At 39.0% G+C, this 288358-nt stretch overlaps 2 protein-coding genes and 6 pseudogenes across 4 annotated transcripts; 5 read left to right on the top strand and 3 right to left on the bottom strand.

Moving 5' to 3' along the window:
• Positions 1–9243, top strand: part of LOC105713980 (SEC14-like protein 1) — a 15353-nt pseudogene extending 6110 nt beyond the window's left edge.
• An 11531-nt stretch (positions 9244–20774) lies between these two features.
• FAM221A (family with sequence similarity 221 member A) lies at positions 20775–43074 on the top strand. Of its 3 annotated transcripts, XM_064380540.1 has the most exons (8): positions 20775–20859; positions 25439–25612; positions 28956–29146; positions 31409–31615; positions 33740–33847; positions 36605–36687; positions 41596–41649; positions 42524–43074. In XM_064380540.1, the coding sequence occupies exons 1-7, from the start codon at positions 20795–20797 to the stop codon at positions 41599–41601; spliced, it is 834 nt and encodes a 277-aa protein (XP_064236610.1). In that variant the 5' UTR covers positions 20775–20794; the 3' UTR covers positions 41602–41649; positions 42524–43074. The 3 variants fall into 3 exon arrangements, with proteins under 3 accessions (XP_064236610.1, XP_012303242.1, XP_064236611.1); XM_012447819.2 differs by lacking the exon at positions 41596–41649; XM_064380541.1 differs by lacking the exons at positions 36605–36687; positions 41596–41649.
• Positions 43075–52364: 9290 nt separating this feature from the next.
• On the top strand, positions 52365–190602 carry STK31 (serine/threonine kinase 31). Its single transcript, XM_012447846.2, has 23 exons — positions 52365–52392; positions 52481–52533; positions 59304–59402; positions 71215–71289; positions 73089–73247; positions 75441–75799; positions 76972–77146; positions 99471–99586; positions 101108–101267; positions 117616–117738; positions 124049–124228; positions 124697–124813; positions 125864–125983; positions 127008–127139; positions 136481–136582; positions 138607–138687; positions 140788–140913; positions 142690–142815; positions 142999–143085; positions 144130–144279; positions 146996–147118; positions 178817–178885; positions 190229–190602. The coding sequence occupies exons 1-23, from the start codon at positions 52365–52367 to the stop codon at positions 190457–190459; spliced, it is 2991 nt and encodes a 996-aa protein (XP_012303269.1). The 3' UTR covers positions 190460–190602.
• LOC105714006 (protein-L-isoaspartate O-methyltransferase domain-containing protein 1-like) lies at positions 62948–63474 on the bottom strand (annotated as a pseudogene).
• Positions 93539–93646, top strand: LOC135276551 (small nucleolar RNA U3; annotated as a pseudogene).
• LOC105714005 (PRAME family member 17-like) lies at positions 149641–151070 on the top strand (annotated as a pseudogene).
• Positions 174824–175378, bottom strand: LOC105713894 (translationally-controlled tumor protein-like; annotated as a pseudogene).
• A 55506-nt stretch (positions 190603–246108) lies between the features above and the next one.
• Positions 246109–246190, bottom strand: LOC135276542 (small nucleolar RNA U13; annotated as a pseudogene).
• Between the last annotated feature and the right edge of the window lie 42168 nt (positions 246191–288358).

Raw genomic sequence — 288358 nt, 5'->3', positions numbered from 1 at the left:
CTTTGGGAGGCCAAGGTGGATCACTTGAGGTCAGGTATTCGAGATTAGCCTGGCCAACATGGCAACCCTGTCTCTACTAAAAATATAAAAAAAAAGCCAGATGTGGTGGCATGTACCTGTAATCCCAGCTACTCAGGAGGCTAAGGCAGGAGAATTTCTTGAACCTGGGAGATGGAGGTTGCAGTGAGCTGAGATCATGCCACTCCACTCCAGCCTGGGCGACAGAGCGAGACTCTGTCTCAAAAAAAGAAAAAAAGAGAGATAAAAAAGATTGGCCATGTATTGCTAATCACTGAAACCTGGTGAGAGCAACATTGAGTTCATTATGCTGTTCTCTTTATTTTCGTGTATTTTTGAAAAACAAAACTCTTTAAAACCTTTACAATATTTTATGACTGCGTAGTCCAATATGGTAGATACCATATGTAGCTATTGAGTACTTGAAACATGGCTAGTCTGTATTGAGATGTGCTGTGAGTATAAAATATATGCTGGATTTTAAACAGTAAGAAAGAAAAAAGTAAAAGATCTCATTAATATTTTGTTATATTGATTACAAGTTGAAATGATAATTCTTTGGTTGTATAAGGTCAATTAAAATGTTATTAAAATTAATTTCACTTGCTTCTTTTCACTTTTTAAATATGGCTGCTAGAAAATTTAAAATTACCTATGTGGCTCATGTCTTCTTTCCATTGGCTCTATTAGGCCTTATGCGTTCTGGGTCCTGCTTCCTCTCTTACCACATCTCCTACAATTTTTCTCATCTTTGTTCACACCATTTCAACCACATTAATTTCATTGCTTAGAACAGGCAAAGTACATTTCTGCCTCACGTCCTTTGCACTTGCTAATGTGTCTGCCTGGAGCTCTCTTTCTCAGTGTCTGTGTGACTCACTTCCTTGCTTCCTTCAGGATTCTGCTCAAGTCACCTACCTTTTGAGAGATACTTACATGATCTATAGACCATCCCGTCACCTTCACTCTCTACTCCCTTTAATCTGCATTCTTTTTCTTTTTTTTTTTTTTTTGAGACAGTCTTGCTTTGTTGCTAGGCTAGAGTGCGGTGGTGTGATCTCAGCTTACTGCAACCTCTGCCTCCCAGGTTCAAGCGATTTTCATGCCTCAGCCTCCTGAGTAGTTGGGATTACAGGTATGTGCCACCACACCTAGCTAATTTTTGTACTTTTAGTAGAGACAGGGTTTCACAATGTTGGCAGGATGGTCTCAATGTCCTGACCTCGTGATCCACCCGCCTCGGCCTCCAAAAGTGCTGGGATTACAGGCATGAGTCACCGTGCCTGGCCCTGTTTTTTTATAGTACTTATCACCACTGATGCTTTTTTTTTTTTGAGATGGGGTCTCACTCTGTTGTCTAGGCTGGAGTGCAGTGGTGTGATTTCAGCTCACTGCAACCTCCACCTCCTGGGTTTAAACAATCCTCCCTCCTTAGCCTCCTGAGTAGCTGGGATTACAGGCATGCGCCATTATGTCTAGCTAATTTTTTTTGTATTTTAGCAGATACAGTGTTTTACCATGTTGGCCAGGCTGGTCTCAAACTCCTGACCTCAAGTTATCTGTCTGTCTTGGCCTCCCAGGGTGTTGGGATTACAGGCATGAGTCACCGCGCTTGGCCATGATGCTTTTATTTGTAGTCCTGTATCCTGACTACTTAGTATAATGCTTGATACAGAATAGGCATTTACTAAGTTTGTGAAATGAATAGCTATAGATTATGAAGATTTTTATCTCAAGTTCAATATTGACTTCTTTTGCAATAACGTTCAGGTTCCCTAAATATATGAAGAGTAAAATAAACTCTAAATTACTTATAACTACATGAAATCTTCTCTAAATAAGAAAACAGGCCAGCCTTGGTGGCTTAAGTCTGTAATCCCAGCACTTTAGGAGGCTGAGGCTGGAGGATGCTTGAGCCCAGGAGTTTGAGACCAGCCTAGGCAACATGGTGAAACACCATCTCTACCAAAAAAATAAAATAAAAATTTAGCTGAGTGTGGTGGGGTCATGCCTGTAGTCCCAGCTATTTGGGAGATTGAGGTGGGAAGATCACTCCCCTGTGCCTGGGAGGTTGAGGCTGCAGTGAGCTGTGATTATGCCACTGCATTCCAGTCTGAGTGACAGAGTGAGACCCTGTCTCAAAAAAAAAAAAAAAAAAAAACTTTATAAAATAATATGGAATGGCTGCTTTATTCCTTTCAAAGGAATTAAGGTAAAATAAACAACTTTGTACTAAATGTTTATATGTATATGCAATTAGTAGTATGGAGAGTTTTAGAGATACTGGTAAGGAATTCAAGAAAGTAATAAAATACAGATCAAGAGATACTTAAGAGTCAGAATGACTTTTTCCAGTAGGTAAAATCCCATTTCTCAAAGGAATTTTTCAAATTCTTCTGTAGCTCTGACATTTTAAATTGTGTTAATAATAATCCAGTAAATTGGACCATGTTAAGGAGCTTAGAAATTTTTGGGATACACTGAAATTTTTGTTGTGCTGATAATTATAACAAAACGTAATCACTTTATAAAATAAATTTTTGAAAGCAGTCATTATTCTTTATTCAGGCTTAAATGATGAGGCACGGAAAGGAACAAAAAAAGGAAAAATGAGGGCTATTTTTAACTTTGTCCTAATTATTAAAATGTAAGGTGACTATGGCCAGGTGCAGTGGCTCACACTTGTAGTCCCAGCACTTTGGGAGGCCAAGGTGGGTGGATTGCCTGAACTCAAGAGTTTGAGACCAGGCTGGGTAACGTGGTGAAATCCTGTCTCTACTAAAATACAAAAAATTAGCCGTGCATGGTGGTACATGCCTGTAGTCCCAGCTACTCGGGAGGCTGAGACATGAGAATTGCTTGAACCCGGGAGGCAGACATTGCAGTGAGCCAAGATCATATCACTGCATTAGTGCGTGGGCAACAGAGCACAACCCTGTCTCCAAACGAAAAAGATAGGATGACTAAGTGTCCTAATGAAATAAAAGCAAGGGGATCTTCTCCTCAATATATTTGTTAGGTTGGTGCAAAAGTAATTGCTTTTTTATTACTTTTATGGCAAAAAAAGCCGCAATTACTTTTGCACTAACCTAATGCTTTTTTCTTTCAATTTCAGTCTTGAGCACAGCATCCCCTTCCAACATAACTGGAAAAATGAAATGACACCAATATGGTATCTGACAATTTGGACTGCCAAATTTAGTTCTGAGTCAAGGTCTTGCTCTGTCACCCAGGCTGGAGTGCCATGGCGTGAACACAGCTCATTGCAGCCTCCACCTCCTGAGCTCAAGTGATCCTCCCACCTCAGCATCCCAAGTAGCTGGGGCCACAGGTGTGCACCACCATGCCCAGCCAATTTTCAAAGTTTTTGTAGAGACAGGGTCTCCTAGGTTGCCCAGGCTGGTCTCAAACTCCTGGGCCCAAGTGATCCTCTCACCTTAGCCTCCCAAAGTGCTGGTATTACAGGTGTAAGCCACTCTGCCTGGCCAGACTCTGAGATGTAAATACGTGAAACTGACAAATCAAGGCTAGCAGTTCATTAAAGAACTTTAATACTTTATAAAAAAAAATTTTTACAACAAGATCTTCAAGGTAAACTAATACTTTTAAAGTGTATCTCCAGTGGGCTTTTTGGAGATATTATTTTGTACTCATTTAGAAAACATTTATTAAATGTATATTGTATGCTAACACTGTCCCAACTACCCAAGGATACAAAATTTTACTTTTATAGTAGCTATCCTTTACCACAGCTAACAATGTCAAGTATGTTCTTTACAGTCAGTCAATTCGCATAGGAGAGGTAATTTTACTATTCTCAACACACAAATGAAGAGACAAAGACTTCAAAGAGTTTCATTTTCAAAGAGTTCACCACCTAGAGCGATTAAAAACCAGCATAAATTTAATAGAAGGTGCCAAATGCTACAACAGAGAGTGCAGAAGGATTGCCTTTAGGGGTGGCAGTGAGGGAAGGCCTTCCAGAGGATAGGTGCTTGTCCTGAATTTGACGGGGGTAGGAGTTTGCAGGGTGGAGAAACAAGAGTGGCAATTATTGCAACCACATGCAAAGGCACTAAAATCTGAAATGATTTGAGCTTAGTGAAAACTTTTCCATAGGTCTTTGAGTTATTCATACATTTTGGGCAATGAAGGATCATCTGCTTGAGTTATTGCTGGGGCCCTGAACTGCTGTAGGGCCTGTTAGAATCAGTATATTGGTTAGAACTTCACGTCCTAGGCTGGGGCCTTAACTTTGCAGGTAACCCAGGCAGATTCCACACTGAGTAGCATAGAGATTAGGAAAACAGATTCTGTGTCAGACTGCCTGAGTTTAATTCTCAACTCTATCACTAATCACCAGTGAATGTGACCTTGAAAAAATCACCTAACATTTTTGGGATTTAGTATCTTCATTTATAAAACGAGAACAGCAACAGAATCTACTTTACCATAGGGCTGTTATAAGAATAAAAGGCGTTAAATAGATAAAGTTCTGAGAACAGTGCCTGGTACATAGGAAACTACATAAGTGCTAGTTACTAGTATTACTTGAGACTGGCATTTAAACAGAGAGCTACTTTGTCCATTCAGAATAAACTTTGTTCCTTTCTAATGATGCCCTAGTCTTCTAGCATAGTACTTTTTAAGTGTTAAGATACCTGATAAGATAAATTTTGATTCAGAAAGTTGTTTGGAGGAAAGAGGCATAGAATATTTAATTCAAGCTCTGGTAAAGGCCAGTGAGATATTCTTACACCATAATAAAGACAAATTCACTATGATTAGGTGACTTCTGTCTCCCAGAATTATTATCTTACTCCTGTGTTTCTTCCTGCCCAGCCATGTACAGCTAGTAGCTCAGGGTGAGTAGAAGATAGAATCTGGAAAGAATCCCAGAAGTGCTAGACATTAAGTTAAGATCATTTTGCTGATATACTCAGGGTGATCTGTTTAAAGAACTACTATGCTCTATTCCACTAACTCCCTTGGGTGGAATGTGGCTTGGGTTCCTAAGCTGTGGAAGGACTTTGGAATAGTCAAGGAACTCTAAGAATTGCTAAATGTCCCTGACAGACTAGAGAGAGGAAAGTTTTACTATAGAATTACAATTCTTTTTTGTTTAAGACAGTGTCTTGCTCTGTCACCCAGGTGGGAGTGCAGTGGTGCCATCTTGGCTCACTGCAGCCTCAAACTCCAGGGCTCAAGCAATCCTCCCACCTCAGCCTCCTGAGTAGCTGGGACTACAGGTACATACCACCACACCTGGGTCATTTTTATATTTTTTGTAGAGATGGGGTTTTGCCATGTTTCCCAGGCTTGTCTTGAACTCCTGGGCTCAAGCAATCTGCCCACCTTGATCTTCCAAAGTGCTGGGATTACAGCCTGAGCTACCATGCCTGGCCTACTATAGAACTGTTGTTACATTCTTTGGAACCCTCTACTAAGTAGAGGTGGCTCAGGAAATTTATCTTGTGGCGCTCAAAAACATATTTTTCTAGATTGGGCTTAAAGACGATGCTTCTGTAAACCATCAGAGATTCATGACACGTTGGGTTGAAAAGACTGTAGTAGGATAGTGTTGATGTGCCCAATAACCTTGTCAGCCTTAAGTCCTCCAAGATGCTGGCCATAAATGCTTGAAGAAGTGAAGGCAATATATAATCCAAATAACAGTTCAATGTGTTCACACTGATCAAGCCTTGTCTGGAAGGTTTTCTACTTGATTCCTTCTGGAATAAAGGTAAACTTGTAGGCACAGTAGAGCTCTTATTTAATAAAGATCCTCTCATTCCAGGGAGCTGGTTCAGAAGGCCAGAGACCAGTGGCATCCGATAACTCATGGGTGGACCATTTGAGACTTCTACCGTGGCCATAGAAACAAAGTTTACCTTCTCTTGTTCTCATGAAGAACTGCTGGGGCTATCTCTGGGATTTCGAAGGACTTTTTATCCGCTGTCTAGATGGGAGAGACAATATAAAGTGCCACGTTCTAAAAGAGAGAGTTTAGAGAAAGAACCATTGTTGAGAAGTGGGAATCAAGGAAGGCCTCAAAGAAGACAGGATGCTTGTACTGAATTTTAAAGTCAAGGAGGAGCTTGCATAGTGGACAAGGGTTATAGCCTGCATAATCAAAGATCCAGAAATCCAAAGTCATCTGAATCTTAGTCAAAAAGTTTCACATTATACTATTAGCAATTTCGGTATGTTTTGAAAGGGCCTAATACTGCAGGGCTAGGAAAGAGAATAACTCTCCTGAGTGTTGAGGACAGGGGTTTGATAAATAGAATGGGGTGGAGGAGGGCTGATGCTGCATCTGCCATTTTGTGATAATGAAGGAAAGGCCGAGGACACTGCAGAGATGTCAAACATGACGTCTTCCAGCTGCTGAACCAGCCACATTTTGTTTTGTAGGACACTTGAGTTTTCTGTTATTTTTATGAAATGAATTCCTAATTAGGAAGAATTCAGTATGGTAAGTGGAGTGCTAAAGGTAAGAGACTCTGAAATATGAAACTGGGTGACTAGAGGGGTTGTAATCACAGGGTGTGAGGATCTACAATTTTTAGAGGCTAGTAGTGACGGTGGAAAAATTGGTCAAATTATTATCCACACCTCTTGGGACCAAGACTATGTAATAACAGCATGGCTATAGTTTTAGGGAAAATCTTTGGAAACATCTCAGGTTTTCAATGTGCGTTACCTTTACTTGCTGTTGAAGAGACAGGAAGAGATATTATAATCAAAATAAAGTTGGTGACATTTTATTAATATAAAGTAAAATAGACTTCAAAATTTGTGCCCCATTGAGTTCCACCTTCCATCACGCCCTCTTCAAAGCCATCTTCATCATCCTGCACGAAACAAGCAGCATCCATGGCCGTCATCATCCCAGATGCTGCTCTCAAGGAGGGGCTGAGTGGCAATGCCCTCAGCAGCCCCAGTACACCTGAGCCTGTGGTGGGCACCCGTGACAACAAACTAGATGTCGACTACATCAAGAGGTACCTGGGCGATTTGACTTCACTGCAGGGGAGCTGCCTCATTAGACTTTGCTGGTGGCTCCAGGAGACCCATAAGGGCAAAATTCCAAAAGATGAGCATATTCTTCTGTTTTTATGTGGGCGGGATTTTAATATTGACAAAGCCAGAGAGATCATGTGTCAATCTTTGACATGGAGGAAGCGGCACCAGGTAGACTGCATTCTTGACACCTGGAACCCTCCACAGGTCCTTCAGGATTTCTACATGGGAGGTTGGCGTCATCATGATAAAGATGGGCGGCCCCTCTATGTGCTCAAGCTGGGGCAGATGGACACCAAAGGCTTGGTGAGAGCACTCAGGGAGGAAGGCCTGCTGAGATACGTTCTCTCCATAAATGAAGAAGGGCTAAGGTGATATGAGGAGAATACAAAAGTCTCGGGTCGGCTTATCAGCTCATGGACCTGTCTGGTGGACTTGAAAGGGCTGAACATGCGCCACTTGCAGGGACCTGGTGTCAAAGCGCTGCTGCAGATCATCGAGGTGGTGGAGGCCAATTACCCTGAGACACTGGGCCGCCTTCTCATCCTGCAGGCGCCCAGGGTGTTTCCTGTGCTCTGGATGCTGGTTAGTCCATTCACTGATGACAACGCCAGAAGGAAATTCCTCATTTATGCAGGAAGTGACTACCAGGGTCCTGGAGGCCTGCTGGATTACACTGACAAAAAGATTATTCCAGATTTCCTGAGTGGGGAGTGCATGTGCGAAGTGCCACAGGATGAACTGGTCCCCAGATCTCTGTACTGCACTGCAGAGGAGCTGGAGGATGAAGACCACAAGCTCTGGACTGAGACCATTTACCAGTCTGTAAGCATCTTCAAAGGAGGCCCCCAAGAGATTTTCATCCGGATTGTGGACGCCTCTTCAGTCATCACTTGGGATTTTGACGTGTGCAAAGGGGACATCGTCTTTAACATCTATCACTACAAGAGATCACCACAGCCATCCCAAAAGGGCTCCCTGGGGGCCCACAGCATCACCTCTCCAGGTGGGAACAATGTGCAGCTCATAGACAAAGTCTGGCAGCTGGGCCGTGGCTACAGCATGGTGATCGCCTCTCATCTGCAAAGAAGGAGAAAGCGCACAGGGCTCCCATGTGACCAGGTGGCTGGGCTTCTGCAGCCTGCAGTGAAATGCCACAGCATGCCTGCATGCGCTGCCAGCAGCCTGCCCCGGGTGGACGACGTGCTTGCATTCCTGCAGGTCTCTTTGCACAAGTGTAAAGGGATGTACTATACGAGGTGATCGGCTCCGAGGATTTCAGAGGTTCCATGACAAGCCTGGAGTCCAGCCGCAGTGGCTTCTCACAGGTGAGTGCCACCACCACCTCCTCCAGCCAGTCCCACTCCAGCTCCATGATCTCCAGGTAGTGCCACACCGTCTGCGCCTAGTGTGCAGAGGGGATGGCCACCCCTTCTCAGACAGCCAGCTGCACCCACCTGCCCAGCGGCAACACTGTACAGATTCCTCTCACCTCTAGATAGCAAATAGCTCTCCAGATGGTAAACGTAGTAGTTTGATCCCAAAACTATCTTGGCAGGTAGTTTTAACTCTGATCCTAACTTAACTCAATTCCCATAGATTTTGGATACGTTGTGCACAAAAACCTGACTTTTAGTATCCATTAACCTTGTTAAACTGTTTTATTGTTAACAGTTTACCTGTAGATTGTTTTGGATGTGCCACATATGTAATTTTTTTTTTTTTTGAGATGAAGTTCTGCTCTTGTTGCCTAGGCTGGAGTGCAGCGGCACGATATCAGCTCACTGCAACCTCTGCCTTCAGGGTTCAAGCTATTCTTGTATGCCACTTGGGAAAGAATACACCAACACATTTGCATTTTTTTCTTTTTTCTTCTTTTAAGGAGATGACAAAAACCCAGTTTACCAGCTTTACTTTTTGAAACCTAAGCTTAACATTACATATTTAAACAATGGTCAAAAAGTTGCCAAGTTGCCAGCATTCATACACAACTAGAAAACACCCTTAATTTATATTAAACCAGAAATGTATTACCATTAATGCATTAATATCTTTCACTACTAAGTACTGAAAAACACTGAAATTGTTTCTGTAGAAGATTCGTCCTGGCAATGTTAACTTCACAGTAGGCCGACACTATGTGGCTCACATTTCGGACACAATGGAAAAGCAGATCCATGCCGGTATTAGTGGACTTTTATCTAGGTGCCACTTCAGTGCCAGTTTCTGATATGCCTTTTTAAGATCCTCGGATGAGGCATGTCTCTGCTCACCTAGAACTTCATAGTAATCTACCATGTTTTAAGAGATTGTTGGAATAGGTTCAAGGATGGAAGTGGCTGGTGGCAGGACACAGGGGAGGTGGGGTGGTGGCCCGAATCTCCTCATGGCTCCAGCACTACTGTGCTGGTGGTGGCAGCTCCTCACGCTTTCCTTTCTCTCTGATTTCAATTTTTAAAAATTTATTGAGCTAGGCACGGTGGCTCATGCCTGTAATCCCAGCACTTTGGGAGGCCGAGGCAGGTGGATCACCTGAGGTCAGGAGTTCGAAACCAGCCTGGTCAACATGGTGAAACCCTGTCTCTACTGAAAATATAAAATCAGCTGGGCGTGGTGGTGCATGCCTGTATTCCCAGCTACTTGAAAGGTTGAGGCAGGAGAATTGCTTGAACGTGGGAGGCGGAGGTGGCAGTGAGCCAAGATTGTGCCATTGCACTCCATCCTGGACAACAAGAGCTAAACTCCAGCTCAAAAAAAAAAAAAAATTATTGAGACTTCTTTTGTGGCCTAAAATATCTATTCTGGAAAACATTCTATGTGCTTATGAGAAAGATGTATATTGTGCTACTGTTCGATAAAATGTTCTGTAAATGTCTGTGAGAACCTTTTGATCTAAAGTGTAGATTAAATCCATTGTTTTTTGTTGATCTTGTGTCTAGATTATCTGTTGAATGCTGAGAGTAGAGTGTTGAAGCACTCAGCTATTATTGGATTGGAGTTTCTCTCCCTTTAGGTTTCTACTTCTGGGTGCTCCGATGTTAGGTGATATATATTTAGAATTGTTATATCCTTTTGCTTAATTGATGCCTTTAGCATTATATAATGGCCTTTTTTGTCTCTTTTTTACACTTTTTGACTTAAAGTCTGTTTTATTTGTTGTAGGTGTAGCTACTCCGGAACTTTTTTTTGTTCTCTGTTTACACACAATATCCTTTTTCATCTCTTCCCTTTTTGTGGCTATGTGGCTTTACAAGTGAAGTGGGTTTTTTTTTGTAGGCACATATAGTTGGATCATTTAAAAAAACCCATTCAGGGCCAGGCACCATGGCTCAGGCTGGGCACAGTAGCTCACACCTGTAGTCCCAGCACTTTGGGAGGCTAGGGCGGGTGGATCACAAGGTCAGAAGTTCGAAACCAGCCTGACCAACATAGTGAAATCCAGTCTCTACTAAAAATACAAAAATTAGCCGGGTGTGGTGGCATGTGCCTGTAGACCCAGCTACTCGGGGGGCTGAGGTGAGAGAATTGCTTGAACCCAGGAGGCAGAAATTGCAGTGAGCTGAGACCATGCCATTGTACTCCAGCCTGGGTGACATAGTAAGACTCTGTCTCAAAAACAAAAACAAAAACTCATTCAGGCAGTCTTTATCATTTAAGTGGGAAATTTAATCCATTTACATTCAATGTTATTATTGATAAGGGAGAACTTATTCCTATCATTTTGTAAATTGTTTTCTGGTTGTTTTGTATATCCTGTTACTTTCTTCCTCTATCATTGTTTATCATTGTAGTTTGATGGTTTTCTTTTGTTGTATCATTTGACTACTTTTTCTTTCTCACATGTGTGTCTGCTCTACCAGCAAGTTTTATATTTTTGTGTGTTTTGCTGATAGTATATATCATATCAGCCGTTTCAGAAATAGGATCCCCTGAAGCATTTCTAGTAGGGCTGGTCTAGGGGGTTTGAATTCCCTGTTTTCTCTTCTTCATTTTTTGAAGGGTAGCTTTGCTGAAGACTGTATTCTTAGCAATTTTTTTCTTTTAGGACTTTCAATATATCATTCTATTCTCTCCTGACCTCTAAGGTTTCTGCTCAGAGATCTGCCATTAGTCTGATGGGAGTTCCCTGAAAATGTGACTTGACATCTTTCTCTTGCTGTTTTTGGAATTCTCTCTTTGTCTTTGACTTCTGATAGTTCAACTATAATATGCCTTGGAGAAGATCTTTTTGGGTTGAATCTATTTGGAAATATTTGAGCTTCCTGTATCTCGGTGTCTAAATCTCTTGCAAGACTTGGAAAGTCTTCAGCTATTATTTCATTAAATAGATTTAAATTTTTTTTTATTTATTTAAATACAGGGTCTCATACTTTTGCCCAGGCTAGAGTACAGTGGCATTAGCTCACTGCAACCTCCACTTCCTGGGCTCAAGCTATCCTCTTACCTCAGCCTCCTAAGTAGCTGGGAATACAGGTGCAAGTCACCATGCCTGGCTAATTTTATTTTTGGTAGAGACAAGGTCTTACTATGTTGTTCAGGCTGGTCTCAAACTCCTGCATTCAAACAATCCTCTCATCTTGGCCTCCCAGATTGCTGGAATTAGAAGCATAAGCCACTGTGCCTGGCCACTAAATAGACTTTCTATGCCTTTGCCCATCTCTTCTCCTTCTAGAACACCTCAAATTTAAAAATTTGGCCACTTTCTGGTGTTCATATGTCAGATAGGCTTGCTTTCTTCTTTTTCATTCTTTTTTTTTTTTTTGAGACAGAGTCTTGCTGTGTCACCTGTCACCAGGCTGGAGTGCAGTGGCAAGATCTCTGCTTCCTGCAACCTCCACTTCCTGGGTTCAAGCAAATCCCCTGCCTCAGCCTCCTGAGTAGCTGGAACTACAGGTGTGTGCCACCATGCCCGGCTAATTTTTTTGTATTTTAGTAAAGACAGGGTTTCACCTTATTGGCCACCAGGATGGTCATGATCTGACCTTGTGATCCATCTGCCTCAGCCTCCCAAAGTGCTGGGATTATAGGCATGAGCTACTGTACCTGGCCTCTTTTTTTTTTCTTTTTGTGTGATTATTTCAAAAGACCTGTCTTCAAGTCCAGAAATTCTTTTTTCTGCTTGAACAGTCTATTGTTGAAGCTCTTGATTATATTTTTGATTATATTTTTTATTTCATTAATTGAATTTTTCAGTACAGGATCTCGTTTGGGTTCTTTTTTATGATATCTATCTCTTTGAGTTGAATTTCTCATTCAGATCATGAATTATTTTCCTGATTTTTACTGTTTACCTGTGTTTTTTTACACCTCACTAATTTTCTTTAATATCATTATGCTAAATTCTTTTTCAGGCATTTCATAGATATCCTTTTTGCAGGAATCTGTTCCTGGAGAATTATATTCTTAGGAGATGTCTTGTTTTCTTGGTTTTTCATGTTTCTTGTGTCCTTAGGTTAGATATCTTTGCATCTGATATAACAGTATTTTTTTCCCATTTTATTAATTGGCTGTTATAGGCAAAGACTTCAGATACACTCCTATAAGTGTATCTATAGTGTTGGCTGGGTAGGGTGCTTTGACTTTGATTCTGGGTGGGCATAGTAATGTAGTCCTTGTATGATTTATTTGGTTATAATCAGCATCAGTGGTGTCTATGTGTTCCTTAGCGGCTTACACTATGGTTGTTAGTAGAGGCTGTGGTGAGGCTTTGCTAGGGATGAGGATGACAAATGAGCAGCTCTTAGGCTCTGGGGAGTGCAAGCTTCATTCAGCTCCCTTTGTCCCAGGGGCAGTCTCCTTGGTGCACTGCATTTCCTGTTTCCTGGGGTGTAGGAGACTACATGGGCTAGAATGCTGAAGACTTGGCTGTACTGCTGCAGCTAGCTGGTGTTGAGATGTTCCAGCCCTCTGGGTGGGCTTGGGAGGTTGTCAGAAGCACTCCAGGATGTGAGATGCAGGAACTTTTGGGTTTCAGGGCAGAACGTAGTTTGGTGGGAGCTGGGCTCTCAGAATGGTGTTGTGCTTGCAGCTGCTTGGATCTTAGGTAGTCTGTGGGCTCTGAGCAAACTTTCTTTTTGGAGCAATGCATTCCTGTGGACTTCAGGAAGATCTCTACACTCTTCTTAGGGCCTACATTGGTAAGAAGCTCTTCCTTGGCTAGGATTGCATAAGTCTATGGTAGGAATGTGGACCCTTGGGAATCTCTTGCTTATAGCTTCCCTGCACTGGGGAGTTTCTCCTGGCTCTAAGCCAATCTCAGCTGGACGGGCTACTTCTCTCTCCTTTTATTCCATGCCTTAGAAGTCCTTGTCACTTTCCTGATGAATTCCAATGTTATCTCTCACTTTATTCTACATGTGATTATGTACTTGCTGTTTGGTCCTTCTTTGTGGTGGAGGTAAGTGCTAGGTGCCTGTAGGTCACCATCTTAAAGCCCTTTCCTCAGTGACAAATCTTAACGTTACAAAAAGAGACAACCAAATCTTTATATGTGTATTCCAGATGGAAGTATATGACGCCATCTATGAGATGTTCTTGCCAAAAATTTGAGATGTTCTTACCAAAAATGAAGGTTTCAAAAACATTCATCTGATCAAGGATCTAATCTGTTGGTTCACAGAAACTAGACAGGGCATACAAAGCACCACAGGAATATAATTAGCAAAACCCAGAATGTGGGAAGCTCTACAGAAAGAAATGGCCCAGTGTGCTCAGTAAATAACATTTCAAGGGAAAGGAAGATAAACCTATAGATTAAAATATATGTAGGACACTGTCTTAGCCTGGCTTCTCCTGAAATTTTGAATACTTTATGTGAAAGTATGAACCCAGGGATTAAGGAAATAAACAGAAAGAAAGAAGAGTAAATATAAGGACAGGCTATGGATCAGGAAACTCTTTGCTCAATCCTGTGGGACTCTCTGAGGAGCCATATGAAGTGTATCTCCAAAGCATCTGTACAGGAGAAAGAGGGACGTATCTATCAGCTCGCATTCCTCATTGGTCAAAGTTTGCTCCCAGGGTATTAACTTGCACTTTTTGGATCTTGCTCACCCATAAAGAACAAGCAGTTTCCTGCACTATGAACAGAGACCCCCAGGGCCAGGAAGAGAAAGGTGTGACGCATAGGCTGGAGGCCTGGCACTGTCAGCCTGCACTTGTATGAAGCTGGCTGGAAGGTGCATAGTACTAGCCAGTGCAGCAGTGTCGGAAATAAGAGATAAATGATCCAAGTGGATCTAAAATGGCACACACCAGAGGTATCTGAAACAGGGACACTTACCAAATGCAATGTATGGAATCTTGTTTGGATTCTGATTATAACAACCAACTGCAAAACAATATGTTTGAGACGACTGTGGAAATTTGAACACTGGATATTTGAGAACCTTAAAGCATTTTTTAAGGTAGTATAATGGTATAGTGATTATTTTTTAAAAGTGTCTATTTTTTGGATATATATACTGAAATAACATGAAAAAACAAAAACAACTATTAAATGGGAAGAAAAGTTGTAACTGCAAGGAGACACTGCCTAAATCATCAGAATGAAAGCTTTTAATACCCCTCCTTTCAATAATGGATGAATCAGACAATCAATAACTCTTAGAGAAGATTCAAACAATTAATAAGCTTATTATAATGGATATATAAGGAACATTTCTGTGAAGAGCTGAAAAATATATATTATTTTCAAGCACATATGGAACATATCCAAAAATCTACCATGTATTTGGCTATAACATATATAACAACAAATGAAAAAAGGAATCCTTCAGACTCCATTGTCTGACCACAATGCAATTAAGTTACAAACCAATAAAAAACAGATAAATATTTAAAAATATATGTTTAGAAGGGCCAGGCACAGTGGCTCACACCTGTAATCCCAGCACTTTGGGAGACTGAGGCGGGTGGATCACAAGGTCATGAGTTCAAGACCAGCCTGGCCAATATCGTGAAACCCTGTCTCTACTAAACATTAAAAAAAGTTAGCCAGGTATGGTGGCACATGCCTGTAATCCCAGCTACTTGGGAGGCTGAGGCAGGAGAATTGCTTGAACCCAGGAGGCCGAGGTTGCAGTGAGCTGAGATCTCTCCACTGCACTCCATCTAGCCTGGGTGACAGAGACTCCATCTCAAAAAAAAGAAAAAAAAAATATATATATATATATATGCACACACACACATATACATATATATGTATACACACACACACATATATGTTTGGAAAATTTAAAATCACAACTACATACCTCATGCATCAAAAAAGAAATCATATTGGCTGGGTGCGGTGGCTCATGCCTGTAATTCCAGCACTTTGGGAGGCCAAGGCAGGCAGATTCTGAGATTAGGAGATCGAGACTATCCTGGCTAACATGGTGAAATCCTGTCTCTACTAAAAACACAAAAAATTAGCTGGGCATGGTGGCATGTACCTGTAGTCCCAGCTACTCAGGAGGCTGAGAATTGCTTGCACTCAGGAGGTGGAGGTTGCATTTAGCCAAGATAGTGCCATTGCACTCAATCCTGTGTAACAGTGAGACTCCATCTCAAAAAACAAACAAACAAAAAAGAAATCCTAATGGAAAGTAGAAGTCGGAAATATATGATAATGAAAGTACTAGATAACAAAACTTGAGATACAAATAAAGCAATGATTAGAAAGAAATTTGTAACCTGAAATGTATATATTGGATAAGAATAAATGCTGAATACTCCTGAACTAAACATTAAATACTGGAAGTAAAAGAATAACAGAAAAATAACAAAAAGTAAAAGGTAAGCTCTACTTCCAGTAATATGGCTGGTTGTTTAGGCTATTTGGGTCAATCCTTCCGTTGAAAAACAGGAAAATGTTGGCTGAAACATAGAAACAACAACAGTTTTCTTAGAGGCATTAGCACTGTCAAGACAGAAGGAATTATCATGCTAACATCATTTTTCTGGCTTATATTATAAAAAATTTCAAACAGAAAAGTTAAAGCACAGTACAGTGAACAGCTGTACAACCTCTGCCTATATTCAACAGTTAAATCATTTGAAGGTAAATTGTTGGCATCATGATATCTGACACCTAAATACTTTAGCTCCCGAGAATTAGAATGTTCTCCTACATAAGCATAATACTATTATAACAGCTAAAATATTAACAGTAATTCCAATATCATATCTATTATATTATATCCAAATCCTGGCAAAAAATCTAAAAAAACTCCAACCATCCAGGGAGGAAAGCAGAGCACAAAAACTGCTTTTGCCCTGAGGACATTAGCTGTTCCAAGCCCACCTGAACTATGCTTTTGATGACTTAGCACAGTGAGAAGGTCTGACGTCAAAGGCCAAGGCCTGCACAAGGTGAGGAGTCTAATACGAGACTCTCCACAGTAAGCTGGGTCCCCAAAGGGCCTAGAGTAAGGGCAAATGAGGTTTATCCCCTTTCTTCTCTTCATCCACAGAGGATTGCAGAGAAAATGGCATTGACGCTGAGCTGGGGTGGGTGATGGGGAGGGCAGGGATAAACTGGCCTACACAGTATCACCTTCTGTGGCCTGACATGGTTTGGCTGTGTTCCCACCCAAATTTCATCTTGAATTCCCACATGTTGTGAGAGGGACCTAGCAGGAGGTAATCATGGGGGCAAGTCTTTCCCATGCTGTTCTCATAATAGTGAATAAGTCTCACAAGATCTGATGGTTTTAAAAGGAAGCATTCTCTCATTTTTTGCCTGCCTCCATCCTTGTGAGATGTGACTTGCTCCTCCTTGCCTTCCACCATGATTGTGAGGCTTCCCCAGGCACATGGAACTGTAAGTCCAATTAAACCTCTTTCTTTTGTAAATTGCTTAGTCTCAGGTATGTCTTTATCAGCAGCACAAGAATGGACTAATACATGGCCCTTATGGGAATTTGTAGCCCCAATTCATTTCACCTGGGCTGTTCATAAAATTTCAGTCTATGAATTCAGGACATAGCACTATCAATAAAGTACTCTTGTGAAAAGACCTACTCCTGACTCTAAATACCTACTCAAGTCTCAAGACTGATGTACCAATTTACAGGAAATACAGGGGATAAAGAACATAGTAAGTGATGCCTTTCTGTAAACAACCAAATTCAGAAAGATATTCTACAGAAAAAGGGATCCAAATTCTTCAACAAATTAATGGCACAAAAAATTGTGGTAGGAGAATACGAACTGTCTAAAATTACAAAAGACTCGTAATATATTAAACACATATAAACCAAAGGTGGTATGGACCTTGGTTGAATTCTAATTAACATAAAACTAGGTTTATTAGATGATATCTAGACTGGGTATTATTAGATGATATCAAGGAATTATAGTTTAATTTGTTAGGTGTGATAATGGCATTGTGGATTTTAAAACAAGTTATTGGCTGGGCACAGTGACTCATGCCTGTAATCCCAGCACTTTGGGAGGCCGAGGCGGGTGGGTCACAAGGTCAAGAGATCAAGACCATCCTGGCCAACATGGTAAAACCCTGTCTCTACTAAAAATACAAAAATTAGCCGGGTGTGGTGGTGCACATCTGTAGTCCCAGCCACTCAGGAGGCTGAGGCAGGAGAATTTCTTGAACCTGGGAGGTGGAGGTTGCAGTGAGCCGAGATCGTGCCACTGCACTCCAGCCTGGTGACAGAGCGAGACTCTGTCTCAAAAAAACCAAAACCAAAACGAAAACCAAAACCAAGTTATCTGTTAGACATACATGCTGAAGAATTGTCTTTCTTGTCTTGTAGCTGTCAACTGTCAAACCATTAAGACAATAAGAATCAGACTGATCAGGATTAAGAATGATTGATAGAGAAGATTGCAGAGACTTAGACTTCAAGGTAGGTGCAGTAGCCGGTTGAGATTTTGGCACTGCCTTAGTTAGGGGTCTAATGAATGCATTTAGTGTACAATGCCTGCATGGGAAGAAGGGTATGCATGAATATTACTTACTTTAAGGATGAGCTGTCATCGACCATATTTTTTGGTGAACTAAACACATTTTTAACCCAACCTTTCCTTCTTTCTTTCTTTCCTTCCTTCCTTCCCTCCCTCCCTCCTTTTTTTTTTTCTTTTCTTTTTTCTGGAGTTACACTCTTGTCACCCAGGCTGGAGTGCAGTGGCACAATCTTGGCTCATTGCAACCTCTGCCTCCTGGGTTCAAGCAATTCTCCTGCCTCAGCCTCCCCAATAGCTGAGATTACAGGCATCTGACAACATGCCTGGCTAATTTTTGTATTTTTAGTAGAGACAGGGTTTCACCATGTTGGCCAGGCTGGTCATGAACTCCTGACCTCAGGTGACCCACCTGCCTTGGTCCCCAGAGTGCTGGGATTACAGGTGTGAGCCACCACGCCTCACCCCAACACATATTTTTAACCCTCTCCTAGAAAATTGCCATCATAGAGCCTGCAAACGTAAGTACTGGATTGGCTTTCCCAGTCTTCTTTATACCAAGGGGTGGCCATGTGAGATATAAATGAAAATCTTTTTGCAGAGGGGCCTCTAGGAAAACTCTTTGATAAAAGCAACAAATGACGTTGGTGGCCCTCCTTTTTCCTTTCTTGAATTTGGATATGATTTCTGGAGCTGTAACAGCTCTTGCAACCATGAGGAAAATGCTCTAAACCAATGTGAGTAACTACCTACCCCCACATTCTTTAGAGCAATAAAAAAATAAAATTTATGTTTAATTAAGCCACTGTTAGTTGAATGATTCTGTTATTTGCAGAAGAAAGCATTCCTAACCTATACATCACAGCAAAATGCTGGCAATTCCTATCTCATAAACTTTTATGAGGATTGATTAAATAAAATGCCTAACACTTGCCTAGGCAACTTGTATGTTCCTCTGTCCATCCTACTTCCTAAATCAATTTGGCTACATTTTGGGAGGAAGTTATGGTTTGATTATACCTTTTTATTAAAGCAGAGGTCAGAACCATATACAGCATTTTAATTTGCAAAGGTGTCAGGTTTATGTAAGGTTAGGATAACATTTTCTAGTTTGTTCCATACTCTTATTCGTCATCTCAATATTTTTGTTGACTTCTTTGGCAAGAAGAGTTTACTGCTCCAGCATCTTCCTGGAAGAGTCCACAATTGCGCTAAATCTATTTTAACCATTCCCCTTTAGATTCTTTAAATTGTACGTGCCCACACAGACATTCCCCTGCCTCTTTTCTGTAAGCTTGCAGAGCCTGGCATTTTCTTCTATTTTTCTTTGTTAGTTTAGTTGCTGCCTAAAAGCAAGACTAGGCTCTCATAAAGAGGTAAAATGGGGCTGGGCACGGTGGCTCATGCCTGTAATCCCAGCACTTTGGGAGGCCGAGGCGGGCATATCACAAGGTCAGAAGTTTGAGATCAGCCTGGCCAACATGGTGAAAATACATCTCTACTGAAAATACAAAAAAAAAAAAAAAAAAAAAAAAAAAAAAAAGCCAGGCATGGTGGTTTGTGCCTGTAATCCCAGCTTCTCAGGAGGCTGAGGCAGGAGAATTGCTTGAACCCAGGAGGCAGAGGTTGCAGTGAGTCGAGATGGAGCCATTGCACACCAGCCTGGGTGACAGAGCAAGAATCCGTGGGGGTAGGGGGAGGAAAAAAAGGTAAAATGGGCAGCAGCAAACTGCAGGTGTGATAGGAGAGATTACTAAGCGGAGATCTGTTTCCTAAAAAATGAATCCGATTTCAGGATCACTCATTTATCTGACTGTCAAGAACGCCTCTGAACAGGAAGAAGACTTTGGGGAGAGGGTGGGAGATGTTGAAAGACCACCGAGAAGGGAGGAGGTGGTACCCAAACACTTTGTTTACATAATGTTTTCTGGACCTGAAATATGTAGAAACGTACTTTGAAAATAAAATACTGTGCTGAAGTTTAATTATTTTTCTTATGGTTTGCAGATTCTCCCTCCTAGATAATTTACAGAGGGCGCTGAAGCTGATCCCCTGGGAGCTTCAGAGTTTATGACCCCTGTATTTTTGTATTTTCCGTAGAGACAGGATTTCCTACTTCTTTTCCACAATGTGCTAAGTCAAATTATGGCCAAATTACCAATCGCATGGTAATTCAGCTTATAAATATATTTGGTAGAGTGTTTCCAATAGTTTTTTTTAAAAAAAACTTACCAAAATTGTTTTTACTTGGTTCTCTTTAAATCAGTGATTCGGTTCCTTTGAAGAACACTGTTGCTTTAGCATCCCCCAAAGTGAACGAGACACCCAGGATTACTGATTTACATCACAGTTTTAAAAAACGCCAATACTGGAAACAGGCCGACAGTTAAGGAGAGGCAGGCCTCAAACTAAAGCAGAACCTTCTCAAAACCACTTATATTTCAAGAGATGGATTAAGCGAAAAGAGCTGTACAAAGAAATAAGCCATTTTCTATGGTCCTATAATACGCAAGGCACTGCACTCCCTCGTCACCTGTTAATTTACAAGAAGACTTGCAGGTCCAGGGAAAGGGAGAGGGGAACAGGGGCAAGGTTTGCGGAGGGCGGCAAACTGCACTCTAAGTGGCGCGGGGCTGCGCTTCAGGAGACAGGGGTTCTAGTGCAGGGCGCCCACTGGCAGGTAGGGGCGCGCGTCCTGCGCGGTAGCCGCGCGGCGTTCTCGGGCTTCAGGCCGGGCCAATCGGGAGGCGGGCGGGAGGGACGCGGCGTAGGGAGGGGCGGGGCTGGGTCGGGCTCCGCTGTCCGCCGGCGCGTGGGGTCGGCGCCTTTGGCTTCCCCGCCGGCCATGGAGCAGCTGACCTTGTCTCCCGGCGGCGCGGCGGCGGTGGACGAGTACCTGGAGTACCGGAGGTGAGGCTGTGGCTCCGGGCCGGCCCTCCGCCTCTCGGAGGGGCCGGGACCTCAGGGCTGGCGGCGCGGGCAGGGGCCCGGCGGGCGTCCGCGGGGGTTCTCGGAATCCGTGCATGGGGTGTTTGGGGAGGCCTAGATGAATTCCAGGTTAGCCTTTCCCTAATTAAATATTGTAGGGTCACGCAGTTCTATGCAGGGATCAGTCTTCCGAAGCCATTTAAGAGGTCCCTCTCTTCCTTCCAAGAAGGATGACTAACTCTAGATTGATGCAGAGGTCCAGCTTTTTAAAAATGGCCACTGAAGACATAATATCGAGTACTCGGGGCTATAGATGTTAGCAGACATCAAATTAACCCAGTATTAGGGCCAACCGTGAGCTTCTGAACGCGTTCCCTACCCCTAGGTGCTGGTTTCAGGAGAAAGGCACCGACTGGTGTTTGGCGTTCCTTCGAAACTGGAAACGTAGCTGCTCCTTTGGCCTGACGACACGGTTCATTGTCCTGGGTCCTGACCAAGGCTGGTGCACCTGCGGCGACGCGCTCTTTTTCCGCTTCCTGGGGTTTTTATGGTCGCGAACCTGGGCGGATGGGAAGCCCTGGGGAGGACCGGCAGAGGACGCGGAGTTGTGGCGGGAGGATGTGTGTGTACAAGCAGAGGGGGGACGCTCCAGGCTTTGCCCAGGACGCTGGAGCGAGAGACAGGGCCTCCTCTGTGGGATCGTGGGCAGCCCGGATGACCCTGAGGTGTATGTGTGCAGATGAACCCCCAGTTGACTACATTCCCCCACTCTGACTGCCCCGTTGGTGTAGTTTTGGGTAACCCTTAGAACTGCCTGGAGATTCTAAGCCAGAAGAAGAAGGGCTAGGAGCTTGATGGGGTCAGTTTCCATGCCTGGTTCAGGGTCAGAACAGCCACCATCCCGTCTTCCTCCACAGCAGAGCCAGCTCCTTGAGCCTCCAATTCTCCGGAGCTTTTCCCTGGGAGGAAGTTGCTGGAGCTGGTGTTGACTGATAATTTGTATATAGATATGTGAATTGTGGGCCTCCGGTTGACTCTTGCCTAGCCCCGAACATGTTAGGGGCAGAACTGGTCGGAAATTATGTATTTATTTATTTTATTGACACAGGGTCTGACTGTTGCCCAGGCTGGAGTGCAGTGGCGCCATCTCGGCTCACCGCAATCTCCTTCTCCCAGGTTGAAGTGACTCTCCTGCTTCAGCCTCCTGAGTAGCTGGGACTACAGTCGCGCGCCATGATGCCCAGCTACCTTTTGTATTTTCTGTAGAGACGGGATTTCACCATATTGCCCAGGCTGGTCTTGAACTCCAAGGCTCAAGCCATCTGCCCGCCTCCGCCTCTGCAAGTGTTGGGATTATAGGCGTGAGCCATCGCACCCAGCTGGGAAATTATTTTTGCAAGCATAAATAACTTGAAACACTTCCCTCCGAAAGAGATTATCAGGTCCTTTACTGACATCAGAATTTTAGAAAAGTGGGGAAAACAGGACTTGAGTGCCTAGATATGAAAGGGTGGACTGGGAAGGTGGGGTGGGAAGATGAGTCAAAATATGAGTTTAGAAGGAAACAAACTTTCCTTCCTAAAAGTTTTCCTCCATTTGATCTTGCCTAGGTACTTCGGTGGGAGTCAGTTGAGAGGGAAAGCGTATGGCCTTGTTACTCACAGTATGGGAGGCACTGACCAGTGTCCTGGCATCACCTGGGAGCTTGTTAGAAAAGCAGAATCACAGGCCCACTCTAGACCTATTATTATTTATTATTTTCAGACAGAACCTCACTCTGTCACCCATGCTGGAATGCAGTGGTGCCCGTAATGGTTGAGGGCAACCTTGACCTCCTGAGCTGAAGTGACTCACTCACCTCAGCCTCCTAACTAGCTGGGACTACAGGCATGCATCACCACACTCAGCTAATTTTTAAATTTTTTGTAGAGATGGGGTCTCACTATGATGCCCGGGCTCATCTCGAGATCCTGTCCTCAAGCAATCCTTCCACCTCCCAAAGTGCTGGGATTACAGGTGTGAGCCACCACACCTGGCCTTATCTTGGATGTGTGTGTGTATACGTATATATATATATATGTGTGTGTGTGTGTCTATCTATCTATCTGTCTATCTATCTATCTATCATTTTTTTTTAGATGGAGTCTTGCTCTGCTGCCTAGGCTGGAGTGAAGTGGTGCCATCTTAGCTCACTGTAACCTCTACCTCCGCAATTCAAGCAATTCTCAGTGCCTCAGTCTCCGGAGTAGTTGGGATTATAGGTGCCTGCCACCACGCCCAGCGAAATTTTGTATTATTGATAGAGACGGGGTTTTGCCATATTGGCCAGGCTGGTCTTGGACTCCTGACCTCAAGTGATCCGCCTGCTTCAGCCTCCCAAAGTGCTGGGATTACAGGCGTGAGCCACTGCGCTGTGAGTCTTAATCTGCATTTGTACAAGATCCCCTGGGGATTCTGTAAGTACAATAAAATTTGAGTTGCACTGGTTTAGAACTTAAATACCATGACATCTAACTTTAAAAAGATCCTTTAAAGATCTGTATCTATCTTAAGATCTTAATGCCTCTTGGTATTCTTGATAGCTACAAGAAAGTGAAATGGCTGGGCTCCGTGACTCACGCCTGTAATCCCAGCGAGGCCGGCGGATCACGAGGTCAAGAGATTGAGACCATCCTGACCAACATGGTGAAACCCCGCCTCTACTAAAAATACAAAAATTAGCTGGGCATGGTGGCGTGCACCTGTGGTCCTAGCTACGCAGGAGGCTGAGGCAGGTGAACTACTTGAATCCGGGAGGCGGAAGTTGCAGTGAGCTGAGATTGAGCCACAGAGCAAGACTCCATCTCAAAAAAAAAAAAAAGAAAGTGAAATAGCTCAAAATTTATCTCAGAATTAAATGCCCTTTGTTTTTTTTTTGTTTTTATTTTTTTACTTTTATGTATCTAGATTGTTTATGTAAGGAAGATGGTTGTGATTATTTTATAGCTTATAAATTGGTTTTTCTTTTTTTTGTTATAGTGGCAAGTATGTAAAGCAATGGTTTTTATTTTCTACCTTGGCTAAAGGCTTCAAAGTACAGAAAAAAGCATGTATTGTACAAAAAAGAATATAGCATTCTACAAACAACACTTTTTGTGACTTTTCAAGGGGAGTATTTCCAGGGAGAAATGTCTTCAGTTTTGAAAAACTTCTTTTAATCGTGCTTTCTTTTCCTCCAGGGAGGCCAACTCTTACTTTCTTTTCATAGAAATAATGAGGGCTTAATGTTTTCCCGTAAAATTTTGGGTTCTTACTTCTGAAGTTACACAATCATAAACCTGAATACCTAACACACAGCTGTGGTTTGAGCTTGTGCTGAACCAAGTGTGTATGTAGGTTCCACATTAGTTTAAACTCCTGGCCAGGGTTTGGAGACAGGTAGGAAAATTAGTCATGGTGGCTTCTGCTTTGATATTTTTTTGTATTTCTTTTTGGATACATTTTCAAAGCGGGAAAATGTTAGAATTTTTAGCAGTTAAGCCTCTACTTTTAATGAGAAGAATGAGCATCTTTGCTTCAGTATCAGAGGAAAAACTGAGATGAATATGTGGTAATCCTCTGTTGATAAATCTGGATCAGTAAAGTCACGTTATGAATTCATTGTCTTTCCTATTTATAATCCTCCTATATAGAAAACGTAGGGGAGAAAAGATTTCTTTTCTCAGCCGCCACAAGGTTCATGGCTGAGGCACATGTGATTCCAGATCAAATAGAGGGTTGGGCTTCTTATTCTGTCGGCCCAATAATGCGATGCAGATGAACTGGGAATGAAGGGAGTTTATTTCTGTAACTAGGTATAGGGAGAAGGCCTGGAAGATATCACTAGACCAACTCAAAATTACAAAGTTTTCCGGAGTTTATATACCTCCTATGCTATACGTTTACATGTAAGTGTGCATTTGTCTAAAGACATAAGTGATTAACATAAGTTGACCCAACTCAACTTTAGTAATATAGATTACTAAAGACGTAAGTGATTAACTTATGTCTTCAGTAATCTATATCTAAAATCTGAGTCCTGAAGACCTTCCTCTGGACCCTCAGTAAATTTACTTAATCTAAATGGGTCCAGGTGCTGGGGTGATTATCCTTATCTTGTCTCCTGCTAAATCATGGAGATCTGGGGAGTTCCTTCAGACCCCCAATAAACTTGTTTGTGGAGGTCTGGGGAGTTTCTTCAGACCCTCCAATAAACTTGTTAGTCCTAAACGGGTCCTTTAAGAATTCCGTCGTTATCTTGTCATGCTTCAGGCCCAGAAAAGGCCTAGGCAAAACTCTTGGTGGGCTTTTATTACATTCCAGCCTTTGGATAAGGACACTGGCTCTATCAGCTTTTTTAACTTAACTACTCATTCAGTGCTGAAACAGTTGTTACGGAGACCTGGCCTGCCACCCCTGTAAGAAAGGACAGATGTGCAGAATAAAAGCTTACAAACTTATTTAATATTTTCAGTGGCCTGGTCATTGCTTGCCTGGCAAATAAATACTCAAAGTTTAAGAGAAATATATTTTTTTGTTGTAGAATTGTTGGTGAGGATGATGGAGGGAAACTTTTTACTCCTGAAGAATATGAAGAATACAAAAGAAAAGTTTTACCTCTGCGCCTACAAAACAGATTATTTGTGAGCTGGCGGTCACCAACTGGGATGGATTGTAAACTTGTGGGCCCAGAGACACTGTGTTTTTGTACACATAGGTAAGATATTTTATTGCTAAGTTTTTCGATAATTAGAAAATAAAAAGCTAAGCATATCTTACTTCTACAAATGAAACTGTGACGATCGAGAAACATGTAACAATTGTCCTTTATAGAGTAGAGTAGAAATTATCAGCTGGGCATGGTGGCTCACATCTGTTATCTCAGAACTCTAGGAGGCCGAGGCAGGAGGACCGCTTGAGCCCAGGAGTTCTAGTCTGCAGTGAGCTCTGATTGTGCAACTGCATTCCAGCCTGGGCTACAGAGTGAAACCTTATCTCTTAAAAAACAAAAATTATCTAAAGGTTTTTAAAGCTATAATTAAAAAATTTCTGTCATATCCTATTAGAACTCATGATGGAGTCTATTACCTTAAGCAGTTCTTTTGCCACTGGTAAAAATGTTTGGTGGTCCTGTGGCTTTGCCAGGGGTCTTTCAGTTTGACTGGGGAGCAGAGTCTACCCACATCTGGCATCACTGGAGGAGGTAGAGAATGGGTCATCAGATTGAGGAACTACTTTAAGCATTGCTTGAATTGATCCACACTGATCATGCTGTCCGTCTGTAAGTACAAACATTTCTCCTCAAATTTACTAATCGCCTTTTATACTTTAAGGAGCTGCTGTGTTGATACCTTTCTTTAAACAAAAAAACACACTGCTTTGTATTACAAATGGTCACGTTCCAAGAAAAGTGCCGAAAGGAAGTAAGTGAGGCTCCAGTTTTTGACCTGAGTTGCCTGTATCTGCATTTGGCGTTTTGCTATGTGTATGCTCTACTTTAAATTTTGCTACTGTCTCACAGTTGTAAAGTTCGGAATACCTAAGCTGCTTCACAGAAAAGTCTCTGAACCTATTCTGTGTTTTCAGGTAGCAACTTTAACTTTCTGTTCCAAGAGGAACCACCCTATTCTGATAGCAATTTCTGGGACTCTTTCACAGAGACTCTTTGTATAGTTGCTATTTACAGAGTTGCAGTTTGCCCAAGTTTGTTAGGCAGTTGCTAGGGTGAGTAATGTTGTATATAGATTGACTATAAATTTATTTAGCAACCCCAACTAAAAACACTGAGGAGGAATGGAAGATGAGGGATGTGTTGATATCTTTCAGAATTAAAGAAGGGTTTGGTAAGGTTTGTGATAGTTTTATAGTTTATTCTTACACAAATTTAGTGCCACTTTCTAATCTCTGTATAACATATACAGCATGGACTTGAACCTCAAAATTGATCTAACTCAAATTTTTTTTTTTTTTTTTGAGACAGGGTCTTACTCTGTTGCTCAGGCTGGAGTGCAGTGGCATGATCTTGGCTCACTGCAGCCTTGACCTCCTGGGCTCAAGTGATCCTCCTACCTCAGCCTCCCAAGTAGCTGGGACCACAGGTGTGTGCCACCACACCCAGCTAACTTTTGTATTTTTTTGTAGAGATGCAGTTTGGCTTTATTGCCCAGACTGGTCTAGAACTCCTGGGCTCAAGTAATCTGTCTACCTCGGCCTTCCAAAGTACTCAGATTACACTTGTGAGCCACCATGCTCAGCTGACCCAACTCAACTTTGATGGAGAAGTTAATATATTTAGTAGTGATCCACTCAGTGAGATCTTTTCCTAAACTCTTTTTCCCCACTATAAAAGTGATACATGATTATTAAGGAAAATGGGGAATATATAGAAACATAGAATATATTCTATATAGGATATATAGAAGCAGCTCGCTACCCAAAACCAGCTGCTAATTTTTTTTTTTTTTACAATATCTGTATGACTTTTTCTTTACATGGTCCATTTAATTGTTGTTAATTATGTATGTGCATAAAATACTGAGCCAGTTTTTAATAACAGAATCACAGAAATGTGTTTCCATGTTGTTATGTGTTGATCAAAAACAAGATTTTTAATACCTGCCAGCTAGTCCAGCTAGTCCAGTGGTATTTTTCTGTGTTCCCCAGGCCTGTGAGGGAGGCTTGGGGGCGTGCCAGGTAGAAGGGAAGGTTAGGGGAAGGGGAAACTATTCTGTTCTTCCTCTTGCTGTAACTAATTCTGCATTTGTTTTATATATTCTGGTTCTATAAACGATTTTATTTTACAAAAAGATTTCACTGCTAAGAGGGTTGAAAACTGTTGTCTAGTAATTTACTTACTGGTTCTCGTGTGTGTGTGTGTGTGTGTGTGTGTAATGTAGCTGATGTAAGTACTATTGCTAATACTATTGGTATTATATTTATTGCATAAAGCTCTTTCTATATATGGAATTATTTTCTTAGGGTATATTTTCCAAAAATGAAATTTCCGGTTTAAAGAATGGACCTTTTAAACTTTCTTGAAACATTATTAATTTATTAAATATAATTTGTTCTTTTATAACACTTTTTTTTTTGACAGCGTCTCCCTCTGTTACCTAGGCTGGAGTGCAGTGGTGCTGTCGCAGCCTACTGCAGCCTCTGCCTCCCGGGTTCAAGGGATTCTTCTGCCTCAGCCTCCTGAGTAGCTGGGACTACAGGTGTTTGCCACTACACTTGGCTAATTTTTGTATTTTTAGTAGAGATGGGCTTTCATCGTGTTGCCCAGGTTGGTCTCGAACTCTTGAGCTCAAATGATCCACTCGCCTCGGCCTTCCAAAGTGCTGGGATTACAGGCATGTGCCACCAGCGCCTGGCTCTTTCATAACACTCTTGATAGCATTGTGTATTACGTATAGTTTTAAAAAACTTTGATTGTTTTTGCTAAGTTAAAGTGGTATCTCATTTTAGTTTGCATTTCTTTGGTTAATATTGAGAATAATAATTTTAGTATTATTTTACTCAATATCACCTTATTAGAAGGAAGTGAGTGGCCTATTTAAGAAAATTACTACTATAAGAAGGAGCTTTGGCTTTCAAAAATATTGATCATTTATTTTGAAGTCAAAAGTTATAATAAATTACATCAATACATGTTTATTGAATATATTTCTATTTTAAGTAGCAAATGTATGCAAATAAATTTTAATAATGCATTTTGATAAAAATAACTTTTATAAAGAAAATTTTTCATACTCTTAGGTTGTGCTTCTATGTTAAGGAATTTGTAGAGGTAAGTATTTTAAGGAATTATATGATATTTCTTTCTATTGCTGTGAAACAACTTCTTAAGTAACTAAAAATAGAAATCTAAAAGAGTGAAGACTTCCTCTGACCAAAGCAAGATAGCTGAGGTAAGTACTTCATGTAGGAGAGTTTCACCTTACTAAAAAGAATAATAAAACAATAACAATTTAAAATCATATCTGCCTTTAATAGAATAGAAATTGTAATTTTAGATAATACCTGCATTGTGCTTATACTTCTCTCTTTCTCTCTCTTTTTAGGTATAAACAACATAAAACTGACTTGGAAACGATTCCCCAGCAGCGCCCCATTGATCTGCCCTGCCGAGTGACTGGCTGCCAGTGCAGGGCTTACCATTATGTCCCCTTGAATGGTACCCAGCCCATTCGCTGCAGGTGCAAACACTTTGCTGATCAGCACAGTGCCGCGCCTGGCTTTACATGCAATGCATGTGAGTTACATTGTTATTAATACGCAAACACAGAATGTTTCTATGTCTTCCTTGAATATTTAATGTGCCTTTGTACTGGTCAGAGAGTTAATATTCAGTTGTATTAGTTGTAGAGTTACTATTCAGTTGTAGCATTAATATTAAGCAACTAAGGAAAATTCAATGGATAAATATTCCGAGATTTCATTTTTGTGGAAGAACTCAGAGTTAATGGTATGCTTGGTAATTATAAACCCTCATCTCATGTAGTTCAGATAATTTAAGTAATAGTAATGGATTTTAAAGAATTACCAGATGTGATCTGATTCAAATTTTTGAATATGGGAATTTAATCAACTAAATTCTATTCATAGATTTTAAAAAGGCATTTTATAAGTCAAAAATATTTTATGGTTTGCTGATAGATTAACATAGCATGATCATTTTAATGCTTTGTATGCAATAGCACCCTTACCTTAATACGTGTACCCAAATTCCAACCACTACCCCACATGCCCTTACATTGGATCATCCATTGAACTAGGTAGGGTACCAGTCCATTAGTTTCCTTCAGGAGATAGTTAATCCAGTTGTTTTTGTAGTAGTTTGAGTTGAAATCTTATGATGAAATATGTAATAAAACATTTTTAATGACAGTGGCAGTAATAAATGTTTCATTGGCTGAATATGGAAGTAGTTGGCGAAAACTGATTTATTTATATACCTTGGTTCTCATATATATGTATACATTTTTTTGTTTGTTTGTTTTGTTTTGTTTTTTGAGACAGAGTTTTGCTTTTGTCACACAGTAGCACGATCTCTGCTCACTGCAACCTCTGCCTGTGGGTTCAAGTGATTCTCCTGCCTCAGCCTCCCGGGTAGCTGGGATTACAGGCACCCGCCACCACTCTAGCTAAGTTTTGTATTTTTAGTAGAGACAGGGTTTTGCCATGTTGGCCAGGCTGGTCTTGGATTCCTGACCTCAGGTGATCTGCCTGCCTCAGCCCCCAAAGTGCTGGGATTACAGACGTGAGCCAGCACACCTGGCTGTTCCCATATATGTTTGTCAGAGATGTGAGTGGGTAAAGATTTTGTTAATCGTATATTCTGGCCTCCATACAATATGGCTTGATTTTTTATATAACCACTTTATTATATAACCACATAATTTACATATCATACAGTTAACCAATTTAAAATGTGCAGTTTAATGATTTTTAATACATAATCAGAGTGAATGTTGTGTAACCACCAGCACAATACACTTCAGAACATTTTTCTCATCCCCAAAAGAAACTCCATATTCACTATTATGGACTCATTCCTTATTTTTCCCTCTCCCCAGAGGGAAAATATATCTATATTTTCTATATAGATATATCTATAATCTACTTTTTGTCTCTGAATTTGCCAATTCTGGACATTTTATATAACTAGAATCATAGAATATGTGGTCTTTTGTGACTGGCTTCTTCATTTAGCATGATGTTTTCATGATTCATCCATGTAGCCTATATCAATACTTCTTTGCTTTTTATTGCTGAACAAGATTCCACTGCATGCTTTCTGTGTCTGCAGGTTGGTCTTCCAATGTGGCTTTTTTGGGGAGTTGATCTGTAGGAAGATTTCTACATTATCTCTTCACCTGGTGGTGGCCACTGGGCTGTCCTTGCCATGCCTGCTTTTAATTCAGTTTGTGAGGAGAGGGCCCGCATACCTGGCTCTTCAATTTCTTTTAGTCCTTGTTGTTTTTTGCAGGGTTTTTTTTTTTTTTTCCTATGACGTACCTGGTTACTACTTCAGCATGTTTACAAGTAAGAACAGTGGCTAGGAAGGAGTTCAGCAGCTGGAGGTAAGAGTTATAGAGGCCAGAGGATCTAGATTCAAATGGCCTTAGCCAGGCTAAGTGTCTTTAGGGAAGACAAGTTAGCACCTTTAAGAATTTAACTCCCGACCGGCACGGTGGCTCACACCTTTAATTTTAGCACTTTGGAAGGCCGAGGCAGGCGGATCATGAGGTTAGGAGTTTGAGACCAGCCTGACAAACATGGTGAAACCCCATCTCTACTAAAAATACAAAAATTAGCTGAGTGTGGTACCGTGCGCCTGTAGTCCCAGCTATTTGGGAGGCTGAGGCAGGAGAATTGCTTGAACCCAGGAGGTGGAGCTTGTGGTGATCCGAGAATGTACCATTGCACTCCAGCCTGGGTGACAGAGCGAGACTCAGTCTCAAAAAAAAAGAAAAAGAAAAAAGAATTTAACTCCTTTTCCATCTTGATTCAGGTTCCAAGTGTTCTGGATTCCATAGCTGCTTCACTTGTGCTTGTGGTCAGCCTGCATATGCCCACGACACAGTCGTGGAAACTAAGCAAGAAAGATTGGCTCAGGGAAAACCAGTGGGACAGGATGTTCCTTATGCAGCCATGGGAGGATTAACTGGTTTCAGCTCGCTGGCAGAGGGCTACATGCGATTAGATGACAGTGGGATTGGTAAGTGATACTATATGAAATGTGAGCCTGTTGTTTTTATATGTGTTAACAATAGTGAAGCCTTATATTTGTTAAGCACTTTATAGCATTTTGGGAGGCCGAGGCAGGCAGATTGCTTGAGCCCACGAATTTGAGACCAGCCTGGCAACATGGCAAAACTCTATCTCTACAAAAATACAAAAAATTAGCTGGGCGTGGTATCATGTGTGTGCCTGTAGTCCCAGCTACTTGGTGAGGGCTACACCTCACCTGAGCCGGAGATTTAGAGGTTGCAGTGAGCTGTGATGGTGCCATTGCCCTCCAGCCTGGGGACAGAGAGAGACCCTGCCTCAAAAGAAATAAATAAAATGTTATACTTTTATAGGGCAGCTCTGTTATAATCTTATGGGGCCACCATTGTATATACAGCCCGCTGTTGACCACAATGTCTTATGTGACACATGATTGTATAGAGAAAGAAAATCTCTTTCTTTTGGTCCATGAAAGAAGGTGGGGTGAAGAAAGGAGAGAGTGATGAAAGGAAATAATAGAGGTTTTTATCCTGATTTCAGGTATGGGGGAACCTAGGGGCAGAGGGACACCATGGCTATCTATTAGTCATGTGGATATCTAGAGTGAGGAAACCTCTTGCTGGAATTTGGTTCTTTTTTGATGTTGAAGGAGTCCATAATTCCCAGTTCTCCAGGGGTGCTGAGAAGGCAGCTAACCTGAGTGGACCTGCCATGTCACCTGTCATAGCAGGGGGCAGAGCTGGAGGTGGGTCCCCTAAGCTGGGGGACTCCATAGAGGAAGTGACAGGCATTGAAGGAGTCTGTACCTCCAGTGGGAGCAAGCATGAGGCTAGGAGGCTGTATCAAGCTGAGAGACCAACTTATTAAATACAAGTTGAGCATTTGAGATCAGTAGCACATGCAGCCACCAGAGGGCAGCACAAAGACCTGCGTGGACCAGAGCACCTTCTGTCACATTCCCACGTGCCCCATGAGAGCCACTGGGGATAGGAGAGGGGAGAGACAGAGCAGTCGTCCCACATTGTCTATGTTTTAAGATAGGGCTAACTTCTAACCCAATTAGGACTAAAACTTCACTTGCTTTCCTTCATCTGTGATACAGGGTTAGGGGTATCGGGGGAAGGTGGTGGCTTATGAAGACAGAGCAGCTATACATTTTCTCCTCAGCTTCCTTCCTTTCAGTCCAAAACTCAATGTATTCAGTCTTTGTAGTTCATGGTTTGGAGTTGTGGATGTTTCCTCATTTCATTGAAGAGGTACTTTCTTTTTATTTTTCATACTTTGTTTTTAGATGGTTTCCTAGTAAGGAATGGAGTAAAAATACACTTACTCTACCCTTTTCAGCCAGAGGTTCCTTACTGTGAATGTCTTGCTTTTGACAGTGTTTTGTAACTATTATATATTAGGGTTTTGAACTTCTATGCTAACATAGGTACATAATATTCTTTTTTCTGTGAAAAAGGTCTCAGAAATGTGCAGAATACTTTTACCCATTTGCCTTTACTTTGTATGTCAGACAAAAATCTAAATAAAAAGATAGGGTCTCACTCTGTTACCTAGGCTGGATCCAGTGAAGTGATGTGATCATAGCTCACTGCAGCCTCAAATTCCTGGGCTCAAGTAATCTTCCTGCTTTACCTTTCCAAGTAGGTAGGACTACAGGCACTCGCCACCATGCCCAGCTAATTTTTATTGTTGTTGTTGTTTTTTTACAGATGGGGTCTCCCTATGTTGCCAAGACTGGTCTTGAACTCTTGGCTTCAAGTGATCATCTTGCTTTGGCTTTCCAAAGTGTTGGGATTATAGGCATGAGCCATTGCACCCAGTCTAAAAATTTTTTTTATAGGAGGAATTTCTAATGATTGTGCTGAGATCCCAATTTGTTTTACATTAGAAGTAATAACTTGTGGCCGGGCGCAGTGGCTCATACCTATAATCCTAGCACTTTGGGAGGCCGAGGTGAGTGGATCACCTGAGGTCAGCAGTTCAAGACCAGCCTGGCCATCATGGTCAAACCCAATCTTTAAAAAAAAAAAAAAAAAAAAAAAAAGTAATAACTTGTTTGTATCCTTGTAAATATTTAATTTTTATTCTCTATATATTGTTTGCACAGGTACGCCTTCAGTGGAATTTTTAGAATCTCCCACTATGGCAGTAGATCACCCATTCCTAAAAGCATTTCAAGCATCATCTAGTTCTTCTCCAGAAACGTTAACAGATGGTAATGAAATTAATTTAGAACTATTTTTGGACATAGTCAATTAGAATATGGAGCTTTGATTTGTTTTCGAGGCTTCTCTCTTTTTTCCATTATTACGATAATTTAACTTCAAGTTAATCTGTCATTTTACTTTCTTTTATGTTAGCCACACAATAAGAAAAAGCAAGCAACTTCATTTTGTATTGGGAAAAATAGCTAACTGAGAATTTTGAGGATTCTGATATTATAATTTAAAGTTTTAAACCTTTTTCTGGTACATGCTGTTGCTCTGGTGTTTCAATAAGAGGGCCCTCTAGTGGACTAATTGCCTTTAGGTTTTCCCAAAGAGGCATAATCCAGTGATAACCATAGGTTAGCAGGTTTATAAATTAAGAGCAAGAAGAATTCATTTTTTTTTTTATTTTTTGAGACGAAGTTTCGCTCTTGTTACCCAGGCTGGAGTGCAATGGCGCTATCTCGGCTCACTGCAACCTCCGCCTCCTGGGTTCAGGCAATTCTCCTGCCTCAGCCTCCCGAGTAGCTGGGATTACAGGCACGCGCTACCATGCCCAGCTAATTTTTTGTATTTTTAGTAGAGACGGGGTTTCACCATGTTGACCAGGATGGTCTTGATCTCTTGACCTCGTGATCCACCCGCCTCGGCCTCCCAAAGTGCTGGGATTACAGGCGTGAGCCACCGCGCCCGGCCCGAAGAATTCATTTTTAATCACCAGTATGCTATATTTCCCTTATTGAAAACAAGAAGAATGAATTTGTATGACTTATTAGGTATTTAAAATTTAGTATTTTACAATATTTTAAAATGAGAATTTTCTTTGATTTATCTGTATTTTCACACACTTAGACATTCCTCACAAGGAATTTTAAGCCTGCTTGCAACATACGACTCAGTATATAATGATAAGATATATATAGAAGAAAGAAGCCAAGAAAAGGGCACAATTGTGGCAGCTTTCCAGGTTGATGTAATTGCTTTGTTTAAATTTCAGTTTTGACTGAGGTTAGTGCAGACAAGGCAGAGAGGAAGGTGCAGTCAGTTAAATGCTTTTTTTTTATTAGACAGGAGGAAACCTGAGTGCCTCAGTGCTAATGAATGTTACACCAATGCTGGATTTTTTTTTTCTTGAGAAAACTTTTTGCTCTGTTGCCCAAGCTGGTGTGCAGTGGTGTGATCACGGCTCACTGTAACCTTGAACTTTTGGGCTCAAGTGATCTTCCTGCCTCAGCCTCCCATGTAGCTAGGAGTATAGGTGTACCACCACACCTGGGTAATTAAACATTTTTTTCTTGCAGAGGCAGATTCTTCCTATGTTGACTAGGCTGGTCTCAAACTCCTGGCCTCAAGCTCTCCTCCTGCCTCAGCTTCCCAAAGCACTGGGATTACAGCTATGTGTCACTGCTCCAGGCCGGGCATGCTGGATTTTAAGTCTGTGTAGTGACCCTGAGTGATTAGTGGCCAAAGTGAAAGCATTTTTTCAGCAAATACAGCAAATGGTTGCTTATTTCTGATAGTCACCTTCTTTTCTTTTTTTTTTTGAGACAGTCTTGCTCTGTTACCCAGGCTGGAGTATGGGGGTGTGATCTTGGCTCACTGTAACCTCCACCTCCTCGACTCAAGTGATCCTCCTACCTTAACCTCCTGAGTAGCTGAGACTACAGGAATGCACCACCATGCCCAGCTAAATTTTGAATTTTTTGTAGAGACAGAGTTTTGCCATGTTGTCCAGGCTGGTCTTGAACACCTGAGCTCAAGCAATCCACCTGTCTCTGCCTCCCCAGGTGCTGTGACTGCAGGCATGAATCACTGCGCCCAGCCTGATAGTCACCTTTGATGAGTTGTGATATACCATTTTACTAGATAAATGGCAATATACCATTATAATGCAACTCAGTGAAGATGAGTCTGGAAGAGGCTTGGCTCAAATGGTTTATGATCCAGAGATAGACCTAGAATTTCCAGAGGAATAAGTAGATAACCCATATTCTAAGCATCCCTTCTTACTCTTCTCAATAAGACTTGTCAAAGATAGTTGACGGACTGTAGTTGTACTCTGTGGTGATTGTCTGGAGTTACATGTTTTCATGTTGCTGATTGAGGGTGAATTCATATGCTTTACAAACTAGAAGAACAAGTGTTCAGGTTGCTATTCTGTTTTGGAATTGAAGGGACCCAATGAAGACATTCACCCTCAATGAAAGTGAACTTTTCTATGTAATTAGGCTCTTGGGGTACCTACCAAGAAAACCAGATTTTTTCCTACTGAAGCAATTTAAAAAATTCCTTTCAGCATATAATTTAGTGCTTGATCAGTTTTACGAAGTGAGTACCATGAAAAATGGCTAAAATAGTTAAGTTTTGAAACATTTTGAGGCAGGTACTATCATCACTATGACTGCCTATACCAAGCCTCAATAATTACTTTTATGCATTGTCTCAAAGTGTAACATGGATTTATAGTTACACAATGTGAAAAGTAGTTGTACAAGACTAAGCATAGTCTTATACAGAGTAGCTATATGGTGCTATTTAATATGATTGGTAGAATATTTGGAGAATGTTTGCTGTGAAAAACACTTGTCCTGTGATGCCATTCTCTCTGAAAGAGAATTAGGTAGTAGGACCGATTATTTACCTAGGCCATTTCTGGTTTGAAAAATAAACCATTATCACTTGGCAGGAGAAAACTTTTCTTTCTTTTATTTCAGGGGAATATGTAATGATGTAAATACATTACTTAGATTATTTTTCCTCATTAGTAGGTACAAGTAGTCAAGTTTCTTCGATAAGGAGACCTGAAGAGGATGATATGGCTTTCTTTGAAAGACGATACCAGGAAAGGGTAGGTTTTTGAGGAAATCCACTTGCATTAAGCATTTACTTGTAGCAAAAGCACTAGAACGATCATATATTGAATGTGGAACATCCTTGAAAATAATTTATAAAATCTTTACTTACAGTTGGTGTTAGGCCTTGAGGCTTATTAGAATAATTTAAACAGAAACAGGACTAGTGAATAACATGGTATTTAATACACCGGTTGATTTATGAAGGTCATAAACATTGGATAAATACGCAACTAAAATGGTCAGTAATAAACATCAATATCAGCAGATTTTTAAATTATATGTATCTCAAATTTCTTTTTTATACATGTACCTTTATTTTTTATTTAAAAATATTTGTCAAATAAACATTGAGTATATTTTGAATTCTTTTTTTTTTTTTTTTTTGAGACAGAATCTCGCTCTGTTGCCAGGCTGCGTGCAGTGGTGCAATCTTGGCTCATTGCAAACTTTGCCTCCCAAGTTCAAGAGATTCTCCTGCCTCAGCCTCCCGAGTAGCTGGGACTAAGGTGCGCACAACCATGCCCGGCTAATTTTTGTATTTTTAGTAAAGACGGTTTCACCATGTTGGCCAGGTTGGTCTCCATCTCTTGACCTCGTGATCTTCCTGCCTCGGCCTCCCAAAGTGCTGACATTACAGGCGTGAGCCACCATGCCAGTTGAATTCTTAATATGTATTATTTATTCGTCTTAGAGGCTTTTAGGTGTATCCAGACTCATTAAAATTACCTAATATACATCTGGGCGCAGCGGCTCACACCTGTAATCCCAGGACTTTGGGAGGCCAAGATGGGCAGATCACCTGAGGTCAGGAGTTCGGGACCAGCCTAGCCAACATGGCGAGACCCTGTCTCTACTAAGAAAAATACAAAAATTAGCTTGGCATGGTGGTGCATGCCCATAATCCCAGCTATTTGGGAGGCTGAGGCAGGAGAATCGCTTGAACTCAGGAGGTGGAGGTTGCAGTGAGCAGAGATCACGCCACTGCACTCCAGCCTGGGTGACAGTGAAACTCCATCTATTAAAAAAAAAAAGTACTCGATATTCTTTAAGAAATGGAACATTAAACATAAACATATTTTAACAGTTTTCGGGGCTCAACAAGTGTAGTCTTGATGTGCTCACAACTTTAAGTAATGGTGACTCAGTTCACCAGCGTGTAAATGTCTTGGGGATAAGCATAGTGTTTTATTCACTCTTGTATTTTCCCTAGCACCTAGCACAGTGAGTGCTTTGTATGTAATAAGTTTTTAATGAATTATGCATTTACAGAAAATTGAAAAAAATTAACACAAATATAATTGATATTTTCGTACATGTCAACTTCTTATACTTTTGATATGTTTCATGGCCATGTTCATATTTGAGAGTTTTATTTTGTTTTTATGTTTCACTAGATGAAAGAATGTTGGCTTAATGAGGTATAGGAATAGTATGTCAGCCATATGGCTGCAAGTACTTTCTTTAGAGTTGTTTTGTGGGCATCATTATCTCTCCAGCCAGGTAATATACTCCACAAAAGTAAAGATACTCCGGCCACTTTTTGTTGTATCCTCTTCAACTCTTAGACAAGAGCTTGTTGAGTAACTGAAAGTGTGGAAAAGTTGAACATTAAGAAAATTCAGGAAGTCAGTTAGAGAGAGTAGCTTAAGAATTTTGAAGTCGAAGGGGAGAGGACTTAAGTCTGTTTGGACTGCTATAACAAAATACCGTAAAGCTGGGTGGCTTATAAACAACAGACATTTATTGCTCACAGTTTCAGAGACTAGGAAGTCTAAGATGAAGGCGCTGGCAGATTTGGTGTCTCGTGAAGGCCCGCTTCCTTGTCCACAGATAGCCTCTTCTTGCTGTTTCTTCATATAGTGAAAGGAACATGATGGGTCTTGAGGCCTCTTTTATAAGGCACTTATCCCATTCATGAGAGCTCTGCCCTCATGATCTAATCACTGCCCACAGGCCCCATCTCCTCATACCACTCACTACACTGGGGGTTAGGATTTCAACATGAATTTTGGGGGGACAAAAACATTCAGACCACAGCAAGGGGAAAGAGGTGTGGTAGGATGTCAGTGAGGGAGATAAAATGGTCACAGTGATGGAAGGAAAGGCAGCTTTTGCAGCAGCATCAAGGTTATGAACTTATAATCAAATCAGTCTTCATTCTTGGAACACACACACTCACAGCCAAGTTTTAGTTTTTCCTCACAGGCTTATGAGAAACTAGGTTCTAGAATTCCTGCCGTCCCTTCTCCAGAAGACTGGAGTTTTGGCCGCCTTGAAAATATGCCAGTGGTGTTTGCTTGTGAGAAGATAAGGAGAGGAATTCTTATTTGTGAATGTTTTAAAGGATATACCTGGCCTGTCAAGATTGCTTATTTATTTATTTATTTTTTGAGACTGAGTTTCACTCTTGTTGCCCAGGCTGGAGTGCAACGGCGTGATTTCAGCTCACTGCAACCTCCACCTCCCCGGTTCAAGCGATTCTTCTGCCTCAGCCTCCCAAGTAGCTAGGATTACAGGCATGGGCCACCACACCTGCTAACTTTGTATTTTTAGTACAGATAGGGTTTCTCCATGTTGGTGAGGCTGATCTTGAACTCCTGACCTCAGATGATCTGGCTGCCTCGGCCTCCCAAAGTGCTAGGATTACAGGTGTGAGCCACCACATCCAACCAAGATTGCTTATTAGAGGCCAGGTGCGGTGACTCAGCACTTTGAGAGGCCAAGGCGGGTGGATCATGAGGTTGGGAGTTTGAGACCAGGCTGGTCAAAATGGTGAAACCCCGTCTCTACTAAAAATACAAAAAAGAAAAAAGAAAAGAAAGATAAATTTAGCTGGGAGTGGTGGCACGCACCTGTAATCCCAGCTACTCGGAAGGCTGAGGCAGAAGAATTGCTTGAACCTGGGAGGTGAGGTTGCAGTGAGCTGAGATCATACCACTGCACTCCAGTCTGGGTGACAGAGCAATATTTTGTCTCGGGGGGCGGGGGTGAGATTGCTTAATATGAATAAACCTAGAATTTATGGATTTATGAGCTGTAGTTTATAACTTTGTAGCCTCTGTGATTTATAGATTTAGGAGATATAGCTTATAAACTCTCCACCATGTGTGATTAATGGAGTGTAGAAACTAAGAAGCCTAAACCTAAATAACTTCCTCTGAGGTGACATGTACCACACGTGCTATTAATACTTGTCTTTTACTCCAAAACCATTTGAATGATTAGGAAGCTGTGTGTCTGATAGTTCAGAGCCTCTTGCAAGAGCAATGCCATATGCATCTGGTTTTTGCTTGTCTTCTTTGCTAATCACTGGTAACATCTGGCGGGGAAGAACCTATGATTAGTGTAAGTCGGCTTTGATAAGTGAGGTCTTTGTGGTCACATATTTTACCAGCTGCTTTTAGATACTATTGAAAAGTTGCTTTTATATTATCAGTTTAAGTTATTTTCTTCTGCTGTGAATGACTCTTGATCTCTTTTCCCCAAGAAAGGAGAATTTTATTAAGGAAACAAGTATCAAATGTCTACTAGGTGCAAGGCGCTGTATTCCTGTCAGAAAATTTAAAACACATACAAAAAAGAAGAGGAGGGTGTATCTTTTTTCTTAAGACTCTAGATGGTTTTCCGGGTGCATTTGCTCATGCCTGTAATCCCAGCACTTTGGGAGATCAAGGTGGGCAGATCACTTGAGGTCAGGAGTTCGAGAACAGCCTGGCCAACATGGTGAAACCCTGTCTCTACTAAAAATACAAAAATTATTTGGGTATGGTGGTGCACGCCTGTAATCCCACCTACTGGGAGACTGAGGCAGCAGAATCACTTGAACCTGGGAGGCGGAAGTTGCAATGAGCTGAGATTGGGCCACTGCATTCCAGCTTAGGTGACAGAGAGAGACTCTGTCTCAAAAAGAAAAAAAAAAGACTCTAGATGGTAGACTGGTAGATGGATGTATTTGCTAAGTATTATTTCAAATGTCAAAACACTGATTTGGCTTTTGTTTGTATTTTAGTATCTTTGCTTCTTAAAAACTTAATGTTCCTACAAATCTAACACTTGACTTTAAATGAGCGAGGAAAAGGGTCTCATATTTATTGAGTGCTTAAGTGCCTGGATCTTTATATATATTATTTACAGCTTTAGAACAACCCTGAGGAGTAGCTATTACTATGACATTTTTTACAGATGTAAAACTGTTAAATAACTTGCCCCAAATGCTTAATAAATGGCAGAAGTAGGATTCAAATTCTTTTCTATTTGACATCAAAACCTATAACTTTTGCCCTAGAATAGGGTATTTTTGGGGGTCCTTCAGATGACCTGTTGTTTGATACAGTTTGCAAGAATGGTATGAGTGTATGGTGTCTGAGGTTCCCAACCCAACTCAAAGAGGAGAGAGAGGGAGTAAATGTGGAGGAGACAGAGGTTACATTAATCTGGTTTTATGGTTGGGAACTTTTTTTACTTGCAGTTTGATGGGATTGGATAGACTGGTTTTGCCTGGTTCCTTTTTCGTTTTCTTTTTTGATACGGAGTCTCACTCTGTCGTCCAGGCTGGTGTGCAGTGGCACCATCTTGGCTCACTGCATCCTCTGCCTCCCGGTGAGAGGGATTCTCCTGCCTGAACCTCCTCAGTAGCTGAGACTACAGGCAAGTGCCACCATGCCTGGTTAATTTTTTGTATTTTTAGTAAAGACGGGGTTTCACCGTGTTAGCCAGGATGGTCTCGATCTCCTGACCTTGTGATCTGCCCACCTCAGCTTCCCAAAGTGCTGGGATTACAGGCATGAGCCACCACGCCTGGCCTCTCCTGGTTTCTTGATATTATTCCTATCCCTTCAGAAGTTTGGAGGCCCTGCCTTCTTCTACCATGGCCCTTGACTTCCTCTCCCCTTCTCTTGCAGGGGTAAGGCAGTGGGGTTGCCTCTGGAAATTGGTGTGTGTGAATATGAGTGGTGGTGAGTAAGAGGCAGGTGGGCTTTGTGTTCTCTGGGGCTTTTAATCCCATGGAAAATGTCTCTTTATGTCTAAACAGTTAGAAGGCTACTGCTTAGGGTATGTGTGCTGCTTTTTTGCTTTAACTATAATAGAGGAGGACAAGACCCTCAGGAAGGTAACCAGGAATACAGAAACCAGAATTACAGGAAACTATCCTTAAGGCAGTCCACGTTCTGGAGAGAATCCAGTTGGATTAGCTGCATTCTGTAACTCTGTAGGCAATGTGTATAGGCTGGATGTAAGTTTAGGCATTTTAAGCACTTTTAATTAATTTTTGTTTTTTGAGATGGAGTCTTGTTCTCTCGCCAGGCTGGAGTGCAGTGGCGCGATCTTGGCTCACTGCAACTTCCGCCTCCTGGGATCAAGCAATTCTCCTGTCTCAGCCTCCCGAGTAGCTGGGACTACAGGCACATGCCACCACACTTAGCTAATTTTTGTACTTTTAGTAGACATGGAGTTTCACCATGTTGGCCAGGCTGGTCTTCCTCTCTTGACCTTGTGTTCTGCCCACCATGGCCTCCCAAAGTGCTGGGATTATAGGCGTGAGCCACTGCGTCCAGCCAGCACTTTTAATTTTAGTGGCAATTGAAATTAATTTTTTTCTCTAAAGCAATATTCATATGTTACTTTTATTAAAATGCTTCTGTAAAATTAAAATCAAACCATTTAAAAATGTGTAATCATGTCCCTTTAGGAGATTTTGGCTTTAGTATTTAGCAGTTTAATAACTGTGTGGAATGGCTGTGACATGAATCTGAATGAGTTTTATGCAAGTTTTTTTTTCTTCAGAATGGTTTAGAAGTTATTATATCAATAAATACGTTAAATTTACAGATAAAAATGGAAAAGGCTGCTAAGCGGAAAGGAAAAGCTCCATTGCCATCAGCTACAAAACCTTCGTGAAGATTGTTGGAGAAATTAAAACCATCATCCAAGTATATCTTTTTCATGTTTATTTAAATGTAATAATACAGTTTATTTTTCCTCAAATTATTTACTTTTTTACTGTATAAATGTCTTTCGCAATGTTTCCTTAATTTATTTAAATAACTAAAAATGCCTATTACTTTTGTCAAAACTCATGATTTGTTACTATGTGTGTACCTTTTCTCTCTCCTAACAAATGAGATTATTTTATATGGGTCTACCTGAGAGTACAGCAAATATTTTTAGCACATAATAATTTAACTGTTTCAGGCTATTTAAAAAATTAAAGATATTATCAAGGGTTCTGAACAAATATATAAGAGCCATATTTGTCATACAAAATAGTAAGTTAAAAACAAAACAAACAACAAAATAGCTAAAATCATTAATTTTTTTATTTTTCAAAGTTTGTAATGTTATGTTTTTAAATAAAAAATGATCTTAAAATTATACTGCCATTTTTTAGTGATATTACTGATTCTTTTTTTTCAATCATCTTTCTCAGGTCAAAGATATCTACTGATTTTTAAGTTGTATTGTCAACTACCCATTGTCTGTAATAGTACTGGACACATCTTGTGTGCCACTGCAAATCATCTTGGCCCATTTATGTCTTACTGCATTGCTGCTGTGGAACACTTTCCAGCAGGTTTCTGATAGTGGAAGCCATTTGATGGCACCTTGTCTTGGGCCCATGTCACAGCCCTCTTGCTTCCTTCTGCAGCAATCTTCTGACACTGGCTTAGGATGCCCACTGGAACTCCACTGTATCACACATATGCAGCCCAAAGATGTTAGGAAGCTAGTGACTTTGGGGCCATTCTTGATTAATGGGAGGTGGAAGCCCAAAAGATAAGTGCTCTTCCTTCCATCTGTTCTTCCTTCCATCTGATGTTGGGCTCCAGTCACCCGTAGCAGCGGCCAACTCAATAATAATACATCCCTATGTTAGCTTTCTCTTTTTTCCTTTTCCACTCCTCTACCCCTCCCTCTGGTTCCCTCAGATCATTTCCCAAATAAATTACTTGTATAATAACATTTACTGGTATAAGAACATTTGTCTTAGGCTTTGCTTTTGGGCAAGGGATAAACTCCCGCTAAGATGGTTGGTACCAGGAATGGCTTTTGAAAGCAAACACTCAAAATAGTATCTTGTGAATGGATCAGTTATTGCAGTGGATTTGGATGAAGTGCAGGTGGGAGGTGAAGTGCTAGATTATGCAGTAGCTGTGCTATTACAGTGAAATAGGACTAGTGGAAATTATAAAGTATTCACTTGCTACTTTGAAATGCTTTAGGAGCTTTGAAAAAGAAAATGGCACAGGCTCATGACAGCCAATTAACTCAAGGAATGCTGTGAAAGCCAGAGTCCCTCTATAGCACTCTAAGGAAACTCTTCTGCAGATACAGGGCAGACTGCTGCCAATCAGGCTCAAATCTAACAGTAAAGGTGGCAAGGCTGCAAAGGAGGCTGAATGCACAGTCCCCAGCAAAGTCAGTGTGCTGACACAAAAAGAATGGAACCCTAAATCATAGGATGGGGATATTTGTGTTGGTGCCTGAGAATCTCGAACCCTGAGGATCCTTGAACTCTGAGCTGGCACAAATTGTGTCCTCCAATTTTCTAGAAGAGTATAGCCTGCCCTTTGCTTTGAGATTCTCTAAGGGCTTTATCTGAGGCAGTTGCATCACAAGGTAACACTTGTCCTCCTCAAGACCCACCCTTGCTACCTCTCACTGACTCCTAAGTAATAACTAGGATCAGGTCTCAGCAAACTCTAACTTGGGGAATGTAGTCCTTCCTCTAGGAGGATAGGTTTTACTCTGACTCAACTGCAGATTCTGGTTAAAATGTATTGTGAGGAACCCAGGGAATATGTCTGAGAGTAGATCTTGAGGATGTTGAATCAAGGGGTGTGGTGGGGATGGAATATAAGGCTTGAGAGGAGAGAGTGACATCGGGGCACTCACTCATGATGCATGGTTTAATTCCCTGGCAAGAATCTCTGGAGTTGCTCCTAACACAATGCAAGGATGGCATACAGAAGATATGATAAGCATGCCAGCAGTTATCTGACAGTACTGAGGAAGGGGTCAGAAAGCTTAGGGATGTATTTGTTGTTTGAAACTGGAGAAGCTACCACCTGACTTTTCCCTGGGAAGGCCCAGATGATATTCATAACTAAGGCAAAAAAAGTATAACAGTAGTCAAGTGCAGTGGATCATGCCTGTAATCCCAGCACTTTGGGAGGCTCAGGTGGGAGGACTGCTTGAGCCAGGAGGTCGAGGCTGCTGTGAGCCTTGATCATGCCAATACAGTAGCCTGGGTGACAAAGTAAGATCCTATATCAAACAACAAAAAGAAATGTAATGGTGAAGAGTATACTGAAAACTTTGAAAAGCCTAGTAATGGTTGATTGACCTCCACAGACTAGAATTGATGATGGAAGATGTTGTCATGACACTGGGCTCTGTGGTATCAATGTAGATACAGGATGGGATGCCGAAATTTTGAAGGCCAAGTTGCGGAACTTAACTGTCAGAGGCCCAATGGACATAATTAACTTAATGGGTACCTAGGCACGAATCTGTGAACAAGGTAAAGTTCATGATGTTCCAAGGGGCAAGATAGAAGGACAGCTGATTAGGATGTTATTTGACTGGTATAACTGACTCCTCTCACCCCTCAGAAAAGAAAATTGAGAACTGGCAAGGAGAAGGCTGACATTAATCTTTGTAATGAAAAACCATAGTTCCCCATCCAGTTTCCAGACCTAAAGCTCATGATAGAAGGGAAGGCCCAGATCCCTTGAGGAAGGATCATCAAATATATTTGGTAAACATCCTCCTAATCCCTTCTCAAAGGGGAAGTCATGTACCATCATTTACCAGGGTAACTATGCAATGGATAAAAAGGAATAGTAAGATTTTTTCAACCAAGGACCATTGGATACAGTGCCTGAGCTGACATGAATCCCAGACGACCCAAAAGACCATTGTGGTTCACTGGTTACAACAGGGAAGCTCAGTGACAAATGGAGTACTGGCTAAAGTTCATCTCACAGAAGGTAAAATTGGTCTGGTCCCACTCTATTTCTACTCTCCCTAAATATACATAATTGAGATAGATACATTTTGAAGCTGACAGAACCCTTGGGCCTACGCTGATGGCTCTTGCTCCTTGCCCCAGGGCTTCTTAGATGCTGTAAAGCACAGTTAATGACCTAGATGCATGACCCAGATGCTTCCCTTGGCCAATGGGTCATGTCGACATAGTCAGTGAGGATATAGAAGACTTGAACAACAGTATTAACCAACTTCACCTAATTGACATTTATAAGACACACTTTAGAAAACACATTCTTTTTTTTTTTTTTTTTTTTTTTTTTTAGTAAAAATGGAACAATTACTAAGACTGGCCATATATTAGGCCATAAAACAAGGCTCAATATTTTTAAGATGACTCTGATCATAAAGTATATCCACTGGCCACAGTGGAATTAAATTATAAATCTATAACAAAGATGTCTGGAAAAATCTCAAATGTTTGAAAACTATATAACACGTGTAAATGAGCCACGGGTCAAAGAAAAAAAGTCAAAATGGGAATAAAAGTACTTTCAATTGAAAAGTAATGAAAACAAAACAGCATAATATTTGTGGGATGCAGCTAAAGCAATATGTAGAGGAAAATTTATAGCACCAAAATGTCTCTATCAGTAAAGAAGAAAAATCTCAAATCCGTCCTTACCTTAAGGAACTAGAAAAAGAAGAGAAAATGAAACTAAAATAGGTAGAAAAGGGAAAATAAGACCAGAGTATAAATTGAAATAAAAAACAAAAGCAAGAGAAGAAATCAATAAAACCAATAAAATGTATAAACCTCTAGCCTGACTAATGAGAAAGAGAGAGAGTGAGAGAAGGCACAACTGTTAGGATTGAGAGTGGTGACATCAGTATAGATTCTACAGATACTAAAAGGATACTAAGGGAATACTATAAATAACTATGCCAGTGATTTTGACGACTCAGATGAAATGGACAAATTCCTTAAAAAACACTGTGTTGTAAACACTGTGATGTGTTGTAAGTCCCCTTTGTGGGATCTTTAAGGATTGTTCCAATTTGGTCATGGAAATTTGAGAGAGGCATATAAAATTAAAGGATTTATTATACTCATTTGTCTTAGAAAAGGGAGGCATGACGTGCCACATGGTGGCTACATATAAGGTTTGAACGCCAAGGGAGCATGCTGAGCCAAACAGGTGGGGAGCTTAGAGAGAGCGAGGACCCATGGGCAAGTGCCTTTACTGGGGGTCAGAGCAGAGTAAACAAGAAAAGATGTGAAGGGATTTCATTGGTGCTTTTTGAATATCATTAGATCACAGTTGGCAGGTCAAGAATACCTTGTGACAGGAACCAGCCTGTCACCCTGGTACACCTGGTCACTTGGGCAGGGTATTTATAGCCTATTTGTGGGAACATTGAGGTACCAGGAAAATATAAAGTTAAAATATTTACAATATAGATATAACTATCAAGCTCATTAAATAATAAATGGATAACACAATTAGCCCTATATCTATCAAGAACTTGAATTTGTAGTTAAAAGCCTTACCACAAATAAAATTCTAGATGGCTAGAATGTGCACTAGAGGAAATGATGCCTAGATGGCTAGATGGCTGCACTGTGAATTTTACCAAGCCTTAAGGGAACAAAGAACATCAATTCTATAAGACTCTTCCAGAAAACTGAAGTTGGGAATTCTTTACAACTTATTCTATATGGCCAGAATCACTCTGACATCAAAACAAGACAAAGACATTACAAGAAAAGAAAATTTCAGACCAATATCCCTCTTGAACATAGACGCAAAAATTCTTAACAACTTTAGCAAACCTAATACGAGAATATATAAAAAGGATAATACATCATGACCAAGTTAATTTTATCCCAGAAAAGCAAGGTTGGTATTACATTTGAAAATTATTTGATGTAATTCATCGTATTAATAAATCACGATTATCTCAATAGATATGAAAAGAAGTATTTGATACAATTCAACACACATTAATGATAAAAATTTTCAGCAAACTCAGGATAGAAAGTAACTTCCTTAATCTACTAAAGGGTATCTACTATAAACCCAGAGCAAACATCATTCTTAATGGTAAAAGGAAAATTCTTTCCTCTTAAGAATAGGAACATGGCAAGGGTGTCTGCTCTCAGCACTTATTTTCAGCATTATACTGGAGGATCTAGCCACTGCAACAAGGCAAGATAAAAATAAATAAAAGACTTCCAGACTGGAAAGAAGAAAGTAAAACAGCCTTTATTTGCATAAGACATGATCATCTGTAGATAATTCTGTTAAATTTATTTTAAAAACTATCACTAGAAATAGGCTAGGTGCAGTGCCTGATACCAGCACTTTAGGAGACTGAGGCAGGAGGATTGCTTAAGCACAGGAGCTCAAGGCTGCAATGACCTGTGATGGCACCACTGCTCTCTCACCTGGGTGATGGAGTGAGATCCTATCTTACACACAACACACACACACACACACCCCAAAAAACAACGAAACTATCACAGAAATAATATACAATAAAGGTATATTTCTATATACTAGCAACAAAACCAACAAGTTGAAATCAAGAAAACAATACAATTTACAATAGCATGAAAAATGAAATTCTTAGGGATAAATCAGACAAAAGATAAATAAAACTTTTGTAATGAAAAGCACAAAACATTGCTCAGATAAATAAAATAAGACCTAAATATACTGCATTCATGGATCAGAAGACTCAATATAGCTAAGATGTCCGTTCTCCTCAAATTGATGTATACATTCAATGTAATCCCAATCAAAATCACAGCAGGCTGTGTGTGTGTGTGAGTGTGAGTGTGTGTGTCTATGTTTATAGATGCTGACAAATTGGTTCTATGATATCATGAAACTACAAACATAAAACAACTTTGAGAAACAACAATATTGGAAGGCTTACAGTACCTGTCTTCAAGAGTTACTATGAAACTATAGTAATTAAGACAGTGTGGTATTATATTAGTCTAAAGAAAGCAAATGGATCAGTGTTAACAGGACAGAGAATCCAGAAATAGACTTGCACATGTGTGGTTGATCTCTGACAATGGTGCAAAGACAATTCAATAGACAAATGACAGTGTTTTCAAGAAATGATGCTGGAAAAATTAGATATCCATATGCAATAAAATAAAATTTGATTAATGTTTCACATGTTATAAAAATCAACTCAAAAAGGATTATGTATCAAAATGTAAAGCTTGAGTATCTAAAATTTCTAGAAGAAAATATACAAGAAAACCTTTGTGAACCAGGCTAATCAGAGATTTCTTACATACAACACAAAAGCATGACTCATAAGACAAAATAGATAAATTAGACTTTATTGAAATTAAGAAATTTTGCTCTTTCAAATACCTTTTTAGAAGACAAAAAGACAGCTGTAGACTGGGAGAAAGTATTTTCAAACCTGATGGAGTTGTATCCATAGTATATAAAGAACTGTCAAAAATTCAATATTAAAAAAATTCAGTTAGAAAATAGAAAAAGTTTGAACGAACACCTCATTTAGGAAGATATGGATGGAAAATAAACACAGGAAATGTTTCCCAACATTTTTAGTCAGTAGAGAAAGAAATGCAAATTAAAATCCCAAGGAGATACCATTATACAAAATGTTTAAACTTAAAAACACAGACCATATCAAATAATGGTGAGGATATAGAGCAGCTAGAACTCTGAAACCCCACTGGTGGGAATATAAAATAGTACAACTACGTAAAACTATGCAGCAGTTTTTTAAGCACACACAAAATTCTATTACTTAGCCATTCCACTCCTTGGTACTAACCAAAGAGATATGAACACATATGTCCATACAAAGACTTGCCCACAATAGCAACTTTGTCTGAAATAAAAACTGGAAGCAGTCCAAATATCTATTAAAAGGTAGATAAACAGCAATACAACCCAACAAACTCTTGTTACTCATAGGACAAAATGTATCAATCAAAATAATTACGCTACTGGAAATAACTCAGATTAAATGTTCATACTGTATGATTCTATTAATGTCAAACTCTAGGAAACGCCAACTAATAAATGGTGACCGAAAGCAGAATGGGAACGGGAAGGAGTCAGGTATTACAATCAGGCATGAGGAAACTTTGAGGTGATGGAAAAGTTTATCTTAATTGTAGAGTGATTTCAATAGTATATACATATGTTCACCCTTAACAAATTATGTACTTTTGATATCTGCAGTTTGTTGTACTCTACCCTTCAATCAAGCTATTAAACATTAATTGGAGATAATTTTCAATTGTTGTGTAAGGTTTGCCACAAAGTCTAGTATTTGAAAAGAAGCAGACCGCAAATTTTTTCCGTGAAAAAAGTTATAATGCTAGAGAGAGCTGTGGGATCTAAGGATGGGTTGACCAACGCTTGTAAAGCTACTAATCTGAAAAACACATTTCAGTTACCAGTTATTTTCTCTTTTCCATCGTGTAAATAGAATGTTAGAGTTCTTCTAATTTGGGCGTTTCTAAAATTTAAATTCACGTGAAGGGGTTAAGAAAGGCCACGAAATCCTACGTCACCACTAACGTCACTGCTCTAAGACTTGTGAAAGGAACTGGCGGTGGACCCCACCCCACCCTGTAACTCACCAGGGCGCAGCCTCAGTGCCAGGCCCCTCCCCCAACGCTTCTTTCTAGGCGGGAGGCCTAGGCCGCCACGTGACTCCCGCCAATCCCGGATGATGGCGCAGTGCTGTGCACGCAGGCGCAGTGTGGGGCCCGAGCGGCAGAAGCACGCGCGGTAAGCTTCTGGACGTGTGCTACGGCGGGCGGAGGGCGAGGCGCGGTAGCGAGCGGAGGGACGAGAGCCCAGGATGTGGGGCCAGGGTCACTTTTCTAGAGTTCTTGCAACGGAAAGTGTGAGGTCAGTAGTAGTTTTTGTGGTAGGTGCAGTGGTGGCCGCTTCAAGGACTGAATTTTCGTCGCTACTCGTGTTTTAGGTCTCCAGTCCTGGGACTAGGCCCATTTCAGGGTTTTCTGCCGCCCTCGAGCCGCCGGCCACCGCGAAGGGTGCCAGACGCCCCAGTTTCTGAATGCGTGCAGGCAGGCGAAACCGGCCTGAAAAGACCTCAGGCCTGAATAATCTCCATGAAGACGAGGTCACGCAGCCTGCATTCTGTTTCACTTCTCGAAAATTCTGTGCCTTTTAAGTTTAAAAAAACCCTTATAAAACAAGTGTCAGGGAGCTACGTGTACCCATTTCTTCCAAATTTTCATCTCGAAGTAGAGATTTGGACCTACCGTTTGGTGATCTCTGTTTGCAGAAAGTGGGTTCAGCATCAGTTCCTTTATAATTATCAGGGGAGGTCGTTTTAAAGTAAGATTTAAAAACTATTCTAGAAGTAGCTTCTTGTAGTATGTGGAGAGATTTCCAAAGTAATTTTCACCTTTACTGAATTTAAGCCTTAATGTCTTCCGTAGAAATAGTGTCCCTAAAAGTTTTCACAGCTTTTCACTCAGTTGAGTTTAAAAACTGCTTTTTGACCATTAGTGAAGAACCCTTGTTTTGGAGGCATTTTCATACCACTTTTGAAAAATTTAAAAAACGTTGTAACAAAAGTAATTCATTTAAAAACTTTTATATTTCTGTGATGAGGGGTTGTTTTCCTTTTCATAATGAGGGACCATTTGAAACTGGTATAGTTGTGTTTAGTTAACATTTAAAGCTTTTAAAAAATTGCTGTGACTCACGCCTATAATCTCAGCACTTTGGGAGGCCGAGGTGGGCGGATTATAAGATCAGGAGTTTGAGAGCAGCCTGGCCAACATGGTGAAACCGTGTCTCTACTGAAAATACAAAAATTAGCTGGGCTTGGTGGCGTGTGTCTGTAATCTCAGCTACTTGGGAGGCTGAGGCAGGAAAGTTGTTTGAATCCGGGAGGTGGAGGGTGCAGTGAGCCGAGATTGCCCCACTGCTCTCCAGCCTGGGCGATAGAGCAAGACTTCCTCTGTTGGCGGGGAGGGAATCTGTATTTTAATTTTCTTTCAACACTTGTGAATGGAAAGTGCAATATTCTAGTATATTACAGATAAAATTATGTAGTAGCAGACATTTATTTTGGAATATTTTTGCATTCGGTAAAGTATGTAATAAAAATTATTTTTGAAGTAGTAGGCAAAATTCTATGTATTTTGCAGTCTTTAATCCCACAGTATGTTCAAAAGAAGTAACCACCATGACTTTTAAATGAAATAGACTGCCAGTTTAAAGCATTTGTTCTATTACTTCTAATGTTTCTCTTTACGTTGTGGAAGTCCTTTTTTTGGGAGGATATTTTTTAAAAAAGAATATGTACATTGTGTTTCAGAGTATTGATTTATATAAGTGATCAGAATGTATATGAGTTGTTCAGTGTGAGTTTGTAAAAGTTTGGCTAAAGATAATAAGGATAGAGATTATATATGATAAAATTGCACGTACTACAAAATACTCGAATTAGTTACTGAAGGAAATATCATTGAGTTTATTTTTAATATAGAGTTTGAATTTTGATAACTGCATTTAGGACAAAACATATTTGTAAGAATTGAACATTATGTAGGTTAGTCTTCATTATTAATGGATGGATTATTATAATCTAATTCAAGTTATTGAATTGTTTTAGTTTTTCAGAAGTTGTCCAAATGGATGAAGATACACATTGCGATAAAGGTACTGATACTGACAATTATTTTGGGGTGTAAGAGCTAGATGGTAGTGATTAATTTCTAATTTCCTTTGTACTGTGATTTGGTTTTAGTGGAAGATGTGGTTGGAAGTCACATAGAAGATGCGGTAACATTTTGGGCCCAGGTAAATAGCAAACTGGTTGATATCCCACTTCACCCCTAACCCAATTCTTCCCCAAGAAAAACAAAAATAAAACCCGGGAATAAATATATTTATCATTTTCAGCTGGGCATGGTGGCTTATGCCTGTAATTCCAACACTTTGGAAGGCCGAGGCTGGCAGATCACGAAATCAGGAGTTCGAGACCAGCCTGGCCAATATGGTGAAACCTGGTCTCTCCTAAAAACACAAAAATTAGCCCGGCGTGGTTGTGGGATTACAGGTGTGACGGCAGTATGGTGAGCCTGTAGTCCCAGCTACTCCCCAGGCTGAGACAGAAGAATCGCTTGAACCCAGGAGGCAGAGGTTGCAGTGAGCCAAGATCGTGCCACTGCACTCCAGCCTGGATGACAGAGCAAGACTCCGCCTTAGAAAAAAAAAGCAAAACCAAAAAACCCAGGAATAAATATATTTATCATTCTCAGTGCCTAATTTTTATGGAATTATTTATCACCAGGCATTATTAGAAGACGGAGGTTGGTGGCTGTGACTTTATGTGACTAGTGAGTATTATGTGCATAATACACCAAGTTTAAAAAATGAAAATTGGCAAGATTGTGATTTCAGAATTCCACTCAATTCTAGGCTGCACAAATTGCTGGGATCTGGGAGCCTGTTGTATTTGTGAAGTTATAGCCCCATCTAGGGGTCTTGTATAAGATTGTTTCTTGAAGAAGGATAAGTTTTAAAAATCTCTGTTATTTTTTCTAATAGCTTAAATTTGAGATATGGTATTTTTCTCATTATAAAATTGGAAGCATGAATGAAACATTTCTGATTTTCTATTGGGAGGCTGCCAGTCAGGTAAGGTTACTCAGTTTTATATACAAAGCAAGCACTAAAGGGCTGTGTTCCACCATTTAAGAAGGTAAATTTCTCTAATGCACACAATGACCTGCTAATTTTTGTTTTTGTAAACTATAAATGATGTGGAAGGGAAAGAAATTACATTTCTCTATACTCCCTACAGCATGGGAACTGCTTTTGTTGGGGGATGAGGTGAACTCGTAATGTGGGAAATAGAATATATGAGAAGAAAGTTCTAGAAGAATATGATTAACCCAGAGTTCTTAAATCATACATCACTTAGTGATTGGGAGACATACTGAGAAAGGCATCATTAGGCAACTTTGTCGTTGTGTGAACATCATGGAATGTACTTAGAGAAACCTAGATGATACAGCCTACTGCATACCTCGGCCATGTACTGTACCTGTACCCCATGTTGCTGTACTGAATGCTGCTGACAGTTATAACACAATGGTAAATCTTTGTATATCTAAACATAAAAAAGGTACATTAAAGTATTATAAAAGAATAAAAAATGGTACATCTGTATAGAGCACTTACGGTGAATGGAGCTTGCAGGATTGGAAATTGCTTAGGGTGAGTCATTGAGCAGTGAGGAGTGTGAAGGCCTGGGACATTACTGTACAATACTGTATACTTTCTAAATACTGTACACTTAGGCTACACTTTATTTAAAAAATTTTCTTCAACCAGGCACGGTGGCTCACGCCTGTAATCGCAGCACTTTGGGAGGCCCAGGCGGGTGGATCACGAGGTCAAGAGATCGAGACCATCCTGGTCAACATGGTGAAACCCCGTCTCTACTAAAAATACAAAAAATTAGCTGGGCATGGTGGCGTGTGCCTGTAATCCCAGCTACTCAGGAGGCTGAGGCAGGAGAATTGCCTGAACCCCGGAGGAGGAGGTTGCGGTGAGCCGAGATCGCACCATTGCACTCCAGCCTGGGTAACAAGAGCGAACCTCCGTCTCAAAAAAAAAAAAAAAATTTTTTTTCTTCAATGAATTAACTTATTGTAACTTTTAATAAACTTGACTTGTTTGTAATAATACAGCTTAAAACACAAACATTATACAGCTGTGCAAAAATGTTTTCTTTATATCCTTATTCTAAAGCTTTTTTCTCTTTTTAAAATTTTTTTAGTTTTTTTTTACTTTAAAAACTTTTTGGTTAAAAATGAGACAAGATCATGCATATCCACATCTTGTCCCACTAGAAGGTCTTCAGGGTCAATAACGTGCATGGAGCTGTTATCTTCTGTGATAACAATGCCCTCTCGAAATACCTTCAGAAGGACCTGAGGCTGTTATACAGTTAACTTTTTAAAATAAGGAGTACACTAAAAAAATATATACGTACACACACTAGTGACATAGTTGTTTATGTTCATTACCAAGTATTATGTACTGTACATAATTGTATGTGCTGTGCTTTTGTAAGACTGGGGCACAGTAGGTTTACACCAACATCACCACAAATATGTGAATAATGCATTGTTCTATGATGTTACGATGGCTAGGACTACACTAGGCAATAGGAATTTTTGAGTTTCATTATATATATATATATATATTTTTTTTTTGAGATAGAGTCTCGCTCTGTCTCCCAGGCTGGGGTGCAGTGGCGCAATATCGGCTCACTGTACCAGCTACCTCCCGGGTTCAAGTGATTCTCCTGCCGCAGCCTCCCAAGTAGCAGGGATTACAGGCGCAGACCACCACAACTGGCTAATTTTTTGTATCTTTAGTAGAGATGGGGGTTTCACTGTGTTGGCCAGGCTGGTCTTGAACTCCTGACCTTGTGATCCAATCACCTTGGCCTCCCAAAGTGCTGGATTACAGGCGTGAGCCACCACACCTGACCTATAACCTATGGGACAACTGTAGTATATGTGCTTTATTGTTGACCAGAATGTCACTACGTGGGGCATGACTAAATATAAAAAAACATTGTAGAAGGGTGATGTTATAGAAAACTTGGGGCAAATTTGTGTGTCTGCTTACACATATGTATTTGGCAAATTTGTTTCTGCTTATGCACATTTTCTTTTTTTTTTTTTTTTTTTTTTGAGATGGAGTCTTGTCACCCATGCTGGAGTGCAGTGGCACGATCTCGGCTCACTGCAACCTCTGCCTACCGGGTTCAAGCCATTCTCCTGCCTCAACCTCCGGAGTAGCTGGGATTACAGGCGCGTCCCACCGTGCCCAGCTGATTTATTTATGTTTTTAAATCTTTAGTAGAGACAGGGTTTCACCATGTTGACCATGCTGTCTCGAACTCCTGACCTCGTGATCTGCCTGCCTCGGCCTCCCAAAGTGCTGGGACTACAGGCGTGAGCCACCATGCACGGCCACTTATGCACATTTTCTAAATGTTGCTCACACGTTCTGGTTCCATGCCCATTGTCTGTATTAATGACAGCTGTGTCACTCCAAACAGCGTCCCTGGTTAGATGATAAATTATATTTAAGCTTATATAGAAACATCATTTGTTAGTATAAAAAGATTTTCTGTACCAGTGCCATCTAGTAGAAATATATGAGCCCCATAAGTAATATTAAAACATTTTTGGCAGCCACATTGAAGAAACTAAAAATAGGCGGTATTTTAATAAGTACATTTTATTTAACTCAGTATATCCTCCAAAATATTGTTTCAAAATATAATTGGCATAAAAGTGTGAACAGAGTAGTTTGTATTTCCTTTTTAATATTCTCTTTGAAATCTAGTGTGTGTCTTACAGCGTATCTCCTCAGACTAGCCGCGTTTCAAGTGGGTATTGGCTGTTGTATTCAGTAGTGCAGGTCTAGACTTTGATTTCAGTTCAATTTAGTTGTGAAGATGTTGTTTGAATTTGGAGCAAATTCAAGATTCAGAAGATTTTTTTTCTGTAAAGGATCAGATGATGAGTATTTTACCGTTTTTAGGCCATACAGTTTCTTTTGTAGCTATTCGACTCTGCCAACGTAGTGCAAAGCAGTCATAGAGAAAATGTGAATAAATGTTTGTAGCTGTGATGCAGTAAACTTTATTTACTAAAACAGGTGGCTGTAATTTGCCAACCTCTGAGTTAAACTATGAGGTTGAGACTCTTGTAAGAAAAACATTTAAAATAGGAAACATGCACATGAAAAGATTAAACATCAACACTACTAATAGTATATAAGTGAATGTAGTGGTTATTTCAAGAAGCAAATTGGCAAATTTTGTTGGGGTTAAGGTGGGATGTAGGCATAAAGAAGAGTAAGTAGAGATTTGAAAATATGCAAAGGCAGGTTAGGATGAAAATCGGCTCACATACATTCACCATTTTTCTGCCCTGTGGGTTTCTGCCTTAAAAACCACTTACAAGCAAACATTTCAGATTGGATGAGTGGCAGCTGAAGAAATCCAAAGTATTTGACTCTACCTGTTTCTTTGAAAGAACGAGCTTGTTGTGGTCAGGCATGGTGGCTCATGCCTGTAATCCTAATCCTAACACTTTGGGAGCCCAGTGTGAGAAGAGTGCCTGAGCCCAGGAGTTTGAGACCAGTCTTGGCAACATAGTGAGACCTTGTCACTGCACACACACACACACACACACACTCACACACACACACGTCTTGGCAATGTAGTGAGACCTTGTTGCTACACACACATACGCACACACATACACACGCACACTGGCTGTGGTGCTGCTTGCTTGTGGTCCCAGCTATGTGGGAGGCTGAGGTGGGAGGATTGTTTGGGCCCAGGAGATTGAGATTGCGGTGAGCTGAGATGACACCAAACAAACAAAAGAGCTTCTATTTGTTTTAGTCTATATAGTGAAAAAATGTAATTATATGGAATATTTTGATTCCCGGGGTTTATTCACAGAGGCTGCTTCTAATGTTTCTCAGGGTCAATTTAAATTCAGTTCCTGTTTTATGCAGAGACATTGATATTCATGATATTCTTTGAACTGCTCTTTCAGAGTTCTTTTCAGTCATCACAGATAATCATGTTCTTTCTAGCACTATTGAATATTTTTTGGTACATTTCTTTAGAATATATATATGTAACATTTATTTTGAAGAAACTTTGACTTCCAGGAAAGTTTCCAAATTAGTACAGAGGCTAGCATGTGACTCTCTATACTCTTCACCCAGCTTCCCTTAATGCTTATGTGTTATATAACCACAGTAGAATGATCAAAGGCAGGAAATTAACATTAGTACAATGCTGTTAACTAAACTAATGCCCTTATTTAAACTTTAGCACTTTTTTTGGTCTTTTTGTATTCCAGGATCCAATACAGAATCCCTAATTGTATTTAGTTGTGATCCTTGGTTTTCTTTAACCTCTGTATGTTTCTAAATTTTTCCATGTATTTCAAGACTTTGACATTTTGACGAATATTGGTTATTTTGTAGAGTATCCTTTAATTTGTGTTTGTTTGACGATTTCTTATAAATAGATTAGTAAGAGTTCCACAGAAGTAATACTGTAGTCCTCTCAGTACATCATATTGGGGTTTCATGATGTGATATACCTTCTTATTGATGATGATAACCTTGATTCACTTGGGTAAGGTGGCACCTTCTAGGTTTTTTCACTGTAAGGTTACTGTTTTTTCTTTTGTAATTAATGAATGTTTTAGAAGACATGTTGAGGCTGTCTAATCCAGTTTCTCTTCAACTTCTCACCCATGAATTTTATTATTTCTCTAGTGCTTGCCTAATAATGATTTTCTATTCTCATTCCTTCCACATTTATTAATTGGAATTCTTCTATAAGCAAAAGATGTCTCTTCTCTGCCATTTATTCAATTATTTATATTAATATAGACTCATGAATATCTTTGGGTTATAACCCTATGCTATCATGATTTATTTTCTTGTTTAAATTATTCAGCCTTGGCCAGTAGGACAAAGTTCACCAAAGAGCACAGATTAGTACTTGTCCTTAAAAATGTCTTATTTTTTGAGTTCTTTTTTTTTTCTGAGACAGGGTCTCTGGCACCAAGGCTGCAGTGCAGTGGCACGATCATGGCTTACTGCAGCCTCAAACTTCTGGGCTTGGGCCGGGCACGGTGGCTCACACCTGTAATCCCAGAACTTTGGGAGGCTGAGGCGGGTGGATCACGAGGTCAAGAGATCGAGACCATCCTGGTCAACATGGTGAAACCCCGTCTCTACTAAAAATACAAAAAATTAGCTGGGCACGGTGGCACGTGCCTGTAATCCCAGCTACTCTGGAGGCTGAGGCAGGAGAATTGCCTGAACCCAGGAGGCGGAGGTCGTGGTGAGCCGAGATCGCACCATTGCACTCCAGGCTGGGTAACAAGAGCGAAACTCCATCTTAAAAAACAAACAAACAAAAAAAACTTCTGGGCTCAAGTGATCCTCCCACTTCAGCTTCCTAAGTAGTTGGGACTGTAGGCGCACACCACCATGCCTGGCTAATTTTTTGTATTTTTTGTAAAGTCAGGATTTCACTATGTTGCCAAGCTGGTCTCAAACTCCTGGGCTCAAAAGTGAACTTCCTACCTCAGTGTGCCCGAAGTGCTGTGATTACAGGTGTGAGCCACCGCAGTTAGCTATTTTTTTGGGGGGGACATTTCTTTACTTTCTGGCACCATCAAATGTTCCAGGATCATTTTATTTCCCAGTTTGAGCTCTGCAATTAAATCAATCTTTAAGGAATCCTTTCCTTATGATTTAATTATATTTGGTATCTTGTTTGAATTCCACCTAATTTGAACTCATTGGGAAGTAAGCTTTTTCTATGACCTAGTCTCATTTCTTATTTATAAATAACTCATTTAAATTATGGAAAAATACATAAGAACTTGATTTAATTTCTAGTTGCCTAAGATCTTTTATCATGCTTAGTAGAACCTTAAAGTGTATAACACTTTAAAATAATATTTTCCTGAGTCTTATACTATATCTGATCTTTCTAGAGTATCAGTAGAAATAAGGATATCATGAAGATTGGTTGCTCACTGTCTGAAGTTTGTCCTCAGGCCAATTCAGGTTTGGGGAATCTTGATCCAAAGAAGGTAAGCCATATTCTTGAATATAATTATTTCATTCCTCCTATCAGTTTTCCTTTGTCTTAGATATTTACTTTTTGGAATCTTTGGTATATTTGAAAGGAAGAGGCTGACTTTTGGAATTTGGATAAACTATTGTTATAGTAAATTTATTCAATCAAAAATACTTATGGACTGAATATTACTCAGTCTTGAAAGGAAATTTGACATAAGCTACAACATAGATGAATCTTCAGGACTTTAGCTAAATAAAATAAGACAGGACAAATACTGTTATGGTTCTACTTATATGAAGTACTTAGATTAGTCAAAATCATAGAGACAGAAAAAGTGAATGATGGTTTCCAGGGACTGGGGGAAGATTGGGGATGGAGAGTTGATTAATGGGTATAGAGTTTCGGTTTTACAAGACGAAAAGAGTTGTGGAGATGGATGATGGCACAGGTTGCAAAACAATATGTAGTTAATGTTTCTGAACTGTATACACTTAACAATGGTTAAGATAGTAAATTTTATGTTATGTATAGTTTACTACAGTTTAAAATAGGAAAAAGTAGAATTAAAAGCTACCCACTATTCTAACCAAAAAAAAACAAAAATGCACAAAACGTATGTACTGTCGACCATGTACCTGGCGCTGTGTTAAGTGTTAAGTATGCAGTGGTGAACAAAATAGATTCCTTGCCTTTGACTTTGATTCACAAAAAAATCTGTAAGATGCATCTTTATGTAGAACAATTTGGCTATCTTTTTTTTTTTTCAACTGAGGTATAACTTTTATACAGTAAGGTATGTACCTTTTAAGATCCTAAGTATATAGCTTGGTGAATTTTTACATATGTACGCATCCATGTAACCACCAACATATGGTTCCATAATTTCAGAAAATTCCCTTGGGTCCCTTCTCAGTCAATTGTTAATAGTTTCTCTAGCAGAGGTATAACCATCGTTCTGATTCTGTCACTATAGATTGATTTGTCTGTTCTTAAATCATGCAATATGTACTTCATTGTATGTATCTGGCTTCTTTAACATAATTTCTGAGATTCATTATAGTATGTGTATTGGTAGCCTGTTCTTTTTTAAGCTATGTAGCATTCATTGTATAAATATAACACAATTTGTTGATCTCTTTTCCTTTGATGGGCATTTGGATTTTTTGCAGTTTTTGACTTCTCTGAATGAAATTGCTATGAAATTTAAACAGCTTTGCATAAGTGCTGAACCAATTTACATCCTTAGCAGCAATTTATGAGAGTTGTAGTTCCTCCATGTCCTCTCAAGCTCCTGCATTGTTAGTATGCTGAGGTTAACAGTGTTTTGGTCTTCTGTGAAGTACCTATTCACATCTTTTCCCCATTTTTAAATTAGGTTATTTGTCTTGATTAATTTGTAGGCATTAGGCATTCTGCATGTGTTTTTAACTTTATTTTTCTTCTTTTAATTCTACCTATTAAGTCACAACTATAAAGTTGAATGCATTTAAAAACATAAAAAATAGATTTTAATAACAAAAAATATGCAATAATCATGAAAATCTATGGTATACTTTGCCAAGGCCAAAGAATGAAAGACAATATGAACAGCAGTCTTCAAATATATCCTTAACAAAATCTCTCTCCTCAATGGTAAAATCATTATTCAAGAATATGTCTTTGCGTATCTAAACAGTAACTCCAACCAAATAAAGCAGGGGGAATGGGACAGATAACTCTACCCAGGTTTTCCAGATACAAACATGTGGTCACCACGAACTCAAGATTAAACTTCTAAAGCAGCATTTAAAATAAAATGAACATTTCTGATAGATGACAACAGTATGAAACTGATTTTTTTCTTTCCTAGATAGAAATGAGATGGGGCATTTCAGTAATCATCTAAGAATAAAGGTAGAAATACCCCCAATTCCACCACCCCACCCACTTGTATAAAACAAACACCTTCCATGAAAGCGTCTTTCACATTACTAAAATATCCTCACTTACTTGGGATAATTTCATGCTTAGATGAGTACAAACATTTGTTTTTAGATGTGTGGAATTATTGGAGCTGAGATTTTTGAGGCAATATCTGAATCTTAGCAGAGATATAATAATCCTTTCACTATACATTGATTGGGCTTCCTGAACAAAATCTGAGCAACTACTGTAAATAACTGCTGGTGGTAGTTCATGATACTCTCAAATTTTTCCCTTTAAGAAAATCCATGTAATAATCCATGTAACACTAGTAAATATGTTATACTGTACACTTTCTTAACAAGGAATGGCTATTTTCAGGCCTTACTAGGAAAACAAACAATGGCAGTTACTGACTGTTTTTATCACTGATAAGCTACAATAAATCTCAAATGATGGATAGTTTAAGTGTGATATTAAGTAAAAAATGAATACCGTTATAATTTTACCAAAAGAAACATGAAAATATGGGAAGAAGTGAAATGAACATGGCATGGGTCCCAAAGATTACTGTATGATTCTGAACATGATTTTCAAAACAAAGGGTATCTACATACAATTTCTGTGAGTATTTCTTATACTAGAAAGATGCAAAGCAAATGTAGGCAAGCTCAGCCCTACAGATATATTAAAGAAATACTGAGATAAATTAGAAGTTCCATTTGCTGAAGTGCATCTGCTCATCAGATCTTCCCTGCTACTTAGAGCCAGCCAGGAAAGTGGCCATCACTCATGCTCATTCACTCATTGTGTCCTATTGAGTCACACATAACAATGTTTTTTTTTTAACCAAATACTTTATACAGTGAAGTACAGAAAAAACAATTCTAAATATGCTTTTAAAATGCTAGAGAGTTAAGATAACCTCATTTTAAAAAAATACTGAAAATGTAAAAGGTCCATACAAAGTAAGAGTTGTATTAAATGTATACTTTCTATTTTAATAATTCACTTGCTGTGCTCTTAAACTCTCTATGAGAGAAGCAGATACTTTACCTGTGTCTTCAGGCAAGAGATACAAAAGCAGAAGTAGCTGGGCTGTAAAATTATATAAAATTTGTGGGATTTTTAAAGCTAAATTATTCAATATTGTGTATTGCTATTGCACACACACAATTGCCTGGAATATGTGTACAGCAACCCAGCAACAGTGACTGCAACAAAAACAAGGTAAATAGGTCTATATAGCATTTGATTTCCTTATTAAAGTTTTCATAGAGGAAATGCAAACAACTGCAATTCAGATCATGTAAGCTTGACAATTATTTAAACCTTACATAAAATTAAATCTAGCCCTTACCACTACAAATCTGGAAGGAATCAGAAAAGGATTTATAGTACACAAGTCCTCACTACTGTTGCATTCCACTTTGAATCAATCTGAGCTAAAAATAGCATTTTTTCCAAGATTTAAAGAAAAATAGATTTTATAAAAGGGATTCTTTTACATTACTTTTGTTACTGACAGAAACAAGTTATACTTTTTTCTACTATAACTTGCTCTGATGAAAAAATTATTCTCTCTTTTAACTCCTAAAAAACGCTGCATTTTTTAGACTAAAGGAATTATCAGGAATTCTTTCTTGATCTAAATTATTTGTCTCTAAAATATGTCAAGCTTTTAAAGATTCAGGGAGAGGCAGCTTCATGATTTTTTCTCTCAGTAAATTTTGAGGTGGCTCCTCTGGCTTCCTTACTTCACTGTGATCTTCTTTTTCCTCTTTGTTACCTTCTTCCATTTTTTCATCCCTTCTGTCTAGAGGCTGAGGAATAAGCTGATTACCCACAAATACATAAGTGTTAATTCTGTTTAACTCTTCTTTCTTTTCCTTTTTGGTGGGGCCCTTTGAGGAATCCCCTTGGCTTGCATCTCATCATTTATGAAATTTCTAAGTGTGGATTGAATGTAAATATGAGCCAAGTCCTGTAGATTCCTGACAGCACAGAGAGGAAGTTGCACAGAATCTGGTTTGCCATTTTCATTCTTACTTGATTGCACAAGTGGAGCAAATGACACAACCAGGGTATTTTTTATTTCCCAAGTGTTTTGTCTAGTTCTGTGTTAACTGATCCTCTACAGGCATGACTAATGTGCCTCCAACTTTTAGTAATATCTTCATGGTCTTTCTGGACTCAAGCTCCATAATAAGTTTCATCATACTGATGACTGTCAGATGCTATCTGGAAGCAACTACTGACAACAAATGCAGGTTCACAGAACTCAAATCTTAGTGGTTTTCTTTATAGATGCATGTTGGAATATCTTCATCTTCAGATGGACAGATGATTTTATTGACGGCAGAGCCTTGCCAACTAGCGCATATAATTCCTTAGATAAGCTGCCAAGAGATCAGGATGACCTAGCCTTGCCCTGTAGCTTCCCTCTTAGATGGATAGTCTAGGTCTAGGAGCTGATTATCAAAGCTATCATGATTTTTGATGAAGCTCTCCAGTTTTTCCTTGGCTTATTCTACCACATCTGAATGAGGCTCAATCCCATGATTTATTCCAAAAGGATCTGTGGTGCGGCAGTTGGTCCAGCCCTCTGCAGCAGCGAGCAGGCAAGGTGCTAGGACTTGGTGGGCTCTGTGGCAGCTTTACACCGCCTCTACCACAACAACAGCATGGCTGCTGCCACTGCCAAGGGGAGTGGAGTGGCGGGACCTGACCTTTCTGTATACTTTTTATATATGTTTTTTTGAGATGGGGTCTCTCATCGCCCAGGCTGGAGTGCAGTGGTGTGATCACGGTTCACTGCAGTCTCAACCTCTCGGGCTCAAGTGATCCTCCCACCTCAGCCTTCCAAGTAGCTAGAACTGAGGTGTGTGCTACCATGCCTAGCTAATTTCTAAATTTTCTGTAGAAATGAACCCTCACTATGTTGACCAGGCTGGTCTCAATCTCCTGGGCTGAAGCAGTTCTCCTACTTCAACCGCCCAAGTACTGGAACTACAGGCATGTGCCACCAGTGCCTGGCTAATGTTTTTATTTTTATTTTTTTGTAGAGACAAGGGCTCCATTATGTTGCCCAGGCTGGTTTCAAACTCCTGGGCTCAATCAGGTCTCCCACCTTAGCCTCTGAAAGTGCTGAGATTCATGGAATCACCGTGCTCAGCCTGTACATATTCTTGATATATCCTTTGTCTTTTACATGTATCACTGTACATATCCTTTGTCTTTTATATGTATTGCTAATATCTTTTAGTCTGTGGCCTACCAACTCATTTTCTTGATACATTTGAAATTTATTAATTTTTTATTTTTGGTATGTGCTTTTTGTTTCCCATTTAAGACCACTATACTTACCCCAAGATCATAGATACATTTTGTGTGTGTCTGTGTGTGTGTGTGTGTGTGTGTGTGTGTTTCTCTAGAAGTTTTTACCTTTTGCATTTACGGCTGGGGTGACCTCCAGTAAATTTTTTGATTATGATAAGAGGTAGAGATAAACTTCAGTATTTTTCCATGTGGATATCCAGTTATACCAGCACTATTTATTGAAAAGAGCATCTTCTCTTTGCTAAATTGTATTGGCATGTTTGTTTTAAATCAAGTAACTATATATGGGTATTAAACATCTTGTTCAATATAATAGGTACCTATAATCTTGAGTGCATCAGATTCTCTGCCAATAATTTACCCTGAGGCATTTCTATAAGTAGACAAAGATGTCTGTACAGAGATACTCATTGCAGCTAGTAGGCAAAACTGGAGATTAACTAAATGTCCTTTACATAATACAATAGTAGTAGTAATTATAACAGTATTTATTTCCTTTGTGAAGTAGTGCTTAGTATTCTAAGCATTTTGCATGCGCTCATTCATTTAATGCTCACAGCATCCTTATGAGGCAGGTGTTGTTATTTTTTACACCTTTTTTTTGAAATTGAGGCACAGCCGGGATAACTTTATGAAAGTAACTAGCTAATTAACGGTAGATCAAATATAGAAACCCACAGAACCTATCTCCTTAACTGTTACCCTGTTTAGAAAAATGAACAAATTGTGGTAGAACCTTATTTCTTTTCTTTTTCTTTTTTTTAAGTTGGCAAGCATTCCTAAATTAAAAAAAAAAAATTTTTAAGGGAGGGATTACAGGTGTGAGCCACTGCGCTTGATCTGTGACTACGTTTAATATTGTTATAAATTAAGACATGCCCCTTTTCTTCTATTGAATATAAAATTAATTATATTATCAAAAATTTTAAACTAGCATCAGTAGTAGGCATCTGATTATAAGTGATTAATCAGCCACTTCTGATTATTCATAAATGGATTATACTTTGTCAGTTTTCCTTAGTGATCTAACTGGTTCTCTCCTTGCTACCATGTAGGAGGGTCATAGGCTATGAAGAATGGAGCTGTGGGAGGAGAAGATTGGGCCCAGGCACAATGAGAGTGAATATATAGTTCTTACTATGTCCTGAGGACAGATAAGTCTATCTGGGATAGATTTGCATGTTTTGGTGGTTGTATTACACTAACAGAGCCAAGAACTTCAGATTCTTCACTTCGTTGAGTACCAGCTCTATTCTTGGACACAGGTGTCCCCAGTCCTGCTTCACCTGGTTTGCAATAAACCATTGCATTTCTGTTGCTTACCTTATACCAAATTGTTAATCATATTGTGATGTTATTACAAAGCCTTAATTAAAGATGATGCAATCTTTTGCAAGGATTGAAATTGATACAGGACTGTTGAATGTCAGTTATGTTTGCTACTACCCGTTTGCTTGCCAGAAAATGAAGTAAGAGAGTTGGGAGACATACCATACCATTACTGCTCTCCTTTACCCTTTAGTTGTTGAATGTTAGCTGAGGAAACCAAAGTTAAGTATGAATTGAATACCCTTATCCCTTGTAGCATTTGAATTGTTATTTATTTATTTGTTTGTCAGGATTTATGTGTACTTTATTGTTTTGGTGAATAGGTTTGATGTTTAGGTTTTATAAAATAAATCTGTGGACTTGTCCTATTTCAGAATGATACATTGAAATTAATTTTATACTCTATAACTTAAAGCAGTGTTCTTCAGTTGTTTTTCCCATTGTTCCCTCCTAAGGAGCATTTTTGGACTTGTTTTCTCCCTAATGGCCTAATGGGCCTTGTCCCTTTAAGATATTTTAATACTACAGATGTACAGTATGTAAAAACTATGTTATCAGTAGGGTTGAACTTTGGAGGCCTACAGACCATTGTAATATTTAAGATTTCCGGGAGACAGATCCAAGATGGCTGATCACTAGCAGCTTGGGCTCCTAGCTCCCAGTGAAAGCGCAGAGAACGAGAGGACGCCACACTTTCAGATGAATGTTTGTTGCTCACGGACCAGGAGATTCCCAGCAGAGGAGCCCCACATGTCGCCAGGGCGACTCTTGTGGCCGGCGCGGCGGTTTTGCTGGTGCCTTAGCATGCCAGTTTTTGGTGCAGAGTCCGGAGATTCCCGGGTAGAAAAGCACCATCAATCTTAACACCGCTATTTTGGCCGGCGCAGTGGACTGCTCAGATTTCGGCGCTGGGAATCAACAAGTTGGACGTCTGCTCAGAGACCTAGTTAGAAAGTCGGTAATTACAAAGACAACAGACGGATAAATATATAATGAAGGGAAGAAACCAGCGTAAAAAGGCAGAGAATACTCAAAATCAGAATGCCTCTCCCTCTGCAGGGGATCGCAATTCCTCATCAGTAACGGAACAAGTCTTAATAGATTATGAGTGTGTTCCAATAACAGAAGCAGGCTTCAAAATGTGGGTGATAAGAAACTTCTGTGAATTAAAAGAACTTGTTCTAACCCAATGCAAAGAAACTAAGAACCTTGAAAAAAGGTTTGATGAAATGTTAACGAGAATGGACAATTTAGAGAGGAATATAAGTGAATTGATGGAGCTGAGAAACACAACACGAGAACTTCGTGAAGCATGCACAAGTTTAAACAGTCGAATTGATCAAGTAGAAGAAAGGACATCAGAAGTCGAGAACCAGCTCAGTGAAATGAAACGAGAAGACAAGATTGGAGAAAAACGGATGAAAAGGAATGAGCAAAGTCTCTAGGAAATATGGGACTATGTGAAAAGACCTAATTTACGTTTGATAGGTGTACCTGAATGTGATGAGGAGAATGAATCCAAGTTGGAAAATACTCTTCAGGATATCATTCAGGAAAACTTTCCCAACCTGGCAAGGCAGGGTAATATTCAACTCCAGGTAATACAGAGAACACCACAAAGATATTCTTCAAGAAGACTAACCCCAAGGCACATAACCGCCAGATTTATTAGGGTTGAAATGAAGGAGAAAATACTAAGGGCAGCCAGAGAGAAAGGTCGGGTTACCCATAAAGGGAAACCTATCAGACTTACAGCAGATCTCTCAGCAGAAACCCTACAAGCCAGAAAAGAGTGGGGACCAATATTTAACATCCTTAAAGAAAAGAACTTTCAACCCAGAATTTCCTATCCAGCCAAACTAAGCTTTATAATCGAAGGAAAAATTAAATCCTTTGCGAACAAACAAGTACTTAGAGAGTTCACCACCACCAGGCCTGCTTTACAAGAGCTTCTGAAAGAAGCACTATACATATAAAGGAACAACGAATAGCAGCCTTTCCAAAAACATATCAAAAAGAAAAGAACATTAACACAATGAAAAATTTACACTAACTAATGGGCAAAACAGCCAGCTAGCACCAAAAGCTAGTATTAAAGTTATATATATTCTAATTGGATAAAAAGCCAAAACCCATTGCTATGCTGCATCCAGACCCATCTCACATGCAACGATACACAGACTCAAAACAAAGAGAAGGAGGAAGATTTATCAACCAATCAGAGAGTAAAAATAAACAAATAAAAAGCAGGAGATGCAATTCTCGCCTCTGATAAAGTAGACTTTAAAGTAACAAAGAGCAAAAGAGGCAAAGAAGGACATTACATAATGGCAAAAGGATCAATGTAACAAGAGCTAACGATTTTATAGATCAAAGAGACAGAAAATTAACAAGGACATTCAGGACTTGAACTCAGACCCGGGACAAGTAAACTTAATAAACATTTATAGAACTCTCCACTTCAAATACATAAAACATACATTACCACCTCACACCTATTCCAAAAGTGACTACATAATTGGAAGTAAATCACTCCTCAGTAATCGCATAGCATTTCATAGGTTTAAATGAAATATTGGTTGGCTGCTCGTTTGTTATTTTCTTCCCTTATTCCTTCCTGTTTACATCAAGTATAATTATTGGTATAAAAGAGGTTTTCAATACCCATTACTAAACTGCATTCTAGCCTGGGCAAGAAAGCAATACTCTTATTCTCTCTCTCTCTCTTTCTCTTCCTTTTTCCTCCTCTTCTTTATTCTTTTTCTTTCTTTCTTTAAAAAAAAAAAAAAAAAAAAAGAACCAAGCTTAGTCTATAAGGAATTGCACATGAGATGGCTCACATATTTATGCTGTATCAAGGTCACTATTATCTTACTATACCAAACTGAAAACATCACAAAAAAAAAAAAAAGAAAAAAGATTTCCACCTCCCCACGAGAACCGCTTTTCCCCTTAGGAATATTGCCCCAGCTGAGAATGTATGACTTAAAGTGGTTAAGGCCAGGCATGGTGGCTCATGTCTGTAATTCCAGCACTTTGGCAGGCCAAGGCAGGAGGATCACTTGAGGCCAGGAGTTAGAATCAGTCTGGGCAACATAGTGAGACCCTGTTTTTACAAAACAAAACAAAAGGCCAGGTAAGTATGGTGTGTGTGTGCCTGTAGTCCCAGATATTTGGGAGGCTGAGGTAGGAGGATCATATGAGCACAAAAGTTTGAGGCTGCAGTGAGCTATGATCATGCTACTGTACTCCAGCCTGCACAACAGAGTAAAACCTTATCTCAAAAAAAGTAGTTATCAACCTTCATGATTTTTGTATCCTCCCCAATCCAGTCATGTCTTACTCCATTTTTGTTACTGTAAAGGAATACCTGAGATTGGGTAATTTATAAAGAAAATAGGTTTTTTTGGCTTATGCTTCTGTAGGCTGTACAAAAAGCATAGCTCCAACATAGTATAGTTGAGAGTTAGACTTAAGTGGCATGTACTTGGCATGTTTATGTTATTAAAAATTGTATCAATTATGTCTTCAGACATTGTAATAGTATGATTTTAAGTGTTTGATGCTTGTGTCTTTTAAATAAAGTTTTTTGCTTTTTAATTTATTTTTGTTGAGACAGAGTCTCATCCTGTTGCCAGACTGGACAGAGAAGTGGTGTGACCTTGGCTCACTATAACCTAAACCTCCCCGGTTCAAGTGATTTTCCTGCCTCAGCCTCCTGGGTAGCTGGGACTACAGGTGTGCATCATCACGCCCAGCTAATGTTTATATTTTTAGTAGAGATGAGGTTTCACTGTGTTGGCCAGGATGGTTTCTATATCTTGACCTTGTGATCCACCTGCCTTGGCCTCCCAAAGTGCTGGGATTCCAGGTGTGAGCCACTGTGCCCAGCCAGTTTTTTGCTTTTTATACAACTCTAACAAGGGATTCAGGGTGCTTCCACAAATGGTGGAAGGTGAAGAGGAGCCAGTGTCTGTAAATTACATGGTGAGAGAGGAAGCAGAGAGAGGAAGAGTTACCAGGTTCTTTTCAATAACCAGTTATCTTAGGAGTGAGTGAGAACTCACTCACTTCCATGAGAATGCACCAAGCCATTTTTAGCGATCTGCCCCTACTGTCTAAACACCTCCTCCCAAGCCCCACTTCCAACATTGGGAGTCAGATTTTAACATGAAATTTGATGGGTGAGATCCAAATGCTATCCATCCAAATCATAGCACACCTTTAGGAGACATTTGACAGTGTTTAGACACATTTTTGCTTGTCACAACTGGAAGTGGTGCTACTGACATCTAGTGTGTACAGGCCAGAAGGGATGTTGGTAAACATCTTACAAGGCACAGGACAGAGGACAGCCCCACTATGGCACTAAATACAGACTCATCTAGTCCCAAATGGCGGTAGTGCTAAGGCTGAGAACATGAAAGCCAAGCCTGGGCAACATGGTGAGACGTTGCCTCTAGAAAAAAAATACAAAAATTAACCCAGGCATGGTGGTGCGTGCCTGTGGTCCCAGCTACCCTGGGGACTGAGGTGGGAGGATCACCTGAGCTTGGGGAGGTCGAGTCTGCAGAGAGCCATGATCGCTCTACTGCACTCCAGCCCTGGTAACAAAGTGAGATCCTGCCTCAAAAAAAAGAAAATGATCAAAAGTACATAAATTTTTCTCTTTTTTATTAAACATCATTCAACTGAAATATAAATATAAAATAGAGTTCAGTATTAAAGATATTATCTAATTTAGTTTTATCTACTTAATAGCACTAATGTCCTTATACATAAAGTAAAAAGTGTGAAATCTTTCTTGGTTGGTAGGAAATACAGATTCCACTATAGTTGAGAGTTAAACTTACATGGCAGGCCCTTGGCATGCTTATGTTAAAAAATTGTACCAATTATGTCTTCAGACATTATAATAGTACGATTTTAAGTATTTGATACTTGTGCCTTAAAAGTTTTTTTTTTTTTTGCTTTTATACCCCTCACCCTCCTTTTTTGGAGATGCAAATAGCATAATGAACTCTGAAGTAAGTTTGAATCTTGGTTCTGTAGTTTATTAGTTTATGTCTTTGGGTACATAGTGGCATAAACACAGCACCTGCGTCATAGGATTGTGAGAATTAAATAAGTTATATATAAAGTACTTGTTGACATATAGTAAGAGCTTAAGTGCTAACTTTTATTCTGATCTGTTCATCTGCTTTATGCTTCATTAAAATGCTAAGTAATTTTGCTTTCTTTTTTCTTTGTAGATTTATGGTGGATTATTTTCTGAAGATAAGTGTTGGTACAGATGCAAAGTAATGAAAATCATCAGTGATGAAAAGGCAGGAAATTAAGTGTTCAGTTTTTTTCGCTTTAAGAAATATTTATTGTGATTCCAAAATTTGACGCTTGCTTAGCTCTTCATTGCTTATTCATAGTAGTGATACCTGGGTTAGTGATTAAAACATAAAAGATATTAACTGCTAAAAAACAAGTCTTTTTATAATTACCTCAGATTATTCAAGAATAGATTACATAATGCGTAGGTTATTTTTGGTAACTAGTTCTTATTACTTCAGGGTTTTTTTTTTTTTTTTTTTTTTTGTTATTGTTGTTTTTGAGACAGAGTCTTTCTCTGTTGCCCAGGCTGGAGTGCAGTGGTATGGTCTTGGCTCACTGCAACCTCCCCCTCTCAGGTTCAAGCTATTCTCTTGCCTCAGCCTCCTGAGTAGCTGGGATTACAGGTGCCCACCACCACACTGGTTAATTTTTATATTTTTAGTAGGGACGGGGTTTCACTGTGTTGGCCGGGCTGGTCTTGAACTCCTGATCTCAGGTGATCGCCTGCCTCAGACTCCAAAAGTGCTGGGATTACAGGAGTGAGCCACTGTGCGCTGTCTACCTTAGTTGTTAATAATTATATTTGATTCTTGCTAATGAGTAGCAAGAACTTTTAGATGTTCATTCTATTAAGCTTTGTGAATAGGAGAAGAACATTTTGATTGATCCTTCTGAAGTTAGGTATATCTTTTACTTAGTTGATGTGAATATTGTTAATAATAATGATTAGCTTGCCACTTTCTTATGCCTGGGTTAAATGTGGTATGTATTCTTTGTGTTAAGCAATTTTTTTCTTTTACATTGTGAATTCATAGAAGATTTTTAAGGGGATTTAGAGAGAGAGAATTCTGAATAGCTGTTTGGTGACAGTTGTATATTTCAGGCTGTGCGAAAGCCTCTCTGTAGGATTTCCTTTAGTATTTTTTCTACACCTGCTTTCTGTACTTATAATATGTATGTTTTCACTGAACCTGGGAAAGTGGTTAAGGATAAAAGAGAAAAACTTAAAAATATATGTGTTTTATGAATTTTTTCCTTGGTGTAATAAGATGTTAAGATACATTAATTTGATTAATGCTTTGAATAGCTTGGTTTAAAAAAAAGTCTCATTGTTTGCTGTCATAGATAATGGTTTATTTTAGTGGAATGGAACTTTCTAATTGACCTTTCTCCCATAATTTGACAACTGGAGATGATATTTTGCATTTGTTTTTCAGTTGGCTTTAATTTTTTAAATTGAAGGGCAACATGATGTTTGATCTTGTAATAAGTATTTTTCTTTTTTACTTTTTAAACAGATGTAGAGCTAGATGTAAGGGTAGTGAATTTGATTAGTTTACGTGGTCTGCCTGGAGTGAGTTTAACTGTATCAAATGAAGTTTGATAACTTTGCCTTTCTTTTCAGATTTTATTCTTTCCAACTTGAAATTGAATTGGATGTTGATTGATTTTAACATTAGGAGAGATAGGAGAGGGCCATAAGCTTCATAGGCTGATATTTATTTAAAATACCAATTGTCTAAAAAAAAAAAGCACCCAAATAAGAAATGATACTATTGGAATTTAACTAGGAGCAAGTAAAGAAATCACTGTAATTCACAGACTGTGGACTTTTTTTTTTTTTTTAATTTTGAAGATACTAGAGATCTGTTTCTGAATGCATTCTGTCATTTTGAGATAAAAATGCTATTTTGATACACAGGTAATTAACACAGCATTAACAGAGAACAGCAAATTGGTCGTTTCTTTAGAAATATTTAAGCTAGGTTTGGTATTAGTATTTGTCTCTTATTTTTTCCAGTGTCTGGTGAGATACATTGACTATGGAAATACTGAAATTCTAAATCGATCTGATATAGTTGAAATTCCTTTGGAGCTGCAATTTTCTAGTGTTGCCAAAAAGTATAAACTCTGGGGACTACAAATTCCTTCTAATCAAGAAGTTACCCAGTTTGATCAGGCAAGTCACAGATTTTAAATATTTTTGCTAACGAAAGTAAAACTCTGTGCTTAGAACAAAATGTAAGTATAGTTAAACCTTACTTTAATATAAAAGTCTGTATGAATTAGTGAAAAATAGGAATTATAATTAGAAAGCAATTATATCTTTATGCTCATCTTTGCTAGGTAAACATTGAACAGATAAGAATGACATACACATATATGTAAGTAGTTTCTTCTGATGTATATGTTTAAAAGGGTAGTCCCTTTTTTTTTTTTTTTTTTGAGACTGTGTCTCCCTCTGTTGCCCAGGCTGAAGTTCAGTAGCATGATCTTGGCTCACTGCAACCTCTGTCTCCTGGGTTCAAGCAATTCTCCTGCGTCAGCCTCCTGAGTAGCTGGGATTACAGACCTGCACCACCAAGCCTGGCTCATTTTTGTATTTTTGGTAGAGACGGGGTTTCACTGTTGACCAGGCTAGTCTGAAACTCCTGACTTCAGGTGATCTTCCCACCTCGACCTCCCAAAGTGCTGGGATTACAAGCGTGAGCCACTGTGCACAGCCAAGGATAGTCTCTTGTATGATGGAGAAAATGATGAATACTATTATTTCTATAATTGTTTTGGGAAAGCATTTATTAAATAAAAGTGATCTTTAACCCAGTCCTGGCCACAAATACCACAAATATGAAATTAATGGGGTTATAATTAATAAGATTTTATCATTTGGCAGAGGCTCATACTGTTTGATGTAGTAATTGGCAGTGGATATTTTGCTCATGTAGCTTCTAGTTTATATTCATTTCCATGAATTTTAGGTTGATAATCTAATTCTGGAACATATCCGATAATTTCAGGGGTAGTCTTACAGGAATCCTACCTCTTTTAAAATCTGTTGTATAGTAATGATTCCTTTGGTGAATGGTAATGCTCGTGAGAGGAAATACTACATTGCAAAGTAATCAGGTTTGTAATTGTTATTTGTAATAGCAGCTCAAGTGGCTCATGTGAAAAACAATTAAATCATTGAAAGCATTATAAAAAATTAAAATTTGGAAATGTATTTGCCTCTGTTTTCCCTTGAGAATCTTGTGGGTGTGTTGGGTATAGTTTTGTCTGCTTTATAGATACTTGTAAGAAAGATTTCTGTACATAAGACTCAGCTTTTATAAACATGAAGTATAGATATTAGAAAATTACACCCTGTGTTTTTGGTTTAAAATCTAAAATTTGTTACTTTCTTCTTTAAATGCTTTGACCAAGGTGGGGGAAGCTTGTTTTGGATTTCTTGCATTTCGTAAGTTTACAAACCTTAGAATATTATCTGCTCTCATTTTATTTTATAAATAGGGAAATTGTAGTCGAGAATAATTAAATGACTTCAAGTCTTGAACCTAAGTAGGAAGGAGCTAGGCCTAGAACACTAGTCTATTGTTCTTTTCATGGTAAGATGCACAGATATATGTTGGTTGAAACACACATGAATCAAGGGGGAAAAGATATTTAAAAAAGTTAATTTTAGAACTGAATGAATAAACTGCTGCTGAGAATGTTTTTGTATGTTTCATAGATTCTTTATTCGTGGTAATGTATATAAACATTTGTATGCATATATATATATATTTTACACACAAAAGATATATATGCATTTTGGTTTTTTATTTGGGATGAAGTCTCGCTGTCACCCAGGCTGGAGTGCAATGATGTGATCTCAGCTTACTGCAGAGGTGTGATAGCGGCTCACTGCAACCTCCACCTCTCGGGTTCAAGTGATTCTCCTGCCTCAGCCTCCTGATAGCTGGAATTTCAGGCGCCCGCCACAATGTCTGGCTATTTTTGTATTTTTATTAGAGACGGAGTTTCATTATGTTGGCCAGGCTGGTCTCAAACTCCTGACCCAAGTGATCTGCCCACCTTGGCCTCCCAAAGTGCTGGGATTTTCAGAATATATAAAGCATAAATTTAAAATTCAGATGTTTAGCCAGCTGCAGTGGAGCCTATACAAGTATTTAGCGCTACTTCATTTTAGCAAGTATGTAATTGGAATACATTCATATGTATATTTGCATATAGCCAACAACAAGGTAAGACCTTTGTATATATAGAGAGATTTTAGAATGAAAATACATGATGCTTGGAAAAAATGCGTAGAAACAAAATAAGGGAAGAGAAACATGTTGATGTAGCTGGTTTATGTTTTCTTTTTTCTTAGGGCAGAACCTTTTTGGGGAGCTTGATTTTTGAAAAGGAAATAAAAATGAAAATTAAAGCAACCTCTCAAGATGGAACAGTTATTGCTCAGGCTGAGTATGGCAGTGTGGATATAGGGGAAGAGGTGTTTAAGAAAGGATTTGCAGAAAAATGCAAACTCACTTCCAGAACTGACATCTGTGAGGAAAACAAATCGGATCCTGGTCAACTTGTTCTAAGGAACCTCAAAAGCCCCATTCCTTTGTGGGGACATAGATCAAACCAGTCAACTTTCAGTAGACCCAAGGGACGTTTAAGTGGGAAGCTGACTCTTGACTTGAAGAATGAAAATGATTCAGGAAATCCTATGACATTTCCAAAGTAAGAATATAGTCTTTACTAATTTCTGATTCATGGTAGAGGTCCCTGTCATAGTAGAATAGAAGTTAATTAAGGCTTAGGCTTTTGGAATCCTTAACTGTGTCAGTGATTTTAAGGGCTGATGCTGATATTTCTGTTTTTCTCAAATATATTCCTATCTGATTTAGCAGGGATATTTTTTCATTAAAAGCTATTTTGAAAGAAAAATAATTCCTGAATTACTTAAAGGTTTACATACCAATTTTTCATGCCAACTCTTTTGAATACACTTATCAAGCTTCTGAATCTGAGTTATTCAGGCAAAGCCAGAATTTCAGATAAGATTTGAAATTTTTCCTATGGCTTTAGGAATATTTTAAAGAGTTTCAGGTAATTACCTTTACTTTTTTTTTTTTTAAAAAACAAAAGTGAGGCTCTTTCTTCTTCTATGAAAACTTTTGATAGAGATTTAATAACAGAGGTTCTAGCTGCTTTCAGAGGGCACTTGCAGCTAACTGACCACTACTCCCTATTCCTCCTCACATTTACTCAGTAGAGATTTAATAACAGAGGTTCTAAGTCAACACATTTGTGGATAATTAACATGGTTAAAAGAGTGGTTTCATGAATGATAAAAGCTTTTGGTTCCTAGGCTCAGAACAAACACAATTAATGAGTTTGATTATTCCAGATAGTTTACTTTTTAGATAATTTTGAATTACCAATTTTAAGCAGAAAGCCAGATTTGATATTCATCTGTATCAAAACATTCTTCTGTATCCTGGTCCAAGCCATGATGCTGTATCTTGGAAGATGTAGCTCTTTGATAGGATCACGTTAATGCTTTAGGAGCCAAACTATCATATAGGGTGGGGGGCTAACAGGGAGGAGGGATTGGAAAAAAAACTAATACAGAAATGCTTTTTACTTTGTTCTCTGTAGTCAATAGTGCTATGAAGAAGGTCGAATATATTTTCTTTGAGAATTAGAGGCATTGTTTTTGAATTACAACTTCAGTTATAAAATCTTGTTTGCATTAAATTATTTTTTAATATTGTGAACTAGGTAAAGATTTTAGTTTTCAAAATTAACGTTCAGATATATTGTGACATAAAAAGCCCACGATGACTTAGATTTGTTATCTCTGTCAGTCTTACGCATTTTGTTTTTAATAAATGAATTTGTTTTTATAGGGAAAGTTTGGCTGTTAGTGACTTTAATTTAGGATCTAATGTCAGCCTGGCAAAAATTAAGCAGGACCAGAAACTGATTGAAGAAAATGAAAAACTTAAAACAGAGAAGGACGCTCTTCTTGAAAGTTATAAGGCATTAGAATTGAAAGTAGAACAGATTGCCCAGGAGCTGCAGGTATGTTCAGTGGCTTAAAGTGAAGAATGTCCAGGTGGGAAATCTGTGTACTTACCTGCTATTTCTTTTTCTGTCACTTTCCTTTCCCTCCCCACCTCATTCTCTCCTTCTTTGCTGATACCTGTATTTGTTTATAGGTGAATATTTTTTCTTACACTCCAGACTAATCGTCTTTGGATTTCATTGGTTGTTTGAAAGTTTAATAATTTCTCATTTACATTTCCCTTTATGTTCTTCTAAAAACTGTTTAAGGGAATTTTGAAACATTCTAAAAGGAGAGACACTTGAATAATTGCATCTCATGTGACCATCACCCAGTTTTTACAATTAAAATACATGGCCAATCTTTTTAAAAATTTATACTTCCTGGATTATTTTAAAACAAGTCCCATTCATATTATTTCATATTCTTCAGTATGTATGACTAATTAAAAAAGTTAAAAAGTCATAACAATACTATTAATACTTAAAAATAAATAATAATTTCTTAATGTTTATATCCAGGCAGTATTCAAATTTGCCATATTGTGTCATGAATGCCACATGATTGTAGCATGTTGATCGTGGTTCTCTCCAATTCAGATCCCAGTTAGACCCATACATTACATTTTGGTTGATGGGTTGATATTTCTCTTAAGTTGCTTTAATCTGCATCCTTGTGTTGCTTAACTTGCTTCTTGATCTCCACGTGTGTCTCCTTTTATGGTAATCAAGTCTCCAGGTTTGCTCAGATCAGGATTGGCTGATCAGACTAGCATGAATCAGATATTTCACATAGTATCAAGCTCTCCCAGTAATTTCAAAGACACAGGTAACAAAGAGGTCTTTGTTCCAGAACAGGTGCAGCAGTCTCTGACCTGGGACTAAAATATCTGCTGTGGCTACTACTGCCAGGCCATCAAACAAGTTCTTTAAACTCTCATAATGATGCTGTCTGTGGCCTTGTGACGAGAGAGGGTAGGGCCTCTCTTAGGTGAGCAGTGTGGGTATGAAGCGGTGGAGAGTGTGTTCTACTCAAGTCTAAGTCTCACAGCAGCATATAGCAGGGCTTTGGGTATTGTCCCAGGTGTGCACAGGGGAGCCTGGCTTTTCTGCCTCTCCTTGGCTGGGCAGCAGCTGTACTCATGTCAGCTTAAACTCAGACTGAAGTTGGGCTACAGCTCAGAATTAAACTCTTAAAAATGACACTTTTGGCGTGTGCCCTGGGATACTGGGGCACCACCCAGGTGAGCAGCATGGTCAAAAAGCTGTGGGGAGTGTAGTCTGATTGCATCTCAGTTTCACAGCAGCCCATTGCAGGGTGGTGGGTATTCTGTAGATAAGCGTTGGGTTGCCTGGTTTCCCTTTTGGTTTTTTACTGGGCTGTGACTGTGGCCGTGTCAGCCTGAACTCAGGCCAAGTGCAGGACTCAGTCCAGCATTGAACTCAGAAAATGGTGCCTTGGGCATGGGGATAGAGAGGGTGGGTGCAGCGTGAGCAAGAAGGTATAAGGAGTGTGATCTACTTATGTCTTGGTCTCAACAGCAGCTTGTAGCAGGGTAGCAAGTATTCTCCTGGGGGTGCATGGCCATGCTTATTCTCCCTCTTTTTTTCTTTCTTCGAGAAGTATAGTGGCTGTAGCCATGTCTATAGGTCCCTGGTATCTAAACTCTTAAAGTGGCTCCCTGCTGAGGCTGCTCCAGACTTGGATGCCTATGGGATTCTGTGTGGACTCTTTTTCTGGAACAATGTCTCTGTGTGATCTTTAGGCAACTCCATATATGAGGTACCAGGCTCTAGTCAATTGAGAGTTTCTCCTGTAGCCAATGTTGTAAAAGCTTGTTTCAGAGCTCTGGGGATTTTTCTGTTTCCTTGCATACAGTAGCCTTTCTGGGCTCTCAGCTGGTTTCCAGTTGGGCATGCTTCCCTGAACCCTCTCCTTTCTTACTTCTGAGGCTTTTTATCTCTTCTCTGGTGATTCTTAGACAGTCTCTTCAGAATGTGTCTACTTACTATTCTGGTTTTTCCCTCTGGAGAAGGCACACTACTACCTTACCTGGTTGGCCATCTTGATTATTTTCTCCCTCACTCATTGTTTATCATTGTGGTTTGATGGATTTCTGTGGTGGGAATGTTTGATTCCTTTCTTGTTTTTACTCGTGTGTTTGTTCTACCCTGTGGGTTTTATACTTTCATGTGTTTTTATGATCGCAGATTGTCATCCTTTTCACTTCCAGGTATTGGCCCCCCTTAAGCATCTCTTGTAGGGGTCGTCTAGTGCTGATGAGTTCCCTCAGCTTTTGCTTGGCTGGGAAAGACTACTACTTCATTTATGAAAGACCACTTTGCTGGATATAGTATTCCTGACTAGCAGTTTCCTCTTAGTACTTTGAATGTATCATTTCATTCTCTACTGTGAGGATTTTACTGAGAAATTTAGTGTTAGTCTGATAGGGTTTCCTTATAATTGATGACATGCCTTTTTCCTTCTGTTTTTAAAATAACTCTTCCTCTTAATATTTGACAGTTTGACTATAATATGATGTGGAGAAGACCTTTACAGATTTTATCTGTTTGGGCATCTGTGAACTTCTTTTATTTGAATGTCTAAATCTCTTGCTAGACTTGGGAAGTTTTCAGCTGTTTCTTTGTTAAATACAAAGTGGTTTTGATGCTTTTTTTTCTCTTTTTCTGCGACATTGAAAATTCAAATATCTATTTACATTATGGTGTCTCATATGTCTTCTAGGCTTTTTTCATTATTTTTTGTTCTTTTTTCTCTATTTTTGATTGGGTTAGTTCAAAAGTCTTGTCTTCAAGTTCTGACATTCTTTCTTCTGTTAGATCTAGTATATTTTTTTTGTTGTTTGTTTTGTTTTGAGGCAGGGTTTTGGTTTTTCATCCAGCCTGGAGTGCAGTGGCATGATCACAGCTCACTGCAGCCTCCAATGTCTGGGCTCAATTGATCCTCCTGTCTCAGCTTCCTGCATAGTTGGGATTCTAGGTGTATGCCACCATGCTGAGCTAATATTTTAAATTTTTATTAGAGATGAGGTCTTGTTATGCTGACCAGGCTCTTCTCAAACCCCTGAGATCAAGTGATCTTCCTGCCTCAGCCTCCCGAAATGTTGGGATTACAGGGGTGAGCTACCATGCCAGTCCTAGATCTAGTATATTATTGAAGCTTTAGAATGTATTTTGTATTTCATTCGGTGAATCCTTTAGTTGTAGGATTTCTGTTTGGTTCTTTTTATGATATCTATTTGGTAAATTTGTCATTTATAATCTGAATTGTTTTTCTGATTCCTTTATATTATTTTTCAGAATTATCTTTTATCTCACTGAGCTTCTTTAAAATTAGTATTTTGAATTTTTAATCTGGAATTTCAAAGATTTCTTTTTGGTTATGATCTGTTGGTGGAGAATTATTAACTTCTTTGGGTTACCATATTTTCTTGTGTTTTTATGTTTCTTTTGTATGTTTGTGCATTGGGTATAACAGTTGCTTCTTCCAGTGTTTTGGAAATAATTTTGTAGGGGAGTACCTTTTCCTGAAGATGGACCTATGGTGTTGGTTCGGTAGGGCCCTTTGGCTTCAGTTCTGTGTTTATGCAGTAGTATAGTCTTTGTATGATTCCTCTGGATGTAAACAGTCGATGGTGTTTGTGATTTCCTCAATGGCTTAGGGTATGGTTGTTAGTGGGGACTGTGGAGAAGTTTTTCTGGGTACAGGAATGCCACGTTTGCTAGTCCTCAGGCCACAATGGTGGCAGTGCCAGGGCAAGTATGCTTGTTCTTGGTTTCCAGGGCAGCATATGCTGGCACTACTGTTAGTGAGCCCAGGTTGGCCAATGCTTGGGTTTCCAGGAGTCTTGCTTGGGTGCCAGTAGTGGGAGTGGTGGGTCAGATGTGTGAGTGGGTTCTTAGGCTCCTAGGCAATGGGCACAATGTGGGTGATAGTAGCAGTGGCTGGACAAGCCTGTGGTTTCCAAGTGGTCTACACTGGTATTGGTGCTGGCTGTGATGTGCTGGGTGGGTCGTTCAGGCCCACAGGTAGCACATGCAAATGGATACCAAATGAATGTGTTGGTAGTGACAGCTTGGGTAGGCCTAAACTTGGGCCCTTGGGAGGAGTATTCAAGTACTGTGGTGGACTGGACTGGGTGATACTCAAGGCCTTGGGTGGTGTGCTCAGGCACTGGTGAGGGAGTATAAGCTGAGTTGAGTTTCCTCAGGTCCAGATGGTGTGTGCAGACTCTGATTGTGGTAGGCAGGTGCTGGATGATGCCCAGGTTTCCAATGGAATTCTTGAATAGGGGTGGCAGTGGTTGCTTTGCAACCCAACTACTGGGGAGGGTGAGGTTACTTTCAGTGGTAGCAGATGTATGGAGGTGACTGGTGAACACGTAATTTGCTTTTTACATTTGTTCCAGTGGTGGCAGTTTGCAAGGGCAGCAGCTACAGGTGGGAAAGTTTGTCCTTTGGATGTGTGAAAATGTGCAGCAGCTTTACTGTTTAGGGCAGCAGGGTCACTGTAAATGGCTCACAGTTTGATGCTGGTGGCAGCAGCAGCTAGCGTTGTCTGAGGTTATAGGTTGGGTAGCCCTCCCTTGGGTCATGTGAAGATGCATGGCTGCCACTCTGCTGGTGGGGTTGGGGTTCCTGCCAGTGGCTTGCAGTTTGGCCTCACCTGTGGCAGCAGCTAACAGCAACAGTGGTTGTGGGACAGGAGAGCCTTTTCTCTGGGTCTGTGAAAATGCATGGTTGCCCTGTTGTTTCCTTGGGGGTAGAGTGTCTGCTAGTGGCTTATGTTTTGGTTCTGTGGCAGCAGCAGCCAGTCATGGTGGTAGCTGCAAATGGGATAGCATTTCCTCATGGTCATCAATATGCATGGCTGTTCCTCTGCTTTGGGGAACATGGTTGCTGCCAGTGGCTCCTACCTCTTCCCTGGTGTTTCCTGCAGTGGTGGCTGTGGGCCAGAGATGTCAGTTTTGCTTCAGGGTTGTGGAGTTGTAAGGGATGTTGGGCCCTAGACCAGGATGTGCACGCAAAATGGCATCATGTTGTAGTTGTTTAAAATTGGGGGGTGGGTGTATGGGACACAACCTGAGCTCCCTCTGGGGAGCAATGTAGTAGTGTAGTCTCTGGGCAGCTCTCTGTGTCTCAGAGCTCATGAAGATCAAGGGTTCCTTTTGTGGCTAGGATTGCAGGAGTTTGCAATGAGAATGTGGGCCACTGAGGGTCTCTCATTTACCCTTTCTATGCATTGAAGAGCCTGTCCAGGCTCCTGGCCAAGAAGCCTGCTTCTCTTCTTTTTCCTTCGTTGCTTTATGTGTTTACTGTCACTTCTTTGTTGAAGTCCCATGTTCTCTCTTTGGTGATGTATTTGAAGTGTAATTATCTACTTGCTATTTTGGCTCTTTTTTCAGGTGGAGGAAAATACCAATGGCCTCTAGAGAGACATCTTGAAGCCCCTCTCTGAAATAATTTATTCTAATAAACATGTGTTTTTATGTGTTATATTTATTATATACTGTATCTTTACAATAAAGTAAACTAGAGAAAGGAAAATACTATTAAAATCATAAGGAAGAAGAAATGTATTTACTGAGTTTTAGTTCTCATTGTTTTCATGTTGAGTGGGCTGAGGAGGAAGAGCATGGGTTGGTCTTGTCTCACAGGTGACAGATGGAAGAAGTAGAGGGGTAAATAAGTTAATTTTAACTTAATATTATTTAATTTTAAAATAAGTTAAAATTATTTAACTTATTAACTTATTTAAAAATAAGTTAAAATTATTTTAAAAGAAATTAAAATTTTTACTTTTTTTTTTTGTCCATAAGTTATACCAGGTGTACTAGGCAGGCACACCTTGTGTAACTTACTGAGAAAAATCTGTAAGTGGACCTTTGCAATTCAGACCTGTGTTGTTCAAGCATTAAGTATATTTCTTTTTATACATTGTTGGATTGAATTCTCTAATTTTTTGGAAGGTTTTTGCAAAAATATCCATGACATATATTGGTTTTTGGCTTTCTCTTTTTGTAATGTTGTTTTCTGGTTTCAGTATTAGCGTGATTCTGGCCTGATGGAATGAGTTTGGAAGTATTTCCTCTGCTTCTATTCGATGACAGAGAATTGGTATAGTTTTTTCCTTAAATGTTTGGTACAGTTTACCAGTGAAGTTACATAGGCCTGACGCTTTCTGTTTTGGATGGTTATTAATGGTTGATTGAATTTTAAAAATAGAAATAAGCCTGTTCAGATTATTTATTTTTGTACAAGTTTTGGCAGATTATGTCTTTCAAAGAATTAGTTCATTTAAGTCGTCGCATTTGTGGGCCTTGAATTGTTCATAGTATTTTAAAGTTTTAGTTTCCAATGGATCTGTACTGATGACTTCTCTTTCATTTCTGATACTGGCAATTTGTGTTCTCTGTCTTATTTTTCTTAATTAGCCTGGTTATAGTGTTACCAGTTTTATTCATCTTTTCGAAGTATCAAGTTTTGGTTTGTCGATTTTCTCTGTTGATTTCCTGTTTTCAAATTGATTGATTTATGCTTTTCTGTTTTTGCATATTTAAGATTTAATTTGCTGTTCTTTGTTGTTTCCTAAGGAGCAAACTTAGATTATTAAAATTAGTTTCTTTTTCATTTGTAATATATGCGTTTCAATGCTATAAATTTTTGTCTATGCACTGCTTGTACTATGTTCTGTGAATTCTGGCAAATTGTATTTTTATATTTATTTTTAAATTTTTCATGCTGCTTTGACTCATGTGTTATGAGTAATGTGTTGTTTAAACCTTACATGTTTTGAGATTTTTTTTTCAATTATCTTTCTGTTACTGATTTCTAGCTTATTCTGCTGTGTTCTGAAAGCAGACATTGTATGGTTTCTATTCTTTGAACTCTATTAAGATGTATTTTGGTGAATCTTCCATGTGATCTTGACAGGAATGTATATTCTGCTGCTGTTGGATGAAGTATAGTTCACTCTTGAACAAACATGAGTTTGAACTACATGAGTCTACTTATATGTGGATGACTTAGGCTGGGCATGGTGGCTCACATCTGTAATCCCAGCACTTTGGGAGGCTGAGGCGGGCGGATCACCTGAAGTCAGGAGTTCAAGACCAGCCTGACCAACATGATGAAACCCTGTCTCTATTAAAAAAAAAAAGAAAAAAAAAAAGAAAATTACTATATGTGGATGACGTAAATAAAAGTTACATCAGTTATGCTTGCCCCTCCTGCCTCCCCTTCTACCTCCTCCACCTCCTCCATCTCTGCGATCTGTGAGATAGCAAGACCAACCTCTCCTCTTCTTCCCTGTCCTCAGCCTGCTCAATGTGAAGATGATGTAGGATGAAGATCTTAATGATGATCCACTTCCATTTAATAAATAGTAAATATCTCTTCTCTTCTTTGTGTGTTTCTTAATAACATTTTCTTTTTTCTTGCTTACTTTACTGTGAAAATAAAGTATATAATGCATATAATATACAAAATACTTGCTGATTGATGGCTTGTGTTATCAGTAAAGCTTCTGATCAGCAGTAGGCTATTAGTAATTAGGTTTCTGTGGAATCAAAAGTTATACATAGATTTTCAAGAGTGGGGGCGTTTGCATCCATAACACTTGCTTTGTTCAAGAGTCAGCTGCAGTCTATAGATGTTAATTATTAACTATAGACTATTGATGTTAATTATATCCAATTTATTGATGTTGAGTTCAAATGTATCTTTACTGATTTTTCCATGCTGGATCTGTCCACTTCTGATAGAGGGATATTGAAGTCTCTTATCTATAATATTAGATTTATTTACTTCTCCTTGCAGTTCTGTTAGTTTTTGAGTCATATATTTTGATGCTCTATCATTAGACACATATAGAGAATGACTCCTTTGTCATTGTTTAGTGTTCCTCTTTATCCCTGAAAACTTTTCTTGCTTTGAAGTCTACTCTGTGTGAAATTAGTATAGCTGCTAGTGTTTAGTACCTGTGTTAATTTGTTTCCCTTTGATTAGTGTTAGCATGGTACATTTTTCTTCATCTGTCTAATTTTTATTTTATTTATTTTTTGAGATAGGGTCTTCTTCTGTCACCCAGACTAGAGTGCAGCAGTACAGCCATGGCTCATTGCAACCTTGAACTCATGAGCTCAAGTTGTCCTTCTCCTGCCCGAGCCTTCTGAGTAGCTCGTACTATGGGCATGCACACCATGCCTGACAATTTTTTTTAAGAAATGGATTTTGACATGTTTTTCAGACTGGTCTTGAACTCTTGGTCTTTAGCAGTTTTCCAGTCTCAGACTCCCAAAGTGTTGGGATGATGGGGGTGAGGCATTATGCCCCATTTACTTTTAATCCGTAGGTATCTTTATATTTAAAGTAGGTTCTGGTAGACAGTGTATATTTGAATCTTGCTTTTTCCTTTTTTGCTTTTTATTTTATTTCATTTCATTTCATTTTATTTTAAGTTGAGGATACACGTGCAGGACGTGTAGGTTTGTTACATAAATAATTGTGTCCCATGGTGATTTGCTGCACCTATACACCCACCACCTAGGTATGGAGCCCCATGTGCATTAGCCATTTATCCAGATCCTTTTGTTTTTTAATTGTATTTTAGGTTTTGGGGTACATGTGGAGAACATGCAAAATTGTTGCATAGGTACACACATGGCAGTGTGATTTGCTGCCTTCCTCCCCTTCACCTATATCTGGCATTTCTCCCTATGCTATCTCTCCCCACCTCCCCACCCCTTGCTGTCCCTCCCCTATTTCCCCCCAACAGACCCAGTGTGTAGTGCTCCCCTCCCTGTGTCCATGTGTTCTCATTGTTCAACACCCACCTATGAGTGAGAACATGCGGTGTTTGATTTTCTGTTCTCGTGTCAGTTTGCTGAGAATGATGGTTTCCAGGTTCATCCATGTCCCTACAAAGGACATGAACTCATCGTTTTTGATGGCTGCATAATATTCCATGGTGTATATGTGCCACATTTTCCCTGTCCAGTCTGTCATCGATGGGCATTTGGGTTGGTTCCAGGTCTTTGCTATTGTAAACTGTGCTGCAATGAACATTCATGTGCATGTGTCCTTATAGTAGAATGACTTATAATCCTTTGGCTAGATACCCAGTAATGGGATTGCTGGGTCAAATGGAATTTCTATTTCTAGGTCCTTGAGGAATCGCCACTCTGTCTTCCACAATGGTTGAACCAATTTACACTCCCACCAACAGTGTAAAAGTGTTCCTATTTCTCCACATCCTCTCCAGCATCTGTTGTCTCCAGATTTTTTAATGATTGCTGTTCTGACTGGCGTGAGATGGTATCTCAATATAGTTTTGATTTGCGTTTCTCTAATGACCAGTGATGATGAGCATTTTTTCATATGCTTGTTGGCCTCATGTATGTCTTCTTTTGTAAAGTATCTGTTCATATCCTTTGCCCATTTTTGAATGGGCTTGTTTGTTTTTTTCTTGTAAATCTGTTTTAGTTCATTGTAAATTCTGGATATCAGCCCTTTGTCAGATGGGTAGGCTGCAAAAATTTTTTCCTGTTCTGTTGGTTGCTGATTCACTCTATTGACTGTTTCTTTTGCCGTGCAGAAGCTGTGGAGTTTGATTAGGTCCCATTTGTCTATTTTGGCTTTTGTTGCCAATGCTTTTGGTGTTTTGGTCATGAAGTCCTTGCCTACGCCTATGTCCTGAATGGTTTTGCCTAGGTTTTCTTCTAGGGTTTTTATGGTGTTAGGTCTTATGTTTAAGTCTTCAATCCATCTGGAGTTAATTTTAGTGTAAGGTGTCAGGAAGGCGTCCCATTTCTGCTTTCTGCACATGGCTAGCCAGTTTTCCCAACACCACTTATTAAACAGGGAATCCTTTCCCCATTGCTTGTTTTTGTCAGGTTTGTCAAAGATCGGATGGTTGTAGATATGTTGTGTTGCCTCCGACGCCTCTGTTCTGTTCCATTCGTCTATATCTCTGTTTTGGCACCAGTACCATGCTGTTTTGATTACTGTACCCTTGTAGTATAGTTTGATGTTCGGTAGTGTGATGCCTCCTGCTTTGTTCTTTTTGCTTAGAATTGACTTGGCTATGCGGGCTCTTTTGGTTCTATATGAAGTTTAAGGTGGTTTTTTCCAGTTCTGTGAAGAAGGTCATTGGTAGCTTGATGGGGATAGCGTTGAATCTGTAAATTACTTTGGGCAGTATGACCATTTTCATGATATTGATTCTTCCTAACCATGAACATGGAATGTTTCTCCATCTCTTTGTGTCCTCCCTTATTTCGTTGAGCAGTGGTTTGTAGTTCTCCTTGAAGAGGTCCTTTACATTCCTTGTTAGTTGTATTCCTAGGTATTTTATTCTCTTTGTAGCAATTGTGAATGGCAGTTCGTTCTTGATTTGGCTCTCTTTAAGCCTGTTATTGGTGTATAGGAATGCTTGTGATTTTTGCACATTGATTTTGTATCCTGAGACTTTGCTGAAGTTGCTTATCAGTTTCAGGAGATTTTGGGCTGAGATGATGGGGTCTTCTAGATATACAATCATGTCGTCTGCAAATAGAGATAATTTGACTTCCTCCTTTCCTATTTGAATACCCTTTATTTCTTTTTCTTGCCTGATTGCTCTGGCTAGAACTTCCAGTATTATATTGAATAGGAGTGGTGAGAGAGGGCATCCTTGTCTAGTGCCAGATTTCAAAGGGAATGCTTTCAGTTTTTGCCCATTCAGTATGATATTGGCTGTTGGTTTGTTGTAAATAGCTTTTATTATTTTGAGATACGTTCTGTCAATACCTAGTTTATTGAAGTTTTTTAACATAAAGGGCTGTTGAATTTTGTCAAAGACCTTCTCTGCATCAATTGAGGTAATCATGTGGTTTTTGTCTTTGGTTCTGTTTATGTGGTGAATTACATTTATAGACTTGCGTATGTTGAACCAGCGTTGAATCCCTGGGATGAATCCTTCTTGATCATGGTGGATAAGCTCTTTGATGTGCTGTTGCAGTCGGCTTGCCATTATTTTATTGAGTATTTTTGCATCTATGTTCGACATGGATATTGGCCTATAGGTTTCTTTTCTTGTTGAGTCTCTGCTGGGTTTTGGTATCAGAATGATGTTGGTCTCATAAAATGATTTGAGAAGGATTCCCTCTTTTTGGATTATTTGGAATAGTTTCAGAAGGAATGGTACCAGCTCCTGTTTGTATGTCTGGTAGAATTCGGCTGTGAACTGATCTGGACCTGGGCTTTTTTTGGGTGGTAGGCTGTTAATTGCTGCCTCGACTTCAGACCTTGTTATTGGTCCATTCAGGGTTTTGACTTCTTCCTGGTTTAGGCTTGGGAGGATACAAGTGTCCAGGAATTTATCCATTTCTTCCAGGTTTACTAGTTTATGTGCATAGAGTTGTTTGTAATAATCTCTGATGATGGTATGAGTTTCTGTGGAGTCTGTGGTGATATCCCCTTTATCGTTTTTTATTGCATCTATTTGGTTATTCTCTCTTTTCTTTTTTATTAATCTGGCTAGTGGTCTATTTTGTTGATCTTTTCAAAAAACCAGCTCCTGGATTTATTGATTTTTTGAAGGGTTTTTCGTGTCTCTATCTCCTTCAGTTCTGCTCTGATCTTAGTTATTTCTTGTCTTCTGCTAGGTTTTCAGTTTTTTTGATCTTGCTCCTCAAGCTCTTTCAATGTTGATGATAGGGTATCAATTTTAGATCTCTCCTTTCTTCTCATGTGGGCGCTTATTGCTATATATTTTCCTCTAGAGACTGCTTTAAATATGTCCCAGAGATTCTGGTATGTTGTGTCTTTGTTCTCATTGGTTTCGAAGAACATCTTTATTTCTGCCTTCATTTCATTGTTTATCCAGTCAACATTCAAGAGCCAATTGTTCAGTTTCCATGAAGCTATGCGGTTCTGAGTTAGTTTCTGAATTCTGAGTTCTAACTTGATGGCACTGTGGTCTGAGAGACTGTTATGATTTCTGTTCTTTTGCATTTGCTGAGGAGTGATTTACTTCCAATTATGTGGTCAATTTTAAAGTAGGTTTGATGTGGTGCTGAGTAGAATGTATATTCTGTGTATTTAGGGTGGAGATTTCTGTAAATGTGTTTTAGGTTTACTTGTTCCAGGTCTGAGTTCAAGTTCTGGATATCTTTGTTAATTTTCTGTCTTGTTGATCTGTCTAATATTGACAATGGGGGTGTTAAAGTCTCCCACTATTATTGTATGGGAGTCTAAGTCTCTTTGCAAGTCATTAAGAACTTGCTTTATATATCTGGGTACTCCTGTATTGGGTGCGTATACATTTAGGATCGTTAGCTCTTCTTGTTGCATTGATCCTTTTACCATTATGTAATGTCCTTCTTTGTCTCTTTTGATCTTTGTTGCTTTGAAGTCTATTTTATCAGAGATGAGAATTGTAACTCCTGCTTTTTCTTGCTCTCCATTTGCTTGGTAAATCTTCCTCCATCCCTTTATTTTGAGCCTTTGTGTATCCTTGTATGTGAGATGGGTTTCCTGGATACAGCACACCGATGGGTTTTGAGTTTTTATCCAATTTGCCAGTCTGTGTCTTTTGATTGGGGCATTTAGTCCATTTACATTTAGGGTTAATATTGTTATGTGTGAATTTGATACTGCCATTTTGATGCTAGCTGGCTGTTTTGCCCGTTAGTTGATGCAGATTCTTCATTGTGTTTATGCTCTTTACCCTTTGGTATGTTTTTGGAGTGGCTGGTACTGGTTGTTCTTTTCTATGTGGAGTGCCTCTTTCAGGAGCTCTTGTAAAGCAGGCGTGGTGGTGATGAAATCTCTTGAGTACTTGTTTGTTCGCAAAGGATTTTATTTTTCCTTCACTTATGAAGCTTAGTTTGGCTGGATATGAAATTCTGGGTTGAAAGTTCTTTTCTTTAAGGATGTTGAATATTGGCCCCTACTCTCTTCTGGCTTGTAGGGTTTCTGCTGAGAGATCTGCTGTGAGTCTGATGGGCTTCCCTTTGTGGGTAACCAGTCTTTGTCTCTGGCTGCCCTTAGCATTTTCTCCTTCATTTCAACTCTGGTGAATGTGACGATTATGTGCCTTGTGGTTGCTCTTCTTGAAGAATATCTTTGTGTTTTCTCTGTATTTCCTGGACTTGAATATTGGCCTGCCTTGCTAGGTTGGGGAAGTTTTCCTGGCTAATATCCTGAAAAGTATTTTCCAGCTTAGATTCATTCTCTTCATCACATTCTGGTACACCTATCAAACGTAGATTAGGTCTTTTCACATAGTCCCATATTTCTTGGAGACTTTGTTTATTCCTTTTTACCCTTTTTTCTCTAATCTTTCCTTCTGGTTTTATTTCATTGAGTTGATCTTCGACCTCTGATATCCTTTCTTCTGCTTGGTCAATATGGCTGTTGAAACTTGTGCATGCTTTGCGAAGTTCTCATGTTGTGTTTTTCAGCTCCATCAATTCACTTATATTTCTCTCTAAGTTGTCCATTCTCATTAGCATTTCATCAAATCTTTTTTCAGGGTTCTTAGTTTCTTTGCATTGGGTTAGAACATTTTCTTTTAGCTCACGGGAGTTTTTTATTGCCCACCTTCTGAAGCCTGATTCTGTCATTTTTTATCACATTCATTCTCCATCCAGCCTTGTTCCCTTGATGGTGAGAAATTGTGATCCCTTGTAGGAAGAGAGGCATTCTGGTTTCGGGTGTTTTCATCCTTCTTGCGCTGGTTTCTTCCCATCTTTGTGGATTTATCCACCTGTCGTCTTTGTAGTTTCTGACTTTCAGATTGGGTCTCTGAGTGGACATCTGGTGTGTTGATGATGAAGTTATTTCTGTTTCTTAGTTTTCCTTCTAACAGTCAGGCCCCTCTGCTGTAGGACTGCTGAGGTCCACTCCATGCCCTGCTTGCCTGGGGATCACCTGCAGCGGCTGTAGAACAGTAAGGGTTGCTACCAGTTTCTTCTTCTGCTGTCTTTGTCCCAGAAGGATACCCGCCAGATGTCAGTCTGATCTCTCCTTTATGAGGTGACTCTTTGGATATACGGGGGTCATGGAGCTGCTTGAGGAGACAGTCTGTCCTTTATAGGAGCTTGAGTGCTGAGCTGTGAGCTCTGTTGTTCATTCAGAGCTGCTGGGCAGGTACATTTAAGTCTGCTGCAGCAGAACTCATAAACCCCTTTTTTTTCAGGTGGTCTGTCCCAGGGAGTTAGGGCTTTATTTATGAGTTTCCACTGTGCTGTTACCTTTGCCCTGCCTGGCAAGGAGGCAGCCTAGTCACTGTCTGCTTCCAGAGGCTTTGCTGAGCTGCTCTGGGCTCCGCCCAGCTGCTGTGTGAATTTCCCTGCAGTTCTGCTTATATGGGTATAGTTAGAACTCCCTCGGCAATGGCGACCCACCTCTGTAATGGCGAACTCTCTCTGTAATGGCAGGTTGGCTCAGCAACGGCAGGCTGCCTCAGCAATGGCGGACTACCTCTGTAGTGATGGAGTGCCTCAGTAATGGCGGACGCCTCTCCCCAACAGAGCTGGACTCTCCCGGGTTCAGCTGTGCTTGTAGTGAAACTCTCAAGCTGGAGCACTTCCAATTGCTGTTTTTTTTTTTGTTTTTTTTTTTTAGGGTTGGGACCAGGTAAGCCTGATCACCTGGCTCCCTGCCTCAGAGTCTTTTTTTTTTTTTTTTTTTAGTTGAATGGTTGACTCCCAGGTGTTCCAGTTGCCTGTTGAAAAGGCGCCAGCATCTGTGTCATTTCCCATGCAGCAACCCACTGCTCAGGCTGAAACAGCGACGCTGAGAATCGTGGCGCTTTTTTGCCCGGGAATCTCCTGGCCTGGCTCCCTGTTTCAGTCCCCTTTTTTAATCAGCTGAAATGGTGACTGTGCCTTCCCGGAGCTCCTCTGGCCAGCCAAAACGGCACCCAGACTAGAGTATTTTGTACAGAGAACAGCCATGCCAGGGTGCCGGCAAAACAGCCGCGCTGGCCAAAACAGCCGCACTGGTGACCCGTGGGGCTCCTCCGCCTGGGAATCTCCTAGTCTGTGGGCAATAAAAATCCATCTGGATATGCGGTATCCACTCACCCTCTGCGCTTTCACTGGGAGCTGCAGTCCTGAGCTGTTCCTAATCAGCCATCTTGGATCTTCCTCTATATCGAATCTTGCTTTTTCATCCATTCTGACAATCTGTCTTTTAATTGGTGCATTTAGACGAGTGATCCCCAACCTTTATGGCACCAGGGACTGGTTTCATGGAAGACAATTTTTCTGGGAGGGAGGTTGGGGGTTTTGGGATGGAACTGTTCTGCCTCAGATCATCAAGCATTAATTACATTATCATAAGGAGCATGCTACCTAGATCCCTCATGTGTGCAGTTCACAATAGGTTTTGTGCTCCTGTGAGACTATAATGCCCCCGCTGATATGACAGGTAGCCAAGCTCAGGCAGTAATGTTCACTCACCCGCTACTCACCTCCTGCTGTGTGGCCCAGTTCCTACTAGGCCATGGACCTTACCAGTTTGTGGCCTGGGGATTGGGGACCCATGATGTAGCCTGTTGACATTTAGAGTGATTATTGATGTGGTTGCATTGGATTAAGATTTATTTGATGCCATTGCCTCTTCTTTTGTCTTCCACCTTTTCTCTTGTGTGTGTGTGTGTGTGTGTGTGTGTGTGTGTGCTTTAATTGAGCATTTTATATGAGTCTGTTTCTTAGCACGTCAGTTATACTTTTTTAAGAAACGTTTTTTAGTGGTTTCTCTAGGGTTTGCAGTATACGTCTACAACTAATTCAGGCCTGCTTTCAAGTAACACTATATCACTTAATGGGTAGTGTATGCACCTTACTGTAAGAAAATAATCCTAATTTCTCCCTCTTACCCCTTGTGGGATAGATATTTTTCATTTCACTTATGTATAATTATATGTAAGGATATATATACATATAAATATATAAACAATACCTTATTGCTATTATTTCTGAAGAAACTCTTTTCTGTTACATCAGTTGAGAATAAGAAAAATAAAACTTTTTATTTTACCTTCACTTCTTCCTGCTTTGATGCTCTTCCTTTTTAATGTGGAAACAAGTTTCTGACCTATATTATTTTTCTTTACTTTAAAGAACATATTTTAACATTTTTTGCAAAAAGGTCTACTAGTTGTTTAGTCCCTCAATTTTTTTTTCTCTGAAAAAGTCTTTTATTTCATCTTCACTTTTCAAGGATAATTTAGGACATAGATTTCTAGGTTGGTGCCTTTTTTTGGTTCAATTTTTAATTGAACAAATATTTTACTCTATTCTCTACTTCCTTGCCTGCTTTCCAAGGAGATTTTTTGTTAGTTTTTATTGCTATAAAGGAAAATCTGAGATTGACTAATTTATAAAGAAAAGAGGTTTAAAGACTGTACTTTCAGGGATCATTTCTATAGTTCGTTACTGGAGAAGTTTCTCTGAACATGTAGAGCACCGAAAACAGATTTATAAGAAAAAAAACCCATTCAAAAGTGGGCAAAGGATATGAACAGACACTTTTCAAAAGAAGACATATATGAGGTCAACAAACATACGGAAAACTGCTCATTGTCACTGGTCATTAGAGAAATGCAAATCAAAACCACATTGAGATACCATCTCACGCCAGTTAGAATGGTGATCATTAAATCTGGAGACAGCAGATGCTGGGGAGGATGTGGAGAAATAGGAACACTTTGACACCGTTGGTGGGAGTGTAAATTAGTTCAGCCATTGTGGAAGACAGTGTGGCGATTCCTCAAGGACCTAGAAATAGAAATTCCATTTGACCCAGCAATCCCATTACTGGGTATATATCCAAAGGATTACAAATCGTTCTACTATAGACACATGCACAAGTATGTTCATTGTAGCACTGTTTACAATAGCAAAGACCCGGAACCACCCAATTGCCCATCAATGATAGACTGGACAAGGAAATTCTGGCATATTCACACCATGGAATACTGTGCAGCTATAAAAAACGATGAGTTTGTGTCATTTGTAGGGACATGGATGAATCTAGAAACCATCATTTGCAGCACACTGACATGAACAGAAAATTAAACACCATATGTTCTCACTCATAGGTGGGTGTTGAACAGTGAGAACACATGAAGACAGGGAGGGGAGCATCACATACTGGGGTCTGTTGGAGGAGGCTAAGGGAGGGACAGTGGGGGGTAGGGAGGGATAACATAGGGAGAAATGCCAGATATAGGTGATGGGGGAGGGGATGGAGGTAGCAAACCACATTGCCATGTGTGTACCTATGCAACAGTCCTGCGTGATCTGCACCTGAAGTGCAATTTAAAAAAAAAAAGGTTTATATGGCTAACAGTTCTGCAGGCTGTATAGAAAGCATGGTGCCAACATCTGCTTCTGGTGAGTGCCTTAGGAAGTTTACAGTCATGGCAGAAGGCAAAGGGAAAGCCAGCAGCATATCACATGGGGAATGAGGGAGCAAGGAGAGGGGAGCAAGGGAGAGAAGGGGTATGTCCTAACCAAATCTGATGTGAACTGAGTGAGAACTCACTCACCACCAAGAGGATGGTGCTAAGCTGTTCATGAAGGATCTTCCCTATGAACCTTCTCACTAGGCCCACCGCCAATGTTGGAAATTACATTTAAACATCAGATTTGGGTGGACAAACATCCAAAGTATATCAGATGTTGACTGTAATTCTTATCTTTACTCCTCTGTGGGTATGGTGTTTTTTCTCCTCTGACTTCTTTGAGGTTTTTTCTTTATCTTTGATTTTCTCTGAAAATGATATGCATTATTTTAATTTTTTTTTCTTGCATTCATTCAGCTTGGTGGTTTTTGAGCTTCCTGGATCTATGATTTGGTTTAGGAAAACTCTCAGTATTGTTTTAGGTATTTCTTTTCTTTTTGGCATTCTTATTACACGTATGTTACATGTTTTTTAGTTGTCCCAGAATTGGTAGGTCTTCTATTGTTTCTTTTTAGTCTGTTCTCATTGCTTCTCAGTTTTGAGGTTCCTATTAATATATCCTGAAGCTCAGAGATTCTTTTCTCAGCCATGTCCAGTCTGCTTGGATGTCCATTGAAGGCATTTTTGATTTCTTTTACGATGTTTTGATATCTAACATTTCTTTTTGGTTCGTTCTTAGGATTTCCATCTCTTCGCTTACATTGCCCATTTGTTGTTACTGCATGCTATCTACTTTCTTCATTACAATGTGTAGCATATTAATCATAATTGTTTTAAATTCGTTCTCTGATAATTGGAATTATCAGATGCTGGAGCATCCCTTCTCCATCTCCACATCTGGTTCTGAATGTTTTCTTTCTTCAAACTGTAGTTTTTGCCCTTGAGTATGCTTTGTAATGTTTACTTTTTTTTTTTTTTTTTTTTTTTTGAGATGGAGCCTCACTCTGTCACCCAGGCTGGAGTGCAGTGGCATGATCTTGGCTCACTAAAACCTCTGCCTCCTAGGTTCAAGCGATTCTTCTACCTCAGCCTTCTGAGTAGCTGGAAATATAGGTGTGCACCACCATGCCCGGCTAATGTTTTTTTATTTTTTAATTTTTAGTAGAGTCAGGGTTTCACCGTGTTAGCCAGGCTGGTCTCGATCTTCTGACCTCGTGATCCACTTGCCTTTGCCTCTCGAAGTGCTGGGATTACAGACATGAGGTACTGTGCCTGGCCTATTTTTTTTTTTTTTTTGAGACAAGGTCTTGCCCTGTTGTCTAGTCTGGAATGCAGTGGCGTGATCTTGGCTCACTATAACCTCTACCTCCTGGGCTCAAGTGACCCTCCCACCTCAATCTCCTGAGTAGCTAGGAGTACAGGTGTGCACCACCACACCTGGCTAATTTTTCTATATTTTTTTGCTAGAAATGATTTTGTCATGTCATCCAGGCTAGTCTCGAACCCCTCGGCTCAAGCAATTCACCCACCTCAGCCTCCCAAAGTGCTGGAATTATAGGCATGAGCCACTGTGCCTGACTGTAATTTTTTTCTTGATAACTGTATATGATATATCAGGTAAAAGCAATTGCTTTAAATATGTCTTTAATAATGTAGTTGTAAGATGTAGCGAGGAGTGATGTGTTGGATAGTCCTATGATTAGGTCTCAGTCTTTTTGTGAGTCGTGTCTCTGGCCTGTGAATTCACAAGCATTTGTCATTCCCGCCTGCCCCGGCCCCCGGCCCCTTTAGGTGGGATAGGATGGCTAGAATAGGATGCAGTTGGGTATTTACCTCCTCCCATGTGGAAGGATAGAGCTGGCTGGAGTTGGATATTTCCTTTCTCCCATGTCAGTTAGGCTTTGATGAAACGTCAGCAGGTTAGGCTCTGGTTAACTGGTTTCTTTTCAGGGTAGATATTGTTAAGAATTACAGAGTGCTCTGGGGTATTTCAAAATGGTTTATTTTCTTCTCCTACTGCTGGAAGCATGAGGGCATTTTACTGTAATGATATCTATGATACTGTATTTACTGTGAGAACCTGGTCTAGCTCCTGGAGCTAAAACTCACAAAAGCATGGGAGATCCTCATAACTGGATGCCCCTGGAACTTTCGACTTTCAGTCTTGCCCACACCTAGTTTCCAGCAGTTTGTCGGCAGTTCAGGTTTTCCTACATGGGCATTGCTTCCTGTAGAAATTTTTGTTCCAGTATGTTGTGATTCTCTGTATCTCTGTCTGTCTGTTTAACTTTAGGTGTAGCAGTTTTCCCAGTGACCCTACCTATTTTACCTTTTGTTACAGATCTGAGAAAGGTTGTTGCTTTTCACTTTGTTCAGCTTTTTAATATGTGTTAGGATGACATAGTGACTTCCAGGCTTCTTACATGTGAAACAACCTGAAGTTCCCCATATTATTATTTTAAATCTTTTGTTCCTTTTTTTTTTTTTTTTTTTTTTTTTTTTGAGATGGAGTTTCGCTCTGTCACCAGGCTGGAGTGCAGTGCAGTGGCACAGTCTCGGCTCACTGCAGCCTCTCCCTCCTGGGTTCAAGTGATTCTCCTACCCCAGCCTCCCGAGTAGCTGTGACTACAGGCATTCGCCACCACACCCAGCTAGTTTTTTGTATTTTTAGTAGAGATGGGGTTTCACCATCTTGGCCAGGATGGTCTCGATCTCTTGACCTCACGATCCACTTGCCTTGGCCTCCCAAAGTGCTAGGATAGGATTACAGGCGTGAGCCACCATGCCTGGCCTGTTCGTTTATAATACTTTTAGAGATAAAGATTTCTTTCTAAGCATTGCTTTATTTACAAACCACAATATGTTTTGTTTTTTAGTGAAGCATATAAAACATTTTCTTGTGACTCCTGTTTTGAACTGTGAGCTATTTGTTTAATTGCCACAAACTTGAAGATTTCCCTGATACATGTTTTTTTTATTGATACATAGTATTTGTATATATTTATTGATGTATCTATGATGTTTTGTTATAAGCATAGATTGTATAATGATGAAGTGTAGGTATTTAGGATATCCATCACCTTAAGGACTTACCGTTTCTGTATGTTGGGAACATTTCAAGACCTCTCTTCTTGCTCTTTTGAAATATACAATATGTGGTTAACTCTAGTCATCTGCTATCAAACACTAGAACTTATCCCTTCTATCTAACTGCGTGTTTGTACCCATTAAGCAGCCTCTCTTTATTCTATTTCTAACACACGCTTCCTAGCCTCTGCTATCGGTCATTCCATTCTCTACCTCCATGAGATCAACTTTTTTTAGCTCCCACATATTAACAAGAATGTAAAATATTTGTCTTTCTGTGCTTGGCTTATTTCACTTAACAAAATGACATGCAGTCCATCCATGTTGCTGCAAATGACAGGATTTCATTATTTTTCATGGCTGAATTGTATTCCATTGTGTATATATATATATGCTGCATTTTCTTGATCCATTGATGGATACTTAGGTTGATTCCATATCTTTGATACTGTGATAGTGCTGCAGTAAACATAGGAGTGCATGTTAATTCCTTTCTTTTGGATAGTGTTTTTCCCAATATATTTTTGTTACTGATTCCTAATTTAATTTAATTTTATTGGTATCAGAGAGCATATTCTGAATGGTTTCAGTCCTTTTAAATTTATTGACATTTGTTTCATATCAAGCATATGTTCAGTCTTTGGAAATGTTTCATGCATTTTTAAAAGTCATGTGTATTCTATAGTTGTGGTGTGGAGTATTTTATGAATGTTAGGCTGAATTGGTTGATAGTGGTATTCAGGTCTTTTAGACCCTGACAGATTCTCTCGCTACTTGTTCAGTCAATTACTGAGAGAGAAGTGTTGAGATCTAAATATTATTTTAGTTTTATCTGTTTTATTCCCTTTTGTTCTATCAGATTTTGTGAGTTTTTAAAGGCCCTGTTGTTATGCAAATATGCATTTAGAATTATTGGATCTTTTTGATGAATTGACACATTTATCTTTATGAAATGTTTCTCTCTGTTGTTTAAAATACTCCCTGTGCCAAAGGGAGTTGTTGCTTGACATGAATATAGGCATATTTGCATGTAGCCCTTTTATTTGAAGTTCCTAGAGTAGTCAAATCTATAGAGACCCGAAGTTGAATGGTGGTTTCCAGGAGCTGTGGGGAGGGGAGATAGGGAGTAGTGTTTGATAGATACAGAGTTTTAATTAAGAGAGATGAAAAAGTTCTGGAGATGGATGGCGCTGATGAGTACACAACAATATGACTGTACCTAGTGCTACAGAACTGTACGTTTTAAAATGGTTAGAATGATAAATTTTATGTATATTTTGCCACAATTTAAAAAAGACACGGCACCAAAAAAATGAATGTATTCCAGAAAGCTGTGCCAAGAGTGATAATAGTTTATTTAGATCAATAAAGCCTTCATTCTTTATTTAATTGAAGCAATTAAAAAATATTAATTTGAAATAAAAATATTCAATAGCTAGATTCTGTTTTATTCTAATTCAGAAACTTTTTTTTCCCTGAGACACAGTCTGACTTTTTTGCTCTGTCTGGAGTGCTGTGGCACAATCTGGGCTCACTGCAACCTCTGCCTTTCTAGTTCAAGCCATCTTCTGACCTTAGCCTCCTAAGTAGCTAAGACTACAGGCACGCACCACCACACCCAGCTAATTTTTGTATTTTTTTGTAGAGACGGGGTTTTACCACACTGTCCAGGGTGTCCTTGAACTTCTGAGCTCAAGCCATCTGCCCTCCTTGGCCTCCCAAAGTGTTGGGATTACAGGCATGAGCCACTGTGCCCAGCCAAAAATCATTTAAATTATAGTAGAAATACAGTTTCCTATTTGGGTCTCACTAGAATGTGCTTATTTTTTGTTTCAGCAAGAGAAAGCAGCTTCCATGGATTTGACTCATCATTTAGAAAGCACTCTGAAGACCTGTGTAGATACCAGAATGAAAAATCTGGCAGCTAAGATGAAAATGCTAAAAGAAATGAGGTAGGTAAAAGCATGTTTTTGAGAAGGATATTTTAAACTAATTGCTCATTAATCGTTGCTTTGTTTAAATTGTATGCCTGCCATTTTTGCTTTAAAATTTAACTGTTGTATTTTTATGACTTTAAGGAGAGAAATTGAAGATAGTTATTTCTGAGATGAATTTGATACTTTTTTTGTCAGTTTTCTGTTGTCACTGCTTGGAGCTATAGTGTTCTAAGGTCATAACTGAGGCTGAAATTGAAAAAACATCAACATAGCTTTTAAGTGATAGTTTTATGGGAAACTACCATATCCAGTTGTTTTGCTTGGGGTTATTTTCAGGAGTACAGCACATTCTTGAATAACGTGTTTTCATTCAACGTTATTTCATTATAACATTGAAGAAGAAAATCATTTCCTAGCTGGAGCCCCACTGTCTGTGTGGAGTTTGCACATTCTCTCCATATTATTGTGGTTTTCTTAGAATACTGTAGTTTCCTCTCACATCCCAAAGATGTGCACTTAGGTGAATTGGTGTGTCTGTATTGTACCAATATGAGTGAGTGTGCATGAGTGTGAGTGCGCCCTGCAGTGCAGTGGTGTCATGTCCAGGGTTGGTTCTCACCATGCGCTCTGAGCTGTCGAGATAGACTGTGGCCACCTGCAACCCTGGATTGAAATAAGCAGGTTGGAAAATGAATGAGTGAATGAATATATATAAAAATTATTATAAAATAAACATTTATCAAATATTCAAGAATCATACAGATGCCTGGCAATAAATGATGTGGTGTGAAAGCATTCAGTGAGCTCACTATATTTGTTATTGTTTATTTTTGAACATGTGATGGTAAGGGGTGCTTCTTAAGATTTTAACTTTGCAAACATTTATTTCTTGATTTAACCCACCACTCCTACAACTCCTGTCACCCATTCATTCACCAAAGGTTGGGTAAATAATTATCTTACTTGCTTTTATTGTTTTTTCTTAAATGTATGTATAGTACACATGTATTTCAGTGTTTAATATTAGAAATGCTTTGGGTCTTTATTTAGAAGTGATGTTTTTGTGACTAGAAATATGCCATAGGAACTTATGCCTATGGTAAAATGGGCATTTTAAAACTTATTAGCCTATGGTAAAATGGGTTTCTTATATGTCTTTTCTCTTAAAGACATATTTACAAGTTATTTGTAGACCAAAAATTAAAGGTTCATTTCATATCATTTCAAATTCTGCAGACTTTTGAAGTTGCCTTTTTTATAGTTTTAAAAACTTTACATTTTTTTCATATTTTTTATGTCATGAAATTAGAAGTCTATCCACAAATAATTTTTGATTAAAAGTTTATTTATACATGTCTGCATAAAAGCATGTGGACTGAAAAGAAATACATGATTTTATATTAAGTTTTGAAAGTACTTCTTCAGAGCCAGTGCAATGAACAATAACTTTTAGACCATTACTATTAAAGTGTAACTTTTTCTCATACCAACTTTGTAATTTATTGATCTTTTTCTTTTTGATATTTTAAAAAACAGACATGTTAGAATCGGTGTTCGTTTTGGAAATGACCTTTCAGAAGCTATACAAGTGTTGGATGAAGGGTGCTTTACTACTCCAGTTTCTTTGAAGGGATTAGAGATAATGTGGGCAGAATACATTCTGGCTCAGGAGAAGATTAAAACTTGTGAAAATGTGGTGAGTTGAGAACTTTTCTCTATTATGGTTTTTATCTGTTGAACATAAGGAAATTTTTTTTTCTTTTTATTTTTTTGAGACAGGATCTTGCTCTGTTGCCAGGCTGGAGTGCAGTGGCACGATCTCGGCTCACTGCAATCTCCGCCTCCTGGGTTCAAGCTATTCCCTTGCCTCAGCCTCCCGAGTAGCTGGTACTACAGGCGTGAACCACCACACCCAGCTAACTTTTTTGTATTTTAGTAGAGATGGGGTTTCACCAGCTTGGCCAGAATGGTCTCGATCTCCTGACCTTGTGATCCGCTTGCCTTGGCCTCTCAAAGTGCTGGGATTACAGGCATGAGCCACCGTGCTTGGCCCTTTCTTTCTTTCTTTTTTTTTTTTTTAAATGGGATACATGTGCAGAATGTGCGGGTTTGTTACATAGGTATACATGTGCCATGGTGGTTTGCTGCACCTATTGACCTGTCTTCTAGATTCCCTCCTCTCACCTCCCACTCCCCAACCGGCCCTAGTGTGTATCATTCCCCTCTCTGTGTCCATGTGTTCTCAATGTTCAACTCCCACTTATGAGTCAGAACGTGGTGTTTGGTTTTAGGTTCCTTTGTTAGTTTGCCAAAGATTATGGTTTCCAGCTTCATCCATGTCCCTGCAAAGGACATGAACTCATCCTTTTTATGGCTGCATAGTATTCCATGGTGTATATGTGCCCCATTTTCTTTATCCAGCCGATCATTGATAGACATTTGGGTTGGTTCCAAGTCTTTGCTATTGTGAACAGTGCTGTAATAAACCTCCCTGTGCAAGTGTCTTTATAGTAGAATGATTTATAATCCTTTGGGTATGTAACCAGTAATGGGATTGCTGGGTGAAATAATATTTCTGGTTCTAGATCCTTGAGGAATTGCCATACTGTCTTCCACAACGGTTGAACTAATTAACACTCCCACCAAAAGTGTAAAAGCATTCCTGTTTCTTCACATCCTCTCCATCAAGTGTTGTTTCCTGACTTTTTAATGATCGCTATTCTAACTGGCGTGAGATGGTATCTCCTAGTGGTTTTGATTTGCATTTCTTTGATGATCAGTAGTGATGAGCTTTTTTCCCCATATTTCTTGGCCATGTAAATGTCTTCTTTTGAGAAGTGTCTCTTTATATGCTTTGCCTACTTTTTGATGGGGTTCTTTTTCCTGTATGTATGTTTCAGTTGCTTGTAGATTCTGGATATTAGACCTTTGTCAGATGGGTAGATTGAAAAGGTTTTCTCTCATTCTGTAGGTTGCCTGTTCACTCTGATGGTAGTTTCTTTAACTGTGAAGAAGCTCTTTAGTTTAATTAGATCCCATCTGTCAATTTTGGCTTTTGTTGCAATTGCTTTTGGTGTTTTTGTCTTTGCCCATGCCTATGTCCTGAATGGTATTATCTAGGTTTACTTCTAGGATTTTTATGGTTTTAGGTTTTACATTTAAGTCTTTAATCCATGTAAAGTTAATTTTTGTGTAAAATGTAAGAAAGGGGTTCAGTTTCAGTTTTCTACACATGTCTAGTTTTCCCAGCACCATTTACTGAATCAGAGATCCTTTTCCAATTGCTTGGTTTTGTCAGATTTGTTGAAGATCAGATGGTTTTTAGATGTGTGGTGTTATTCTGAGGTTTCTGTTCTGCTCCATTGGTCTATATGTCTATTTTGGTACCAGTACCATGCTGTTTTGGTTACTGCAGCCTTGTAGTATAGTTTGAAGTCGGGTAGCATGATGCCTCCAGGTTTGTTCCTTTTGCTTAAGATTTTTGTGGCTATATGGGGTCGTTTTTGATTCCATATGAAATTTAAAGTAGTTTTCCTAATTCTATGAAGAATGTCAGTGTTAGCTTGATGGGAATAGCACTAAATCTATAAAATTACTTTGGGCAGAATGGCCTTTTTATGATACTGAGTCTTCCTATCCTTGAGGATGGAATGTTTTCCATTTGTTTGTATCCTATCTTATTTCCTTGAGCAGTGGTTTGTAGTTCCCCTTGAAGAGGTCTTTCATATCGTTTGTTAGCTATATTCTTAGGTATTTTATTCTCTTTGTAGCAGTTGTTAATGAGAGTTCATTCATGATTTGGCTCTCTGCTTGTCTATTGTTGGTGTATAGAAATGCTTGTGATTTTTGTGCATTAATTTTGTTTCCTGTAATTTTGTGAAAGTTGCTTATCAGTTAAAGTTGTTGGACTGAGATGATGGGGTTTTCTAAATATAAAATCATCTGCAAACAGAGACCGCTTGTCTTCCCCTCTTCCTGTTTTTGAATACCCTTTATTTCTTTCTCTTGCCTGATTGCCCTGGGCAGAACTTGCAATACTGTGGTGAATAGGAGTGGTGAGAGAGGACGTCCTTATCTTGTACTGTTTTTTTCTTTCATATTTATTTATTATACTTTAAGTTCTGGGGTACATGTGCATGAGACCAACATCATTCTGGTACCAAAACCTGGCAGAGATGCAACTAAAAAAGAAAATTTCAGGCCAATATCTACGATGAACATCGATGTAAAAATCTTCAATAAAATACTGGCAAACTGAATCCAACGGCACATCAAAAAGCTTAGCCATCATGATCAAGTTGGCTTTATCCCATGGATGCAAGGCTGGTTCGACATATGCAAATCTATACATATAATCCATCATATAAACAGAACCAAAGACAAAAACCACATGATTATCTCAGTAGATTCAGAGAAGGCCTTCCGACAAACTTCAACAGCCCTTTATGCTAAAAACTCTCAATAAACTAGGTATCAATGGATTGTATCTCAAAATAATAAAGAGCTTTTTATGACAAACCTACAGCCAATATCATACTGAATGAGCAAAAACTGGAAACATTCCCTTTGAAAACTGGCACAAGACAAGCATGCCCTCTCTCACCACTGCTATTCAACATAGTAGAGGAAGTTCTGGCTAGGACCATCAGGCAAGAGAAAGAAATAAAGTGTTTTTGAATAGGAACAGAGGACATAAAATTGTCTTGTCTGCAGATGACATGATTGTATATTTAGAAAACCCCATAGTCTCAGCCCTAGTCTCCTTAAGCTGATAAGCAATTTCATCAAAGTCTCAGGATACAACATCAATGTGCAAAAATCGCAAGCATTCCTATTCACCAATAACAGACAAACAGCCAAATCATGAGTGAACTTCCATTCACAATTGCTACAAGGAGATTAAAATACCTAGGAGTACAACTAACAAGAGATGTGAAGGACCTCTTCAAGGAGAACTATAAACCACTGCTTAAGGAAATAAGAGAGGACACAGACAGATGGAAAAACATTCCATGCTCATGGTTAGGTAGAATCAATATTGTGAAAATGACCATACTGCCCAAAGTAATTTATAGATTCAATGCTATCCCCATATAGCTACCAATGACTTTCTTCACAGAGTTGGAAAAAACCAACTTAAACTTCATATGGACCAAAAAAGAGCCCACATAGCCAAAACAATGCTAAGCAATAAAAAACCAAAACACACACATACACAAAACAAAGCTGGAGGCATCACCCTACTTGACTTCAAACTATGCTATAAGGCTACAGTAATCAAAACAGCATGGTATTGGTACCAAAACAGAGATATAGACCAATGGAACGGAACAGAGACCTCAGAAAGAATGCCACACAACTACAACCATCTGATCTTTAACAAATCTGACAAAAACAAGCAATGGGGAAAGGATTCCCTATTTAGTTATTCATTTATTTATTTTCATTAAAAAAGATTTTTTTTTCCCTCTCCCACCCCCAGGATTTCTTATTTAGTAAATGGTATTGAGAAAACTGGCTAGCCATATGCAGAAAGTTGAAACTGGATCCCTTCCTTACACTTTATACAAAAATTAACTCTAGATGGATTAAAGATTCAAACATGAGGCCTAACACCATAAATACTCCAGAAGAAAACCTAGGCAGTGCCATTCGGGATATAGGAATGGGCAAGGACTTTGTGACTAAAACACCAAAAGCACTGGCAACAAAGCCAAAATAGACAAATGGGATCTAATTAAACTTAAAGATCTTCTGCTCAGCAAAAGAAACTATCAATAGAGTGAACTGGCAACCAACAGAATGGGAAAAAGTTTTTGCAATCTACCCATCTGACAAAGGCCTAATATCCAGAATCTGTGGAGAACTTAAACAAATTTACAAGATAAAAACAACCCCATCAACAAGTGGGCGAAGGATATCCTATGAACAGACAGTTTTCAAAAGAAGACATTTATGCAGTCAACAAATTATTAAAAAAAAGCTCATCATCCCTGGCCATTAGAAAGATGCAAATCAAAACCACAGTGAGATACCACCTCACAGCAGTTAGAATGGCAACCATTAAAAAAATCAGGAAACTGAGGTGGGTGGATCACAAGGTCAAGAGATCAAGACCATCCTGGTCAACATGGTGAAACCCCATCTCTACTAAAAATACAAAAATTAGCTGGGCATGGTGGCGCATGCCTGTAGTCCCAGCTACTCTGGAGGCTGAGGCAGGAGAATTGCTTGAACCCAGGAGGCGGAGGTTGCGGTGAGCCGAGATCGCACCATTGCACTCCAGCCTGGGTAACAAGAGCGAAACTCTGTCTCAAAAAAAAAAAAGTCAGGAGACAACAGATGCTGGAGAGGATGTGGAGAAATAGGAATGCTTTTACATTGTTGGTGGGAGCGTAAATTAATTCAATCGTGGAAGACAGTGTGCTGATTCCTAAAGAATCTAGAAACAGGGCCGGGCGCAGTGGCTCAAGCCTGTAATCCCAGCACTTTGGGAGGCCGAGGCGGGTGGATCATGAGGTCAAGAGACCGAGACCAACCTGGTCAACATGGTGAAACCCCGTCTCTACTAAAAATAGAAAAAATTAGCTGGGTGTGGTGGTGCGTGCCTGTAATCCCAGCTACTCCGGAGGCTGAGGCAGGAGAATTGCTTGAACCCAGGAGGCGGAGGTTGCGGTGAGCCGAGATTGCGCCATTGCACTCCAGCCTGGGTAACAAGAGCGAAACTCCGTCTCAAAAAAAAAAAAAAAAAGAATCTAGAAACAGAAGAAACACCATTTGACCCAGCAATCCCATTACTGGGTATATACCCACAGGATTATAAATCATTGTATTATAAAGACACATGCACATGTATGTTTACTGTGGCAGTGTTCACAATAGCAGAGACTTGGAACCAACCCAAATGCCCATCAATGATAGCCTGGATAAAGAAAATGTGGCACATATACACCATGGCATACTATGCAGCCACAAAAAGGATGAGTTCATATCCTTTGCAGGGACATGGATGAAACTGGAAACCATCATTCTCAGCAAACTGACACAAGACCAGAAAACCGAACACCATGTGTTCTCTCTCATAAGTGAGTGTTGAACAATGAGAGCACATGGACACAGGGAGGGGAACATCACATGCCGGGGCCTAGGGGATGTGGGGCTAGGGGAGGAATAGCAAGTGGTGGGGGGATTGGGAAGAGATAGCATTAGTATAATTATCTAATGTAGATGATGGGGTGATGGATGCAGCAGACCACCACTATGGCACATGTATACCTATGTAACAAACCTGCACCATCTGTACTGATTTTCAAAGGGAATGCCCCAGCTTTTGCCCATTCAATTTGATAATGGCTGTGGGTTTGTCATAAATAGCTCTTATTATTTTGAGATACGTTCCATCAATTCTTAGTTTATTGAGAGTTTTTAACATGACGGGATGTTGAATTTTATCAAAGACGTTTTCTGCGTCTATTGAGATAGTCATGTGGTTTTTGTCTTTGGTTCTGTTTATGTGATGGATTATGTTTATTGATTTGCCTGTGTTGAACCAGCCTTGCATACCAGGGATGAAGCCGACATGATCATCGTGGATAAGTTTTTTGATGTGCTCTTGGATTCGGTTTGCCAGTATTTTATTGGGGATTTTTGCATTGATGTTCATCAGGGATATTGGCCTGAAGTTTTCTTTTTTGTTCTGTCTCTTCCTGGTTTGGGTATCAAGATAATGCTGTTTTTATAAAATGAGTTAGGGAAGAGCCCTTCCTTTTTCAGTTGTTGGGAATAGTTTCAAAAGGAATGGTACCAGCAGTGGTGAATCTGTCTGGTCCTGAGCTTTTTTTGGTTGGTAGGCTATTACTGCAATTTCAGAGTTTGTTATTGGTCTGTTCAGGGATTCAGTTTCTTCCTGATTTAGTCTTGGTAGGGTATAGACATCCAGGAATTTACTCATTTCTTCTAGTTTTCTAGTTTATTTGTGTAGAGGTGTTTATAGTATTCTCTGATGGTAGTTTGTATTTTTGTGGGGTCAGTGGTGAGATCCCCTTTAGCATTTTTTGTTGTGCATATTTGATTCTTCTCTCTTCTTTTTTTATTACTCTAGCTAGTAGTCTGTTTTGTTAATTTTTTCAAAAACTCGACTCCTGGATTCATTAACTTTTTGGAGGTTTTTTTTTTTTTTGCGTCTCTTTTCTCCTTCAATTTTTCCGTGATCTTAGTTGTTGCTTGTCTTCTGCTAGCTTTTGGATTTGTTTGCATTTGCCTCTCTAGTTCTTTTAATTGTGATGTTAGGGTGTTGATTTGAGATCTTTGTAGCTTTCTGATGTGGAAATTTAGTGCGATCAATTTCCCACTTAACACTGCTTTAACTGTATCCTAGAGATTCTGGTACATTGTCTCTTTGTTCTCATTGGTTTCAAATAACTTCTTGATTTCTGCCTTAATTTCATTATTTACCCAGGAGTCATTCAGGAGCAGGTTGTTCAATTTCCATGAAATTGTGTGGTTTCGAGTGAGCAATACTAACCTTAAATGTAAATGGGCTAAATGCCCCAATTAAAAGACACAGACTGGCAAATTGGCTAAGTGGTCAAGACCCATCAATGTGCTGTATTCGGAGACCCATCTTCTGCACAAAGACACACACAGGTCCAAAATAAAGGGATGGAGAAAAATTTACCAAGCAAATAGCAAAAAGAGCAGGGGTTACAGTCCTAGTTTCTGACAAAACAGTCTTTAAACCAACAAAGATTAAAAAAAAAGACAGCGAAGGGCATTACATAACGGTAAAGGGACAGTTCAACAAAAAGAAGTAACTATTCTGAATATATATGTACCCAAGGAGCACCCAGATTCATAAAATAAGTTCTTCGAGACCTACAAAGAGGCTTAGATTCCCACACAATAATAGTGGGAAACTTTAACACCCCACTGTCAGTATTAGATTGAGACAGACAAGGATATTCAGGACCTGAACTCAGCTCTGAATCAAATGGACCTAGTAGATGTCTTCAGAACTCTTTACCCCAAATCACCTGAATATACATTCTTCTCAGTACCACATGGCACTTACTCTAAAATCAACCACACAATTGGAAGTATAACATTCCTCAGCAAATGCAACAGAGTTGGAATCATAACAAACAGCCTCTCAGGTTACAGTGCAATCAAATTAGAACTGAGGAAATGTTATCATTCTAGAAAGAAAAGGGAATGCAGATATTGTAATGATAGTTTGTATAAAACCTTTAACTTTTACAGTATCTTCATATTAATGATTTGCTTCGTTCATTGCCTTGCAAGAAAAGTATAATAGACAACTGGTGATTGTGGATAACGGATAACAAAATCTTTTCCACTTTTGCATGAAACCTGACCTTTGGTTAACTCCCTCTCTTTGTTCCCTTGGTAATATGAGAAAATATTTCAGCTGTGTTACCAGGCAATATTACATGGTAAATACAAATTGCATCTGTACTGGGAGGAACTGCAAACTACAAATACTTGATTTGGACTCTTGCAACTGGACATGCCCCTTGAGGGACTCTGGAAGCTATACCTATGGGGCTGTTATAAGAGATATTGGCTTGGAGGGGCGTTAGGTTTGAAAACCAGAGTGGCTTTCATAAATGCTAATGTGGATATTTTCTGGTCTGAGTGGTGTGTTTTATGCATATAAACACTCTGCCTTACCATCAATTAGTGTCTAAGTCACCTATTGTTGGGCGGTAGTTGTTTGTGTGTGTGAGTAGGGGTATGAAAATGAAATACTTCACATGAATTCTTTATAAGCTTAAGTACAAGTGTATTTATTTCTTGTTGCAGTTTTCTTTAGTTTATTACATTGAGCTGAATAGAACTTCCTGTTTTTCTTGTAAACCATTCCCAACAACCACCGTAACATTTCCTAACATCTATGAGCTCTATACTTGTTGTGTTTGGACTTGTTCCATCTTAAGTATTTGTGGTTTCTGTCTCTGTGGATTATACCCTGTAAATCTTAATCCCTAATCATACCTAGGTTGACCAGTTGGCAGCCTGACTGGCTCTGAATGAGAAGTATGAGTAGGATAACAAGGCTTTTGAAAATGCCAGGAATGTTTAGTTTGGAGAAGGGGTAAGATTTTGGTTATTTTACATTTTAACATTCTAACTGATCACTTCTGATTATGGAAGAAAGAAGATGACAGCAGAATGAATAATTTTTTAATTTCTATGAAACACAGGCAGTGTGTTTATAAACATTTTCTTACATTAACTTTTAAAATGGGCTTATTTGCTCCCATTTTATAAGTGAAGAAACAGGCTTACAAGTTTAAGGAAATTGTTCAAGATAAGGTAGTTCTAATTTTTTTAAATTAAAAATTAATTAATTTATTTATTTTGAGGTATGGTTTCACTTTGTCACCCAGGCTGGAGTGCAGTGGCGTGATTACAGCTTACTGCAGCCTCAACCTCCTGGGCACAAGTTATTCTCCCACCTCAACCTGTCAAGTAGCTAGGACTACAGGCAGGCACTACCAGCCATGCCTGGCTAATTTTTCTGTAGTGATAGGGTTTTACCATGTTGTCCAGACAGGTCTCAAACTTATTGGTTCAGGTAATTCTCCTCCCTCTGCCTCCTCAAGTCCTTAAATTGCAGGCATTAGCAACCATGCTCGGCCCCTAGTTCTAAATGTTAATTAGGAACTTGAACCCAGACATTTCTGACAGCAAAGTCTGTTCTCTTTCTATTTAAACCACATTACTGATATTAAAATACTTTTTTTTTTAGTAGGAGACTTTAATTAATATTGTATTAAAAAACACAGAAGTTGTGTTTTTGTTTCCTTCCATGAATTTTTTTCCTTTTAAATTATGTGAGTGCTGAGATGTTTACTTTTTTTTTTTTTTTTAACTTAATTTTCAGTCTTTTTTTTATTGCATTTTAGGTTTTGGGGTACATGTGAAGAACATGCAAGATTGTTGCATAGGTACACACATGGCAGTGTGATTTGCTGCCTTCCTCCCCATCATCTGTATCTGGCATTTCTCCCCATGCTGTCTCTCCCCAACTCCCCACCCCCCTGTCCCTCCCCTATTTCCCCCGACAGACCCCAGTGTGTGATGCTCCCCTCCCTGTGTCCATGTGTTCTCATTGTTCAACACCCACCTATGAGTGAGAACATGCAGTGTTTGATTTTCTATTTTTGTGTCAGTTTGCTGACAATGATGGTTTCCAGGTTCATCCATGTCCCTACAAAGGACATGAACTCATCGTTTTATATGGCTGCATAGTATTCCATGGTGTATATGTGCCACATTTTTCCTGTCCAGTCTATCACTGATGGGCATTTGGGTTGGTTCCAGGTCTTTGCTATTGTAAACAGTGCTGCAATGAACATTTGTGTTCATGTGTCCTTATAGTAGAACAATTTATAATCCTTTAGATATATACCCAGTAATGGAATTGCTGAGTCAAATGGAATTTCTATTTCTAGGTCCTTGAGGAATCACCACTCTGTCTTCCACAATGGTTGAACTAATTTATTATACTCCCACCAACAGTGTAAAAGTGTTCCTTTTTCTCCACATCCTGTCCAGCATCTGTTGTCTCCAGATTTTTTAATGATTGCCATTCTAACTGGCGTGAGATGATATCTCAATGTAGTTTTGATTTGCATTTCTCTAATGACCAGTGATATTGAGCATTTTTTCATATGTTTGTTGGCCTCACGTATGTCTTCTTTTGTAAAGTGTCTGTTCATATCCTTCGCCCATTTTTGAATGGGCTTGTTTATTTTTTTCTTGTAAATCTGTTTTAGTTCTTTGTAGATTCTGGATATCAGCCCTTTGTCAGATGGTAGATTGCAAAATTTTTTTCCCATTCTGTTGGTTGCCGATTCACTCTAATGACAGTTTCTTTTGCTGTGCAGAAGTTGTGGAGTTTGATTAGGTCCCATTTATCTATTTTGGCTTTTGTTGCCAATGCTTTTGGTGTTTTGGTCATGAAGTCCTTGCCTATGCCTATGTCCTGAATGGTTTTGCCTAGGTTTTCTTCTAGGGTTTTTATGGTGTTAGGTCTTATGTTAAGTCTTTAATCCATCTGGAGTTAATTTTAGTGTAAGGTGTCAGGAAGGGGTCCAGTTTCTGCTTTCTGCACATGGCTAGCTAGTTTTCCCAATACCATTTATTAAACAGGGACTCCTTTCCCCATTGCTTGTTTTTGTCAGGTTTGTCAAAGATCGGATAGTTGTAAATGTGTGGTGTTGCCTCCGAGGACTCTGTAAATTACTTTGGACAGTATGGCTATTTTCACGATATTGATTCTTCCTAACCATGAACATGGAATGTTTCTCCATCTGTTTGTGTCCTCTCTTATTTCCTTGAGTAAGGGTTTGTAGTTCTCCTTGAAGAGGTCCTTGACGTTCCTTGTTAGTTGTATTCCTAGGTATTTTATTCTCTTTGTAGCAATTGTGAATGGCAGTTCGTTCTTGATTTGGCTCTCTTTAAGTCTGTTATTGGTGTATAGGAATGCTTGTGATTTTTGCACATTGATTTTGTATCCTGAGACTTTGCTGAAGTTGCTTATCAGTTTCAGGAGATTTTGGGCTGAGACAATGGGGTCTTCTAGATATACAAACATGTCGTCTGCAAATAGAGACAATTTGACTTCCTCCTTTCCTATTTGAATACCCTTTATTTCTTTTTCTTGCCTGATTGCTCTGGCTAGAACTTCCAGTACTATATTGAATAGGAGTGGTGAGAGAGGGCATCCTTGTCTAGTGCCAGATTTCAAAGGGAACGCTTCCAGTTTTTGCCCATTCAGTATGATATTGGCTGTTGGTTTGTCATAAATAGCTTTTATTATTTTGAGATACGTTCCGTCAATGCCTAGTTTATTGAGGGTTTTTAGCATAAAGGACTGTTGAATTTTGTCAAAGGCCTTCTCTGCATCTATTGAAATAATCTTGTGGTTTTTGTCTTTGGTTCTGTTTATGTGGTGAATTACATTTATAGACTTGGCATATGTTGAACCAACCTTGCATCCCCTGGATGAAGCCTACTTGATCATGGTGGATAAGCTGTTTGATGTACTGTTGCAGTCGGTTTGCCAGTATTTTATTGAAGATTTTTGCATCTATGTTCATCATGGATATTGGCCTGAAGTTTTCTTTTCTTGCTGAGTCTCTGCCGGGTTTTGGTATCAGGATGATGTTGGTCTCATAAAATGATTTGGGAAGGATTCTCTCTATTTGGATTGTTTGGAATAGTTTCAGAAGGAATGGTACCAGCTCCTTTTTGTATGTTTGGTAGAGTTCGACTGTGAACCCATCTGGACCTTGGCTTTTTCTGGGTGGTAGACTCTTAATTGCTGCTTCAACTTCAGACCTTGTTATTGGTCTATTCAGGATTTCGACTTCTTCCTGGTTTAGGCTTGGGAGGATGCAAGTGTCCAGGAATTTATCCATTTCTTCCAGGTTTACTAGTCTATCTATTTTGTTGGTCTTTTCGAAAAACCAGCTCCTGGATTTACTGATTTTTTGAAGGGTTTTTTTGTGTCTCTATCTCCTTTAGTTCTCTGATCTTAGTTATTTCTTGTCTTCTGCTAGGTTTTGAGTTTTTTTGATCTTGCTCCTCTAGCTCCTTCAATTTTGATGATAGGGTGTCAATTTTAGATCTTTCCTTGCTTCTCAAGTGGGCATTTATTGCTATATATTTTTCTCTAGACACTGCTTTAAATGTGTCCCAGAGATTCTGGTATGTTGTGTCTTCATTCTTTTTGGTTTTGAAGAACATCTTTATTTCTGCCTTCATTTCATTGTTTATCCAGTCAACATTCAAGAGCTAGTTGTTCAGTTTCCATGAAGCTGTGTGGTTCTGAGTTAGTTTCTGAATTCTGAGTTCTAACTTGATTGGCCTGTGGTCTGAGAGACTGTTATGATTTCCGTTCTTTTGCATTTGCTGAGGAGTGATTTACTTCCAATTATGTGGTCAATTTTAGAGTAGGTGTGATGTGGTGCTGAGAAGAATGTATATTCTCTGGATTTGGGGTGGAGAGTTCTGTAAATGTTTATTAGGTTTCACTTGGTCCAGGCTTGAGTTCAAGTCCTGGATATCCTTGTTCATTTTCTGTCTGGTTGATCTGTCTCATATTGACAATGGGGTGTTATAGTCTCCCACTATTATTGTGTGAGAGTCTAAGTCTCTTTGTAAGTCATTAAGAACTTGCCTTATGTATCTGGGTGCTCCTGTATTTGGTGCGTATATATTTAGGATCGTTAGCTCTTCTTGTTGCATTGATCCTTTTACCATTATATAATGTCCTTCTTTGTCTCTTGATCTTTGTTGCTTTAAAGTCTATTTTATCAGAGATGAGAATTGCAACTCCTGCTTTTTTTTCCTCTCCATTTGCTTGGTAAATCTTCCTCCATCCCTTTATTTTGAGCCTTTGTGTGTCCTTGTGTGTGAGATGGGTTTCCTGGATACAGCACACCAATGGGTCTTGGCTTTTTATCCATTTGCCAGTCTGTGTCTTTTGATTGGGGCATTGAGCCCATTTATGTTTAGGGTTAATATTGTTATGTGTGAATTTGATACTGCCATTTTGATGCTAGCTGTCTCTTTTGCCTGTTAGTTGATGCAGTTTCTTCATTGTGTCAATGCTCTTTACCCTTTGGTATGTTTTTGGAGTGGCTGGTACTGGTTGTTCCTTTCTACGTGTAGTGCCTCTTTCAGGAGCTCTTGTAAAGCAGGCGTGGTGGTGATGAAATCTCTGAATACTTGCTTGTTCGTAAAGGATTTTATTTCTCCTTCTCTTATGAAGCTTAGTTTGGCTGGATATGAAATTCTGGGTTGAAAGTTCTTTTCTTTAAGGATGTTGAATATTGGCCCCTACTCTCTTCTGGCTTGTAGGGTTTCTGCTGAGAGATCTGCTGTGAGTCTGATGGGCTTCCCTTTGTGGGTAACCTGACCTTTCTCTGTGGCTGCCCTTAGCATTTTCTCCTTCATTTCAACCCTGGTAAATCTGACAATTATGTGCCTTGGGGTTGCTCTTCTTGAGGAGTATTTTTGTGGTGTTCTCTGTGTTTCCTGGACTTGAATATTGACCTGCCTTGCTAGGTTGGGGAAGTTTTCCTGGATAATATCCTGAAAAGTATTTTCCATCTTGGATTCATTCTCTCCATCACATTCAGGTACACCTATGAAACGTAGATTAGGTCTTTTTTCACATAGTCCCATATTTCTTGGAGACTTTGTTTATTCCTTTTTACCCTTTTTTCTCTAATCTTTCCTTCTGGTTTTATTTCATTGAGTTGATCTTCGACCTCTGATACCCTTTCTTCTGCTTGGTCATTTTGGCTGTTGAAACTTGTATATGCTTCGCGACGTTCTTGTGTTGTGTTTTTCAGCTCCATCAATTCACTTATATTCCTCTCTAAGTTGTCTATTCTCGTTAGCATTTCGTCAAGTCTTTTTTCAAGGTTCTTGGTTTCTTTGCATTGGGTTAGAACATGTTCTTTTAGCTCACAGAAGTTTCTTATTACCCACCTTCTGAAGCCTGATTCTGTCAATTCATCACACTCATTCTCCATCCAGCCTTGTTCCCTTGCTGGTGAGGAGTTGTGATCCCTTGTAGGAGGAGTGGCGTTCTGGTTTAGGGTGTTTTCATCCTTTTTGCGCTGGTTTCTTCTTATGTTTGTGCATTTATCCACCTGTCGTCTTTGGTAGTTGTTGACTTTCAGATTGGGTCTCTGAGTGGACATCCGGTTTGTTGATGATGAAGTTATTTCTTTCTGTTTCTTAGTTTTCCTTCTAACAGTCTGGCCCCTCTGCTGTAGGACTGCTGAGGTCCACTCCAGATCCTACTTGCCTGGGGATCACCTGCAGTGGCTGCAGAACAGTAAGGGTTGCTGCCAGTTTCTTCTTCTGCTATCTTTGTTCCAGAAGGATACCTGCCAGATGTCAGTCTGAGCTCTCCTTTATGAAGTGACTCTGGATATACAGTGGTCAGGGAGCTGCTTGAGGAGACAGTCTTTCCTTTATAGGAGCTCAAGTGCTGAGCTGTGAGCTCCGTTGTTCATTCAGAGCTGTTGGGCAGGTACGTTTAAGTCTGCTGCAGCAGAACTCATAAACCTCTTTTTTTTTTTTTCCCCCAGGTGCTCTGTCCTGGGGAGATAGGGCTTTATTTATAAGTTTCTATTGTGCTGCTGAGTTTTTTCAGGGCTTCCCTGCCCAGCGAGGATGCAGCCTAGTCACTGTCTGCCTGCAGAAGCTTTGCTGAGCTGTTGTTATCTCCACCCAGCTGCCGTGTGAGCTTCCCGGCAGTCCTGTTTATATGGTTATAGTTAGAACTGCCTCAGCAATGGCGGCCCACCTCTGTAATGGCTGACTCTCTCTGTAATGGCGGGCTTCCTCGGCAATGGCGGACTACCTCCGTAACAGTGGAGTGCCTCAGTAATGGTGGATGCCCCTGCCCCACAGAGCTGGACTGTCCCGGGTTCAGTTGTGCTTGCTGTGAAACTCTCAGTCCAGAGTGTTTCTGATTGGTGTTTTTTTGTAGGGGTGGGACCAGCCGAGCCTGATCGCCTGGCTCCCTGCCTCAGACCTACTCCCCCTCATTTTTTTTTTTTTTCAGTTGAATGGGCGACTCTGCCTCCCAGGTGTTCCAGTCGACTGTTGAAAAGGCGCCGGGATCTGTGTGATTTCCTGTGTGGTGATCCACTGTGCCGGCCGAAATAGCTGTGCTGAGACTCGTGGCACTTTTTTGTCTGGGAATCTCCTGGCTTGGCTCCTTGTTTCAGTCCTCTTTTTTATCAGTTGAATGGGCGACTCTGTCTCCCAGGAGCTCCAGTCGCCAGCTAAAATGGCTCCCAGACCCGTGTATTTTGTGTAGAGACCCGCTGCGCTGGGATGCCGGCCAAAACAGCCGTACCAGCCGAAACAGCTGCACCGACCAAAACAGTTATGCTGGCGACCCATGGGGCTCCTCCGCCTGGGAATCTCCTGGTCTGTGGGCAATAAAAATCCGTCTGTAAATGCGGCGTCCACTCACCCGCTGCGCTTTTGCTGGGAGCTTTTGCTGCTCCTAATCGGCCATGTTGGATCCTTTTTTTTTTTTTTTTTTTTTTTTTAAATGATGAAAGCAATAGGTTTCACTTTAGGTCTTTTCTTTTTATTTATAGTTATAAAATAGTCTGGTTGAGTGCAAGAAAAAATATCAGCTGCACCGACCAAAACAGTTATGCTGGCGACCCATGGGGCTCCTCCGCCTGGGAATCTCCTGGTCTGTGGACAATAAAAATCCGTCTGTAAATGCGGCGTCCACTCACCCGCCGCGCTTTTGCTGGGAGCTTTTGCTGCTCCTAATCGGCCATGTTGGATCCTTTTTTTTTTTTTTTAAATGATGAAAGCAATAGGTTTCACTTTAGGTCTTTTCTTTTTATTTATAGTTATAAAATAGTCTGGTTGAGTGCAAGAAAAAATATCCTAAAATTCAAGCTTTTAAGTGTGTGTGCCAGACACTGTTATAGATAATAGCAATACATGTTTTTTAATGACATGATCCATTCTTTCTTGGGTACAAGTTGGATATATTAATATATAGTTTCAATACAGTATGGCAAGTGCTATAATAAAGTGCATAGGGTTCTTGTATATCTTTCACATACATATTTCAAAACACAGTCTTTTGGACAAATTGGAAGATTTATCCTGGTGTTTAAGTGTGTCTTTAAAGATGAGTAGCTGAAGGAGTTGAGAGTGGGATGGGAATAGGAAGGAGGCCATATGTAATTAGTAGGAACTTACATACTTTTCTCAAATAATAGCAATTTCATTGTTGCAGAAATAATGTGAAAAATAAAAATTAGATCAGAGTTCTTGAACTTAAATGTTCCTTTTGTCATTTTATTGATCTAAGGAGAGAAATGTTTGTCCTTAATGTTATGTTTGGAGCTATGTTTAGAGAATGTAAAGTTATTTTGGAGATCACTTTTTTTCATATAGGTCTTGTGCAGAAACGATCTAATGTATTAATGGTGGTTATCCTTTTTTTCTTCTTCCAGAATGAAGGGAATATTTTGATTGCCCAAAGAAATGAAATGCAGCAGAAGCTGTACATGTCAGTAGAAGATTTTATTCTACAAGTTGATGAGTCATCTCTTCATAAACGCTTAAAAATATTGCAGGTTAGAATTAAAAATATATTTAATATACATTAAATTGCAAGTTTATTATTCAAGAAGTGAAATTAACATTTACCTCGAGATGTCAGATAGTTCTCGGATGATTGAAAAAGTTTTTCCTGTTCCCTGAATTCTAGTTTCTTTTTAATGGGATTCAAAGTTTGTATAAATGTATTTTGTGACTATGTGTATGTGTATACCTATCTTGCAAACAAGATAAAATGGCCAGGGACTCCAGTTTCCTACCACAGTATTCACTGGGGAAATTAATTGAGACAGGAGCAGTAGCAGGGATATGGGTCCCTGTCGTCCATTGTATTCTAGCGGAAAATGTTGTAGGGCCACATGTTAAAGGAAGAAGGGTTCAACTCTGATCCTTGAGTTATAGGGTTTTTAGGCTTCATGACCAGGGAAGTTTCTCCCTGATGTGATCAGAGGCTAGAGTACTATAGTACATACAGCTATATTATGTGGTGGAATCTTGTCTTTAGCCCTGTCTTGCCAGCTCAGCCGTAACTTTAATTTGGGGTGAATGAACATGACAGTGTTGTCATTTTACCTAATAACTTAATATTTCTCTCTACTTATTCAGCTCTTTTTTGTCCTTTAATATTATTTAAAATTTTTCTGTATAAATCCTCATGCATTTTTCTTCAACTTTTATTTATACTTTTGATTGCTTTTATGAATATTATCTTTTCATTTCCTATTTTTGATCGAATAGAGGATTACTGTTGATTTTTATATAATGTTTCTCTGGCAACTCTGCTGAACTCTCTTTTAGTTCTCATTTGTCTATTGATAATCTTTGCTTTCTATGTGTCATATCATTTGAAAACAATAACTCTTTAATCTCTTCTAATGCTTTCACATTTTATACGTCTTCGAATTTTTACTGCTTTAGTCAGTTACTCTAGTACTTAGCTGACCAGTAGCTAATATTGATCTTGTTGTGGACTGCAGGGAATAAACTTGATAGAAATTTGGAGAAGATATGCAGGGACATCTGGGCATTGTTTCTTTCTGTCCCCCTGGATGAAGATGTAGTTTTGATGATGCTCCACATGGCTTAAGAACCAATGGAGCACTGGTTTGAAACATTTTTTTAAATAGAATTGCATAAGTAATATATGTTCTTCCAGAATGGTGAAGTAAGCCTTGTAGATAAAAGGGCAGTAATATAAGTAAGAATTTACCTTTCCACAATGCAACTTCTGCGTTGCCCTGTAAAGGTTTACTTCTTCTATTAGTAAACGTAGGTCAAGATTCTGCAACTAAGATCATCCTTAAACCTCTTTTCTTTTAATAGTTTAATGCTAGAAGACTTTTTGCCTTATCTGGCTTGTCTTCATTTCTGGTATTCCCTCAGGTCACCAAAATATTCTTTAAACTTCTCTTTATTTTGCTGAGAAATAGTTTATATTTTTCAAGTATTCAAGAAGTATAATTCTATAATGAAGGTCAAATAAATTAAAGTTTATGATTTCCGATTTCCACATTTTATGTAGACTTCTTTTGTGGCCTACAACACATGGTTGATTTTTTGTGACCATTCTTCTTAACTTCAAAAACAAATTATATTCTAGGTTTTCTTGGTGTACAGTTATAATTATATCTAAAACTTGCTTAGGTTTTGGTTGGATCAGTACAACAGTCTTTGAGATTTTTTTTTACATATATCCAAAATAGATAGGTTTGTCCCTGTTTCTCCCTATTGTTCTTTCGGTTGTTCAAAGTATCTCAGTGCCGCATTGTTGTGCATTAAGGTGTTCATGGTTGTAATGTATCTAAAAATGTGTATTCCTCCCCTCATCCGGCACATGTACCTCCAAACCTAAAATAAAAGTTAAAAATAATAATAATTTTTTTTTTTTTTGTAACTATGTAATCTTGTTTTTTTGCTTAGATTTAAAAAAAAAAATAAAATTGTTTCCTTTTTAGGTTCCTATGCCACCTTTCTTTTTGGTTAATACTGTAACATCTTTTCTTTTTTAATTTTCTTTTTATTTTATTTTATTTTATTGATTTTATTTTTTTTTAAATGGAGTCTCACTGTGTTGCCCATACTGAAGTGTAATCCCGTGATTTTGGCTCACTGCAGCCTCCCGCTCCTGGGTTCAAACAACTCACCTGCCTCAGCCTCCCCAGTAGCTGGGATTACAGGCACACAGCTGGGATTACAGGCACACACCACCATGCCTGGCTAATTTTTTGTATTTTAGTAGAGATGAGGTTTCACCATGTTTTCCAGGGTGGTCTCAAACTCCTGAGCTCAGGCAGTCCACCCACTATTGACTCCAAAGTGCTAGGATTACAGATGCTAGCCACCACCCCTGGCCTCTCCCTTTATTTTTAACCTTTTGTATTCACATTTTGAAATGTCCCTCTTGATAACACACCAATGGATTTAATATTTGAAAGCATCAAACCTATACCCTTTTGTTGGTAACTTAATTTACGTATTTATAATTACTGTTTTGTTAGAACTTATTTCTGTGATCTTATTTTTATGTTTCTGTTTATCATGGTTTCTTTTTTTCTCCTTTTCTAAATTACACTTCTAATACTTTTTTTTTTCCTTGAAATGGAGTCTCACTCTTTTGCTCAGGCTGGAGAGCAGTGGTGCAGTCTTGGCTCGCTACAGCCTCTGCCTCCTGGTTTAAGCAATTCTCCTGCCTCAGTCTCATGAGTAGTTAGGATTACAGGTGTGTGCCACCACGCCTGGCTAATATTTCTGTTTTTAGTAGAGATGGGGTTTCACCATATTGGCCAGGCTAGTATTGAACTCCTGGCCTCAAGAGATCCATCCACCTCAGCCTCTCAAGGTGCTGAGATTACAGGCGTGAGCCACTGTGCCCAGCCACACTTCTAATACTTTAGAACATTCTTATCTGCTTTTGGTGTCTTTCCTCTCTTTTTCTACCTCCTTCCCCTAAACCAACCATTGAACCAATCAGAGTTGTCTAGGATTTTAGTCACAGTTTGTTATGGATATTGTGTGTGATAGCTCAGTTAAATAGAATTAATTTTCCATTCTTATTTCATAAGTCTTTTATCTCTTGGCTTTCTCTGTGTATTGGAAGATTTTCTCTAAAAGTACTTTCAAAGAAATTTTTGTGTATTTGATTTTGTGAGTTATTTGATGTTTTAGGATATCTCATTTCAGTCTCAAGTACAAATAGTTGTTTAGCTGACTATAAAACAGTAAGTTCAAAGGCCATGTTTGCTTTAGACTTCTGACAGTAATCTATTGTCTTCTTATTTCTATAATTTTATTTATTTATTTATTTGAGACAGAGTCTTGCTCTGTCACCCAGACTGGAGTGCAGTGGTGCTATCTCAGCTCACTGCAACCTCTGCCTTCTGGGTTCAAGCAATTCTTATGCCTCAGCCTCCCAAGTAGCTGGGACTGCAGGCATGCACCACTGTGCTTGGCTAATTTTGTATTTTTTGTAGAGACAGGGTTTCACCATGTTTGCTGGGCTGGTCTTGAATGTCTGATCTCAAATGATCTACTGCCTTGGCCTCCCACAGTGCTGGGATTACAGGCATGAGCCAAAGTGCCCAGCTTTCTTATTTCCATAATTGTTGATACCTGTCTCATCTTTGTTCTTCTGTGATCTTTTTTCTCTCTGGAAGTTTGAAAATTTTCTCTTGCCTTTGTTCTTAAGTTGCATCACCATGTTTATGTTTTGACTGAATCTGAGCCAGTTCAGGCTGAGGTTTTATATATTTCTTTAATCATAGGTAATATTTGATTATTATTTCTTAAGGTATTATCCTCCCCCATTAAATTTTTCTTTTATTCTGAGACTTCTGTTAGATAGATGTTTAAGCTTCTAGTTCTGTTCTCTACATATTTTAACTGCTAATCTATTGTTTAAAGTCTTTTTATCTTATGTAGGAGGTGGGTTAAACAAAATAAATAAAACCCTTTTATCTTGTTGTCTTTTTGGAGGGATCCTTGACTTAACCATGTAGATAATGAATTAATTCTCTAGCTGTATTTCTTCTGCTGTTTAGGCAATCCATTGTGTTTTTTATGTCAGAGATTGTTTCTTTTGTATTTAATATCTTCAGTTAGTTATTATTTATAAGTACTTGGCTTTATGTTTCCAATATTCTTTCTTTTTGTTGAGAATATTTATTATGCTTATTTTTGAGTTCTTACTGTTATCTGGGCCACTGACACTGATTTTGGTTCCTTACTTTTTTATACTTCTTTTAGAGGGCTTGTGCTGTTCACACCATTTTGTTCTCTTCTTACCTCTCCTCAAGATCTCATATTCCCTTCGAACTATACCTTAGTTCTTTGCTGCTGTGTAGTTATATGAAGGGCCTAGTGAAGAGTGAGAGCCTTGACCACAATTTTAAGATTTTGGGTGGGTTTAGGGAATAGAATGTGCTTGTTTTTAAAAGGTCCAGAGCTTCTGATGTTGCAATCAGGGATTATCTACTCCCTCTTTGCTAATCTCCTGGATGGTCTTACTCCTCAGCAAAACCCTATTCCCTCTACCCTAGCTACTGCTCCTTTCCAGGCACTGCTATCCTTAGATGTAAGTCCTGCTAGCTATTGAGGGAAGAAGTGAAGGAAGGAGGATGGTCAGGGGCTGGCCGACTCTTCTATACTGATTATCAATATTTGCCTCATCTGCGTTCTTGTGCTGTACTTGTATAAACCTGTTGCCTCTTGCTGGTGCTGCTGTTTTTCTTCCCGATGTGAGAGGGGAGAGAAGGGCCTATGAAGAAAGTTTTCTTTTCTTACAGGTAATTCTGTGCTGTGACAAAGTCCTTCTTGACTTGTAGGGACTGTATTAATTCAGTGCTAACCACCAACCATCCTCTGCCTTTCTGGGATTTCTCAAAGTTTTGTGATAAAAATTTCTGAGACCTCTTAAGCCTTTTTTTCTGGTCTCTGTAAAATTTCTAAACTTTGATTTCTGGAGAGAGCTAGCAGACTATGTTATCTGCCAATCTTGTCTTTTCCAATTCTTTTTTTTTTTTTTTTTTTTTTTGAGGCGGAGTTTCGCTCGTTACCCAGGCTGGAGTGCAATGGCGCGATCACGGCTCACCGCAACCTCCGCCTCCTGGGTTCAGGCAATTCTCCTGCCTCAGCCTCCTGAGTAGCTGGGATTACAGGCACGCGCCACCATGCCCAGCTAATTTTTTGTATTAGTAGAGACGGGGTTTCACCATGTTGACCAGAACGGTCTCGATCTCTTGACCTCGTGATCCACCCGTCTCGGCCTCCCAAAGTGCTGGGATTACAGGCTTGAGCCACCGCGCCCGGCCGTCTTTTCCAATTCTTTATTACACGTAAAACTTTTATTTATTATTATTGTTTTTTTTTTTTCCACACCTGCCCCGACAAGTCCAGCCAGGCTAATTCATGAAAAAAATGCCTTTAAGCACAGTCATGTGCTGCATGGTTTGGTCAGTGATGGACAGCATATATGGTGGTGGTACCATAAAATTATAGTACTTATTTTTACTGTAACTTTTCTGTGTTTATATAGGCAATTATTGTTACAATTGCCTACATTATTCAGTACAGTAGCATGCTGCATCTAGGAGCAAGAGGCTATAGCATGTAATTTGGTTGTGTGGTAAACTATACCATCTAGGTTTGCATAAGTACACTCCATCATATTTGCATAATGTTGAAGTTGCCTAATGATGCATTTATTAGAAGGTATCCCTGTTGTTAAGTGGTGCATGATTGTACATATATATGTTTAATGCCTTTACTTAATTAGACCTATTTGTATATTTTCATGTCTAGTTTATTTTTATTTAGCAATAGGTCTTAGAAACTTTCATGCCAGGACACACTAGTAGTGATTCTTATGATAGACAATGGAGACTCAGAAGGATGGTAGGGGTTGAGGGTGGTGGTTGTTGAGAAATTACTTAATGAGTTCACTGTACATTTGGGTGATAGATACTAAAAGGCCAGACTTTACCACTACATAATATATCTATGTAACAAAATTACTCTTGTACCTAGTCAATTTATACAAAAAAAGTTAGGGAAAATAGAGTAATTTCTACTTAATTAAAAAAACTTAAGGATATAAGGCTTTCTATCTGTGACTAATTCATTTAATAAACTTTTACTGTAATGGTCCAAATAAACCACCTTCTAGGTAGTTTCGTGTTTTCATCTCTATCTCCTGATTCTGAGTTGTATTTATGAAATTCTCAAGAATGGGGATGCAGCATACTGCTTTTCTGCTCCTTCAATCCTAATGCAGTGCTTGAATCCTGAATGAGTTAATAAAATTTAATTAAACAAAAGTATATCTCTCTGCAGGATTTGTCAGCCTCTTTAGAAGCAGTGTATGGACAAGCCAGAGAAGGAGCAAACTCTGACGAAATACTTACAAAGTTTTATGACTGGAAGTGTGATAAAAGAGAGGAGTTCACCAATGTTAGAAGTGAAACAGAGGCTTCTCTGCAGCGTCTTGTAGCATGGTTCCAAAGAACCTTAAAGGTAGTAAAAGCTCCTGCCCCATTATGTTTCTGGCATAAACCAGAGAATATATATTTTAAAAATAACATGCTTTGTTTAAGAGCTGACATCATCTACCTACTACGTATCAGATATAAACTTGCCACCTTACCAGTCAAGGTTTTTTATTAGCTTTTAGTCAGATTGCCCCTTTTGTTAGTCTTGAAAAAAATCATATTGGTCTTGTTCCTCCTTTTTCTCAACTTTTCCTAAGGATTCTTCTCTTTCCTCTCTTAACCATTTATTTTCTTTAGGTATGCTATATGTATGTACCTTTTTCCTTTTGGTGCATAAATTTTATGAGGGTAGGCACTTTATGTTTTTTTTCTGCATTCTTAGTTCTTTTACATTGCCCAGGGTATAGCTTAATGCTCTGCTTCAGGCATTAAGGCACAATGAATGCTGATTGAATTAAATGAGATATTTCATGTGTTTATTTTTGCAAATGAGGTTTTTGACCTATCTGTGGAAGAATCACTGATTTCTGAAGACACAATTGGTAATATTGATGAAATCCTAGAGAAGACTGAGTCAAGTGTCTGCAAAGAGCTGGAGATATCTCAGATTGTGAGTATTGATACTCTTTATTATTGCTTCCTTTGAAGCAGTGTGGTTTCCTTTCATGGTTAGAAAGTATTAACCATTAATATAGTTTATCTATATCAATATGGTATATTCTATATCATACCCAATGTCTATAAGAAGAGACTTCTTTGAGTTTGTGAAAACTTAAAACCTGAGAGAGCTCTAATAGTTGACACACGAGATAGATTGGTCATCATCTTTCTTTCTCCATTGTGTATATTCTGAATTACTGTGTCAAGGTAAAAATTAGTGTAGCTACTCCAAAGGGTGTTTTATAATTTTAATTATTGCTCATTGGGACTCTTTCCCAATTACTCACGCTGCATTCCATTGTCTCAGTGCTTCTCATTTTATTTGTTTTCTTTTTACTATTTTATTCATATTGGCATTAAAAATACATTGAGAAGTTATATATTGTTAAATAGTCCTGATTTACATAGTTTTGTCAGACTTGATTTTAGAAGTAGCTGTTAACAGGTGATTTCTAAAAGTAAAGCGTGGAAGGCCTATGTATTGTTTATAGCTCTTATATTTAGCATGTTAGTATCTCTGATTTCCATTAATGCTGTACTCCACTCCACACAGCTTTGGGAATAATGGTGTAATAGGGGTAAAGTTTCCCATATGAATGGCTTTGCCTTGATTTTTTTTTTTTTTTTTTTAAGAGAGACAGTGTCCTGCCCAGGCTGGAGTGCATTGATGTGATCATAGCTCACTGCACTCTTGAACTCCTCAATCTCCCTGCCTCAGTCTCCCTTGTAGCTAGAACTACAAGTGTATACCACTGTGCTCAGCTGATTGAAGCAGTATTTTTAGGGACTCGGTCTCACTATGTTGCCTGGCCTCCATATGAACATCTTTGATATCTGTCTTTCTTTTGTCTAGGAAAACATTTGTATTTAAGAACTGTTTTGAAATGACTACAGAAATCTGTTAAAAGGCATAATTTTGAGGTTTATCTGTTGTTATTGGAGGCTTTAGCTATTTTGGATATTCCTTTATGTATAATTCTATGTGTGTGATTTCATTTAGGATCAAAGTGATGGAGACAAGGAGATAATTTTAAATACATATAGTCAAATACTGCAAAGGATTCGTTCAGAGGAAAGGCTCATTACCACAGTACAAGCTAAGTACAAGGACAGTATTGAGGTTGGATTGTGCTTTCTCTTATGGATCTTATAAACTGATGTTTTTAAATTTTTAATACTTAAATTTTTCTCATGTTATTTAATACTCAGTGTCAGTAAATTATCTGTTATTACTAGAATTCACTATCAACTGGAAATGGTGATTTTTGATGATATAAATGTATCAGATTTTTTTTATTGTTTTAAATCTTTGATTTTCTTATGTTCATGAGAACCACAACCTTTAACATCATTTTCTTTTTGTCAATACAAGTCTACTATAGAAGATTTGCTATATACAGAAAGATAAGAAATGAAACATTGCTTATAATTCTCTTAGCCTAGGAGATAGTTTGAGTATTTCCTTACTGGGTGTGCATCTGTATGTTTGTGAGCATATATATATGCATTGGATTGTTTTTTAAGTTATTTCAAAAATACTTTCTTCATTTAATGGTATATTCTGATCATTTTTCTACATGATGATTTTTCTATACTGTCATTTTGAGTGACTGAATCCTCATCCCCATATAGATGTATAACAGCATTAACCTTTCGTGTGTGTTGGATGTTAAAGTTACTTCAATTTTTTTCTACCATAAATAGCACTGTACATATGTTTGTGCATAATTTTTTGTTTTTATTTCTCAGATTTCTAAATTTATAATTATTGAGTTAAAAGGAATGCGAATGCACATTATTAAAACGATACATACTGTCAACCCACTTTTGGGAAAGATGATTTCAGTTTACATCCTCACTAGAAGTTCCCTTTTCATCCACACCAAGACACAGTGTCTTTTACTCTGTGTCTTAGTTTGTCTTTGCTACTTTTGGTGCTGGAACTGATATTCTTCTAAACAGAAACATGGATAATAAGGAAATCTGTTGAATTATCTTGTTGAAAATTATAGATTTTCTTAGTATCTTAACCTAACCTCAGTAAATACTAGTTGAATCCTAACAGAGAAATAATAAATGATGACTGACTGTTCAATAAATACTTTTCTTATGTGTTTGAAAATATGTAACTTTTGTTTACTTAGTTTAAACAGCAGCTTATTGAATATTTAAATAAGACTCCCAGTGTGGATCACTTGCTGTCGGTTAAGAAGACATTGAAAAGCTTAAAAGCTCAACTGAGATGGAAATTGGTTGAAAAGAATAATTTGGAAGAAGTAAGGAAACAATTGCTTCTTACTGATCTTTATATGTCTCTCATTTTATTTGGTCTCTGCTTCATAAAAATAATACATAAATACACTCTTTAAAATAAGAGAGCCATTACATTCACATTTTATTTTATATACTTTGCCTTGTTTTCTGTGTGTATAAATAAAATTGAGACTACATTAACAGTTTAAAAGTTTTCCTGTATCATTAAATATTCTTTAAAAACATTTTCCTAAACTGCCTTGGTTTTTAGTAACTTGAACATTTTAGAGTAATTTTAAAAGCTCTTTTGGTTTGTATTGTTAAAATGTTTGTTGTAATACCAACTTGGTAACATGCAGGTGAAAGGGTACTCCCTCAAGGGTAGCATTTTGTCATAAAGTATTTTTAAGATCATGGCATCTTTTGTTAACTCCCTTTTTTATGGATAGATGTAGTATTTCTTGCAAGTATTTTAAGTTGCTTTTATAGGATAATAGAACTGGAAGGATTAGTATAAGCTCTATTCTGGACTGACTTCTTCCTTTAGGCTTGAAATTTTGTGAATAAGATGGTAATACTTTGTTTTCCCTTGAGGATTTGATTTATGTACAACAAGGATCTGTATTGTGCCTCCATCTAATTTGAATTATCTCTCTTCTACTTTTGAGCACTTAATTGGGGGTGGAGTGGGGACTTCTAGAACTAATATCATAGTTGAAGAGCTTTCCAGTTTTACTCTATTCTGGGCTTTGGAGAAATTGATTTTTTTACTCTAATTTTTCAACTTTTGGAGAAATCTGACTTTTTAAAAAATTATGCTTTAAGTTCTGGGATACGTGTGCAGAATGTGCAGGTTTGTTCCATAGGTATACACATAACATGGTGGTTTGCTGTACCCATCAACCTGTCATCTACATTAGGTGTTTCTCCTAATGCTATCCCTCCCCTAGTTCCCCACCCCCTGACAGGCCCCAGTGTGTGATGTTCCCCTGCCTGTGTCCATGTGTTCTCATTGTTCAACTCCCACTGTGAGTGAGAACATGTGGTGTTTACTTTTCTGTTCCTGTGTTAGTTTGCTGAGAATGATGGTTTCTAGCTTCATCCAGTTCCCTGCAAAGGACATGAACTCATCCTTTTTCATGGCCGCATAGTATTCCATGGTATTTGTGCCACATTTTTTTCATCTAGTCTGTCATTGATGGGCATTTGGGTGGGTTCCAAGTCTTTGCTATTGTGACTAGTGCTGTAATACATATATGTGTGCATGTGTCTTTATAGCAGAATGATTTATGTTCCTTTGTGTATATACTCAGTTAATGGGATTGCTGGGTTAAATGGTATTTCTTGTTCTAGATCCTTGAGGAATCGCCACACTATCTTCCACAATCGGTAAACTAATTTACACTCCTACCAACAGTATAAAAGCATTCCTGTTTCAGCATATCCTCTTCAGCATCTGTTTCCTGACTTTTTAATGATCGCCATTCTAACTGGCGTGAGATGGTATCTCATTGTAGTTTTGGTTTGCATTTCTCTAATGACCAGCGATAATGAGCTTTTTTTCATATGTTTATTGGCTGTATAAAAGTCTTCTTTTGAAAAGTGTCTCTTCATATCCTTTGCCCACTTTTTGATGAGGTTGTTTTTTCTTGTAAACTTGTTTCTTTTTTGAGAGGAGTTTTGCTCTGTTGCCAGGCTGGTGTGCAGTGGCACGATCTTGGTTCACAGCAACCTCTGCCTTCCAATTCAAGTGATTTCCCTGCTTCAGCCTCCTGAGTAGCTGGGACTACAGGCATGTGTCACCATGCCTGGCTAATTTTTTGTATTTTAGTAGAGGTGGGGTTTCATCATGTTGGCTAGGTTGGTCTTGATCTCCTGACCTTGTGATCTGCCTGCTTGGACCTCCTAAAGTGCTGGGATTACAGGCATGAGCCACTGTGCCCACCTGCTATTTAAATTGTTTTTAGATTCTGGACATTAGCCCTTTGTCAGATGGATAGATTGCAGAAATTTTCTCCCATTCTGAAGGTTGCCTGTTCACTCTGATGATAGTTTTTTGTTTGTTTGTTTGTTTTTGGTGCTGTGTAGAAGTTCTTTAGTTTAATTAGATTCCATTTGTCAATTGTGGCTTTTGTTGCCATTGCTTTTGGTGTTTTAGTCAGGAAGTCTTTGCCCATGCCTATGTACTGACTGGTATTGCCTAGATTTTCTTCTGAGGTTTCTTATTTTAGGTCTTTATGTTTTTTTTTTTTTAATTGCATTTTAGATTTTGGGGTACATGTGAAGAACATGCAAAGGTCTTATGTTTAAGTCTTTAATTCATCTTGAATTAATTTTTGTATAAGATGTAAGGAAGGAATCCAGTTTCAGTTTTCTGCATATGGCTAGCCAGTTTTCCCAGCACCATTTATTAAATAGGGAATCCTTTTCCCATTGCTTGTTTTTGTCAGGTTTGTCAAAGATCAGATGGTTGTAGATGTGTGGCATTATTTCTGAGGCTTCTGTTCTTTTCCATTGGTCTGTGTCTCTGTTTTGGTACCAGTACCTTGCTGTTATGGTTACTGTAGCCTTGTAGTATAGTTTAAAGTCAGGTAGCGTGATGCCTCCAGTTTTGTTCTTTTTGCTTAGGATTGACTTTGCTATACAGGCTCTTTTTTGGTTCCATATGCAATTTAAAGTTGTTTTTTTCTAATTCTGTGAAGAAAGTCAGTGGTAGCTTGATGGGGATAGCATTGAATCTATAAATTACTTTGGGTAGTATGGCAATTTTCATGATACTGGTTCTTCTTGTCCATGAGCATGGAATGTTTTTCCATTTGTTTGTGACTTCTCTTATTTCCTTGAGCAGTGGTTCGTAGTTCTCCCTGAAGAGGTCCTTCACATCCCTTGTAAGTGGTATTCCTAGGTATTTTATTCTGTTTGTAGCAATTGTGAATCGAAGTTTACTCCTGATTTGGCCCTCTGTCTCTTATTGGTGTATAGGAATGCTTGTGATTTTTGCACATTGATTTCATATCCTGAGACTTTGCTAAAGTTGCTTATCAGCTTAAGGAGATTTTGAGCTGAGACGATGGGGATTTCTAAATATACAATCATTTTATCTGTAGAGACAATTTGATTTCCTCTCTTCCTATTTGAATATCCTTTATTGCTTTCTCTAGCCTGATTGCCCTGGCCAGAACTTCCAATACTGTGTTGAATAGGAGTGGTGAATGAGGGCATCCTTGTCTTAATGCCAGTTTTCAAAGGGAATGCTTCCAGCTTTTGCCCATTTAGTATGATACTGGCTTTTGGTGTGTCGTAAATAGCTCTTATTATTTTGATATGTATTACATGAATACCTAGTTTCTTGAGAGTTTTTAGCATGAAGGGGTGTTGAATTTTATTGAAGGCCTTGCCTGTATCTCTTCAGATAATCATGTAGTTTCGTCATTGGTTCTGTTTATGTGATGGATTACATTTATTGATTTGCATATGTTGAACCAGCCTTGCATCCCAGGGATGAAGCCAACTTGATTGTGGTGGATAAGCTTTTGATGTGCTACTGGATTCGGTTTGCCAGTATTTTTTTTTTTTGAGACAGAGGCTCGATGTATACCCAGGCTGGAGTGCAGAGGTGCAATCTAGGCTCACTGCAACCTCCGCCTCCTGGGTTCCAGCGATTCTCCTTCCTCAGCCTCCCAAGTAGCTGGGACTACAGGTGCGTGCCACCACACCCAGTTAATTTTTGTATTTTATAGTAGAGACGGAGTTTCACCATATTGACCACTGGTCTTGAACTCCTGACCTCAGATCCTCCCGCCTTGGCCTCCCAAAGTGCTGGGATTAGAGGCATGAGCCACCATGCCTGGCCAGTTTGCCAGTATTTTGAGAATTTTCACATCGATGTTCATCAGGGATATTGGCCTGAAATTTTATTTTTTAGTTGTGTCTCTGCCAGGTTTTAGTATCAGGATGATGCTGGCCTCATAAAATAAGTTAGGGAGGAGTCCCTCTTTTTCTATTGTTTAGAATAGTTTCAGAAGGAATGATACCATCTCCTTTTTGTACCTCCGATAGAATTTGGCTGTGAATCCATCTGGTCCTGGGCTTTTTTGGTTTGTACGGTATTACTGCCTCAATTTCAGAACTTGTTATTGGTTTATTCAGGGATTTGACTTCTTCCTGGTTTAGTCTTGGAAGGGTGTATGTGTCCAGGAATTTATTCATTTCTTCTAGATTTTCTAGTTTATTTGCATAGAGGTGTTTATAGTATTCTCTGATGGTAGTTTGTATTTCTGTGGGATCAATGGTGATATCCCCTTTATCATTTTTTATTGTATCTATTTGATTATTTTCTCTTTTCTTCATTAGTCTGGTTAGTAGTTTATCTGTTTTGTTAATCTTTTCAAAAAACCAGCTTCTGGATTCGTTGATTTTTTTTGAAGGGTTTTTCTTGTCTCAATCTCCCTCAGTTCTGCTCTGATGATAGTTATTTCTTGTCTTCTGCTGGCTTTTGAATTTGTTTGCTCTTGCTTCTCTAGTTCTTTTAATTGTGACATTAGGGTATCAATTTTAGATCTTTCTTGCTTTCTTCTGTGGGCATTTAGTGCTATAAATTTCCCTGTAAACACTGGTTTAGCTGTGTCCCAGAGACTCTGGTACATTGTGCCTTTGTTTTCATTGGTTTCAAATAACTTATTTGTTTTTGCCTTAATTTTTTAATTTATCTAGTAGTCATTCAGGAGCAGGTTGTTCAGTTTCCATGTAGTTGCGCAGTTTTGAAAGAGTTTCTTAATCCTGAGTTCTAGTTTGATTGCACTGTGGTCTGAGAGACTGCTTGTTATAATTTCTGTTATTTTGTGTTTGCTGAGGAGTGTTTTATTTCCAGTTATGTGGTCAGTTTTAGAATAAGTGCAATGTACTTCTGAGAAGAGTGTATATTTTGTGGATTTGGGGTGGAGAGTTCTGTAGATGTCTATGAGGTCTACTTGGTCCAGAGCTGAGTTCAAGTCCTGAATAATCTTTTCAAGTTTCTGTCTCATTGCTCTGTCTAATATTGACAATGGGGTGTTAAAGTCTCCCACTGTTATTGTGTGGGAGTCTAAGTCTCTTCGTGGGTCTCTAAGAACTTGCTTTATAAATGGGAGTGCTCCTGTATTGGCTACATGTATATTTAGAATAGTTAGCTCTTCTTGTTATCTTGATCCCTTTACCATTATGTAGTTCTCTTTCTTTTTAAATCTTTGTTGGTTTAAAGTCTGTTTTATCAGAGACTAGGACTGCAACCCCAGCTTTTTTTATTTCCTTTCCATTTGCTTGGTAAATATTCCTCCATCCCTTTATTTTGAGCCTATTTGTGTCTTTGCACTTGAGGTGGGTTTCCTGAATACAGGACACCATTGGGTCTTGACTCTTTATCCAGTTTGCCTTCTGTGTCTTTTAATTGGGCCATTTAGCCTGTTTACATTTAAGGTTAATATTGTCATATGTGAATTTGATCTTGTCATTGTGATACTAGTTGGTTATTTTGCCCGTTAGTTGATGCAGTTTCTTCATAGTGTCAATGGTCTTTGCAATTTGGTACGTTCTTGCATTGCCTGGTACCAGTTTTTCCTTTCCGTGTTTAGTGCTTCCTTCAGGAGCTCTTGTAAGTCAGGCCTGGTGGTGACAGAATCTCTCAGCATTTGCTTATCTGTAAAAGATTTTATTTCTCCTTTGCTTGGGAAGTTTAGTTTGGCTGGATATGAAATTCTGGGTTGAAAATTCTTTTCTTTAAGAATGTTGAATGTTGACCCCCACTTTCTTCTGGCTTGTAAGGTTTCTGCGGAGAGATCTGCTGTTAGTCTGATGGGCTTCCCTTTGTGGGTAACCAGTCTTTGTCTCTGGCTGCTCTTAACATTTTTTCCTTCATTTCAACCTTGGTAAAACTGATGATTATGTGTCTTGGGGTTGCTCTTCTCGAGGAATATCTTTGTGGTGTTCTCTGTATTTCCTGAATTTGAATGTTGGCCTGCTTTGCTAGGTTGGGGAAATTCTCCTGGATAATATCCTGAAGAGTGTTTTCCAACTTGGTTCCATTCTCCCTGTCACTTTCAGGTACACCAGTCAAACATAGTTTTGGTCTTTTCACATAGTCCTGTATTTCTTGGAGGCTTTGTTCCTTTTCATCTTTTTTTCTCTTATCTTGTCTTCATGCTTTATTTCATTAAGTTGATCTTCAGTCTCTGATATCCTTTCTTCCACTTGATTGGTTCAGCTGTTGATACCTGTGTATGTGTCACCAGGTTTTCATGCTGTGCTTTTCAGCTCTATCAGGTTATTTATGTTCTTGTCTCAACTGGTTATTCTAGTTAGCAATTCCTCTAACCTTTTTCCAACGTTTTTAGCTTCCTTGCATTGGGTTAGAACATGCTTCTTTAGCTCGGAGGAGTTTGTTAATACCCACCTTCTGAAGCCTACTTCTGTCAGTTTGTCAGACTTGCTCTCCATCCAGTTTTGTTCTCTTGCTGGTGAGTTGTGATCCTTTGGAGGAGAAGAGGCTTTCTGGTTTTTGGAATTTTTGGCCTTTTTGTACTGTTGTTTCCACATCTTCGTGGATTTATCTACTTTTGGTCTTTTATGTTGGTACCTTCTGATGTGGTGGTGTGGTTGTCCTTTTGGTTAATGTTGATGCTATTCCTTTCTATTTGTTAGTTTTCCTTCTAACAGTCAGGCCCCTCTGCCACAGCTCTGCTGGAGGTTCACTCCAGACCCTGTTTTCCTATGTATCACCAGTGGAGGCTGCAGAACAGCAAAGACTGCTGCCTGTTCCTTCCTCTGGAAACTTTGTCCCAGAGGGGCACCCACCACATGCCAGCCGGAGCTCTTCTGTATGAGGTGTCTGGTGACCCCCTGCTGGGAGGTGTCTCTCAGTCAGGAGTCACGGGGGTCAGGGATCCACTTGAGGAGGCAGTCTGTCCCTTAGCAGAGCTCAAGCACTGTTCTGGGAGATTCGCTGCTCTCTTCAGAGCTGTCAGGCAGGGATGTTTAAGTCTGCTGCAGTCACACCCACAGCCTCCCCTTTCCCCAGTTGCTCTGTCCCAGGGAGATAGGAGTTTTATCTATAAGCTTTGGGACTGCTGCCTTTCTTTCAGTGATGCCTTGCCCAGAGAGGAGAAATCTAGAGAGGTAATCTGGCTACAGCGGCTTTGCTGAGCTGCAGTCAGCTCTGCTGAGTTAGAATTTCATGGCATCTTTGTTTACACAGTGAGGGAAAAACCACCTACTCAAGCCTCAGTAACGGTGGACACCCCGCCCTCCACCAAGCTATAGCGACCCAGGTTGATTTCAGACTGCTGTGCTGACAGTGAGAATTTCAAGCCTGTAGATCTTAGCTTACTGGGGCTCTATGGGGTTGTGATCCGCTAAGCAAGACCACTTGGCTCCCTGGCTTCAGCCCCCTTTTCAGGGAGTTAACAGTTCTGTCTTGCTGGCATTCCAGGTGCCACTGGGGTGTGAAAACAGACTTCTGCAGCTAGCTCAGTGTTTGTCCAAATGGCCGTCCTGTTTTGTGCTTGAAACCCAGGGCCTTGGTGGTGTAGGCATTTGAGGGAATCTCCTGGTCTGTGGGTTGTGAGGAGTGTAGGAAGAGCATAGTGTCTGGGCCAGAATGTACCGTTCCTTACGGCTTCTCTTGGTTAGGGGAGGGAGTTCCCCAACCCCTTGGACTTGCCAGGTGAGGTGATGCCCCACTCTGTTTTGGCTCGCTCTCTGTGGGCTACATCCTCTGTCTATCCAGTCCCAATGAGATGAGCCAGGCACCTCAGTTGGAAATGCAGAAATCATCCGCCTTCTGTGTTGATCTTGCTAGGAGCTATAGACTGGAGCTGTTCTTATTTGGCCATCTTAATATCTGGATCCTTGAAATCTGACTTTTAAAATGTAAACCAAAAGTATCTGAAACAGGTCTCAATCAATTTAGAAATTTTATTTTGCCTAGGTTAAGGATGCATGCCTTAACCTAAATGTGCCTTAACCTAGATGTGCCTTTCTCAGAGATGATTTTGAGGACTTAAATATTTAAAGGCAAAAGGATGGATATCGGGGAAAGAGGAAGAAATTTTAAAAAGATGTGGTAGATAAGAGACAGATGGTTTAGTCTTTGATCACCTTTCAGCAAATACAAAATTTATATTTGAGAGATGGGTAGAGGAATAGTCGCTAGCTCAGTGAATCTGCATTTTTACAGAGGAAGGAGTCAGGTATGCGTTTGTCTCAGGTGAGCAAAGGGATGACTTAGAGTTCTGTCCTTTGTCTTGCACCTGAGAAAATAAGCTATCAATTTACCTTGTCAGGGTAGAATTAACAGAACTGTAAATAGGGTAAAGATCGTGGGGCCCATAAGCAAGTTCCTACTGAGCAGATTGTGAGGGAGGCATGTAGTTATTTAAATATTTGTAGCTATCTTATTTAGGAATAAAATGGGAAGAAGATTTGCCTGACACAGTTCCCAGCTTGACTTTTTCCTTTGGCTTAGTAATTTAAGGTTCTCAATAATTATTTTCCTTTCACGAAAGCATACATACTTTTTAAGGTGGCTTATGTATTATCATTGGTGACAGTTCACACATTTACTCATCCTTCTGTTTTGTTTTTAACCAAATCTCATGTAGAAGACAATTCTAGGGAATTCAGGTGTATTCTGGTTGCTGTTAACATTTATTTTATAATGGCATTTGGCCATTTTTATCTTAGAGAAAATCTAAAGCAGATGAAGAGACAAGAAAAATCTGTGTAATTGATTTTATGTCTTTGCTTTTTATAATTTTTCTAGGTTTCAGAAAAGTCTTTGTTAGAATAAACTGATCTAAGTTAATTCAGCAAGTATTAGCAGGGTATTATGTACTATGTATTATGTAGTACAGGTATTAGCAGGATATTATGTACTATGTATTATGTAGTACAAGTATTATGTACTAGTTACTGAAGGATACATAGAAATCACAGAGAGTAATTTACTACAGTACTTGAATTCTTTTTTTTTTGAGACGGAGTCTCGCTCTTGTTACCCAGGCTGGAGTGCAATGGCGCGATCTCGGCTCACCGCAACCTCCGCCTCCTGGGTTCAGGCAATTCTCCTGCCTCAGCCTCCTGAGTAGCTGGGATTACAGGCACGCGCCACCGTGCCCAGCTAATTTTTTTTTTTTTGTATTAATAGAGACGGGGTTTCACAATGTTGACCAGGATGGTCTCGATCTCTCGACCTCGTGATCCACCCGCCTCGGCCTCCCAAAGTGCTGGGATTACAGGCTTGAGCCACCGCGCCCGGCCAGTACTTGAATTCTTGAAAGAAGACTTGTTTGTTCTATGTTAATAAAAAAACACTTTTTCTTTCTGATTGAAGTCAGATGACCCTGATGACTCTCAAATTGAGAAAATAAAAGAAGAAATAACTCAGCTGCACAATCATGTCTTTCAGGAAATTTATTGTGAGAGGGAGGAATATGTAAGTATTGATTCTTTGAAGTTTTACGTTAGATTTTACTCTAGAAATTGAATTTAAATATTCATTTTATGAAGTGGACTATAATCGCAAGGCTAGAGGTATTATATAGAAAGTTTATATATATATTGACTTAGTAATATTTCTGTAAATTTAGAAATTAATTTCACATGACAAAATATTCTGACCATTGTCCCAGTGTGGAAATGACTGAAAAAGAAGGAAAAACATCACCTGTAATATTACCATTCAGTGATAATAGTAGTAATCATTGGTAACTTTTGACTTACTTTATGTCGTTTTTTGCATGTTTTTAGAATTGAGATTATAGCACAGACACACTTTTGCATATTGCCTTTTTTCTGTTTAACGTAAAACCTGAAGACCTTTTCCTTACGTAAAATTTATATCAATATCATTGCCCATAATGTTGCTATGAAAACATTAATGGAGCAGCGTAATTTAGTTGAAGAATGTAACAAAATAAGACTGCCTGGTTTTAGGGGCAGGGGAAGTTACATCTTTTAGGTCTCTATTTTACCACTAATTTTTGTGAGCTTGGGAAGTAAGTCATTGTATTTTTTCTTTAAAATGGGAAGAATATTGTATTTTATGTCTGGGAGATGTTATGAAGAAGAAGTTAGTTAAGAAACAGTACTTTGAAAGTAAAAATACTGGCCTGGCATGGTGGCTCACAACTGTAGTCCCAGCACTTTTGGGAGACTGAGGTGTTGAGATCACTTGAGTCCAAGAGTTTGAGATCAGCCTGGGAGTCATGGTGAGACCCCATCTCTACAATAAATAAAACAGTTACCCAATCATAATATCATGTACCTGTAGTCCCAGCTGTTTTGGAGGCTGAGACAGGAGTATTGCTTTAGCCGAGGAGTTTGAGGCTGCCGTGAGCTATGATCATGCCACTGTACTCCAGCCTGGGCAACAGAGCAAGACCTTGTCTTAAAAAAAAAAAAAGAAAATAAAAACATTAATACTGTGAAAACAATAGATATTTTAAGTGTCATGCTTTATTTAGCAAATTCACCTGAGTATATATAAATACCTTATGGACCTTGGGTTAAAATAGCTATCTTCCAGTGATTTGACAAGTATTTAGAAGTTTTGCTTAATGTATGATAAGTGGCTTTCATTTTGTGAGAATACTAAATTTTCACATTTATTTCAAAGTTATTTATGTAGAGCTGTGTATTTTTTCTCTCTGACTTTAAATTTTTTTCTTAATTGAACAGCTATTATTTTAAAATGTCACTGTGTGCTTAATATTTTGAGAAATAATAACAGTTTTGTGCCTCAAATTGGTATACCATCAGACTTTTTCATTTTAGTTTGCAAGTGGGTGTGAACTTTGACCTTGCAAGATTTGTGCTTATGTATGTATTCAAAGCTTAAAATTGGTAATTAAATTTTTCTTCAGTTGGTAAGATGGTAGTTTAGATAGATTAAAAGAAAGACTTCAACCAAATTAAATTTAAAGGAGCAAGGAACAGTTTGTGAATTAGGCAGCCCCCAGAATCACAGCAGATTTGGAGAGAGTGTGGGGATCTTAGTGGTCAGAACAAATTTATAGACAAAAAAAGGGAAGTGACTTAATGGAAATTGGCAGTGAGGTACAGGATTGGATTGGTTACAGGTTGGCATTTGCCTTATTTGAACACAGTTTGAACACTTAGCAGTCTATGAGTGGTTAAAGTATGGCCGCTTGGATTGGCCAAGACTCAGCTATTGTTATAGGTGCATACTGCTAAGTTAGGTGTTCAATCTTGTCTACCTATTAAGCTAGGTTACAGTTCATCCACAAGGACTCAAATATAGAAGTACAGAGTCCTTCTCAGGCCATATTTAATTTGCTTTATAACAGATGCACGGTGAGTCTTGGTTTTCACTTGTTATTTCTCGAAGTAGAAGGCAAAATCAGTGATTATATATCTTATTGGATATGTTATAAGGTAGATGCTGATATAAATTGTATATAAATAGATATACCATTAAAAACTTTTTTTAAACTTTAGGAGAAGCTGACTAGTTTGGCACAGAAATGGTTCCCTGAGCTGCCTCTGCTTCATCCTGAAATAGGATTACTCAAATACATGGTAAACTTTGTTTCCCTTGACAATTACTACTCTGCAGAGAGTGTTGAAAAGTGATAATATTAAATTTGTGTCAATGTTAAACTTACAGTATCCTTTTAATAAAAATATTCCTTATGAATATTTTGTGGGCATTAGAACTTCTTTTCATGACTCTTTAATAGTTGCATGGTATATATTTTTATTTTAATTTGCATTATCTGTTGTTCTGTTTTCCTCATCCATATTCAGTACATTGCATGGCACTTATTGAATTATAGGTATTTATTTTTTGAAATGACAAAATAAAATTTTAATTACTACATCAAGACTTAGGTTAAAAACAAGATATTGCTAGCCATGAGAGATTTAAGCACAATGTGTGTGGTTTTTTAAAATTTATTTGGAAATGGAGTCTTGTTCTGTTGCCCAGGCTGGAGTGCAGTGGCGTGATGTTGGCTCACTGCAACCTCTGCCTCCCAGGTTCAAGTGATTCTTCTACCACAGCCTCCTGAGTAGCTGGGATTACAGGCATGAGCCAACATGCCCAGCTAATTTTTGTACTTTTACTAGACACGGGGTTTCACCATGTTGATCAGGCTGGTCTCGAACTCCTGACCTCATGATCTGCCCCCCTCGGCCTCCCAAAGTGCTGGGATTACAGGCATGAGCCACTGCACCCAGCTGCACCATGTGTTTTTTAAGTTAAAGCAGGCTCGGAAAAAATTCTAGAGAGGTTGGTTAAGGTAGAGATATTGAGGTGAATATGGTTTTTTAGGCAGGCAGGATTCAAAACTGGAGATAAGCATATTATATAGGGGCCATATGGAGCAGGATTAGTAAACACTGGCTCTCAGGACAGTCTGTTACTCCTGAATTTTATATTGCCTTCTATGGTGAGGGCCTAGATGAAGTATATATTAATTAAGATTGTCATTAATTCCGTTATAATGGCTTAAATATAGTACAGAGAGGGATATTTGTATAGATGTGAGTTTATTCTAAAAAATATTTAAGATTAAAGTTCCCTGAATTAAATAGTTACTCTAAACTCTTTCCAGACTAGACTTTAAAATGATGTGAGTTTTTCCTTGCAACTGTTCAACTCTAGCTTAGCGATTATATTATGCAGTATGGGCAAATGAGTATGTACTGCCACATAGGACTTGAAAATTAATATTTTAAAATATGCTAATCTACTTTATTATAGAAGATTATAAAACATTTGACTCATGGTTTATGGAAGCCTTTAATGGCTTTCAGATGTTTAACTGTAATGTATGATTAGGAATTTTTTTGTAGGTTGATTATATATTGTAGAATACTTAAATGTACTCTCAAGACTTAAAAAATACCAGAAAACAATTCTACAACGCTTCTCAGACTGCACCACGGTAAAACTTAGCTTTATTTAAAATGTTGGCAATCATATTTTAGTGTGACAAATTACTCCTTTTAAAAAGTAGCAGAAATACCTAGTAAAATTAGTTATTGAAAGCCATTTTCACTTTTGAGGACTCCAAACAGGGATAGAGGTTCTAGAATTACTTCACGGTAGACATAATTTTTGGATGAATCATTCCCCTTCTACAGCTACATTTTTGTCATTATTTTACCTTATTTTTGTTTTTTTTTTTAAATGTTTATTTCAATAGTTTTTTGGGTACAGGTGGTTTGTGGTTACATGGATAAGTTCTTTAGTGGTCATTTCTGAGATTTTAGTGCACCCATCACCTGAGCAGTATACACTAACCCAGTATGTAGTCCTTCATTCCTTACCTCCCTCCCAATCTGTCGTTACTTTAGTATTTTTAGGAAACATAAGTGGTTTTTCAAGTAAACATTAGGGCTCCTAGGAAGCATGTCTGGTTAATTAGACATTTTCTGAATCTGTTCTAAAATTATAGTAGCAATTAAATGTATGGCGATTACACTTTGGGTAGGAGGAGTATAAGAGCCAGGAACTGGAGGAAATACAAAATTATAAAGATTTTAATTTTATTGTTTTTTCGAGTACCATTGATAATGTTCAAGTCATTTAATAACATGTAACTAATTATGTTGATGATTTTTAAGTGCTGGGATTGTTTGGATTCTTCAACTGTAGTAAAAACTTGTGCCTAGAACTCTGGTGGTCTCCTTACAATGAGCTTGGAACGAGATCTTCTTGATGCTGAGCCCATGAAGGAACTTAGCAGCAAGCGTCCTTTGGTATGCTCTGAGGTTAATGGGCAGATAATTCTGTTAAAGGTAAGCCTAACTTCTTCTTACTTGTGAGAGATTCAGCAGTATAAAGGATAGTGGTGCTGTTACTTTTTAAGAAGAAAACTCATTGTTAGTTTTCTAAAATTTTCTATATAAGTTGACTGGCTTGATAATTTTGCTTCTAGTTTGGTTACCAGAACTAATTTTTTTTTTTTTTTTTTTTTACATGTATGCAGCGTTTTTTTTTTTTTTTTTTTTTTTTTTTTTTTTTTTTTATTGCATTTTAGGTTTTGGGGTACATGTGAATAACATGCAAGGTTGTTGCACAGGTGCACACCTGGCAGTATGATTTGCTGCCTCCCTCCCCTTCACCTATATCTGGCATTTCTCCCCATGCTATCCCTCCCCAACTCCCCACCTCCCCACTATCCCCCCTCCCCCGCAACAGACCCCCGTGTATAGTGCTCCCCTCCCTGTGTCCATGTGTTCTCCTTGTTCAACACCCGCTTATGAGTGAGAACATGTGGTGTTTGATTTTGTGTTCTTGTGTCAGTTTGCTGAGAATGATGTTTTCCAGGTTCATCCATGTCCCTACGAAGGATGTGAACTCCTCCTTTTTAATGGCTGCATAATATTCCATGGTGTATATGTGCCACATTTTTCCTGTCCAGTCTATCATCGATGGGCATTTGGGCTGGTTCCAGGTCTTTGCTATTGTAAACTGTGCTGCAATGAACATTCGTGTGCATGTGTCCTTATAGTAGAACGATTTATAATCCTTTGGATATATGCCCAGTAATGGGATTGCTGGGTCAAATGGAATTTCTATTTCTAGGTCCTTGAGGAATCGCCACACTGTTTTCCACAGTGGTTGAACTAATTTACACTCCCACCAACAGTGTAAAAGTGTTCCTATTTCTCCACATCCTCTCCAGCATCTGTTGTCTCCAGATTTTTTAATGATCGCCATTCTAACTGGCGTGAGATGGTATCTCAATGTAGTTTTGATTTGCATTTCTCTAATGACCAGTGATGATGAGCATTTTTTCATATGTTTGTTGGCCTCATGTATGTCTTCTTTTGTAAAGTATCTGTTCATATCCTTCGCCCATTTTTGAATGGGCTTGTTTGTTTTTTTCTTGTAAATCTTTTTTAGTTCATTGTAAATTCTGGATATCAGCCCTTTGTCAGACGGGTAGGCTGCAAAAATTTTTTCCCATTCTGTTGGTTGCCGATTCACTCTATTGACTGTTTCTTTTGCCGTGCAAAAGCTGTGGAGTTTGATTAGGTCCCATTTGTCTATTTTGGCTTTTGTTGCCAATGCTTTTGGTGTTTTGGTCATAAAGTCCTTGCCTACGCCTATGTCCTACCAGAACTAATTTTTAAAGTTTCCCTCATTTCCCTAAATAGAATATGTCCTTAATAGGATATACTTTCCTTTTTTATTGGGTGAACTTATATCTTTTTAAAATTCTTGATTTTCTTATATTTCTCCTTGAAATCTCAGCTTTATTGTGAGTACAATCTTCTACTCCTTAATTTCTGCTTCTCATGGATATGGGAAACTGTTAATCATGATAATAAGATAATTAATTTGGCCTTAGTGGCTGCACATTCTAGAATGTGTAGCAGGCTACAGGTAGAATCACACTTTGCTTTTCCAAATTATAGCATTCAAAGAAGATAGACAAATACTTATAAAATTAAAAAATAAAATTAGATTGTATTTAACTTAAAATAATTTATTATGTTTAAATTGGAATGGTGTATAATTATAATGTTCAATGTTGGAATTACAAGTGCCTCTTTTTTTGATATAAGGGTTATTCTGTGGATGTTGACACAGAAGCCAAGGTGATTGAGAGAGCAGCTGCCTATCATAGAGCTTGGAAAGAAGCTGAAGAAGAGTCAGGGTTACTACCATTGATATTCCTATTTTTATGTAAGGTAAAGTTCTTATGATAATCTCTTGCAGAAATCATTTTATGTAAAATAAGTTAAGCTCCAGGTTTTAGAGCAACAGGTCATTCCCCTTAACATAAACAAAAATTATTCTATAGAATCAATGTATGCTAAAAATATGTTGAAGAAGTTTTCACTTGGAGTCACATTCTCTGTTTTGCTTCTTAGTCTGATCCTTTGGCTTATGTGATGGTCCCATACTACCCTAGGGCAAGCCTGAGTGCCGTTCAAGCCAGCATGCCTTTGAATTCAGAAGTAAGTATTAAATTCAGAAGTAAGCACTGTTTATTTCCATAGATGTATTAAATGAGAACATAACACCTAATATTTATTCAGGGCATACTACATGCTATATACTTGGTAAAATTTTGACTTGTGGTATTCTGTTTAATTGTTGCATCAAACCTGTGATAGGAGTTACCATATTATATGGATGAGAAAAAGGCTTAAAGGGATTGACTTGCACAGGGTCCCTTAGCCAGAGGTAGAGTTGGGACTTGAAATTAAGTCTTTCTGGTTCCAAAGCCCAAGCTTATAACTAATAAGCTGTGCTGTATGTGACCTGCCTAATATAGCACTTAGTATTATAAGTGCTTAAGTGGCAGCTTTAATTTTTATCATTGTAAATTTAGGATTACTAATAACGGTAAAGGAGGCACTGATTCTTCTTATGGAGTAATACTGTTTCAGTCTCTTGTAGGGACTTTACATAGTTGGTATTTGTAATCCAAGGCTTCTTTGAGATAATAGAACAAGTGTGTTCCCAAACCTCAGGTCACAGACTAATACCAGTCTGTGGCCTATTAAGAACAGGGGGGCACAGCAGGAGGTGAGTGGCAGGTGAGCAAGCATTACTGCCTGAGCTCCACTTCCTGTGAGATCAGTGGAGGCATTAGATTCTCACTGGAGCATAAACCCTATTACGAATTGTGCATGTGAGGGATCTAAGTTGCATGCTCCTTATGAGAATCTAATGCCTGTGATCTGAGGTGGAGCAGTTTGATCCCGAAACCATCCCCCCATCCATGGAAAAATTGTCTTTCATGTAACCAGTCCTTGGTACCAAAAAGGTATGATGTATGATTGCGTGCACGCGCGCTCGCGCGCGTGCACACACACACATTCTATCACCATTATATAATCAAGGCTTCATCTGGTCTTTAATTCTTTCTCTATGCTGTATTCTTATTAATGGTTCATTTGGAGAAAACTTCACTCACTCCTAGACCAGTCTTTTAATTAGAGAAAAGTTTCAAGATTAAAGTGATTTTCCTCACTTTTGTGTGTACTTATCTATAGGAAGCTTTAAAGGTCATGAAAGGCGTTGCCCAGGGCCTTCATACATTGCATAAGGCTGACATAATTCATGGATCACTTCATCAGAACAATGTATTTGCTTTAAACCGTGAACAAGGAATTGTTGGAGATTTTGACTTTACCAAATCTGTGGTAAGATATCATGGTTTTGCAAATAGGTTCTAGACTTTATTTAATATTATTAAGCAGTAGTTCAGCACTTATATATAATGTGATTTATTACAGGATCTTTGCCTTTAGTTAAACTGTGTCGTGTAGTATAAGCAACTGTTTGCTCTCAGCGAGGTGCTAAAAGAAGAGTTTCTAGTTCATTCATTATGTATTTTAACCATAAGTCTTAGGAGCTACCTGACATTATATACTCAGTGGCATTGACAACATTAATTATTTTATCCTCATTAGGAAACATTTAATTGCTAGGAAACATGCAAGGAAACTAGGTGGCCATCTCCCAACCTCTCTCCACTGGTGTCCCTCCCTCTATAGATACACTTTAAATATAGATACTCTGCTATTTTTTGGTAATAATGTGCGATTTTAGAAACCTGGAAACCTTGGGCTTTTTAATTTAAATTCTGATTCAACTCTAATGGCTGTTAATTTGGTGTTATATCATCTCAGAATAGGCAGTTTGTAGAGATGGCAAAGATAAGACAATTAAAGAGCATGTTGTGATTTTTTTTGTTATAATGGGTAGTCTCAAAATACTCATGATCATGAGGGAAAAATTCCCTATTTTAATTGAGAAATAAAAATTGTATATATTTATCATATACAACAAGATGTTTTGAAGTATATAGTCAATGTGGAGTAGCCAAATCAGCAATTATTTTTCTAAAAGTAACAGCTTTACTGAGATAGAATTCATGTAATGTATATAATTCAGTAATAGTTGTAGTACATTCACAAAGTTGTGCAGTGATAATCAGTATTGAATTCCAGTACACTTTTATCATTCCCGAAAAGAAAATCCATACTGATAAGCAGTCACTCAAATTTCCCCCTTCTTCTCAAGCCTGGAAACCGCTATACATTTTCTGTCTCCATGGATTGCCTATTTTGGGCATCTCATGTAAATAGAATTATATAATATGTGGCCTTTCATGCTTATTTCACTTAGCATATTGTTATCAAAGTTCATTCACATTGTTGACTGCATCAGAATGTCATTCCTTTTTATTGCCAAATTATATTTCATTGTATGGATACACCACATTTTGTTTATATATTCAGTTGCTGAACATTTGAGTTGTTTATACTTTTTGATTATATGAATAATGCTGCTATGAGTATTAGCATTCAATTTTTTTGTGTGGACATGTTTTCACATTTCTTTTGGGAGTCAGATTACTGGGTTATATTATTTTACTTTTTGAGGAGCCAAACTATTTTCCAAAGTGGCTATCTCATTTTACGTTCTTATCAGTAATGTATAGGGATTTCGTTTTCTCTGGATCCTTGCCAACATTTGTTTATTATCTGAGCAGTTTCCTTTGACTAGTATATGTTAACAATGCTTTTATACTTTGATCATCTGCAAGTCATAGGGTAATGCTACTGGAGTATATGTAGTCTTAATGGTTTTCATATGGTAGCGCAGAAAGATAAGAAAATGAAACTGCAACTATAATCAAAAGCTAGATTGTGTGGGATTTATACAGATTGATTTTCTGAAATATTTACTTCATTACATTAGTTTAAATGAAAGTTAAGATATGCTAAGGAATATAACTGAATTATGAATTTTAAAAGATCTCAAACTTTAGGGATTCTGGTTAGTTTACCTTATACCGTTTGCATAATTGTAGATATGACGAGTCCAGCAATTACTCTTCTTTTTAAATACATATTCATCACCTATTATTATTCCTCAAAGCATTATTTTTAATCTTCAGTTAAAATATGTGTTCTGAAATATTGAACAAACCTTCTGCTACATTTTCCATGCAGCTTTCAGATTGACGTGTCCATCAGGAAGATAAATTTGGGGAGTAGTCTGAGGTCAGGATCATTGCTTTTCAGACCTTATAGTGCATATGACTCACCTGGTGATCATGTTAAAATGCAAATTAATATTCAGCATTTTTGAAGTGGATTATCTGCATTTCTAACAAGCTACCAGTTAATGCTGTAGCTCCTGGCCTTTGGACCATACTTTGAGAAGCAAGGATCAAAATCATAGCTAGAGAAAAGATAGCACTTAGTTAAGGTACATGATAGGTATCTCTGTAAGGTAGACATTATTTCCATTTTACAAATTAATTTAGGTTCAGAGAGGTTTACACCTACTATGTATCCATAAAAACTAAAAATAAATTTAAAAATTGGACAAAAAAGAGGTTAAATTCCAAGGTCACACAGCAAATAAATGGGAGAGTGGGGAATTGTAACCAAGATCTGCCTGAATCTAGGGTTCATGCTATTGCCACTGATCATCTTTGCATGTTAGAATTGATATATTTAGAGACTGGTCAGTAAGGAGGGAAAGTACTTTGTAGTATTTCAGTTCTTAAATGAAATATTAGAATTTTCAGAATTAGAACATAGCACTGCCACTTACTCGTGTGAAATTTTTTAAAAAGTATCAAATGTTTAATCACAGACTCAGTGGTTATTAGTTTTAAATCTGTTCAAGTCTACAAGCTGAATGCAAAAAAAGTTCCAAAATTTATGAGACTGATTTGAAGAGCAATTTATAATAGAAAAAATTAGATGAAACTATTTGAAAGCAAGAGAATGAAATATTTAAAATGAATTTGGTTTTTTGTATTGATTAAATGGAGAGTACTTCACAGAAAGTTACCTCAAGTGTGTTGTGTCTGAAATATTTAATATATTGTTTTTGCAGAGTCAGCGAGCCTCAGTGAACATGATGGTTGGTGACTTGAGTTTGATATCACCTGAGTTGAAAATGGGAAAACCTGCTTCTGCAAGTTCAGACTTATATGCTTATGGCTGCCTTTTATTATGGGTATGTTATTTTTTGTTTAAATAGATCAGTCATTTATACACACACACACACACACACACACACTCAGTATATAAAGTGACGATTTTATAGTGATTCTCCTTAAAAATAAAAAGCAGTAGACTTTTAGTAGAACATTTTTAAAAGTTTTATCAAAAACTGTTGATATGCTTCCTATTACCTATTGTGTACTTTCTACAATTTGGCTTGATGTATATTTTAGGTATTATGCTATTTTCTTAGTTTTGTTGAAGTCACCATTAACAGTGAAGATTATTTTGTCCTATATTAATCTGAAAGCAATTCATGCATATATGGAAAATAAATGTTAAATGAACCTTGAGTGTGTTCCTGCTTCCAGTGTAAACCAAATAGCTATTTCTCATTCATGGTTTAATAATTAAGAAGTTGGATGGAGCTAGAGGCCATTATCCTAAGTGAATTTACTCTGGATCAGAAAGCCAAATACTGCATGTTCTCATAAGTGGGAAGTAAACACCGAGTACGCATGGATACAAAGAAGGGACATTGGGGTCTACTTGAGAGTGGAGGTTGGGAGAAAGGTAGGGATTGAAAAACTACCTGTTAGATATTAGGGTAACTACCTGGGTGACAAAATTATCTGTACACCAAACACCCATGACACACAATTTACCCATGTAACAAACCTGCACATATACCACTTGAACCTAAAATAAAAGTTGGAAGACAAATAAAAAGCTTGTTCCATTTTGTACTGCTATTTTACATGGAGGAGTAGAGAGTGCCTCTTTTTCCAAAGCCTTGAGTATGACAAAACCTTATCTTTGTTGAACACATAAATAAAAATCTCCTTGTTAAAAAAAAAACAAGAGTTAATAGGGATTAAGTATTAACAAGAGAAGGAAGACTGTTCTTACCAGCCCAGGGGTCAGCAAACATTTCCTATAAATGACCAGATGGTCTATGTTGCAAGTACTGAATTCTCCTGCTATAGCATAAAAGCAGACATAGACAGTATGTAAACAGTGTGGCTCTCTTCCAGTAATACTTTCTTTATGGATATTGAAATTTAAATTTCATGTAGTTTGCATGTACATGAAATAGTATTCCTTCAATTTTCTATTAAACATTTAAAAATGTGAAAAGCACCCTTGGATTTTAGCTGTACAAAACACAAGTAGTGGGATCAGTTTGGTGCAGAGGCCATATAGTTTGCTGATCTCTGTTCCACCCAGTGTAATAAGGTCACCAAAAGAAATAAAAGTCATAGAGTTTGAAAATGAAGAAGTAAAGCTTCGAGACCATCCCGATCAACATGGTGAAACCCCATCTCTACTAAAAATACAGAAAATTAGCTGGACATGGTGGTGCGTGCCTGTAATCCCAGCTACTCAGGAGGCTGAGGCAGGAGAATTGCCTGAACCCAGGAGGCGGAGGTTACGATGAGCCGAGATCGCACCATTGCACTCCAGTCTGGGTAATAAGAGCGAAACTCCGTCTCAAAAAAAAAAAAGAAGTAAAGCTGTCCTTATTTGCAGATGACATGCTTAATTGTGTAGAAAATCTTTGAGAATGTACATAAAAGCTACTAGAACTAATGAGTTTAGAAATATAGCAGTTTTAATTTCCATACAATTGTGCTTTTATATAAGCAACAAATAATAGGAAATTAAAATTTAAAAATCATTTACAGAAGTATTAAAATATGGAATTTATAGGGGTAAATTTAGCAAAAGATGTACAAGAGTTGCACATTATGAAAACTACAAAGCATTGTTCAGAGAAATTCAAGATGTAAATAAATGGAGAGATACACCATGCTCGTGGACTAGAGACATTGTATGGATGTCATTTGTTCTCGGATTGGTTCATAAGATTCAATGTAATTTCAACACAACTGCTAGTAGATTTTTTTTTTCCAGAAATTGACAATTAGATTTTACAATTAATATAAAAATGCAGAGGATCTGAGATAGCCAGCTAACAAGTCTGAAAAAGAACAAAATTGAAGGACCCAAACTAGCTGATTTTATGACTTAATAGATTCCAGGAAACTAAGACGGCGTGGGCCTAGAGTGGTGGCTCACGCCAGTAATCCCAGCACTTAGGGAGGCTGAGGCAGGAAGATTGCTTGAGGCCAGGCAAGACTAGCCTAGACAACACAGTGAGAACCCCCTGTTAGCTACAAAAAATAACAATTAGTTGGGTGTAGTGGGTGTCTATGGTTCTAGCTTCTTGGTGGGCTGAGGTGGAAGGATTGCTTGAGTCCAGGAGTTTAAGGCTGTAGTAAGCTATGACTGCTCTACTGCACTCCAGCCTAGGCTACAGAGCAGGACCCTGTTTCTAAAAACAAAAGTGATACTGCTGTGAAGTTAAACATACAGATGAATGGAATAGAATACAGACAGTATAAATAGACTGCACAAAGAAAGGTTTTGAGCACCCTCAGAAGAGACCCAGAGCTGTGATGCCTGGAGTTAACTGCCTGGTTCTCCAAGAGGTCTGAGCACACTGCAAAATGAATCCAGATCTGATTTATCAGAATGAGCTTCCAGGCCTCACACAGACTCCTGGAGCTGGGAGCACAGAACCTGCTGAGGGACCTGTACTTGGACATCTTCACCCTGGATGAGCTGCCTGGGGAGATCTTCTTTCTGATTTTCATAGAGGCCTTCAATAGCAGAAGCTGTGAGATTCTAAAGGCCATGGTGCAGACCTGGCCCTTCTCCTGCCTCCCTCTGGGGTCCCTGATGAAGACACCTCATCTGGAGACCTTGCAAGTTGTGCTGATGGGACTTGATACACTGCTGACCATGAAGGCTGTGAAATTTTGCCCCAGGAGGTGGAAACTTCAAGTGCTGGGCTTGGGGAATGTTGATGAGAATTTCTGGACCTTATGGTCTGGAGCCATGGCCCTGTCCTGCTCCCCAGAGGCCATGGGTAAGAGGCAGACAGTGGAGGACTGTCCAATGATGGGAGAGCACCGACCTTGAAGTTATTCATAGACCTCTGCCTTAAGGAAAGTACCCTGGATGAGTGTCTGAGCTACCTCTGTGGCTGGATCCACTACAGAAGAGGTTTAGTACACCCGTGTTGTACTAAGGTGCAGAATTACTCAATGCCTACTTCAGTTTTCAGAAATTTATTGCAAATGGTATACCCAGACAGTATCCAGGAGTTGGAAGTCCAGAGAAAGTGCTCACTGAATAGAACAGGAAAGTCTGCCACTTACCTGAGCCAGATGAGCAATCTTTGCAAACTCTTTTTAGCCTTCAGTTATGATCATGAGTTATCCGTGTGCAGCCAACAGCAGTTCATTCCTGACTTGGAAACTCCATTTCTCTGCCTGGACTACCCTGAGATGCTCTTTGTAACAAAGGTCAATAATATCAAAGAGCATCTGGACCACTTGCTCAGGTGCCTCAAGAACCCCTTGGAGGCCTTAACATTGCATAAGGCTTACCTAGCTAATTGGGACATGGAATATCTGTCTCCGTACCCAAGCCTCAGTCAGCTAAAGCAGCTGGATCTGAGTCATATCCTAATGTGGACCTGCAATCTTGAGCCCCTTGGAGTCTTGCTAGAGAAAACTGCTGCTACTCTCAAGAGCCTCATCTTATAGGACTGTCGGATTCAGGACTCCCATCTCGGGGTCATCCTGCGTGCCCTGAGCCACTGCTGCCAGCTTACCACCTTGTACTTTTGTGGAAATGAAAATCTCCGATGAATGCTCTGAAAGACCTGCTGTGTCACAGGCAGGCTGAGCAAGTTAGGCCCAGAGACATATCCTGCCCCTCTGGAGAGTCTTGACAACAGGGGTCATGTCATTTGGGAGATCCTCGCCCCAATTTGGGCTGAGCTGATGCGTACACTCAGGGAAGTAAGGCAGCCCAAGAGGATCTTTGGTCCCGACCCCTGCCCTTCCTGTGGCTAATGGCCATCTGAGGAGCTGGAGTTCTATCTTTGCTCCTAAGGAAGTCCTGGTTAGTGGGATGGATATACTTCCTTATGGACACTTGGGCACTAAAATTGAGGACATAGGTGCTTTTTTTTTATTGAATTGGGGTCTCGCTCTGTCACTCAGGCTGAAGTGCAGTGGCACAGTCTCAGCTCACTGCAACCTCCACCTCCCAGGTTAAAGTGATTCTCCTGCCTTAGCTTCCCGAGTAGCTGGTGTTACGGGCATGTGCCACAAGACCCAGTTAATTTTTTGTATTTTTAGTACAGACAGGGTTTCACGATGTTGGCAAGGCTGGCCTCGAACTCCTGACCTCAAGTGATCTGCGTGCCTCGGCGTTCCACAGTGCTGGGTTTATAGGTGTGAGCAGCCAGGCCCGGTCAGGCATGTCTTAAAGGAAGCACAGAGCTGTGTGTTTCAGGCAAGTTCTCACTGTAAGTGGAAAAAACAAAGGTGACTCTGCAGGGGGCAATACTGGGTGAAAATGCTGACTTGGCGTCCATGAGGCCTTCAGGGACCTGTGTCCTAGAGTCAGAAATAGAACCTGAAGTTGTAGAGTAATGCAGAAGTTACCCCGGCAAGGTTGGTTATTAAAAAATGTCTTTTAGCCATTTATACATCAGAAATCTCTAGTTACTTATGAGAGGCACTAAGTTGTCTGATTAAAGTTCAGCTTCAGGAAATCAAGGTAACAAAAGTGAAATTTGATCATTTTGATTAATTCCCACCCCTTCACTTCTCTTCAGTCATCTGTTTCTTCTTAATTCTCTGGTTCCTGTTCACTGAGTTCATCCACAAAAGATGCACACTTGGGGCCTGGAACATTCTGTGTGTGCAGTAATGATGAGCCACTGAGGTCTACCCTCTTAGGACCCCTCGTTGCTCCCCAGAGATACTGAACCCTGCTGACTTCTAATGGGCAGATGTAGAGGAATCTGTTCCTGATCATTGGCCATGCCGGGAAAGGGCTTCACTGCACAAGCGGCTGCCCTCTGACCTTGAAGGGAATGGTCATAGTGTGTATTATAGTAGCCTCGTGACATCACCAACCCTTGCCTCTCCTCATAGTGGCTAGTGGGTTTTACTGAATTAAAGTAGTCGTGTCCAATTTCCCTTTTAGAAAAATGCATACAACATATTAAAGTATTTTTAGCCCACATTAATAGAAAAATACATCTTTTGGAAAGCTAATTCCTATTAATGAGATATCTTCCTGTAACATCTCCCTTCTCTCCTTATCAAGAAACGTGAGAATGATGGTTTCTATCTTTTCTTTATTCATGTCCCTGCAAAGGACTTGAACTCATCCTTTTTAATGGGTGCATAGTATTGCATGGTGTATATGTGCCACATTTTCTTTATCCAGTCTATCATTGATGGACATTTGGGTTGGTTCCAAGTCTTTGCTATTGTGAACAGTACTGCAGTAAACAGATGTGTGCATGTGTCTTTATGAAAAATAAAAAATAGCCTGCACACATACGACAACTGGCTTTTGACAAAAGATGTCAAGGCAGTTCTCTGAGTAAAAGGAGAATCCTCAACAAAAATGATACAGGACAACTCATACCATATGTAGAGAATAAGTTTTGATTCATTCCTTGCACCATGCACTGGACGTAGTGGTGTGTGCCTGTAATCCCAGCTACTAGGGAGGCAGAGAGGAGAATCACTTGAACCCAGGAGGCAGAGGTTGCAGTGAGCCAAGATTGCACCACTGCACTGCAGCCTGGGCAACAAAGTGAGACTCTGTCTCAAAAAAAAAACCCCTCAAAATGTGTATCAGACCTAAGTGTAAAACCTGAGTCTCTAAAACTTCTAGAAGAAAATATAGGATAAAATCTTATTTGACTTTCAGTCTGGCAAATATTTCTTAAGTAGGACACAGAATACATCAGCTCTCAAAGAAAACAATCATTTGGATTTCATCAAAATTCAAAACTTTGCTCTTTAAAAGACATTGTCATAAAAATGAAAGGCAAGCTACAGACTGGGAGAAAATATTTGCAAAACATATATCTGACAAAACCATTGTATCCAGATTATTAAGTGCTCCTATAATCGATACTAAGAAGACTGCCCAGTTAAGAAATGGGCAAAATGTTTAAAGAAGGCACTTCACCAAAGAAGAAGGTGTCCACATGGCATGTAAGCATATGAAAGATGCTCTGAACACCATTAGTCATTAGGGAACTACAGATTAAAACCAAAATGAGATACCATTACACTACTCAATATAATGTGTAAAATTAAAAAGATCATACCAAGTGTTGCTTAGATGTGTTGTGTTGTATCTGTAATTCATATATATTGCCCAAGGGAATGTAAAGGGAACAACCGCTTTGAAAAACATTTGGTAGTTTGTTAAAAGGTTGAACATATACCTACTCTATGACCCAGCAATTCCATTCCTAGATATTTAGCCAAAAGAAATGAAAGCATATGGCCACACAGAGACTTATATGTAAATATTGAAAGAATTTATATGTAATAGATGAAAACTAGAAACAACTCAAAGTTCATCAACCGATGAATGGATAAACAGTCTGCTATATATGTGTCTATCTATTGGAGTACTACTCAGGAATAAAACAATTGAACTATAAATATAACTCAGTAAGATGGCTGAATCTTAAAATAATTCTGCCAAGAGAAAGAAGTCAGATGATATGGTTTGGCTGTGTCTCCACCTAAATCTCAAGTTGAATTGTAATTCCCATGTGTCAAGGGTGGGGTCAGGTGGAGATAATTGAATCATGGAGGCAGTTTCCCCAATGCTGTTGTCATGGTAGTGAATAAGCCTCACAAGATCTGATGGTTTTATAAGGGGTATTTCCCCTTTTGCTTGACAATTCTCCTTGATGCTGCTATGTGAAGAAGGATGTGTTTACTTTCTCTCCTGCCATGATTGTAAGTTTCCTGAGGACTCCACAGGCATGCTGAACTGTGAGTTAATTAAACCTCGTTCCTTTATAAATTATCCAGTCTGGAGGATGTCTTTATTAGCAGTGTGAGAATGGACCAATACAATAAATTTGTATTGAGATTGGGATGCTGCTGTAAAGATACCTGAAAATGTGGAAATGACTTTGCAGCTGGGTAGTAGGCCAAGGTTGGTACAATTTGGAGGGCTCAGAAGAGGACAGGAAGATGTGGGAAAGTTTGAAACTTCCTAGAGACTTGTTGAATGGCTTTGAGCAAAATGCTGGTAGTGATATGACGAATGAAGTCCAGGTTGAGGTGGTCTCAGGTGAAGATGAGGAACTTGTTAGAACTAGAATAAATGTGACTTTTGCTGTTTTAGCAAAGAGACTGGAGGCCTTTTACCCCTTCCCTAGAGATTTGTGAAACTTTGAACTTGAAGGAGATGATTTAGGGCATCTGACAAAAGAAATTTCTAAGCAGCAAATTGTTCAAGAGGTGACTTGAGTGCCTTTGAAAGCATTGTTTTGTGTATTTACAAAGATATGGTTTGGAATTGGAGCTTAGGTTTAAAAGGGAAGCAGAGCGTAAAAGTTGGGAAAATTTACAGCCTGATGATGCAATAGGAAAGAAAAACCCATTTCTGGGGAGAAATTCAAGCCAGCTGCAGAAATCTGCAAAAATAACAAGTAGCTGAATGTTAATCACTAAGACAATGGGGAAAATGTCTCTAGGGCATGTCAGAAACCTTTGCAGTAGCTCCTCCCATCACAGGCCCAGAGGCCTAGGAGGAAGAAATGGTTTCATGGGCTAGGCCCAGGGACCCCCTTGCTGTGTGCAGCCTTGGGACATGGTGTCCTGTGTCCCAGCTGCTCCAGTTGTGGCTAAAAGGAGCCAAGGTACAGCTCAGGTCATGGTTTCAGAGGGCACATGCCCCAAACGTTGGCAGCTTCCATGTGGTGTTGAGCCTGTAGGTACACAGAAGTCAAGAATGGAGGTTTGGGAGCTTCTACCTAGATTTCAGAGGATGTATGGAAATGCCACATGTCAAGGGCAGAAAAGTCCCAGTGAAGATAATTGAATTATGGAGTGGTTCTCCCATAGTGTTGTCATGACCTTAGCCCTATGCCTACATGTTTATTTAAAGTTGTCTGGTTTCATAGAATCAGCACCCTCATGGAAATAAACTGGCATCCTTTTCATCAGTGCTTCAGCAGTCTATTTATTATTTTTATCAGAAGGGTGAAAAGTATCAATATCAAATATTTTATTGTTTCTGGGAAGATTCATAAGGTATCATGTAAGTGTGGTAATAGTTTTTATTCCACTTATTTCCTTTAAAAGTATAGTAAATAGCTCCATGAGTAAATATATTGTGCTGATTTTCTACTCTTCATTGTTGATCATTGATTAAGGTCTTTTAAACACCTTATTTTTAAATTAACTGGTACAGTGGACTTTTTTGGTATACAGTCTATGTATTTTAAGACACCTATAGATTAGTGTAATTACCATTGCCACAGTCAAGGTGCAGAACAGTTCCATAACCCGGGAAATTCCTGTGTGCTGTCCTTTTGTAGTCACAGCCTCCCCTAGCCCTTAATTGCTGGCAGCCATTGATCTTTTATCACTGTATTTTGTGCTTTTAAGAATGTCATATAAGTGGTATCATACAATATATAACTTTATGAGACTAGCTTCTTTCATTCAGCATGTGAATCATCCTTCGTGATACATCCAAGTTGTCTAATGTAGTTTTTCTCTTTTTTGTTTCTGAGTAGTGTTCTGTTGTATGTATATACCAAGTTTATTTTTTCACCTGTTGCAGAACATTTGCATTGTCTCCAGTTTTTGGCTATTGTAGATAAAGCTACTGTGAACATGTGTATATAAGTTTTTATGTGAACATAAGTTTTTATTTCTCTAGGGTAAATACCCAGGAGTGAAATTGCTGAGTCAGACTGTAATTGTATGTATTACTCTATAAGGAGCTGCCAAACTGTTTTCCAGAGTGGCTATACTATTTTTCATTCACACCTGCAGTATATGAATATATTCACTTGTTCAGCATCATTGTCAGCACCTGGTATTGTGATTGTCTTCTTTTTTAGCCATTCTCATTGGTGTGTTTCATTGTGGTTTTAATTTCTCTAATGGATAATGATGTTGAGCATCTTTTAGTTTGTTCATTTTTGGCTTCCTGTATTTTCTTTGGTGAAGTGTCTGTTCAAGTCTTTTGCCTTTTTTTAAATTGGATTTTTGTTTTCTTGCTATTGAGTTTTGGGCATTCACAAATATATTCTAGATACGAGTTCTTTATCAGATGTTATTTGCAATGATTTTTTGTAGCCTGTAGCTTTTCTTTTCATTTTCTTAACAGTATATTTTGCAGAGAAAAGGGTTTTAATTTTGAAGTTTAATTTATTACTGCTTTCCTTTTATGTATCATGCTTTTAATATTATGTATAAGAGCTCTTTGCGTAACCCAAAGCCATGAATATTTTTTCTTACATTTTCTTCTAAAAGCTTTATAGTTGTATGGTTTACATTTAGAGCTAGGATCTCTTTGAATGTAATTTTTGTGTATGGTGGCAAGTTTATATCAAGGTTCATGTTTTTGCATATGGATTTCCAGTTTTACAACACCATTTGTTTAAAAGACTATAATTCTCTATTGAATTGTCTTTGTATTCTTGTCAAAAATAAATGGGCCAGTTTGTATGAGTCTGTTTCTGGACTCTTTCTTTTGTTGATCTGTGTGTCTGTTTATCAGTATCATACTGTCTTGATTATTGTATCTTTAAATTGAGTAGTATCATTTTTTCTTTCAGATTTTATCTACTCAGATATCTTTTCTTTTTGCTTTATTTTATATTTTATATCTTATTTTATTTTACTGAGATGGAATCTCACTCTGTTGCCAGGCTGGAGTGTAGTGGTACAGTCTTGGCTCACTGCAACCTCTGCCTCCTGGGTTCAAGTGATTCTCGTGCCTCAGCCTCCCAAGGAGCTGGGATTACAGGCACCTACTACCACACTTGGCTAATTTTTAAATTTTTAGTAGAGACGGGGTTTCACCATGTTGGCCAGGCTGGTCTTAAACTCCTGACCTCATATGATCCACCTGCCTTGGCCTCCCAAAGTGCTGGGATTACCAGGAGTGAGCCACCAGGCCTGGCTGCTTTTTCATGTATATTTTACAAACAGCTTGTCTGTGCGCACAGAAGCCCTGCTGTGATTTTGATGGGAATTGTGTTAAATCTGTAGATTAATCTGGGGAGAACTGACATTTTAGAGAATTCACATCTTTACTACATTGAGTCTTAATTTGTGAACTCTATTTAAATTTTCTCTGATTTCTTTCAACGTTCTGTTATTTTGAGCTGACAGATGCTATACTTGTGTTGTTAGACTTATACCTAAGAATTTCATTTTTGGAAGCTATTGTGTTTTTAAAAAAATTTTTTAGTTGGTCAAATTCTTTTTGTAAAACAGTGTTTTTACTGATAGTAAAGTTAGTTTAGTACAAAAGGCTGTGTATATGTTAACCTTCCTCCTGAAAGAATTGAGGAATTTATTATGAAGGGACATAGTGTAAAATATATACACTATGGGCAAAAAGTCAAAGATCCAAGGGCTGTTCTTAAAAAGATAATATTAATGTATAATATTAATGATTACTTTTTAAATTAATGGTTATCTTTTAAAATTAATGGTTAAGCTGGAACCATTATCAAAAGATCTTGTTTACAAGGCCATGAAGAGATTACTGTCACTTTGTCTTTAAAAAAATTTTAGAAATAGCAATAAAAAAAAGTAATTGTTTGATAGCAAAGCTCTAGAACTGACTAGATATTTTGGGCATATCAAAGATACTGTGGTTTTAGATTATATTTCTTATGAGACCCAAATTAAATGAAGTGTTCTGAAGACTGCCTACAAAAAATTCAAAACAATGGACAATTCAAGTGTTGCTGGTTATCATTCTACATTCAGTAATAAACTATATCTTTTTTTAAACATTTATTTTAGGTTTGGGGGTACATTTGCAGATTTGTTATTTAGGTAAACTTGTGCCATGGGGGTTTGTTGTACAGGTTATTTCGTTACCCAGATACTAAGCCTAGTACCCTATAGTTATTTTTTTCTACCCCTCTCCCTCATTCCACCCTCTGCCCTTAAGTAGCCCCAGTGTCTGTTGTTCTCTTCTTTGTGTTCATGAGTTCTCAACATTTAGTGAGAACATGCAGTATTTTGTTTTATGTATCTTTTAACTTACATAATGGAATATAGTTTTATGATGACATCATTTGTATTAAATATTTTTAGGTTATTATGAAAATCTTAAAGGCTTTTACTGGAAGCCAGTTTTTAAAAAGTAGAACAATTCTGTCTGATGTAACATTGAAAAAGAATTGTGTTTTCGTCTCTATTGAGGAGTACTGCTGTGAAGAAGTTGAATATAAAAATGACCTCTTTTCTTTGTTTATATATATATATGTTTTTGTATTTTAAGAGATGGGGTCTCACTATACTGCTCGGGCTGGTCTCAAACTCCTGAGCTGAAGCGATTTTCCCACCTTGGCCTTCCAAAGTGCTTGGATTTACCACATCAGGCCCCCTTTCCTTTATTCAGATGATACATTTTCAGTGTTGCTTTCTCTAAAATGCAGTTTTTTTTCTGCTTTATTTTTCTCTTAGCATATTATACACTTACTTATGCTTATTATTGTCTGCTTCTACCACTTGAGTGTAAGCATTTTGGGAGTAGCTTGTCTATCTTGTTTGCCATTGTATCTTCAAATGCCTAGAACTATGCCTGGTGCAAAGTGGACACTCAAATATTAGTTGAATGAATGCTCAAATTTTAGCCACAGTTACATGCTGAAGTATTAGACTTTAAAAAATAGTTCCATGTTTTTTTCTGAGTTCATTTACTTCTTATTTATTGCCCCATGTACATTTTATTCTTTAAAACTGTGCTTGAAGATTTTGTTACACCTCTTAATATATTCCTAGGAGATGTTAGTAGTCATATTGATCACCCAGTGAACTTGACTTTGCATTTTCTGGACCTCCTTAATAACGTGAGATCCAAACCTTTATGTAATTTCATTCACTTCCCTGAACCAGGATTTTGTGAATCTCTACAATTTTTGTTTTTCAAAAGTAATAGAATGTAATCCATTTATATTTTTCTCTAAACAGTACTTCCTGTCCTCTCATTTACTGTCTGCTATTCTTAAATATCCAATGTGTTTATTTACTGTCTGTCTCTACTTCTAGTTCATCAGTAGCATTCTAGTTTTTGTCTTTGTTTACTCAGCCTTGGAGCTTATCATATAATTCCCAGACCATGCCTTATATTCCCATTTACTCCTGGTCTTCTGTTTAGCCTTTTTGGAAAAAACTTAATTCTAGATATGCCATGGCCTGCCATTTATGAGTAAAAAATTCTTCCCAATTTTTAAAATTATACTTTAAGTTCTGGGGTACATGGGCGGAACGTGCAGGTTTGTTACATAGGTGTACACGTGCCATGGTGGTTTGCTGCATCTGTCACCACGTCATCTACATTAGGTATTTCTCCTAAAGCTACCCCTCCCCTGTTCCCCCACCCCCTGCTATTCCTCCGCTAGCTCCCCACCCCACAACAGGCCCCGGTATGTGATGTTTCCCTCCCTGGGTTCATGTGTTCTCATTGTTCAACACCCACTTATGAATGCGAACATGCCATGTTATGTTTTCTTTTCTTGTGTCAGTTTACTGAGAATGATGGTTTCCAGTTTCATCCATGTCCCTGTAGAGGACGTGAACTTATTCTTTTTTATGGCTGCGTAGTATTCTATGGTGTATATGTACCACATTTTCTTTATCCAGTCTATCATTGATAGGCATTTGTGTTGGTTCCAAGCCTTTGCAATTGTGAACAGTACTGCAGTAAACATACATATGCATGTGTCTTTATAATAGAATGATTTATAATCCTTTGGGTGTATACCCAATAATGGGTTTGCTGGGTTAAATGATATTTCTAGTTCTAGACCATTGAGGAATTGCTACACTGTCTTCCACAATGGTTGAACTAATTTACATTCCCATCAACAGGGGCAGAGCATTCCTATTTCTCCACATCCTCTCCAGCATCTGTTGTCTCCAGATTTTTTAATGATCACTGTTCAAACTGGTGAGAGATGGTATCTCAATGTGGTTTTGATTTGCATTTTTCTAATGACCAGTGATGATGAGCTTTTTTTCATATATTTGTTGGCTGCATAAATGTCTTTTTTTGAGAAGTGTCTGTTCATATCCTTCGCTCACTTTTTGATGGGGTTGTTTGTTTTTTTCTTGTAAATTTGTTTAAGTTCTTTGTAGATTCTGGATATTAGTACTTTGTCAGATGGGTAGATTGCAAAAATTTTTTCCCATTCTGTTGGTTGCCAGTTCACTGTAATGATGGTTTCTTATGCTGTGCAGAAGCTTTTTAGTTTAATTAGTTCCTATTTGTCAATTTTGGCTTTTGTTGTCATTGCTTTTGGTGTTTTAGTCATGAAGTCCTTGCCCATGCCTATGTCCTGAATGGTATTGCCTAGGTTTTCTTCTAGGGTTTTTATGGTGTTAGGCTTTTATGTTTAAATCTTTAATCTCTCTGGAGTTAATTTTTGTATAAGGTGTAAGGAAAGGATTCAGTTTCAGCTTTCTGCCTATGGCTAGCCAGTTTTGTGAACACTATTTAATAAATAGGGAATCCTTTCCCCATTGCTTATTTTAGTCAGGTTTGTCAAAGATCAGATGGTTGTAGTTGTGTGGCATTCTTTTTGAGACCTCTGTTCTTTTCTATTGGTCTATGTCTCTGTTTTGGTACCAATACCATGCTGTTCTGATTACTATAGCCTTGTGGTATAGTTTGAAGTAGTGTGATGCCTCCAGCTTTGTTTTTTTTTTTTTTTTTTTGCTTAGGATTGTCTTGGCTATGTGTGCTCTTTTTTGGCTCCATATGAAGTTTAAGGTGTTTTTTTTCCAGTTCTGTGAAGAAAGTCAGTGGTAGCTTGATGGGGATAGCATTGAATCTATAAATTACTTTGGGCAGTGTGGTCATTTTCATGATATTAATTCTTCCTAACCATGTGCATGGAATGTTTTTCCATCTGTTTGTGTCCTGTCTTATTTCCTTGAATAGTGGTTAGTAGTCCTCCTTGAAGAGGTCCTTTACATCCTTTGTTAGTTGTATTCCTAGGTATTTTATTCTCTTTGTAGCAGTGGTGAATGGGAATTCACTCATAATTTGACTCTCTGTCTGTTACTGGTGTAGAGGAATGCTTGTGATTTTTGCACATTGATTTTGTATCCTGAGACTTTGCTGAAGTTGCTTATCAGCTTAAGGAGATTTTGGGCTGAGATGATAGGGTCTTCTAAATATACAGTCATGTTGTCTGCAAATAGAATTTGACTTCCTCTTTACCTAATTGAATACCTTTTATCTTTTTCTTGCCTGATTGCCCAGGCCAGAACTTCTAATTCTGTGTTTAATAGGAGTGGTGAGAGAGGGCATCCTTGTCTTGTCCCAGTTTTCAAATGGAATGCTTCCAGTTTTTGCCCATTCAGTATGATACTGGCTGTGGGTTTTTCATAAATAGCTCTTAATATTTTGAGATTTGTTTCATCAATACCTAGTTTAGAGAGTTTTTTTTAGCATAAAGGGTTATTGAATTTTGCTGAAGGCCTTCTCTGTATTTATTGAGATAATCATTTGGTTTTTGTCTTTGGTTCTGTTTATGTGATGAATTACATTTGTAGATTTGCATATGTTGAACCAGCCTTGTATCTCAGGGATGAAGCCAACTTGATTGTGATGGAGAAGCTTTTTGATGTGCTGTTGGATTCAGTTTGCCAGTATTAAGGATTTTCGCATCAGTGTTCATCATGGATATTGGCCTGAAATTTTCTTTTTTAGCTGTGTCTCTGCCAGATTTTGGTATCAGAATGATGTTGGTCTCATAAAATGAGTTAGGGAGGATTCCCTCCTTTTGTATTGTTTGTAATAGTTTCAGAAGGAATGGTACCAGCTCCTCTTTGTACCTTTGGTAGAATTCGACTGTGAACCTGTCTGGTCCTGGACTTTTTTTGGTTGGTAAGCTATTAATTGCTGCCTCAATTTCAGACCTTGTTATTGGCCTATTCCGGGATTCCACTTCTTCCTGGTTTAGTCTTGGGAGGGTGTGTGTGTTCAGGAATTTGTCCATTTCTTCTAGAGTTACTGGTTTAGTTGCATAGAGGTATTTGTAGTCTTCTCTGATGGTAGTTTATATTTCTGTGGGATTGGTGGTGATATCCCCTTTATCGTTTTTTATTGCATCTATTTGATTCTTCTCTCTTTTCTTCTTTATTAGTCTGGCTAGTGGTCATATCTATTTTGTTGATTTTTAAAAAAAAAACCAGCTCCTTGATTCACTGATTTTTTTTGGAGGGCTTTTCGTGTCCCTATTTCCTCAGTTCTGCTCTGATCTTAGTTTTTTCTTGTCTTCTGCTAGCTTTTGAATTTGTTTGATCTTGCTCCTCTAGTTCTTTTAATTGTGATGTTGGGTGTCGATTTTACATCTTTCCTTGTTTCTCTTGTGGGCATTTAGTGCTATAAATTTCCTTCTAGACACTGCTTTAAATGTGTCTCAGAGATTCTGGTACATTGTGTCTTCATTCTTACTGGTTTCAAAGAACATTTTTATTTCTTCCTTCATTTCATTATTTATCTAGTAGTCATTCAGGAGCAGGTTGTTCATTTCCATGTGATTGTGCAGTTTTGAGTGAGTTTCTTAATCCTGCGTTCTAATTTGATTGCGCTGTGGTCTGAGAGACTATTTGTTATGAGTTTCATTCTTTTGCATTTGCTGAGGAGTGTTTTACTTCCAATTATGTGGTCAATTTTGGAATAAGTGTAGTGTGGTGCTGAGAAGAATTTATATTCTGTGGATTTGGGGTGGAAAGTTCTGTAGATGTCTATAATATCTGCTTGGTCCAGAGCTGAGTTCAAGTCCTGGATATCCTTGTTAATTTTCTGTCTTGTTGATCTAATATCGACAGTGGGGAGTTAAAGTCTCCCACTATTATTGTGTGGGAGTCTAAATCTCTTTGTAGGACATTAGGAACTTGCTTTATGTATCTGGGTGCTCCTGTATTGGATGCATATATATTTAGGATAGTTAACTCTTCTTGCATTGATCTCTTTATCATTACGTAATGCCCTTCTTTGTCTCTTTTGATCTTTTGTTGGTTTAAAGTCTGTTTTATCAGAGACTAGGATTGCAACCCCTGCTTTTTTTTTTGCTCTCCATTTGGCTTGGTAAATCTTCTGCCATACCTTTATTTTGAGCCTTTGTGTGTCTTTTGTGAGATGGGTCTCCTGAATACAGCACACCATTGGATCTTGACTCTTTATCCAATTTGCCAGTCTGTGTCTTTTGATTGGGGCATTTAGCCTGATTACATTTAAGGTTAATATTGTTATGTGTGAATTTGATCCTGCCATTTTAATGCTAACTGGCTGTTTTGCCCATTAGTTGATGCTGTTTCTTCATAGTGTCGATGGTCTTTACAATTTGGTATGTTTTTGTAGGGGCTGGTACTGGTTGTTCCTTTCCATGTTTAGTGCTTCCTTCAGGAGCTCTTGTAAGGCAGGCCTGGTGGTGAGAAAATCTCTCAGTAGTTGATTTTCTGTAAAAGATTTTATTTCTCCTTCGCTTATGAAGCTTAGTTTTGCTGGATATGAAATTCTGGGTTGAAAAATCTTTTCTTTTTTCTTTTTTTCTGCAGTTACAAATTTATTTCTTCTTAAATATCAAATTAAAGAGAAATTCCAATACCAGCAAGTTGTGACTGAAATAATTATCTAGATATTCTTTCTTGACCAAATGCTTGGAAGAGATTACTACTGACTTCTTCTTCTTCTTTTTTTTTTTTTTTTTGGGGTGCTGTCGTATCTTTCTTTTTTTTTTTTTAATTTATTTATTTTACTTTAGATGCATACTATATCTGGCATTTCTCCCCATGTTATCCCTCCCCACCCTCCCCTCCCTCCCCATTCCCCACCCTCCCCATTCCCCGCTATCTCTCCCCTACCCCCTGCAGCTGCCCCCAGTGTGTGATGCTCCTCTCCCTGAGTCCATGTGTTCTCGTTGTTCAACACCTACCTATGAATGAGAACATACGGTGTTTGGCTTTCTGTTCTTGTGTCAGTTTGCTGAGAATGATGGTTTCCAGATTCATCCAAGTCCCTACAAAGGACACAAACTCATCGTTTTTTATGGCTGCATAGTATTCCATGGTGTATATGTATCACTTTTTCTTTGTCCAGTCTATCATTGATGGGCATGTGGGTTGGTTTCAGTTCTTTGCTATTGTACACAGGGCTGCAATGAACATATGTGTGCATGTGTCTTTATAGTAGAGCGATTTATAGTTCTTTGGGTATACACCCAGTAATGGGATTGCTGGGTCAAATGGAATTTCTATTTCTAGATCCTTGAGAAATCACCACACTGTCTTCCACAGTGGTTGAACTAATTTACACTCCCACCAACTGTGTAAGAGTGTTCCTATTTCTCCACATCTTCTCTAGCATCTGTTGTCTCCAGAGTTTTTTAAGGATGGCCATTCTAACTGGCATGAGATGATATCTCAATGTGGTTTTGATTTGCATTTCTCTAATGACCAGTGATGTTGAGCATTTTTTCATATGTTTGTTGGCCTCATATATGTCTTCTTTTGAAAAGTGTCTGTTCATATCCTTTGCCCACTTTTGAATGGGGTTGTTCGTTTTTTTTTCTTGTATATCTGTTTTAGTTCTTTGTAGATTCTGGATATTAGCCCTTTGTCAGATTGGTAGATTGCAGAAATTTTTTCCCATTCTGTTGGTTGCCAATTCACTCTGATGACCATTTCTTTTGCTGTGCAGAAGCTGTGGAGTTTGATTAGGTCCCATTTGTCTATTTTGGCTTTTGTTGCCAATGCTTCTTTACATCCTTTGTTAATTGTATTCCTAGGTATTTTATTCTCTTTGTAGCAATTGTGAATGGGATTTCGCTCTTGATTTGGCTCTCTGTCTGTTATTGGTATATAGGAATGCTTAGGATTTCTGCACATTGATTTTGTATCCTGAGACTTTGCTGAAGTTGCTTATCAGTTTGAGAAGATTTTGGGCTGAGACGATGGGATCTTCTAGATATATGATCATATCATCTGCAAATAGAGACAGTTTGACTTCCTCCTTTCCTAGTTGAATACCCTTTATTTCTTTTCCTTGCCTGATTGCTCTGGGTAGAACTTCCAATACTATGTTGAATAGGAGTGGTGAGAGAGGGCATCCTTGTCTAGTGCCTGATTTCAAAGGGAATTCTTCCAGCTTTTACCCATTCAGTATGATATTGGCTGTAGGTTTGTCATATATAGCTTTTATCATTTTATGATACATTCTGTCCATACCTAGTTTATTGAGAGTTTTTAGCATGAAGTGCTGTTGAATTTTATCGAAGGCCTTCTCTGCATCTATTGAGATAATCGTGGTTTTTGTCTTTGGTTCCGTTTATGTGATGGATTATGTTTATGGATTTATGTGTATTGAAACAGCCTTGCATTCCTGGGATTAAGCCTACTTGGTCGTGATGGATAAGCTTCTTGATGTGCTGTTGCAATCCATTTGCCAGTATTTTATTGAAGATTTTTGTGTCGATGTTCATCATGGATATTGGCCTGAAGTTTTCTTTTTTAGTTGAGTCTCTGCCTCGTTTTGATATCAGGATGATGTTGGTCTCATAAAATGAGTTAGGGAGGATTCCCTCCTTTTGTATTGTTTGATACAGTTTCAGAGGAATGGAACCAGCTCCTCTTTGTACGTCTAGTAGAATTCGGCTGTGAACCCATCTTTGGTTGGTAGACTGTTGATTGCTGCCTCTACTTCAGCCCTTGTTATTGGTCTATTCAGGGTTTCAACTTCCTCCTGGTTTAGTCTTGGTAGAGTACAAGTGTCTAGCTATTTGTCCATTTCTTCCTGGTTTACTGGTTTATGTGAATAGAGCTGTTCGCAGTAATCTCTGGTGGTAGTTTGTATTTCTGTGGGATCATTGGTGATATCCCCTTTACCGTTTTTTATTGCATCTATTTGATTCTTCTCCCTTTTCTTTTTTATTAATCTGGCTAGTGGTCTATTTTGTTGATCTTTTCGAAAATCCAGCTCCTGGATTTATTGATTTTTTTGAAGGAATTTTTGTATCTCTGTCTCCTTCAGTTCTGCTCTGATTTTAGTTATTTCTTGTCTTCTGCTAGCTTTTGAGTTTTTTTGATGTTGCTCCTCTAGCTCTTTCAATTTTGACAATAGGGTATCGATTTTAGATCTTCCTCTCTTCTCTGGTGGGCATTTACTGCTATAAATTTCCCTGTCGACACTGCTTTAAAGGTGTCCCCAGAGATTCTGGTAAGTTGTGTCTTCATTCTGGTTGGTTTTGAATAATATCTTTATTTCTGCCTTCATTTCATTGTTTATCAAATTGACACTCAGAAGCAAATTGTTCAATTTCCAAGTGATTGTGTAGGTTTGAGTGTGTTTCTTAACCCTGAGTTCTAGTCTGATTGTGCTGTGGTCTGATAGACTGTTTGTTATGACTTCTGTTCTTTCACATTTGCTGAGAGTGATTTGCTTCCAATAATGTGGTCAGTTTCAGAGTAAGTGCAATGCGGTGCTGAGAAAAATGTATATTCTTTGAATTTGGGGTGGAGCATTCTGTATATGTCTATTAGGTTCACTTGTTCCAGCTCTGCATTCAATTCCTGGATATCCTTATTAATTTTCTGTCTCATTGATCTGTCTAATATTGACAGTGGAGTGTTGCAGTCTCCCACTATTATTTTGTGGAAGTCTAAATCTTGTTTTAGGTCATTAAGAACTTGCTTTATGTATCTGGGTGCTCCTGTGTTGGGGCTTATATATTTAGGATAGTTAGCTCTTCCTGTTGGATTGATCCTTTTACCATTATATAGTGTCCTTCTTTGTCTCTTTTGATCTTTGTTGGTTTGAAGTCCATTTTATCAGAGACTAGGATTGCAACCCCTGCTTTTTTTTGTTCTCCATTTGCTTGGTAAATCTTCTGTCCCTTTATTTTGAGTCTGTGTGTGTCTTTGTATGTAAAAAATGGGTTTTCTGAATACACTGCACCGACGGGTTCTGACTTTTTATCCAGTTTGCCAGTGTATCTTTTGATTGGGGCGGTTAGGTCATTTACATTCAATGTTAATACTGTTATGTGTGAATTTGATCCTGCCATTTTGTTGCTGGCTGGCTTTCTTTCCCATTAGTTGACTCATTTTCTTCATTGCATTTTTGGTCTTTGCCAACTGGTTTGCTTTGCAGTGACTGGTACTTGTTCCTTTTGGTGATTAGTGTTTCTTTCAGGAGCTCTTGTAGGGCAGGTCTGGTGGTGACAACATCTGTCAGTAATTGCTCATCCATAAAGGATTTTATTTCTCCTTCACTTACGAAGCTTAGTTTGGCTGGATATGAGATTCTGGGTTGAAAGTTCTTTTCTTTAAGGATGTTGACTATTGGCCCCCACTCTCTTCTGGCTTGTAGGGTTTCTGCTGAGATATCAGCTGTGAGTCTGATTGGCTTCCCTCTGTGGGTGACCTGACCTTTCTCTCCAGCTGCCCTTAGCATATTTTCCTTCATGTCAACCCTGATGAATCTGATGATTATGTGCCTTAGGGTTGCTCTTCTTGAGGAATATCTTTGTGGAGTTCTCTGTATTTCTTAAATTTGAAATTTGGACTGCCTTGCTAGGCTTGGCAAGTTCTCCTGGATAATATCCTGGAGCTTGTTTTCCAGCTTGGATTCAGTCTCCCCATCCTATTCAGGTACACTGATCAAGCATGGGTCATGTCTTTTCACATAATACCATATTTCTTGGAGGCTTTGTTCATTTCACTCTTTTTTCTCTTGTCTTGCCTTCTTTTTTTATTTCATTGAGTTGATCTTCGATCTCTGATATTCTTTCTTCTGCTTGATTGTTTCGGCTATTAAGACTTGTGTTTGCTTCATGTAGTTCTCGTGCTGTGTTTTTCAACTCCATCAAGTCGTTTGTTTTTTTCTAAGCTTGTTATTCAGTTAGCATTTTGTCTAACCTTTTTTCAGGGTTTTTGGTTTCTTTGCATTGAGTTAGAACGTGTTCCTTTAGCACAGAAAAGTTTGTTATTATCCACCTTCTGAAGCCTGTTTCTGTCAATTTGTTGCACTCCTTGGTCAACTTGTGATCCTCTGTTTTTGAGGAGTTGTGATCCCATGAAGGAGAAGAGGTGTTCTGGTCTTTGATAGTTTCATCTTTTTTGCACTGGTTTTTTCCCATCTTTGTGGATTTACCTGGCTGTGGTGTCAGGGAGCTCCTTGATGAGGTCGCTTGTCTGCCTGTGGAGGCGCTACTGGGTTTCTAGGGACTCCTTCAGGTTACTAGGGAAGCTTCCTATGTCTTTTTTGATTATACTGGGAGATTAGGCCTGCCTCTTCCGCAGACCTGTAGGCACTGCTGGGTTGTCAAGAACGCCGTCCCGTTGCTACCTAGGCTTCCTGTGTTTTTTGTTAAAACATGTAGCCCAGTCCCACCCCTCTAGTGGTGGGTTGTGCCCTTCCTCCACTGGGCTGGATCATTCAGAGTTCATCTCAGACTGTGGCACTGGCTGCATAACCCATTAGAGTCAGAGCTTCAGCCCTCTGGGGTTTGTTGGGGAGGGTAGGGACCCACCCAGCGGCACCCAGCTGCTCCCGCTTACAGCTCCCTCTCTCTCCGGGCAGGGGAAGGGGGCAATAGCTCAGTCCACAGACTCTTATTCAACTCCACGTTTGTAATTCCCGGCGCTTGACTGACAAAGATCGCCTGTTCTGTGTATTGCTAAGGCTTTCAGGGAAGCGCTGTATCTGGACTGGAGCACCAGACGGGGACCCTCTGATTTACCGGTCAGATGTGCTTTCTGGGTGAAGCAGCACCCCTCCCCACCTTGGTCTGCCCTGAGTGGGCTTTGCTCACCATTGGACTAGACCCATTGAAATGCACCTGGTACCTCGGTTGGAGCTAGGAGATCTCTGGATTTCTGCATCTTTCTCACTGGGCGTTGTGCGCTGGAGTTGTGTCTAATCAACCATCTTGGATCTATATTCGAAAATTCTTTTCTTTAAGGATGTGGATTATTGGTCTCCACTCTCTTCTGGCTTGTAGGGTTTCTGCTGAGAGATTTGCTGTGAGTCTAATGGGCTTTCCTTTGTGGGTAACCCATTGTTTCTTTCTGGCTTCCCTTAGCATTTTTGCCTTCATTTCAACCCTGGTGAATCTGACGGTTATGTGTCTTGGGGTTGTTCTTCTCGAAGAATATCTTTGTGGTGGTCTCTGTATTTCCTGAATTTGAATGTTGGCCTGCCTTGCTAGGTTGGGGAAGTTCTTCTGAATAGTATCGTGAAGAGTGTTCTCCACCTTGGTTTCATTCTGCCTGCTGCTTTCAGGTACACCGATCAAATGTAGATTTGGTCTTTTCACATAATCCCATATTTCTTGGAGGCTTTGTTCATTTCTCATTTTAAAAACATTTTATTTCCATGTGTGAATAACTTTTATAAAGACATTGAATTTGATTTTTTTTTTTACAGATTGTGACCAAGCATATTTTTATTGTTTAATTTTTTTGATGACGGGGTTTTACTCTGTCACCTGGGCTGGAGTGCAGTGGCACTATATGGCTCATTGCAACCTCAATCCCTTGGGCTCAAGTGATCTTCCTGCCTCAGCCCCCTCAGTATAGCTGGGAATACAGGTATGCATGCTGACTCATTTTTGTATTTTTTTTTTTGGTAGAGATAGGGTTTCACCATATTGCCCAGCTTGATTTCAAACTCCTGGGCTCAAGCAATGTGTCTGCCTTTGTCTCCCAAAATGTTGGGACTTACAGGCATGAGCCATCATGCCAAGCCCGTATTTGTTAATTTAAGGACATTATTATGTCTGTCTGTCTGTTTATTTGAGATGGAGTCTTGCTCTGTCACCCAGTCTGGAGTGCAGTAATGTGATCTTGGCTCATTACAACTTCTGCCTCCTGGGTTTGAGTGATTCTTTTGCCTCAGCCTCCTGAGTAGCCGGGACTACAGGCATGTGCCCTAACGCTTGGCAAATTTTTATAATTTTATTAGAACGAGGTTTTACCATGTTGGTCAGGCTGGTCTTGAACTCTTGACCTTGTGATCTGCCTGCCTTGGCCTCCCAAAGTGCTGGGATTACAGGTGTGAGCCACCTTGCCCGGCTATTGTGTCTATTTATAACATGGTGGTAACATCCTCCCTAGGTGGGAGCACCTCGAACATGTTTGGAACAAAGTGCTTTAGAAACTTTTATCTCATTACATCCTCCTAACAAGCATGTGAGGGAGCCCATTATTATCCGAAGTGTAGATATGAGGATTTTGTGTGTCAGAAAGGAAGTACATGTGTGATGTCCCATTTCAGAATTTTAGAGTCTTGAGGCTCCGTGTAAGACCACCTTCTGCCTTCACATCACATATTATTAAGCACTGAAGACAGTCATCATGGAAGCCAGTGATGAACAGTTGATGAAGGAACTCAGGACTTTGAAATGTTAACTATTAGCATATGTCATGGCATTGACCTGTATGAAGTCTTTTGTATCATATTACTCCCCTTTTAGACATCTTTAGGCTTATCTCCTATGGGATGTTTGGTAAAAAGCCCTCTGCTTAGAAAGTCTTTCATGGATGTATTTAATACTTTTGTTTCAAATACAGGTATAATTTTCTTACCTGATGCCTGGTTTTGATGCTTAATCCAAAAATAAGAGAGAATGGGCAAGTAATATTCCATATGCTGTCCTTTCTTTAAGACCAGCTCATGTGACTTGTGATGAGTTCCTCCACTGTCTTTGAACCTTAGCAGTGCCTTTCAGTAATATGCCAACTAAGAGAAATGGAGGAAGAAGGAATATGGGTAGCAGCTCCCTAAAATCTAGAGGTTTTATGATTCTAACATCACATTCAAGCAGACTGGAGAATAGAACTCATTATTGTAGAGTTGGATGTAGGAGGATTAAGAGATATAGGCTGGATGGACTCACTGATCTCTCTAGTACCCTTCCCTGTGCAGGAATTTCATATATTAATACTTCTGAAACTGCTTTGAGAACCAGTCAAGAACCTTAGACTGGTTGTTCCTTTCTTAGTGGATTTAAATGCTGATAACTTGGAGGAGGTCACCTTTTTTTTTTTTTTAAAGATAGTCTATTTATCCATATTTTTATTCTTATTATTTTTTAAATTTCTGATATTTCAGCATATCTCCTTTTATCATTTTTATCCTTATAACTTCTTTTGGCCATTCTTTTAAGGTAAGTCTACTGGTGACAAATTTTTAGTTTCCTTTATCTGAGAGCATCTTGATTTCACTTTCATTTCTGAAGGATATTTTCACTGGGAATAGAATTCTGGATTGGTAGTTCTTTTAGCATTTGAAAAGTATTATGCTGCTTTCTGTAGGCCTCCATGGTGTTTCTGATGAGAAATTCATGGTCATTTGAGTAATTTCCTTTATAGGTAATGTTAAACTTCTGTAACTGCTTACAAGAATTTTCTTTTCTTTAGTTTTAAGTTTGATTATGGTATGTAGTGGCACGTGTTTCTTTAAGTTTATGGTGTTTGGGGTTTTCTCAGCTTCTTCAGCCTGTGGGTTTATGGTTTTCACCAAATGTGGGAAATTCAGCAATTACTTATTCAAGTGAATTTTTAGCCCCACACCCTTTCTTCTCTTTTTCTAGGACTCTGAAGATAAGAGATTTTCTCTTTTCATATTGTCTCACAGGTTCTTGGGCTCTGTTCATCAGGTTTTTTTGTTTGTTTTGTTTTGTTTTGTTTTTTGTAGTGGTAGTGGTTCAAATTGGATATTTTCTATTTTTTTCATCTTCAAATTCATCAGTGCTTTCCTGTCATCTTTATTTTGCCATTTGGTGTACTTAATGAGTTTTAAAATTTTTGATTACTGTTTTTTTGTTACAAAATTTCCAGTTGATTCTGTTTTCTGTTTCTTTGGTTTCTGTTTTAAAAATTTAAGTGTGTTTGTAGTTGCTCTATGAAGCATTTTTATGATGGCTCTTTTAAGATCTTTCTCAGATAATCACAACATCTGGTTTATTTTGGTGTCCGTTGGTTGTCTTTTTCTCAGTCAAGTAGAGATTATTCTGGTTCTTGGTATGAAGTGATTTTTTATTGTACCCTGAACATTTGGGTTATTATGTTGTGAGACTTTGAATCCTTTTTAATCTCCTTTTTTTTTTTCAGGCAGCCACCCTGTTTAGGTATATTATGCAGTTCCAAATGGAGTTAGATATTTAGCTCCCCACTGGACTCTGCTGACATCAACCCAGCAAAAGTGGAATGCCCAGTTATACTGCCTTACCTCTCTTTGCTGCTGACAGATGGGAGTGTAAATTAATTTCTTCTTTGAGTCCTGTTGATGCTGGGAGACCAGGAGGAACAGAGTGTTACCTATTACTGTTCCACCACCACCTTATTCCACCTTTTAGTTCCTTGTTGCTATTTGGTGAGAGTGGAAGTTTTACTTCCCAGTGGGTCCTGCCAACACCATGGGGAGTGGGCAGTGAAAAACAGAATGCTGGCTAGTACTGCCTCACACTGCTTTGTTTCACTTTTTTTTGCTGCTGGGTGAGAGTTGAAGTAAGCCGTTCTGTGTCCCACTGACAGTACCCCACTGACTGTAGAGTGCCAGCTAGTGCTGTTTCTCACTGCTGTTTTCTGCCTCTGTCAGTGGGTGGAAGTAGAAGTTCAGCTCCCCATTTGGCTTCATGGATACCATGTTAGTGGAGGAAGCAAAGGGATGACCTCTCATAACTTGCTTCTGCTGGGTGGGGCTGAAAGTTCAGCTCCTCACTCAGCAGTACTAATACTATGGGTGGGGTAGGAGGCAGATTTTCCTGTTTCCTGACTCGAGTAGGGTATATTACCTATTAACAGTTTTCTCTTCTGCTAGTCCACCCTAGTCCTACTCCTGTGGCTAGAGGAAGCAGGCTTTTCTTGGAACTTTTTTTTTGGTATATGTTTGTTAGCATTTCTGGGTGGCAGACTTCTCTAGGACCCCAGCAGAGATTTAGCGGGATAAAAAGAAAGCCCAGGGAACTCACCATTGTATTGTTCCTCAAGTTGCAAGGTCCTAGCTACTTCACCTTCTTCTTCCCACCTTTTAAAGTAGTCCGTTTTTAGTTGTATTATATCTAGAGTTGTTTGTTTTTTAAGAGGAAGGATTGATGTGAAATGTGATTGCTCCATCTCGGCTGAAACCCATTGCGTGCTCTTATACTTTGGGAGCTGAATGCTGTTGCACTGCATTATTTTAATTGGGCCCTTAGTGCTTTCTTTTGGTCCTTTGACTTGCTTACAACCAGCTTATTCTCACATTCTCCTCAACAATTATTTTAAACCTTTTCCTCAAGTTTCCACTTAAATCCTATCCTCATTCTTCTCAGATGATCTTACTTCTTATTTTACTGAAAACCCTGAGATCATTACATTTGCTTTTCATCAAATTTGAGCACTTCTGTTTACAAATTACAGTCATCCCTCAGTATACATAGGGAATTGGTTTCGGGTCCCCTACATGTGCCAAAATCTGCACAAAGTCCCACACTCAGTTTTGTGGAACCTGCTTATATGAAAAGTGGTCCCTCCATATATGCAGGTTTTATGTCTCATTAATAGTGTATTTTTCCATCCATGTTCGGTTGAAAAAAAATCTGCATGTAAGTGGGCTAACACAGTTCAAATCTACATTGTTCAAGGGACAGCTGTAGTTATCTTTTTACCCAGTCTTCTATTCGCCTCCTATTTCAGAGAATTAAAGTGCTCTTTCTCCAGTGCAAGTTATTCAGTACTATAACATACAATATGGGTTTGGAACCTTGGAGCAGTCGGCTGCACTGTATAGCCTAGGTGTGTTGTAGGATATACTATCTAGGTTTGTATAAATAGATTTCTTATGATGTTCACACAAGGATGAAATTGCCTCATGATACATTTCTGAGAATGTATTCCTGTTGTTAAAAAACACATGACTGTTTGGTCAGTTACTGAGAGTTGAAGTCCCTGGCTGTAATTGTAGAGTTGCCTATTTCTCCTTTCAACTCTATTTTGTGTTTTAAGGTCATCTTGTATAATATATACATATTTAGGATTGTTACGTCCTCTTAGTAGATTGATACTTTTATCATTATATAATATCCCTCTTATTCTGTACTAATTTTCTTTGCTTTAATGTCTATTTTGTCTACAAAGAATACAGCTATTCTTGTGTTTCAACATAAATGTTTGTTCCGTGTATCTTCTACCATCCTTTTCCTTCAAAGATACCTATACTGTTGAATTTGGAGTAAGTTTCTTGTAAATAACATATGGTTACATTGTGTTTTTTATTTTTTCTTGCTAATCTCTGCCTTTTAATTGGGGTTTTTAGATGATTTACATTTAGGGTAATTATTGATATTTTAGGGCATAAGTCTACCATTTTATTATTGGTTTTGTTTGTTTGCTCTGTTTCTTGTTTCTTTTTCTTTTTTCCCTTCCTGTGGGTTACTTGAAAAAATTTAAGAGTCCAGCTTGATACATATATATGGTGGTCTTTTTTTTTTAATTTTAAATGCGTTTTATTTTTAGACAATCTACATGACATCTTTTTTTTTTTAAAGAACACCTCTACTCTAGATAAACATGGTAAAAATTAATGAAAAACTCAACATGACGTTATTCCTCTTTGTCTAAAGGCCGAGTGTTGTGTAGATGATACACAGCTGCCATTTATGATGACAGGTGTTAGATCCAAAGCAATTGCCAGATTTGTTAATGTTCTTTTCCATTTCTAAATCATCCTTAAAGAAAATCACTTATAGGGTCACACCATTTTTACAGTAGGTTAGTAGAGCAACCATGCCATCTGGATTCATGTTTTTACCAGTAAAGCACTGGTAGTTTTTGAAATTAGCAAGTATGTGCTTGATTTGTTCTGCACCTTCTGCCATAAAAGGATTTACTCCTCCTGGTCTTCATTCTTCAAGTTTGCCTTTGATTGATTTAATATAATCTTTCATATACATCTTGTAGGCTTCTTTTGTGAAGTTAGCTTCCTGCAAGTGATAGTTCATGACAACATCAATACCAGTGATTACTGTGCTTTCAGTACCTTCATCCTTGGGTCCTTCAGTAGAGGCATTTCTGCCAATGACCAAGTCGTCAATATTACTCTCTGTCCTGCTGACCATCTTCCTCTCCCCTTCCAGGCACAGCCTGTTTGCAGTGTCTCAGATCTTGTAATTGTCAGAGATAATCATGATGGTGACCGGAGGGAAATGCTAGCAGTGCTAGCTTATAGCAGAATCCTGGAGCTTGGAGCAAGTAGGGTGCAGTGGGAGAGGCACTTCAGGGAGTAGGAAGCACCCAGAAAAGTATATTGTGTTTCTGAGTGTATTGCCTTTTATAGTTTTCCTAGTGGTTGGTTTGGGTATTACAGTATACATATGTGGCTGCTTATATTCTACTGATGTCAGCATTTCACCACTTTGAGTGAAGTATAGAAACTTTACTTCCATTGAGGTTTCTTTATTCTCCCCACTTTTAAATATCATTGTCTTGAATATCAGATGGTGGTGTAATTTTGGTTTGAATCATCATATATCATTAGAAAACTCATGATGAGAAGGTTAGTCTGTGGTATTAGTCATATTTCTGTTTTTTCCATTGTTATTCCTTCTTGATGCTACAAGACTCCTTTTAAAAAATCATTTTCTTTTTGTTTGAAGTACTGCCTTTAGCTACTCTTTAAGATTGTGTTGGCTGGGTGCAGTGGCTCATAGAATTTGTGGTGGTGAGAGTTCTTCTAAAAGTTGAAAGATGTGCTGCTTCCTTCTGGTCTCCATAATTTGATATGATAAACTTGTATCATACAAAGTAGTATTTCTTTATAGGTAATGTTTTATTTCTCTCTGGTTGCTTTCAAGATTTTTTGTCTTTTTTTTCCCCCAAGCTTCTTTTTTCTTTTTAATTATTTTCGATTTGGGGTTTGCACATCTTCTTGAATCTTTTTCAAAATCTGGGAACTTTTCAGCCATTTTTTAAACTTATTTTTTATTTTTTAATTTCTGTAGATTTAGGGAGAACAAGTGCAGTTTTGTTACATGGGCATATTGTTTAATGGTGAAATCTGGGCTTTTAGTGTAACTATCACCTGAATGGTGTACATTGTACCCATTAAGTAGTTCTCATACCTCACCACTTCCCCACTCTCCCACCTTTTCAAATCTCCAGTGACTTTTTGACATTCTGTGTCCATGTGTACATTTTATTTAGCTCTTACTTATAAGTGAGAAAATGCAGTATTTGGCTTTCTGATTTTGAGTTGTTTCATTTCAGGTAATGGCCTCCAATTCCATCCATGTTGCTGCAAAAGACATGATTTTATTTTTTATGGCTGAATACTATTCTGTTGTATGCATGTGTGTATACATATGCGTGTGTGTATGTGTGCTCACACACACACATATACACACCACGGTTTCTTTACTCACTCATCTATAGCAACTATTTTAAAATACTCCTTTAGCCCCATTATCTTTTTCCTTTTCTTCTGAGACTCCAAAAGTTGTATCTTCTATTTGTCTCACAGGTCCTTGAGGCTATCTGTTCATTTTATTTTTGAGTCTGTTTTGTGTCTGATCAGGCTGAGTAAATTGTGTTGATCTGTTCTGAAGTCACTTTTTTTGTCTTCTGTCATCTCTGAACTATTCAATTTATTCCATTCAGCTTTTAAGATTTTGGTTATTGTACTTTTTAGTTCCATAATTTTCATATGATTCTTATTACTTAATAACTTTTTTCTTTTCTGAGATTTCTTTTAATTTACTTTTGAGAAATTGCTTGTTGAGGCAATTTCTTATTGAAGCAATTTCAAATTGCTTGTTGAAGCATTTTATGACCATTACTTTAAAGTTCTTAGATAATTATGTAATTCGTCTTGGTGTTGATTGCATTTCCTGGTAATTTATATGACAAGTGATTTTTAATTTTATCCTGGACGTTTTGGATACTATTTTAGTAGATTCTGGGTCCTACTGAAAACCTTATTTTAGTAGGCAATCACGTTGTTTAGGTTTAAAAAGAGATCCTGGATTACTTTTTGAACTGTGGTTTTAATGGCAATCTAATTTTCAGAAGCTTTTTGGTTATATTTTGATCTTGACTTGCTGCATGCTGCTGGGCCTCCAGTGGTCCCTGCTGATGTGCTTGAGAGAATGAAAGGAACTGCCTGGTGCTTCTAAGAGCTGCCTGGTGCTTCTAAGTATGGGAATGGAGAATCAGGTATACAGGATGAAGCTTCTTGAGCTGGGTGCTTGCTGTGGTAGGCTCTCTCCTTTTCTATGGCAGATGTAGAATACCTCTAGAGGCATCCCTTGTTATGGTGGGATTCCCCATTTTCTAGGGGTCAGAGTGTATTTACTGGACCAACTGTTGATGGTGTGGTTTCTCTTAGTTGGTGCCTGTGGCTTTGTGTTGTCTCGGGGGAAAAGTAGTGCTTTTGCTGAGAATGGTGAATGCTTTTGGCTGCTTATTGACAGTGAGGTTTCTGGTTGAACCTTCTTGCTGTTTCTCTTGGTCTCACCTGGTGGTGTTGATGGAAATCCTATTAAATTCTAGAGAGGAATGAATCTACCTGGGCTTCTTTCTATTGCAAGCTTAGGAGTTGGGAAATGTCAGATCTGGATCAATTTCTTTTTTTTGGTTGGGAGGGATATAAGACACCCTGTTGTTATGTTGTTCCTCTAGTCATGGGGTCTTCAACTAGTTTTTCTTTCTTTTTTAAACCTTTCTGTGTTTTCCTTCGATTATATTTTACGATATAGGTTTTATAATTGTAGTTAATGGAGAGAAACAGGAAGAGACCAAAAGCCCTTCTGCTCACTTTTTAATTGCAATGAGTGGAACTTGTTTGGATCTGGATTTAAATAAACTAAAAAAGTAAAGTCATTTGATATGAGATGACTCAAATTTTGAAAACTAGGTATTTGGTATAAAAGTTATTTTTCTTATAATGACGTTGTGATTGTATAAAAATAAAAGACTATCTCTTAGAGATATGTACTAAGATATTTATAGGTGAAATTATGAAATGCATAGTATTTGCCTCAAATATGACAAATATGGGTTTGTTCATAGGGGACGAGTGGTCTTTGGTTGATGGTTGTTAGGGCTGGTGATGAATACATGGGACTCAGAATACCTTTGTGTATATAAGAAATTTTCCATGCTTTAAAATTAAATTTAATTAGTTTATTTTTTGCATCCTCCTTATCTGTGAAGTTTTAAAAGTTTAGCTTATATTTCATGAACAAAATTTAGATATTATGGTAAAAAGAAATTTGCCTGATTTATGTTCTTTGTACCTAATTTTTGAGTATTGGTGAGGCCAACATGATATAGGCTACCAAGTTTTAACATGTTTTCTTTTAAGGTGGGGAAGTATTAAAGTGTTTATAGTGTGCACATTACCTCTGATTATACTTTAGGAACCCCAGGTACCATTTGGTTGCTTATGAACAAGTTGTTAAAATGAAAGTGCTTTTATCCTGTAGTAGAGTTAATGTGCTTTCTTTAAGTGAGCTCTTCTCTAGTCACCAGGATCTGAAGTTCCAGAGTTGACTTTTCTATAGATCACTATATTAATACATTGAACATTAATTCATTCTTATTTTCTTTCACAGCTTTCTGTTCAAAATAAGGAGTTTGAGATAAATAAAGATGGAATCCCGAAAGTGGATCCGTTGCATTTGGTATGTGACCTTTTTGACATTTACTGGTTTGAAAATATATGCAGTAATATAAACTTAGATATCCGACTGAAAATTTTCTCCAGTTTTTCTAAGAATCCAAGTTAACATTTGCAATAAAGTATTGAAAAAAATTCAGGTGCCCTAGTTACACCACTTAATTACTACACCAGTGTTAATCTGCTTGGTTGTATGTTAGTCACACGTATTATATAAATAATCTAATAACTAGGGAAGAATTTTTTTTATATATGTACCAAGATGATACTATAATAAAATAATGTTTTATTATAGTTTAATTTTTTATAAGTACCTAACTATATCGTTGTCATTCACATATGTATTCAGCCAACATATTTTGAGTAAGCTATTTCTGTGACAGGAATTGAACTAAGGTACAAGGATTGTGGCATTGAGAATGAAATCATTAATTTAGAAATGTGAACAAGTAAATAATTAAGATCTCCAAGTTGAGTAATTAGCAAGTACTTTGGGGATGCTCCATTTACCCTGATTTGATTATTATGCATTATATGCTTGTATTAAAATATCTCATGTACTTCGTAAGTGTACCCATAAAGATTTCAGAAAAATGAAGCCCCTACAAAAGTACTTTGGGGGAAGCTGATTTTTAGTTCTGCAAAGAAAGGGGGAATTCACTATGACTAGATCTAAAGAGGATAAATATGACAGTAAATGTCTATAAGAATATAATGATCAGGCTCTGGAAGTTCTTATGCTATATTCTGAGTTAGGATTACAATGAAAGAATACATATAATTTTGTTAAACTCAGTAGTTCCCTAACTTATCTGACCACAGAAATACTGTATAATACCTTCTAATGTCCCATGAAATAATTTAAAAAAACATACCTTAGAAATGATAATAAGGAGCTTTGCCATACTTCTTGGGTAAGTAGTAAAAAGCATTTCAGACAACTTTTGTGAGATTATGAAACTTTGTGTTATACATCTTGATTATCTCTGTGGAAGAGAATAACAAAGAATGTTGATTGTGGTTTACATTTTTGAAAAGGCTATGGTAAAAATTTCTTGCTATTAGATAGAAAAAATAGAGGTTATACCTGCACCAAAGTGTACATCCAGAACCCTTGCTTTCAGGTTTGATAGAAAAATTACCTTGTACCAAGTTATCCTGAAATTTAGCTTAAACTTAAAACTTATATTACAGTTTTGTGAGTCAGAAATCTGGATTCAGCTTATTTGGGATTTCTGCTTCAGTGAATTTAAGGTTGCATTTAAGATGTTGGCTGGGCTATAGTCATCTTAAAGCTTGATTGGAGAAGGATATGCCTACAACCTCACATATTTGTTCATATGATTATGTTTCTTTCAGTTTATTAGAATGAGGCCCTCAGTTCTTCTCTAGTTGTTGGCCAGAGGTTGCCCTCAGTCCTTTGCCCTGTTTCAATCATGGCAGTGTGTTTCATTGATACGTTTAAAAGAGAAGGCAGTAGTTAGACTCTGTTCACTAAGACAGAAGTCACAATTTTTCATAATGAAATCATAAAATTGATATCCCATGGTTTTTAGTAGTATTCTCTCTGTTAGAAGCAATTCTCTATATGAATAACAGAAGGTTGGGGTCCTGGGGCAATCTTCGAAGTCTGCCTATTCTTAAGATGTAATCTGGCTAGGCGTGGTGGCTTATGCCTGTAATCCCAGCACTTTGGGAGGCTGAGGTGGGCAGATCAACTGACTTCAGGAGTTCGAGACCAGCCTGGCCAATATGACAAAACCCTGTCTCTACTAAAAATACAAAAAAAGTTAGCCAGGTGTGGTGGTGGGTGCCTGTAGACTCAACTACTTGGGATGTTGAGGCAGGAGAATCACTTGAATCTGGGAGGCGGAGATTGCAGTGAGCTGAGATCGTGCCACTGCATTCCAGCCTGCGTGACAGAGCGAGACTTCATCTCAAAAAAAGAAAAAAATCTGCTAGTAATCTGCAAGTAATCGTGCCTTCCTAGGCATGCTGCTAGGTATATGTATAATGAAAGTGAATGTAAGTAAGAGTCCCTATTTAGTGTGGGTGGCTACTCATGGATTCAAGGATTGTCACATTGAAAATGAAATTAATAATTTAGGAATGTGAACAAGTAAATAATAAACATTTATGAATTGAGTAATAAGTACAAATTGTAAGAATCCTTGGTTTGTAGAGTATTTGCTTCTGTGATCTGAGTCAGTTGTTAGTGCTGTGAATGAGGTGACCTTTATCTACATTTTGTGATCACACATAGCTACGAAACAAGTCAAGGCTCTGTAGTCAGCCCATTACAGATACCATACCACAAATGGAGAAGAATATAAATTCATGGAACCATGTAATTGAGGAGAATTATTAGAGGATAAAATTCCCATCCTTCAGAATCCCTCTAGTAGTATCCCCAACAGATGGCCTTCAGCCATTACTGTACTTAAATACAGTAATGCCAATTTTGGTAGTTTGTGTCTTTCTAAGAGTTGGTCCATTTTGTTTAAGTTATCTAGCTTGTTGTCATACAGTTGTACATATTTTCTTTATAATTTTTATTTTTCTAAGTTCAGTAGTAATGTCACATTTTTCATGTCAGATTCTATTTTTTTTTGATTATACTATAAGTTCTGGGGTACATGTGAAAATCATGCAGGTTTGTTACATAGTCATACATGTGCCTTGATGGTTTGCTGCATCCATCTCCCCATCATCTATATTAGGTATTTCTCATAATGTTATCCATCCCCAATCCCACCATCCCCTGCTATCCATCTTCTAGTCCCCGACCCCGCAACAGGCCCCAGTGTGTGATGTTCCCCTCCCTGTGTGCATGTGTTCTCATTGTTCAGCACCCACTTATGAGTGAGAACATGTGGTGTTTGGTATTCTGTTCTTGTGTCAGTTTGCTGAGAATGATGGTTTCCAGCTTCATCCACGTCCCCACAAAGGACATGGACTCATCCTTTTTTATGGCTGCATAGTATTCCATGATGTATATGTGCCACATTTTCTTTATCCAGTCTGTTATTGATGGGCATTTGTATTCGTTCCAAGTCTTTGGTGTTGCAATTAGTGCTGCAGTAAATATACATGTGCATGCATTGTTATAATGTAATGTTTTATAATCCTTTGGGTATATACCCAGTAATGAGATTGCTGGGTCAGATGGTATTTCTAGTTCTAGATCCTTGAGGAATTGCCACACTGTCTAACACAAGGGTTGAACTAATTTACTCTCCCACCAACAGTGTAAAAGTTCTCCACATCTCCTCTCCAGCATTTGTTGTCTCCTGATTTTTTAATGGTTGCCATTCTAACTGGCATGAGGTGGTATCTCAATGTGGTTTTGATTTACATTTCTCTAATGATCAGTGATGATGAGCTTTTTATCATATGTTTGTTGGCTGCATAAATGTCTTTTTTTGAAAAGTTTCTGTTCATATCCTTTGCCCACTTTTTGATGGGGTTGTTTTTCTTGTAAATTTGTTTAAATTCTTTGTAGATTCTGGTTATTAGCCCTTTGTCAGATGGGTAGATTAGTAGTTGCAGTCTTCTCTCTTTTTTTCTTAATCTAAATAAGTTTTGTCTATTTTGTTGATTTTTTTAAAAGACGCAGCTTTTGGTTTTATTGATTTTTCTCTGTTGTTTTTCTGTTGTCTAGTTTCATACTTTCTAATCTTTATTATTTCTGTCCTTCTGTTGCTTTAGGTTTAGTTTATAGCATACATTATTATGCAGTTATCACACCTTATAAAATTAACGCATTTTAATAGTATGTTTAAATTTCCCTAATTGTCTTAAATGTATTTTTAAATAGTTTCTTTTTTCAAATTAATATGTCAATAAGATCTACATGTATTGCCTTAATATATCTCTTAATCTCTCTTGATCTGTAAAGTTCCCCCACAACTCTTTTTCTCCATGCCATGTATTGTGTGGAAAAAGACTATTTTATATCCCGTATTTTGGAGTTGGCTGATTACATCCTTATGGTATTATTTCATACTTCTTTTTCCCCCAATTAAACTGGTAGATACAGAGGTTAATTATATTTACATTCAGTTTTTATAAGAAGTTTATTTTATGTGTGATACTTTGCATATATTGTGTCATATGGGGGGATCATTTGGTGTTTGATTGTCATAGTATTGATCAGTGTGTTCAGGCAGAAAATTTTATTTGTACAGGGGTATATTTTTAGTTTTTCTATTCCATTGGTTTGTTTATTCATATCCCAGTACCGTACTCATGTAATTAAAAAGGCTTTATAATATCTTTTTAATACTTACAGGGCTAGATCTTTCCTCACTGCTTTTTTTTTTGAAACAAAGTTCACAGTCTCAGGCCAGAGTGTGGCGGTATGATCTTGGTTCACTGCAACCTCTGCCCTGCAGGTTCATGTAAGTCTCGTGCCTCAGCCTCCTCAGTAGCTGGGACTACAGGCACATGCCACCATACCTGGCTAATTTTTGCATTTTTAGTAGAGATGGTGTTTTTCCATTTTGGTCAGGCCAGTCTCAAACTCCTGACCTCAAGTGGTCTGCCTGCCTCAGCCTCCCAGAGTTCTAGGATTACAGGTGTGAGCCACTGCACCTGGCCCTCATTGCTATTTTTCAAATCAGCTTTCATGACTATTTTTGGTTGTCATTGTTCTAAACATCTTTAAGTTGTTTAGTCTCAAGGAAAAAATTATATTTTTATTGGAATAATGTAAACTTTATAAGTTAACTTAGGGAATGCTCTGCTAATTTGTTGTATTTTTAGTAGAGATGGGGTTTCTCCATGTTGGTTAGGCTGGTCTCAAACTCCTGACCTTAGGTGGTCTGCTTGTCTTGGCTTCCCAAAGTGCTGAGATTACAGGCATGAGCCACCATGCCCTGCCGAGAGTCATTTTTGTTGAAGAACATAATAAGACTTTTGTTCCTGATCTACTTTTGTGGTTTTGAGGAGCATGTGTTATTTTTTCTCATTTGCATTTTGTAATATTTAATTGTTTGTGCCTAGTGAAGATAACAATCTTTAAATCTTCTTAAAAACATATTCTGTAGAGTACAGACATTGGCATTCATTTATTTATCAAATATTTACTGAATGTCTATTATTTTCAGATATTCTGCTTTTTTATGGAGATGAAGTGCAAACTAAAATTTCGAACCTGAAAGGTCTTAGAGTGTAATACAGGCACTAGCGGTAACAGATGTTTTTTTTGGTTTGTTTGTTTTGAGACAGTCTTGCTCTGTTGCCCAGGCTGGAGTGCAGGGGTGTGATCTCTGACACTGCAACCTCCACCTCCCAGGTTCAAGTGATTCTCCTGCCTCAACCTTTTGAGTAGCTGGGATTACTGGCATGCACCACCATGCCCAGCTAATTTTTGTATTTTTGGTAGAGACAGGGTTTCACCATGTTGGCTGGGCTGGTCCTAAAGTCCTGGCCTCAAGTGATTACACACCTTGGCCTCCCAAAGTGCCTACCTGGCCAGCAGTAAACAGATTATTTTTATTCAATGTAATGTGTGCTTTGGTTGGAGTAATCATAACAGGCAAATAAAAGGTATACCAAGTTGTCTTTGGAGGTGGAAATAATGGAACAACCTTACAGGGTTATTTACATGTGCTAATACAAATAATGTTCTTTGAAATCGAGGGATATAATAAATTCTGGCTTCCATAATGATGATGATAATGATAGTGGCAGTAGAGGAGATCCTAGAGGGTGGTCACTTAAAAACTGAAACCAGAAACGGCTAACTAGGTGAAGAAATTTACCCTTTTAGACAAAGAAGCTTCAGTGTGACATTTTAGTAGTGTCAAATTCTGACCATTACCTTGTTAAAAGAGAGAGAAGGGAAGTAATAAAATTTCTTTGTTTGCGTTTCAATTGTTTTTGAGAGATTTCAGCTATGATTTTTTCCTTTACATTTTTTCCCCGTAATTCAATTTCATTGTTTCAGTACTGGAGGCAATCCATTTCTCTAAAAAAGTACAGTCATCCCTCTGTGTACACAGGGGATTGGTACAGATAAAATCCACCCATACCCAAGTTCTGCAGTTGGCTCAGTGGAACCTATGTGTATGAAAAAGCCCTTTGTATCTGTGGGTTTTGAGTCCTGAGAATACTGTGTTTTTGATCTGTTGGGTTTCAGGTGTGGAAACTGCAGATAGGGCTGACTATATTTATTTCATATTGGTACATAATATTTGTACATATTTGTGGGGTACATGTGATATTTTGTTACAGGTGTGGAATGTGTAATGACCAAGTCAGTATTTAAGGTATCCATTATCTTGATTATTTATCATTTTTCTGTTTGGGGAACATATCAAGTCCTCTCTTCTGGCTATTTTGAAATATATAATACATTGTTAACTAGAGTCAGCGTATTCTGTCAGTCACTAGTACTTACTTCTTCTATCAACCTGGTTGTTCGTACCCATTAAACAACTCTCTTCATCCCCTTCCACCTCACCCACTCTCTCTACTCAGTCTCTGCTATCTGTCATTCCACTCTACCTCTATGAGATCAACTTTTATAGCTCCTATATACGAGTGAGAACATTTGATATTTGTCTTTCTGTGCCTGGCTTATTTCACTTTACAGAATGACTGTCCCATTTTTGTTGCTGAAAACTACAGAATTTTTAATTTCTGTTTATGGTTGAATAGTATTCTGTTGTGTATATGTACCATATTTTCTTTATCCATTTGTCCATTGATGGACACTTAGGTTGATTCCTTACCTTTGTAATTGTGAATTATGCTGCAATAAACATGGGGGGTGCAGTTTTCATCTACTGATTTCCTTTTTGTTTTGATAAATATCAAGTAGTGGGATTCCTGGATTGTATGATAGTTCCATTTTTAGTTTTTTGAAAAACATTTGTACTGTTTTCCATAATGGCTATACTAATTTACATTTCTACCAACAACGTATAACTGTTTTCTGTTCTCCATATCTTTGCTAGCATTTTGCTATTTTTTGTCATTTTTTAAAAAAATGGCATTTTAGCTGATGCAAAATGAAACCTCATTGTGATTTTGATTTGCATTTCCCTGACGATTAGTGATGTTGAGCATTTTTCATATACTTGTTGGTCATTTGTGTGCCTTCTTTTGAGAAATGTCTGTTTATGTCCTTTGTCTACTTTTTTATGGGATTATTTGTTTTCTTTTCCCTGTTGAGTTGAATTTCTTGTATATTTTGGATATTAGTCCTGTGTTGGATGAATAGTTTACAAATATTCCATTCAACAAATTGTCTCTTCACTCTGTTGATTATTTCTTTTGCTGTGCAGAAGCATTTTGGTTAAGTACAGTCTCATTTGTATCTTTTTGTTTTTGTTGCCTGTGCTTTTGAGGTTTTAGCGATAAAAATCTTTGCCTAGACTTACAGTATTTTTATAGTCTTGGGTTTTTTATTTAAGTCTTTGATCAATCTTGAATTGATTTTTGTATATGGTGAAAGATAAGGGTCTACTTTTATTCTTTTGCATATGGATATCCAGTTTTTCCTAGCACCATTTATTGAAGTAGGCGTCTTTTCCTTAGTGTATGTTCTTGGTGCCTTTGTGATAAATTGGTTAGCTGTAAATATGTGGCTTTCTTTCTGGGTTTTCAGTTCTATTCCATAGGTGCAGATATCTATTTTTATACTAATAAAATGCTGTTTTAGTTACTATAGCCTTGTAAGATATTTGGAAGTTAGTGTGATGTCTCCACCTTTGTTCTTTTTGCTGATAATTGTTTTGACTATTTGTGCTCTTTTTTAGTTCCATGTGAAACTTAGGATTTTTTTTTTCTATCTGTGTGAAAAATTACATTGCTATTTTGATAGGGATTGCTTTGAATCTGTAGACCTTGGGGTAGTATGGGCATTTTAACAATACTAATTGTTCTGATCATCCTCTTCAGTTTCTTTCATCAGTGTTTTGTAGTTTTCTTTGTAGACATCTTCAACCTCCTGTTTAAATTTCTTCCTAGGTAGTATATTTAATTTTTAGCTATTATAAATGGGATTGCCTTCTTGATGTTTGTTAGGTAGTTCATTATTGATTCGTAGAAATGCTACTGATTTTTACATGTCGATCTATATCCTGCAGATATACTAGAATTATCAAATCTAAGAGGTTTTCGGTGGAGTCTTTAGGTTTTTTAGATAGAAGATTGTGTCATCTGCAAAGAGGGACAATTTGACTTGCTCTTTTTCAGTTTGGATGCCTTTTATTTCTTTTTCTTGCCTGATTGCTCTGACTAGGACTTCCAGGACTGTGTTGAAGAGGAGTGGTGAAAGTGGAGATCCTTGTCTTCCAGTTCTTTAGAGGAATGTTTCTCTCTCTCTCTCTCTCTCTCTCTCTCTCTCTCTCTCTGTCTGTCTCTCTCTTATTTTTTTGAGACAAAGTTTGTTCTTGTTGCCAGGCTGGAGTGCAATGGCACAGTCTTGGCTCACTGCAACCTCCGCCTCCTGGGTTCAACCAATTCTCGTGCCTAAGCCTCCCAAATAGCTGGGATTACAGGTGCCCGCCACCATGGCTGAGTTTATTTTGTATTTTTTAGTAGAGACGAGGTTTAACCGTGTTGTCCAGGCTGGTCTTGAACTCCTAATCCTTTACTATGTTGAGGTATATTCCTTATATACCTAGTTTGTTGAGAGCTTTTATCATAAAGCTATGTTTTATTCTATCAAATACTTTTTCTGTGTCTATTAAGATGGTTGGTCATACGGTTTTTGCCCTTCATTCAATTGATGTGATGTATCATGTCATTGATTTGGGTATGTCAGACCATCTTTGCATCCCTGGGATAAATCCTAATTAATCATGGTTTATTATGTTTTTGATGTGCTGTTGGATTTGGATTGCTAGTATTTTGTTGAAAATTTTTGCATCTATGTTCATCAGGGATATTGGTCTGTAGTTTTTTTTTGTTGTTGTATCCTTATCTGGTTTTGGTTTCAAGATAATGGTGGCCTTGGCCTTGTAGAACACGTTAGGGAGAATTCTCTCCTCTTGAACTTTTGCAGTAGTTTGAGGATAGTTGATGTTAGTTCTTCTTTGAAAGTTTGGTGGAATTCAGCAGTGAAGCTCTCTGGTCCTGGACTTTTCTTTGTTGGGAGACTTTCTATTAGTAACTCAATCCTATTACTTGTTACTGGTCTGTTCATGTTTTCTGTTTCTTGCTGAGTTCAAGTCTGGTAGGTTGTATGTGTCCAGGAATTTATACATCTCCTCTAGGCTTTTCAGTTAGTTAATGTATAGTTACTCATAATAGTCTTTATATTTTGTGTTTTTGTGGTATCAAGCATAGTGTCTTTTTTTCATTTCTGATCGTGTTTATTGCAGCTTCTCTTTTTTGTTTTTAGTACAACTAGCAGTTGATTGATTTTGTTTGTCTTTTCAAAAAATTTTTTGTTGATCCTTTGCATTTTTTTTTAGTTTATTTCACTTAATTCTGTTCTCATCTTTATTCTTTCTTTCCTACTAATCTGTGAGGTGTGTCACCAGGCCATTTATTTGAAAATCTTACTCCTTTTTTGATACAAGCATTTATTGCTGTAAATGTCTCTCTTCACACTGGTTTTGCTATATGTCATCCGTTTTGTTATGTTGCTTTGATTTTCAGTTGTTCCAAGGCATTTTCTAATTCCCTCTTTAATTTCTTCCTTGACCCAGTGGTCATTCGGGAGCATGTTGTTTAATTTCCATGTGTGTGTGTTTTTGCTTTCGTTTCTTTTTGAGATGGGGTCAGGAGCATGTTGTTTAATTTCCATGTTTTTTGTTTTTGTTTCTTTTTGAGATGTTGCCCAGGCTGGAGTGCAGTGGTGTGATCTCGGCTTACTGCAACCTCTGCCTCCTGGGTCCAAGCAATTCTCCTGCTTCCCCTCCTTTGTAGCTGAGATTGTAGGTGTTTGCCACCACATTCATCTAATTTTTATATTTTTAGTAGAGATGAGGTTTCAACATGTTGTCCAGGCTGGTCTCGAACTCCTGACCGTAAGTGATCTGTCCACCTCAAGCTCCCAAAATGCTGGAATTACAGGTGTGCTCTACCATGCCTGGCCAATTTCCATGTGTTTGTATAGTTTCAGTTTCTCTTGTTGATTTTTAGTTTTCCTTTGTTTTCTGAGATGAAACTTGATATGGTTTTAATTTTAAAACCTTTTTTGAGCTTTGTTTTGTGGCTTAGATATTGTCTGTTCCTAGAGAATGTTCCATATGCTGATGAGAAGTATGTGTATTTTGTTGCTGTTGGGTAAAATGTTCTGTAAATATCTGTTAGGTTAATTTGGTCTTTAAGTGCAGTGTATAATCAGTGTTTCTTAAATTAATTTTCTCTCTAGATGATCTCTCTAATGGTGAGAGTTGGGTGCTGTTTCTCCCTTTAGATCTAATAATATTTGATTTTTGTATCTGGGTGCTCTGTTGTTGGGTGCGTGTGTATGTTTAGAATTGTTCTATTCTCTTGCTAATTGATCCCTTTATTATTATATAATGACCTTCTTTGTCATTTTCAGCTGTTTTTGACTTAAAGCCTATCTTACTTGATATAAGTATAGCTTCATCTGATTGCTTTTGGTTTCCTTTTGCATGTAATATCTTTTCTCATCTTTTGACAGGATATAATCGGGTCATTTAAAAAAAAAATCCTTTCAACCAGTCTGTGTCTTTTTAAGTGGAAAGTTTAACTGGTTTACATTCAAGGCTGTCATTGATACACGTATGAGGGTTAATTTCTTATTTTATCTCTTACTCATCATTGTGGTTTGGTGGTTTTCTGTAGTGGTAACAGTTTCTCTTGTTTATTTGTGTGTTTGTTTTACCAGTAGATTTTATAGTTTAGTGTGTTTTATAGTGGTAGATATTATACTTTGACTTACAGGTATACAACTCTCTTGGTAGAGATGGGGTTTCACCATCTTGGCCAGGCTAGTCTTGAATTCCTGACCTAAGGTGATCTCCCCACCTTGGTGGCCTCCCAGAGTGCTGGGATTACAGGCATAAGCCACTGTGCTCAGCCAGATGATCTATTTGAGGTGTTATTTTCTGCTCATTATTTTGGTTTTTTGTTGAGGTGAGTACCAGATACCTCATCAGTCATCCTGAAGCCCATCCTTCCTGACTATATTTATTGAAAAAAAAAGTCCACTTATTAGTGGACCTACCTGTGCAGTTCAAACCTGTGCTGTTTAAGGGTCAACTATAGTTGAACTTGATAAGAATCTTTAAAACTCTAAATAGAAAAACTTGATTTTAGACCTGTATCACTGACCAAAAGTATTTGTGAATTGTATCCTCCTTCATTACAGGTTTGTCCTTTTTTTCCTTTGTTTTGTAACACCTATTTTTCCTTGCAGGATGATAAAATCAAATCCCTCCTCTGTAGTTTGATATATTATAGAAGTTCAATCACTGCTGAACAAGTTTTAAATGCTGAATGTTTCTTGATACCAAAAGAGAAATCAGTTCCAAACCCAGAAAAAGATACTGAATATATCCCATATAAAAAAGAAGAAGAAATAAAGACAGAGAACTTGGATAAATGTATGGAGAAGACAAGAAACGGTGAAGCCACCTTTGATTGTTAGATTATTATTCTGTTATTGTTGCAGATGTTCTTTTTAAAAACTTTGTTTAGTTTGGTTAATGTACAAAAATATCTAGAAAATGTTCTGGGACTAGTTGGGTTGTATCTTTAGTATTCAGGCTGTGAAAAATAAAGATGTTTGGCTATGCACAGAATAGTTTGTATGCTTTGAACTTTAGTTTACTTGGAGTTTGATATGGTTTGACTGTGTCCCCACCCAAATCTCATTTTAAATTGTAGTTACCATAATCCCTACGTTATGGTAGGGACCTCATGGGAGGTAATTGAATCATGAGGGTGGGTTTTTCCCATACTGTTCTCACGGTAGTGAATACATCTCAGGAGATCATATGGTTTTATAAAGGGGAGTTGCCCTACACAAGCTTTTTGCCTACTTCCATGTGAGACATGCTGTTACTCTTCCTTCATCTTCTGCCACAATTGTGAGGCCTCCCCAACCATGTGAGCAACTGTGAGTCTTCTTTCCTTTATAAATTACCCAGTCTCAGGTATGTCTGTATTAGCAGGTTGAGAACAGACTAATACAGTAAATTGGTACCAAGAATGGAGTGCTGCTTTAAAGATACCCAAACATGTGGAAGTGACTTTGGAACTGGATAATAGGCAGAGGTTGGAACAGTTTGGAGGGCTCAGAAGAGGACAGGAAGATGTGGGAAAGTTTGGAACATTCTAGAGACTTGTTGAATGGCTTTGACCAAAATGCTGATAGTGATAAGGCCGATGAAGTCCAGGTTTAGGTGGTCTCAAATGGAGATGAGGAGTGTGTTGGATACTGGAATAAAGGTGACTCTTGCAACGTTTTAGCAAAGAGACTTGCAGCATTTTGGTCCTAGAGATTTGTGCAGCTTTGAACTTGAGAGATGATTTAGGGCATCTGGTGGAAGAAATTTCCTTTTTTTAAAATTATACTTTAAGTTCTGGGGTACTTGTGCAGAACATGCAGGTTCGTTACATAGGTATACACGTGCCATGGTGGTTTGCTGCATCCATCACCCTGTCATCTATATTAGGTATTTCTCCTAATACTATCCCTCCCTTATCCACCTACCCCCTGCTATTCCTCCCCTCCTCCCCTACCCCACAACAGGCTCCAGTGTGTGGTGTTCCCCTTCCTATGTCCATGTGTTCTCATTGTTCAACACCTACTTATGAGTGAAAACGTAGTGTTTGATTTTCTGTTCTTGTGTCAGTTTTCTGAGAATGTTTGTTTCCAGCTTCATCCATGTCCCTGCAAAGGACATGAACTCATCCTTTTTTATGACTGCATAGTATTCCATGGTGTATATGTGCCACATTTTCTTTATCCAGTTTATCATTGATGGGCATTTGTGTTGGTTCCAAGTCTTTGCTATTGTGAACAGTGCCGCAATAAACATACCTGTGCATGTGTCTTTATAATAGAATGATTTATAATCCTTTGGATATATACCCAGTAACGAGATTGCTGGGTTAAATGGTAGACATTTATGCAGCCAACAAACATATGAAAAAGCTCATCATCACTGGTCATTAGAGAAATGGATATCAAAACCATATGGAGATACCATCTCATGCCAGTTAGAATGATGATCACTGAAAAATCAGGAGACAAACAGATGCTGGAGAGGATGTCAAGAAATAAAATACTTTTACACTGTTGGTGGGAGTATAAATTAGTTCAACCATTGTGGAAGACAGTGTGGCAATTCCTCAAGGATCTAGAATAGAAATACCATCTGGTGGAAGAAATTTCTGAGCAGCAAAGCGTTCAAGGATGACCTGGGTGCTGTTAAAAGTATTCACTCTTATGTCTTCACAAAAATATGATTCAGAATTGGAACTTATGTTTAAAAGGAAAACAGAGCATAAAAGTTCAGAAAATTTCCAGCCTGATGATGCAATAGAAAAGAAAAACCTATTTTCTGAGGAGAAATTCAAGCCAGCTGCAGAAATTTGTATAAGTAATGAGGAGCCAAATGTTAATCACTAAGAGAATGGAGAAAATGTCTTTAGGGCATATCAGAGACCTTTGTGGCAGGCTCTCCTATCGCAGGCCCAGAGGCCTAGGAAGAAAAAATAGTTTGTGGGCCAGGCCCAGGGTCCCCCTGCTGTATGGAGCCTAGGGACTTGGTGCCCTGAATCCCAGCTGCTCCAGCTGTGGCTAAAATGGTCCAAGATAAAGCTTGGCCCATGGCTTCAGAAGGTACAAGCTCCAACCCTTGGCAACTTCCAACTTGCATGTGGTGTTGAGCCTGTAGGTGCACAGAAATAAAGAATGGAGGTTTGGGAACCTCCACCTAGATTTCAGGGGATCTTTGGAACCACCTGGATGTCCAGACAGAAGTTTTCTGCAGAGGTGGGACCCTCATGCTGAACCTCTATTACGGCAGTGTGGAAGGGAAATGTGGAGTTGAAGCTCCCACACAGAGTTCCTACTGGGGCACTGCCTAGCGGAGCTGTGACATGAAGGCCATGGTCCTCCAGACCCCAGAATGGTAGATCCACTGACAGTTTGCACTTTGTTCCTGGAAAAGCTGCAGACAACAGCAGCTTGTGACAGCAGATGGGAGTGGGGCTGTACCCTGTAAAGCCACAGGGCAGAGCAGGCCAAGGCCGTGGGAACCCACCTCTTGCATTAGTGTGACCTGGTTGTGAGTCAAAGGAGGTTGTTTTGGAGCTTTAAGTTTCTGCTGTGCTGGATTTTGGACTTGCATGGAGTGCTAGATTTCGGACTTGCGTGGAGTGCTGGATTTCTTACTTGTATGTAGCCCCTTTGTTTTGGCCAATTTCTCCCATTTGGAACAGGTGTATTTACCCAATGCCTGTGTCCCCCTTGTGTCTAGGAAGTAAGTAACTTGCTTTTGATTTTACAGGCTCATAGGCAGAAGGGACTTACCTTGTCTAAGATGAGACTTTGAAGTCTGGACTTTTGAGTTAATGCTGAAATGAGTTAATACTTTGGGGGGACTATTGAGAAGGCATGATTGATTTTAAAATGTGAAGACATGAGATTTGGGAAGTGCCAGGGGTGGAATGATGTGGTTTGGCTGTGTCTCCACTCAGATCTCACCTTAAATCCTCATGTGTCAAGGGTAGGCCCAGGTGAACATAATTGAATCATGGGGACAGTTTCCGCCATACTGTTCTTGTGATAGTGAATAGTCCTCATGAGATCTGATGGTTTTGTAAAGGAGAGTTCCCCTGCACAATACCTCTTGCCTGCCACACGTAAGACATCCTTTTGCTCTTCCTTTGTCTTCCGCCATGATTGTGAGGCCTCCCTCCAGCTATGTGGAACTGTGAGTCCATTTAACATCTTTCCTTTGTAAATTACCTGGTCTTGGGTATGTCTTTATTAGCAGCATGAGGACAGACTAATACAGACTTACTAATGAAGTATTTTCTGATTCTAATTGCCTTTTGAAATTGAGTAATTAGAAGGTGAAACTTTAGATGGGAAAGGATATTACATTGCTCGACAATTCCTGTATGAATTTACAGTATATTGGCTAGCTGGAGATGAAGGCTCTTGCTTTTATTCAACAAATAATAGTTGTCATCTGCTTTGTATCCAGTTGAGGAAATATAAAGATAGATAAAACATGGTCCTTAGGCTTATGAGGGCTGTCATCTATTGAGAAATACAGAGATACGAATAGATTATAATGCAACATGGAATATCCAGTGACAGCTCTGGGCTTGATGAGATTATAAAGGAGTACTTTTCCTATGGAGGAGGGTTGTCAAGGAAAGCTTTCTGGAGAAGGTAGTATCTTAGTTAAATCATAGAGGATAAGTCAAAATGATGAAGAGAGTAGCAGAAGTATCTTTTTTAGAGACAGTCTTGCTCTGTCACTCAGGCTTGAGTGCAGTAGTGCAATCATGGCTCATTGTAACCTTGAACTCCTGGGCTCAAGAGATCCTTTCACCTCAGCCTCCCAAATAGTAGGATTACCTTAATAGCAGAGAAAACATCATGAAAGCACTGAAGGGAGAAACAGCTTGTTGTGTTAAGTAGTATAAAGTAAAAGGCAGGGAACAGGTAGATGAGGGTTTGTATGAAATAACAAAATGTTTATACCTATTTATTTTATAGGAAATGTGAAGTTATTAAAGAATTCTGAGCAGCTTTAGCTCACTTGAAATCCGTCTTCTACCTACGATGAAGATAGTAGGTAGGGAGACTAGATGGCAATTATAATAAAGTAGGGGAGAGACGATTAAAGCAAGCTCTAGAGAAGTAGAATTAGAGATGAAACCTATAGGACAAAGTTATAAAATAATTGGGAGGCGAAATCAGTAGGACTTGGTATTTGGAGTATATGTAAACTTAAGTAGTATGGCAGAGTTTCTTGTTGTCTATTCAATATCCAGTCTTCCTTTGTTATAGATCCCATAGATCCCTATTATTATTATCCCTATTATCCCTCTGTAATGGGGCCTTTTGACTAAGTTCTTGCAAATAAGGCTTCTAAAAAGGAGCTGACAAAGCTGGGAGATGTTCCCTTTGCCTTCACTCGTTTCTTACTATCCTGAAGCTAACATGATGGCTAGAATTGGAGCAGCTTCCTTGGACCATGAGGTGATTTTGAGGAGGCAAGTCATGAGCTAGGATGATGGAACAACAAGTTAGAAGGAACTGGTGTCCCGCATCATTCTGGAGCCTCTGTATTAGCCTTGAGATTTTATGTTGAGAGAATAAATCCCTGTATCAAAGTGTGCTTCCCGTATCAGCAGCTTTAGCATCACCTGGGAAGTTGTTAGAATGCAAATTCTCAGCTCTGTTCTAGACCTACTAAGTAAGAAACTCAGGGTGAGGGGTGGAGCCAACAATCTGTGTTTTAATAAGCCCTTTAAGTCATTGTGATGAATACTAAAGGGAAATATTGCCATGTATTCAAGTCTTTGCAGCTTTTCAGCTTTCCTGTTTTATAGTAGAATTTAATTTCAGTTGACTCAGTAGTAAAAGCACAGCAGTAGATTTAAAACAAACTTGGATAATTAAGGGGGACAAAGATAAACTGCTTTTTTCTTTTCAACATTCACTATTTTAAATAAAGTATTAGATCTGCATTTTCTAAGTGTTTTCTGAAGACTAGGTTTTGGAGATTCTCAGCACACAAATGAATTCTGTGATTTGTTGTTTATGAAATGAATACCAAGTTGGAGATTTGAAACCACCTTTGCAGAAGTTATAACAGTGAGAAAGCATGACCATCAGAGAGATCTGATGTAAGTCATTCTGTCTTGCCTTTAACCTCCAAACTGCTTTTGTTCATTCCTGGGCATAGGTGGAACTAATTTTGGGAGGAATTTAGTTTATACTTTCTCTCTAAAATAAAGATGATAACAGCCCCTCTCCAAAACAGACCCCTCCTTGCTTGAGGAACAGACTGCCTCTGTAAAACTAACAAGTGAGAGCCACAAGATAAGAAATTATGACTCAGGAGTCATGTAGCCAGAGGCCACAAGGTTCCTAACCTCCCTAATTGCTCCTATGGATAGCATTACTACTGTAAAAGCTAAGATTGGTATTTGAGATATTTTTTCATATCCTGCATTCTGATGGATTTGCTGCTACCCAGACCAGTAAGCACTCACCTGGTCTTGTGGCCCCTCCACCCACCCACCCAGGAACTGACTCAGTGCAAGAGGACAGCTTAGACTCCCTATGATTTTATCCCCTACTCCACCAATCAGCATTTCTCATTCCATAGCCCCCTGCTCAGCAAACAATTTTTAAGTAACCCTACCCTCTGAAATTTCAGGGAAACTGATTGAAGTAATAATAAAACTTTTGTCTCCCATTTAGCTGCCTCTATGTGTATTAAACTCTTTCTCTACTGCAGTTCCCCTGTCTTGATAAGTCAGCTCTATCTAGGCAGTGGGCAAGAAGAACCTGTTGGACGATTACAGATTGATCATGCGTGTTAGACAGTAAAGTTTCTAAAAAGGGCTATAGGAAAGAAACCTAATTAATTTTACTTAAACCAGTGTTTGCCAAAATAAACAGTGATAACTCCCCTTTCCCCCACATAATACCTAGCAACTTTTCTTATATAAAACTAGTGTGAGGATCAGATTTTGTGGGATAAGATAATTTTAAAAAATTTTATGTTTTAAAATGAAAATACTGAATGGTGAGAAGAGACAAATTACAAGTATCTGTGCAATGAAATAAATGTGTCTTGTAATATATATGCATAAAGGCAATGTAAAGGCAGACAAATGTGTTCACTGCACTCTAGGCAGTCTTTGAGTGATGCAGCATGTAATAAGCTGTAAGAGCAATAATGTATGTCACCAAAAGAAGAGGAAGGGAAAAGAAAGTTGATGAGGTTCAGGAATAGACATTTGACTCATTTTGGAGGAAGACAGTAGATTTATGCTTATTTGGAACTGCAAGAAGTGCATTTCAGGCCAAGAAAACTAAGGAAGTTCAGTGGGTGGATTTGAGAGAGGGAAAAGCCACAAAAAGAATAAAATGCCTAGGAATACAACTAACCTGGGAGGTGAAAGATAGCTACAATGAGAATTGCAATACAGTGCTCAAGGAAATCAGAGATGACACAAACAAATGGAAAAACATTCCATGCTCAGGAATAGGAAGAATCAATATTGTTAAAATGGCCATACTGCCCAAAGCAATACAGATTCAGTGCTATTCCTTTCAAACTACCAATGACATTTTTCACAGAATTTAATAAAAGGTATTCCTTTTTTTTTTCTTTTCTTTTTTTTTTTTTTTTTCTGAGATGAAATTTTGCTGTTGGCATCCAGGCTGGCATGCAACAATGGTACGATCTTGGCTTACTGCAACCTTCGCTTCCTGTTTTCATGTGATTCTCCTGCCTCAGCCTCCCAAGTAGCTGGGATTACAGGCGCCTGCCACCATGGCTGGATAATTTTTGTATTTTTAGTGAAGATGAGGTTTCATCGTGTTGGCCAGGCTGGTTTTGAACTCCTGAACTCAGGTGATCCACCTGCCTTGGACTCCCAAAATGCTGGGATTACAGGTGTGAGCCACTGCACCTGGCCTAGAAAAAGATATTCTGAAATTCATATGGAACCAATATTGAGCACAGATAACTGAAGTAATGCTAAGCAAGCATAACAAAGCTGGAGGCATCACACTGCCTCACTTCAAATTATACTACAAGGCTACAGTAGCCAAAACAGCATGCTGTTGGTACAAAAACAGACACAGAGACCAAACGGAACAGGTTAGAGAGCTCAGAAATAAAGCTGCACACCTACAACTATCTGGTCTTTGATAAAGTCAACAAAAAGCAATGGAGAAAGGACCTCCTATTCAATAAATGGTGCTGGGATAACTGGCTAGCTATATGCAGAAGATTAAAACTGAACCCCTCCTTTTCACCATATTCAAAAATCAACATGTAAATTAAAGACTTAAGTGTAAGATCTACAACTATAAAAATGTAGAAGAAAACTAAGGAAATGCTATTCTGGATATAGCCCCTGGCAGAGATACCATATGAAGACACCCAAAGCAATTTCAACAAAGCCAAAAATTGATGAATGTGACCTAATTAATGAGCTTCTGCACAGCAAAAGAAAACAGAATAAACAACCTACAGAATGGGAGAAAATATTTGCAAACTATCCATCTGACAAAATTCTAATATCCAGAATTTGGAAGGAAGTTAAATTAACAAGCAAAAAACCCCATTAAAAAATAGGGAAAGGACATGAACAAACACTTTTCAAAAGAGGGCATACACACATTCAATAAGCATACTAGAAAATGTTCAGCATTGCTAATCGTTAGAGAAATACAAATCTAAACCACAATGAGATACCATCTCACCCCAGTCACAATGGATATTATTAAAAAGTTAAAAAAAACCCAAATCCAAACAAAACCAAAACCAAAAAACTTCCAGATGCTGGCAAGGCTGCAGAGAAAATGGAATGCTTACATACTGCTGGTGGGAATGTAAGTTAGTTCAGCCACTCTAGAAAGCAGTTTGGAGATTTCTCAAATAACTTAGAACTACCATTTGACCCAGCAATCCTGTTACTAGGTTTATGCTCAAATTATTGTAAGTTGTTCTACCATAAGGACACACGCACACATATATTCGTGGCAGCTATTTACATGAGTATTGTGAATATTAAAGTTTACAGTAACAAAGACATGGATTCAATCTACATAACCATCAATGATTGACTGAATTAGGAAAATGTACATATACAGCATATAATACTACACAGCTATAAAAAGAATGAATTAATGTACTTTGCAGCAACATGGATGGAGCTGGAGGCTGTTATCCTAAGGAAAGTGACAAAGGAATAGAAACCCAAAAACTGCATGCTCTCACTTATAAGTGGGAGCTAAATATTGAGTATATATTTATATATAAGTAGGGAGCAGTAGACACTGGGGCCTAGTTGAAAGTGGAGAATGGGTGGTGGGTGAGGATTGAAAAACTAGTCATCAGGTACTATGCTCATTACCCGGGTGATGAAATAATCTGTACACTAAACCCCCATGGCATGCAGTTTTCCCATGTAACAAACAGCACATGTATTCCTGAACCTAAAATAGAGGTTGGCAAGATAATAACATTCATGAAGTTAAAACAAAATCAGTAATGGAAGTAAACTTGAGGACCTGATACGGTTTCTTAAAAACCACAAGTTCCCATTTACATGTGGGAAATTTTTCCTCTAGCTTTATTGTCCCGATAGAACTGACTCAGTTTTATAGGCTCATTATTCATCTAAACTGTCCTTTTGCAGTTTTAAATAAGTGCAAACTTTCTCTCAAACTTATGGGAATCCTCCTGTGGTCCAGTTCATACCAGTGCCAAGTCATTTTAGTGTGTATTTAATGCTAACATTTATTAAATTTTTTCTTAGCATCTCTCCTTTAACTCAGCAAATGATAAGCTTTACCACTTCTTAGTCGTTGGCATAACTGTATGTTCTATTTTGGAGTATTTTGAGGTTTTAGTTCAAGATTTAGAACTCCTTTTAGCATTTCTTGTAGTACTGATTTTGTTGTGGCAAATTCTCTCAGCATTTGTTTGTCTGATAAAGACTTTATCTAAAGATAGTACCCCAATCCCTCTGGCTTGTAAAGTTTCTGCTGAGAAATCTGTTAATCTGATAGGTTTTTCTTTATAAGTTACCTGATACTTCATCTCACAGCTCTTAAGATTCTTTCCTTCGTCTTGACTTTGGATAACCTGATGACTACATGCCTTCATGATCTTTTTGTGGTGAGTTTCCTAGGAGTTCTTTGAGTTTCTTGTATTTGGCTGTTTGGCTCTCTGACAAGGCCAGGGAAGTTTTCCTCAGTTATTCCCTTAAATAAATGTCCCAAACTTTTAGGTTTCTCTTTTTCCTCAGGAACACCAGTTATTCTTAGTTTTGGCCATTTATCATAATTCCATATTTCTTGGAGACTTTGTTCATTTTTTAATCCTTTTTTTTCTTAGTTTTTGTTTAGATTAAATTGAAAGTCTTGTCTTCGAGCTCTGAGTATGTTTTTGTACTTGTTCCTGTTTATTGTTGAAACTTTCCACTGTATTTTAGATTTCCCCAAGTAGGTCTTTTATTTCCAGAAGTTGTGATTGTTTTTTCTTTATGATAGGTACTTATATGGAAATTTTTTCATCTATATCCGGTATTGTTTCTTAACTTCTTTAGGTTGGTTTTCACCTTTCTCTGGTACCTCCTTGAGTAGCTTAATAATTAACCTTCTGAATTTTTTTTTCTGGCAATTCAGAGATTTCTTCTTGGTTTGGATCCATTGCTGGAGAGTGAATGTGATCTTCTGGAGGTGTTATAGAACCCTGTTTTGTCATACTACCAGAATTACTTTTCTGGATCCATCTCATTTGGGTAGCCTATTTCTTCAAATTCTTCTTGAATTTTTGATGGGACTTTTTTTTTTTTTTTTTTTTTTTTAAGAGTTCCTTTTTTTCCCTTAAGGATTGGACTTAAATGTTTGTTTTAGCCTAATTTGATTCTTGGTGCTTGTGAGGGTGAAGATGCTGTATGAGTTCCCTAGTTACAGAGTCTTTGTATGCTGGCTTTCCCTGATGCTGATTGTAGTAGTTATATTCTTGGTGTGTGGGCAGGCTCACTGTCTCCTATGAAGTTGGAATGGCAGGGATCTCTTGGAGCTTATATTGTTCTCTCATGGTGTATGTTTTGTTTATTTATTTAATTTTTTCTCAGTTTTTAATTTGCTGAGTTGATTCAGGCTTCAGGCCAATAGGGGAGGTATCCCTGGGTAAGCACTGGTTGTAGCTAAGGCAGGTAGATGGATGTAATATTCAACAGTGGACTGAGATCCCAGCCTTGATGAGGGTGGCTGGGGAGGCTCTCTATTAGATGTGCTGAGGTTTTATCAAGATGAAGAGTGGGAGCTACCTGAACTCCCCTGCCAGGCCAGCAGGAAAGCTATTCACCTTACAGCCTCACTTCTGTCACAGTATTTCGACTATTCAGATGAGATAGGCACCTCTTTTTATGTATAAGAATGTTGGTGTTCCAAGTAGGGAGGAATTGTGACTCTGCCTCTCATGCATGATTGAATCTGGGTGGTGATCCTCTTCTGGGGCTGAATTTACTCTGGATTATTCCAGGAAGGCTGTCTATAGGTGCCTCCATGCTGCATTCCTGCAGGGAGGTCTCAGCTGTGTCTGCAGTAGAGTACCAGGGGAGAACAAGAACCCTTTTTTCAAGGCCCTTCATGGTCACAGAGGCTGCCTTCCTATTGAAATAGAGTTGCAGACTTTCCCTTCTGTACCCAGCCCTGTAGCTGGGACTCTGCTGTGATAAACTTCCCACCAGCAGAAAGATCTGGAACTCAAGGGCTACTTTTCAAGATTCTTTTGTCCTATGGGGTAATTCCTTGATATGGGCCTTTCCCCTTCCCCTCAGAATGGGGCTCTTGAGAGCTGGACTGCAATGATCGTTATTGCTCTTCTGAGTCTAGCCATTCAATGGGGCTATCAGACTCTGGACTGGTGCTGGGGAATGTCTGCAGAGTCCAATGATGTGACCAGTCTTCGGGTCTCCAAGCCATGGATACCAGCACCTACTCTGATGGAGGTAGCAGAGGAATGATGTAGGCTCTGAGATTGGCTGCAGATAGGCTTAGTGTGCTGGCTTTCTCGAATGTTGGTTATGCTAGCTGTGGAGTTGCCATGTGGACAGACTTAGGACCTCTGGTTAGCTAGGCTGTTGCAGGCAGTGATGTTAGCTGTAGTTTTCTCCTTTCTGGGAGCAGTGTTACTCTTCCAAGAACTGCTATAATGGCCTGAATTAGTTGGCCTCCAGCCAGGAGGTGGCACTTGCAAGAGAGCACCAGCTGCAGTAGTTGTATTGGGATTTGAGCTTGCCCCACATTGGCCAGGGGAAGTATTCTGGCTTCTCAGGTGATAGGTGAGGCCATGAAGCTCCCAAGAGTTTATGTCTTTTGTGTTAAGCCACCAGGGTGGGTAGAGAAATGCCGTCAGGTCAGGGCATGGTTAGGTGGGTCTTAGCTCAGACTCTCCTTGGGTGGGGCTTGTCATAGCCACTGTGGGGGATAGGAAGGCGGTTCTCAGACCAGTGGGGTCATGTTCCAGAAGGGAATATGGCTGTCTCTGCTGAGCAGAAGAACTCTCCAGGGGAGTGGAGATTAACTGGTGCTCAAAGGCCTCACCCAGCTCCCATGCAGTTGGCAAGGCCAGTCTCACTCCTACAGTGCCCTGCTAATAGCCTTGTGTTTAGATCCAGGCAGCTTGTGCACAGAACTCAGACCTGCCCCAGGTTATAATCTTTCCTGCTGAGAAAGGAAGCATTATTTTCGAGTCATGCTTCTCTTCATGTACTCCTAATGCCGGGCACCCCATACCCACTTTCATATCTGCTGCAGTTTCCCTTCCCTCCCAGATTCTGTTCAAGGGGGTTTATGCCCACTTGAAATTATTACAGAATTCATCTGGGAGCCTTTTTCACCCTGTGACCCTTCGCCACATGTCCCTGTGAGATATAGTCAGGTATGGCTTCCTTGGGCTTGAGCTGAAGACTAGGAGTGCCTACAATGCTGTTCTCACTGCTACTTCTACTTTTATTTTTGTGTCACTCTCTAAATCCATTCCAGCTTAGGTAAGTTTAAACCATTCTCATTTGATCTGAATTTTCAGATTCCCCAGTGAGGATGTGTGTTTGGAGGTAGGTTCTCCCTCTCACTCTTTTTTTTTTTTTAGAGTCTCACTCTGTTGCCCAGGCTGCAGTGCTGTCACCCAAGCTGGAGTGTAGTCGCCCAGACTGGAGTGTGGTGGTGTGATCTTGGCTCACTGCAACCTCTGCCTCCTGGGCTCAAGTGATTCTCCTCTTTTAACCTCCCAAGTAGCTAGCATTACAGTGCCTGCCACCACGCCTGGCTAATTTTTATATTTTTAGTAGAGACAGGGTTTTGCCATGTTGGCCAGGCTGGTCTTGAACTCCTGACCTCAGGTGATCCGCCCACTTCAGCCTCCCAAAGTGTGGGCTTGCAGGTGTGAGCCACTGTGTCCAGCCGGTTCTCTCTCTCTCACACTTTAGGAACTTAGTGTTTCGCCTATCTCATGGAGTTTGCAGTGGTGTGCCACATCTTTCAAACAATCTGTGAATTCTTTCAGTTTTTCTGATACGTTCCTACATTGGTTCTTGGAACTAAAGTTCACAGTCTGAATTGCAATACACTGTTCTGTCTGTCCAAATGGGAGAGGCATACTAGTTCTGCCTCCTGCCCACCATCCTGGAACAAAGAAAGCCTCAGTAAATTTAAAAGGATTTAAATCGTAAAAAGTATATTCTCCAACTCCTTTGGGATGCAATTAGGATTCAGTAAGGAAATTTAGAAAATTTATAGCTTTTATGTGAAAATTAAACTACACACTCCTAAATAATCAAAAGTCGTAGACAGAAATTAGGCAAATTAGAAAATAAAAAAAATAAAAATTTTTGAGATGTAGTATAGCAGTGCATACAGAGAAAGCCTATGTTAAAAAGTAAGATTTCAGGAGAAGATCCAAGATGGCTGATTAGGAGCAGCTCAGGATTGCAGCTCCCAGTGAAAGCGCAGAGGGTGAGTGGACGTCACATTTCCAGACAGATTTTTATTGCCCACAGACCAGGAGATTCCCAGGTGGAGGAGCCCCACGGGTTGCCAGCGTGGCTATTTTGGCCGGCGCGGCTGTTTTGCTGGCGCCCCAGCACGGTGGTTCTCCGTACAAAACACTCTGGTCTGAATGCTGTTTTAGCTGGCGAGAGGAGCTCTGGGAAGGCACAGTCACCCATTCAGCTAATTAAAAAAGGGGACTGAAATGGGGAGCCAGGCCAGGAGATTCCCAGGCAAAAAAGCGCCATGAATCTCAGCGTTGCTGTTTCCGCTGGCGCAGTGGGTCGCCGAATGGGAAATCACACAGATCCCGGTGCCTTTTCAACAGGCGACTGGAACACCTGGGAGAGAGTCAACCATTCAACTAAAAAAAAAAAAAAAAAAGGCTCTGAGACAGGGAGCCATGTATCAGGCTTGGCTGGTCCCACCCACCGCCCCCCGCCACACAAAACAACAATTGGAAATGCTATGGGTTGAGAGTTTCACAGCAAGCACAGCTGAACCCAGGACGGTCCAGCTATGTTGGGGAGGGGGCGTCCACCATTGCCAAGGCACTCCACCACTACAGAGGTAGTCTGCCATTGCTGAGGCAGCCTGCCGTTGCTGAGGCAACCTGCCATTACAGAGAGAGTCCGCCATTACAGAGGTGGTCCACCATTGCCGAGGGAGTTCCAACTACACCCATATAAACAGGACTGCAGGGAAGTTCACACAGCAGCTGGGCGGAGCCCACAGCAGCTCAGCAAAGCCCCTGCAGGCAGACAGTGACTAGGCTGCCTCCTTGCTGGGCAGGGCAGCCCTGAAAAAACAGCAGCAGCACAATGGAAACTCATAAATAAAGCCCTAACTTGCCGGGACAGAACACCTGGGGAAAAAAAGGGGTTTATGAGTTCTGCTGTAGCAGACTTAAACGTACCTGCCCAGCAGCTCTGAATGAACAGCAGAGCTCACAGCTCAGCACTCAAGCTCCTATAAAGGACAGACTGTCTCCTCAAGCAGCTCCATGACCCCCGTATATCCAAAGAGTCACCTCATAAAGGAGAGATCAGACTGACATCTGGCAGGTATCCTTCTGGGACAAAGACAACAGAAGAAGAAACTGGTAGCAACCCTTACTGTTGTGCAGCAGCTGCAGGTGATCCCCAGGCAAGCAGGGCCTGGAGTGGACCTCAGCAGTCCTACAGCAGAGAGGCCAGACAGTTAGAAGGAAAACTAAGAAACAAATAACTTCATCATCAACAAACCAGATGTCCACTCAGAGACCCAATCTGAAAGTCAGCAACTACAAAGACGACAGGTGGTTAAATCCACAAAGATGGGAAGAAACCAGCGCAAAAAGGATGAAAACACCCGAAACCAGAGCGCCTCGTATCCTACAAGGGATCACAACTTCTCACCAGGAAGGGAACAAGGCTAGATGGGGAATGAATGTGATAAAATGACAGAATCAGGCTACAGAAGGTGGGTAATAAAAAACCTCCATGAGCTAAAAGAACATGTTCTAACCCAATGCAAAGAAACTAAGAACCTTGAAAAAAGATTTGATGAAATGATAACGAGAATGGACAACTTAGACAGGAATATAAGTGAATTGATGAAGCTGAAAAACACAACACAAGAATTTCGTGACGCATGCACAAGTTTCAACAGCCGAATTGACCAAGCAGAAGAAAGGATATCAGAGGTCGAAGATCAACTCAGTGAAATAAAACAAGAAGGCAAGATTAGAGAAAAAAGGGTAAAAAGGAATGAACAAAGTCTCCAAGAAATATGGGACAATGTGAAAAGACCTAATCTAGTTTGATAGGTGTACCTGAATGTGACGAAAAGAACAAATCCAAACTGGAAAATACTCTTCAGGATATTATCCAGGAAAACTTCCCCAACCTAGTAAGGCAGGCCAATTTTCAAGTCCAGGAAATACAGAGAACACCACAAAGATATTCCTCAAGAAGAGCAACCCCAAGGCACATAATCGTCAGATTCACCAGAGTTGAAATGAAGGAGAAAATGCTAAGGGCAGCCAGAGAGAAAGGCCGGGTTACCCACAAAGGGAAGCCCATCAGACTCAGAGCAGATCTCTCAGCAGAAACCCTACAAGCCAGAAAAGGAGCTGGATACCATACCTTCTGAAACTATTCCAAATAATCCAAAAAGAGGGAATCCTTCCCAAATCATTTTATGAGACCAACATCATGCTGATACCAAAACCCAGCAGAGACTCAACAAGAAAAGAAAATTACAGGCCAATATCCATGATGAACATAGATGCAAAAATCTTCAATAAAATACTGGCAAGCCGATTGCAACAGCATATTAAAAAGCTTATCCACCATGATCAAGTAAGATTCATCCTGGGGATGCAAGACTGGTTCAACATATGCAAGTCTATTAACGTAATTCACCACATAAATAGAACCAAAGACAAAAACCACATGATTATCTCAATTGATGCAGAGAAGGCCTTTGACAAAATTCAACAGCGCTTTATGCTAAAAGCCCTCAATAAACTAGGTATTGACAGAACGTATCTCAAAATAATAAAAGGTATTTACGACAGACCAACAGCCAATATCATAATGAATGGGCAAAAACTGGAAGCGTTCCCTTTGAAATCTGGCACTAGACAAGGATGCCCTCTCTCACCACTCCTATTCAATATAGTACTGGAAGTTCTAGCCAGAGCAATCAGGCAAGAAAAAGAAATAAAGGGTATTCAAATAGGAAAGGAGGAAGTCAAATTGTCTCTGTTTGCAGATTGTATATCTAGAAGACCCCATCATCTCAGCCCAAAATCTCCTGAAACTGATAAGCAACTTCAGCAAAGTATCAGGATACAAAATCAATGTGCAAAAATCACAAGCATTCCTATGCACCGATAACAGACTTAAAGAGAGCCAAATCAAGAATGAACTGCCATTCACAATTGCTACAAAGAGAATAAAATACCTAGGAATACAACTAACAAGGAGTGTGAAGGACCTCTTCAAGAAGAACTACAAACCACTGCTCAAGGAAATAAGAGAGGACACAAACAGATGGAGAAACATTCCCTGTTCATGGTTAGGAAGAATCAATATCGTGAAAATGGCCATACTGCCCAAAGTAATTTACAGATTCAACACTATCCTTATCAAGCTACCAATGACCTTCACAGAACTGGAAAAAACCACCTTAAGCTTCATATGGAACCAAAAGAGAGCCCACGTAGCCAAGTCAGTTCTAAGCAAAAAGAACTAAGTGGGAGGCATCACACTACCGGACCTCAAACTATACTACAAGGCTACAGTAATCAAAACAGCATGGTACTGGTACCAAAACAGAGATATAGACGAATGGAACAGAACAGAGGCCTCGTAGGCAACACAACATATCTACCACCATCCGATCTTTGAAAAACGTGACAAAAACAAGCAATGGGGAAAGGATTCCCTGTTTAATAAATGATGTTGGGAAAACTGGCTAGCTATGTGCAGAAAGCAGAAACTGGACCCCTTCCTGACTCCTTACACTAAAATTGACTCCAGATGGATTAAAGACTTAACATAAGACCTAATCACCATAAAAACCCTAGAAGAAAATCTAGGCAAAACCATTCAGGACATAGGCGTAGGCAAGGACTTCATGACCAAAACACCAAAAGCATTGGCAACAAAAGCCAAAATAGACAAATGGGACCTAATCAAACTCCACAGCCTCTGCACAGCAAAAGAAACAGTCATTAGAGTGAATCGGTAACCCACAGAATGGGAAAAAATTTTTGCAATCTACCCATCTGACAAAGTGCTGATATCCAGAATTTACAAAGAACTAAAACAGATTTACAAGAAAAAAACAAGCCATTCAAAAGTGGGCGAAGGATATGAACAGACACTTTACAAAAGAAGACATACATGAGGTCAACAAACATATGAAAAAATGCTCATTATCACTGGTCATTAGAGAAATGCAAATCAAAACTACATTGAGATACCATCTCACGCCAGTTAGAATGGTGATCATTAAAAAATCTGGAGACAACAGATACTGGAGAGGATGTGGAGAAATAGGAACACTTTTACACTGTTGGTGGGAGTGTAAATTGGTTCAACCATTGTGGAAGACAGTGTGGCGATTCCTCAAGGACCTAGAAATAGAAATTCCATTTGACCCAGCAATCCCATTACTGGGTATATATCCAAAGGATTATAAATCGTTCTATTATAAGGACACATGCACACGAATGTTCATTGCAGCACAGTTTACTATAGCAAAGACCTGGAACCAACCGAAATGCCCATCAATGATAGACTGGACAGGGAAAATGTGGCACATATACACCATGGAATATTATGCAGCCATCAAAAATGATGAGTTCGTGTCCTTTGTAGGGACATGGATGAACCTGGAAACCATCATTCTCAGCAAACTGACACAAGAACAGAAAATCAAACACTGCATGTTCTCACTCATAGGCGAGTGTTGAACAATGAGAACACATGGACACAGGGAGGTGAGCACTACACACTGGGGTCTGTTGGGGGGAAATAGAGGAGGGACAGCAGGGGATGGGAGGTGGGGAGAGATAGCATGGGGAGAAATGCCAGATATCGGTGAAGGGGAGGAAGGCAGCAAATCACACTGCCACGTGTGTACCTATGCAGCAGGTTTTCATGTTCTTCACATGTACCCCAAAACCTAAAATACAGTAAAAAAAAAAAAAAGTTAACAGGAAAAAAAAAATAAGATTTCAATTAGTAACCTAATCTTCTACCTGAAGAAACTAGAACAATATGAGCAAACTAAACTCAAAGTGAACAGAAAGAAGAAAATAATAAGAATGAGAGAGAAAACATGAATAGAAAAATAGAGATGAATCTGTAAAACCAAAAGTTGGTTGTTTGAAAACATCTACGACATTGGGAAAAGTTTAGCTAGACTGACTAAGAAAAGACAAAAACTCTCCAATTGTTAAAATGAAGAATGAAAGAAAAGGCTTATCTGTAAACCTTATTGATAATATAAGGAATGTTAATGTTCCAGGTAGAGAGGAATTGTGACTCTGAGTATATAGTCCCTGCCAAATCTCATATTGAATTGTAATCCCCAATATTAGAGGTGAGTTCTGGTGGGAGGTGATTGGATCATGGAAGTGGATTTCTTGTGAATGATACAGCACTGTCCTCTCAGTGCTGTCCTCATGATAATAAGTGAGCTGTCACCAGATCCAGTTGTTGAGAAGTGTGTAGCACCTCTCCCTGCTCCTTGCTCCTGCTCCTACCATGTGAGATGCTGGCTATACCCTCTGCCTTCTGCTGTGACTGAAAGCTCCCTGAGGTTCCACCAGAAGCCAAGCAGATGCCAACATCATTCTTCCTGTACAGCCTGCAGAACTATGAGCCAATTAAATCTCTTTTCTTCATGAATTATCTAATCTCAAGTATTTCTTTATAGCAAAGCAAGTACAGCCTAATACACTAATCAAGATAAGAAGGATTATGTGGGAATATGAAAAATGGTGTCCCAACAAAGTAAAGGACCTCGAGGAAATGGACAAATTGCTAGAAAGGTTATATTCCTATAAAACTGATACAAGAAGTAGGAAATATAAATAGACTTATAACTTGGAAAGATAGAATAAGTAACTAGAAAATTCTTAAAAATAAAAGCACAAGCCAAGTTGACTATATGGTAAGTTCTACCAGACATGTAAAGAAGAGCTACTACAGTTCCTTCACAAGCTCTTCTAAAAAATAGAAGAGGAGGAACACTTTCCAACTCTTCCTGTAAGACCAGTATTACCCTAATACCAATGCCAGACAATCGCAAGAAAAGGAAACTACAAATGTCTCTTATGAATATAGGTGCAAAAATCCTTAACAGAATACTAACAAACTGAATCTAGCAACATTTAAAAAGGAATATACACCATGAACATGTGGCATTTATCTCAGGAATGAAAGGCTGGTTTAATATTTGAAAATTGATAACTGTATTTACCTTATATTAAGACAAAAACCTATGGTAATCTCAACAGATGCAGAAAAAGCACTTGACAGAATCCATAACCCTTTTATGATGGAAACACTCAACAAATGAAAAACAGTAAGGAACCCACAGCTAACATCTCAACAAACTAAAAATAGTTGAAGAATTCATAGCTAACATTATACTTCATTGTAAAAAATTGGATGCTTGCCCCCAAGATAAAGAAGAAGACAAGAATGCCCACCCCTGCCATTTCTATTGAACATTGTCCTTTTGTTTCTATCCAGGGCAATTAAACAAGAAAAAGGAATAAATGGCATCCAGATTGGAAAGGAAGAGATAAAACTGTTGCTATTTGCAGGTGACAAGATCTTGTATCTAGAAAATCTTAAGGAATACATGAAAAACTTTTGGAACTAATACGTTCAGCATGGTTGCAGTTTACAAAATCAGTATACAAAAATAAACTTCATTTCTATAGAAATGCAACAATATGAAAGCGAACTAGAACTATGAAAATGACATTTAAAAATTTGATTTAAAATAGCATAAAAAAGCGTATGTATAAATTTGGCAAAAGAAGTATAAGACTTGTACATTATAACTATAAACGTTGAAATAGAGTAAAGAAGACCTAAATAAATTGAACGAAATGTTAATGGATTGGAAGATATTAAGATGGCAATACTCTTCAATTATCTAGAGATCCAATGCCGTCTCTATAAAAATCTCTGCTTTTGTTTTTACAGAAATTGACAAGCTTATCCTAAAATTCATGTGGAAATTGAATGTGTAACTGTGTAGCTTAGATTAAAAATGCATTTTGAAACTTTTTTCCTTTTCCTTTCTAATCTCAGAATATAACCTTGTACTTTAAATGTAACCTTGTACTTTAAAACTCTTAATTTCTCTCCCTTTTCCACCAGGAACTCTGCATAGTGCTCATTTATCTAATTATGTGCTCACTTAGAAATTTCAGAGGCTAATTTTGAAACAAAGCAGGCATAGAGAGACAGCTGTGGAATCCTCCCACTTAGGGGGAGTTATGAACGATTAGTCCACCACCACTGGGCGAAGTCAAGATGATGCAAACCGGACCTTCAGACAGGCAATTACTTAAAATAGCCAAGATATGCAAACCTGTACCCTCCTGCACTACTCTGCATATTTTCCATACCAAGTTTTCCTTCTGAACCCCCTCAGCCCAAAAGGCTGATATGGTTCCTTTGAGGCTTGAGCTTGACCATTCTCCCATCTGCTAGCATGATCAATCAAAGTTGCTTTCCTTTTACCACACCTTGCTTCTCCTGCTTTGACTTCTGAGCAGGGAGCAGCCAGACTTGAGTTGGTTACAAATGGACCTAGGATAGCCAGAATGATATTGAAAAAGGGTAACTAAGTAGAAGAAATAACACTTTGAATTCCAATTTCAAAACTTACTACAAAGCAAAGATAATTGAGACAACGTGGTAGACATATAGATCCGTGGAATAGGATTGAGAATTTCTGTTTTCTATTAAACATATATGAACCCTCTGTTAACATATATAAACCCTTATGTATCTGGTTAGTTGATTTTTGACAAGGGTACCAGTACAGTTCAATAAGGTAAAAGTCTTTTCAACAAATAGTGTTGGGACAACTGGATGTCAACATGTGAAAGAATGAAGTTGAAATCCCATCTCACATCATATGCAAAAATTAGTTCAAAATGATTAGTAAACATAAATGTAAAGCTAATACTACAAAACTTTTAGAAGAATATATAGAGTCATAAATCTTTGTGACCTTGGGCTAGACCAAGTTCTCTTGGATATGATGACCAAGGAACACGTGAAAAAATCTAGACAGAAAGTAGCCTAGTGATTGGGGATGGGAGAGAGTAGAGGGAACGGCTGCTAATGGGCATAGGATTTTTTTTTTTTTGGTGAGATAGGAATGTTCTCTAGTTATATAGTGGTAATTATTTCACAACTCTGAATAGACTAAAAGTCACTGAACTGTTTTTTTAAAGGACAAATTTTATGGTAAGTGACATAGATTGCAAAAAGCTATTACATAAGAAAAAATCATATGTATGTGTTATTAAATATTTGAGTGACTACTGATTACAGGCATCTGTGTTGCTTTCTTATTTTCTATTAATCCCACTATGTGTCACTCACTTGGAACCTTCTGGTTTGTGATTTTCAAGCCTATTCTACAGAAGAGTCACCTGATTATCTTACTAAAAATGCAGTTCCCTATTGTCTATACCTGGAGATTCTGCCTCAGTACATCAGAGATAGGACTTGAGAATCTATAATAACAAGTACCTTAAGTATCTGTGATGTAGCTAACCCATTTATAAAGCCAGAGGTTGAAAATGTTGTTTTGTGAAAAGTCAGACCTTCGCATTGACCTTGAGCAGAAGGATATGAATAACTCCCACAAGCTTAGCGTTCCAATAATGAAACACTAGGCATAAATGAGTTAATATGGGAGAACCAACTTTAGAGACAATGTGCTCTCAGTTTTACCAGCCATATTATTTCCCCATTATTTTTTTAAAGGGAGCTTTGCTCTCTGACAGTGACTAATTAAAACAAAAAAGTTTTTTGGAGTGTTTGTCATATTTGTGGAGGGATAGTATATTTCCTAGCTTTGAATGGTATTACAAAGGTTAAGATTGACAGGTTAGAGTGTATAAAAATCAACACAGTGAAAATAACTAAAGTATGGCAGTTGACCAGAAAAACTTGCATGAGTTTAGGAGACAAGGGTTAGTAGTTAAAGCACATAAAGTGATTATTCAAATTTACAAGGAAATTATTAAGATTCCAGTAGATAAATGCAAAAATAAACATGTTTTTTTTTTTTAAAAACTAAAAGAAGTGCAAATTAACCTTTGGATAGTATTTCATACTTAGTAGAGCAGTAAAATCTAAAAATGTCTAGGTCCTATAATATTGGTTAAAATTGGTGTGTGTTTCCATTTGTGGTAACTGTGAACTTGGTAGAAATTAGCTTGGTCATATGTCTCAAAAGATAGAACATTGGCCGGGCGCGGTGGCTCACGCCTGTAATCCCAGCACTTTGGGAGGCCAAGGCAGGCGGATCATGAGGTCAAGAGATCAAGACCATCCTGGCCAACATGGTGAAACCCTGTCTCTACTAAAAATACAAAAATTATCTGTGTAGTGGCACGCGCCTGTAGTCCCAGCTGCTCAGGAGGCTGAGGCAGGAGAATTGCTTGAACATGGGAGGTGGAGGTTGCAGTGAGTCGAGATAGCACCACTGCACTCCAGCCGGGTGCCTGGTGACAAAGCAAGACTCTATCTCAAAAAAAAAAAAAAGATATAACATTGATGATCTTCTTTGATCCCAGTGACATCAGTCTTAAAAATTTGTTTTAGGAGCATGATTTAGTAAAAACAAAAATATAAATGTGTAAATGTCCAATTGGAAATTGAATAAATGTGGAATGAGTGAATTTTTTCATAAAATATTGTATAGCAATATAATACACTATTACACAGCATGAACTATGAAGACTTATGCTGATACATAAAGGAAACAATATCTAAAAGGTATTTCTGGTTAAAAAAATGGGTGCAAAATTCTTAATTTAAATAAATCATTACTTTCAACATTTTATAATGATTATTTCCTATTATACTGAAAAGTTAAAAGAATATGGTGAATATCCATATACCCATTACTTACATTCTACCATTAACATGGTGTTATATTTTATTATAACAATCTGCCTTAATGTTTTTCTATTTTTTTTCATTAAAGGTTTAACTTTCCCCCAGCTATCAAGAAATAATGTGTTGCTGTCTTGAGAAATTTTTGATTAACGGGTAACTTTTAAACTTCTGTTGAGGTTCAGAATGGTTTCTTGTAAGTTTGTGTATGGCCACCAGGTGTAGCTCTGGACCCACAGCATTCAGAGATAAGCATCTGCAGGGAGAGTTTTAGGAAGCGCAACTTCTGAATAAAATCTAACTTGATTTGTTTATTTGGATGAGGGAGAGTACAATAAATTTAACCTTCATTAAGATCTGAAGTAATTAAATAAACCTTGATGTAGAATAAAATCCTGCTTCCTTGAAGGATTTCAAGGATTTGATTTAGGTTGTATGTTTTCTTTATTGTTTAAAAAGCTTGCACCGTGTTTTCTCTTACCTGGAGTGTGGCTTTCTTACTCCATGGCCTTAAAGTAAAATGTTTCGGCTTATGGAGCAAACATGTTTATGTTATCAGCTGTTTTAAATGTTCATTTTAGAAATATTTGAGTTAGTCATGGACATGCAAATATTCAGACTTTTTTTTGTATAAGAAAAACTCACCACAACTTGAATTTTTCTTTAGTGTAATTATTTGATTAATGTCTATATCTTTTTAAACATAAATTCCATAAGGTTTGAAACTGTAGCACAATGCCAGGCATTCAGTAAATATTTGTTGAATGAATAAATGGAAACAATGATTTGAAATCAGCTGAATGCTATTTTGTAAAAATTGGTAAATCTACATCTTAAGAATGTGCTTGTTTCATTTTTAAATTTTCTTTTAATAGGATCAATTTTAAATAATCTTTACAGTTTTAAAATAGCTCCTAGAAGAAAGTATTTTTCTGGTTTTAGTTGTGAAAAATAGCTTTTCTTAAAGGAGAGTAGAGCCTTAAACTACTTAAAATAGATTTTAATAATCAATTTTAACCAAAAAGACTTTTTCTTTTTCTTCCCCTTTAAGAAATCTGGGTTTTTTTCTATGTAGGGTGTCATCAACTGCCAATTTGTTTCTACCTACCAGAAAATAAAATCATAGAGGCAAAAATCCAATAATATGGTCAAGTAAATTAACTACTGGAATAACTAGGAGAAAGAGTTTTCTCCAATTTATAGTATTTTTTTAAAAAAAAAATTTAGTAAGCTATATTTGAAACACTAGTTTTTTTTTCATAAAATAAAGCTATTCAGAGTGAAAGGTCTTGGGAGAATTTTAGTGTAAGTAAAGGAGGTGTCTCAAAGAATTTAGTGTTATGCTTTTGAATATCTGATAGGATGGTGGAAAGTTTCATCAAAGGAGAAGACGAACAAATATTAGAGCTGTTGTTTTTAGGACTCCTATTTTACAGGAAAGGAAAGATTCCAGAGAAACAACATCACAAATTTACCTACCTCAAGAATTAAATTATTGACTTACTATTTTTATAATTGTATTCTACTTTTACATATCTTTCAAATGATACTTAATTACAAGGAAGAATCATATATTTAAGGACTGGGACTTTGATGCTCTTTTTTTCCTTCATTTCCTTGAAAGGTAATTAATGTCTTTATTGCATATCTGTCTTGGGTACCTTCTCTTTCTTCCTCTCTTTCCTCCCTCCTCTTTCTCTTCTTTTTTCTCCTTGCCCCCCATTTTTCCATTACTAGTTAAATGTTAGTTTAAATTGCTGATATTCTGGAAACATAAAATATTTATTGAAAAAGTTAATATTAAGGTACCAAGCTATTACCATCATGTTTTCATAAATGCCCCAAAATATTATACAGATTGATGTTTTGACATTTATTTGCTTTTCTTTGAACATCATGTTTCATTTTTATCTGATAACAGTTCTATTTATGGTGAACAACTGGTAACTGCAAATTACAATTGCTATGACAAACTGCAAGTATAATTTTGATCATGATTATTGTACTTGCCTGAGTCATGGCTTGCATCATCTTCTGCCATCCGATCTATGATTCACAAAATTTTATTTCACTGCATCCTTTTTAACCGTCCACATAAGCATCAGGCATAGCAGATAAATACGTGATGAAAATTTGTTTCAGAGAGAAATCTAGATAATTTTTTTTGGGTTGCTATAAATTTTTTCAAGCTTTTTTCATTTTCTTTAAAGCAAACAAAACTTTATTCCCTACTAAATGATCACTTTTCCCTCATTTCATAATGTGTTTAAAGTCATGCTTACAGGTTATTTTAAAATCGATTACTAATTAATGTGCTTGACAAATTGGTTTCATTGTACTTTTTCACATTGGAAAGGGATATGGTTTGTTGTAACATGAAAGGAGCACATTTAGAGTGAAAATCAGCCTGAGTAGCCATACATAACATTGATGTAATTAAGTAAACTCTCAGACCCTGATACAACAGTTGATTTAAAAGCACACTTTGGCTGTCAGTTGAATCTATTACTTTCAATTCTCACCTTCTTTAAAAATGTATAGAGTCTGGAAATGTTATTTTGTTTCATAATTAATGGCTGTGTAGAATCAGTTAGCACAGTGCGTGAGGTGAGTTGGGTACCAGGGTTTCCACCTACAGTATCTAATCTTCACAACAACTCTTTAAAGTGTAACTGTTACTCCTTTTTTAGGAGGAAGGAAAGTGAGGTGCAATAGACTAGTTTCTTGGCAAGAATCACATTGATCGTAATTGAAATTATGTGTAGGACACTGGATAGATGTTGAAGGCACCTTAGTGCCTAAGAGGTATAAGTCGTTGTCCTAGAGAGTCTTCAGTATGGTTGTTAAGGCAAGACATATCTGTGAAAAACAAATGAGACAAGAAGCACTTTCTAAGTGCCACTAATCCTAAAATCGTATCTTCCAGCAAAAGTGAATCAATCATAGGGTCAGCAAACATATCAAAGGCTCTATATCTTAGTAGTGGAGTGCAAAATGAAATGCAGCTCTACTATTTTTGTGAATCTGTTCACTGCCCTTACATTTTTGAGAGTTAAAATGTAGATTATTCTCCCTTATTATTTTGTTGAAGTCACGTGGAAGGATAGCTTATGTACAGGAAATGTTCTTACCCTAGATATCAAGCCATATATTACTTAACTAATTTGTAAATTAGAAGTTTGCTATTTTCAAGTTTACAGATCATTTTCTTGAATGACTGGTAGATTAACTATATACATGTGAAGGAATATATTTTTACCTCTGCATGGTTTTTTTCTTTTGAATCAAAATGTTCTACTGTAGGAATATGGTCTCTTTAATAGAAACTGTTTGTAATTGAAGCTAATTTTTCAGGCTAAAGCCACTGCTAAGGGACTATCTCTGTGGAGCTAGTAACTTCAATATAGAATATGAAATTGCCAGTTCTAGCTTGAGTAAGATACTAATGTGAGCTAACTACACCAATTTGAGGAAAAACAGACATAATAGATATGCTCGATGGTTTTTGCTTTCACTCTTTATTATTATCAGAGCTTGGGAGAAAGGGAGGCACTCTAATTGACAGAGGCACTATAACGTGGTAGGATTCAAAAGAAGGGTCGCCCTCAGTGGTCCCAAACTTTGTATTTGTTATGCACTTTTGCAGAGTAGAATTTTTGGCAGATCATTTGAGGGACTTAGAAGATTGATATGATTTTTTTCTTAAAGTTTTGGGAAATAGAAAATATACATTACAGTAATTGTACATTTCATGATTATGGTTTAAGGCTGATAACCATTTTGTCTGCATTTCCCCATATACTGAGAGGCATTCAGTTATCACATTTTCTAGTAAATCATGAACTTTTTTAGATCACTGACCAGATGCTGCATCATGTCTCTCATAGCTAACTTGGAGCAAGTTATATCTTCTCTGAATTAATCTTGTGCATAACCTATAAGTCTCATATACCTTGTTGTAGCAGTATGTATTCTTATATCCTTACTTGTAGCAAAAATAAGTTTTGCATTTGTGATGGCTCCTCTGTGAAGGGTTGGTAGTACACTAATGAGCTGTACCACCAATTAAGATAATCTTACACAGCAAGGAATGAAGACAGCAATGGGTGCTGAGACAAAGAGGCAGCTGGCCTCTAGTAATAAAGAAGCTGGGGCCTTTGAAGACTATAGCACCCTGGAAGTTGAAAATCAATTTCTGGGTAGAACTTTTGACAGTGTAATGATTCTGACTGAGTTGACAAAGGAATACTTGATTATTTCTGTATTGCTTTTAAAAATAAACAAATGGTATTAAGTTACTCCTTAGACCTTTTTGTTTCTTAAAGTTATGTATTTTTAATGCTTGCTTAATTACTAAAAGTATACATATATATTGAAAACTTAGAAGAGTGAGAGTAAGAGAAAATAAAATACCACATTTCAATCACCTAAAAATTATTTTTTCACATTTTAGTGCTTTTCTTTCCATTTTTTCTCAATGCATAGCTTTTCTTTTTTTTAAATACCTTGTTATGATATTGTATATATAATTATTTTTACAGTATAGGTTAAGCCTATACTGTAGCTATCTTTTCATATTATAAAGTCTGCATAAGCATTTTAAAAATGACTTTAAAGGTATTCTTTAAATATGCCATAGGTCACTTAATTTCATGAATATTGTTTGTTTAGCCACTCTGGAAGCTAGGAGGCAGTAGCAGGGTTAGGTTAGTTGGGTGACCTGGATGTAGGAGAGGGTGGAACAGGAGTCTGGATTCCAAACTTAAGTTAATAAAGTTCCCCAAATTAACAGAATTTTGAAGCAACCTGAAGATTGAAGTTTAGGACAAGATTTTTTTTCTTTTCTTTTTTTTTTTTTTTGATTTTTAATTTTATTTTACTTTAAGTTCTGAGATACATGTGCTGAATGTACTTTAAGTTCTGGGATAAATGTGCTGAACCTAAAGTAAAATATCTTTTTACAAAGATATACATGTGCTGTGATGGTTTGCTGTACCTGTCAACCCGTCATCTAGGTTTTAAACCCTGCATGCATTAGGTATTTGTCCTAATGCTATCCCTCCCCTTTCCCCCTACCACCTGACAGGCCCCAGTGTGTGATATTCCACTCCCTGTGTCCCTGTGTCCATGTGTTCTTATTGTTCAACTACCACTTATGAGTGAGAACATGTAGTGTTTGGTTTTCTGTTCCTGTATCAGTGTGCTGAGAATGATGGTTTCCAGCTTCATCTATGTTCCTGCAAAAGACATGAACTCATTTCTTTTATGGCTGCATAGTATTCCATGGTGTGTATGTGCCACATTTTCTTTATTTCCAAGTCTTTGCTATTGTAAATAGAGCTGCAATAAACATACGTGTGCATGTGTCTTTATAGTAGAATGATTTATAATCCTCTGGGTATATACCCAGTAATGGAATTGCTGGGTCAAATGGTATTTCTGGTTCTAGATCCTTGAGGAATCATCACACTGTCTTCCACAGTGATTGAAAACCAATTTACACTTCCACCGACAGTGTAAAAGCATTCTTATTTCTCCACATCCTCTCCAGCATCTATTGTTTCCAGACTTTTTAATGATCGCCATTCTAACTGACATGAGATGGTATCTCATTGTGATTTTGATTTGCATTTCTCTAATGACCAGTGATGATGAGCTTTTTTTCATTTGTTTGTTGGCCGCATAAATAAATGTCTTTTGAGAAGTGTCTGTTCATATCCTTTGCCCACTTATTGATGGGGTTGTTTGTTTTTTTTCTTGTAAATTTGTGTAAGTTCTTTCTAGATTCTGGATATTAGCCCTTTGTCAGATGGATAGATTGCAAAAATTTTCTCCCATTTTGTAGGTTGCCTGTTCACTCTGATGATAGTTTCTTTTGCTGAGAAGCAACTCTTTCATTTAATTAGATCCCATTTGTCAGTTTTGGCTTTTGTTGCAATTGCTTTCGGTGTTTTAGTCATGAATTATTTGCCCATGCCTATGTTCTAAATGGTATTGCCTAGGTTTTCTTCTAGGGTTTTTATGGTTTTAGGTTTTATGTATAAGTCTTTAATCCATCTTGAGGTAATTTTTGTATAGGGTATAAGGAAGGGGTCCAGTTTCAGTTTTCTGCATATGGCTAGCCAGTTTTCCCAACATCATTTATTAAATAAGGAATCCTTTCCCCATTACTTGTTTTTGTCAGGTTTGTTGAAGATCGGATGGTTGTAGATGTATGGTGTTATTTCTGAGGCCTCTGTTCTGTTCCATTGGTCTGTGTATCTGTTTTAGTACCAGTACCATAATGTTTTGGTTACTGTACCCTTGTAGTAGAGTTTGAAGTCAGGTTGCATGATCCCTTCAGTTTTGTTCTTTTTGCTTAGAATTGTCTTGGTTATATGGGCCCTTTTTTCATTCCATATGAAATTTAAAGTTTTTTTTTTCTAGTTCTGTGAAGAAAGTAAATGGTAGTTTGATGGGAATAGCATTGAATCTATAAATTACTTTGGGCAGTATGACCATTTTCATGATACTGATTCTTCCTAACCATGAGCATGGAATGTTTTTCCATCTGATTGTGTCCTCTCTTCTTTCCTTGAGCAATAGTTTGTAGTTCTCCTTGAAGAGGCCCTTCACATCCTTTGTTAGTTGTATTCCTAGGTATTTTATTTTCTTTGTAGGAGTTGTGAATGGGAGTTCACTAATGATTTTTCTCTCTGCTTGTCTATTATTGGTGTATAGGAATGCTTTGGAGTATATCTCAGAATAATAAGAGCTATTTATGACAAACCCATAGCCAATATCATACTGAATTGGCAAAAGCTGGAAGAATTCCCTTTGAAAACTGGCATGAGACAGGATGCCCTCTCTCACCACTCTTATTCAACATAGTATTGGAAGTTCTGGCCAGAACAATCAGGCAAGAGAAAGAAATAAAGAGTATTCAAATAGGAAGATAACAAGTCAAATTGTCTTTGTTTGCAGATGACATGACTGCATTTTTAGAAAACCCATCTCTCAACCCAAAAACTCCTTAAACTGATAAACAAATTTAGGACAAGACTAATAAAAACTGTAATGCTCCATGCTTCAGAGACATTGACAGGGATCTGGGGAAAACCCACAATATTGAGAAATCAATATACTTTCAAAGAACTCACAAGTCAAAGAAAAAACAAGATAAATTAGGAAGGATTTTGAATTGAATGGAAATGAAAACATAACATCTGAATTTTCAGAAAAAAACTAAAACAGTGCTCACAGGGAAATCTACAGCTTTAAATATCTAGCAGACCACATTGCCATGTATATACCTATGCAACAACACTGCATGTTCTTCACATGTACCCCAGACGTAAAATGCAATAAAATATATATGTATCAAAAAATAAAATAAAAAAATAAAGTTGTACTGAAAAAAAAAGTAGGAAGATCTAAAATCAGTGATCTAATTTTCCACTTTAAGAAACTAGGAAAAGAAGAACATATTAACCCCAAAGGAAGTAGAAGGAAGGATGTACTAAGGAGTGGAAATCAATAAAATAAAAAAGAAATCACAGTATAAAAATGTGAGGGAAGCCCAAGACTGATTCTTTGACAAGATCAATATAATTCATAAATTTTTAGCTAGGCTGATCAAGAGAAAAAGAGAAGTTACAAGTTACCAATATTAGAAATGAAAATAGGAACATGACTACAATCCTATGAAAATTATAAGGTTTACAGGATATTATGAACAACTTTATGCTAGTAAATCTAAACCTAACTGTTGAATATATGAAAAGCTAACATGGAAAAATTCCTTGATAAACACAAATTGCTAAAACTCCCTCAGGAAGAAATAGAAAACTGGAATAGCTCTGTTATCAGTTAAACTAATTGAGCTCATAATTCAAAGCATTTCAACAAAGAAAACTCAACCCAAATAGCTTCACAGAGGAATTCTATCAAACATCTAATGTGGATACAATGTCAATCCCACACAAATATCTTTCAGAAAATAAAAGAGAAAGTAACTCTTCCCAACTCATTTGATAAGTTTGGACACAATTATCTTAGTGCCCAAACCAGAAGAAGACATTATAAGAAAGCAAAACTATAGATCAAGGACTCTTATTAGCATAGATTCAAAAATCTTTAACAAAGATATTAGCAAAACAATTCCAGCAATACACAAAAAGGATAATATATCATGGTCTAATGGAGGTTATCACAGAAAATCTAGGTTGGCTCAATACTTGAAAATCTATCAATAAAATTTAGCATATTAACAGACTAAAAGGGAAGAACTATATGATCATCTGGATGCAGAAAAAAAGTCTTTGACCTAATTCAACATCATTCATGATTACAATTCTTAGTATACTAGGGATAGAAAGGAACTTCTTTAATCAGGTTAAGGATATTTATGAAAAACATCATTCCTCATGGTGAAAAAATAAATACGTTGCCTCTAACATTGGGAATAAGACTACTCTCACCACTTCTTGTTTTGTTTTGTTTTGTTTTGCTTTTTGAAATGGAATCTCACTCTGTTGCCCAGGCTGGAGTGCAGTGGTGCAATCTTGGCTCACTGCAACTTCTGTCTCCCTGGTTCAAGTGATTCTCATGCCTCAGACTCCCAAGTAGCTGGGATTACAGGCATGTGCCACCACACCCAATTAGTTTTTGTATTTTTGGCACAGATGGGGTTTTGGCCATGTTGATGAGGCTGGTCTTGAACTCCTGACTTCAAGTGATCTGCCTGCCTCATCCTCCCAAGTGCCAGGATCACAAGCATGAGCTACTGCGCCTGGCCTACTCTCACCACTTCTATTTTTGTCTATCCTCTTTGTGAAATGTCTTTTAGAATATTTAGGAGGTTCTATCACTGGAGGTTCTAGCCAGTGAAATAAGACAAGAAAGAGATGTGGAAGGTATAAATATTGAAAATATAGTCTTTAATTAGAGACAACATAATTGTGTAGAAAATCTGATGGCATCTACAAAAAAAAAGCTACTAGAACTAATAAGTGAGTTTATTAAGGTTACAGGATCCAAGGTCAGCACATAAAAATCAGTGGTATTTCTCTGATATACCACAAGAAATAATAGCATCCAAAAATGTACAATACTTACAATAAACTTAACAAAGTATGTGTAGAACCTGTACTCTGAAAACTATGCAACATTGACTAGAGAATTTTTTTTAAAAGACCTAAAAACAGTCATGGATTTAAAGACTCAGTATTCTTGAGATGTTCATTGTCTTCAAGTTGATTTTAATTGTATTAAAGATTGCGAGATATTTTTGCAGAAGATGACAATCTTGAGTCAAAAATTTACATGGAAAAGTAAAGGATTAAGAAGAGTCAAAATAATTTTGAAAGAAAAGATAAAAATTAGAGGACTTCCCCTGACTTCAAGTCTTATTGTAAACTTATAGTAATCAAGAGTGTGGTATTAGCATTAGGATGGAAACTTGTAGGTCAGAAGAGAATAAAGAGTTTAGTTTCACACATTTTTGTCAGTTGCCTTTTTTTCTTGATTGTTAAGAGAAAGGGTGTTGCTATATTGCTGAGGCTGGCCTTGAACTCCTGGGCTCAAGCCATCCTCCCACCTTGGCTTCCACCTCCCAAGTAGCTAGGACTATAGGTGCTGGCCACCACACTCAGCTTAGTCAATTGTCTTTTGATAAAAATGCCCATGTAATCCTATCAGGAAAGGCAATTTTTCCAAAAAATGGTACTGAACACTTGGATGCCATTTGAGAAAAAAAAAAAAAATGAACCTTTGCTATTATCTGATACCATACACCAAAATTAACTTTAAAGGAATGATAGACTTAAATGTGAACGTCAAAATTCTAAAACTTCTGGTGGACAAGATAAAAAAAGTCTTTGTTTTTGTGACCTTGGGGTAGGCAAGTATTTCTTAGAACACAAAAATCGTCAACCATTAAAAAAGTGATAAAATGGACTTTATTACATTAAAAACATCTGTCCTTCAAAAGACAGTGTTTTGAAAATGGAAGGGCATACACACCATAGACTAGTAGAAAATATTCACAGTCCATCTACTTGACAAATAACTTGTATTCAAAATAAACAAAGAGCATTTACAACTCAATATTGAGAAGATAAACAACCCAAAACATTTTTTAAAGGGGCAAAATATTTTAAAAGACATTTCACAAAGAGGATAGACAATTATACATCAATTAGAAAAGATTCTAATTGAATCCAAAAGGCTGACAATGCCACATGTTGGCAAGAAGTTGGAGCTTCTCGGAATGTACAATACTGCAGCCACTTTGAAAAATGGAGTGGCAGTTTCTTATAACATGACACATACACTTACCATACAAACCATTAACTCCTCACCTTACTAATGAAGAAATAAAGCTCAGAAAAGTCATTTCCTATGTTTACATAAGTATAATTTGATTGTTTTATTCTGTCTTAAAACCAGATGTGTCAAACTGTAAGTTAGCCAGCTGTGGAGAGAATGCTGGCTGGTCAGCTGGCTTGGAAGACAGCTGGCCTCACAGGGGGCACACTGCTCCCTGCATATGCCTAATGAGCTTTTCTCCTTGATTTCTCCATTCTCCATTGCATCATGCTGCCTCCCCCAATCTTTGTGGTCTTGTAAATTCAAAATACATCCCCAAAGATTTGTAAGTCATTTCTCCACCATGTGCCTAGCAGTATGCCAAATACTGGGAACACAGGATAGAACACAATTGTGTTCTATTACTGTCCTCACAGCAGAGGACGGACATTGTCATAACAGGTAAGATTAGTTCCTCATTAGGGATGTAAATGTATTGTGACTACAGTATTATAAAAAATCAATGATTTCTTTTGCACTGCCACTGAGATGAGAGAAGAAGGCAGGAAGTGGTCTCTTCTTTTATATAATTAGTTTGTCACATTTCACCCCACAATCCTTTCTATGATAGTACTTGGAATTGCAAAATGGTTATCTATCCAGTAGGAAGTAGCCATTGGACTTTCAAAGGCCGTCAGTCTTTTCTAGAATCTGGCTTTTAGGAAGCATATGAATATTTCATAATTGAATTTTGATGGTAATAGCTTTGGCAACCCTGAAGGTGAAAGCCCACTTATAATGCCAAGTTCCATCTTATGGGTAGTCTCTCTTCTGAATTCTTGTTCACCTTCAAGCCACTCTTAAAAATGATCTCACAGTCTCTTTTTCTGTCTCTATCATCTCTACCTCTCTATCTGTCTTCACTTCTATCTCTCTATCTCTATTATCTCTATCTCTGTCTTTCCTGAGGTTTTAAGACTAGAGGAAAGCTGATATAATGAAACTAGGATATCTATTGTGGACGAAGTGAGGGAATGTATTCTCTTTCTGGGTCCACAGCGGCTGTGGTTTTAAGGGCAATAACTTCCCAGTGCCATGGCCTCCTCCCATCTCTCTCCATCCGGGAGATTTAACGGTTTATGTTTAAATTTCGTGGGCACAGGAAAAAACTAAGAGTCAATCACCCCAGCGGAAGTTTAAAGGAACTCCTTTCATTGCCCAGAGGAACTTGGGGAGGTGGGAATTTCTCCCAGGATAAATTCCCCTGCTCCTTCAGCCACACCGGATTTCCAACTCTCTGAAATCCCCTCCCACATAGTGGGAGCTCTCTTTCCCCTCCTGGATTTCGCCTCTGGGGTCTCCTTCCACACTCTCTCGTGGAAGCCTGTCGTCTCCTCCTAAACTCCATCTCACTCTCTCTATTCCCTTCCACTCAGTGTGGAAGCTGCTTTTTTTCTCCTGGAGTCCATCTTTCTGGATTCTCTCACTCAGTGTGAGAGTTAGATGTTTTCTTTCTCTCTCCTTCTCCTGTTTCTCTCTCTCTCTCTAAATAAATCACTTTCTACAAATGCTTTTGAGTCCAGCATTTACTGCACACTGCACCGTGGTCCCTTCTCTCATTCTTAAGAGGGCAGGAGACCAAGAACCTGGATAAACATCCTCTCAGGGGAACTGAGGGCACCCTGAACCCTTGAACCCAATATAACAGAAGCGTTTACATATTTAAAAGATGTTAAGCAACAACTACTACATGTTAAATATTTTATTTCCTGGTCCTTTCAAAATAACTTTACTTGTGAGGTTTCAGTAGCCTGGTTATGACAAACAGATATGAAGCTGCATTTAAGATATAAAGAGTATCGAGGAAAAGATAAGAGTATGGTAGGAAAGTTTCACTGCTGCTTTTTAAAAATTTTTATGCTTTTTGAAACGTGTCACAGCAAAGTATTCACTGCTTTTTAAAAACATGTTTTTTTCTCTGGTTGTCTAGTGGTAAAGAAATAAAAAAATAAAAGCACATTTTTCCCAATTACTCAATTATGAAAAATTTTAATTTTACTGTAAAGTTGAATTTTGTAGTAAATACCAATATACCCAACTCTAAATTCTATGATTGTCATGTTTACCATACTTGCTTTATCCACTTTCTAATCCATTTTGTTTTTGATTGATTTCAGAATAAATTGTTTAAAAATACTTTTGGTATACTTTTTGGTATAATTTCATAGGAAGGACTAGAGAACTTGTACTGTAGTCTACTATGCTAAGTAGCTTTATTCCTTTAGATCCACATTTTACTCCTCTACTCTTTGCTCTATGCTGTGGAAGTTGATTACATCAATTGGTTTCTTTAACGTCTGGCGTCTGGTTGGATTTAATAGAGAATGCCAGTAGGAAATTAGAAGGAGGAAGGCAAGAAAAGTTGGATTACTTAACTCCCACCTTTCCCCTCTGCATGGTTGCTGGTGACTGCCTATATCCCTCACAGAGAAGGCCTTGACTCTTGACATTCGATTGGTTTCTTGCTCACACCTTTATAAAAATGTCCTTTATTAAACTCTCCACAAGTTATCTTAATTATAGTGTGTCATCTGTTTCCTGCTGGGACCCTGACTAATACAATTATGTTGAGGCTAAATTGACTTCAGAGGATTAAGAGTTTGCTTTAATCTGGATCATCAAGGATGGCTCTACAGAGGAGATGGTAATTTGGATGGGTCTCAAAGGATAGAAAGGGGTAGGGTAGTTTCGAGATGAGTGGGAAGTGTTCATAGAGGGTGGGATGACGAACCATATTATGAGGTGGAGGGGTGAGCACCAGGTGTGTTTTGGATAAGTGAAAAACTAATTTGATTAAAATAGGAGGTTTGTGAAGGAAGATCATGAATTGGAATCAGATCATGCACAGTCCCAAATACCAGGCCAGAGAGACGTGTTTTTTATCCTGCAGTCTTTGAGGTCCCACTTTAAAAGTGAAGCAACATGGTCAAAAAAAGTGTTTTCTGATCCTTAATCTGGTATTGGATAAATTGTAGAGGCATGGAAAGGACTCAAGAGACAATAGTTTAGGCTTGAAATAATTAGGATGTAGATTATAATGGTGCCATGGAAATGAAAAGAAAGGGACACATTCTAAAGGATGGAATGAGAGGGCATGGTGCCTGGTTGAGTAAGGAACTTAAGGGAGAGACAGGAGTCAAAGAAGATTTGCTTTGGAGGATAGTGATACCATGGACAGAAACAGTAATATCAGGAGGAGGAAGTGATTTTGAGGAGGTCAGAGCCTTACCTTTAGGCAGGCTAAACATATAATGACATAACGTCTGAATGGAAATAATTGGCAGGCAGAGAGAAAAGCTGAACTTGAGTGTGGATAGGTAAATAAGAGCTGAAGGCCTTGTCCTGGGAGTTGTCTGCTTAGAAAAGGAAAGTGGAGAGAGAAATGATTCATTCTATAAGGTAGATTTTGTTGACTCTACTTTATAGATGAAGACGAGGGACTCAGAGATTAAGTAAACTTGCTCAGGTGCAAAGTGGCAGAGCTGGGACATAAACTGAGGTCCAAATACTCCAACACCCAAGATCTTTCTAAACTATTTATTATCTCAGAGGTAGGATTAAAGCTACAAGAGCAGGGAAAAAACCTCCCAGAGAAAATGTGTAGCAAGAGGATCAGTGGACTAAGAAACTAACCCTAGGAGGGTTAGTCAGGACTCCTTTGGTTGCCAGTGACAGAAATCGAATTGAAGTGGTTTCAACAATTAATTGGACCTTATTGGCTTCTTAAACAACCATAGGAAGTACACGAGGTCACAGATGGGTCAAGGAGGACGATGATGAGAAAGACCACTGGGTTCAGTTATTAGGATGGTGGTTTTTAATCTTTTGAGAATTTGATGGACTCTTTCACCAGAATGAAAGGATATATACCAGACATTTAAAATTTTGCATTCATTTAGGTTTTATAATCTCCAACTTATTTCTTGGGTTGGTGTACAATTTCTGTAGCTCCGAAGGAACAGAAGTGAGATTTAATGGAATTATAGGGAGAGAGTATGATTGTCAACTCAGCTAGGCCATGGTCTTCAGATATTTGGTCAAACATTACTTTAGATGTTTCTTTGAAAGTATTCTTTGATAAGTTTAACATTTAAATTAGGAGATTTTAAGTAATGCAGATTACCATCCATAATGTGAGTAGGCCTCCTCTGATAAGTTGAAGGCCTTAATTAAAAAAAGACAAGAAGAGGGGATTCTGCCCACTGAATTGCCTTCAGACTTTAACTGCAGCCTATCTCTAGCCTGCTAGCCTGTCCTTCAGAGTTTACTATCATGTGAGCTAATTTCTTAAAATCAATCTTTCTCTCTGTAGAGCTAGATAGATCTATATCTGTATCTATTTCTATATTTATTTTTTTGGGGGGTTGTTTCTCTGAAGAATCATGATTAATACAGGGAGCATATGGAGAAAAGTGAGAGATATCATTTGTATGTTGCTCTTTTGAGAAGTTTAAGAGGGAAATGAAAGAAAACAGCCATAACGCAAAAGGGGAAATGCTATTTTCAGGAATGTGCTACATGAAAGGTAAATATAAACACTATAAGAAGTGATAAAGAGCTGATTAAGTTTGGCATATGCCGGTACTGTACTGATATGAAATAGAAGTGCAGATTCTGTTGGATAGGAGACGCTAAGAAATCTCAAGAGTAAAGGACCTTAGCAACAGAGGTGGTATGTGATCACTAAAGCTGTCTGTAAAGGATGGAGTGGTGAGCAAAACCATTACCTATGAAGTTTGAAAGTAGTAGGAAGTGTGTATGTGGGGAGTTACAGTGTTAGGATGTATTACTTGGGACCCAGATTTGGCTGCCATAACACAGGCCCAAAATAACAATGACTAAGGACAGAGGTTTATCCTCTTTCACCTAGCAATCTGAACATAAATAAAGATACAATGAAGTTTCATGGTGTTAGGGACTGGAACTCCTCTCTTGCTGCCAGTCATCTGTAGCTTGTGCCCTCATCTGCGCAATCAAAGATGGCTCACCACTTTTATGTTTACAGTTGATAAAGAAGAAAAAAAGGGAAGGGTATATTTTTTCTTTATATGACAATGTTCCAGAAGTTGTACACATAACCCTCAGTCATGTGGCCATAGGAGGACACATGAGTGGTCATGTGCAAGGGAGACTGAGATTGTGTTTTCTTTTTACGTGGGTAACTATGTGTCCAGATGAAACTGAGTATTCTATTAATAAGGGAAGTAGGAGAGAATGAGTACTGGAGGATAAGTAATAGTATATTCCACATGGTGATAAGTAGTAGCAACAGTGATTTGAGGAGAATCATATACAAGAATGGTTTCTATGTCAAGAAATGAGATATATGTGTAAATTTTGTGGTTCTAAAATGGTGTTAGGCATGAACATGAGACCAGCTTCTCTCATCCTCTTAACGTGAAGTTGGATAACATGGAGCCTCTATAGATAAATGTACTTTAAAATGATAGTATCTTCATGGATAGTGAGGAAAGGAGTAAGAAAGGTAGGAAGAGTAGTCACTAATGATTTCCATAGGACATACATTCCACCTTCCCCTCAAAAAACTTTCTACAAAGTATTTAGAAAATTGTGGTCACAATGAAAGTAATTCACAATGAAAAAATTATGAAAATTAAAGAAAATTTTAAAGCCTAAGTTATGACAAACCTACCTAAATGGCTACAATAAAAAAGATAGACAACAAGTGTTGGCAAAGACATGGAGAAATGAGAATCCTCACACAAATTTCCGGTGGGAATGTAAAATGTTGTAGCTGTTTTGGAAAACAGTCTGACAGTTTCTAAAAAGGTGAAATGTACCATGTGACCCAGCTCAAGATATGCAACCAAGATAAATAAAACCACACATACACACCAACACATATACACAAACTTGTCTGTGAATGTTCATTCATATCAGAATTATTTGTAATAGCTAAAAAGTAGACCAATCTACATGTCCATCAACTGACAAATTAATAAATCAAATGTGGCCTATCCATACAGTGGAATATAATTTGGTTACAAAATTAAATCAAGTACTGATACATGCTACAACATGGAATAATGTTGAAAGCATGCTGAGTGAAAGAAGCCAGGTACAAAGACCGCACATAGTATAATTTCATTCATATGTAATATCCAGAATAGGTAAATTCATAGAAATGGAAAGTATATTAGTGGTTGCCAGGGAACTGAGGGACAGGGATAAATGAAGAATTACTGCTAATCCATGTGGGGTTTCTTTTTTGAGTGATGAAAATGTGCTAAAATTGATTTGTGTCTGTGGTTATACAACTCTATGCTAAAAACCATTAGATGGTACGCTATATGATATATAAATTATATGTCAATAAAGCTTTTAAAAATAGCTAAGAGGTTCAGCTATTTGTAAATGTTTTCATTATAATAAAAATAAAGGCAAAAAAGACACCATAAGCACTGGGAGTAATTGGTCAAAAGTCACCAGTGAATCAAGGTACCCTGGCTTGTAATGGCTATTCAAGACTAGACTGTGATAATACTCTTAATATTGTGCAAATAGAAGTAGGCTGTAGGAAAAAGGAATGTGCTAAAAGATTATTTTCAAAAAAGGGTAAAATGATTTTTATACAGATATGAAAATGAATATGTATTGAAGACTTAGCTCATTCAGTGAAGGGACTAGGCAGATGTTATAACTATTTGGAAAGGGAATTCAAAGAGTAGACATACATAGTTGTAAAACAACTCAAAGATAACAAGGCTAGAATCAGATAATCTGGCACAGTGTGATGTGTGTAGACTGTACTCAGGAATGAAAGGCTAGAATCAGATGACCTGGAGGTGTATCCTCTAGACAGTGCATAGTATTATATTGAGACATACATTTTCTTCCTCTCTACAAATGTTTGCCTCAAAAAAATTCACAATGTGGAAGGCAGGTTTTGGCAGAACTAGGGTAAGCAGAAGTGACAGCAGAAAGGACGTAAACATTCAACATTTTGTGCCCAGAGGTGTAGACCTGACAGGAATGATGGAGGCATATAGTAGAGATAAGAGAAAGGGAGATTAATTATGACAGGAGGCAGTAGCTAGAGGAGTGGAAGAATACAAAATAGGGAAGAGAAGGGTCATCTAGGTGGAGGAGAGGAGAGCTTAAATAGATGGACTTTGATATATCCTTGATCAGATGGACATTGCCACAGAGGCAGTCCAGGCTAAATCACTGCTTTTAAAAGGCAAGCCTCAGTTGTTGCTCAAGAAGTGCTTTAAAAACAATGGCTGATTTTTCAAGTGGTCAATTGACCTAATAACTAGTTGGTCAACATCAGTTTACCAAATGATTAATTTGTCAGATAATTCAACAATTTGTTTCAGTTTTGGCATAACATTGACAAATTGCTCATTCAGTGAATTGATTTTCAGTTAATTGATCTGCATCCGGATTCTGACCCCCCCCATGCAAACCAGTTTGCTAAAGTTGAGTTGACTTTTGTAAGCTACACTCTATAGTTATTAATTTATGCATTCACTGGCAGTTGTTAAAGCACCTACTGTGTGTCTGGCACTATTTTAGGTGAGAAACTTCTGCCAGTAGATCTAAGGAAGAAAATGTTTTTATCCATTGTATATATAACACAGTTGATAAAGAGATCTTATTTCCATAAACAGATTTCTACCAAATATTAGAAAATTATAAGGACCTACCCAAAACAGGAGTTTAAATGGATAGTAGCATGGCAGTAAATGGGTGGTAATAAGACATGGGAAGGTAGCTATAAACCCTTATTTGTGGAGTCTTTTTTTTTTTTTAACCTCCATTGTGCTAGGTAGATCTTTAAGGAGTAACGAATGTACCACAGGAAGAACACAAAGGGTGAATAAGCTGGCTTTTAAAGTTCATGTGTAGGTTATTTGACCAGGGTAACCATTTTCCTTACAAAAATGGTGTTATAAACAGGGATTTAATTCCTGGGTTAATTCACAGCAGTTTCATCCACAGTGTAACAGTGAGCATGTCAAGAGAGACAATGTGTGTGTATTAGTCTGTTCTTGTACTGCTATAAAGAAATACCTGAGACTGGCTGATTTATAAAGAAAAGAGGTTTAGTGGGAGGCCTCAGGAAACTTATAATCATGGCAGAAGTCAAAGGAGGAGTGAGCACCTCACATGGCCAGAGCAGGAGGAAGTGGGACAGGGTTGAAAGTGCCACAAACTTTTAAACAACCAGATCTAATGAAAACTCACTCACTGTCACAAGAACAGCACAAAGAAGATGGTGCTAAGCTATTCATGAAGGATCCACCCCAGTGATGGAGTCACCTTCCACCAGGCCCACCTCTAACATTGGGGACTACAATTTGACATGAAATTTGAACAGGGACACAGATCCAAACCATATTATTCTGCCCCTCACACCACCCACCCTGGCCAAATCTTTTGTTTTTCTCACATTGAAAAATACAGTCATGCCCTCCCAACAGCCCCCCAAAGTTCTAACTCATTCCAGCATGAACTAAAAAATCCATAGTCCAAAGTCTCATCTGAGATAAGGCTAGTCCCTTCCACCTATGAGCCTGTAAAATCCAAGTTAGTTATTTCCAAAACACAATGGGGATATAGGCATTGGGCAAATACTTCAATTCCAAAAGAGAGAAATCAGCCAAAAGAAAGGAGCTGCAGACCTTATGCAAATTTGAAACCCAGCAGAGCACTCATTAAACCTTAAAGCTCCAAAATAATCTCCTTTGACTCCATGTCCCACATCCAGGACACACTGGTGTGAGGAGTGGGCTCCCAAGGCCTTGGGCAGCTCTGCCCGTATGGCTTTACAGGGGTCAGCTCCCACAACTTCCCTCATGAGCTGGTGTTGAGTGCTTGAAGGTTTTCCAGGCACATGGTGCAAACTGTTGGTGGCTCAACCAGGCACATGGTGCAAACTGTTGGTGGTTCTGGATGATTGTGGCCCTCTTCTCACAGCTCCACTAGGCAGTGCCCCAGTGGGGACTCTATGTAGGGGCTGCAACCCCACATGCAACCTCTCTGCACTGCCCTAGTAGAGGTTCTCCATGAGGGCTCCACCCCTGCATCAAGTTTCTGCTTGGACATCCAGGCTAATTTCATACATCCTCTGAAATCTAGTCAGAGGCTCCCAGACCTCAGTTCTTACACTCTGTGCACTCTCAGGAAGCCACCAAGACTTACAGATTGCATCCTCTAGAGCCATGGCCTGAGCTGTACCTTGGCCCCTTTGAGCCACAGCTGAAGCTGGAATGACTGGGATGCAGGGAGCAGTGTCCTGAGGCTATGAAGGGTAGAGGGGCCCTAGGCCTGGCCCATGAAACCTCTCAGTCTTCTTGGGACTTCAGATCTGTGATGAGAGGGGCTGCCATGAAGGCTGTCTGAAATGCCTTCAAGGTGTTGTCCCATTGTCTTGGTTATCAGCACTTGCCTTCCTTTTACTTATGCAAATTTCTTCAGCCTGCTTCAATTCCTCCCCAGAAAATGGATTTTTATTTTCTACATATGGCCAGGCTGAAAATTTTCCAAATTTTTACTCTTTGTTTTCTTTTTAAATATAAGTTCCAGTTTCAGATCATTTCTTTGTTCATGCATATGAACATAGGTTGTTAAAAGCAGCCAAGTAATTTCTTGAATTCTTTGCTACTTAGAAATTTATTCTGCCAGATATCCTAAATCATCAATCACTCTTAAGCTCAAAATTCCACAGATCTCTAGAGCAGGGACACAATGCAGCCAGGCTCTTTGCTAAAGCATAGCAAAAGTGACCAGTTCCCTGTAAGTTCCTCATTTCCATCTGAGACCTCTTAAGCCTGGACTTCATTGTCTGTATCACTATCAGCATCTTGGTCACAACGATTTATTATAAAAAATCTGTATGAAGTTCCAAATTTCTCTTCATCTTCCACTTCTGAGACTTCCACACTCTTCCAACCTCTGCCTGTTATCCAGTTTCAAAGCCAATTCCACATTTTCATATTTTTACAGCAGTGCCCCACTGTTGAGTATCAGTTTTTTGTATTAGTCTAGTCTCATGCTGCTAAGAAGAAATACTTGAGACTGGGTGATTTATTAAAAAATGAGATTTAATTTGCTAATAGTTCTGCAGACTGTGCAGGAGGCATGATAATGGCATTTGTTTAGCTTCTGAGGAGGCCTTAGAAAACTTACAATCATGGTGAAAGTGAAAAGGAAGCAAGCACTCCACATTCTAGAGCAGGAGGCGGGTAGAGGGAAGTGCCAGACACTTTTAAACAGCCAAATCTTGTGAGAACTCACTATTGTGATGACAGCACCAAGGGGGGCAGTGTTAAACCATCAGAAACTGCCCTCATGATCCAATCACCTCTCACCACACCCCACCTCCAACATTGGAGATTACAACTGGTCATGAGATTCAGGCAGGGACACAGATCCAGACCATATCAGTGTGCTATTGTGGTAAAAAGTTAGGATGTTGGAATCATTTAGGTCTAAATTGTAGCAGTTGGGTAATTACTTAAGTTCTCTGAATCACGTCTATAACTTGAGAATTATAATGTCTATACAAAGTGATTGGTGATTGAATGAAATAATATAACATGAAAATCCTGAAGGTATTTCCTATTTTTTGGAAGGCGACAAAACACTTTTGTGTTTCTTGTTTCATGTTTTGTTATTCATGTTGTGTTTTTCTGCATTCTTAAAAAGAAAATAGTAGTGTTTTAGTGACTCTGGTTCATCAGCTGCTTGGGTTATAATATGTTAAGTAGCACCCTCAGGAGCATTTTACTTGCTATTTCTTCTACACTAAGTGGTCTTAGAGTTATTTTATGTTTTTATGGTTTAGATGCTTCACCTTTGCTGTAAAGCATCACTTCTGGCTGTTATTAGTGTATGACTCTAGCTTTATAATGTGCTAATCTTTAATTTTCTGGGGAGAGAACTCAGAGAATGTTACTCATTAGAGTTGCCTATAAGCTAATCATAGACAGGCTCTGAGAATTTAGGGGTTTTACTATGAAGAAGATGCAGTCTTTATTATTGCTTTAGAAGCTCCTTTACCCATAGCTTTACATGAACATCACAGAGTGGGAAAACAGCTACACTCTAGAGCCAAAGTATATCATCTCTGCCCTCCTTCAACAGATAGATGATGACAGCAGTTGTTGTGTGTAGTCACTGCATTACTTATCAGTGTTCAGCATGTTTGCTGATCTTTTCACCTGGTTTTTAAGTTGTACATGAATATTATTAGCCTCTTCATGTTTCTTTCTTTCTTTTTTATTTTGAGACAAAGTTTCACTTTAGTTGCCCAGGCTAGAGTGCAGTGGCACGATCTCAGCTCACTGCAACCTCTGCCTCCCAGATTCAAGCAATTCTCCTGTCTCAGCCTCCCCAGTAGCTAGGATTACAGGTGCATGCTACCACACCCAGCTAATTTTTGTATTTTTAGTAGAGACGGGGTTTCACCGCATTGGCCAGCCTAGTCTTGAACTCCTAACCTCAGGTGATCCACCATCCTTAGTCTCCCAAAGTGCCGGGATTGCAGGCATGAGCCACCATGCTTGGCTGTCACGTTTCTTAAGTGCAAAACAGAAAGAATGTTGACAGTGCTAGTTAACAGAGGAATGCAATTAGGATGAAGATGAAAGCAAAGAAGAAAAATAATGAAAAGGCAAGAAAAGAGGTACATAAGAGTACTGTTTAACAGTAGGATTGATTTTGGAGGCCCAAGAACAAATTCTGCAACATGCAGATGTCATGCCTGTGCAATGGACAAAAGTAGGTAAGTGTTGCGTGTATGAAATGATTTATGCACAAAGCTATTCACTGTGGCTTTCTCTGTAATAGATAAATAGATAAAAAACCTGCAAACTAATTGTCCAACAAAAGGGGACTAGATAAATAATGATGACAGATCCATACAAGGAAAACTGTGAACATCTGAAAAAACGAGATCCTCTTTATGTATTGGTATTGAGTAGCCTTTGTGTTCATTTGTTAAGCAAGATCAAGATGCAGAAGAGCATTAATAATATATTACCATTTCTGTAAGAAAAAGAATAAAAATATACAAAAAGTTTATCTTTTATATGTGTAGAATATCTCTGTAAGAAATTGGTAGCATTTGTTGCAGTTGGGGAGGGTAACAGGGAGGACAAAAGTGGGAAGAAGGCCTTTTCATTGTAAGGCCTTTTGTGTCTTTAATATTTTCAACTATATGACTGTTTAATAATAAAATAATCATTAAGGACTGGGAAAACGGAAAAGCTTACCTGTGACCAGAAGCCAACATCCATGTTGGATGCATATTAGCATAATATTAAATCAGGTGAAGGCTAGGATTTTGTTGAGGAATATAGAAGCTCAACATACAGCAGTTCTTTTGAGTCTTTATCCTCATAAATCATGAATGATTTCATAGATTTAAAGCCTTTTTGGATATACTCTCTATTAAATTGAGTAGAGAAATGAAAAATTTGGTTTCTCTAGTGGCTAAGGCATCATATACTGCATTTGCAGAGATAGTTAAAGAGTAGGCAGAGAGTACTTTGGGAGGCTGAGGCGGGTGGATCCTTTGAGGTCAGGAGTTGCAGACCAGCCTGGCCAACATGGTGAAACCCGTCTCTACTGAAAATACAGAATTAGCTGGGTATGGTAGTGCATGCCTGTAATCCCAGCTACTCAGAAGGCTGAGGCAGGAGAATCACTTGAACCCGGGAGGCAGAGGTTGCAATGAGCTGAGATCACACCACTGCACTCCAGCCTGGGTGACAGAGTAAGACCCTGTGAGTGAGACTCAAAAAAAAAAAAAAAAGAGTAGACAGAAACTTGTTTCAGCAATTTTCCATATTTTTGATAAAGCACATATCTGTAATAAAGAGAGGTGCATTCACATATGCACTCATTTTCCTTCTTTCTTCCCTTCTTTTTTCTTTCCTTCATTTCCTTCCTTCTTTCTTTTTTTCTTTTGAGACAGGGTCTTGCTCTGTTGCCCAGGCTGGAGTGCAGGGGCACAAACAAAGCTCACTGCAGCCTTGACCTCCTGGGGTCAAGTGATCTTCCCATCTCAGCATCCTGAATAGCTGGGACTACAGGTGTGCACCATCATGCCCACCTAATTTTTTTTTTTTTTTTTTTTTTTTTTTTTGTAGAGATGGGGTCTTTCCATGCTGCCCAGGCTGGCCTTGAACTACTAGGCTCAAGCAGTCCTCCGTCCTCGGCCTCCCAAAGTGCTGAAATTCCAGGTATAAGCCACCAAGCCTGGCCTGCACTCATTTTTTTAATCGTTAATTCATTCAAAGAATGTTAATTAAGGACCTACCACATCCCAAGCACCTTTCAAAGCACCAAGATTATAACAGTGAACAAAATAAGTTGCTACTCATATGGAGCTCACATCCTAATGTGAAAGATAGGCAATACGTAAGTAGACAAAAATTCAGATGCTTACTGATATAAAAAAATAAAGCAGAAAAGGGGGATACAGTATGTCTTGAGATGGGGGGAGGAATATTTTGGGTAAATAGACATTTTATTTGAGCACGTAACATTTGAGAAAACAACTGAATGATGACAGTGAATGGGAGTGTGAAGATCTTGGGGAAGAGTATTCTAAGCAGGAGGAACAGCAAGTGGAAAGGCTCAGAGACAGAATGTACTTAGTGTGTTCAGGGAACAGCTGGGAGATCATGTGGCCAATGTGTAATGACTGAGGACAGGGTTGGTAGGAGAGGATGCTTCTCAAACTTGTATGTGCACATCAGTCATCTGGTGCTCGCTCTCATTAAAATGCAGACTCTGATTCTTTAGGTCTGGGTGGGGTCCGAAATGATATCTTTCTAATGAGCTCCCTGGTAATGTGGCAAGTTATTAGGTGGCACGGAGTCTGAATTTTATGTCATTCAGGAGGTCACTGGGAGATTTTAAGTAGAGAAATGACATAATCTTATCTATGGTTTAAAAACATTGCTCTGTTTATTATGTGGAGAACAGACTGTTGATTTCAAGCATTAAAATAAGTAACCAATTGGGAGTTTACCAAGTAACTCAAGTGAGAGAGAAAATGACTTGAACTAGAGTTATTGTGATGAAAGTGGTATTGGTAAGATTCAGGATACATTTTGAATGCAGTAGGGACAGGACTTCCTGATGATGATTAGTGTGGGCAAAGGAAAGGAATCAGAGATGACTCCTAGTTTTTAGTCAGAGTAACAACCCACAGGATGCATGGAGGTATCTTGAGGCAGGAAATTTTGGGGATGGGGCAGGCATTTCCTAATTACTGGAAAATATCCGAGGAGTGCAAAGTGGAGGTGTGCCTATCAGATCTCATTAAGAGAACTGGCCACAAGGAGTGCAGTAAGTTGATAGCCTGTGGTTGCAGACGCCTTCAATATCTGATTCAGATTTAGAGCTGAAGCCATCTGATTCCCAAGCAGCATCAGGGGTGATGCAAAGCCTTGCCAGAGCTCCCTACTGGGCTGGCCAGAACTTCCTCACCGCTACACCGTAGTCTGAGCCTCATGCTACCCTCTTCTCCTTCCTCTCCCTTCTCCTTGTATAGGAGTCAGCCCTACATCATAAGGTTTTCTTTTATCTTTCGCTGGCATTATCTCCAGTACATCTTTTGCATTTCCAACACCTTCTTGGTATCTGTTTCCCAGAGGACCCAACTGACAATCTAACTTAGAAGACACAACACATGGACTTAGAACCAGCCTTTCAGAATCTGATCTGCTTATAAATAGAGGAGCTTCTGTACTGAGGTCATTCTGAAATGTACTTTTCTTCCCATTTATATGTTCTCGATTAGCGCTGTCCAGTCTAAATATAATGGGAGCCACATATGTAGTTCTAAATTTTCTAGTAGCTACATTAAAAAATATAAAAAATAGGTGAAACTAAATATAATAAATTTTATTTAACTTCATATATCAAAATATTTTAACATGTAATCAGTATAAATATTATCAATAAGTATTTTACATTTTTTTAAATACTAAGACTGAACTCTAGAGTTTACGCTTACAGCACATCTCAGTTTCACTGGCCACAATTCAAGTACATAATCTTCTGCCATCTCACTGTGTCCCGATATGACCTCTTCTTTGTGCATTTCCTGGAGAGATAGAAAGCAAACTCTCTGGTACCTCTTATTAGGACGCTAATGCTATTGGGTCAGAACCCCACCTTGTGACTCCATTTAACCTTAATTACCTCCATAGAGGCCCTGTCTCCAAATATAATCATGTCAGGGGTTTGCTATATGAATTTTGAGGCAACACCATTCAGTCCATAGGACAGGGTGTCTTTCCATCCCTCAGTGCCTTTGATGACACCTGTGCTCCCTGTTCCTAGTGTAGAGGAGCAAATATTAGTTTAGGAATCCACCAGAACTGGGTGTCTTTTATTTACCAACTGTGTGACCTTGGAGAAGTTGCCTGACCTCTCTTAGATCTCTAACCTGTAAAATGGAGATAATGCTGCCTTTTTACAATGCTGTGAGACTTGTATGAGGTAGTCCATGTGGAGGCTTCTGGCCCTGGGTCTGCAAGGGGGTAGATGCTCAAGAATGGACAATTTTATTGATATGCACCTGCCTTCTGATTTGTAATTTTATTATTGATTTCATAGTTCCCATTTATAACTGTAGAGTCACCATCTATCAGCAAAAAGGAAGTAACTGTAGGGTTCAATGCAAAAGAGAATAAATCTGCTTTTCTTTCCTATGTGATTTCACAGTATGTACTGCATTAAGTGGGGGCTGGGATGCTACGTGCACAGAAGTATGACTTACGTAAACTTTTTGTTCAAACTCTAATCTTCAGCTGTTCATTATTTTGTGGTCACCATTCTTGTGACCACATATTTATTAGCTCTTTTAAGTAAACATTGGAAAATAATACAGTATAATGCACTGCTAATAGAAAACAGCAGGGGGAAAGAGAGGAATCCTTTTAAATTTTTATTACCAATCTACTTCTATTAAAATCCTCAGTTGAGATAAAGGCTATCTTGGAGAAACACAGAGAGGAAATCTGAACTAGTAACATGAATATTTTATGTAGTAGATCTTCAACCAGGGGTTTTCTGTTCTTTGAAGATTCTGTGGGTATATCTTTCTTGACTACAGTCACACATTTGCACAATTCAAAATAAAAAATACAGTGTATGTCAGTTGTATCACTATCAATCCTCAGTCTTTTTAAAAATTGAGTTGTATGGTTTTGGTGTTGAGTTAAAAAAATAGATACTATGCTTGAATATAAGTATCTCCTATATAAGTGAAATTAAGTTTTTTTTTTTTATAGTTCAAAGCTAGTTCATGTATGTAGTTGGAAATTTAGTCTGAAAGAGCTTCAATTTGGTTTCTGTTTTTTTCTTTCCAACTAAACACATGTTGGTGGGGTGGGGGGTTTGGGGGGCAATTGTTTCCCAGATGGATGGGGCAGTCTTGAATGAAAACAGTTACCATTTTTGTTTGTGGGATTCTGTTCAATTTGTATCAGAGATTAGTGAGGAAGGGTAACAATAGAGACCTTCAAAATAAAAAATAATCTTTTTTTTTTTTTGAGATGGAGTCTTACTCTGTTGCCTAGGCTGGAGGGGAGTGGCGCCATCTCGGCTCTGCAACCTCTCCCTCCCAGGCTCAACTGATTCTCCTGCCTCAGCTTCCCAAGCAGCTGGGACTACAGGCTTGTGCCACTATGCCTGGCTAATTTTTGTATTTTTAGTAGAGATGTGGTTTTACCATATTGGTCAGGCTGATCTTGAGCTCGTGACCTCATGATCCACTTGCCTTGGCCTCCCAAAGTGCTGAGATTACAGGTGTTGGTCACCGTGCCTACCTCTAAAAAATAATCTTTAAGGGTAGATACCCATATGAATCCCAGCATGGCAGAACTGGAGAGGAACCCAAGGATCATTAGTCCAGCTCCTCTTTTAGGAATAAGGAGGTGAAGTAACTTGACCAAAGTCTAATGTAGCTTGTTGCAGAGCTGGTGTTAGAATCCACCACTCCTGGCTCTGATTTTTCCATGAAGCATAATTTTTGTCCCTGGAAACCTTTCTTTTTAAATTTATTTTAAACAAACTAATTATTGTTTAAAAATCTTCCCTGGAAACTTCTAGTTCCCCTGTGTTGTGCAGCCCCCAATGTGATAGCGTTTGGCCATGGTGCCTTTGGAAGGTAATTAAGTTTAGTTGAGATCATGAGGGTGGGGCCCCTATGATGGGATTAGTCCTGATAAGAAGGAAAGGGGAAGCCAACATCTCTGTCCACATGATAGTACACACCTAGAAAGAAGGCAACTATCTGTAAACCAGGAAGTTTTCTCACTGGGGAACCGAACTGGCTGGTACTTTGATTTTGTATTTCTCAGCCTTCAGAGCTGTGAGAAATAAATCCGTGTGGTATTTTGTTATTGCAGCCCAAATAGACTAAGATGGAAGGCAGTCAACTAAAGATGTACTAGAAATAAAGATACTGATTTGTAAAAGTAAAAACATAGTTAAACCAGATCTGATTTCTCCTTTTTAGAAAAGCACAACTTTTATGAAAAGTTGAAATCAACCATTAATTTAATCATTCAAAATGTTTGTTTGAACATTGTATGCTTAGGTTGGAATGAAGAATACTGGGTCCTGACTCTGGAGTCTAATGGAAGAGGTCTATCTGTAAATACATAATTACTCCTGGAAGGCAGGGCTCATGTCTCTCTTTTTTTCTCACCATTTAATCCACATTATCTAATGGGAAGAGAGAAGGCATTCAATTACAGTTGACCCTTGAACAACATGAATTTCAACAGTGTGGGTTTACTTATACATGGATTTTTTTTTTCAACCAAATGCAAATGGAAAACACAGTATTCACGGAGTTAAAAAAAAAATAGATACTATGCTTGAACGTAAGCATCTATAAACTCTTCATCTCGAAACCCAAGAGTATGGATGGCTGTTTTTTTTTTTCTTTTTACTTATTTTATTTAACTTTTATTTTAAGTTCAGGGGTACAAGTGCAGGTTTGTTACATAGGTAAACTTGTGTCATGGGTTTTTTTTTTTTTTGAACAGATTATTTCGTCACCCAGGTATTAAGTCTAGTACCCATTAGTTATTTTTTCTGATCCTCTCCCTCCTTCCAGCCTTCATCCTCCTTTAGGCCCCAGTGTGTGCTGTTCCCCTCTATGTGTCCATGTGTTCTCGTCATTTAGCTCCCACTTATAAGTGAGAACATGTGGTATTTGGTTTTCTGTTTCTGTGTTAATTTGCTAAGCATAAAGGTCTCCAGTTTTATCCTTGTTCCTGTAAAAGACACCATCTCATTCTTCTTCTTCTTCTTCTTTCTTTTTTCTTTCTTCTTTCTTCTTCTTTTTTTTGACAGAGTCTCGTTCTGTTGCCCAGGCAGGAGTGCAGTGATGCAATCTAGGCTCACTGCAACCTCCACATCCCTGGTTCAAACATTTCCCCTGCCTCAGCCTCCTGAGTAGCTGGGATTACAAGTGCAAGCCACCATACCAGCCTATTTTTGTTGTATTTTTATTAGAGACAGGGTTTCACCATGTTGGCCAGACTGGTCTGGAACTCCTAACCTCAGGCAATCTGCTCGCCTTGGCTTCCCAAAGTGCTAGGATTACAGCCATGAGCCACCACACCCTGCCAATTTCATTCTTTTTTATGGCTGCAGGCTGTTTTTTTCTATACTGGGGCTCTACAGGGCCAACTGTGGGACTTGTATATTTGAGGATTTTGGTATATGTGGGGTTGGCAGGGATAGAGGGGCTGGAACCAATCCTCTGTATATATGGAGGGATGCTAGTTTTGAATGAATCAATCAGTGGGAAGAATGGATCATACATAGTTTTAGAGAGGAGTTGATTTTAGGCTGGTTTTCTATTAGTCTATTCATGCAAATAGACTTTTTTTTTTTTTTTTTTTTTAAAGAAGTAAAGATAGGGAGAGGTGTGATATGGAACCTGAGCAGAGTTTTCATCTGATGCCATGTCCTTTATTTGACATTGGTTTAATCTTAGTACAGCCCAAGATATCCAGTGCCCATATAAGAAGCTACGCTTTTGATTGAAGTCCCAGGATTCTAGAAATGGAACTGGAACCAGCTCTCTGCTCTCAAAATCAAAAGAAACCAATGATACCTTGACCAGGAATAAGAGAGAACAGCAATTTTGTTTTTTAAAAAACTCTATTTACATTCGTTAAATATATTCTTTTATGTTTATTGCCTCATTTAGTACTCACAGCTCTGAAAAATTGTTATTCCATTTTAGATATGAGAAAACTGAGGTTCAGAAAGACTGAACAACTTGTACAAAGTTGTATAGCTATGAAGCTGGAGCAGGTATTTGAGTCCAGTTGTTTCTGATCCCAAGGCCAGCAGCCTCTGTCCACCCTGGCCCCACACTGGCAGAGCTCAGTGCAATCCTTAGGCAGTCAGTTGAGTTCCTACTATTTTACTACCTGCCATATTTTCAGACTAAAACCTGGGCTTTTAGGACCTTAGTGGAAACACAAGAAATATTATATCCAAGTTTTTCTTAATTCACTGGAAATCTGCTTGAGATGATGCTTCATGCGCTATGTTTGACAGGGTAACTCATTCTAGTTCTGCCTAACAAAGGAGAGGAAGTTTGGAGAATGGGTAGTAGAAGGAAGGAGGAGAGAGGGAGGGAGGAAGGTGAGAAAGAGAGAGAAAGAAAGAAAAGATATTTGTCAGGGAGTGGCTGGAAGGAAAATGAAGTTTTCCAGGAAGAGCGCTACTGATTTTCGCTGGGAAATGGCCAGGAGTTAAAGGCCAGTGATGAGCACCAATGGACATGCCAGGCTGAAGAGCGCTTAGTGTTGTATTTAAACATAAAACCTATACAAAGTTGGTGCTGCCTATCAGGATGCTTTCAGCTTCATCTCATGAACCCCCAAGCACCAGGGCAGAACAGTTGGGAGGAGCTAGGCTGGAGCAGGGATTTCCTGGGTTGCTGTAGAAGTTCTGAGAGTGGTTTGTTTTTTAATCTTTAAAACAAATTATTTGTATTAATTTAAGGGATATAAGTGCAGTTTTATGACATGAATATATTGCACAGTTGTGAAGTCAGGGCGTTTAGTGTATCCATCACCTGAATCAAATGTACATTTTACCCATGAAGTGCTTTCTCATCCCTCGCCCTCTCTCCCTGCCTCCCACCCTTCTGAGTCTCCAATGTCTGTCTTGTTCTTTCCTCTATCATATTCCCACATAGTCATCCAAAAGCTGAGAAAATCAACTGCTTTGTACTAATAACTACTTTCAGTGTTTTCTATTTGTAGCATTTTATTTTATTTTATAAGGATACATATGAGTCTGTTGTATTCTAGAAATCATCTTTAATGGTAGAATTTCAGACCCATGGTAGGCCAATTTGAGTTAACACAAGTACAGTTTTAAAATGATACCACAAAAGCAGCTCTTCCTCTGTTGTGGGCCCTCCTTGTGCTCTGGGATAACCCCGTCTTGAGGAAACACACTTGTGGTGAGGTAGTTTTTCATACCGTTGTTTTCCCATAGTGCATCTGCTGTGGGAAAATGAGCTAGATGGAAGAGAAGCATACAGAAAATAAGAAGAGAAGACAATTGACTCTTCCTGAGAATCAGTCATTACTATGAGGAAAGTCACAGGTTAAGAAGAGAGACACAGGCTGCATATGGGACCCTTGGGCAGAGTGAAAGCACAAAGATGATCCCTATGGACTCCAGGTCACGGGCAGATCTGACAGCTCAGGCTCATTTTCTCAGGGTCATGATTGTTGAGAAGGATGGATTTTACCTTATGTGTAAGAAGCATTCCTAGAAATATGAAAATGTTTGCCTGTAACTGCCACCGAGCAGGGACAGAAGCTACCACGTGTGAAGGGCTCTTGTCAGTGTCCTGAGCACTCTGCATTTGTGGCATGTCACTTTTCTCAACTGTATCACAACAGGAGAATGGGATCAGGAGATCCAGTCTAACTCATTTTGACAGGCTCTTCAGGGTTTGGGTGGAAAACAGCCTTTGCGTTGCTGAGGTTACAGAAGCAAGGATTAATCATACCTCAGAGCTATGCATCTGTTTTGACCAGCAGGACTACTCCCTGTTGCAATATGTGTGTGTGTGTGTGTGTGTGTGTGTGTGTGTGTGTGTGTGTGTCTGTGTGTGACATTTTATTTTTCTCTCAACTTTCTTCCTGGAATATTGCTGATACTTTCTGATCTGAGTTTCAGTCTGACTACTGGCTCTGTTTCCCTTTTGCATGGGCACAAGGCTGAGGTTTTCTTCCACTGACAATTCTTTATCAGTAGATGGAATTTTAGAAATGGACTGGGAGATAGGCTATCCCTGCTGCACTTTTAGTTTCAGATAATCTTATCTGCATCCAGCCCCTGGCATTTGCTGCTTCCTAGAAACATAAAATTTGTAAACTTGCTGGCTTATATATATATATATATTTTTTTGCCTTAAATAAAATCCTTTTCCTCTATGATAATCAGCTCCTGGGAAATGGCAACTATGACTACATCCACCAGCCCTTTGATATAGCAGCTATAGAACAAAGAATAATGTGGCCTGTTTGGCTTGCTAATTTTTTCCTCCTCACATAGGTCTATGGGAGCATTTAAGGAACACACATGGATTTGAAAAGGACTTTACAGAAATAGAGTAGAAATCAAAGAGGAGTTGAAAACAGGTCTTTAGCTTGAGATGGCTTCTTGAGCCACCTGAGTCAGAGCAGGAGGAGTTTGGCAGGAAGCCCTGGCAGACCTGCCCTGAGAAATATTCTCTGACGAAGTGGCAGTGGGAGTGCTATCTCTCGTCATCCTCAGGCACATAACAAGGCAGAGATTTCACAAGGGGAGGGTGTCTTCATGTTTGGACCCCTGGCTTTTTGACTTTTGTCATGCCCCTTTGGCCAGTCACACACTCTCGCTCTGAGGCAGCACTAATCTCACCCTGGGCCTGGCAGGTGTCGGGGGAGGTGGTGCGGCAGTGTGTTACCAGCTTCGGCTTTGCATCCAAGCTCAGAGGAGCTGACAGGGTCACAGACACAAGTGAAAGCTCATTCTCCACCTCATGGCAGGGCAGAACCCCGCTGATGGGCGCTCTTTTGAGCATGACTGTGTATTGTGAACTCAGAGTTCTGCTTTTGCAGGGGTTGCTTGGTTGAGCCATTTGCACTCAGGGTTTGAGGACCTTGCTTCTCTGACATTTCCCAGGTGTGGTTTGTGGTTGGATGCCCCCTGGCTTTAGATCAGTATTTTCTGGACACTGTTTCTGAGTCTTTTAATTTCAAAGGACACCAAGATTGGGCTGTGTGACCTTTTCCTCTAAGCTGCCTCACTTTATATCTCTGGCTGTTTTTTTTCTTCTTCTGCACCACTGCCTCCCTATCCATCTCCTGATTTGGGTTTTTCTGTTACCTCCTTATGCATGGCACTGCTTCTTTCAGCAGAAATAAATAAATAATACACAGTTTCCAATTATAAATAATACATGCTCATACTAAGATAAATTTTTTTTCACTTCAGACAGATATTTGAGGGAGGCACTTCTCACACATTAGCATGAAAACCCAATCATCACACTCTTGAACTACAAAAGGATGGAGACAGAATTTTTTTGAAACATGTAAAAGTAGGAAGAAAATTTTTAAAAATCCATTCTAATATAAAAAAATGACCCTCTCCTTCCTGAATCTTTTTATTAAGTGTTGACTAGATGCTAACATTTCATTTATAAAAATCAGCATGTCAAATGCCTATAGGCAAGGGCAGCAATGTAACCAAGGGAAACAGTGGGGTGCAATGGAAAGAGGGTAGACTGATCTAGGTCTGAAACCCAGCACAGCCACTTCCTGGCTATGACTTTGGGCAAGTAATTTATCCTCTATTGCCTCAATAAGTAAAGTAGGAGTAGAAAATATGTTTCTTTGGAGTATTAAATGTTAGACTAAAAGCTATGCAAGGTCAGCCTTTTATAGGGAAGATGTTCAACAAATATTTGTGCAATGGTAATATAATTTAGAAGTTAGGAAAATGGGCTGTGAGGGAAATGTAGGCAATGAGAGGATTTAGGGCTGGAGTGAGGGAGGTGTGTGAGGAAGAACCAGCTTGGCAGAGGAATTTCCAGGGCACACCTGATTCCACCCAGGAGGCTCACTTTGCTACCGCAAAAATCCTGAAAGTGTGGAGCCCCTAATGCTGATTCATCTGAGAAATTTTCCCTGACTTTCCTGTCCTTATGGAGCAGGGAATTTTTTTTTTCCTGTCTCTGCTCCTGCAGCACTTTGTGGCTTTTAAATGAATTTACCACATTATAAAATCTTTTAAAAATTGAGTTGGATCCCTCACATGCCTGTGAATTCCTCCAGGGTAGGGATAACATCACACTTATCTTTGTATCCTCAGAGGTGCCCAGCCTGGTTTGTTAGATGTTGGGGTAGATGGATATGTCCATGTATGGTGCAAATTATCATCAGTGCAAACAAAGCTTTACTGACTCAGAATACTTGGAGGCTTGAGGATTTGTGTGTGGGTTTCTTTTTGCAGGAGTTGTTGGGGAGAGACTGTGGTGCAGCAGAAAGAAAAAAGGATAAACTCTAGAATGGAGAGATGCTACGTTCTGATTAGTTAAATTTTCTCTGCATTTAAAGTATACACAAATATCCATTTTGGTTTCAGCCCTCATTCAATGTTTCTGAAAAATCATAGGGATTCAATACTTCTTAAACTTTTTCACTGCAAAATACCCCAAGGCAAAGTGGAGTGACCACCAGCCTGACTGAAGTTGAGGAAAGTAGGGGCTGGGGTCAAAACCTGAAATAGTCTGCAGCACACCCACAATTTTAAAAAGTATGTCATTGGCTGGAGGCATGTGGTTGTAATTTTAGCACTTTGGGAGGTAGAGGCAGTAGGATTGCTTGAGTCCAGAAGTTTGAGACAAGTCTAGGCAACATGGCAAAATCTAGTCTTTACAAAAAAACTAGCCAGGTGTGTTGGCATGCATGTGTAGTTCCAGATACTCAGGATTCGGAGGCCGGAGGATCCTTTGAGCCCAGGAGCTTATGGATGCAGTGAACTGTGATTGGGCCACTGCACTCCAGCCTTAGCAAGAGAGAGAGAGAGAGACCCTGTCTCTTAAATAAATAAATAAATAAAAATGTGTTGGACTTCCACCTAGATGGCCAAATAGGAACAGTTCCTAGCTAGAGCAACACGGAAGGAGAGTGATCTCTGCATTTCCAACCGAGGTACCAAGTTCATCTCAATGGGACTGGTTGGACAGTGGGTGTAGCCCAAGGAGGGCAAACCGAGGCAGGGTGGGGTGCTACCTCACCCGGGAAGTGCTGGAGGACCCCCCTCCTACCCAATTTTTGGCGACTCCTGTGCTCTGGTTCAGATGCTGCACCTCTCCCACGGTCTTTGCAGCCCACAGACCAGGAGATTCCTGCCCGGCCAACAGGCACTATGGGTTTCTAGCACAAATCTGGGCTGCTGACTCAGCTGGAGCCGCCGGTCTCCAGCACAAATCTGAGTGGCTGTTTTGGCTGGTGCCTGGAGCGTCTGTGAGACAGAGCCACCCATACCCCCAAGGGAAAGGGGGCTGAAGGTGGTGAGCCATGTGATCTGGCTCGGCAGGTCCCACCTCCACAGAGACAAGCAAACTGAATCTCACTGGCTTGAGATTTTTGCAGCCAGCATAGCAGTTTGAGCTCGACCCAGGATGGTCGAGCTTGGTGGGGATGGGGTGTCTGCTATTACCCAGGTAGCCTGCCATTACTGAGGCAGTTCTAACCTTACCTCTGTAAACAAAAGCATAAGGAAGTTTACACAGCAGCTGGGCGGAGCCCATAGCAGCTCAGCAATGCCACTGCAGGCAGACTGTGACTAGACTCCCTCCTTGTTGGGCAAGGCATCTCTGAAAAAAGGCAGCAGCCTGTCAGGGACTTACAAGCCCCACCTTCCCAGGACAGAGCACCTGGGAAAAGGCCTGGTTGTGAGTTACGCTGCAGCAGACTTAAACGTGCCTGCCCAGCAGCTCTGAAGGGAGCAGCGGAGCTCCCAGCACAGCACTTGAGCTCTGATAAGGGACAGACTGCCTCCTCAAGTGCCTCCCTGAGCCCCATATATCCAAAGAGATACCTCATATACGAGAGCTTTGGCTGACATCTGGCAGGTACCCTCCGGGGACGAAGCTCCCAGAGGAAGAAACAGGCAGAAATTCTTGCTATTCTGCAGCCTCTGCTGGTGATTCCCAGGCAAGCAGGGTCTGGAGTGGACCTCCAGCAGTCCTGCAGCAGAGGGGCCTGACTGTTAGAAGGAGAATAAAAAAGAAAGAAATAGCTTCAACATCAACAGAAAGGACGTCCACTCAGAGACCCCATCCGAAAGTCACCAACTTCAAAGACCAAAGGTAGATACATCCATGAAGATGGGAAGAAACCAGTGCAAAAACAATGAAATCACCAAAAACCAGAACATCTCTCCTCCTCCAGGGGATCACAACTCACCAGCAAGGGAACAAAACTGGATGAAGAATGAGTTTGATGAATTGACAGAAGCAGGCTTCAGAAGGTGGGTAATAACAAACTTCTCTGAGCTAAAGGAACATGTTCTAACCCAATGCAAAGAAACTAAGAATGTTGAAAAAAGATTAGATGAAATGCTAACTAGAATAACCAGCTTAGAGAAGAACAAGAAACGACTTGATGGAGCTGAAAAATGCAGCATGAGAACCTCATGAAGCATACACAAGTTTCAATAGCTGAATCGATCAAGTAGAAGAAAGGATATCAGCGATTGAAGATCAACTCAATGAAATAAAATGAGAAGGCAAGATTAGAAAAATAAGAGTGAAAAGAAATGAACAAAGCCTCTAAGAAATATGGTATTATTTAAAAAGATGAAATCTATGTTTGATCAGTTTACCTGAATGTGACGGGGGAATGAAACCAAGCTGGAAAACACTCTTCAGGATATTATCCAGGAGAACTTTCCCAACCTAGCAAAGAGGCTAACATTCAAATCCAGGAAATACAGAGAACACCACAAAGATATTCTTCAAGAAGAAAAACCCCAAGGCACATAATCGTCAGAGTCACTGGGGTTGAAATGAAGGAAAAAATGTTAAGGGCAGCCAGGGAGAAAGGTTGGGTTACTCACAAAGGGAAGTCCATCAGACTCATAGCGGATCTCTCCACAGAATCCCTACAAGCCAGAAGAGAGTGGAGGCCAATATTCCACATCCTTAAAGAAAAGAACTTTCAACCCAGAATTTCATGTCCAGCCAAACTAAGCTTCATAAGCAAAGGAGAAATAAAATCCTTTACAGACAAGCAATTGTTGAGAGATTTCATCACCATCAGGCCTGCCTTACAAGAGCTCCTGAAGGAAGCACTAAACATGGAAAGGAACAACCAGTACCAGCCACTGCAAAAACATACCAAATTGTAAAGACCATCGACACAATAAGGAAATTGTGTCAACTAATGGGCAAAACAACCAGCTAGTATCAAAATGGCAGGATCAAATTCACACATAACAATATTAACCTTAAATGTAAATGGGCTAAATGCTCCAATCAAAAGACAACAGACTAACAAGTTGGATAAAAAGTCAAGACCCATCAGTGTGCTATATTCAGGAGACTCATCTCATGTGCGAAGACACACATAGACTCAAAATAAAGGGATGGAGGAAGATTTACCAAGCAAATGGAGAGGGGGAAAAAAAAAGCAGGGGTTGCAATCCTAGTCTCTGATAAAACAGACTTTAAACCAACAAACATCAAAAGAGACAAAGAAGGGCATTACATAATGGTAAAAGGATCAATGCAACAAGAAGCGCTAACAATCCTAAATATATACACACCCAGTACAGGAGCACCCAGATACATAAAGCAAGTTCTTAATGACCTACAAAGAGACTTAGACTCCCACACAATAATAATGGGGGACTTTAACACTCCACTGTCAATATTAGACAGATCAATGAGACAGAAAATTAACAAGGATATCCAGGACTTGAACTCAGATCTGGACCAAGCAGCTATCATAGACATCTACAGAACTCTCCACCCCAAATCCACAGAATATATGTTCTTCTCAGCACTGCATTGCACTTACTCTAAAATTGACCACATAATTGGAAGTAAATCACTCCTCAGCAAATGCAAAAGAACAGAACTCATAACAACCAGTCTCTCAGACCACAGTGCAGTCAAATTAGAATTCAGGATTAAGAAACTCACTCAAAACCACACAACTACATGGAAATTGAACAACCTGCTTCTGAATGACTATTGGATAAATAATGAAATGAAGGCAGAAATAAAGATGTTCTTTGAAACCAATGAGAATGAAGACACGAGGTACCAGAATCTGCGACAAATTTAAAACAGTATCTAGAGGGAAATTTATAGCACTAAATGTCCACATGAGAAGCAAGGAAATACCTAAAATCAACACACTATCATCAAAATACAAGAACTAGAGGAGCAAGACAAAGCAAATTCAAAAGCTAGCAGAAGACAAGAAATAACTAAGATCAGAGCAGAACTGAAGGAGATAGAGACACAAAAGACCCTTCAAAAAATCAATGAATCCAGGAGGTGGTTTCTTAAAAAGATCAACAAAATAAATAGACTGCTAGCCAGGCTATTAAAAAAGAAAAGAGAGAAGAATCAAATAGATATAATAAAAATGGTAATGGGGCATCACCACCAATTCCACAAAAATACAGCCTACCATCAGAGATTACTACAAACAACTCTATGCACATAAACCAGTAAATTTAGAAGAAATGGATAAATTCCTGGACACTTACACCCTCCCAAGACTAAACCAGGAAGAAGTTGATTCCCTGAATATAACAATAGCAAGGTCTGAAGTTGGGGCAGCAATTAATAGCCTACCAACCAAAAAAAGTTCAGTTCCAGACGGGTTCACAGCCGAATTCTACCAGACATACAAAAAGGAGCTGGTACCATTTCTTCCGAAACTATTCCAAACAATACAAAAAGAGGGAATTCTCCCTAACTCATATTATGAGACCAGCATCATGCTAATATCAAAACCTGGCAGAGACACAACTAGAAAAGAAAATTTCAGGCCAATATAAATGATGAACATCGATGCAAAAATTTTAACAAAATACTGACAAACTGAGTGCAACAGCACATCAAAAAGCTTATCCATCACAATCAAGTCAGCTTCATCCCGGGGATGCAAGGCTGGTTCAACATACATGAATCTCAAATGTAATCATCACATAAACAGAAAGAAAGACAAAAACCACATGGTTATCTCCGTAGATGCAGAGAAGGCCTTCGACAAAATTCAACTGCCCTTTATGCTAAAAACTCTCAATAAACTAGGTATCAATGGAACATATCTCAAAATAATAAAAGCTATTTACGATAAACCCACAGCCAATATCATACTGAAAGAGCAAGAACTGGAAGAATTCTCTTTGAAAACTGGCACTAGACAAAGGTGCCCTCTGTCATCATTCCTATTCAGCATAGTATTGGAAGTCTTAGCCAGAGCAATCCGGCAAGAAAAAGAAATAAAGGGTATTCAATTAGGAAAAGAGGAAGTCAAATTGTCTCTATTTGCAGACGACATGATTGTATATTTAGAAGACCCCATCGTCTCAGCCCAAAATCTCCTTAAGCTGATAAGCAACTTCAGCAAAGTCTCAGGATACAAAATCAGTGTGCAAAAATCACAAGCAATCCTATACACCAATAACAGACAAACAGAGAGCTAAGGCATGAGTGAACTCCCATTCACAATTGCTACAAAGAGAATAAAATACCTAGGAATACAACTAACAAGGAGTGTGAAGGACCTCTTCAAGGAGAACTACAAGCCGCTGCTCAAGGAAATAAGAGGACACAAACAGATGGAAAAACATTCCATGCTCATGGTTAGGAAGAAGCAATATCATGAAAATGGCCATACTGCCCAAAGTGATTTATAGATTCAGTGCTATCCCCATCAAGCTACCATTGACCTTCTTCACAAAACTGGAAAAAAAAACACCTTAAACTTCTTGTGGAAGCAAAAAAGAGCTCACATAGCCAAGACAATCCTAAGCAAAAAGAACAAAGCTGGAGGCATCATGCTACCTGACTTCAAACTATACTACAAGGCTACAGTAATCAAAACAGCATGGTGCTCGTACCAAAACAGAGATATAGACCAATGTAACAGAACAGCGGCCTCAGAAGTAATGCCACATATCAACAACCATCCGATCTTTGACGAAAACAAGCAATGGGGAAAGGATTCCCTGTGTAATAAATGGTGTTGGGAAAACTGGCTAGTCATGTGCAAAAAGCTGAAACTGGATCCCTTCCTTATACCTTATACAAAAATTAACTCCAGATGGATTAAAGGTTTAAACATAAGACCTAACACCATAAAAACCCTATAAGAAAATCTAGGCAATACCCTCAGGACATAGGTATAGGCAAGGACTTCATGAATAAAACACCAAAAGAAATGGCACTAAAAGCCAAAATAGACAAATGGGATCTAATTAAACTTAAAAGCTTCTGCACAGCAAAAGAAGCAATCATTAAACTGGCAGCCAACAGAATGGGTAATAATTTTTGCAAGCTACCTATCTGACAAAGGGCTAATATCCAGAATCTTATATACAAAGAACTAAAGCAAATTTACAAGAGAAAAACAAACAGCCCATCAAAAAGTGGTCAAAGGATATGAACAGACACTTTTCAAAAGAAGACATTTATGTGGCCAGCAAACATGAAAAAATGTGCATCATCACTGGTCATTAGAGAAATACAAATCAAAACCACATTGAGATACCATCTCATACCAGTTAGAATGGCGATCATTAAAAAATCTGGAGACAACGGATACTGGAGAGGATGTGGAGAAATAGGAACACTTTTACACTGTGGTGAGAGTATAAATTAGTTCAAGCATTGTAGAAGACAGTGTGGCGATTCCTCAAGGATCTAGAAATAGAAATACCATTTGACCCAGCAATCACATTACTGGGTATATACCGAAAGGATTATAAATCACTCTCTTTTTTTAATTTTTTTTTGAGACGAAGTTTCACTCGTTACCCAGGCTGGAGTGCAATGGCGCGATGTCGGCTCACCGCAACCTCTGCCTCCTGGGTTCAGGCAATTCTCCTGCCTCAGCCTCCTGAGTAGCTGGGATTACAGGCACGTGCCACCATGCCCAGCTAATTTTTTGTATTAGTAGAGACGGGGTTTCACCATGTTGACCAGGATGGTCTCGATCTCTTGACCTCGTAATCCACCTGCCTCGGCCTCCCAAAGTACTGGGATTACAGGCTTGAGCCACCGTGCCTGGCCCATAAATCACTCTCTTATAAAGACATATGCACATGTTCACATGTTCATTGTGGCACTGTTTACAATAGCAAAGTCTTGGAACCAACCCAAATGCCCATCAAGGATAGACTGAAGAAAATGTGGCACATATACACCATGGAATACTATGGAGCCATAAAAAAGGATGAGTTCATGTTCTTTGAGGGACATGGATGAATCTGGAAACCATTTTTCTCAGCAGGCTGACACAAGAACAGAAAACAAAACACTGCATGTTCTCACTCATAAGTGGGTGTGGAACAATGGGAACACGTGGACAAAGGGAGGGGAACATCACACACTGGGGTCTGTTGGGGGGTTGGGGACTAGGGGAGGGACAGCAGAGGGTGGGAAGATTGGGGAAGGATAACATTAGTAGAAATACCTAATGTAGGTGTTGGGGGGATGGAGGCAGCAAATCACCATGGCATGTGTATACCTATGTAACAATCCTGCAAGATCTGCATGTGTACCTCAGAACTTAAAGTATAAAAAAAGTGTTTTATTTAATCTTTAAAATTCATGAACATGTTTCATTAAACATTATGATGAACTACATCCATTAATAATTCATCCCATCATCAATAATGATCCTCTCCTTCCTGAATCTTTTTACTAGCCAGTCTAGATGTTGACACTTCATTCATAAAAAATAAGCATGTCAAATACCTGAAGGCAGGGGCAGCTTTATGTTCAACTTTGTTTTTATACCAAATTACTTTAAGCCACTTCCTATTCTTTTACATAATTTTTCTCTCTAAATCTCTGAAGAAAATTGAACTTTAGGAAGATGTGCCTTGTTTATACCTTGACTTGCTTCACCTCCTGACCTCTTTATTCCACATGTCTCCACAACCTTATAGCTCTGGGGGAGTGTGGGCCCAGGCTTCTGAGGACATGGTAGTTTCATAAGATTGTAATAGGGTTGAAAAATTTCTGTCACCTAGTGATGTCATAGCCATTGTAACCTCAAGTCACAATCCATCACTCCTGTGTTTGTAGTGATCCTGATATTAACAAACTTAATAGCACAATAGTGCCACAAGTGGTATAAAAGTCTACCACATAGAATTATGTACAGTACATGGTACTTGATGATGATAATAAATGACTATGTTACTGGTTTATGTACTTACTATACTTCTCATCATTATTTTATTGTGTATACCTTTTACTTATTAAAACAGCCTCAAACAGGTCCTTTAGGAGCTATTCTTGAAGAAGCCATTGTTATCATAGCAGATGATGGTGCCATAAGTGTTATTGCCTCGGGGGCTTTCCAGTGGAACAGGATGTGGAGGTGAAATACACTGTATTGATGATCTTAACCCTGTGGAGGCCTAGGTGAATGTGCGTGCTTGTATCTTAGTTTTTAACAAATAAGTTTAAAAAGTAAAAAATAATAGAAAAAAACTTACAGAATAAGGATATAACAAAGAAAATAGTCCTGGTGCAGTGGCTCACACCTGTAATCCCAGCACTTTGGGAAACTGAGGTGGGCAGATCGCTTCAGCCCAGGAGTTCAAGAGCAATCTGGGCAACATGATAAAACCTCATCTTTACCAAAATACAAAAATTAGCCAGGCATGATGGTGCACACTTGTGGTCCCATCTACTTGGGAGGCTGAGGCAGGAGGATGACCTGAGCCCAGGAGGTTGAGGCTGCAGTGAGCTGTGATTGCACTACTGCACTCAGCCTGGGTGACAGAGTAAGACCCTGTCTCAGAAAAAAACAAGTCAAAAAAGAAAAAATATTTTTGTGTAACTGTACAATGTAGTTGTGTTTTAATAAAATGTAGCCTGAGTGTACAGTGTTTATAAAGTCTAGAGGAGTGTACTGTTGTAGTACAGTACTACAGTAATGCCCTACCCTTCACATTCACTTCCCTCTCACTCACTGACTTATCTAGAGCACCTTCCAGTCCTGCAAGCTTCATTCATAGTGAGTGCCTTAAATAAATGTATCATTTTAAAATCTTTTATACCATATTTTCCTTGTACCTTTTCTATGTTTATTTATGTTTAGACACAGAAATCCTTACCATTGTGTTACAGTTGCCTACAGTATTCAGTACAGTAAGATGCTCAAAGGGTTGTAGCTTATGAGCACTAGCCTGTACCATATAACCTCAGTGTGTGGTAAGCTCTACTGTCTGTTTGTGTATGTGCACTCTATAATGTTTGCACAATAATGAAATCATCTAGTGATACATTTCACAGAACATATCCCCATCATTAAATGATGCATGACTATGTTTGAAAAGTTAGGATATTACATCTCTAGATGACTAGTTCTCCCTGTTGGAGACTTTTCACAGATGAGGCCCAACTCCAGAAATGAAACTAACAGGCCTAGATGAATCTTGGGGAAATCTGTCTCCTTGCTTTATATTCCTATTGTACGGCTATGGGTTGCATTAGTATTGATTCCATCTTCTTAGAAAGATGTTGCTTTACATGGGTCATAAACCTGCTAACTTCTAATTTTTAATACTTTTTTTTTCTCTTAAGACATCAAGGAGAGAAACTGGGCCAGTTAGAAGTTTTAGGTGGTCAAGGGCAGGAAACTTGTGTCGTGGGAGCAGAACTTGTCATTGAGAGACCCTTTCTCTCTATCCCAGCTCATACTCTTGGTACCAACAGAAAATAAAGGAGGATAGAAAGGAAACTACTTTGCTGAAGATCTGTGCAAAGTATCATAGACCTGGGAAGGATCCTCGAGTCCTTTGGTTCCCTTTATCACTTTCGTGAGCAGAATGAAATAGATCATGTGTGTACTTCTCTCTTTAAGAGAAGGAAGACTATACAGTATGTGTTACAACCTCCATTGCATAGAGTATGCATGTGGTTACATTTCTAAGTCTTACTTTGGTCTCATTATCTTATCATACTAACTTATAAGAGCTGTTTGTGCTCAGTGAAAGGAAGCACCACATCTTAGGAGCTACATATTAGGGTTGCCTAACTTGTGTATATATAAAACTCTAGCCACATGCGTGGGGGTATCAAATAAGCCTACTCTGGAAGTATGCTTAACCACGTCTAGAATTGACATTAGGTTGTCTAATTTGTATATACTTAAAGACTACAGCTAAAACCAATCCTTTGGGGTTGCTTAATTTACATATATATAAGATTTACAACCATATGGTTGGGGTAACAGAAACAGTATTTATATGCAGAACCAGGACAAGCAAGAGGTGTGTATTAATTATAAGATCTCAAACTTTCATAGCTTCATGGGACTTGCTCCTGCTGCAGGGATACTTTCTTTCCATCCCCTTGCCTGAACCGGGAGGGTGAGCCTCTGGAGATAGGTTTTTGATATTATTCTAAGAAGAGCCCTCCTATTGAATCCAATCCCCAGTGGGAGCCTAGGCACTCTTAGACTGGTAAGGACACACATCCATACCTACAGGCTGATAGTGCAAAATCATGGATCCCACCTATAGGTTACTACTGTGGCCTTCTCCTACCCCAAAGACATGGTGTATGTATATTAGCAGGAAAGCCTAGTTTAGATGTCAGGTAATTTTATGTTGGATTATCTGTTGTTATGTTCAATAATTTTATAATAAATAGAAATAATTTGGAAAGTCTACATCTAGTAGACTTTTCTGCATTATTGCATCAAAACCAGTGGAATAGATGAGGGAGAGTCACTGCAGGTCTTAGATCCCCCTAACTTAGATACGATGTTTCTCAGGTCTCATTCAGAATTTTTTTCTGTCTCTGAAAGATTTAGATGAAGTCTTTTCTGTTGCATTTCATTAATTCCCTTCTTCCTTTTTTTCCTCATTTTATTTATTTATTTTTTTGAGACAGAGTCTCTCTCAGGCTGGAGTGCAGTGGTGTGATCTTGGCTCACTGCAATCTCCACCTCCTAGGTTCAAATGATTCTTTTGCCTCAGCCTCCCAAGTAGCTGAGACTACAGGCGGGTGCCACCATACCCAGCTAATTTTTTGTATTTTTGATAGAAAGGGGGTTTCGCCATGTTGGCCAGGCTGGTCTCGAACTCCTGAGCTCAAGTGATCCACTGGCCTTGGCCTTCCAAAGTGTTGGGATTACAGGCATGAGCCACTATGCCAAGCCTCTTTCTATTGCTCTTCTTTCTTTTCTTTCAAAATATTTGCATGTTTTCTATTTGTTAATTCAGCAGCCATTTATTGAGTACTCATCTGTCAGTGGGTTGCAGATGTATGAAAACTAACATGACCCTCATTCATGATCTCAATCTCTAGGGGAGTAAATAGGAGCAAATAGACACATAACCAGAACAATGACATAAATATTTTGGTACACGCAAGCAGAGAATTCCCAACACAGAGGAGAAACTTGTAGCCTAGCTGAGGATGGAAGGAGGTGGGTGGGGACTCTTTGAAGAAGGTGATGCTTGATCTAACAGCTAAAAGACAGGAAGGATTCAGCTAGGTGGAGAAGCTAGAGTTTCAGGCAAAGGGTGGGAACAGAAAAGGGAGAGTATAGTCACATGTCAGTTAACAAAGGGCATATGTTCTGAGAGATGTGTTGATAGGCAATTTCATCACTGTGCAAACATCACAGAGTGTGCTCACACAAACCTAGATGACATAGCCTACTACACACCTAGGCTACATGGTATAGTCTATTGTATCTAGGCTACAACTCTGTGTAGCATACTACTGTACTGAATACTGTAGGCAATTGTAAGACAATGGCAACACAATGGATTTAAATACATCTAAACATTAACAAGGTACTGTCAAAATGCTGTACAATAATCTTATGGGACCACGGTCATATATGTGGTACATGATTGCGTGAAACATTGTTATGTGGCCCATGACTATATGTAGAAAGGAATGGAAGATGACACAGCATGCTTGAAAGGAGAACTTTAAATAAATGAGTCTGGTTGGAGGAAAGCATGAGTTGGAGGGAAGGATGAGAAACAAGCTTTGAGGTAGAGGGAGCATTATGTAGGGGTTTGTAATGTGAAGTTGCAGGTCCAAAAATTCACTCTTTTAATATGTATTTATTAAGCACCTTCTATATGGTAGGTTCTGTTTTCAGATGTCTGGGATGCTGGGGTGAACAAGGCAAATTCCCATTCCCCTTCTAGTCTAGATGTCAAACCATTAAAAAACAACATCAACAACAGCGAAAGGAAAAAAGAAAAATATCAGATATTGCTAGGTGCTATGCAGAAAACTAAAATAGAGAGATCTGGAAAAAGTGACTATATTGGAGTAGAGGTCCAGAAAAGGCCTGAGAGATCACATTTAGAGCAAGACAAGACATTTAGTGTGAATGGCAAGTAAAAAATAGTCATGTAGAGACCCGGAGGAGAAGCATTCTATGCAGGAGGAATGGCATGTGTAAAGGCCTAAACCAGGAAGGAGCATCACCTGTGAGTGGCACAGTGTGGGACAGAGTGGGTGAGGAGAGAGCAGTAAGACACGAAGTCGGGGAGGATTCTTCTTTGCTCTTGGATTTTCTTTCTAAAAACGCGGAGGTCAGGCTGGGCGCGGTGGCCCATGCCTATAATCCCAGCACTTTGGGAGGCTGAGGCCGGTGGATCACCTGAGGTCAGGAGTTCGAGACTGATCTGGCCAACATGGCGACACCCCATCTCTACTAAAAATACAAAAATTAGCTGGGCATGGTGGTGGGCGCCTGTAATCCCAGCTACTTCCGAGGCTGAGACAGGAGAATTGCTTGAACCCGGGAGGCAGAGGTTGCAGCGAGTGGAGATTGCTCCACTGTACTCCAGCCTGGGCAACACAGTGAGACTCTGTCTCAAAAGAACAAAAAAAAAAAAGAAAAGGCAGAGGTCTTAGATGACCAGCAGAGAGGAGCCTTGCCTTGTATTCTGGGACGTGAGTCAGAATTGAGGATTGTACTCAATTAAAAGCACTGGCTGAACCCAGGTGAAGCTTCCACTCACTCTGCTGGCTTCACACAGGGGTTTGCTGTTCTGGAGGAGTGTGAATCTAGTGAGGTCATCTTCAATGGAAACTTTACATTTATATTTGGCTATTTTATTAAAATACATCTAGTGGATATTAAAAAAAGAGGTTTCATAACCAAAGGCTCAGTGCAGGAAATGAGGGGGGAAGGTGGAGTGCGTGGGGAGGGAGGTGATGGGAGCCCAGTGCAGATGTGTGTCTGATTCTTGCTCAGCACCCTTTTCACCTTGTACTGCCACTTCACCTGGGGGGGTCCCTTCCACCTCACCCCCAGTTGTGTTCTCTCTCTTATCCTGGGGAAAAACATGCCACTACTAGCACGTTCGTCCTGTGAGTGTTTCTGTCAAACTCAGAACGGTTTTGGCTATCCTGAGGAAGAGTGGGAAAGGAACAGGCAAACCCACTTTAAATATAGGTGGGCCTTCTTTTCTTACCCCACTTTCCCTTGGTTGGACATTTGGGAAGTAGCTGTTCAAATCCAAAATGGCAGCTGTCCCAGCTTTCCAGATAGAAGGAATGGGAAGCAGAGAGGGGCTGGGGGAGTGGAATGTGGCTTGGGTTTCCCAACAATGTGAAGAAGATCCCAAGGAAGAGCTAGACTGCACAATGTTGATGAAGGTTGGAGTGTTGCCTGCGTCAAACCATTGCTGCTCTGTGATAACACCCGATGGAGGTTGGAAGGTATATTAGTTCATTCTCACACTGCTATAAAGAAATAGCTGAGACTGGGTAATTTATAAAGAAAAGAGGTATAATTGGCTCACGGTTCCACAGGCTGTACACATAGCATGGCTGGGGAGGTCTCAGGAAGCTTTCAATCTCGGCAGAAGGTGAAGGGGAAGCAGACATATCTTACATGGCCAGAGCAGGAGAGCGAGAGAGAAGGGTGAGGTGCCACACACTTTTAACCAACCAGATCTCGTGAGAACTCACTCAATATCAGGAGAACAGCAAGGGGGAAATTCACCTCCATGATCCGGTGACCTCCCACCAGGCCCGTCCTCCAACACAGGAGATTACAATTAAACATGAGATGTGGGGAACAAATCCAAACCATATCCTAAGGCTTCTTAGGGAGCCTGAGTGATTTGCTTCTAACACCCCATAGCTCCTTTTCTCTTCTCCTCCATGCATTCCTGTGAGAAGGCTTTGCTGTCCGGTTCTTGCCCTCTAGAATATGACATTTTCTGTGTAACAGTGGATGCTGTGTATCATCAATTTTTCCAGAGAGGTTAAGTTGTACTTCTCTTTTCCTTGATCCCAGTTTCTAGAAGCTAATAGCTCTCCTGGCTTCTGGGGACTTAAAGCTTCCAGTACCGAGGTGAGCACAGAGAGCACCAGTAGAATGGAAGATGCCTGTACGTGTTCTGTGGGTTCATGTATGTGTGTATAAATGCCCAGAAAAATTGGAAGCTGACAACAGTGGTTACTTTGTAGAGGCAGGAAAAGAACCACAGTTGGGGTTTTCAAAGGGGATGTTAGCCTAGTATTTAGGTTTTTATAAGGAGCATGCATTAATGTATTGCTTATATAACTAAATGTATAGTTAAAATTATTTTGCAATTCTGGATCTGAAAAAAAAATTGGAAAGGCTGAGGCTGCTGTGGTTGGATCTAAGCTGAGGACTCAGGGATGCGAGAGGGTAATGAGTCTTAGGTGAAGACTGGGCTGGGGAGTTGTGACAAACAGGTAATAAGGGAAGGGTCAGATCAGGATGGCTTTGAATATTAGGCAGAAGTAATCCTTGTTTTTGTTAGTATTTTAATATTTGGGACAGAGGAATCATGCCACATGTTTGTGAATAAAATAAATATATAATTTAATAAATTAATATTGACTTGATTTAGAAAAAGAGAGAAATTATTAGGTGACGTGGAATTTGGATTGTGTCCAAACTCCTAACACATAGTGCATATCTCAAGCAGAAAACCTTAGGTTTAAGGATTTATGTTGTGTGTTCTTTACCCTCAGCTCTTTAGTAGGTAGTGATTGACAGCATGGCAGGAGAAATTTTGGCCTCAGATAATCCTAAAATGACCACAGAGTGGTGTTCCCCAAGCTGAGTTCCATGGAACACTAGTCCTTGAGAGAGACAGGGCTGTGTGATCAAATTTGATTGGGAAGGACAGAATACCACACGTCCCTCTTGAAGGGTCAGTGTATTTTGGAATAGTAAAGCCTCTGAGAAGTGCTACGAGAAGGAAGTTCAGAAGTCAGGTGAGCTTCAGAGGTGTATGGTTAGTGGCTCAACGATGACATCAAGAATTCATTCCAGATATTTCCATATCAGTTTCAAACTGAAGATGATACTTTTATGGTTACAAGAGGGCTGCCACTGACAAGTAGGGCCTCATGCTTCCTTATTCATGTCCAGAAGAGGGTGGGGAGAGTGAGAAAAGACTTCTTTTCCAACTATCTTTCCCTTCGGTTTGACTGGATCAACTTAATGGTCACTGGGAGAGTGCTATGTACTGAATTACTCACACTAATCAGATCCACTGCCTGAAAGCTGGGAATGGAGTTAGCTTTCCTGAAGAACATGACTGTGAGGAGCAAGAGTGAATTTTTGGGGAAAAAAGGTCAGGATTCTGTTAGGAAGGAGGAAAAGTAGATGAGGGTATGCAATGCAATGGTCGGAGATGCAATACTAGTCTGTAGCAGGCAGACACAGCAGATGAAACTAGGGGACCCAAGTGTGTGGAAGGCAGCAGGTGGCTGCAGCCAGGGGGAAGGAAGAGATGGTGCTAACCAAGGACACCAAGATGAGCCCAAAGGCAAGGGTACCTGACAGAGGCACTGGCTGCTGCTTTCAGTGGTGGCTCAGGACTTTATTTATACTTTTGAAACTCTGAGGATGTATTCAAAATTCTGTCACGTATGGAGTGGTTTAGAATTTTGGAGAATTTGAAAAAGAATTAAAATGCTGCTGAACTTTAAAGAGAACTAAATAAAGAACAAAGCAGCAGGAAGTGCTGCCTGTGGAATAAAGATGGGGTCTTCTTCTCCTTGAGGGTGCCAGGCATGAAAAGTGCCAAATGGCAATTTATTTTCTTTATATAAGTTTCTCCTGAAATATTTGTCTATCGAGGCTGTCAGACGTGAATGCAGTTGCAAAAGGAGTGACTAACAATTTGAGAACTAAAAGTGTTTTCCTTATCTTTCTGCCTGTGACTCAACATAACTATTTTCTCTAGGAGTGATGTTAGGGCAGAGCCCTTTGGCTCCTGAAATACAAAACTCCTAACTCACCAAGTAGGTCACTTAAAAGTGTTTATTCTGAAAACTGACATTTCAGCTCAGTCTCTTCTACTGTGATATGGAAGATAGGTTGTGTTGCAGCAGTTATCCAAATAGCAGATAACAACTGTATACTTGTGCAGTTACTCATATTCTATATACATTCAGATACACATGATTAGAATGAATATATAAATAAATATATTAATGTATAGAGAAGGGTTGGTGAATGGTGGGGAAGAATTTTCTTTATGGCTACAGTTGTACTTTAAGTCTATCCTCCCACGTGTAAAAATCAAAATTTAAAATAAATTGTGTCTTTTTTTAAAGTACTGGGGAAACTTGCTAGTAAAGAAATTCACTGGATAAGTTATTTTACAAAATGAATATGCATTCATTTTTCTTTTATATAATATAATTTCCATGTATTAGACTTCTTTATAAGTGAAGTATTCTTGAAAGAGCTGTTTCATTTTGAATATCAAAGGTCAAGGCCAGGGTTAGTGGCTCACGCCTGTAATCCCAGCACTTTGGGAGGCCGAGGTGGGTGGATCACCTGAGATTAGGAGTTCAAGCCCAGCCTGACCAACACAGATAAACCCCGTCTCCACTAAAAATACAAAATTAGCTGAGCATGTTGGCACATGCCTGTAATCCCAGCTACTCTGGAGGCTGAGGCTGGAGAATTGTTTGAACCTGGAAGGCAAAAGTTGCAGTGAGCCGAGAACACACCATTGCACTCTAGCCTGGGCAACAAGAATGAAACTCTGTCTCATAAAAGACAAAAAAGTAAAGAAAAGAAAATTAAAGGTGAAAAACCACAACAAGTCTTCAAATTTGTAGTAAATTTGGTAGGAGGGTACTCTTCCTTGCTTGCCAAATGCATATCATTTTTAGATATCTGTGAGCTAAGGAGAATGTAGAAGGAATAAGAGATCACTATATTTTGAGGCAGTGCTTCTACTCTACAAATGTAAAATTCAGTTCTTTCTAATGAAATAAGCATTAGCTTTCTTTGTACAGCCTCTCTATAACCATAGACGTTAAACACTTGTTTGAACAGAGAATAAGGAAAAATGAAAGCAGACGTTGATGTGACACAATTACTTGAAGTTTTGAGGTGGTAAGGTTTGAAATAAACATGTGAAGATGATTAAATAATGAGAGGGGGAAAGCTGGTAAGTTAATCCTCCCATGAATTTTTTCTTATTTTGGGGAAAGGTGAGGGTTGAAAATGGAGGGATGCTATGGTCTGAATGTTGTATCTCCCCAAAATTCATGTTGAAACCTAATCTCCAGTGCAGTAGTATTAAGAGGTGGGGTCTTTAGGAGGTGATTATGTCATAAGGGCAAAACCCTCATGAGTGAGATTAATTCCCTTATAAAAGCGCCCAAGGGAGCTTATTCACCCCTTCTGCTATGCGAGGACACAAAGAAGCTGCCATGTATGAGGAACAGGTCCTTAGCTGACAACGAATCTGCTGGCATCTTGATTTTGACAGCCTCCAGAACTGTGAGCAATAAATTTCTGTTGTTTATAAATTATCCAGTCTTAGGTATTTTGTTATAGCAGCCTGAACAGACAGAAATTTTACCAAGAAGTGACGTGTTGCTGTAACAAATACCTACATGTATGGAAGCAGCTTTGGAACTGGGTGGTGGGTAGAGGCTGGAAGAGTTTAGAGTTTACGTGCTAGAACAAAACCTACATTGAAGTAAACAGGCATTAAGGTGATACTTACGAGTGCTCAGAAGAGAGCTGTAGAGAAAGCCTCCGCCTTCTTCGAGATTACCTAAGAGATCATGCACAGAATGCTAGAAATATGGATGGCAAAGGCCATTCTGATGAGGTCTGGGATGGAAATAAGGAACATGTTACTGGAAATTGGAAGAAAGGCAACCCTTTTTATAAAGTGACTGAGAATTTGGCTGAATTGAGTTTGTATTCTAGTACTTTGTGGAAGGTAGAACTTCTGAGTGAGAAAAAAGCGTATTTGATAGGAGAAATACCTAAGCAGTGTTGAGGGTGTGACATGGCTTGTCTATGTAAATAAAGTAAAACGTGAGAAGAGAGAAATTAAAAATGAAATTTATAATCAAAAGGAAAGAACTTAAATATTTGGAAAATTGTCAACCTGGCTGTGTTTTAAGGAATGAAAAAGAATGCTTTTCATTCTTTTGAAAGAATGAAACTGTGGCCAAGTGACTATTTCATGAGGAGACTAGTAAGACTAGAAGCCAGGTGCTATTCATCAAGGCAATGGAAGAATGACCCCTAGGGCATTTCAGAGAGATCATTTGGGCTGCCGCTCCCATCAAAAGCCCAGAGTGCCAGGGGGCTGGGGGACAGACTAGATCAACTACAGTGATGCATCACTTAATGACAGGGATACATTCTGAGAAATGGGTCATTAGATGAGTTTATCATTGTATGAACATCATAGAGTGTGTTTACACAAACCTTGATGGTACAGCCTACTACACCTAAATGATATGGCATACTCTATTGCTCTTAGGCTACAGTCCTGTACTGCATATTACCGTATTGAATATGTAGGCAGTTATACCACGATAGTAAGTATTTGTGTTTCTAAACATATATAAATATAGAAAAAGTACAATGTTCCTAACACAGAGAAGTGATAAATGCTTGAGTTGATGGATACCCCAGTTACTCTGATGTGTTAATAAACACAGTATATGGCTGCATCAAAACATCATAGGTACTCCATAAATATATATACCTACTATGTATGTATCCATAAAAATTAAAAATTTAAAAAAGAAAGGGTACAGTAAAAATACAGTATTATAATCTTATGGGACCACCGTTGTGTATAGTTTGTCACTGACTGAAATGTCATGTTGTACATGACATATGTCAAAAGATGGGCCTCCAATGTCTGTGGGACCTCACAGCACAGTGTTGCCTCAAGTCTTTGTCCCCTGCATTTTGGCACAGTGCTTTTTAGCTAGCCCAGGTGTGAATCCAGTGGGGCGCAAGGATGGTACACTCCACAGCGTCTGCCTCTTTGAGGGCACAGGCAGTAAACCTTGATGGTGTTTGTGAGGTGCCATCTCCATGGATGCCCAGAGTGCATGAGTTGCAGGGTCATGGCTACCTCCACTTAGATTTCAGAGGATGCTCTGGAGAGACTAAGGGCCCAGGCAGATAAATGACATGGGGGAAGATATTTCAGAGAGACCCTACTATGGCAGTAGCTCATAAAGCCATGGGAGTGGGGCCATCCCTGAGATCCCAGAATGGTAGAACCACTGGGGTGCTACTCCAGTCTGGAAGAACCCCAGGCAGGAGACTCCAACCTGGGAAAGTTGTGGTGTGTGCTGTGCCCAGCAAAACCATGAGGTGTGGGGCTGCCCAGAGCCTTGGAGACCCAACCTTTTCCCCAGTGGGTCTGGAAGGGGGGCATCTTTAAGGTTTAAGGTGTTTGTTCTGTTGGGTTTTGAACTTGCTTGGGATGAGTGACCCCTTTCTTCCTTCCTATTTCTATCTTTTGGAATGGGAATGTCTATCCTGTGCCTGTCTCACCATTGTATTTTGTAAGAATATAACTTTTGATTTTGCAGATTCACAGCTGGAGAGAAATTTGCCTCAGGATGAATCATACCTTGAGTCTCACCCAAATCAAATTTAGATGACATTTAGATGAGACTTTGGACTTTAAAGTTAATGCTGGATTTTAAAAGTAATACTGGAACCAGTTAAGACTTTGGGGGCCATTGGGATGGAATACATATATTTTGCCTATGAGAAGGATATGGATTTGCATGTGAGAAGGATATGGATTTTGGGGGCCAAGGGTAGAATGCTACGTTCTGAATGTTTGTGTTTCTCCCCATGTTCATATGTTGAAACCTAATCTTCAATGCAACATTAGTAAGAAGTGGATCTTTAGGAGGTAGCTAACTCATGAGGGCAGAATCATCATGAATGATATCAGTGCCCTTATAAAAGAGGCTCATGGGAACTTGTTCACCCCTTCTGCTATACGAAGGCAGATAGAAGGTGCCATGTGTGAGGAATATGCCCTCTGCAGAATCTACTGGCCTTTTGATTTTGAACTTCCAAGCCTCTAGAACTGTGAGCAATAAACTTTCATTGTTTATAAATTACAATGACTGGTATATCAGCCTGAACAGACTAAAACACAATTGAGCTATGAAAATATTAACCTCTCAAAATTCCACTCTGTCTTGGTAAGATCTGTGTATTGCAGACCTTATATATTCTCCAAAATGAAACTCTCTGTTGGAGTCTGTGAGGTGCTGTTACTGACAGAGTTTATTATCTTCCTGGCACAAAAATATGTTGACAGAGAGTGCTCCAAAAATATAAATATTCTATTAAGGTCAGAGGGAAACAGAAAAATGTCTGTGTCTGTACTTTACTTTCAGATAGGACTAGGACTTTTGTAATGGAATTAGATGAAATCGTTAATATTCTTTGAAACCTGGGGGCTAAAAGCAAAGGCTTGGATACAGATTAGCAATAGCTATTTAAAAATTGCCAGCACCCTTTTTGTTTTCCTAGAGATGGAAGTCTAACCTGACTTTTGAGGGCAGATTACTCCTATAACAAACCAACACTTCAGTAGGCCTTCTGGTTATGTAAAGGTAAAGGCAAGAAATGATCCTGGAGAATAAAGGTTTAATGCAACCAAAAGCTAAACTTCTTCTGTTTAAAGTACATGTCTGCAGTAAACTGTGAAAGTTACCTTCAGCTGAGTGGAATATAGGAATATTTTGCTTGGAAGTGGGGCATAAGATTTTTTTTTTCCTTAAAAGAACTCTGGAATTCTCTTAGTAGGGGACTTGGAAAAAGGCTGTAGGTCAGGGGCTAAAGAGAGAAGATGATGCTCAGAGTTAGTGAGGCTTGGCCTGTGGACTTGGTGCAGCTGTATTTGACATTCAGGCTGATGGTATCTGTTAAGTGCTGTAATGGCTTTTGTGGTGTCCAGCTCTCAGTGAGATTTTTGTTTACTATTCTTGCTTGATTACTGAGACAGCATTGACAAAGAGTCAGATCAGACAGCATTGATAGGGCCCTGGAAACACAAGTCTAAAGAGTAAACAGGGGAAATCATGTAAACTTTCTTTTTTGTCATTCCTGGGTGATATGGTTTGGCTGTGTCTCCACCCAAAGCTCATCTTGAATTGTAGTTCCCATAATCCTTATGTGTGTTGGAGGGACCTGGTGGGAGATAATTGAATCACAGGGGTGGTTACCCCCCTTGCTGCTATTCTTGTGATATTGAGTGAGTTCTCATCAGATCTGATGGTTTTATAAGGGGCTTGCCCCTTCGTTTAGCTGTCATTCTTCTCACTCCTGGTGCCTTGTGAAGAAGGACGTGTTTGCTTCCCCTTCCTCCATGATTGTAAGTTTCTTGAGGCCTCCTCAGCCATGCAGAACTGTGAGTCAATTAAAACTCTTTCCTGTATAAATTACCCAGGCTTGGGTATTTCTTCAGAGCTGCATGAAAATGAACTAATACAGTAAATTGGTACCACAGAGAGTTGGTGCTGCTATAAATATACCTGAAAATTTGGAAACGACTTTGGAACTGGGTAACAGGCAGAAGTTGGAACAGTTTGGAGAGCTCAGAAGAAGACAGTAAAATGTGGGAAAGTTTGGAACTTCCTAGAGACTTATTGAATGGCTTTGGGCAAAATGCCAATGGTGATATGGACAACGAAGTCCAGGCTGAAGTGGTCTTGAATGGAGATGGGGAACTTTTTGGGAATTGGAGTAAAGATCACTCTTGCTATGCAAAGAGACTTGTGGCATTTTGCCCCTGCCCCAGAAATCTGTGGGACTTTGAACTTGAGAGAGATTTTTTAGGGCTCCTGGTGGAAGAAATTTCTAAGCAGCAAAGCATTCAAGAGGAAGCAAAACATAAAAGTTTGGAAAATTTGCAGCCTGATGATGCAATAGAAAATAAAAACCCATTTTCTGAGAGGAAAATTTAACCCTCTGCAGAAATGTGCATAAATTATGAGAAGCTGAATGTTGACTACCAACACAAGGGGGAAAATATCTGCAGGGCATGTCAGAGACCTTCACAGAAGGTCTGAGAGACCTTACAGGCTGAGAGACTGGGGAGCAAAAAATGGTTTCATGGGCCGGGCCCAGGGCCCCCCTTCTCTATGCAGCTTCGGGACATGGTGACCTGTGTCCCAGCTGCTTCAGCTCCAGCTGTGGCTAAAAGGGGCCAAGGTGTAGCTCGGGCCATTGCTTCAGAGGGTGCAAGCCCCAAGCCTTGGCAGCTTCCATGTGGTGTTGGTCCTGGGGGTGCACAGAAGACAAGAATCAAGTTTTGGGAACCTCTGCCTAGATTTCAGAGGATGTATGGAAATGCCTGGATGTCTAGGCAGAAGTTGGCTGCAAGAGTAGAGCCGTCATAGAGGACCTCTGCCAGGGCAGTGCAGAAGGGAAATGTGGGGTTGAAGCGTCCACAGAGTCACTGCTGGAGCACTGCCTAGTGGAGCTGTGAGAAGTGGGCAACCATCCTCCAGACCCCATAATGGTAGATCCACTGATGGCTTGCACCATGTGCCTGGAAGAGCCACAGACACTCAACGCCAGCCTGTGAAAGCAGCATGGAGGAGGTCTGTACCCTGCAAAGCTACAGGGATGGAGCTGCCTAAGGAGTGGGAGCCCACCTCTTGCATCTGTGTGTCCTGGATGTGAGATATGGAGTCAAAGGAGATAATTTTGGAGATTTAAGGTTTAATGACTGTCCTATTGGATTTTGGACTTGCATGGGGCTACTGGCCCCTTTGTTTTGGCCAATTTCTCCCATTTGGAGTGGGTGTATTTACCCAATGCCTGTACTCCATTGTATATAGGAAGTAACTAACTTGCTTTTCATTTTTCAGGCTCATAGGCACAATGGACTTGCTTTGTCTCAGATAAGACTTTGGACTTGGACTTTGGGGTTAATGCTGGAATAAGACTTTGGGGGACTGTGGGAAAGGCATGACTGTGTGTTGAAATGTGAGGACATGAGATTTGGGAGGGGCTAGGGGCAGAATTATATGGGTTGCTCTGTCCCCACCTGAATCTCATCTTGAATTATAGTTCCCAAAATCCCCAGGTATGGTGAGAGGGACCCAGTGGGAGGTAATTGAATCATGGGGATACTTACTCCCATGCTGCTATTCTCATCATAGTGGGTCAGTGCTCATGAGATCTGATGGTTTTATGAGGGGCTTCCCCTTTCACTCAGCTTTCATTCTCTCTCCTGCTGCCTTGTGAAGGACATTTTTGCTTCTCCTTCTACCAGTATTGTAAGTTACTTAAAGCCTCCCCAGCCTCGCAGAACTCTGAGTCAATTAAACCTCTTTTCTTTATAAATTACGAAGTCTTGGGTATGTCCTTATAGCAGCATGAGAACGGACTAATACTCTGGGACAGGATCTTCTGCTTGGATACTATCTCTTGCCTGAGAGAGAAGAGATTTTACCCTCATCTCAATCTAGAACTTGTTTCCCTGAATCCTAATTTCCTGCCAGGGTCAGCCTCTTCTTGGGATGATTAGCGGTGGTATTACAATATTCATTCCCTTTAGTGGAAGCTCATGTCCCAGTTATAACAATATAATTGGATCAAAGACCCTGATGAGAAAAATCACAAAGAGAGTAACATCCCTAAATAGACAAACTCCTTAAGCAGATAAAGTGAGTTATCTGTTTGACTGGCAATGGCCTTTGTTTGAACTATGTTTTTCAACTGGGGAGTTAATCTATCTAATCAAGGTCTTGAGAGCAGGGGATTTCTCCTTTCTCATCCATCCAGGCTATGGGGCCAATGACCCTGGGAGCTTTGCCTTCCCTTCAGGTGGCCCCTTCAATTCAATTATAAGAGAGTCATCCTGGCTGTTTGTCTTCTGGCCTAGCTTTATCTATAATAAAGATGGTATTTTGTGCTCCATCTCTGCTTCTGCCATTTTATTTCTTGATTTGGTTCAAGACCCAGGCAGAAGAGGGAGTCTACTTATTAGGCTCTCTCAAAACCCCACAAATTCTGTCAACGACTTAAACTGTAAATTTAGGCAAACTGCTTTGTACCTCTGTTTCTCCATCTATAAATGGAAGCCATGGCAATGGCTATTGGATAAAGGTTTTAAAAAAGTGCTATAAGTGATTGACTGAAAGATGTTAATTGCTGGCAGCACCCCCCTGCTAATATCATAATCATTGTTTGGCAACATTTTCTAAATCGTATCTGAGAATGTGGCTGCTGTGACACATTGATTCATTGTGGTTGGCACCATATGCTCCCATCTGCTGTCAGCAGCATAATTGCTCTCAGTCATCAGCATCAAGCACACATGGCTAATTCGCAGGGAAAAACTCCAGTGCTTTGCCCCAAAGTCCAACTTATCTGTCAGTTCACTCCTGTGGAAGGGGGCCAGGCTCTCAGCATGCCCCTCCTTCCCATCCTGGGCATTGGTCTCAATCAGACCAGGTACTCAGCTCTAGCTTTTCATGGTTATCAGTAAGGACAAGCCTTGAATTTCTGCAAAAAGAACTTTGCTTGAGTTTTAGAATGAGATCCCTTTTTGGATCTTTGTTGCATATACATTTGATATGCTATTTTCAATACTGATTGATCTGGGTTGAAATCTTAGTTCTACCCTTCAGTAGCTTGACTTTGGGCCAGTGACTAAACTTCTCTGAGGTTGGCATTTCTTAACCTCTAAGATGTCATTTCTTCCTCTGTAACATGGGGCAAATATCTACCTTGCAAATGTATGGTGAAGATTTAACTTAATTAGCTGCGATAAGTAAAGCATTAATAAGTGCTCGATAAATGGTAGTGACTGTTGTCACTGGAGTGCCTATTCTTTGCTCACAGAATATTTCAAAGACTGGTTTTATTTATTTTATTTTTATTTTACTTTAGGTGCATACTATATCTGGCATTTCTCCCCATATTATCCCTCCCCACCCTCCCCACCCTCCCCACCCCAACTGTGTCTCCTCTACCCCCCCAACTGCCCCCAGTGTGTGATGCTCCTCTTCCTGAGTCCACGTGTTCTCACTGTTCAACATCCACCTATGAATGAGAACATGTGGTGTTTGGCTTTCTGTTCTTGTGTCAGTTTGCTGAGAATGATGGTTTCCAGATTCATCCAAGTCCCTACAAGGGACATGAACTCATCTTTTTGATGGCTGCATAGTATTCCATGGTGTATATGTACCACATATTCTTTGTCCAGTCTGTCATTGATGGGCATTTGGGTTGGTTCCAGGTCTTTGCTATTGTACACAGGGCTGCAATGAACATACAGGTGCATGTGTCTTTATAGTAGAATGATTTATAGTTCTTTGTATATATACCCAGTAATGGGATTGCTGGGTCAAATGGAATTTCTATTTCTAGATTCCTTGAGAAATCACCACACTGTCTTCCACAATGGTTGAACTAATTTACACTCTCACTAACTGTGTAAGAGTGTTCCTATTTCTCCACATCCTGTCCAGCATCTGTTGTCTCCAGATTTTTTAATGATCGCCATTCTAACTGGCGTGAGATGGTATCTCAATGTAGTTTTGATTTGCATTTCTCTAATGACCAGTGATGATGAGCATTTTTTAATATGTTTGCTGGCCTCATATATATGTCTTCTTTTGAAAAGTGTCTGTTCATATCCTTTGGCCACTTTTGAATGGGGTTTTTTTTTCTTGTAAATCTGTTTTAGTTCTTTGTAGATTCTGGTTATTAGCCTTTTGTCAGGTGGGTAGATTGCAAAATTTTTTTCCCATTCTGTTGGTTGCTGGTTCGCTCTAATGATGGTTTCTTTTGCTATACAGAAGCTCTGAATTTTAATTAGATCCCATTTGTCTATCTTGGCTTTTATTGCCATTGCTTTTGGTGTTTTAGTCATGAAGTCCTTGCCTATGCCTAGTTCCTGGATGGTTTTGCCTATGTTTTCTTCTAGTGTTTTTATGGTGTTAGGTTTTATGTTTAAATCTTTAGTCCATCTGGAGTTAATTTTAGTGTAAGGTGACAGGTAGGGGTCCAGTTTCTGCTTTCTGCACATTGCTAGCCAGTTTTCCCAACATCATTTATGAAACATGGAGTCTGTTCCCCATTGCTTGTTTTTGTCAGGTTGGTCAAAGATCAGATGGTTGTAGATGTGTAGTGTCGCTTCTGGGGGCATAGTTCTGTTTCATTCGTATATGTCTCTGTTTTGGTACCGGTACCGTGCTGTTTTGATTACTGTAGCCTCGTAATATAGTTTGAAGTCTGGCAGTGTGATGCCTCTGGCTTTGTTCTTTTTGCTTAGGATTGTCTTGGCTATGCGAGCTCTCTTGTGATTCCATATGAAGTTTAAGGTGGTTTTTTCCAGTTCTGTGAAGACGGTCATTGGTAGCTTGATGGGGATAGCATTGAATCTATAGATTACTTTGGGCAGTATGGCCATTTTGATATTAATTCTTCCTAACCATGAGCATAGAATGTTTTTCCATCTGTTTGTGTCCTCTCTTATTTCCTTGAGCAGTGGTTTGTGGTTCTCCTTGAAGAGGTCCTTTACATTCTTTGTTAGTTGTATTCCTAGGTATTTTATTCTCTTTGTATTAATTGTGAATGGGAGTTTGCGCTTGATTTGGCTCTCTGTTCATCTGTTATTGGTATATAGAAATGCTTATGATTTCTGCACATTAATTTTGTATCCTGAGACTTTGCTGAAGTTGCTTATCAGTTTGAGAAGATTTTGGGCTGAGACGATGGGGTCTTCTAGATATACGATCATGTCATCTGCAAATAGAGACAATTTGACTTCCTCCTTTCCTCATCGAATACCCTTTATTTCTTTTGTTTTGCCTGATTGTTCTGGCTAGAACTTCCAATACTATATTAAATAGGAGTGGTGAGAGAGGGCATCTTTGTCTAGTGCCTGATTTCAAAGGGAATTCTTCCAGCTTTTGCCTGTTCAGTATGATATTGGCTGTAGGTTTGTCATATACAGCTTTTATGATTTTATGATACATTCTGTCGATTCCTAGTTTATTGAGAGATTTTAGCATAAAGGGCTGCTGAATTTTGTCAGAGGCCTTCTCTGAATCTATTGAAATAATCATGTGGTTTTTGTCTTTGGTTCTGTTTATGTGATGGATTATGTTTATGGATTTGCATATGTTGAACCAGCCTTGCATCCCTGGGATGAAGTCTACCTGATCATGATGGATAAGCTTCTTGATGTGCTGTTGTAATTGGTTTGCCAGTATTTTTTTTTTTTTTTTGAGACAGAGTCTCACTCTGTCACCAGGCACCGGGCTGGAGTGACCTCGGCTCACTGCAACCTCCACCTCCTGGGTTCAAGCAATTATCCTGCTTCAGCCTCCTGAGTAGCCAGGACTACAGGCGCGCGCCACCACGCCCAGCTAATTTTTTTGTATTTTTAGTACAGACGGGGTTTCACCATGTTGGCCAGGATGGTCTTGATCTCTTGACCTTGTGATTCGCCAGCCTCAGCCTCCCAAAGTGCCGGGGTTACAGGGTTTGCCAGTATTTTATCGAAGATTTTTGCGTCAATGTTCATCATAGATATTGGCCTGAAATTTTCTTTTTTAGTTGAGTCTCTGCCTGGTTTTTGTATCAGGATGATGTTGGTCTCATAAAATGAGTTAGGGAGAATTCCTTCCTTTTGTATTGTTTGACACAGTTTCAGAAGGAATGGAACCAGCTCTTCTTTGTACGTCTGGTAGAATTCGGCTGTGAACCCATCTGGACCTGGCCTTTTTTTGGTTGGTAGGCTATTGATTGCTGCCTCTACTTCAGCCCTTGTTATTGGTCTGTTCAGGGTTTCAACTTCCTCCTGGTTTAGTCTTGGTAGAGTACAAGTGTCTAGGAATTTATCCATTTCTTCCTGATTTACTGATTTATGTGCATGGAGCTGTTTGTAGTAATTTCTGATGGTAGCTTGTATTTCTGTGGGATCAGTGGTGATATCCCCTTTATCATTTTTTATCACATATATTTGATTCTTCTCCCTTTTCTTTTTTATTATTCTGGCGAGTGGTCTGTCTATTTTGTTGATCTTTTCAAAAAACCAGCTCCTGGATTTATTGATTTTTTTTGAAGGGTTTTTTGTGTCTGTATCTCCTTCAGTTCTGCTCTGATCTTAGTTATTTCTTGTCTTCTGCTAGCTTTTGAGTTTTTTTCTTTTTTCTCTAGGTCTTTCAATTTTGATGATAGGGTGTCAATTTTAGATCTTTCCTTGTTTCTCATGTGGGCATTTGTTGCTATAAATTTTCCTCTCGACATTGCTTTAAAGGTGTGCCCAGAGATTCTGGTAAGTTGTGTCTTCGTTCTGATTGGCTTTAAAGAACATCTTTATTTCTGCCTTCATTTCATTGTTTATCCAGTCAATGCTCAGAAGTAAGTTGTTCAGTTTCAAAGTGGTTGTGCAGGATTGAGTGTGTTTCTTTATCCTGAGTTCTAGTCTGATTGCGCTGTGGTCTGATAGACTGTTTGTTATATTTCCGTTCTTTTGCATTTGTTGAGGACTGATTTGCTTCCAATGATGTGGTCAGTTTTAGAGTAAGTGCAATGTGGTGCTGAGAAAAATGTATATTCTGTGGATTTGGGGTGGAGCGTTCTGTATATGTCTATTAGGTCCACTTGGTCCAGCTCTGCATTCAAGTCCTGGACATCTTTATTAATTTTCTGTCTCATTGATCTAATATTGACAGTGGAGTGCTCAAGTCTCCCACTATTATTGTGTGGAGTCTAAATTTCATTTTAGGTCGTTAAGAACTTGCTTTATATATCTGGGTGCTCCTGTGTTGGGGGCGTACATAGTTAGGATAGTTAGTTCTTCCTGTTGGATTGATCCTTTTACCATTATGTAGTGTCCTTCTTTGTCTCTTTTGATCTTTGTTGGTTTGAAGTCCATTTTATCAGAGACTAGGATTGCAACCCCTGCTTTTTTTTGTTCTCCATTTGCTTGGTAAATCTTCTTCCATCCCTTTATTTTCAGTCTATGTGTGTCTTTGTATGTGAGTTGGGTTTCTTGAATACAGCCAATGGGTCTTGACTTTTTATCCAGTTTGCCAGTCCGTGTCTTTTGATTGGGACGTTTAGGCCATTTACATTCAATGTTAATATTGTTATGTGTGAATTTGATCCTGCCATTTTGTTACTGGCTGGCTTTCTTTCCCGTTGATTCATTTTCTTCATTGCATTTTTGATCTTTGCCAACTGTTTACTTTTGCAGTGACTGGTACTTGTCCCTTTCGGTGATTAGTGTTTCTTTCAGGAACTCTTGTAGGGCAGGTCTGGTGGTGATGAAATCTCTCAGTAATTGCTTGTCTGTAAAGGATTTCATTTCTCCTTCACTTATGAAGCTTAGTTTGGCTGGATATGAGATTCTGGGTTGAAAGTTCTTTTCTTTAAGGATGTTGAATATTGGCCCCCACTCTCTCCTGGCTTGTAGGGTTTCTGCTGAGAGATCTGTCGTGAGTCTGATTGGCTTCCCTCTGTGGGTGACCTGACCTTTCTCTCCAGCTGCCCTTAGCATTTTTTCCTTCATTTCAACCTTGGTGAATCTGATGATTATGTGCCTTGGGGTTGCTCTTCTTGAGGAATATCTCAACTGGTTATTATTTTAACTTTCTCCACATGCATTTCTAGTTCTCTAGAAGCTTGCTCCTCAAATTATGGTTCTTAAAACAGCAGATATTTATGCTCAGCAGAGAAGTGTGTTGCTAATAAAGTATACTGCATGCTGAAGCATTCAGGTGTGTGAGACTTAGGTTCGTTCTTTCCCAGGCTTAGGTTAGCTGTTGATGCAGCTAATATAGGCAATTGTCCTTGTTGCAGGAATTTCAGGAAAGCCAGGGTTGGTGGAGAAGGTCATGTTAAAAGTGAATTCCCAAGAGTGAATACTCCTTAATGCAAATAAATTCAAAATAACTTAGTTTCTGGTGTTTATGAGGAAACTTAAATGAAGAGACTAATAATTCAGTAAGTAGGATCAGTCGGCAATTTGCTTGTTTGTGTCTATGTGTGTTTGGTCAGGTTCCAGATGACAATTACTCTTCCATGTCTGAGGCACTGGGCTGAGGACAGGAATAGCAGTACAAAAATTTTCTGGGCTCTTCTCTAACTAATTAACGAGCAGGTAAATGATGATAATGCTGTTGTGGGGTTACAACAATATACCTCTGGAAAGCAGTAGCCTAGGATGTATGTCAAATGAGCCATCCTGACAATGAACACTATTGAAATTCTGAGCAGGGGACATTCCTTCTCAATGGGCCACCTCTGGCCTCACTGACCTCCACCTCAGGGCTCTTTGTACTTGGCTTTTCTCATTGCCTGGATGCTCTTCTACAGATGTTTTCATGGCTCTCTCCCTCACCTGCTCACGTGTCTGCTCACCTGTCCTTTTCTCAGTCAGGCCATTCTATTTGCGATGATGACATTTCTCTTACCCCCATTTTTTCTATAGCACTTACCAACAACTTCATGGTGCATACTTTCTTATCTATTTATGTATTGTCAATCTCCAGTGGCATATAAATTTATGAGGGTTGGGCTTTGTTTTGTTTTGTTCCACGTTCTATTTCCTGCTCCTAGAGTAGTTCCTGGCATATAGTAGAGGCTCAATACATATTTGTTGAATGAATGGTAGCTTTACATGCTCTCTTTCTTATTTTTATAGAACCCTGCAAGCTGGTTATTATTTGCATTTTAGAGATTAAGCAGCTAAGATGTGGAGAAATACCTATTAATAGTTACAGATGCTAATAAGCAGCAGAGATAGAATTTGAATCTGGCCTCTGATTTCTCCCTGAGCCCCAGGTTCATGTATGTTCATAGAGACAGCATCTGAAACTTACATCCCTGTGGTATCATAGAAATATATTTAGTCTTTTGTCTTTGGTTCCTGGCACAGAGCTCCTAGAACCCAGAGCTCCTGCATGATAAGGGTTATAGAGCATATTTTGTATTAATGAGGTGACTATTGGCAAGCCCCTGGATAGTTTCAGGATGGGGTCTGGTCACCAGAAAGACCAACCATTGATTAGAAGCTTGAAATGTTTTTGCATGCGCCCAACCTCTAGGGAAGTGAGAGGGGTAGAGATTGAGTCAATTACCCATGGCTAATGTTTAATCAGTCATGAAAACATAATTAAAATTCCATAAAATCCCCTAAACAACAGAGTTCAGAGAGCTTCTGAGTGGGCGAACACATTCATGTGCCAGGAGAGTGATATACCCCAATTCCACAGGGAACAGAAGATCCTATTGTTAGGACCCTTCTAGACCTCACCCTGTGTACCACCTGGCTGTTTGTATCCTTTATGATAATCTCATAAACATAAGTAAAGTGGCTTCCTGAGTTCTGTGAACCATTCTAGCAAATTCTTGTGATTCTTGTGGCTGGCATCTGAAGTGAGGGCAGTTTCTTGGAATTGAGCCCTTAAATCTGTGGAGTCCGAAGCTAACTCTGGGTAGTGTCTGAATTGAATTGAATTGAATTATAGGACACCTTGCTGGTGTTGGAAAAGACCATGTATTTGATGTCAGGAGGAAAAACCCTCTCAATGCTCAAGACAAAACTGGATTCTCAGCCACACCTCTTCTGTTTTTTCCCCATTTCAGCAAATGCCACCTCCATCCATCCAGTTATTCAAGCCAAAAACATTAGAGCCATTCTCAATTCATTCTTTTCATTCATCTCCTCCATCTGATCCATCAATAAGTCTGGTCAGTCTTACTCCCTGATTCAGTTCCCTGTTCTCCTGCACTGCAATCATCTTTATCTTTATCTGCATTGTTCCAATAGTCTTCTAAGTCTGTCTGCCTCCACACTTTCCCCTATAATTCATTTTCCACATCTCAGAATAAAAATGGCAAGAAGCTATGCACTGCCCATGCTGGAAACATGAACAGGGCTCCTACAGTCTTGGTGCTGCTCTTTGGATACTCTGGCAGCTTTCTTCATGCTGTTGCTTTCTCTGCAAGGACATAATCATTCCAACTTTTGGCTTCACTGGCATCTAACTTTAGTATGCTGAAGAAAATTCCAGAATCTCCAGTCAAACTGTTCTTTTTAAATAATCCCCATGCCTTATTAATTTAGGAAAGTCCTATCTGTACAGAACACCTTGCACCATCACAAAATGCAAAATAAATTCATATGAAATTATTATTCAAAAGCCAATTGTTTAATCTGCTTTAAATTGTTTTCTTTAGCTACAGCTGTGGTTTCATTTTGCATTTGTTACAAACCCTTAAGCCCTGACTGGCCTCAGCCAGTCAGCTGAGTTCAAGTTCAGTTCCTTGGACATGGGCCATTCTGGGCTACCAGGGGAATTGTACTAAAGATGGCAGTCTGGCTGGTCCACATGCTGTCTGCTTTGGATGAGGAAGAACAGATGAAAAGATGCAAAGGACAGCAGAGAGTTGCTGAATTCCTCCTGCTGGATTCTTTTCACATGTGATCCTGCAGGCAGCTAACCAGGGCTAAGTAATGTGCTCTGGTTAGAGCACATGGAATATTCTGGAACTGACAAGTAGTAATGCCTCCCATCTGGAGAACATCTAACCTCTATAGAGCCCTGCTGTTTTCAAAGCATTCTTCCATGCATTGTCACAGTTGAGTTTTGCCACAACTCTGGCAGATGGTGAGGGCAAAGTTGTTATCTCCATTCATAGCTGTGAGAAAGTTGTGACTTAGAGAATTGAGAATTTGCCCATGGCCACATAGCTAGTAACAGTCTTAATGGACTTGAACACAGATAGATGTACAGATTGTAATTTTCTTTCTGTTATTCTAAGAATGGAAAAAAAAATTTGTTCTTGTGGACCAACTTTGACTGATTGGCAGTATTTTCCTGTAGTGGTAAGTTCATAAATGGTTCGAGGCTGTTGCTAGACTCTGTGGGAAAAGACATTTTGATTGACTGGTGATGTCTGCCAGCAGTGAGGGAGACGATGTGGTGGCATATTGCTGTCTAGTTACTTCCCATAGCCCCACCCCTCCCCTCACACTGTGCCATAACTTGCTTCTTTGCATTCTGCTTCTTTTGCTCCAGGGATGAAAAGAATAAGAAATACCACCTGTGAAGCTTAAATGCTACTCTTTTCTGTCCTGACCTTGCTGTGGGTATCTCTTTAGCTCTGCTTGCGGATGACTCAGGAAACTATACAAGTTCACGTGCCTGTGGCTTCTTTGACAGAGAAGTTTAATGTGTTTTCTTCCCTCTGAGAAAGAGCAATAGAACAGGCCAGTCACAGTTATGTGAAGGAGTGGGCAATGTTGATCTGTTCGGCACTACAGTTGGATTCTTAGGTGCCAATCTAAATACTGTGAAGATGTAAGAATGAAGCTGCAGGCACATCTCCTCTTTACATCCACTGTGAGGAACTATGGAGTACTGATATGGTTTGGATCTGTGTCATCACCCACATCTCATGTTGAATTGTAACCCCCAATGTTGGAGCTGGGGCCTGGTGGGAGGTGATTGGATCATGAACACAGATTTCCCCCTTGGTGCTGTCTTCACAAGTGAGTGAGTTCTTGTGAGATCTGGTCATTTAAAAGTGCATAGCACCTCCCCTTCCTTTTCTCTTGCTCCTGCTCTGGCCATGTAATATGTGTGCTTCCCGTTCACCTATTGCCATAATTGTAAATTTCCTGGGGCCTCCCAGAAGCTGAGCAAATGCCAGCCTCATGCCTCCTGTACAGCCTGTAGAATCATGAGCCAATTAAACCTCTTTTCTTTATAAATTGCCCAGTCTCAGGTATTCCTTTATAGCCATGTGAGAACAGACCAATCCAAGTACCAAGGACATAGATCTCATCAACAGGGCTCTTCTTAATTCATTCCCAAGTCTGCATGGAGTGGCATAGACCTAAAGCATTCCCTCATTTTAGCTAAGTCACTCAAAATGTAAATTACACCTAAAGCAAAGCCACTTAAATAGAGAAACCCTCTGAAGTTTTTCCCATGCCCCATTGAATTTATCCCAATGGAGTTCCAACAACTCTTCCATTCTAACTCCATCTCTCATTAGTCCATGATCACCAGGTTGAATGTTTCCCCCTGTACTTTCTGGCTTTTACTTTGCTTAGAAACTCACCTTCTCCTATAATGTGTTTATTGCCCATATACCCTGTCTTCATGTGTTGACACCATCTCCTTCATTAAGTTTTTCTTAGCATCCATTCATCTGGGATTTATTCTTTCTTTCTGTTTCTTTGTAGTTGCTATCCTCCCTGCCCCAGCATTTTGCTTATACAATGTTTGTATTCTGTCTTGTATTATTGTTGTTAACTAAGTGCTCCCACTACCTTGTAGATGGTGAGTTTTTTCCAGGAGGAACTCTTAGATCATCTTTTCTTTATTACCTAATATAATGTCTAGATTGGAGTAGAAATACAAAAAGTATCTGTTGAATAAATATGCTCCTTTACAGTGGCCAATCCAGCAAGTCTTGTTTCTTCCAGGCCTTGTATATTTTGAATGATTTACTGTGAAAGTGCCTGTCCACAAGCCACTTGCATTGTAGGTAGTGATTTGTCATCAAACAAGAGTCTAGGCAAGGCAAGGTAATAGCTTAGGGATGACAATTCAGGGATGGCAATACAGATGGAAAGATGTGGATTGATTTGACATGTAAAGAGGAAGCAAAATGCAGGAGTTGGTGAGGAAATGAATTTGCAGGCTGAGGGGGAAGGATGTAAAAAAGATGGCTTGAAAATGTCTGCTTTGTCCAGTGAAATTGATTGTGGTGCTAGTCATTGAGATGGGGTACTGAAAGAGGATGATGATTTTTTAAGGGGGATTATGAAGAGTTTGATTTCGGGGTTGGAGCTTATATGGAGGCCAGGGTTGGAGGCTTGAATTAGGGAGTCATCAGCACATCAGTGGCCTCTGTATCTGAAAACTCCTGCTTCCCCTGTGACCTTGCATTGTTTGCTGAGAGAAAGGGAGGGATTTGATGGAGTCACAGGTGAGAGGAGAAGAGAGAACATTTGAGACAGGTGTGCGAGTGGGCAGGGATTGTCTGTAGCCATGTGATGAGGTTATGAAGTCAAGTTGAGGATCTGGTAGAGATTGGCCTTCAATATAATTTACAGTGCCACCAACTGGCCCAGCTGTGAGGTTTTCCCAGCATCCCTTAAATGCCCAGGTACACTTTTGAAGAAAATGGTAGTTGGGTTCATCTGAGGTGTAGATTTTGCTAGAGAGGTGGTATTTAGAGGCAGAGGGGCAAGAGAGTATAGGATATTTGTAAAATATTACTTAAAATAATGATAATGAAATCAAAGCTAGAGAGGGAGGGAAGATGAGACAGGAAGGAGGAAATTGATAGGAGAGCATAGAGAGATATCCCAGTGGATAGGGAGAAGGTGGAGGGCTAGATGGTAGGTATACCAACTTTTGAAGAAAAGTTGTGGTATCATCTTAGCCAGCTGGAAAACAAAAAGAATGTGAATGAAGAGCTACATCATTGAAATACTGACTTCAGAGGTAAAGAAATTTGGGGTTATCATAGGCCCTGGGTAGAGAATCACATGGTTGAAACAGCAAGACTAATTTCAGAGACCTTGGGAAAATTTAGATCAAAGCAACTATACATATATCATAACTAAAATATTGTGTGTGTGTATGGCACAGATTATTTTAACAAGGTAATAGTGATTTAAAATTTTCATTTTTTATTAAGTTTTGGGTACATGTGCAGAACATGCAGGTTTGTTACATAGGTATACATGTGCCATGGTGGTTTGCTGCTTCCCTCCCCCATCATCTACATTAGGTATTTCTCCTAATGTTATCCCTCCCCATTCCCCCGACCCCTTGCTGTTCCTCCCCTAGTCCCCCTACCCCCCAAAAGGCCCCAGTGTGTGATGTTCCCCTCCCTGTGTCTGTGTGTTCTCATTGTTCAGCATCCACTTATGAGTGCAAACGTGGTGTTTAGTTTTCTGGTCTTGTGTCAGTTTGCTGAGAATGATGGTTTCCAGCTTCATCCATGTCCCTGCAAAGAACATGACTCATACTTTTTATGGCTGCATAGTATTCCATGGTGTATATGTGCCACATTTTCTTGAACCAGTCTATCCTTGATGGGCATTTGGGTTGGTTCCAAGTCTTTGCTATTGTAAACAGTGCCACAGTAAACATATGTGTGCATGTGTGTTTATAGTACAATGTTTTATAATCCTTTGGATATATAATGGAATACCATTTGACCCAATAATAGAATTGCTGAGATACCATCAATTACCCAGTAATGGAATTGCTAGGTCAAATGGTATTTCTATTTCTAGATCCTTGAGGAATTGCCACACTGTCTTCCACAATGGTTGACCTAATTTACACTCCTATTAACAGTGTAAAAGCATTCCTGTTTCTCTACATCCTCTCCAGCATCTGTTGTTTCCTGATTTTTTAATGATTGCCATTCTAATAGGTGTGAGATGGTATCTCAATGTGGTTTTAATTTGCATTTCTCTAATAACCAGTGATGATTAGCTTTTTTTATATGTTTGTTGGCTGCATAAATGTCTTCTTTTGAAAAGTGTCTGTAAATATCTTTTGCCCACTTTTTGATGGGGTTGTTCTTTGTTTTTGTTTTTTTTTTTGTAGATTTGTTTAAGTTCTTTGTAGATTCTGATTATTAACCCTGTGTCAGATGGATAGATTGCAAAAATTGTTTCCCATTCTGTTGGTTGCCAATTCACTCTAATGATAGTTTCTTTTGCTGAGTGGAAGATCTTAAGTTTACTTAGATCCCATCTGTCTGTTTTGGCTTTTGTTGCCATTGCTTTTGGTGTTTTATTCATGAAGTCCTTGCCTATACCTATGTCCTGAATGGTATTGCCTAGGTTTTCTTCTAGGGTTTTTATGGTGTTAGGTCTTATGTTTAAATCTTTAATCCATCTGGAGTTAATTTTTGTATAATGTATAAGAAAAGGATCCAGTTTCAGCTTTCTGCATATGGCTAGTGAGTTTTCCCAACACCATTTATTAAATAGGGAATCCTTTCTCCATTGCTTGCTTTAGTCAGGCTTGTCAAAGATCAGACGGTTGTAGATGTGTGGCATTACTTCTAAGGCCTCTGTTCTGTTAAACACCTCTATGCACATAAACCAGTAAATCTAGAAGAAATGGATAAATTCCTGGACACTTGCACCCTCCTAAGACTAACCCAGGAAGAATTTGAATCCCTGAATAGGCCAGTAACAAGGTTTGAAGTTGAGGCAGGAATGAATAGCCTACCAACCAAAAATAGTCCAGGACCAGCTGAATTCTACCAGAGGTACAAAGAGGAGCTAGCACCATTCCTTCTGAAACTGTTCCAAACAATACAGAAAGAGGGAACCCTCCCCAACTCATTTTATGAGACCAACATCATCCTGATACCAAAATCTGGCAGAGACACAACTGAAAAAGAAAATTTCAGGCCAATATCCATGATGAACATTGATGCGAAAATCCTCAATAAAATACTGGCAAACCAAATCCAACAGCACATTGAAAAACTTATCCATCACTGTCAAGTCGGTTTCCTTCCTGGGATGCAAGGCTGGTTCAACATATGCAAATCTATAAATGTAATCTATCACATAAACAGAAACAAAGACAAAAACCATATAATTATCTCCATAGATGCAGAGAAGGCCTTCGACAAAATTCAACAGCCCTTTATGCTAAAACCTCTCAATAAACTAGGTATCAATGGAACGTATCTCAAAATAATAAAAACTATTTATGAAAACCCACAACCAACATTATACTGAATGGGCAAAAACTGGAAGCATTCCCTTTGAAAAGTGGCACAAGACAAGGATGCCCTCTTTTACCACTCCTATTCAACTTAGTATTGGAAGTTCTCGTCAGTGCAATCAAGAAAGAAAAAGAAATGAAGGGTATTCAATTAGGAAAAGAGGAAGTCAAATTGTCTATATTTACAGATGACATGACTGTATATTTAGAAGACCTCATCATCTCAGCCCAAAATCTCCTTAAGCTGATAAGCAACTTCAGCAGTCTCAAGATACAAAATCGATGTGCAAAAATCACAGGCATTCCTATACACCAATAACAGACAAACAGAGAGCCAAATCATGAGTGAACTCCCATTCACAATTGCTACTAAGAGAATAAAATACCTAGGAATACAACTAACAAGGGATGTGAAGGACTTCTTCAAGGAGAGCTACAAATCACTGCTCAAGGAAGTAAGAGAGGACACAAACAGATGGAAAAACATTCCATGCTTATGGATAGAAAGAATAAATATCATGAAAATGGCCATACTGCCCAAAGTAATTTATAGATTCAATGCTATCCCCATCAAACTACCATTGACTTTCTTCACAGAATTGGAAAAAACCACCTTATATTTCATATGGAACCAAAAGAGAGCCCGCAGAGCCAAGACAATCCTAAGCAAAAAAAAACAAAGCCAGAGACATCATGCTACCTGACTTCAAACTATACAAGGCTACCATAATCAAAACAGCATGGTACTGTATTAAAATTTTCTACATTGATGAAATATTTGTAATTTTGATCATCAAAAGATAAACAGAATCATGCTTTAAGTATAATAACTGACCTAGGTGATGTCATGGACTTAAGTTAATTCTGTAATTTTCCCCTAGCTAGTTTTTCTTTTTATTTTGAGGAACTTGCCACCCTCTCACATTACCTTTACTATCCTTGTGGGCTTGGAGAAACACCACTGGCATTGTTCCCGATACTGTTTCTAAACCTTCAGGTTGTTGTGGGCACCTATAAACAGCACACAGCCCCTTGTGGGAGAGAGCTGATTTAAGCAGTCAAGACTTCTTCTCAAACAAGGTCCCAGGTAGAAGAATCCCTTGCTCTGATACATTCAGCTTCATAGGTGGAAAACCTATGAACCACAACCTAGCTGTGGCTCTAGGTGGTGATTACTCTCTTGGCTAGATATGAAGGAGCCAGGAGAAAACAAGTTTGGGGCTAGATGCCTGGGATACTCCAAGAGACTCATTCCCAGAGGCAAGATCTCTTTACCTTCATTCGATTGTTTAAGGTTTTATCTGTAAGCTTAAGCAGTCATCGTAGGTCTTGTCCTCCTTGGCATCTAAAGTGATCATGAGCAATGTTAGAGAATTTTCAAAAAAGGGTAAAATCATGACTTTTATACAACTATAAAAATGAACATGCATTAAAAATTTATTATGATATCATTGATTCAAAGGAAAAATTATAAAAAACAAATTTATATGGAGTAAAGAAAAGTTGATGTAAACATGCAAACCAAGGCAATTTTTTTTCCCCCATTGAGTGCGGAAGGAAGTCTTCACTTCAAAAGTTCAATTCAATTGGCTTTTTTTTTTTTTTTTTTTTACTGTATAGGACAGAATTTTCCTGTTTCCAGGATTATTTTGCATTACTATCGGTTATCCATAATTTAGACTTCATGAATAGCCTCTGTAGTCTCAGAATCAGAAAACACAGAAGAGTGAGTTATAGATAATGCATAGTTTTCCATTGAGCCCGAATTCTTACCTATAGCAAGAAGAGCTACTACTCTCTCCATCTCGTGCCCCTTTCCTTGTTCTGCTGGTTTCTGCTAGTTTTTTTGCTGAACTTTTGACTTCAGTTGTTATTGTTTGGCCAATGTGCCCCTCAGCTAGACAGTAACATTCTGTGGGAAAGATCAAAGTTGTAAACTCTTGATCTTTACATGGAAGTAGGGAACATTTCAGTGTGTTAAATAAAACATTAAAAATTTTAAAAGCTTTGGCCGGGCGCGGTGGCTCAAGCCTGTAATCCCAGCACTTTGGGAGGCCGAGGCGGGTGGATCACGAGGTCGAGAGATCGAGACCATCCTGGTCAACATTGTGAAACCCCGTCTCTATTAATACAAAAAAATTAGCTGGGCACGGTGGTGCGTGCCTGTAATCCCAGCTACTCAGGAGGCTGAGGCAGGAGAATTGCCTGAACCCAGGAGGCGGAGGTTGCGGTGAGCCGAGATCGTGCCATTGCACTCCAGCCTGGGTAACAAGAGCGAGACTCCGTCTCAAAAAAAAAAAAAAAAATTTTTAAAAGCTTTATTACTTTGGTATTGTGAGGCTAGAAGAAAGTGTATGTGGGGTGGTGGAAATTGGGGAGGGAGGTGGAGCAGAAGAGAAATAAATTCCTCTTTATAAAGTAGGATGGAATTTGGGGTGGGTGAAAGCATTGCTTGGGCATGGCTTTATTCTCTGATGCAGGATACTCATGGTGAATGTTATTTGCACATGGCTTCTCATGGCTGGGGTGAGAACTCCTGCAGGGCTGATTTTCCTAAGCACTTTCATAATTTCTTCATCATAGGCATGACCAATCCTGTGAAGAAGGGCCCTTCAACATGTATTCTGAAAAGGGCGGTAGCCCAGATAGTTTAATGAGTGGTTTATCTGGGTCTGTTAAATCACCTGTAACACTTAACTGGGCCTAGAGGTAAAATCAGTGGGTCTCAAGCCAGGCTGCAAATTAAAATCTCTGGGGAGCTTTGGAAAATACTCCCTTAAGAGAATCAGCTTGAATTGGTTAGGGTGGATCTGGGCTTCTGTATTTTTAAGAAATTGCCTAAATGATTGTAATGTGCAGTGCAGGATGAGAAGTGTTGGTTTAAGCAGGGTTTCTCAAACTGATGGGTAGAATCATCCCAGGGTGCCTTTTTAAAACACAAATTCCCAGGCCCTTTCTTGGTGACTTGAATTTGGCAGGGTTGGAGCATAGATATCAGAATGTTTGACAGGCATTCTGGACAGGTAAGGGATATGTTTATGAGCTGCAAATAGAATGAAACTTCAGAGGCCTTGGATTTTGGTTCACGGAACAGTGTTTGAAACTTCAATGCTTTGCTAACAATAGGTTTTGTAGGATAGCTTTTTGTTAAATTTACTAAATTTATATTTGGAGATGGTATTTATAAAAGTGATTTATACAGATCATTTATGTAGTGTCATTGTATTCTGACTAGTATGTGAAGGTAAAACTTTCTAGATGCATGGCTGTCATATGCAGAAAAGTGGCTCCCTAGAAGATATCCACATTCTAATCCCTGGAAATTATAAATGTTACTTTATTTAGAAAAAGGGACTTTGCAGATATGATTTAAATTAAAGATCTTGAGATGAGATTATTTTGGATTAACCAAGTGGGCCCTAAATTCCATCACAA

Source organism: Aotus nancymaae, unplaced genomic scaffold (assembly GCF_030222135.1).
Source record: "Aotus nancymaae isolate 86718 unplaced genomic scaffold, 86718_ANA_hifiasm-v0.15.2.pri h1tg000025l, whole genome shotgun sequence".
Classification (NCBI taxonomy): Eukaryota; Metazoa; Chordata; class Mammalia; order Primates; family Aotidae; genus Aotus; species Aotus nancymaae.
The sequence above is the reverse complement of the archived record's forward strand: the minus strand, read 5'-3'. Positions and strand labels throughout refer to the sequence as shown.

What these genes read in the sequence shown, in the direction of transcription:
- STK31 (XM_012447846.2), top strand. Translation starts at nt 52,365, where the DNA reads ATGGATGAAGATACACATTGCGATAAAG. An exon ending in AGTACAAGGACAGTATTGAG is followed by an intron (nt 125,984 to 127,007) that starts GTTGGATTGTGC and finishes TTGTTTACTTAG; the next exon opens with TTTAAACAGCAGCTTATTGA. An exon ending in ATTGTGAGAGGGAGGAATAT is followed by an intron (nt 136,583 to 138,606) that starts GTAAGTATTGAT and finishes TTTAAACTTTAG; the next exon opens with GAGAAGCTGACTAGTTTGGC.
- FAM221A (XM_012447819.2), top strand. Translation starts at nt 20,795, where the DNA reads ATGGAGCAGCTGACCTTGTCTCCCGGCGGCGCGGCGGCGGTGGACGAG. An exon ending in TGGCTTTACATGCAATGCAT is followed by an intron (nt 29,147 to 31,408) that starts GTGAGTTACATT and finishes ATCTTGATTCAG; the next exon opens with GTTCCAAGTGTTCTGGATTC. An exon ending in AAAGACGATACCAGGAAAGG is followed by an intron (nt 36,688 to 42,523) that starts GTAGGTTTTTGA and finishes TTAAATTTACAG; the next exon opens with ATAAAAATGGAAAAGGCTGC.